This window comes from Bos grunniens, chromosome 2 (genome assembly GCF_055505025.1).
Source record: "Bos grunniens cultivar Pamir isolate PY7600 chromosome 2, Bosgru_T2T1.0, whole genome shotgun sequence".
Taxonomy (NCBI): Eukaryota; Metazoa; Chordata; class Mammalia; order Artiodactyla; family Bovidae; genus Bos; species Bos grunniens.
In genome coordinates, this window is record NC_141166.1 from 46,775,034 (window position 1) to 47,063,391 (window position 288,358).

General features: G+C 40.5%; 6 protein-coding genes, 1 long non-coding RNA gene and 1 pseudogene across 27 annotated transcripts; 5 read left to right on the forward strand and 3 right to left on the reverse strand.

Annotated features, from left to right (window-relative positions):
* The first annotated feature begins 2,835 nt into the window (after positions 1 to 2,835).
* Positions 2,836 to 17,466, forward strand: LOC147378027 (cation channel sperm-associated targeting subunit tau-like). The gene is made up of 3 exons (XM_086345905.1): positions 2,836 to 5,235; positions 10,167 to 10,241; positions 11,262 to 17,466. The coding sequence occupies exons 1-3, from the start codon at positions 4,981 to 4,983 to the stop codon at positions 14,850 to 14,852; spliced, it is 3,921 nt and encodes a 1,306-aa protein (XP_086202031.1). The 5' UTR covers positions 2,836 to 4,980; the 3' UTR covers positions 14,853 to 17,466.
* A 5,157-nt stretch (positions 17,467 to 22,623) lies between these two features.
* On the reverse strand, positions 22,624 to 54,066 carry STRADB (STE20 related adaptor beta). 3 transcript variants are annotated; one of them, XM_086345938.1, is made up of 12 exons: positions 53,809 to 54,066; positions 50,119 to 50,216; positions 46,624 to 46,704; positions 32,190 to 32,289; positions 28,867 to 28,988; positions 27,846 to 27,954; positions 26,879 to 27,002; positions 25,661 to 25,832; positions 25,255 to 25,359; positions 24,847 to 25,091; positions 23,813 to 23,855; positions 22,624 to 23,350 (listed from the first exon to the last, which is right to left on the reverse strand). In XM_086345938.1, exons 2-12 carry the CDS (start codon positions 50,128 to 50,130, stop codon positions 23,207 to 23,209), a joined length of 1,257 nt encoding a protein of 418 aa, XP_086202064.1. In that variant the 5' UTR covers positions 50,131 to 50,216; positions 53,809 to 54,066; the 3' UTR covers positions 22,624 to 23,206. The 3 variants fall into 3 exon arrangements, with proteins under 3 accessions (XP_086202064.1, XP_086202081.1, XP_086202073.1); XM_086345955.1 differs by lacking the exon at positions 27,846 to 27,954; XM_086345947.1 differs by lacking the exon at positions 23,813 to 23,855.
* Positions 53,442 to 128,200, forward strand: TRAK2 (trafficking kinesin protein 2). 4 transcript variants are annotated; one of them, XM_086345919.1, is made up of 17 exons: positions 54,154 to 54,404; positions 67,416 to 67,493; positions 81,720 to 82,007; positions 88,028 to 88,222; positions 98,154 to 98,230; positions 99,726 to 99,842; positions 108,533 to 108,742; positions 109,389 to 109,467; positions 110,387 to 110,517; positions 110,950 to 111,024; positions 112,334 to 112,471; positions 114,554 to 114,633; positions 114,938 to 115,135; positions 116,443 to 116,741; positions 118,282 to 118,548; positions 122,611 to 122,716; positions 124,321 to 128,200. In XM_086345919.1, exons 3-17 carry the CDS (start codon positions 81,917 to 81,919, stop codon positions 124,997 to 124,999), a joined length of 2,742 nt encoding a protein of 913 aa, XP_086202045.1. In that variant the 5' UTR covers positions 54,154 to 54,404; positions 67,416 to 67,493; positions 81,720 to 81,916; the 3' UTR covers positions 125,000 to 128,200. The 4 variants fall into 4 exon arrangements, with proteins under 4 accessions (XP_086202052.1, XP_086202045.1, XP_086202041.1 ...); XM_086345926.1 differs by lacking the exons at positions 54,154 to 54,404; positions 67,416 to 67,493 and adding an exon at positions 53,442 to 53,691; XM_086345915.1 differs by lacking the exon at positions 67,416 to 67,493 and having other exon boundaries at positions 54,178 to 54,404.
* Positions 128,201 to 139,368: 11,168 nt separating this feature from the next.
* On the forward strand, positions 139,369 to 188,460 carry FLACC1 (flagellum associated containing coiled-coil domains 1). Of its 15 annotated transcripts, XR_015144031.1 has the most exons (16): positions 139,371 to 139,785; positions 146,485 to 146,671; positions 147,171 to 147,245; positions 149,846 to 149,894; positions 151,564 to 151,697; positions 153,172 to 153,265; positions 155,638 to 155,699; positions 157,307 to 157,404; positions 158,687 to 158,739; positions 159,814 to 159,913; positions 162,020 to 162,123; positions 165,344 to 165,406; positions 168,780 to 168,869; positions 168,987 to 169,096; positions 177,147 to 177,380; positions 188,266 to 188,384. XR_015144031.1 is itself a non-coding variant. In XM_086346099.1 (15 exons), the coding sequence occupies exons 7-15, from the start codon at positions 155,645 to 155,647 to the stop codon at positions 177,271 to 177,273; spliced, it is 831 nt and encodes a 276-aa protein (XP_086202225.1). In that variant the 5' UTR covers positions 139,369 to 139,785; positions 146,485 to 146,671; positions 147,171 to 147,245; positions 149,846 to 149,894; positions 151,564 to 151,697; positions 153,172 to 153,265; positions 155,638 to 155,644; the 3' UTR covers positions 177,274 to 177,633. The 15 variants fall into 15 exon arrangements, 13 of the variants coding, with proteins under 13 accessions (XP_086202225.1, XP_086202188.1, XP_086202174.1 ...); XM_086346099.1 differs by lacking the exon at positions 188,266 to 188,384 and having other exon boundaries at positions 139,369 to 139,785; positions 157,276 to 157,404; positions 177,147 to 177,633; XM_086346062.1 differs by lacking the exon at positions 177,147 to 177,380 and having other exon boundaries at positions 188,266 to 188,460.
* On the forward strand, positions 174,654 to 175,699 carry LOC147378031 (acyl-CoA-binding domain-containing protein 6 pseudogene; annotated as a pseudogene).
* On the reverse strand, positions 178,263 to 202,308 carry CASP8 (caspase 8). 2 transcript variants are annotated; one of them, XM_086346040.1, is made up of 12 exons: positions 202,084 to 202,308; positions 201,839 to 201,961; positions 199,839 to 199,882; positions 199,183 to 199,245; positions 189,562 to 189,899; positions 186,954 to 187,059; positions 185,843 to 185,981; positions 185,686 to 185,730; positions 185,030 to 185,112; positions 183,347 to 183,488; positions 180,697 to 181,198; positions 178,263 to 179,314 (listed from the first exon to the last, which is right to left on the reverse strand). In XM_086346040.1, the coding sequence occupies exons 5-12, from the start codon at positions 189,864 to 189,866 to the stop codon at positions 179,179 to 179,181; spliced, it is 1,458 nt and encodes a 485-aa protein (XP_086202166.1). In that variant the 5' UTR covers positions 189,867 to 189,899; positions 199,183 to 199,245; positions 199,839 to 199,882; positions 201,839 to 201,961; positions 202,084 to 202,308; the 3' UTR covers positions 178,263 to 179,178. The 2 variants fall into 2 exon arrangements, with proteins under 2 accessions (XP_086202166.1, XP_086202158.1); XM_086346032.1 differs by lacking the exon at positions 202,084 to 202,308 and having other exon boundaries at positions 201,839 to 202,034.
* Positions 202,309 to 231,503: 29,195 nt separating this feature from the next.
* LOC147378033 (uncharacterized) lies at positions 231,504 to 247,463 on the forward strand. Its single transcript, XR_015144085.1, has 2 exons — positions 231,504 to 232,098; positions 247,299 to 247,463. It is a non-coding gene; the product is annotated as an uncharacterized LOC147378033 (long non-coding RNA).
* A 12,312-nt stretch (positions 247,464 to 259,775) lies between these two features.
* LOC147378034 (caspase-10-like) lies at positions 259,776 to 278,611 on the reverse strand. The gene is made up of 6 exons (XM_086346155.1): positions 278,452 to 278,611; positions 267,489 to 267,638; positions 264,609 to 264,962; positions 262,907 to 263,000; positions 260,632 to 260,765; positions 259,776 to 259,990 (listed from the first exon to the last, which is right to left on the reverse strand). Coding segments are annotated over exons 1-6 (819 nt in total). The 5' UTR covers positions 278,454 to 278,611; the 3' UTR covers positions 259,776 to 259,905.
* Positions 278,612 to 288,358: the final 9,747 nt, after the last annotated feature.

Below are 288,358 nucleotides of genomic sequence, written 5' to 3' on the forward strand. Positions count from 1 at the left end.
TGGCCACCTGACACAAAGAGCTGACTCATTGGAAAAGACCCTGATGCTGGGAAGGATTGAGGGCAGGAGGAGAATGGGACAACAGAGGATAAGATGTTTGGATGGCATCACCGACTCAATGGACATGGGTTTGGGTGGACTCCAGGAGTTGGTGATGGACAGGGAGGCCTGGCGTGCTGCAGTTCATGGGGTCGCAAAGAGTTGGACATTACTGAGCAACTGAACTGAACTGAACTTGCATCCCTGGGATAAAGCCCACTTGGTCATGATATATGATCTTTTAAATATGTTGTTGGATTCTATTTGCTAGAATTTGGTTAAGGGTTTTTGCATCTATGTTCATCAGTGATATTGATCTGTAGTTTTCTTTTTTTGTGGAATCTTTGTCTGGTTTTGGTATTAGGGTGATGGTGGCCTCATAGAATGAATTTGGAAGTTTACCTTCCTCTGCAATTTTCTGGAAGAGTTTGAGTAGGATAGGTGTTAGCTCTTCTCTAAATTTTTGGGTGACTTCATCTGTGAAGCCATCTGGTCCTGGGCTTTTCCTTGATGGAAGATTTCTGATTATGGTTTCAGTTTCTGGGCTTGTGATGGGTCTGTTAAGGTTTTCTATTTCTTCCTGATTCAGTTTTGGGAAGTTATACTTTTCTAAGATTTTGTCCATTTCTTCCAAGTTGTCCATTTTATTGGCATATAGTTGCTGATAGTAGTCTCTTATGATCTTTTGTATTTCTGTGTTGTCTGTTGTGATCTCTCCATTTTCATTTCTAATTTTGTTAATTTGATTCTTCTCCCTTTGTTTCTTGATGAGTCTGGCTAATGGTTTGTCAATTTTATATATCTTCTTGAAGAACCAGCTTTTAGCTTTGTTGATTTTTGCTATGGTCTCTTTTACTTGTTTTGCCTTTATTTCTGCCCTAATTTTTGTGATTTCTTTCCTTCTACTCTCCCTGGGGTTCTTCATTTCTTCCTTTTCTAGTTGCTTTACGTGTAGAATTAGGTTATTTATTTGATTTCTCTCCTGTTTATTGAGGTAGGCTTGTATTGCTATGAACCTTCTCCTTAGCACTGCTTTTACTGAATCCCATAGGTTTTGGGTTGTTATGTTTTCATTTTCATATGTTTCTATGCATATTTTGATCTCTTTTTTGATTTCTTCTGTGATTTGTTGGTTATTCAGAAGTGTGTTGTTTACCCTTCATATGTTTGTATTTTTAATAGTTTTTTTTCCCCTGTATTTGACATCTAATCTTACTGCATTGTGATCAGAAAAGATGCTTGAGATGATTTCAATTTTTTACAATTTACCAAGGCTAGATTTGTGGCCCAGGATGTGATCTATCCTGGAGAAGATTCCGTATGCACTTGCGAAAAAGGTGAAATTCATTGTTTTAGGGTGAAATGTCCTATAGATATCAATTAGGTCTAACTGGTCCATTGTATCATTTAAAGTTTGTGTTTCCTTGCTAATTTTCTGTTTAGTTGATCTATCCATAGGTGTGAGTGGGGTATTAAAATCTCCCACTATTATTGTGTTACTGTTAATTTCCCCTTTCGTATTTGTTAGCATTTGCCTTACATATTGCCGTGCTCCTATGTTGGGTGCATATATATATTTATAATTGTTATATCTTCTTCTTGGATTGATCCTTTGATCATTATGTAGTGTTCTTCTTGTCTCTTTTCATGGCCTTTATTTCAAAGTCTATTTTATCTGATATGTGTATCGCTACTCCTGCTTTCTTTTGGTATCCATTTGCGTGAAATATCTTTATCCAGCCCTTCACTTTCAGTCTGTATGTGTCCCTAGGTTTGAGATGGGTCTCTTGTAGACAACATATATAAAAGTCTCGTTTTTGTATCCATTTAGCCAGTCTCTGTCTTTTGGTTGAGGCATTCAACCCAGTTACATTTAAGGTAATTATTGATAAGTATGATACCGTTGCCATTTACTTTGTTGTTTTGGGTTCGAGTTTATAAACCTTTTCTGTTTCCTGTCTAGAGAAGATCCTTTAGCATTTGTTGAAGAGCTGGTTTGGTGGTGCTGAATTCTCTGAGCTTTTGCTTGTCTTAAAGCTTTTGATTTCTCCTTCATATTTGAATGAGATCCTTGCTGGGTACAGTAATCTGGGCTGTAGGTTTTTCTCTTTCATCACTTTAAGTATGTCCTGCCATTCCCTCCTGGCCTGAAGAGTTTCTATTGGAAGATCAGCTGTTATCCTTATGGGGATCCCCTTGTGTGTTATTTGTTGTTTTTTCCCTTGCTGCTTTTAATATTTGTTCTTTGTGTTTGATCTTCATTAATTTGATTAATATGTGTCTTGGGGTGTTTTGCCTTGGCTTGCTCCTGTTTGGGACTCCCTGGGTTTCTTGGTTTTGGGTGGCTATTTACTTCCCCATTTTAGGGAAGTTTTCAACTATTATCTCCTCAAGTATTTTCTCATGGCCTTTCTTTTTGCCTTCTTCTTCTGGGACTCCTATGATTCGAATGTTGGGGCATTTAATATTGTCCCAGAGGTCTCTGAGGTTGTCCTCATTTCTTTTAATTCTTTTTTCTTTTTTCCTCTCTGCTTCATTTATTTCCACCATTCTGTCTTCCACCTCACTTATCATATCTTCTGCCTCAGTTATTCTACTGTTGGTTCCCTCCAGAGTGCTTTTGATCTCAGTTATTGCATTATTCATTATTGATTGAGTCTTTTTTATTTCTTGTAGGTCCTTGTTAAACTTTTCTTGCATTTTCTCAGTCCTTGTCTCCAGACTATTTATCTGCAACCCCATTTTGTTTTCAAGATTTGGAATCATTTTTACTATCATTATTCTGAATTCTTTTTCAGTTAGACTCCCTATCTCCTCCTCTTTTGTTTGGATTGGTGGGCTTTTATCATGTTCCTTTACCTGCTGAATATTTCTCTGCCTTTTCATCTTGTTTAGGTTGCTGTGTTTGGGGTGGTCAGAATTTCCGTATGCTTGAAGTTTGTGGTTCCTCTTTATTCTGGAGGTTCCTCCCTGCGGATGGTGTTGGACGAGTGACTTGTCAAGGTTTCCTGGTTAGGGAAGCTTGCATGGGTGTTCTGGTGGGTGGAGCTGGATCTCTTTTCTCTGGAGTGCAATGAAGTGTCCAGTAGTGAGTTTTGAGGTGTCTATGGGTTTGGTGTGACTTTTGGCTGCCTGTATTTTTGTGCTCATGGTTATGTTCCTGTTTTGTTGGAGAATTAGCTTGGTATGTCTGCTCTGAAACTTGTTGGCTCTTGGGTGGAGCTTGGTTTCAGTGTAGGTATGGAAGCTTTTGGATGAGCTTTTGTCGATTAATAGTCCCTGGAGTCAGGAGTTTTCTGGTGTTCTCAAGTTTTGGATTTAGGCCTCCTGCCTCTGGCTTTCCATCTTATTCTTATAGTAGCCTCAAGACGTCTCCATCCGTACAGCTCTGATGATAAAACATCTAGGTTAATGGTGAAAAAGCTTCTCCACAGTGAGGGACACCCAGAGAGGTTCACAGAGTTACATGAAGAAGAGAAGAGGGAGGAGGGAGATAGAGGTGACCAGGAAGAGAAGAGAGGGAATCAAAAGGGAAGAGAGCAGTCTAGCCAGTAATAAATTCCCTATTTGCTCTCCACACTCTGGAACACTCAGAGAGGTTCATGGAGTTCCATAGAGAATCGAAGAGGGAGGAAGGAGATGTGACCAGGAGGAGAGAAGGGGGAGTCAAAAGGAGAGAGACCAGTCTAGCCTGTGATCAGTTCCCTAAGTTTTCTCCATAGCCCAGAACACCCAAAGAGATTAATAGAGTTAATAGTTAAGCAGAGAAGAGAAGGGGGAGGGAGGAGATAGAGGTGACCTGGGGGAGAAAAAAGGAGAGTCAAAAGGGGAGAGAGCAATCAAGCCAGTAATTACACTCCTAAGTAAAAATGTGTACTGAAGATTGGATTCTTAAAGGTATAGAATTGATAACAAATACCAAAAAGCAAAGATTAAAAATCTAGAGTAGAGGTTAGACTCTCAAAAATACAATATTAAAATATAAAAAAACAAAATCGCAAAAGTTATATATAAAAAATATGAAATTTGCTTTAAAAATAGCATCTTTTTTTCAAGGTAATAGAAGGTTTTAAAAACGAAAATTAAAGGAGTAATAAAGAACTTAAAAATAAAAAAAATTTTTTTTAATTAATGATAATAGTAAAATATATCTAGGAATTACTCTGGAGCTGTTGAGGGCAGTGTGTGGTCAGTTCAGTTTCAGATAGTTCTTTGTTCGACCTTACACTTCTTCTCAAGGTCTGTAGGTCCCTTCCAATGCCAGTGCTAACTATAGGGTTTTAAGCTGTTGCACCTGTCACTTCCAAAGCCATTCCCTCTTCTTTATTTTGGCTTTGTTTGCAAGTCTCTTCAGTATCTAATGTCCACCCTCACACAAGAGTGCTAAAGTGGTCATTTATTTACCCTCACTTGTTCAATTGTGCTGCGGGGAAGGAGGAATGCTGCAAACAAATATCACTGGCGTGTGTGGGGAGTGCTCGCAGTGTCTGGGCCACACTGGGTTTGCACCTGCTCACAGCGTGTGTGCTTTCCCGGTCTACACTGCTCAGGCTCCAGATTGCTCTGCGGGGGAACTGCCTAAGGCGAGCCCTGGGCTGCGTACACTTCCCAGATCTACGCTGCTCAGGTTCAGGTTCTCAGGTACTCCACAAAGGCACAGACTCAGTTGGGCCTGCGTTTTGTGCCCTTCCCAGGTCGGAGCAGCTCAGGCAACCAGGTGCTTGGCAAGCACACTCTTCCCAGCTGGGTGGTGCATCTTATCACCTCTCAGTCCCAGCTGCTCAGTTTCCTGGGTGTGCAGCCGGAGTGCCGTCTCAGGTGTGCTGTGTGTCTCTTCTGGGGTGCTAATCTCTGGCTGTGACCCTCCTGATGGATGTCAACCGTCCAGGACCCCAGGAAGACTTGTTAGCAACTGGGAGCCTGCTCACAGTTTGGTAGGGGATGCCATCTCTGGGGCCGAGTTTGCCCCTTTCCTTCTGGCTCTGGCTGTCACCTGCCTGCCTCCCAGCCTCCGGTGGGGGATGGGCCGTCCGCAGCCGGCTAACTCTCCTTTGGTATTCGCTCAGTCCTTTGTTCTGTAAGCGGGCCGGCAATGCCTTGCTGCTGCTGCTGCTGAGGTCGCTTCAGTCGTGTCCAACTCTGTGCGACCCCGTAGACGGCAGCCCACCAGGCTCCCCCATCCCTGGGATTCTCCAGGTAAGAACACTGGAGTGGGTTGCCATTTCTTTCTCCAATGCATGAAAGTGAAAGTGAAGTCGCTCTGTCGTGTCCGACTCTTCGCGACCCCATGGACTGCAGCCTACCAGGCTCCTCCGTCCATGGAATTTTCTAGGCAAGAGTACTGGAGTGGGGTGTCATCGCCTTCTCCGGCAGTGCCTTAGGTTAGAGCTTTTCGCAGGAAAGTTCTCTCTCTCTTTCCTCTTCTTTTTTTTTTCCTCTCTGGCTATCCCACGGTTTGGGTTGCTATCTCACGTTAGCTCCATCAGATTGCCCTGAGGGCATTCAGGCCCAGTCCTTACCTTAAGCAATGCAGCCGGGGCCTCCCTGTTCAGCCCCCACTTGCTGGTGGTGGACGTGAGCATCTGGGCTACTTCTCCACTGGGAGTTGCAGTTAGGCCTGTTATCTGTGGGTTTTATTATTTTATTTTTTCCTCCTGGTTATGTTGCCCTCTGAGATTCCAAAACTCCCCACAGACCCGCCAGTGAGAGGGTTTCCTGGTGTTTGGAAACTTCTCCTCTTTTAAGACTCCTCCCCCGCCCCAGACGGGTCTCCATCCCTAACTCTTTTGTCTCTCTTTTTATCTTTTGTCCTACCTCCTTTTAAAGACAATGCCTTTCTGGGTGCCTGGTGTCCTCTGCCAGTGTTCAGAAGTTGTTTTGTGGTATTTGCTCAGTGTTCAAATGATCTTTTGATGAATTTGTGGGGGAGAAAGTGGTCTCCCCATCCTATTCCTCTGCCATCTTAGGACCGCCTCCCCCCCACCCCCTACCTCGTTTAGGTCTTGATTGCCAGGTTTCTCTACGGTGCAGTTACTGTTTTTTTTGCTTTCACTGCTTGGATTTTTTGAAGTAAGTCCCTAACTCTAGCCTACTTTCAAGGGTGTATTTTTCATGAGTATAGCTATATATATATATATATATATATATAATTATAATCTATGGTATTATGTATTTTGTTGTATTAATTTTTCAAGCTTTGGCCATTGGGACTTTCAGTGTGTCCTGTGTCCCAATGACATGCCCCTATCCTTTTATTTTTTGAGCATTTTCATAGTTTTTAGTGCTCTATGATGTTCCAGGCTCATACTGAATTTTTCTTACCCAGTCATGTCAATAGTTTCTACATAAAGTCCTGGTTATTTTACTAGAGAATATTTGTAAATCAAGCTCTGGGCACTGCGTGTACTTATTGCTACAAGTGTTTACTTTCTTCATATTTGTTATTTTTCCAGTTTCCTTCTATTATTGATTTCTAGCTTCATTCCATTGTGGATGAATAGACTCAGTATGTGTGGAAGTTGTTGAATCAGTTAAGAATTATAAACAAAAATTTAGAAACACTGCTTTAAATAGTAGTGCAGTGGTTTTTGTGATGTCATCCTGGACCCACGTGTCCTTTCTTTCTGGAATCTATTGTCAGCATATGCATGTTAGTATAGAGTAACACTAAATGAACTCTGTACTTCTAGGAATCATGATGTGTTCCAGGCAGGAAGAAGAAAGGAATAAAGGTTGACTAAGTACCTGTCAGCTCAGTCTGCCTCTGTTTTAAGATATACTCTTAGAAGCATCTTCCAACAGTTTTCAGCTATATGTAGTTGGCCAGAACCTTGTTACATGGCCACTCCTGTCTTTTAAAGGAGGCTGGAAGATGTAGCTTTTTGAGTAAGGGACATTTTTGCTCCTAAAATATTGAGGTTCTTGAAATAATATGTATTTTGGGAAAGTAACTGTCAGTCTGTGTCACAGGGAGCAAGAGACTAGTTAAGAGACTCTTGTTGGAAAGAGATGATGGTGACTTGTGCTGCAGGGGTAGTAGGTGGTGGTAGGATATTATTGGATATTTAATATATTTTGAAGGCAGTAGGCATAGGACTTAATGCTGGCTTACATATGAAGAGGAGGACAGAAAGGTTGAGACAGGTTTCTGGTCTAACAGTTCAGTAGAGGTGGCACCATTACCTGAGATGAGGAAAAATAGAGAAAAGCCAAGGTTTTGTGTGTGTGTGTGTGTGTGTGTGTGTGTGTTTTGAGGGAAGTGGGGAGCAGGGAGGTAATCTAGAATCCTATTATGTATACATTAAATTTGACGTGCCTATTATATAGGACTGCAAGGAGATCCAACCAGTCCATTCTAAAGGAGATCAGCCCCGGGTATTCTTTGGAAGGAATGATGCTAAAGCTGAAACTCCAGTACTTTGGCCACCTCATGCAAAGAGTTGACTCATTGGAAAAGACTCTGATGCTGGGAGGGATTGGGGGCAGGAGGAGAAGGGGACGACGGAGGATGAGATGGTTGGATGGCATCACTGACTCGATGGACGTGAGTTTGAGTGAACTCCGGGAGATGGTGATGGACATGGAGGCCTGGCCTGCTGCGATTCATGGGGTCGCAAAGAGTCGGACACGACTGAGCAACTGAACTGAACTGATTATATAGCTATGTGGAAATCAATGCCCTTCTAAATATTTCCGAGGATACTATTTTGAATCTTTCCAAGGGTCATTCTCCCCCTGCATTCCTCAGAAATAGCTCTATTTACTCTGGGGTTAGCTCTGTTTATTCTTATTGATCTTTCACTTACATATACTGATTTTCCTCACATATCTGATGAGTTTTGTTGGTTTGCTTTATGTTTGTGAATGAAGGAGTATGTTGGCTGTATAGGCATGCTCTGTGTGACAGGCAAGCTTCCCTGGAGGGTATTTGGGGAAATAGCGTCAGATTTCATTTTCTTGGGCTCCAAAATCACTGCGGACAGTGACTGCAGCCACTAAAATACACTTGGTTCTTGGAAGAAAAACTATGACAAACCTAGACAGTGTATTATAAAGCAGAAACATCACTTTGCTGGTCCATATAGTCAAAGCTATGCTTTTTCCAGTAGTCATGTACGGATGTGAGAGTTGGACCATAAAGATGGCTGAGAGCCAGAGAATTGATGTTTTCGAGCTGTGGTGCTGGAGAAGACTCTTGAGAGTCCCTTGGACAACATGGAGATCAAACCAGTCAATCCTTAAGGAAATCAATCCTGAAATTCATTGGAAGGACTGGTGCTGAAGCTGAAACACAAATACTTTGGCTACCTGATGTTAAGAACTGACTCACTGGAAAAGACCCTGATGATGGGAAATATTGAAGGGAGAAGGAGAAGGGGGTAACAGAGGATGAGATGGGTAGATGGTATTACTGACTCAACATGAATTTGAGCAAACTCAGATAGTGAAGGACAGGGAAGCCTGGGGTGCTGCAGTTCCTGGGGTCACAAAGAGTTGGACATTGACTTAGGGACTGAATAACAACTGTCCTGGATTTTTTAACTCACAAAAGTATTGGATGTTCATCTAATCAATAATATAGAGTTAACAGTAAAATTTAATAGTGTCATCATCTTACCTTTTGTCCAGAGTTTTCTCCCTTGAGAAAACAACGTTAACATTTTGTATCCTTTCATATATTTTTCCATGCTTATATATTAGGGGGGAGCTTTAATTTTTTTTTCCTACTACTTATTCTTCCACTTCCTTGTCAGACATATTTCATTTAACTTTAATTTTTCTACTAAATTGACTTAAAGCAACAAACTTTCAAATGTTAGAATTTAAACTTTTAAAGAGAGATTTTGGAAAGTTCAAGGAAAAATAAAATGAGCAAAAGAACAGATGTGGAAAAGAATGAGATGTATTTGTAGAGTTCCAAATTAAGACACGTTTTTCTGGAGGAGAGAAACTGTAGTGGGGAATTCTGAGATACTTGGAGAAATCATTTAAAGTCAGTGTCTAACGGTAGTTAATAACATAACATGGGAAACTGCTGAAGATATAAGAATAAAGTCATGTTATGACTGCTTAATATTAACGAATACTTAAACCAAAAGCATTTCTTATGAAAGCATCATTCATTGAATTATTTTAACTGACTTGATATATAATGAAGCAGCTACAGACTAAAGGAAACAGTGTAGAGAAAAGTGCTTTATAATACTAAGTGTTCTGCAAAGAGATAGTATCATTAACGAGTTGGAGGTATACATGCATCTTATGATATTTTCAAAGCGCCATTGTCTTTCACTGCAGTTTTCATTGTGTGGTAGTAGGCACGTCGGATGAAAATTTAGAATGCCTAGGATTTAATCTGGTAACTTAGGGCAAAACTTCAACTGCAGGTTCTTGTGTAAAACAGAGAGTAGGTCTTGATTATCTCTGAAGCGTCTTCTGGGCTTCCCAGGTGGTGCTAGTGGTTAAGAATCTGCCTACCAGTGGGTTCAGTCTCTGGGTTGGGAAGATCCCCTGGAGTGGGAAATGACACCCTACTCCAGTATTCTAGCCTGGAAACTTCCATGGGCATAGGAGCCTGGCAGGCTACAGAGCAGGGGGCCACAAAGAGTTGGACGTGACTGAGCACACACATATACAAAGTGTCTTCCATCTGCAAAAATTCAGTGTTTCTGTAATTTTCCTGAACACCTTGATTTAGCATAAAGTGTTTCCTTAGGCAGTAGTTACCCATTTAACAATTACAGGTTGAGAGTCATTGAAATTGTTGTCTCACTATAATATCAGATGCCACTTATTATCTAAAGCGTTTCACAACCTTTTAAAACTAGATTAAATTTGTTTTAACAGTTCTGTTTTCTTTTCTACTTTTGTTTCTGCTTAAAGTTGCTGAGCATTATTTTGGTTTTACAGATTCGATAGAGTATTGTAGTGTCAGGGAAGTGAAGATTATTATATATGTCTGATATAAACTTCTTTTGATTATTAGCAAATTACGTAGTTATGAGGAAAATATTTCTTTAGTTTTTAAAATGTTTACTATCTTTAATAACTATTGAATGAGTAAAATTATCTTGGGAAGTATCCTTTCATTACAAGCAGTCTAAAATTAAAACTTCTCTTTTTATAAGGTGGTTTTCTCACCAAAAGAATACATTTCACCATGTTTCAAACCAGAATATACAGAATTCAAACCAGCATATCAGGTGAGTCCTGAGTTTTCTTATCCCAATAGCAATTATACTTAATAATAGGTTTCTCTAATACTTTGTGTAATTCAGTGGTTCCAAAACCAGACTACCCATTGGAAGCACTCACCTATCTTTACAAAAATACACATTCCCAGGTCCCACCTCTGACCTAATAAATCTGAATTTGGAAATGGAGCCTGGAATTTGTATTTTTTTAAAAAAAAAAACAAGGATTCTGATGCTGTTGCCTGGGTATCAATTAACATTTGAAAACCATATGAACTAAACAAATACTAGGTTGATTATTTCACATTTTGCCTTTTAAATTGAATAATGGGAGTATGAACAAAAAGTTTGAATAAGAGACTTCATTTTGAAAGGCTACTTCAATAATAGAATAGCCTAATCTCAGAGCTACAAAATTGCCTGTAACTATTACACTGACATTTCGCTGTACTTTGGAACTTTGTGTACTGTTTTCTACAGTTTCTGAGGGAGGCATATATATTTATCAAACAGCAAGATTCTACTGTAACATACTAAGGACATCACTGTTTAAATTCTCAAATGATCTATGCTCCCAAATCAATCTTTAGAGAATACTTTTAATGGAATATCTATTACTTGCCTTGCATTTTAAAAAAGTTACCCCCATTGCTACTAAAATATTTATATGGATAGGACTTAGATTATGATGTTAGCTTTTGTCTAAGCAAATTCAGCTAACTCTGGAAATGGAGTTCTTAAAGAAAAACTATTGATGAGTGCCTTTTAAGTGTTCAAAATCTTTCAGATAGCAAAAAGCTCTTGAACACAACATAGTATAAGAATTAGGAATTTGAAAAATTTGCACTATGATTCTCATTATTATTCCAACTTTAAATATTTTAAAATAATTAAAGTTGGTTTTCTCTTGGTAAAAAGGTAGGAAGATGAATAAATTGGAAGATTGCTCACAGAAAATTAAGTAGAAATTTTATTATAAATTTCAAATGTTTCAGAATTTCTTACCTTTTTTAAATATTATAATTCCAGAAATTCAACATCAAGAATGGTTTTGATCCTTTTCTAAGGAATATAAACAACAAAATGTCAGTTCAAAAAAGGAAAGACCAAGATATGCTCAAATGTAGAAATATTTTAAGTGCAGAGATTATAGAGCATGAAGATCAAGACCCTCCTTACCCAACACATTCAAAAACTTCAAGACCTGCTAGTAAAACCTGGCCCCATAATCTTGACATCATTTCAGAAAAGGCTTTAGACACTAAGAATAATTTAGCTGGTGATGTTGGTATCACCACAGTAAAGACTTCACACCCTATGAATAATGTGGCCCATGATCCAGGTATCATCACAATAAAGACTCTAGACACTAAGAATAATTTAGCTCATCATCCTAGTATCACCACAATAAAGACTTTAGACGCTAAGAATATGTTACAAGAAAAACTACCACATGTTTCTTTACCAAACTTTGAGGGAGACTCATCAGTGACTGGAAAAGTAAATGTACATAAATGTCGCCTCTCAAAATCATTAAGTCTTACTTCCCACATAGAAAATTTAAAACAATCAATGGTGCTCAAGTCAATTTTAAGTAAAAATCTGCAAGACCTTTCAGATAGATTATTTTCTACACCAGGTATTTCTATGGACCCTGAAGCAAGAAAGAAAAGTTACAGTTCTCCACTTCTGGTTATCCATGATGAACAACCAAGTAGTTTAGAAGATAAAGTATTTGAAAAAAGTCAAGATTTAAGTAACTGGCATTCAGAAGGAGGCATTTTAAATTCAAAGTCTCTTTTAAGTCAAATAATTAAAAATATTCCCCCAGATTCACTTTCAGAAGGCAGACCAGGAAATTCTCCTGAGGCAGAAGAGGAACCTGTCTCTGAAAAACACTTACAGCCTGGTGAGATAGATTTTCCAACTAAAAAAAAGAGTAGTTTCAAAAAGAAACATTCAAAAAGTGAAATATCTAGCTCCAAACCAGATTTGAATAGCCTTGTATATGATTATGTTATAAAGCAAATATTCACTGCACCGATCTTCTCAGAGTTGGCAAAAGGAGTGAAAGAAGCGAGTGAAACACAGATAGACTCACAGAGGCAGTTACCCACAGCTTGGGAGAGTTCGCTGTCTTCCAGTGTTCTAGTTCCCCACTATGAAGAAAGCAGTAATGAAATAGAATTTCCACCAGCCAATTCTGTTATAAGCCAGATAATACAGGCATTTCCTGTAGATACTCTTTTAGAATCAGGGATAATCAAAGTGATAGAATTAGATCAAGAATACCAGAAAGGTTTTTTGCTGGATACAGAGACAGCTTTTGCTGAAGAAAAGCCAAAGGATTCCACAGAGGAGTATTCAGAAATCAGAGGCAAAGCAGAACCTCTTTCAGACCAGAATTCAGCCATCATTCACCAAGAAACCACTTCTTCTTTTAAAAGAGTTGAATTCATAGACAAAGGCCAAAATACACCCCCACATGATTCAAAATACCAGTCGACACCAGATAAAAAATCAGATTTGCCAAGTAATAATGGTCAGAGACTTGATAGAGAAGAAAATGATACAAGTTCTACTTTAGAAAACTTATGTACCTCATTAACAGGTAAACTTAATGACTCTGATGTAATAATGTTAAAATCTTTTTTGAAAAACATATTTAACTTTTTTTTCAAATATAATCAATCTGAAAACAGACCACCAGAAAAAGAATTAGAAAGACTAATTCAACATCCTTTTCAAAATAAGACAGAAGACCTTGAAGAAATCGAAGAGAATTTTGATACAGCAGACAAATTGGACAGAAAACCTGTTTTGAATCCAAAGCTGCGTATATTTCTAGAAGAACTCTCAGAGTCAGAAATAAAAAATTTAAAATCTGAATTAAGTAAACATGTCCAGCATTACCTTGTAGAAAAGCTTTCAGAATCAGGACATATCACCAAAGAAGACTTACCAAAAATCTATCAAAATCTGTATTTGATGAATGAGAAAGTAGAACCAAAAGGACAAAATATTTTTCTGGAGAAATATTCAGAAACTGTAAAAGAAATCATGTCTTTTGTAAATAATTTTAATCATAATTTCATAGATAAACATTTGGAAATAAAACTAAGATCTTTTTTAAATGAAGTTCTCCAAAACTATTTTCTGAAAAACCTTTCAGACAACAGTTTATTTAAAGAGACAGAATCTGACCCTATGTGCTCAAAAGTATCTTCTCTAAGAGCTCAAAGTGCCTCAGTATCTTTCCAGGAGTTAGGACAAGATACTTCAAGCAGGAGTTTTGGCAGTAGACTTGAAATAAACATGAAATATCCCTTAAGTAAATCTCTACAAAGCTATCTTATAGCTTTATCAGAAAATGAAATTTTAGATCTAAAAGCTGATTTAAGCAAACACCTTCAGAGCCTTTTTATAGAAAAACTGTCAAAATCAGGACTAATCACAGAAAGGCAATTAAAGGGGATAAGCCAGCACATAAATTTGGTTAATTTTAGTTCCACACCACTAAAATGTATAAAGCCAGATTTGTCTTTAAGAGATGAAAATCAGTTTGTGGCGGAGCATTCAGACAAGCAAAATAAATATTCAAAAATTGCTCAGAAAACCACTTTACAAAAAGCTCCTGAGGAAAGACTTGTAGAAACAGAGTTGACCAAAAAGGAAGAAAAAGAAGTTTTTTCCTTAGAAAATATTAAAGAAAACCCACCAATAATTCAGGAACAGAAAAGACATTCTCAAGAAGCTAAAATACTGAGATCAATTAAAGTAAAACCCTGTTCCAACAAAAACACTCAGGTGATTCCACTAAATAAGTCTTCAGAAAGACTTACAGATACAGTGCCTAAGAAAAAAAAGAAAGAACATGGTTTCATGCAGTTTCCTCATGAAGAAAATTTTGAATTTAAAACAGAGAGTCAAGACCAACATAATTGGAATGGTAAATCAAAAATAACTCAATCAAAGGCTTGCTTTGAAAAGACACTAAAAATGAAGTCTCTTGACAAAAAGGATCACTGTAACACCTATAAATTGATGGTACAGGAAAAACCTGAAGCAGTATTGTCACCATATCAAAGAATTCCTAATTGCAAGATGCCAAATGAAGATGAGGAATATGTAAACAAATTCACTTTTCCTTCCAGGCAAAATAATAATCTAACTTGCCTCAATTCAGAGGCTGGAGAGAAATCAAAGTTAGAAGACCAGTATTGTCAGAGATTGAAAGGAAATAACAACAATAATAAAAAACAACATTTAGAAATATTTACACATTACAAAGAAGAAATACAAACCCTTTACACCAAACCAAATGAACTTTGCAACGAAAAATATGCCTGGGTGCCTGAATCACAGTTGCTTAAAATTTTAATAGCTGAGAAAAACTCAAAACCATCTCTCTTCCCGGAAGTACTAAAGAGAGAAAATCTAAAGCCCAAGGTCCGAAAAGAAAGAGATCGTGTCAGCAAACAAAAAAAGTCATTTAACAAGATAGATAGTGCATTACCAACTACACCGCCCAGCACAGGAATCCATCTAAGAAAATCTGTTCCAAGGACATTGCTTCATTGGACTGCAAGAAGAACTACACATGTAATAATATTTTTCTAAGTCTTTTATTTCTTTATTTGGCAAAGTTCTTTAGATAACGTAGAGTGTATGTGTCTTCATGCAAGTATGTGTGTAACCTTAATTGCCCTAAAATATACAGACCTCCAAATTTAAAAAAATTCTGACATTCAAATATCACCTTGCCTCATTCAAAAGGTAGTCAGAAAATCAAGGGACTGTTAACATACTTAGTGCCTTTGTATAAAATAGATAAAAGGGACCCCCCACCCCAGATCATGAATTAGAAAAAAGTACTCTTTCCTCCAGGCCGACTCCAGGCTGACACAGCCTGCGCAGGGTACACAGTTAGTTATGTGTACGGAAGGCTAGCTGTTTCAGCCCTGACTGACCCCTCAGCCGGGGGCTGTTATGCAGCCACACCCCGTGCAACCACGGGCAGTGGCTGTATACTACAGAAAGGCTGGGACTGTCTTTTCATGCAGATATAAGTATATAGTCTTTTTTCAGATCACTTAATTTTCTTTGTTTTTAAAACAAATATGAAGCTCCTATTACATGCCAGTTATTCTTCTAAGCCTTAGAGATATGCAGAATTTAGTCTCTTGAATTATGAATTACAGTTTAAATTTAGCTTCTACTCTTTTCTTTTTTCCATCACCACCCCTCTGCCTTGTTGAAAAACATGAGAATTCAAATCTATTTTTGATACTAACATAAAACAATTAGGAAGGTACCTCTGCTACCCGACTTTATACAAACAATTCAAAAGCAGAGTTAAAATCTAGAATGGAAGGGACTTATTTTAATTTTATGGAACATTGCTCTTCTCTGTTAGTATATATAAATAGGCATGACCCACAGTTGGGAAAACACAAATTCTAAAATGACATAATATTGATCATTTGACGTGCATAACTATCTTTGAATGAGAAAATAGAAAGCAAATTATTAGCTTTAGTAAATAGTAAGGCAAATCAGTCACAGGGTAAATATTATCAACATAGCTTATTCTCTCAACTTTGGATTTCTCTTTTCTAAATTCAGTAATTTAATGAGTGTGTGTGTGCATGTACAGGAAAAAGGAAGTAAAAGATGTTCATAGTTTTTGGAGAGGGAAGACTTTCTGAAGCTCCTTCAGATAAGTGGAATCTTTAATATCACTTTTCCAAACAAAATAAGAAGTTATGTTTATGTTTGTGTTAGGTTGCCCTAATTCTTCTTAGTCCTGCCTAAATTCTTTTAACTTGCCAGCTGTATTAATCTACTCCCACCTTCTCACCAGATCAAAGTAGGCTTATGGGGTGGCCATTCCCTTGGGGCCCAAGGTTTTAAGTGACAAACTGCAAAGTTTACGCTAATCTGAGAAATGGCTGATAACTTCATACCCTCCTATGGGTACTTATAGATTATATTTTTAATGTGGTCATATTATACAGATTTGAAAAAAAAAAAGGAAAACAAAGACCATAATCCCACCACCCTAAAATAACCATCATTTAAAAAAAATTATTATGGCATATTTCCTTCCAGTTGCTTTCTTAAATGTAAAATTTGTTTAGTCTCAGAATGTCCACAAAAATTTTTAATATTTTAGACTCAATGGACATCAGTTTGAGCAAACTCTGGGAGATAGTGAAGGACAGGGAAGCCTGTCATGCTGCAGTCATGGGGTTGCAAAGAGCCAGACACGACTTAGCCACTGAATAACAACAAAAATCACAATAAACATAACCATATAGATGCTGAGCTCTGCATGTGTGTGTTGGATATATCAAAGAAGGTGTTAATTTTTAAAGAATGTTTAGATGATTTAAAAAGTGAAATGAGTTCATAATTTATATTTGGGGTTGGGGAAGAGCTAAATTAGAGGAGAATTAGGGCTGGCTTTGCCTGAGTCTGACCCCTGAAGACCCCTTAAGATTTCTGGTTTCCAGCTTCATATCTTGCATCTTTTGAAACAACAGATTCTTTGAAACAATAAGATTATTTTAAGTATGGTTTCTATGGTATCTGATGGCAGGCGTTGAATGTAGGGTCTGAATTTAGGGACCATCTATAAAACATTTGAATGCTCTCATTCTTTGTTGATATTATAAACTTTAGTCCTTGTAAATCTAAAATGCACTTTTAAGAAATCTAACTCACCAACCTGATCTTTTATTTTAATGTTTAGGATTGTTCGGATAGATTTGAGGAATTACATGTGACTTCATTTAAGCATCTTGAAAATGCAAAATCAAGAGCAAGGCTTTTAGAAAAGAGCCCAGATGATAGCCATAATCAGTTCAAACGCTTTGCAAGACCATATACTGCTCCAGAGGTTAACAAAAGAGGAGAAAGCTACACTGGAAAATTTACAAGTCCTCGAATGGTTTCAGCAGGCTTAGTTCATATAAATGATTCAATCCCAGAGTATGAAATCCATAAAATGCGGCCAAAAAAAAAAATTAAAAGAGAATATTGAAAAATGTTTGCTCATTTGTGATATTATCCAAATGTTAAACAGTTCAGAATGATATGTGAGGCCAAAAGAATAGCATTTCTCCAATTAGCAAAATGGTTTGGAGATCAGTCCTTTTTGTGTGATAGGAATCAGTAACCAAATTTCATCTTGTTAGAACCATTTTGTTTTAATTAAAATGAAAAAGAAACACTTTTGATGTAAATGTGTTTTTGTTTGTGAACCTTAGGGAACAAACTCAGAAATATGTATTCATTAGTAAAGTTTTATTTCCCAGCTTTCCCCCTTTCCACTATTCTCTTATTTCCCAAATCTTTGCTATGCTCTAAATTATCCCTGACCACCCAGTTTCAGGGTCTCTATTTGAAGTTATGTATGTTTAGCCTTTGGTATGAATATACTTTAACTCTTGAGCTCTAGATTCAATAGTATGCAACTCCCTGGGCCTGTAGAACATCTATTAATTTCAATATCATCTGATACTACAGCTTTTAACACTATAAAGATAATAAAAAACAGGTTTAATAGTACTAAGACCTGAGGCATCTAATACACTGGAGTGACTTTCTAACTTTGACTATGAAACAGCCTCTTTAATAACACAGAACTCAGGAAGAAACTGTATAAAAAAAAGAAACTGCATTACAGTATCTAGCTAATCAGCATAGGATTTAAACCAAGAGATTGGTTCTATTCTTACCAAATACAATATCTGAATATTGTTAAACTTTGGTTTACTCTTGAAAAGTAAGAATTTCAATTTATAGAATTTTTGTCAGTTTCCATTTTCTACCATAAATCATAAAGTCTATGGAGTTCAAATAGAATTCAAATAGATGGAAAACATTAATTCCTGATCACTCATTTAATAGCATAATCAAAGTAGTAATTTTGGGAGGGAGACCAAGAATTTCTAGCAATTCTCAAAGTTGCCGGCGCATGTATCAATGAGTATGACTTGGAAAGCACAAATACCCTTGGATCTTCCAAGAAGAAGGAACATAGGGAATTGGTTTCATGGGTAATGGAAAACAGGGCTAGGAAACTAAAAGGGATGATGTGGCGATCCAGAGATTAGCAAGAGGAGAAAATACCACCCCTCAGGACATCAGGAAGAAGTGGTGTGACCCAAGTCCTAAAGCCAGAAGTCAAAGAAGATACAACCAGTGAGAGACACAACAAGAAACTGGGGAGTGGGGCAAGGAGTGAGAATTGTTCTCTCTCCTTCTGCCCTCTGAAAGTGTTAGTCGCTCAGTCATGTTCAACTCTTTGCGACCCCATGGGCTGTAGCCTCATCCATGGAGTTCTCCAGGCAAGAATACTGGAGTGGGTTGCCGTTCCCTTCTCCAGGGAATCTTCCCAACCCAGGGATTGAACCTGGATGTCCCGCTTTGCAGGCAGATTCTTTACCGTCTGAGCCATCAGGGAAGTCCTGGAAACTGGGAGAGTGAGGGAGCATGGGATGTTTAATTTCCATTGAGGCAGAGCAGAGGAAGCATGGAGAAATGTATTTGACAGCTAAGAGGCAACTAAACAACACTTATGGAGAAAACCATTGATCTAGCTTGCAGTAAGGCCTTCCCTGGTAGCTCAGCTGGTAGAGTCTGCCTGCAGTACAGGAGACCCTGGTTTGACTCTTGGGTTGGGAAGATCCCCTGAAGAAGGGATAGATTACCCACTCCAATATTCCTGGGCTTCCCTGATGGCTCAGATGGTAAAGAATCCACGTGCAGTGCAGGAGAGCTGGGTTGGGAAGATCCCCTGGAAAAGGGAACGGCTATGCACTCCAGGATTCTTGGCTGCAGAATTCCATAGACAAGGAGCCTGGCAGGTTACAGTCCATATGCTCGCAGAGTTGGACATGACTGAGTGACTTTCACTACTACTAGCTTGCAGTAAAGGAGGAAATAACTTACTAGATGGAAATCTCAAATCACTTTGCCTCATTAAACTTTTAATGGCAATACTGTGACACAGTCAAAAATCTCCTACCATGGAAATAAACTTTTTTCAAGTCTTTTTAAAAATCAGCAAAAGCAGAAGACCCATGCCCTTTATTCAAAGAATCCCTTAAATATTTATTAAATGTCTAATGCCAAACATTTTGCTAAACACTATATACTCGTGAATAAGACAATGTTCTCAAGACATCCTCAGTATACTGGGGACATAAACACAGAATTAGAGTCACAAGTGTTGTTGGGGAAAGTACTGTAGAAACTCATGGAGGGACATTTTGGCCAAAGTGGCTAGGCTAGTTTGGATCCTTCAGAAAGCAGATACCAAGATGAGATCAGTCACATATGGTAAGCAGAATAATAACTGCCCCCACCCCCACCCCCAGTCAACAACATATCTACAACCTAATCCCAGGAACCTGTGACCATGTTACCTTACATGGCAAAAGGTACTCTGAAGCTGTGATTAATGATCTGGAGATAGAGAGGCTATTCTGGATAATCTGAATTGGCCTGACATAATCAAAAGGGTTTTTAAGACAGAAGCAGCAGGGTCAGTCAGAGAAAGACAGAGGTGCGATCACTGAAACAGAAGTTGAAGTAATGCTGGCCTGTGAAGCAAAGGAAGGCTGGAAGTTTCTAGAAGCTGGAAAAGGCAGCAAGTTCTCGAGAGCTCGCAGAAGGAATGTAGCCCTGCCAAATCATTTTACAATTCTGACCTCCAGAACTGTAAGATAATAAACTTGTGGTTGTTTGAAGTCACTAAATTTGTGTTAATTTGTTATAACAGTGATGAAAAAAAAACTGATACAGCATTCCAGGATCCTCAGGAACAAAATTTAAGGCATTCACTCTCAGAGGGAGGCTGTTAATTACCGTATCTACTTCTTTTGTTGTTCAGTCGCGTCCAAGTCTTTGCGACCCCATGGACTGCAGCATGCCAGGTTCCCTGTCCTTCACTATCTCCCAGAGTTTGCTCAGACTCACATCCATTGAGTCAGCGATGCCATCCAACCATCTCATCTCCTGTCGCCTCCTTCTCCTCGGGCCCTTAATCTTGCCCAGCATCAGGGTCTCTTCTAATGAGTCAGTTCTTCACATCAGGTGAGCAAAGTACTGGAGCTTCAGCTTCAGTATCAGCCCTTCCAGTGAATATTCAGGGTTGATTCCCTTTAGAATTGACTAGTTTAATCTCCTTGCAGTCCAAGGAACTCTCCAAAGTCTTCCCCAGCACCACAGTTTGAAAGCAAAAATTCTTTGGTGCTCAGCCTTCCTTATGGTCCAACTATCACATCCATACATGACTACTAGAAAAACCATAGTTTTAACTGGTTATGGGATGTTTAATTTTTTTGTTTTTGTTTTTTTAAAGTTAACCATTTTTTTTTAAATTTTAAAAATTCTTTTCTTTTTAATGGGTGTACATGTGTTCCCCATCCTGAACCCCCCTCCCACCTCTCTCCCCATCCCATCCCTCAGGGTCATCCCAGTGGACAAGCCCTGAGCAACCTGTCCCATGCATTGAACCTGGACTGGCGATCTGTTTCACATATGATAATATACATGTTTCAATGCTATTCTCCCAAATCATTAACTAAAAAAAGTTAACAGTTTTTAAAAAATTTGTTTTAATTGGGATATAATGGCTTTACAATATTGTGTTAGTTTCTGCTGCACAACAACGTGAATCAGCTGTAAGTATCCGTATGCCCCCTCCCTCCTGGTCCTCCCTCCCACCCCATGCCCCATCCCACCCCTCTGGGTCATCGCAGAGCACTGAGCTGAGCTCCCTGTGTTACATAGCAGCTTCCCACTAGCTATCTATTTTACACATGGTAGTGTACGTATGTCAGTGATAACTCAATTCGTCCTACCCTCTCCTTTCCCACCATGTGTCCACAAGTCCATTTTCTATGCCTGCATCTCTTTTTCTGCCCTGCAAATAGGTTCATCGGTACCATTTTTCTAGATTCCACATATATATATGCATTAATATACAATATTTTTCTTTTTCTGACTTACTTCACTCTGTACGACAGATTCTAGGGTCATACACATCACTGTAACTGACCCAATCTCATTCAATTTCACTCCTTTTTTGTTCCTTTTAAGCTCTGTGATGACCTAGAGGAGTAGGATGTGGAACTGGGGTGGGAGGGAGGAGGTTATATACACACACACATATATAGCTGATTCACACTATTGTACAGCAGAAACTAACACAACATTGTAAAGCAATTATCCTCCAATGAAAAAAAATACCTTATAAATACACAGAAAACCTACAGTTACCAAAGGGTTAAGTAGGTGGAGGGATAAATCAGACGTTTGGGATTAACAGATACACACTACTATATATAAGTAAACAATAAGGATCTACTGTATAGCACAGGGAACTATAGTCAATATCTTTTAGTCTATACTAGAAAAGAATCTGAAGAGAACATGAGAGAGAGACATATATATATCACTTTGCTATACACCTAAAACTAACACATTGTAAGTCAACTATATTTACTACTTAAAAAAAAAATCCACTGGCTTTGTTTCTCTGGAGAACCCTAATATAGTGGAACTGAGAGGCACTGTACCTTGACCTCCAGTCACCTTTTGCAGTACACATATTGACTCTCCACACAGATTTTGGAGAATTTCCTCTATGGTTCCTCTTGCTGAGGGGAATTTAGGAGGTTAGTGAGATGAACTATAGCTCCCCGACCCCCAACTACAGCCCCACCTCAAAGCCTCAGTTGGTACTTGTCTCGTCTCTCTCTACGTTGGCAAGTCTTGGAGGCTTCTTGATGGAGTAACCCAAACATCCTTGAGGGAGACTGGCCAATAAACATGAAAAGGTTTGTGTTTTTAACTATTAATTTGTATATTATTTATCTCATTAGTATCAAGTCTTAAAGCAATCATTTAAAAATAATTTTTAATGTAATGTCAAGTGTGTGCAAGTAAAATCTGCTAATTGAGGTAAACCCAACTTATCACAGTCCAAAATACATATTCCCTTTAAGACAGCATAGCCCCTTTGGCTAATAAGGTAAAACCTCAAGTTCTCTATGTCTTTATATGTTGTACCCCCTACAGGAGCAAGAATAATCATATAAAGGGTTGGAAGATCTGCTTCCACTGAATCAAATACCAAGTTGTCCCCAGTTCAAGAGGTTATATATCTATTTCTCTGAGAAAGAGCTTTCCTTGGCAAAACAAATTATAATCTATGTTTTAGCTCTGTCAAACCACACAAAATTATTAAGTATAAACTCAATTCAATAAATCTTTATTGAGCTCCCATGGAGTGCATGAATTTAGGATCTATAATTTACATAAGTAGAAAACTGTTACTTTAGCCCCTTTAAAAAAAAAACAAATTACAACTTCTGTGTGTATTTCAAGTGAATCATTTAATGTGAGTGAGGCTCAGTTTGACATTACCAGAAATATTAACAGAAGAAAGTGGGAAAGTATAAGCATTTTCCCTTCTATCAGAAAAGGGTTTGACGCCAGGATAAAACCCTGTTGTTTTAACAATGGCTGATCAAAAAGGCTAGGATCTGGAAGTAAAAAATGTACTTAGAAGCACTGTCCTCTGTGGGCTCATTCCCCTGAGGGCAGCAAAATTCTGAAAAATTTAACTGGCTCAAAAATCATACTGAGAGATCAAAAAGAAGAGTTAGTCACAGCTTGGGGAAGAGTATTTTTTTCATGTCATCTGTCATCTACAGATGATACTAAATGTAGTTAGAGTAATAATTCCAAAGTTTCCCTGGAGTTGTCAGAGCACTCTGAGCTAACCAAACGGGCTATAAACTCCTGCTCCTTTGAACAGAGTGGTTTCAAATGATACATTCTCCAGTGCACCAACTGTATTTTCAAGTATAATTCTAGTATTTGTACCTAGCAATACAGAAGAAAAAGCAGCAGGGAGAAAGTGTCAAGTATATAGGACATAAAAGGATCCGGCAGCCCTAGAATTCCCAGTTTGAGTCTTTTTCATCAGGAAAATCACATTCTGGCTCAGTCCACGGTGATGCTGGAGACAGTGATATTGATGGCTTGTGACAAGGAGGAGGCAACAGTGAAAGTATTGAACTCTGGTTTTCTTCTTTCATCTGTTAAATAAACTCAAAATAAGGTTGAAGGCACATAAATTCAATACATTAACTTTTAAAAAATTATAAATAACTTTTAAAGAAGTCATGTTATAAGTGTTTAAATTGTTTTAGGTATTTTCATTTAAACATGCCTTTGATTCTGATCATCTGAAAACAAGAAGTAGTACTAACCAAATAAACTGATTTTTATCAGAGAATTATTTTGCCCCTCCATCATTTCTAGCCAATATAGAAAAATACCTCTAAATTAATCAAAATATAAACTTAGAATAAAGTAACATGTGATGATATTCCATTTGTTTTATTTTAGAAAGTCTACAAAAATGTTTTGTTTTAAATTTTACCTTGTAAGAAAGTTATTAAGAATCTCAGTAACCAAACTGTCCCATTAAGCTAACAAAATGATGTGACTGTAATAGTACTAAAAAACATCTAGACAACAAAGATAAATTAGCTCACCTGTTTGAAGAAAACATGGGACAGTAAGCTGCTTGCTGATGGCCTGAAATTTTTTTTTAAAAAATTATAAAAAAAGAACCTATTAGAATGTAGATATTTTGGTTTAAACTGTTAGAACATAAGTTTAAAGCTATAAAACTCAATATACAAAAATTGAAAGGAAAAAGAATATATGTAAAGAGGTCCAATTCTTAGCTTCAACCTTGACTAATTAATTCTAGAGATTGTCTTCAACTACTCCATGATTTTCCTCATAGCTCAGTTGGTAAAAAATCCGCCTGCAATGCAGGAGAGCCCGGTTCGATTCCCGGGTTGGGAAGATCCGCTGGAGAAGGGATAGGCTGCCCACTCCATAGTCTACCCACTCCAGTATTCCTGGGCTTCCCTTGTGGCTCAGCTGGTAAAGAATCCACCTGCAATGTGGGAGACCTGGGTTCGATCCCTGGGTTGGGAAGATCTCCTGGAGAAGGGAAAGGCTATCCTCTCCAGTATTCTGGTCTGGAGAATTCCATGGACTGTATAGTCCATGGTGTCAAAGAGTTGGACACGACTGAGTGACCTTTACTTTCACTCCATGACTTAACATTTATTAGGCACTAACTAATTATCCTAGGCATTAAGGAGCTTAAAAAAAAAATTGACACCTTATTTCTAAAATATTAATGCTAATAGTTATCTATGATAATAATTACTTTAATACCAGCAACTAACACTCTTGTACTGCTTGGAAGTTTCTAAAATGGCTTAATATAAGCATAGTAACTCATGTCCAGAAACATTAACTGATTTTTGTAAGGGGATTCGGTTAGGAAATGATATAGTGGGGACTCAAGCCCAAGTATTGACTTCAAACCTAGTATTCTTCCCATTTCTTCACTGTCTCTACTTGCTTTAGGCACTGGTATTTTCTGGATTAGTCTATAGTTTTTTGGAAAAAAGACTGATAGAAGATTTGAACTTGGCATGAAGCAAATATCACAAAAACTTTTATGAAACACGGATGTTTTATGCTATTTAGATCTGACCGGTATTACCTTTTCTCAGGATCCTGTTGCAAACAGAGCTGTACCAAGCTGAGGAAGGCAGGAGAAAATGTTTTTGAGGAGGGTGTTTGCAATCTGTCACTATTTACGGTGCGAGTTCCACTAGAGACATGTACACTTTCTCCAATCCCAGAGTCTACACCTGATCGTGAATTTTTCATTCTGGATTCTGACTGAGGAAAAATACTGGCATCCAATGGACTGTAGGGAGGACCTTTCAGTTTCTGTAATAACATCTAAAAGAAGAAAATTTTCCTTCAACCTTTTTCAGGCAAAATATTAAAACAATAACAATGACAGTAAGGATCCTAAGAGTTTAAAAGATGTTTAAAAGAAATTATCTAGAACATAAGGGATCTCATGAAGGGAAAGTAGTTCAGGAATTTTGGCAGCACTTACCTGTGTCCTGGGCATGTCTTGGAAAGGAACCTGCCCACTGGCCAATTCACAGGCTGTAATCCCAACGCTGTAAATATCTGACTTTACATTATATCCATGTAAATCCTATAGAACAATTAATTTGAAGTCCTTTAGTGTAAATACCCTTTAAAAAGTTATATACATATGCTTTTTTTTTGATAAAGGATGGTGATTAATAATGGAAAAAACTCGTGAGAAATCAAGATACACCTAATATTTGATATACATTTAAAAATTCCTAACAATAATTTTGATAAGAAAGAATAAAAAAAAGTCTTGCAGTAGGCCTTTCATCAGTCTGAATGTAAGGGCACAATTGTCCTTTTGTCAAACTCAGAAGACACTCAATACGCATAGACAACCCAATGCAATGGCCACACCTGACCTGTCTCAGTAGTTCTGGACTCAGCCACGGCTGCACTGATGTGCTGAACTGTGGGAAATCATACACAGCCCTATGCCTCTGTCCGTGCTTAACCAAACTATGCAGGTGGAACAGGCCAGAGAGGGTCACTAGGCCATCACCAGAAATGAGGATATGGCTGGCTTTAATACTCCTAGAACAAAAAGAAACAATCCTAAATACTAAGAAATTGGCCAAGAAAGAAAGAATAGAAATATGGTCAGAATAAATTCATGTATTCCCTTGGAAATTAAATACTCTTTATAAAATAATATTTAAAGCACGAAGTTATAATTTAAAGTTAAATGCAATATTATCCAATAAAAGATAGCCTCTGATGGTATTAACAAAATTTATAAAGACATGCCTAATATAAAAATTTCCTTTGTCAAATATAGAAGAGCCTTGTTTTTCATTTGAAACATGGAAAATTGGAAACTAATAGAGCAGGATGGCCAATAGTCTGGTAAAGTATAATAAAAGCTTGATTAATTAGAATACTGTCAGAAATCTTCAGTTAACCAGAATGCTGCTAAGAAATAATAAACAGTAAGAAAAAAACCTTTAAGGAGGTAAAATAAACAATAAGAAAACAAGCTTATTTAAAAGTAACTTAATTAAAAAGGAAAAAAATTTCCCAAGTATCTCAGAGCAGCACTGTTTTCAACATTCAGCCGATCACTTCTGTACCTACAGTTTGGCAACTAGAGAACTGGTATTTAGTATGATAATCTCAATGTGCTACATACAAAAACACTTAAGAAATCAAAGGTTTAGTTACAACCTGTATACAATATAAACATGACATAAAGCTGAAAAGCAGGTAAAGCAGCTCTTTATTTGCTTAAGAAAAAAACAAAACACAAGAGCTAACTAGGATCCCACTCCCCACAGCTTATATGTTGAAACAGGCAGGTTCTTGTATCCCTCATCACTGAGACATGAGCTCACTGGAGGGCAGGCATTTCACCCCAGTGCTGAGCAAAGCACTTGGCACAGGGGAGGTGGGCTGAACATTTCTGGTGAATGAACCAAAAAATGTAAGCATCTACTTTAACTACTGGTCCTTTCCTCCCCCAATATTCATTTGCAAATTTCCTATCCTCCATTTTAACACTCAACTGTTTCTTCCTAAAAGCTCCCTAAAATATTTCTTCCTCTCAAATTCTTTCATTTTGTAAAGTACAAATAAGTACATACCTGTGAATACAGCCATTTTGATGCAGATAGTTCAACCCTCTCACTGCTCCAAAGAGAATGTTCCTTATTAAAGTTTCACTCATTCCTTCAGGAAAGTAAGTCCTCAAGAGTTGACTTGCTGAACCTGAAAGAGACCCCTGAAATCCTCAGATGAACACTAAAAGTGACTTTGTTTCTATGTTTTAAATGTTCTTATCAACAATCAACACATACACTCATGCTACATTTTAGAGTCTAACCATTTTCCTATGCAAAGGTAATTTCCCTTCAAGAATCTTTAAAAAGACTTTTCTAATGACATGCTAGAGATTAGGACAGTGAATTAATAATGCTCAATATTAGTGAAAAAATATATACTGTGTGAGAATATATATATTTTTAAACCCACAGGCAATCCATAAAAGCATTCTAAAAAAAATCAAACCTCTAAAATCCATTTATTTATTCAACACACCTACTGATCACTACTTTATGCTAGGTATTTTATGAGTACCTGGGGACACCAAAAGGAAAAATACATACATGATCCTGCCCTTGAGAAGCTCAAATCCAGAGAAGGAAGACAGATACACAGATGTTTACAATGCAGTTAAATTAGTTTACAAATGCAGAGAAACAAAGACAGGGATGGTGTACACAAGTAGGAAAACTACATCTACTTGAAGAAAAATAGCAGCTCTCCATTGACAGAGAAAGGAAACTGAAGGGAAAAAAGACAGTTTGTTCAAAGGCATGGATTTCTTGGAGAAATCAGAGGTGGTTTCACTGATCATGAGAGCCATTCTACCTTTTTTTCTAAAGACTAAATTCAACATGAACCAGATATAGAAATATATCATGAAATCTAAAATTGGCCAGGTTTATAAATTAAAAGTAGTAAACCATAAATCTAAGATCACACTCATCCTTAAAATTACATCATCCAGGCTAAACCATGAGTTATTTTACCTAAAATGAGTTTTCTTACCATAGGCCATAAAAGGAGAAATAACCCAAAGCCAGCTGCCAACAGTGAAAACAGTCCAGTAAGTTGTAATATTGGGATGCCGGAAAAAGTGGGATAGAATCACTGCTTTCTAGTATAGACACACAAGAGACAAGACATTTAAAAACAATGGTTTTTCCTTCATGATGAAGATAACAGCAGTGGCAGCTTACTAGTACTAATAATGGAGTTTTTTAGTACTAAGCACTGTTCTTGTACTGTCACGTCTTTCAATCTCACAACCACTACACAGAGTATGTGGCATTGTAATTCCCATTTTATAGAATAGAATATTTAAAAACAAGATAGAAAATTTGTTCAAGAGCACATAATTAATGAAAGTAGGACAGTCTGACTCCAGAGGTCATATTCAATAACTGTTCTGTGTTCTTATGATAGAAACATTTAAAAAATACATTAAAACATGAAGATAAAAGTCCCTTCTAACACTAAATGATAGAACCACTGTTAATATTTCAGTATAATTTCTTCCAATCTTTTTCTGTTCAATGTACATGTGCACAAATATGTTAAATACGTTATAAAAATGAAATCCTTTCTCTTTTTATATCAAAAATGATTAGTGACAATGGAAATAGTATTATAATATTCCTGAAATGCAATCTGTTAAAATTTATCAATTCAGAAGCTAATTTAACTTAGCTGTATGAAAAAGAAACTGTTTGCTTTTGTTTTTTTCTATTTTCCTATTATTTGTGACTGGACTGATGAGGAATATTTAAATTAATTTCAGAGCAGTGTTTCAAATATGACATTCATTTGAAGGAACTTAGAGTAGACACCAAAGTTTGAATTTATTTGTTCTTTCATTGATCTGGCTTCCTTTCTTTCCAATTCTGTAATTTTATGTTTATTAAAAGAAAGGAATCTACCTTTTTCTAACAGAAGTACTAATTTGTGAAAAAGAAAAGTTCTTACAAATGTATCTCCTCAAATAGACATTAAATTAGATGTATCTTTTTTTTTTTTTTTGTATTGTTACCTGTAAAGCTTTTAGGCGTTCTTCAGTGCAGTTTTCCAGATTTGTAATTTTTATAGTGACCAGTGTTCCTGTAGGAGTATGCCGTGCAAGATGGACAGAAGTCAAGTTGTCAAATCCCCTTCCTAAAATCAGACGTAAAACTCATGTTAAAAACCAAAGAGAGAAACTGATAACCTGGACTTTATCAAAATTAACTTTTGCTCTTCAAGAAAACACTGATAAGAAAATGGGAAGGCAAGCCACTGACTCAAATTATTAACAATATTTGTATCTGATAGGACTCACAGCCAGGGTACCACATAAAGAACTCCTACAGCTCTATAATAAATGACAAACATCCCAATTAAAAATTATGCAGAAGATTAAACAGGCAAGCCAAAAAGTAGAAAAGAAATGGCCAATAAGCACACATGAAAAGATGTTCAAGATAGAGGAGCACAAATTAAACACAGTATACCATTATATACCTATTGTAATGGCTAATACTGTGACTTGATAAACAAGTTGTGACATACTTCAACAACAGAATGTTACTCAGCAATCCCCTGCTCCAAGTCTCCGGCAACCACTGATATAATTTGTTTGTTATGTAAATAGTATCATAAGGAGTACAGTTTCTTAGGGTCTGGCTTCTTTCACTTAGCATAATGCTTTTAAGATTCATCCATGTTTTAGTAATTTCTTTCTATTGCAGAGTAATAATAGGACTTCCCTGTAGCTCAAACAGTAAATAATCTGCCTGCAATGCAGGAGACCAGGGTTCAATCCCTGGGTTGGGAAGTTCCTCTGGAGAAAGGAATGGCAATCTACTCCAATATTCAGATGGTAAAAGAATCTGCCTGCAGTGTGGAGGCCCAGATTCGATCCCTGGATCTGGAAGATCCCCTTGAGAAGGAAATGGCAACCCATTCCAGTATTCTTGCCTGGAAAATCCCAGGGACAGAGGTGCCTGGCAGAGTAATAATCCATCAAATGTACATACCACAATTTATTTATCTGTTCATAAGTTGATAAGGTACTTGGGTTGTTTTCAGTCTTTGGTGACTATAGAAATAAAATTGCCAAAAACATTCTTTAAGTAGACACATGTTTTCATTTTTCTCTGGCAAATACCTTCAAGCGGGATTGCTGGATCATGTATTTAGCCTTATAAGAAGTTGTGAAAATGTTTTTGAAAGTGGCTGAACCACTTTGCATTCCCACAAGCGATGTGTACGAACTGCAGTTGCTTGACATACTTACCAGCATTTGTTGCTGTTAGTTTTTAAACTAAAAACATCTAGAATGGTAATCTATTAACAGACATCTAATAAATATTAGTTTCCTCCCTCTCTCCACAGTCACCAAATTCTGCCACTTTTACTGTTGAAGTGAAGTTAATCTGAGGTTCATCCCTTTCTCCCCAGTATCAGCACCACTTGCCCAAGTCCTGTCCTTATTCTCTGGATAGACTGACTTCCTCACCTGCCCCACATTCTGAACCAGCACATGCACCAAAATCACTGATGGAGCCACTTCAAAAGCCTGTGCCAAGGTCCCATTCACTAGAAATTTTGATTCAGTAGGTCTGATGGGATTCATACACTGCAATTTTTAAAAAGACTCAGGTGATGAGGATGATACTTCTGGTTTTAAACCAGTGATCTTCTCTTTCAGGTTATTGCCTGGAACTGCTGCCAGTTGTCCTAAATTTAACATTTTATCAAAAGAAAGGTACTACAGTGCAGCAGCTGAGAGCTTAGACCTTACAAGGACAAAAGTCTGCTTTCAAATTACTTAAATTCTCAGAGTCTCAGTATCTTCATCTATTAAATGGGAGGAGTAAATGAGCGAGATGGAAAAAATTCATACAAAATGTTCAGCCTAATGCCTACTGGATGCTATTATTATCATCACTATTCCACAATGTCTCTTTAGCACAAAGTGTGAACCTCTATACACCCCATATAAGGTCTTCCACAATATGTTCCAAACCTCCTTTTTCAGATGTATCCATTTATTTTTCAGATTTCTCTCCTTACTGCCTATGTTCTCTTTGTTCCTGAATTTAGGCACAGAGCAACCATGTTGATAGTCCTTCCTCAGTCACCTACTGGAGTATTTTTTAAATCTTTTTTTATTGACATCATCTGAAAGTCCTTTTTAATTTGGGGAGCATTTTCTACCAGTGCTATTTTATTGTATAAAAAGTAAAATCCTTATTCTTTGTCACCTTGACCCCAGCAGGTGAGGGTCAATGATCTAAGCTTAGTCAACTGGAGGATGACGTAAGTGACAAAGGAAGCAGGGGCAGTCAGAATTCACTTAAAACTTATCTAAAATCCCATTTTTAGTAGAAATTTTTTTCATTTAAGTGTGGAACTCCCCAGTGGGGTCCAGTGTCTGGTGATAAAAGCACCTACTCATGTACATTAGCGAGGCTGCTCTTATGCTGTGACCCTTCTTGTGGTTTTAGCCACAGAGCTTCTCTTGGCTTTTTCCAAGTATATTTTTCTAGCCAATGATTCTGTGAGTTAGCAAAATTGCTCAAAAAATTCCTTCTTTGATTCTGTTGTTTGAACAAAAACCCTGACTAGAATATTTAGTAAACTTTTCCTCATACTTCAGGATCCAGCCCCTTTTTTGCCATCTTCCTTGACTCCTAGGAGAGTCACGATGAACAGTTGGATGCTCCATCTTCTCTGTTCCCATAACGCTTAGCATAGCTCTACTACAGTACTTTCCCGTACATAAGACAAAGCTGTCTTTCATGTTTATCTTCCCAGAGAGGATGTGAACTCCTCAAGTGTTTTACATGGCTTTATATCCCTGGCACCTAACACAGTACCTTTTTGCAGTGCTTAACAGATGTTTCTGAATAGTCAAAACAAATTTTCACATGTATAAGACTATAAATGATAACTCAGCCTGTTCCAAACCTAACTGAAAAAAGTTTCTACTACAAATGGAATTTTAGGTAAGGTTTTAAGTTAGAAGAAAGTAATTTGGTTAAAGGACTGTGACTGAAAAGATTCACATGATTTGATTTAATTCAGACAAATGATGAGAGGTTTCCTACAATAAAGATACAAATACTTATTCAGTGTCCTCCTCCTCTACAAGTACTTCAGTGAAAAAGTAAAAATTCTAGAAGGTAATCTTGAAAAAAATCTGGCTACTGTTTTAGGACAAATAAAATTAATAGATCCATTTGATTGACACAATTAACATTTAGTTCTATGATGTGGGTAACAACAGAAAAAGACTGCTAACAAAATAATCATTTGTCATCAATTTCATTTCTAACAATGATGAGTCAAATAATTGCACTGTATAATTATTACCTATTTCCACTTGGAGTTCATAGTGAGAAACATTGGTGGAACAGATCACTTCACTGGCTCTAGTGGACGAAGGCCGCAAGGAAAGGGTTGGCTCATCAACCTGCATTGTTTTGAAAACATGAAAACAAAATAGGTATAAACTTTTTTGGTGCCCCAACTGAGTCCCTTACTCCAGTATAAAATACTGATATTGTCTTTTCAAACACACAAGTGCTTATTAGGAAGGTATTGAAAGGTGGCTTAAGAGACTATTTTAAGATCCAAAAAGTATTCACAATAGCTAACAAGTTATGCCTATCAGCCTGTGAAGTAGGGTAGGGCTAGAGAAGCAGATTTACAGGTAGTGAAGAACACTTTTCTACTCAATTTTCAGGAAGCATTGTCAGGAGCTGCTAAGAATGGCTGTTGAGCCCTTGGGGTATCTAACAAATATATCAAGGGAAGAGATGAAAATATATGCAAATAGATGAAAAATATTCTATTCTGCTGTTCTTGCTTCAAGTGGTTGCCAGTTACAATCATTACACATTCAGCTATTCTGCTCAACTAGTGGAGATGTTAACAGTTAAGGAACAATTTCCACACTGTGGCTTATTAAAAGAAGCTGAAGAAGTTTTTCACAAGATGAGATGAATCAGAAGGGAGGTCAGAAAGAAAAATAAACCTCAGGAGATGGGAGAAAAGAATAGGGTATAGAAATCCTGAGTTAATGACCTACTACTGTGGCCTTTCACAGGGTACTATGGAGTCAAGAGTCCTAAGTCTGCACCAGATCCCAGGGGCAGTAAAATAACATACACGCAGGAGAAAGAAGTGACCAGCACCACTGGTGTCATATGATAGCCATGAGGATTTCCAAAAGACACTTAGTAGCCTTTACAGGCACCAGTAGGTGGCAGGAATCTTGTCATTACCTCCAAGGTAAAGAGAATGAAGAGGCAGTTAGAAATAACATTACTATGTACTAGGAATTCTGCTAACCACTTTTTACATTTGATTCTACATGTTCCCTAAACTTTTAAGAGAGCAGAATATAATTATAAGATCCTGGCAAAGGTGAATAAAGGTGAATAGTCTTCAAGAGGGATAAAAGACTGTAAAAAAGAAATTCTACCATATGACTGGAAATAATCCCAATGAAGAAAGAAATCTAAAAAAACCAATTCAATTTCTTTAGAATAGTAGTCTTATTAAACTCAGATTTAAAGAACACTATAAGAGACAGAATGAAGAGCATATAGCAATTTTTAAAAAATTCAAAGTGATAAGCTGTAAGTCTGTCAGGAAGGCTAGAGCACAGAATGAATTGAGACTTACAGTTCACTGCTAGAAAAAATATGGCATCAGATTATCAGATGATGGGTTGAAATCAGGCTAATAAACCTCTACTTTGCATCCATCAACTCCATTAGGGAACAGTCTTCTTTAAACTAAAGATGCACTTAATTTGTAATTAAGTAGCTGAAGACCAAAACAGATTGTTTTAAATAGCTTAAACCTCCAGATCAAATATCCTATTACATCTAGAATATTAAGTCTGCAAATACAGTAGAACTCAGGTGAGAAACCAGAATGGAAACAGTCAAACATTAACTCAATTTTGAGAAAAGGGAAAAATTATAAAGGGGAAAGCTTGATGCTGTTGCCCAGTAAGGTCTGGTATCAAATTACTACATAGACAGTTATGGACACTTAAGAAAACAACATTAGCAGTCACAAGAAGACAAAATAGGTTTACTAAGAGTAAATCATTTTGAACCTCAGCACTCTTTTTGATAACTAATTAGAGAATTAAAAGCAAAAATCATAGCAGTGTCCTTGTCCTTCTCAAACTTTTTAAATAATTTTCTAAAAATCAAAAGACTTGGCTAATGAATAGTCTAGAAAAAAGTGATGAAAACAATACCATTTATAATAGCATCAAAAAGAATAAAGTACTTAGAAATTAACCAAAGCAGTGAAAGGCCTGTACAATGGAAACTACAAAATGCTGCCAAAAGAAATTAAAGAAGACATTATTGAATGGAAACACACCTCATGTTCAAAGACTGTAAGATTTAATATTATGAAAATGCAAAGCATCTCAAATAGCAAAAACACCTTGAAAAAATAATTGGAAGACTCACTCTTCCTGATTTCAAAATCTACTAGAAGCTACAGTACTTAAAACAATGCAGTACTGACAGAAAAGACAGACATATAGGGCAACAGAACAGAGAACTCAGAAATCAAACCTCATGTATATAGTCAAATGACTTTGACAAGTGTGCCAACACATTTAATAGGGCTAGGTCACTATTTTCAACAAATAGTACTAAGAACACTGGACATCCAGCTGCAAAAGAATGCAGCTGGACCGTACTTAACAAAAACTAACTCAAGGCGGATCGAGAAGATATTTGCAGGTCACATTTCTGATAAGATGTTAATCAGAATACAAATTGAACTAAAACTCAAAACAAAATAAAACCCACCAACAACCCAATTCAAAAATGGGCAAAGAACCTGAATAGACATTTCTCCAGGAACACATGTATATGGTCAATAAACACATGAAAAGGTGTTCAACATCACTAATCATTCAGCTCAGTTGCTCAGTCATGTCCGACTCTTTTGCGACCCCATGAACTGCAGCACTCCAGGCCTCCCTGTCCATCACCAACTCCTGGAGTCCACCCAAACCCATGTCCATTGAGTCGGTGATGCCATCCAACCATCTCATCCTCTGTTGTCCCCTTCTCCTCCTGCCCTGAATTTTTCCCAGCATCATGGTCTTTTCCAGTGAGTCAGCTCTTCGCATCAGGTGGCCAAAGTATTGGAGTTTCAGCTTCAACATCAGTCCTTCCAATGAACACCCAGGACTGATCTCCTTTAGGATGAACTGGTTGGATCTCCTTGCAGTCCAAGGGACTCTCAAGAGTCTTCTCCAACACCACAGTTCAAAAGCATCAATTCTTCGGTGCTTGGCTTTCTTTAGTCCAACTCTCACATTCATACATGACCACTGGAAAAACCATAGCCTTGACAAGATGGACCTTTGTTGGCAAAGTAATGTCTCTGCTTTTAAATATGCTATCTAGGTTGGTCATAACTTTCCTTCCCAAGGAATAAGCGTCTTTTAATTCCATGGCTGCAATCACCATCTGCGGTGATTTTGGAGCCCAGAAAAATAAAGTCAGCCACTATTTCCACTGTTTCCCCATCTATTTCCCATGAAGTGATGGGACCAGATGCCATGATCTTCATTTTCTGAATGTTGAGTTTTAAGCCAACTTTTTCACTCTCCTCTTTCACCTTCATTAAGAGGCTCTTTAGTTCTTCACTTTCTGCCATAAGGGTGGTGTCATCTGCATATCTGAGGTTATTGATATTTCTCCCAGCAATCTTGATTCCAGCTTGTGCTTTCTCCTGCCCAGTGTTTCTCATGATGTACTCTGCATATAAGTTAAATAAGCAGGGTGACAATACACAGCTTTAACATACTCCTTTTCCTATTTGGAACCAGTCTGTTGTTCCATGTCCAGTTTTTTTCCAGAAAAACATTTATTTCTTTACTGACTATGCCAAAGTCTTTTTTTTTAACTTTACCATATTGTATTGGTTTTGCCATACATTGCCATGAATCCGCCACAGGGACACAGGTGCTCCCCATCCTGAACCCCTCTTCCACCTCCCTCCCCATACCATCCCTCTGGGTCATCCCAGTGCACCAGCCCCAAGCACCCTGTATCATGCATCGAACCTGGACTGGTGATTCATTTCACATATGATAATATACATGTTTCAATGCCATTCTCCCAAATCAAACCACCCTCGCTCTCTCCCACAGAGTCCAAAAGACTGTTCTATACATCTGTGTCTCTTTTGCTGTCTCGCATACAGGGTTATTGTTACCATCTTTCTAAATTCCATATATATGTATTAGTATACCGTATTGGTGTTTTTCTTTCTGGCTTACTACACTCTGTATAATAGGCTCCAGTTTCATCCACCTCATTAGAACTGATTCAAATGTATTCTTTTTAATGGCTGAGTAATACTCCATTGTGTATATGTATCATAGTTTTCTTATCCATTCATCTGCTGATGGACATCTAGGTTGCTTCCATGTCCTGGCTATTATAAACAGTGCTGCGATGAACATTGGGGTACATGTGTCTCTTTCAATTCTGGTTTCCTCGGTGTGGGATTGCTGGGTCATATGGCAGTTCTATTTCCAGGTTTTTAAGGAATCTCCACACTGTTCTCCATAGTGGCTGTACTAGTTTGCATTCCCACCAACAGTGTAAGAGGGTTCCATTTTTTCCAGCATTTATTGTTTGTAGACCTTTGGATAGCAGCCATTCTGACTGGCGTGAAATGATATTTCATTGTGGTTTTAATTTGGATTTCTCTGATAAAGAGTGATGTTAAGCATTTTTTCATGTGTTTGTTAGCCATCTGTATGTCTTCTTTGGAGAAATGTCTGTTTAGTTCTTTGGCCCATTTTTTGATTGGGTCGTTTATTTTTCTGGAATTCAGCTGCAGGAGTTGCTTGTATATTTTTGAGATTAATTCTTTGTCAGTTGCTTCATTTGCAATTATTTTCTCCCATTTTGAAGGCTGTCTTTTCACCTTGCTTATAGTTTCCTTTGTTGTGCAGAAGCTTTTTAATTTTAATTAGGTCCCATTTGTTTATTTTTGCTTTTATTTCCAATATTCTGGGAGGTGGGTCATAGAGGATCCTGCTGTGATTTATGTCAGAGAGTCTTTTGCCTATGTTCTTCTCTAGGAGTTTTATAGTTTCTGGTCTTATGTATAGATCTTTAATCCATTTTGAGTTTATTTTTGTGTATAGTGTTAGAAAGTGTTCTAGTTTCATTCTTTTAAAAGTTGTTGACCAGTTTTCCCAGCACCACTTGTTAAAGAGATTGTCTTTTCTCCATTGTATATTCTTGCCTCCTTTGTCAAAGATAAGGTGTCCATAGGTGTGTGGATTTATCTCTGGGCTTTCTATTTTCTTGCATTGATCTATATTTCTGTCTTTGTGCCACTACCATACTGTCTTGATGACTGTGACTTTGTAGTAGAGCCTGAAGTCAGGCAGGTTGATTCCTCCAGTTCCATTCTTCTTTCTCAAGATTGCTTTGGCTATTTGAGTTTTTTTGTATTTCCATACAAATTGTGAAATTATCTGTTCTAGCTCTGTAAAAAATACCATTGGTAGCTTGATAGGGATTACATTGAATCTATAGATTGCTTTGGGTAGTATACTCATTTTCACTATATTGATTCTTCTGATCCATCAACACGGTATATTTCTCCATCTATTAGTGTCCTCTTTGATTTCTTTCACCAGTGTTTTATAGTTTTCTATATATAGGTCTTTTGTTTCTTTAGGTAGATATATTCCTAAGTATTTTATTCTTTTCATTGCAATGGTGAATGGAATTGTTTCCTTAATTTCTCTATTTTCTCATTATTAGTGTATAGGACGGAAAAGGCAATGGCACCCCACTCCAGTACTCTTGCCTGGAAAATCCATGGATGGAGGAGCCTGGTAGGCTGCAGTCCACAGGGTCACTAGGAGTCGGACACGACTGAGCGACTTCACCTTCACTTTTCTCTTTCATGCACTGGAGAAGGAAATGGCAACCCACTCCAGTGTTCTTGCCTGGAGAACCCCAGGGACAGCAGAGCCTGGTGGGCTGCCATCTATGGGGTTGCACAGAGTCGGACACGACTGAAGCGACTTAGCAGCAGCAGCAGCAGTGTATAGGAATGCAAGGGATTTCTGTGTGTTGATTTCATATTCTGCAACTTTACTATATTCATTGATTAGCTCTAGTGATTTTCTGGTGGAGTCTTTAGGGTTTTCTATGTAGAGGATCATGTCATCTGCAAATAGTGAGAGTTTTACTTCTTCTTTTCCAATTTGGATTCTTTTTATTTCTTTTTCTGCTCGGATTGCTGTGGCCAAAACTTCCAAAACTATGTTGAATAGTAGTGGTGAGAGTGGGCACCCTTGTCTTGTTCCTGACTTTAGGGGAAATGCTTTCAATTTTGAGGATTATCCTCAACATTGAGGATAATGTTTGCTGTGGGTTTGTCATATATAGCTTTTATTATGTTGAGGTATGTTCCTTCTATTCCTGCTTTCTGGAGGGTTTTTATCATAAATGGGTGTTGAATTTTGTAAAAGGCTTTCTCTGCAACTATTGAGATAATCATATGGCTTTTATTTTTTAATTTGTTAATGTGGTATATTACATTGATTGATTTGTCAATATTGAAGAATCCTTGCATCCCTGGGATAAAGCCTACATGGTCATGATGTACGATCTTTTTAATGTGTTGTTGGATTCTGATTGCTAGAATTTTGTTAAGGATTTTTGCATTTATGCTCACCAGTGATATTGGCCTCTAGTTTTCTTTTTTTGTGGCATCTTTGTCAGGTTTTGGTATTAGGGTGATAGTGGCCTCATGAATGAGTTTGAAAGTTTACCTTCCTCTGCAATTTTCTGGAAGAGTTTGATTAGGATAGGTGTTAGCTCTTCTCTAAATTTTTGGTAGAATTCAGCTGTGAAGCCGTCTGGTCCTGGGCTTTTGTTTGCTGGAAGAGTTCTGATTACAGTTTCAATTTCCATGCTTGAGATGGGTCTGTTAAGATTTTCTTTCTTCCTGGTTCAGTTTTGGAAAGTTGTACTTTTCCAAGAATTTGTCCATTTCTTCCAAGTTGTCCATTTTATTGGCATATAATTGTTGATAGTAGTCTCTTATGAGCCTTTGTATTTCTGTGTTGTCTGTTGTGATCTCTCCATTTTCATTTCTAATTTTATTGATTTGATTTTTCTCCCTTTGTTTCTTGATGAGTCTGGCTAATGGTTTGTCAATTTTATTTATCCTCTGAAAGAACCAGCTTTTGGCTTTGTTGATTTTTGCTATGGTCTCTTTTCTTCTTTTGCATTTATTTCTGCCCTAATTTTAAAGATTTCTTTCCTTCTACTAACCCTGGGGTTCTTTGTTTCTTCCTTTTCTAGTTGCTTTAGGTGTAGAGTTAGGTTATTCATTTGACTTTTTTCTTGTTTCTTGAGGTATGCCTGTATTGCTATGAACCTTCCCCTTAGCACTGCTTTTACAGTATCCCACAGGTTTTGGGTTGTTTTCATTTTCATTCGTTTCTATGCATACTTTGATTTCTTTTTTGATTTCTTCTGTGATTTGTTGGTTATTCAGCAGCATGTTGTTCAGCCTCCATATGTTGGAATATTTAAATAGTTTTTCTCCTGTAATTGAGATCTAATCTTACTGCATTGTGGTCAGAAAACATGCTTGGAATGATTTCAATTTTGTTGAATTTACGAAGGCTAGATTTATGGCCCAGGATGTGATCTATCCTGGAGAAGTTTCCGTGTGCACTTGAGAAAAAGGTGAATTTCATTGTTTTGGGGTGAAATGTCTTATAGATATTAATTAGGTCTAACTGGTCTATTGTATCCTTTAAAGTTTGTGTTTCCTTGTTAATTTTCTGTTTAGTTGATATATCCATAGGTGTGAGTGGGGTATCAAAGTCTCCCACCATTATTGTGTTATTGTTAATTTCCCCTTTCATACTTGTTAGCATTTGTCTTACATATTGCACTGCTCCTATGTTGGGTGCATGTATATTTATAATTGTTATATCTTCCTCTTGGATTGATCCTTTGATCATTATGTAGTGTTCTTCTTCATCTCTTTTCAAGCCTTTGTTTTAAAGTCTATTTTATCTGATATGAGTATTGCTACTCTTGCTTTTTTTTGGTCTCTATTTGCGTGGAATATCTTTTTCCAGCCCTTCACTTTCAGTCTGTATGTGTCCCTTGTTTTGACGTGGGTCTCTCAAGACCCCTATATACAGACAACATATATCAGTTCAGTTCAATTCAGTTGCTCAGTCGTGTCCGACTCTTTGCGACCCCATGAATCGCAGCACGCCAGGCCTCCCTGTCCATCACCAACTCCCAGAGTTCACTCAGACTCACGTCCATCGAGTCAGTGATGCCATCCAACCATCTCATCCTCTGTCATCCCCTTCTCCTCCTGCCCCCAATTCCTCCCAGCATCAGAGTCTTTTCCAATGAGTCAACTCTTCGCATGAGGTGGCCAAAGTACTGGAGTTTCAGCTTCAGCATCAGTCCTTCCAAAGAAATCCCAGGGCTGATCTCCTTCAGAATGGACTGGTTGGATCTCCTTGCAGTCCAAGGGACTCTCAAGAGTCTTCTCCAACACCACAGTTCAAAAGCATCAATTCTTCGGCGCTCAGCTTTCTTCACAGTCTAACTCTCACATTCATACATGACCACTGGAAAAACCATAGCCTTGACTAGATGGATCTTTGTTGGCAAAGTAATGTTTCTGCTTTTCAATATGCTATCTAGGTTGGTCATAACTTTTCTTCCAAGGATTAAGCGTCTTTTAATTTCATGGCTGCAGTCACCATCTGCAGTGATTTTGGAGCCCCAAAAAATAAAGTCTGACATTGTCTCCCCATCAATTTCCCATGAAGTGATGGGACGAGATGCCATGATCTTAGTTTTCTGAATGTTGAGCTTTAAGCCAACTTTTTCACTCTCCACTTTCACTTCTTCAAGAGGCTCTTTAGTTCCTCTTCACTTTCTGCCATAAGGGTGTTGTCATCTGCATATCTGAGGTTATTGATATTTCTCCTGGCAATCTTGATTCCAGCTTGTGCTTCTTCCAGCCCAGCGTTTCTCATGAGGTACTCTGCATATAAGTTAAATAATTAGGGTGACAATATACAGCCTTGACGAACTCCATTTCCTATTTGGAATCATTCTGTTGTTCCATGTCCAGTTCTAACTGTTGCTTCCTGACCTGCATATAGGTTTCTCAAGAGGCACGTCAGGCGGTCTGGTATTCCCATCTCTTTCAGAATTTTCCACAGTTTCTTGTGATCCACACAGTCAAAGGCTTTGGCATAGTCAATAAAGCAGAAATAGATGTTTTTCTGGAACTCTCTTGCTTTTTCAATGATCCAGCAGATGTTGGCAATTTGATCTCTGGTTGCTCTGCCTTTTCTAAAACCAGCTTGAACATCTGGAAGTTCACGGTTCACATATTGCTGAAGCCTGGCTTGGAGAATTTTGAGCATTACTTTACTAGCGTGTGAGATGAGTGCAATTGTGTGGTAGTTTGAGCATTCTTTGGCATTGCCTTTCTTTGGGATTGGAATGAAAACTGACCTTTTCCATTCCTGTGGCCACTGCTGAGTTTTCCAAATTTGCTGGCATATTGAGTTCAGCACTTTCACAGCATCATCTTTCAGGACTTGAAATAGCTCAACTGGAATTCCATCACCTCATATGGACTGCTATATATGTCCTATTTTTGTATCCATTCAGCCAGTCTTTGTCTTTTGGTTGGAGCATTCAACCCATTTACATTTAAGGTAATTATTGATAAGTATGATCCCATTGCCATTTACTTTATTGTTTTGGGTTCGAGTTTATACACCCTTTTTGTGTTTCCTGTCTAGAGAAGATCCTTTAGCATTTGTTGGAGAGCTACTTTACTTTGGTGGTGCTGAATTCTCTGAGCTTTTGCTTGTCTGTAAAGCTTTTGATTTCTCCTTCATATTTGAATGAGATCCTTGCTGGGTACAGTAATCTGGGCTCTAGGTTATTTTCTTTCATCACTTTAAGTATGTCCTGCCATTCCCTCCTGGCCTGAAGAGTTTCTATTGAAAGATCAGCTGTTATCCTTATGGGAATCCCCTTGTGTGTTATTTGTTGTTTTTCCCTTGCTGCTTTTAATATTTGTTCTTTGTGTCTGATCTTTGTTAATTTGATTAATATGTGTCTTGGGGTGTTTTGCCTTGGCTTTCTCCTGTTTGCGACTCTCTGGGTTTCTTGGACTTGGGTGATTATTTCCTTCCCCATTTCAGGGATGTTTTCAACTATTATCTCCTGAAGTATTTTCTGATGGTCTTTCTTTTTGTCTTATTCTTCTGGTACCTCTATGATACAAATGTTGGGGTATTTAACATTGTCCCAGAGGTCTCTGAGATTGTCCTCATTTCTTTTAATTCGTTCTTCTTTTTTCCTCTCTGTTTCATTTATTTCTACCATTCTATCTTCTGAAATCTCACTTATCCTATCTTCTGCCTCCGTTATTCTACTGGTGGTTCCCTCCAGAGTGTTTTTGAATTCATTTATTGCATTATTCATTATACATTGACTCTTTTTTATTTCTTCTAGGTCCTTGTTAAACCTTTCTTGCATCTTCTCAATCCTTGTCTCTAGGCAATTTATCTGTAACTCCGTTTTGTTTTCAAGATTTTGGATCATTTTCACTATCATTATTCAGAATTCTTTATCAGGTAGATTCCCTATCTCTTCCTTTGGTTTGGTGGGCATTTATCCTGTTCCTTTACCTGCTGGGTATTTCTCTGCCTCTTCATCTTGTTTATATTGCTGTGTTTGGGGTGGCCTTTCTGTATTCTGGAAGTTTGTGTAGTTCTCTTTATTGTGGAGTTTCCTTGCTGTGGGTGGGGTTGGATGGGTGGCTTGTCAAGATTTCCCGGTTAGGGAAGCTTGTGTGGGTGTTCTGGTGGGTGCAGCTGGATTTCTTCTCTCTGGAGTGCAATGAAGTGTCCAGTAATGAGTTATGAGATGTCAATGGGTTTGGAGTGACTTTGCGGAGCCTTTATATTGAAGCTCAGGGGTATGTCCCCATGTTGCTGGAGAATTTGTGTGGTATGTCTTGCTCTGGAACTTGTTGGCCCGTGGGTGGTACTTGGTTTCAGTGTAGGTATGGAGGTGTTTGATGAGGTCCTATCAATTAATGTTCCCTGGAGTCAGGAGTTCTCTGGTGTTCTCAGGATTTGGACTTAAGCCACCTGCTTCTGGTTTTCAGTCTTATTCTTACAGTAGCCTCAAGACTTCTCCATCTTTCACTTCCAAGGTGGTTCCCTCTGTTTTAGCTTCTTCTGTTTGCTGGTCTCTTCAGTGTCTAATTTCCGCCCTGACACAAGGGGGCGGTGGTGGACACTTTTTTTAGGCTTCCTTGTTCAGTCGTGCTGTGGGGAGGGAGGAACACTGCAAACAAATAACCCTGGCATGTGCTTGCAGTGTCTCAGCCACACTGGGTTTGCCCCCGCTCATGGCGTGTGTGCTTTCCCTGTCTACACTGCTTAGGCTCTAGGTTGCTCTGCTGGGAAACTGTCTGAGGCCGGCCCTGGGTTGTATGCACTTCCCAGGTGTAAGCCGCTCAGGTTCAGGTGCTCGGGTACTCCTCAAAGGCACAGACTCAGTTGGGCCTGCGTTTTGTGCCCTTCCCACATCCGAGCAGCTCAGGTGACCAGGTGTTTGGCAAGCATGGTTGCTGCGACTTATCGCCTCCCCCATCCCTGCCGCTTGGTTTTCTGGGTGTACAACCGGTGCACCTTCTCAGGCAATTCGACCATCCAGAATCCCAAGAAGTCTTGGTTAGCAACGAAGCCTGCTTGCAGTTTGGTAGATGATGCCTCTCTGTGGCCGCAATTGCCCCCTTCTGGCTCTGGCTGCCCTCACCTGCCTGTCTCCAGTGGGGGATGGGCCGGTCTGCAGCCGGCTAGCTCTGCTCAGTCCTTTGTTGTGTGAGAGGGCCTGGTAGTGTCTTAGGTTAGGGCTTTTCATGGGATAGCTATCCCACAGTCTGGTTTGTTATCTCAAGTTACTTCCCTCAGATTGCCCTCGGGGCATTCAGGCCCAGTCCTTACTCTAAGCAATGCAGCCCGCACTTCCCTGCCCAGCCCCCACTTGCTAGTGGTGGATGCAGGCATCTGAGTTGCTTCTCTGCTGGGAGTTACCGTTGGGCACAGAATCTGTGGGTTTTAATTATTTATTTTTCCTCCCGGTTATGTTGCCCTCTGAGGTCCCAAGGCTCTCCACAGGAAACACAGTGAGAGTGTTTCCTGGTGTTTGGAAACTTCTCTCTTTTTTTAAGACTTCCTTCCCGGAACGGATCTCCATCCCTACCTCTTTTGTCTCTCTTTTTATCTTTTATATTTTTTCCTACCTCCTTTCAAAGACAATGTTGTTCATGTTCAGTTCTAACTGTTGCTTCCTGACCTGAATATAGGTTTCTCAAGAGGCAGGTCAGGTGATCTGGTACTCCCATCTCTTTCAGAATTTCCCACAGTTTATTAGGCAAATATAAATCAAAACTACCATGAGATACCAACTCCCATCCTTTACAATGGCTGTTATCAAAAAGCAGAAAATACTGAGTTTTGGAGAGAATGTAGAGAAACTGGAACTCTTATGGGTGGGAAGGTAAAATGGTACAGCTACTGTGGAAAACAGTACGGTGGCTCCTCAATAAATTTAAATAGAATTACCATATGATCCAGCAATTTCACTTCTGGGTATGTACCTAAAAGAACTGAAATTACAATCTCAAAGAGATTTGTATACTGATGTTCATAGAAGCACCATTCTTCACAATAGCTGCAATGTGGAAGCAACCCGTTTTCAACAGCAAATAAATGAAGAAGCAAAATATAGTGTACACATATAATGAAGAAGTATTCAACCTTAAAGATTAAGGAAATTCTGCAATATGCTGCAATACCAATGAACCTTGTGGATATTATGCTAACTGAAAATTCTCAGTCAGAAAATAATAAATACAGTACTTATACTGGTACTTAGAGTAGTCAAATATCAGAGACAGAAAGTAGAATTGTGGTTTCCAAGAGGTGGGGAGTTATGGAGATGAAGAGCAGTGATGCTTGTACAATATTATGAATTATTTGATGCCACTGAACTATATACTTAAAAATGGTTAAGATGGTAAATTTTATGTTGTTTGTATCCTACCACAATATTTCCCCTACTTCTCGCCCCTGCTGGGGGGAAAAAAAAAAAAAGGCAGCACTTGTGGAAGTTTCCTGAATTCTAGGCCTCTCTCTTGGTAACAGCAAAGAGCCAACAACAGATACTTTACTTTCTAAACTCTACCTCAGTCTGAAGGGTAATACTTGAATGAAAACTAGGACTGGATACTGTATTCTATTGTACAAAAGGGTATGTAACTAGAAGACTTAAAAGTAAGTAAAAAGTGAAATGACAAAAATGATGACAACTGAAGATAAGATCAGGATAAATTTATAAACAAAACTAACTAAGATTACTCTATTTTGTAGGACTAAGGTATTTGCAAGGCAGGTTCTATTTTATAGAAATAATTATAAAATAAAGATTTAGAGATTAAAGGTGGAAGATCCCAGAGAAACATTTATTTATCAGCATGTTTCTTTAAATATTATTTAATGTTATTACCCAGGGATGATAAAGAAGACAGGATGCCTATTTTGGGGGGCTCATGTGGAGAGACATATGCATCAATCATTCTGAGATTAATATAGTAAATGCCTTTTTATGAGGATGTCTAAGATCTGTAGGAGCATAACAGAATTAAAGATACAAGAGCAAAGGCTTCAGATGTGATGTTTGAGCCAACTCTTTAAGCAAGAGGAAGAATTTTAGAGGCAGAAAATCGAGAAGGGTATTTCAAGCAGAAATAAAAGTATGTGCTAAGACTCAGTAGTAATAAATGAAACTCAGAAATCAGACATATTCCACACCATTAAAAGTCCTTATACCACATTAAGAAATTTAGGCTCTATCCAATAGTATTTAGGAAATCAATGGCAATTTTAAAGCTGGAAAGTGGCACAAACAGGCCTGTTCAGGTAACTGTTGAATACTGACCTAAGTGAGAGACCATAAGAGGTTATACGTATGACTAGGAAACTACAAGCAATGAGTTTACCTACAATAGTCCAGGTGAGAGATGATGAGATTTGAGTAGTAACAGTGATCAGGTGAAGGAGGGGATGGACTCATGGGCATTTCAGAGACTTGGTATATAACTAGATGTGAGGGCAAAGGAAGAGGCAGTGTGAGGATAACTACAAAGTTCCCAGTGAGGGTGATTTAGCAGATGGATTTTCATTTGCCAAAGCTGGAAATTCAATAGGTCAGTGAGGTCTGAGAGAAGATTAAGGTTTTACTCAATTTGCTATAGAGATAGCTTTGAAAACTCTAGCCAGAGGTATTCTATAGACATATCTGATACTCAAGAAAGAGTCAAAGTTGCAGGTAAAAATTTGAGAATCATCAGTCCTGCCTGATCACCGGGTCCCCTATCAACCTGAAGGATAACCTTAGGTACCTCTGGACAATCTGAAATATGAGCAACTGAAACCACAGGAGCCTGTGAGACTGCTCAGGGAGAGTCTGTTTAGGCAGAAGAGCAGAGATCAATTATAGACTTCTGGAGAACAGCTTAAGTAGAGGAAGAAAAAAGAATAAGAAGAAAAGAAAAAGAGGTAAAGGAGAACCAAGAATTATGTTCTATAAAATGGCATTACAGGAGGCAGAAGAACATTTGTACTCAACCATTTTCTTACCAAATTTTGATGCGTACTGGTTTCAGACTGTTTTTCAGGTCTGAGTGATTCAACTTGTGTTCGTGAAGTGCAGAAACAATCCTGTAAAGTCAGAAATATATTAAATAAGTGAAAAATCAAAAATACTGTAAGGGTGGCACATGGATACAAAAAAGTTTGTTGACTAGAGTGAGGAACAGAGAGAAAGGGCAACATGCAGGAGCCTGAACTGGAGCCAGGATTCATATGGGGGGAGAAGGGAAAAGCAGCTGGGTATGCAGAAGACAAACTTCATATCTGCTTTGGTGTTACTTGGTGCTATCTCTGACTCTTGCTCTCTACCCTGGAGGTAATATCAATTCATTCTTACTGCAGGTGCTAATATTTAACTTTTTCATCATCTTTGCAGTTTTCTTCTGAGTATTTAGCTAGAGATTATTTCGTTGTACTCATATCATTTTATCTTGATCCTCAGATTTTTTCCCTCAGGTGTAGGAACCATGTTTATCTATATTTAAACCACATATATTTGGAACCAATGTTGTTTTATAAAGTGATAAAGATTTCTAACCAACTCAAATCAAATTAAGAGACTTAGTTCCATTATCACAAGTTACATTTTCCTGTATTTTAACTCAAGGTTCCATTATCACATACTGTCAATAAAGAAATGTAACACCTAAACATGCTAGCAATGTGAAGCTGATGTTACATTATTTAGGAAGAAAATATGCCCCCCAAAAAGTATAAACAAGCTATATGAAAGAGATTTTTAATTAATGTCAAGCATCTCATGAACATTCATTTTTATATGAACATTAATGTATAATTGGGCCCCTGGTGGCTCAGACAGTAAAGAATATGCCTGTAATACGGGAGACTTGGGTTTGATTCCTGGGTCCTGAAGATCCCTTGCAGTGGGGAAAGGCTACCCACTCCAGTATTCTTGCTTGGAGAATTCCATGCACAGAGGAGCCTGGTGGGCTACAGTCCATGCAGTCACAAAGAGTCAGACACGAATGACTGAGTCAGACTGAGTGACTGAGTCAGAGTCAGATTGAGTGACTAACACTTTCACTTTTCACTACTAAAGTATAACATCAACTGAGTCTTTAAGATAAATCCATCCATGTCTACTTAATGGTTTTAGTCACTTACTTAATCAAACTTCCTTTCTCTAAAAATATGCCATAATTTCTCACTAATCAAACTAATAATTTTCCCAGTTAGTCTAAATTACTGATTAAATTTAATTCCTATAGTATGTATATGTTATCAATCTTACTACAATACTCTTAAATAGATCCCTACCATTTTATGTAAAATTTTCCCCTGAACAACAGGATCTAAGAGTGTCTAGCTAGCTGTAGAATCATTTCCTTTGCAAATTTCTATTGGTTTGTGTAGGGTGAAAAAATTTATAATAAAACAGTTTTTGAAGATACTATTGTTGTTCATATAAAAAATAATCACCAGTTAGGTCATTTATATGTTATTTGGTACTTAAATATATTTTCCAACATTTACCCTGAATCTTTCACAATAATCACTAATACTTTGTGTGAAAAGGGGTTAACATAGCAGACCTAAAACTGCTCTCTTGGAAAGGCCTGATTACAAGGCTGACACTTGGCTGGTATCTAGCAACTCGGATTTTGGGAGGGTTCCCACCATTCCTTGATAAGAATGGATCATGGTGCCTAAACTGTTTGTGCAAACAACATGGTTTATGCTGAACACCTGCTTTTTTTCTAAGAGTGTGGAATTTTGTTACTTGCTGCTCCTTTGAAAACACTATTTCCTACCTGTCAAACAGACAGTAAACTTTGAACAGGGAAGAATCCTTCATTAACTTTATCTGAGTTGCACAAATATCTCATTGAGGAGAAAGCATGAAGGTTTTGATTCAAAAGAGTCTAAATATTTCATCATTGCAAGAAGAATATAAACTAAAATTATCAACAAACTGAACAAATATAAATGACCCACTATCAAATTCTGTTTTTCCCAAAAAATCCATAATTATGAAATAATAGATTAAATAAGATGTCTTTCCCCCCAAATTTGGAAACCTGGGCAACCACATAGCCCTTCGAATCTCAGGATTTTCATCTATCAAATGCCCCTTTACATCTCATCCAACCTACAAACTGACATAAATTGTTAAATCTTAGATAATCCTTTACAGCAGAAACTATGGTCCATGAATCAAATCTGACCCACCACCTGTTTAAGTGTGTAAAGTTTTACAGAAACACAGATACCTTTATTTGCATTTAACTCATATTGCCTATGGCTGCTTTGATAACAGAAGAGTAATTTAATGGAGATCATACCTGGCCTTATATAGATATATAGGGTATATAGATATATAGATACTAACTTGGTTTTTGTTTACACGAAGTCCATAGTATCTAGTCTAGATTAAGCAGTTTTAGGACTTTCATTGTGTCTTATATAGAATATAATACTTTATTTTAATATTTAAATTATTAAAGCAGTGATCTATATATAGGGTATATAGATATATAGATCATACCTGGCCCTATATATACCTGGCCCACAAATCCTACCTGGCTCTCTAAAGAAAAAGTTTGCAGATCCTGCTTTAGAAAAATGAGGTAATATTTCACCTCAATGTATTTTCCAGATATATAAAGCTCCCCTTTTAGGTAGATAAACTTTACTTTAAACACAAAGTGAATGCATTCTATATTTTCCAAATAACCTACAATATAGTCTAACTTCATAGTTCTGGCTCTCAGATTTGGCAACTGATGGAGTGAATTGGCAGATATGAGTTTGATCCTTGCCTCTAATTCTTTGCAATCTTAGGCCAAACTCTAAATGAGGATTATACCACCTGCCCTGACAATCACTAACAATTTTGAAGACTAAGAGAGATATAATATATTAAAGTATTTGAAAATTACATATGCACCCACCACTTTTTAAAAGATTACTGCTTTAATAATTTAAATATTCAAATAAAGTATTATATTTTATATGACACAATGAAAGTCCTAAAACTACTTAATCTAGACTAGATACCATGGACTTCATATAAACAAAAACCAAGTTAGTATCTATATATCATATTATACATTGATCTAAATGTATTTTGTCTTGCTAAGTCAAGGGGCTTATTTTTCATACTATTTTGCTTACCTTTAGTCAAATGGAAATTTGTAAAAAGGGATTTCTGAAAGATTTAAAGAATAAGGCTGGATGGAAGAGGAATACGTAAGGATAGTAAATGTATGAGAAAAAGTGTGTATGGGACAAAGGAATAGAGGAAGTATATCAGAAAAGTATAGGAGAAGCTCTTTTTTAAAGAGACAAAAACTCAGTGAGAATTTAACTTATGTTTAAAGACCAGAAGTCATTCAGATCAAAATAACATCTCAGAGCCTAAGAACATTGCATCAGAGTACTCCTTCTCTTATGGCTTTACACTAATATCATATCTAACTACTCTGTTGATACAAAATTAGATTCACATTTATAAAAACTTACCAAAAGAGACATTGAATCGCTTTAGTTCACAGAAAGTAACAAAAATCCATCTATTCCAAAGAAGATTTCTGCTTTAATCTTCAAGACAGTGAAATATCCTAGTATAAAAAACAGAAGCAAAATAACATATTTACATAACAATTCCTTAAAGATCTAGTTGCCAAAACCCACCACTATTTGGGCAGCTGTTCTCTGACACAAGGACCACTGACATTTCTGAAAGGTGTTCTTAAAGAGCATTTCTGTTTACCGAACGCCATTTCGGTTCTGATATCACAAGAGATATCAGATATTACCCACTCCAGTATTCTTGGGCATCTCTGGTGGCCCAGCTGGTAAAGAATCCACCAGCAATGCAGGAGACCTGGGTTCAATCCCTGGGTTGGGAAGATCCCCTGGAGAAGGGAAAGGCTACCCACTACAGTACTCTGGCCTGGAGAATTCCATGGACTATATAGTCCATGGGATCGCAAAGAGCCTGACGTGACTGAGCGACTTTCCCTTTCACAGATTTCCATCACAAAGGCAAAGTGCAGTTGAAAGGAGGTTCTGAATATTTCCAAAGCCTTGATTACCTGCATCTGTTCTTCCTTATCTGTACTACTTCTTTCAAAGAACCCTAAGCAAAATGTAAAAACAATACAAAAAGGCAATTTTGGACCTACTTTTACTACAAATGATGCCCAAGAATTTCCAACGGTTCTACTTATAAGCAAACTCTGAATCTTCCAAAGCTTCCTTATCAATTCGTTACCTATTAAATCATTTAGGGTCACTGATCAGCAAATTTGGGAAAGAATCAGGATTAGTAACAGACTTGGAATTAATAACATTTTCTTCTTGCCATATGTTTACAAAAATTTTTTTTCAGTTTTAATGTGAAAATATTTTCTGTAGGTTGAATTTTTTTAACTTATGATCTTAGTTCTCATTTCCATTCTTCTTGGAATTTATTGACAAATACGAAAATATACTGATTATTATACAAATAATTCCTGTCCACTTTCACTGATGGCATATTAATCTCAATAGTTTATGAAGACTCCAACAGATGCAGAGGTTTAAAATAGTAACTTACTACATTTACATTCAGGAAGCTACAAAAGCACTGCCAAAATTCCCATATCTTTCTGCTTAAAAAGGGTGGCAATGTTATAAATTTCCTAGTGCGAGGTATTACCTTACACCTACCCAATTTCTCTTTCACCTAAATTGTGACTCATTATTTCATTTTAATGAAATTCCCAAGTTTGATCAAGGCATCTGCAAACATCTGAACAAATGGCAAAGAAAAAGATTTTGTAAACCACAGAAATTATAGACCAGAATCTAATTTTACTGTTAAGGAAAGAAGTCAATTTGTTCATGATATTCACTACAGACCAAAGGTAAAGAATGGGTGTGTGTTGGGGGGGACCTGACAGGGTTTGATTATTTTTGTCTCCTGCCATTCATTATCATAAAAATAAGGCACTGATGTTTGCTGTGTTACAAAAGGGATAATGCAATACCTGCCTTGCCCACTTTCCAGGTGGTTCAGATAAAAAGAATTGCTTCATCTGAAAGTGCTTAGAATTACCAAATACTGTATCCATATAAGAGCTTAAGAAGATGCTCTGAAAGGTACACTCAGTTATTACTGGTGGCAGTACCAAATGGTAGGGCTCATTTGAAAGCAAGTTGGCAATGTTTTGATAACTATGAAAACATTGATACCTTTTGATCCTATAAAATCCTCACTTCTAGTAATCTAAAAAAAATCCAAGTAAATGAAGAAACCATTCACATGCAGAAAGTAATTACACTGCTATCTGAAACAATCAAGTATTCTTACCATAGTGTTTAATGAATGGCTGTCATGGGTCAGGTGCTGTGTTGGGCACTGGGGACACTCAGTAGTGACCCAGGCAAACAAGGTCCAGGCCACTTGCAGCATACATTCCCACAAACCAAGATTAGAGATGTGGTGATTAACTGAATTTCCTAGTTCTCATGATTGTTTCCTGTTTTTTCCACATAATAATAGTAAGTTCTTTCTTAAACAAAAAAAAATTTTAACTACATTATCTGCTACTGCTGCTGCTAAGTCACTTCAGTCGTGTCTGACTCTGTGCGACCCCATAGACGGCAGCCCACCAGGCTCCCCCTTCCCTTGGATTCTCCAGGCAAGAACACTGGAGTGGGTTGCTATTTCCTTCTCCAACGCATGAAAATGAAAAGTGAAAGTGAAGTCGCTCAGTCCTGTCTGACCCTCAGCAACCCCATGGACTGCAGCCTTCAAGGCTCCTCCGTCCATGGGATTTTCCAGGCAAGAGTACTGGAGTGGGTTGCCATTGCCTTCTCCAACTACATTATCTATTTTTTCAGGAAAACTTACAAGAAACTGACACAATCTGTGAAAACTGTTAGTACTAAAGGGGTTGCCCCTGTGCGGGGCTTAATCCCTGAGGATTTTGCTTTAGATGTGACAGACTATTAAGAGATAATTTTATAAGACATTTTGAGGTCAAGGCAGCAGTTGTCCCCGGTAAGGGCGGGGGGAGGGGGCAAATTTGCTGTTATAATTTTCTCCTGCATGCTTTCACTAGGTATGAATATCTTTTTGAAAAAATTCATAGTTGAGACTTGTATTTCTGAATGTATTCACATGTACATCACTGTGATCGCTCATACTTGTATCTAAAAAGCTAATCAGGAAAAAGCTTTGTAAATAAATTTATTCTAGGTGATTCAGATCAAATGAATTACTTCATCTGAATGAAGAATGAATGAAGAATGGTTCCTCTGAAAACTTTAATCTGAAAGGTTAACACTTTCTGGAACAATCAGAATGCGCAAATTACAGAACTCGGGTTTTGAGTTAATTTAAGCATCCAACAGAGGCACTTGTTACCGGGAATGTAAAAAAGCCCGATTTAAATCTTTGTGGAGCCTTAAAATTACTGTACTTTTCAAAGCGATGTTGGGAACCCATAAAATCTTAACTATAGCGACGCACAACTCGGTAGAATTTTCCAAACTTAGCATCGTGACTCAAGCTTTCAAAAAATATTTACTAAGCGCCTACTGTGGGCCAGGCTCTTTGCTACGTACGCGCTGTCACAAATTCCAATCCCGTTTTGAGGGAAAAGGTGCTTGACACAACAAATCCACAAGGGAAAAACACAACCCTGAACTTAACTAACGAGGAGAAAACACAGCTTGCATTCAATTATATAAAAGCTTCCTTGCGAGTCCTGCTTTAGGGGACTTTGTAGCGAACTCGCAGAAGGTGGCATACGGAGCCGGGCCGGAGGGCGTCTCGGGTTTGGAAACGCCACGCGTGGGTGAGTGCGGCCAAAAGTGAGAGCAGGGATAGGGGTGCCAGGACCCGGGAGAGCACCACGGGCGGCCGGACCCGCGCACCTGGCGCCGCCGACCCCAGCAAGCGCAGCCTACCCACACGCAGGTGCTCTCCGCCACGCGGCCCGGGACGCCGGGCAGAACCGGAGCTGCGCGGGGCGCAGGGGCCGCTGTTCATGCGAAGCCGGACCCCCGCCACGGCTCCGCCAGCCGCCCGGGCTCCGGCTGGAGGTATGACGGCGAGTTCTAGCCTCGAGCTTCCCGATGCGCGCGCGGACTAAGCTGCTCTCCCTCACTTCGCGATCGGCCCCTAGCCCTTCCCCTCCCTGCCCGGCCTCCCCTCATTACCCTGGCGGCGACCACGGCCAGCGGTTCTCCTCAGGCGGTCAGCGGTGCGGACCCTGGGCGCCCGGCCCGCCCAGGGGCAAAGCGAGAGCGCAAGGCCCGCTCCCAGCGCGGGCCGCGGAGCCAAGGGGGCGGTGCGACCCAGACTGGGGCTGTGGGCCTGGAACTCTGCCCTAAACCCCCGCAGCCCACCGGGACTGGACTCGCCCCACCCCGGCCCCAGGGTCACTGCCCCGCCTCCCGCCTCCCGCCTCCCGCTTCAGGGCTAGCAGGGAGGGGCGTGGCCTTCGAATTAAGGGGCGTGGCCGAGATGAAACTACAATTCCCAGCAGGTCGTGCGCTGGCGCCGTGCAGGCTGCTGGGAGAATGGGTCTCCTCCTCTCTTCCCCGATTGTGTGGGGGCTGTCATTGACCTGGCGTCGCTGCAAAACCGAAGTCGCTGAATGATGATGTTGTGAAGTTGCCCGCCCGTCCCTGCCACGCCCAGGTAGTTTTTGGCAGCGGCGGCCGCGCAGGCTGCTGCTCTCCAGCTGCCGCTTCGTTGGAGACTTTTCCCTGAGGGAGCTTGGGCGTTGGACAGAGGACGCCAGGTCATTCCTGTGAGTAACCTTTCCGTTTACGACCCGAACTTGCCCTTGCCATCTTCCCTTGAAGGCGGAGGAGCTTCCCCGCCCCGCGCTTCTCCCGGTCCTCGGAGGTCACGCGCGGACTCCGGAATTGGGGTACCAGAGGACTGGGTCCTCCCCTTGTCTCAGCCCCGCGATGGGAAGCGGGTGGTTTCCCAAGTGTAAGTGCTAAGTGATGGGCATTAGGCTCTGGCCTCGGGGTTCACACCAGCTGCACCTTTCAGGATTGGCAGCATCCCGTCCTATGCCGGACAGCACCCACCTGGTGCCCCATCGTTGAGCGATGAGCCGCTTTAGTGTCTGGATGTTAAATCTCAAGCCTTGGTTGCCATCTGTGATGTGAGACGAGAGGGTGTGGAAAAGAGCTCTTTCTGTGTTGAGTTGGGCTTTTCTTGAGATTGATTTTGAGCCAGACACCGCACGTCTTTTAAAAGAAAGACGCTTGCCTTCAGTTTGAAGCGTATAATGGATATTAACCGACGTCCTTTTAGTACCAGAGTAAAGGTAGTCTCCTAAACACTTAAAAGATTTCTAGGTTATTATAATTGTCGTGAACTCAGTTACTTGCCCAAGGACCTTTTATTGAAGCCTGCAGTTTCTGCGTCGAAAACTAACTTTTCACTGGAAATTCATCAAGCGATAATGGACTATAGGGTAAAAAAGGAAATGAATTCTTCCAGTTTTGTTTTATCTATTTCAGTGATTTTTTTCCCCTGGCCTTCTAATCTTTGCTATAGAGTTGGAAGTCTGAGCTACAGTGATCTCCAGATAGCATGTTACTGCTGGTGTGGTGATACTTGGGAAGAAATTGTGAAAGACACTGGTGAGGAGAATGGGCAGGGATGAAGACACTTGTTTATCTCGGCCGTTATCCCAGCTTTCTGTTGTTTTATCTTCTAATCAGGCAGGTTTCTTTTTTTGTTGACTTCTGTCTACGTGACGGAGAAGGCAATGGCACCCCACTAAAGTACTCTTGCCTGAAAAATCCCATGGATGGAGGAGCCTGGTAGGCTGCAGTCCATGGGGTCGCTAAGAGTCGGACACGACTGAGCGACTTCACTTTCACTTTTCACTTTCATGCATTGGAGAAGGACATGGCAATCCACTCCAGTGTTCTTGCCTGGAGAATCCCAGGGACAGGGAAGCCTGGTGGCTTGCCTTCTATGGGGTTGCACAGAGTCGGACACAACTGAAGCGACTTAGCAGCAGCAGCAGCAGTCTGTGTGAAGGGGAGACCTGTTGACAGCTCTTGGGGAAGATTCCAAGGTGTTTCCGGAACTTGGAAGTCCCACCTACCTTCTTCACCTCACCCAGCTGACCAGAGGAGCCTCTTCCATCCCACACCCCCTACCCCCTGACTTGAGGCTCTGCAGTTTGGGGAGAGTTTTTCCTGATGAGACTATGTCCTTGCAGACTTTCTGTTTGATGTTCCCTCCTCTCCCTGAAAGTCTGGATTTCTTGCTGCAGAGTGAGCAGGATGATCGGGTCTCAATTTCTGGAGGAGATGTGGAGGCGGGGGCTCTAGCTGGAAGGCTGCCTGGGTGGCTGGGGAAAGCACTGGCCAGCTTTCTGTTTTTAAAATTAAGTCATTTTCAGTAAGCCTCAGACACTCAGCAAATACATACTACGTGAAAGATGGTTTTAAGATATTTTACAGGTGTTTATTCATATGATTACAGGTGTGAGAAAGACAAACATTTGATTACTCTCAATCAGCCAGGCATATCAGTTATAAGCTCTCCATACATTTGATCGATTAATCACTATTGGGCCTTCCCTGGTGGCTTAGATGGTAAAGAATCTGCCTGCAATGCAGGAGACCTGGGTTTGATTCCTGGATCAGGAAGAATTCCCCTGGAGAAGGGAATGGATACTCACTCCAGTATTCTTGCCTGGAGAGTTCCATGAACAGAGGAGCCTGGCAGGTTACAGTCCATGGGGTCACTGTGTGGCTAGGTACCTCCCAGTCAGCCAGGCATCTCAGTTATGAGCTCTATGTGCATTTGATCAGTTAATCACTATAATAACCCCCTTGCATAATCTAAGGCTCTAAAACTGTGCTTATGTAACAAGTGGAGATTCATACCTAGATCTGCCTTACTTCAAAGTTATAGGTCAGATAACTTTTACCTATTGCTGACCTTAAAGGTTGGATGATTAAAAAGCATTTTCCAGCATTATTTTCTAATACTAGTTCCTACTACATACCTTGAATATCTAGAATAAGAGATGGACCCCGCTTTAGTACTTGTGAACCAGGTGTTCTCTCTGCTTGCAATGCCTGTCCTTTACAGAGCTTTTCATTAAGACCCTAAGAGCCCATTACAAATCCACCTGTTTACTTAGGTAAGCCATGATGGGATTGGCCTTTCTAGTTCAAAGGTTTAGTGGTTCTGAAATTGAAAATTTGAGCCAAGAAGTAGTATTCTCTACTACAAATGATTAACATCCGTAGTCACAGAGAGTAGAAAAACTTGATAAGATTTTTACTTCAATACTCAGGATGTTTAAACACCAAAATAAGGAATGAGACACATGAAAATTTATTATTTAATGTTTATTTTGATCTTTACTTATATTATCCATAACAGTTTTTGAACCTCTTTAGTTACTATGCTATGTGGTTGGTAAGAAGTCTGAGGCATTTAAGTAATATTCACATTTAAAATAACTTTATAATTGAAGGAACTAAATTACTCATGATATCCAGCCATTTTTGTTCAGATCTTAAGTGATCATATAATAGTAAACATCCCCACATTAGCAGTGAGAAATGTTTATTTAGATAAGCAACTGAAGCAGAGGGGAAGTTAACATACCCAAGGTCATTCAGCTACTAAGTGGGGAAATTGGGTCTCAAACCCAGGCAATCCCAGAATCTGTACTCTAATGTTTAGCGAGCATCTACTATGTACCACCAGCTTCCCTGGTGGCTCAGATGGTAAAGCATTCTGCCTACAATGCAGGAGACCCAGGTTCAATCCCTGGGTTGGGAAGATCTCCTGGAGAAGGAGATGGCATCCCAGTCGGGTGTTCTTGTCTGGAAAATCCCATGGACAGAAGAGCCTGGTAGGCTACAGTCCACGGGGTCGCAAAGAGTTGGACATGACTGAGCAACTTCACTCACTCATTCTACCAACCCTAAAAAATGGATGCTTATATTATAATTAAGTCATTTATCTTTATAAGTACCTTATGTAGAATTGAAGATCAACATTTAATGACTTGTTTAAAATCATGCTGCTGCTGCTGCTAAGTTGCTTCAGTTGTGTCCGACTCTGTGTGACCCCATAGATGGCAGCCTACCAGTCTCCCCCGTCCCTGGGATTTTCCAGGCAAGAACACTGGAGTGGGTTGCCATTGCCTTCTCCAGTTTAAAATCATAGGTGCATATTAGAACCAGGATTTGAACTCATGCTTGCCTTTATTCAAAGCTCATATTCTTTCTTCTGTGTTCCCTAAATAATCAAATCTTTAATAAATCTCTTCAATGGGATAGATACTGTGCTAAGTGCTAGAGATTTATTCTCTGCTCTTAAGGAATACAATCTGAAGAAGGAAAGAGACAATTGGGATAGTGTGTTTATGAGTGAGCAGCACACAGAAGTACTGTGGGAACACAGAGACAGGGCAATGAAATCTGCCTGGATAGGAAGACTTGGGCCAATCTTGGAAAAACAAATAGGAATTAGCCTGACCAAAGAAAAGAAGGCCTTATTGTGGGCTCAGTTGTGTTTCTCCAAAATTTGTAAATTGAAGCCCTAGACCCCATAACCTCAGAATATGACTATATTTAGAGATAGGGCCTTTGAAGAGGTAACTAAGTTAAAATGAGACCTTTAGGGTATAATTCATTCTGACTGGTATCTTTATAAAAGAGGAACTTTGGACACAAAAGAGACATTGAGAACATGTGCACATAGAAAAAAGACCATGTGAGGATACTTCGAGAAGGCAGCCATATGTAAGCCTCGGGAGAAGCCAGTCTTGCTGGTACTTTGATCTTGGACTTCTAACCTCCAGAACTGTGAGCAAATAAACTTCTGTTGTTTAAGCTACCTAGCCTGTGCTTGTGCTTAGTTGCTGAGTCGTGTCTGACTCTTTGTGACCCTGTGGACTATATAGCCCGCCAGGCCCTTCTGTCCATGGGATTTTTCAGGCAAGAATACTGGAGTGCGTTGCTATTTCCTCCACCAAGGAGTCTGGCTGATGCAGGGGTCAAACCCACATCTCCTGCTTTGCAGGTGGATTCTTTATCCATCGGTATTTTGTTATGGTGGTCCTAGCAAACGAATGGAGAGATGTTCTAGCAGAGGAATGACATACAAAAAGTCTTTGAGGTGTGGCCAGGTGATTAGGTTTCATGGTAAAAAGTGTTGAGAGATGATTCTGAAGACGAGGCAGGGGCCATTTTGGATAATGTGTATGAGACTCTAAGGATTTTAAACTTTATCCTAAGGGAGGTAGAATGGAGGGGATTTGCAGCAGTGGGAAAACATTAGGTCTGCATTTTAGAAAGATACTCTGTGAGCATGGAAGGATAAAGAGGGTAAGACTGGAGGCAAGAAGATCAATTGGGTGTCTTATTGTCACAGGAAGCTGAACTAAATATTTTCTCAGAATGTTGAAATGTCAAACTAAATTGTTTGACATAACAAGACCGTTGTTAATATAAGGAAGATTTAAAAGGGCACAGCTAACCCTTAGGGCCGGAGAAGGCAATGGCACCCCACTCCAGTACTCTCGCCTGGAAAATCCCATGGCTGGAGTCCATGGGGTCGCTAAGAGTCGGACACGACTGAGCGACTTCACTTTCACTTTTCATTTTCATGCATTGGAGAAGGAAATGGCAACCCACTCCAGTGTTCTTGCCTGGAGAATCCCAGGGACAGGGGGGCCTGGTGGGCTGCCGCCTATGGAGTCTCACAGAGTCGGACACGACTGACGCGACTTAGCAGCAGCAACCCTTAGGGCATACATAGATTTAAGAAGAATCTGTATATACCTATTTTGTACCTAGAGACTGGCTTTGCTTTTGACATTTTGCTTTCTGTAAATAAAGCTTCACTCACCTATCACAGAATATTTAGTATTTTTCCACTGTATTTAATAGACAGTTTTATAGTACTTATTCTATTCTAAGCCAACTCCTCTGACAGCTTTATGAAATATCTACTCTTGCTGTGGTGGTTTAGTCGCTAAGTCGTGTCCGACCCTTGCAACCCTACAGACTATAGCCCACCAGACTTCCTGTCCTTGGGATTTCCCAGGCAAGAATGCTGGAGTGGGTTGGCATTTCCTTCTCCAGGATCTACTTTTATTGTCTCTACATTATGCATAAAGATATTGAAGCACAGAGAGACTAAGTAACTTGCCCATGGTCGCATAGCTAATAAATGGCAGCATTAAGATTCAAACTCAAACAGGCTGTCTTCAGAGTCTGTGCTTTTAGCTGTATATAATTGCCATATATTATTTATCAAGATCTTTACTGTTGCCATGTATTATTTATTAAGATCTTCAATTACGTATGAAAGGAGGAGGAAATAAATTGGGTGTGTCTGCCATGGAGATTACAGTTTGTCAGAAGAAATAAGGAACAAGTGTAAGCTTTTTGAAAAGAGTGTTTTAGAGGAAAATGAAGAGTATTGGGAGGCAATGCTTGCTCTGAGTTGGGGCTTCTGGGAGAGCTAGATAGGAAAAGTAGCATTGACCTCGGATGTGAATAATGTCTAGACTTTGGATACATAGAATGGGGAGAGGATGTTAAAGAAGACATAGCGTGAACAAAGTCATTGGTTTGGGAATTTCCTGGTGTGTCTAGCGAACTAGTAAATATAGTCCTTTGTTTTGGCTGGAATATATTATGTGGTTGGAAAAGCCAGTCTGGGGGATGGGAGGCAGAAAACAGCAAATGTCTGAGAAAGAGAACTCTAGGGAGTGAGGGGCAAGGAAAATTGTATAGGTTTTTAAACCAAATGATTGAGGTGTATATTAGAAGTAATAATCTTTTAGGAGAGGATAAAGTTCATCTAATCTCTACTTAACAGTTAAGTCTTATTTTACCATTTCACAAATTGCACACATCCTTCTTACTGCTTCTGTATACATAGTTTATGCCTTTATTACAATAATTCAGGCATAATAATAAAATTTCTTAATTTTCTGTCTCTAATCTCTCCATTCCTGAAATTTATCCTGTATTCTGACTCCAAATTTATTTTTCAAATGTCATTTTCCACTTAGAAACTTGTTCCCCCTCCTACATTGTTGGTGGGAATGTAAATTGGTGCAATCACTGTGGACAGCAGTATGGAAATTCCACAGAAAACTAAAAATAGAATTACCATGTGATCCAGCAATCTCACTTCTGGGCATACATCTGGACAAAGTTATAATTCAAAAAGATACAAGCACCCCTGTGTTCATAGCAGCACTATTCACAATAGCCAAGGCGTGGAAACAACCGTGTCCATTGACAGGTGAATGGGTAAAGAAGATATGATGTATACATGCAGTGGAATACTACTCAGCCATAAAAAATAATGAAATAATACTATTTGCAGCAACATGATGAAACTAGAGATTGTCCTATTAAGTCAGAAAGACAAGTACCATATGATATCACTTATATCTGGATTCAACACAAATGAAACTATCTATGAAACAGAAATAGAATCAAAGACATAGAGAATAGACTGGTAGTTGCCAAGGTGGAGGGAGGTGGGAAGGGGTTGGATTAGGAGTTTGGAATTAACAGATGCAAACTGATATATATATAAAATGGATAAACAGCAAGGGTCCTACTGTATAGAATAGGGAATTATATTCAGTATCCTGTGATAAACCATAGCAGAAAAGAATATGAAAAAGAATATACATATATGTATGATTGAGTCACTTTGCTGTATAGCAGTAATTAACATTGTAATTCAACTGTACTTCAATAAAAAATAAGTTTAAAAAAAAAGAGTTAGAACACAAATGTGACCAACTGACCAAACAATATTGTTTCATAGTAGGAAAAAAAAAAGTTTTAATAGAAAAAAAGAAAAAAGAAAGAAACTTGTTCCCTGAGGGATCAAGTTCACACTTCCTAATCTGAACTAGTCTAATTTAAAACTCCAAGTACCTTCTTCATAATCATTCCCACTTCAGTTGGTCTTCACACTGCTGCCAAATTGGCTCTGTCTGCTGTTTGCAATGGCACCCCACTCCAGTACTCTTGCCTGGAAAATCCCATGGGTGGAGGAGCCTGGTAGGCTGCAGTCCATGGGGTCGCGAAGAGTAAGACATGACTGAGCGACTTCACTTTCACTTCTCACTTTCATGCGTTGGAGAAGGAAATGGCAACCCACTCCAGTGTTCTTGCCTGGAGAATCCCAGGGACAGAGGAGCCTAGTGGGCTGCCGTCTATGGGGTCGCACAGAGTCAGACACGACTGCCATGACTTAGCATGCATGCTGTTTGCTTTGGGGCCTCTTTTTCTTTAACCTTTGCCTACCAGACACTGCCATTCTCGGTACTGAAATCTTTCCATCCTTGAGGAATCCTGTGTTCCTTGAGTAGCACTGTACTAAATGTTACTCCTGTGTGAAGCCAGGCCACTTCAGCTAGAAAAGAACTCACCCCACTCACTATCTACACAGCAGCTCTGTTCCAATACTCATTAAATACTTATTTCTTATCTAGTGGTGTTATCTTATATTCTCAGATTTCTTAGATCATCAAATCTTAGATCTAATCTAGATCATGGAGCTCATTAGAACTCTTCATTAGAGTTCTTAGATCTTTATCTTCCCTTTAAGAGGGAAGATATTACTTTTTATCTCTTTTCAGTACTTGTAGTTTAATTCAAGAAGCATTTATTGAAAGCAGTCCAATAAGCAGCTTGTTGACCAGTTGTTAATAGTGATCATTTTATTAAAATTTCTTTTATAACTGGCTTCTTAATATGTAATGTTCTGACTTTATTGTTGCTTTATTACTGACTCACATAACCTTGGGGACATTCTGATTAATTACACTCTGTATTATGGCTTATTCATGCTGGAAAATGAGCATACAAAGTCTACCCGTAGTATAGAAGTGGAACTAATTCATGCTGTAAAGATCACTGAGGTCTTTGAAGCTTATCCATATATCTCTGTCAGCTTGCCAAACTGCGAGTTCTTTTTCTTTAGAAAGCTTTCTGACAAGTCATGAAGAATGAAGGAATAGTTCAAATAAAATAGAGTCTAATTTAAGAGTGTTACACTATGTTGTATAACAATGAAGTTGATAGTTATGCATGTTAGTGGTGAAAGAATTCACCCACCAGGTTCAGTTAATAGTTCATTTCAACAACAAATACTTATTGAGTTGCTTGAGCTCCTGCTATTATATATCCATTCTGGTCAGCAAGTGAGAGGAAAGGGAGAAGATAGCACCTTTCTCCTTCCTGTTTGGAAGAGGACTTCCAGAATGTAAATTGGAATACATGTTGTGAAAGAAACATTAAATGCAAAGTTAGAAAATAAAGGTGGCAGGGGAGTCTACTTCAGATCAGGTGAACTGGTAAAAGCAGTTAACATATAAGAGGGAAGAGTATTCTGGGTACGGTGAACAGTTGCAAAGGCACAAGATAGGAGACAGTGTGATGAGGAAGTGGAAGGAAATGACAGAAGGCCTGTGGCTGAGTATGAGCGAGGAGGAGAGTGGTGCAAGATGAGGGAAGAGTAGTAGTCAGGGGCCAGGTGGGGCTGGACCTTGGCGATCTGAAGTGTGAATTTTATTCTGTATATTATGGACATCCTTGAATTTTTTTTTAAAGGAGTTTAATTTTTAAAGCTTTATTCTTTTGGAGAATACAGAGGAGATTAAGAATAGAGTCTGTTAGGTTTTTCATATTCTAAGAGATGATGATGGCTTGAATTAGGATGGTGGAAGAGAGGATGAAGAGAAGTGGGTGCAGTTGTATTATACTACACAGGGATTGATAATGGATTGAATGCAGCAAGGTGAGAGAAAGGAGGTATCTGTGGTTCCGTGGGTCAGTTCATGGATCATGATCAGCTGTGAGAAATGTGAGTGGCGCTCAGGAAGAAGTCTGGTCTGTTTGGGAGTTATTAACATGAAAGAGGTGGTTTAATCTGTGGTGTTGAATGGTTTGTACAAAGATACATGAAAAAAAAAAATGAGAAAATGGTCAAAACTGGAACTCTGGGGAATACCAACATTTAAGGATCAAAAGGAGGAAGCTGGGTGATCCAGTGGAGGCATTTGAGAAAGAGCATTCATTGTAAAATCATAGGCTCCATGAGAGCCACAGGAGGAAAGTTCAAGGAGGGAGTGGTCAGTAATAGTGAATCAGAAGTAACCCAAGATAACACCTAAGAAGGTAGATTAGATTGGTTAGCAGAGATGATTGGCAACGGAAGTCACTAGGGCTTCGCTGGTGGCTCAGATGGTAAAGCGTCTGCCTGCAATGTGGGAGACCTGGGTTTGATTCCTGGGTCAGGAAGATCCCCTGGAGAAAGAAATGGCAATCCACTCCAGCACTCTTGCCTGGAAAATCCCATGGACGGAGGAGCCTGATAGGCTACAGTCCATGGGGTCGCAAAGAGTCGGACACGACTGAGAGACTTCACTTCACTATTGGCAACTGAAGGGAAACTGGTTTCAGGAAAGATCAGACTATAGTGGGGTTGAGGTAACAGTGAGAGACGAGGGGAAGAACATGAGAGTGAATGCTCTGTGAAGAAACTTGGCTGAGGACAGAGGGCAGCAGCTAGAAGGGACCTCAGAGTCTTGGGGGAGATTTTCAAATTTTTATTTTATCTGTTTTTAATAAAATGGAAGACTTGGGACATGATAATAGGTCATGGAAGAAGGTGAAGCTAATGGAGTATACAGATAACCAGCAGAGCAGTTTAGGCAGGAGTAGAGACTTGTACATTTCATTATTTTTTAACGGGTTGAAATGAAGGAAATGATGAAAAATAAGTTTCTTTCCCCCTTTTGTCTTCCAGCCATGCAGTTCCTCTTCTTAGAGGTTTGCTAATTTGCACTGCCATCAACAAGTGTGTAGATGTATGATTGGCATTGTGCTTGTACTAAATTCTCAGAGTTTGGAGAGACAGCTACTATAGGTTATGTGGGTTTATTGGTGGGAGGAATGAGAGAGAGATGGAGCATAGATAGGGGTTTAGAGAAGACTGAGAAGATATGATATGGAATTGTTATTTAACAGGATAACAGAGGGCATATTTATGGTGTGATGCCTGTAGCTGAAGAACCTGCAACAGCCTCTCCCCACAAGGTTCTGTGATCTTTTCAGAACTTAACTTCTTTACAATTAAAATGTATGTCAGCTTCGAAAACGGATTTCTCAAAAACCCATCACTTGTGGAAAGTAAGTCCGTGTTTGGGTTCTGAGTGCCAAAACGCTGCCTGCAGCTCTTAATTGCTTTCAGTCACAGTCTTCCATTCCACGCCGCACCATGTTGTGTGGTGCTTTGGGGTTATTCAGCCAGTGATATAAATCAAAACAAAGGGAAGCTTGTTGGCTAAGAAAGAACAGTCTCTGTCTGAAGGAAAGGAAGAGACTGGAAACCAACTACAGTGTCTCTGAGATGGCACTACTTACTGATCCTAAAGCACATAATTTAACAACCTAAAAAAAAAAAAATTTCCTTTCAACCATTCTCCTCTTTTTAGCTAGTACTAGGCTAAAGCACTGAGTGTGACTTTGTTTTATTTTTAGTCACAAAATTGAAAGATTACAAATGAGACTTATATTAGTAGCTAAGTTTTTAAAGAAGATGGTCATTTCTTATTTGATACAGAACTCATTTTAAATGCGTTCATAAACAGCTGCAAATGCTATTTGTGGAAAACATGATAAAACTAAGCAATGAGTCAAAGGTTCAGGTTTAGCTTTCTGACAAAACTGACAACTCATTCTTTTTAGTTATTACAAGGAAAGTGGGTACTGTGTTATTGCTATGAAGATGATAAATCATCCGTTTACCAGCAAACTCTTATACAGAGTTTTTCATAAAGCAAATATAGTGTTTTCTTTCAAATATTGAATCTTAGCTTGATTTTGCTTTCCCGAGCAATTCATTTAGTTGATGTTGGATTGAAATGTACCAATAATCAATTTCATTCATTCAATTACATCTTTAATTCAGTGTGTTGACATTTTTAATCATTAAATTATAGTTGGGCATGTACTGCAAGCCTACTGTGTGTCAGTTTGGTTTGGGGCATACAAAAGTAAAATACCTTCATTCAAGGAGCTTGTAGTATAGTCAGGAAAGAATTGAGCATGTAGTCTGCTGGGGGTATCCAAGTGGGGCAGTCAGTAAACACTGATTAAGGAGCAAAATCACAATACAGATTTTATAACATTTCCTGAACCATTTTCTCCTTGTTTCCACTGTATGTCTCTAGAGTGATTCATAGTAAACTTCTCACAAAAGAGACGGACCTATGCTTTTCAGAGGAGACAGTAAAGATTAAAGACAGAACGTATTCATAGCCAGCCTAGAGAAAAGAACACCAGGTTGAAAAAAGCACTTGGCAACAGTGTCAAAGGAAGAGAAGCCAGCCAGCTAAATCCCTAGTGCTAGAGGGGTGAAAAAAGAGGTGCTTAAAGAGTGAGCCAAGGGTCAAAAAACAGGTCCTAGGGTTCAGTCTCAAGCAGAACCTTCTGGGTTCTCTGATAACCTGGTTATCTGGTTTCTCAGCCAACAGCAGGTTAGAAAGGGAGAGGCACACTGGCAGCAAAGGTTGATAACCTCCCAGTGAGGGAGAAAAGAAAATTAAAAGTGGACTTCATAGCTCAAAAAAAATTAGCCACTTGAGACCATTTAGCATAGGGAGAAAGAAGTCTTTAAAAGCTCATAATCCTGGAGCATATCACCATGTGTGTGCGTGCTAAGTCGCTTCAGTCATATCCAACTCTTTGTGACCCTATGGGCTGTAGCCCCCTGGGCTCCTCTGTCCATGGGATTCTCCAGGCAAGATATTGGAGAAGGTTGACATGCCGTCCTCCAGAGGATCGTCCCAACCCAGGGATCAAACCCGCATCTTTCATATCTCCTGCATTGGCAAGCGGGTTCTTTACCACCACTGTCACTTGGGAAGCCCACATATCACCACAGTCACCATAAATTGCTGGTCATAGTTATGCCCCTGCATCATCAAATTCTTTTTATTCTGTTCTAATCTAAAGACTTTTCTCCCTGCCCATTGCAGTTTGTTGGACCTTTCTTATTACTATGTATTAACTTTAGGGGGAAAACATCTTACTATCAATATTTCTAAGAGAAGAAAATGAGGGTGGTGTGGGAGAGTTCGATACAAGGTTCCCCTGATATCAGAAAGTAGAGCACTCCTGTGAAACCTTTTAGAAAGCTGGAGTAAAGTGAAGCAGTTACCTTAGGACACATCTTACTTACAGATGCACAGAATAAGTCAGGATGAAGCACAGATGGTCACAAACACAGTTCAAAGCCATAGTGGATAATGAGATGCTGAATGTAGATCCCTGGGAAGGAGCTGGACGGTGCCTCGCTCACTGCCTGGGATGCCCACTGCCTCTGTAACGATTCTCAGGAAAACAAATGCCTTTTTTCATAAAAGCAAAATCCTCTTTGATTTTTTTTTTGTTGTTGTTTGTGAATACAGGTACTTATGTAGGTCCTTCATAAAAGCAAAGTGATGTAAAGTCAAATTTCAAGAAGCAGAGGATACAGATATTAAAGGTTTTGTGGTTTTTTTGCCATACTGCTGTCAAACCCATCTCTAGGGGATGTTTTCACCTTCAGTGTGACTGATGGGTTTAACTGATAAAGCCCTACGTATATGCTCACATTTCTTACAGAAACCCAGGAGAGGCCTATGCAGATCTTTGTAAATCGGGCTAAGGAAGCCTTCAGTTTTCAAATGGTCTCAGTCTTCTATTTCTCACGTGGCTCCATTTTCTCCCTACTGCAGATTGCAAGGATGTGGAGAAGGCAATGGCAACCCACTCCAGTACTCTTGCCTGGAAAATCCCATGGACGGAGAAGCCTGGTAGGCTGTAGTTCATGGTGTCACGAAAAGTCAGACATGACTGAGTGACTTCACTTTCACTTTTCACTTTCATGCATTGGAGAAGGAAGTGGCAATCCCCTCCAGTGTTCTTGCCTGGAGAATCCCGGGGACATCGGAGCCTGGTGGGCTGCTGTCTCTGGGGTCGCACAGGGTCAGACACTGCTGAAGCGACTTAGCAGCAGCAGCAGCAACTTGACTACAGATTGATTCATTCATTTAATAGATGTTTATTGAATGCCTGCCATTTGCAAGATATTAAGATAGAGGTGTACTTAATTTTTTGGAATAAGGATTTCTTTTGATCTATAGTCCATGTACTATCTTTAGCAGCTCAGAATAAGAAACAAAAGTATTCCCAATTTATGGTAATATGTTACCATATGGTAATATGGTAATGTGTTCTTTTCTTGATTGTAGACTCGCCCATTTAAAGGCAAAATCAGTCTCATATTTGGAGTTGTCTTGTTAAAAAAATCATGATAGACTTGGAAACAAAGGTCATTTTGCTTCATTGTAAATACACCCAACTTTGGGATCGGATGACTCATTTCTAAAAGCAAATGTAAACCAATACTGTGGTGAATTTATGATGTTGATTATAAGTTGATATTTAGAAGTCCAGTTTAAAGCTAAGAAATGCCAATTTGGACTGAAAATAGGGCCTTCAGGACCAGTTACTGTATAATTAGAAGTTAAGTCCTTGAAGCAGATGCAATTTCCGAGGAGATAAAGGAGAGGAGGGTTTTTTTCATGATAAAATCCTGAGGCACTTGGAATATTAGCTATTAAAGATAGATAGAGGAAGAGAATACCTGAATTTCCTCAGCCATCTAGTTACTGTATGCATCAAACTCAGAATCTAATGGTCTATCTGTGTTGCAGATAGCCAATAGTCAGTTCAGTTCAGTTCAGTCGCTCAGTCGTGTCTGACTCTTCACGACCCCATGAATCGCAGCACGCCAGGCCTCCCTGTCTATCACCAACTCCCGGAGTTCACTCAGACTCACGCCAATAGTCAACCCCCCCAAAAAAAGTACTTGTTCATATTTGATTCCTGAATTTCACAGCAAATCAAAATCACCCACCACATGTCAGTTCACCCTCAAAAGGTAATCTTATTTCAAAGTCCTGGAGTTGACCATAACAACTGATTTAGAAAATAATGAGTGTTATGTCTAAACTCATTATGTTTTGTTATGTCATTATATATTATGTTATGTCCATAATATAATTTGAATGTCTCTTGTGCAGTAGAATTATATTATTGAAATGGTTACTTGTCTTAGATATGCAGAATTCTAGAATTCTATATGTTTGTAAATATGTTTATGATACATATTCTACCCTGACCATCACTCACCCCTATTTTAAGTTATACCGTATTCCTGGTCAAGTAAGCTTGCCTGTCCTGGTGCCATTGATTACTTCATTGATCTGAAGAGCTGTCTTGCCTAGGGTTTTTCTTGTGTCAGCTTTTGAAAACTTTTTACTTCAAAAGGCTTTAAGTAGTTAAGTTTAAAATAACTGAAGGATTTAGGATCATCTTAAAGCCACCAAAAGCAAATTTATATCTTATTGTCAGAGGAGACAGAAATGAGGACACAAAAGAATCTTAAAAAGAGTGGATATGTATGTATATGTATAACTGATTCACTTTGCTGTACACCTGAAACTAACACAATATTGTAAATCAACTATACTCCAGTAAAAATCTTTAAAAAAGAAATGACATAGATTTTTTAACCTCTCCTTGAATTTCTGTGTTTAAAGTTTGAATTTACCTCATTGTTCTATGAAAGTCTGTTTCAAGGTGTCTTCTTGGCTGTTTGATTTGAAGATAAGTCTGGAAGAGCAGATTATACAGGAATATTCTTAAGTTGCCAGCATGATTATATCTATTCCGTTTATTTCTTAACCTTATATGAAATGTTTGTAGATTTTCAGGTGATGGTATCTTTGGATTTATTCTACTACTTAAATTTTACCAGTCAATCTTGAAAGACAGTGCTTTCTGATTTGTTAGGGAAGGATTTATTTGGTTCTGCAAGTATCGTACATATTTTGGTCCCCACAGAATCTATTATATAAAATAAAATGCCTCTGCTTGAGGTATTTCCCCTCATTTTTGGTTAAGAGAACAGGAAAACCACAAACTCTATCATGCCATTTACTCTGCATTATCCATCTTTGAAGACCTATAATTGTTTTTTTATCATTTTTAGCCATTACTTTAGTCAAAAGGTGTTTCCTGGTGGCTCAAACGGTAAAGAGTCTGCCTGCAGTGCAGGAGACCTGGGTTTGATCCCTGGGTTGGAAAGATCCCCTGGAGAAGGGAACGGCTACCCAGTCAAGTATTCTTGCCTCTCCATAGACAGAGGAGCCTGGCGGACTACAGCCCATGGAGGCATAGAATCGGACAGAACTGAGCAACTAACACTTTCACTTAGTCAAAAGGGCATAATTTTCTGTAAAAAAAAAAAAAAAAAAAGATTTAAAATATGGTAGCTCTAATGACTTTATTAATATCCTAGAATATAAATTCCTGACAGCAACTGCTCTTGTGAATGAATATTTTAATATATCTGTACCCAAATGTCATCTGAGTGTCCAGACAGACCCTTTAAGAACTAAACAGTTGGCTCAAGAGCCTTCAGTTTTATGTTATGAAGAAGCCTAAACTTTCGCTAAGATTTCTGCAGATTCTAGTGTTCTGTGACCTCTGAGTTACTGCCATCTGGATGGGACTTCTTTCCCTTCCCTTCTCTCTCCCCTCCAGCGGAGGGAAAAGTATATAGTTGTTTCCCTGGGCTCATGCAGAGCCACTTTGCCTTCCTTTGTTGCTACAAGGCCTTACCTTCCACCATAAGTGCATTTTCCATGTGTTTTCCCAAACAAAAAGCATTTCTTTCCTAAGAGGAGCTCTGCTGTTGTATATTAAAATGATGAAATGTGTGCCTTATTAGGTTTAATTTGATAATAATAATCCTTCCAGTAGCTTGTTTTCTCCATTTATAAAACTTTACAAAATTTCAGTAATTCATATCAAACTTAGTCTCCACTGTTTACAGAAGTTATAAGAAAACCTATCTTGAAAAGACTTTTGCAGTGTTAGAATTGATTATGTAACCTTGTGTAGTTCTTTTGCCGGGTGGTTCAAAGATGGTGCGCTCTTAGATAGAGTTTCAGATAGAGGTTAAGTATCAAGTTGCTCTTTCTCTTAGAGAAGAAAATCACTAAATTTTGTGAATGTGAACAGTCTACCCTTTTGAGGTATGCATTTAGTAATTTTGAGCTATTCATCAGATGGTAAGTAGGTTTGTTTAACAAATATAAACTTATTATATGCCACTTTTAAACTCTTGTCATCTTTGAACTTTTAGCATTTTTCCCTTAAAAATTTTTTTTTACCAGATAACCAAACACCTGAAGATGTCAACATCAAGGCTTAATCTCACTTTGTATTTTTTAACTACTTTTTTAGTTGAAATCTAGTTATACTGCTTTAGAGCAGCTAGATAGTAATAGAAAAGTAACATGGCCTTTTAAGAAATTGTCAGGAACTGTGCCCCACATAGTTTACATCGCAGAGATTGCTAGTTCTGCATATACTCTCTCCAGCAAGTGTTTTCATGTCCAGGTACATGTTCAGACATTAAGGACTGAAGAGATGCAATAGTAATGATACGATAATAGTCTGTCTAAACAACAGTAGGATTTCATCGATTTTTAAAATTTTTTCCCTTGTATCTCCATACCTTGCTCCAAATTCTCCCACTCTCTTCTCATCAAGGCAAGCATTTTGATGTTTATAATGCAGAAAACATTAATTTATGTGAATTGCATTGTGGCATCTCTCATTTTGCTTCCTGCTTTATTCACTCAGCACTGTATTTTTAGTGCTATGTTACTCCATGGTATGTATCCACATTTAACCTATTAGTCTCCAGGGAGCAGGCCCTCACCTTATTATCACAAATAGCAAGGCAAGAAACAATCTGACACCTGTCTTTTTATGTGCTAATATGAGAATCTGTTCAAGATAGATATACCCAGGAGCAGAACTGCTGGATTGAAGGGTATGTGTGTACTTAATTTGACAGCATAGTTTCTAGGGGTCTTCTGAATGGCTGTATTAGTCTGCATTCTCACCAAGGGCTTTTTATTTGGGTAAATTTTTATAGAATTAGAAGAGTTCCTCTAAGGCCAGTAATTAGTGACAAGAAAGGATTACCTTAGGTAAGAATAACGGTTAATAACTCCTGAATTATTGCTAGGTGGCACTCCCAGATAGATATAGAGAGATATAGAGCAATGAGATACAGAACCATGCTTTCTTTAAAAGCATGTTCTTCTTGAGAGCCAGGGCTGCTGACCATGTGGAGAGGATCTGAGTCCTGTTTCTTTTAAGTCTGTGTGCCATGACCAGGTACCATGAAATGGTGTGATTTGTATTTTATAATTCTACCTCCTTATCTATTTAGCTTTTACATTTTGTTAAACACATAACTAATGCTTACTGTGTACCAAATACTACTGTATATGCTTTATAAATATTAACTCATTTAATCCACATAAAATAGGTCCTATTATTGCTCCTATTTTATAAATGAGAAAACTGAGGCACAGAAAGACTGTTTTAATATTACCAATTGGTGATTGTGGATAATTAATGAAAAGCCTATAAAAATAAATGGGGTATGTAATTTATTTCATAATCCATTATAAATATAAAGGTTTTATTTAACTTTTCTGACTTTAACTTTTGAACACCAGTGTGTGTAACTCATTGAAATGCCAAATGGAAAAAGGAAGCACATTTACTAACATGTTTAATATTATACTTCCAAAAATTGGAAAATAAAATCCAATGGTAATGATAATCTTTATTAGATGGCATAGTTGTTCAAACTAGGGGGGTGGGGAAGGGGTTCGAGAGAGGGGACATACATATGTTAATGGCTGATTCGTGCTGTTGTATGGCAGAAACCAACACAACATTGTAAAGCAGTTATCCTCCAATTAAAAACAAATTTTTTTAAAAAACTTGAAAAAAAAGATGCCAGCACACCTGGGTGTATGAATTTTCCAGATAGGTAAAACTTATTTAAACACCATAAAATATTATTTCTTAACATTTTCTTTTAAATCCTGCTTTCCTAACTTCTTGAAGAGTAGGCATGAGAGCATGATTTAACATTTTCCTCATGATTGGGATCATATTTTAATAATTGTCATTGTACTTTGATGAGGATGTAGGTGTCAAACATGAAACAGAAGGCTTCTAATAACGACTAGACCTGGCTTTCTTAAAAAAGTCCCTAATGTTTTTTTTCTTTTGGATTATTTGTCTAATTTTGTAAAAGGTACTATATGGAATATACAACCACAGTTGTATAATATGCCTGCTGTAAAATTAATCATTGACTCACAGATGGTTCCTTGCCTGGAAAATCTTCTTCAGTGTTGCTGTGGTGGTTTTCAGTCAGTTCAGTCGCTCAGTCATGTCTGACTCTTTGCAACCCCATGGACTGCAGCACGCCAAGCCTCCCTGTCCATCACCAACTCCCGGAGCTTGCTCCAACTCGTGTCCATCGAGTTGGTGATGCCATCCAACCATGGTGGTTTTAGCTCTTAGTGATTTGATGACCCTGATGAATCAGATACATATTAGCAGTCACCCATTCTCTTGCTATTTACTGTTTGTTGAGGAAGGATAGAGAAACAGTATCCCTTTCTACTGCCATAGTTCAGACTGGATTATTGAAACATAAATTCATTATCTTTGCAGACAGGACAGTAGACTAATTTTTTCTTCAAACCTTCTTCAATATTTGGCTTGAAACCAAATGTCACGCATACGCGACATCTAAAATTACGTCTCTCCAATCGCTTCTGGGCCTTTTGGCTAAGATCAAGTGGAAAACTACATCTCTAAATGTATAGGACAGAAAGTCCTGTCCTTGCATGGTAGATTTTCTTTCTTATAAATCCTCTGAAACACAAGCTTGTCTGCTTAAAACCTGTAACTTCTGAAAGTTTCTGGATAGGGGCAATGGATGCTACAGATCAAGTTCAGCTCCATGGATGCTACAGATCAAGTTCAGCTCCGCCGATCACCAGTAGATGAAATGATTTCCATTTCATTTATAGCCATTGTTATTTATAGCATGTTTATTTTATATGTGTATACTTTTGAGGTATCTTGTAAATATTATAAAGCCCCATTTTGTCTCTGAAAGCAGTACTGGTGATAGATGGATCACCATGAAAATACAAATTGTGTCAAAAACTGAAAGTGAAAAAATTACGCATGTTAAATTTATGACTGGGTAACAAAAATGATTATTAAGGACAGTCCCAGGATGTGCCAGTACCTTTGACAGGCAGCCAAAGGTGAAGAGATATGAATGTCTAAAATGGGATGCCTGTTTAGTCAAAGTCTAATTCAGGTTAAAGTTGAAGTTCAAGAACTTGAAGGCTGGGTATGATGAGTGAAAGTGGTTCTGTGGAAACTTATCAAACACCACAGATGGCACCGTGGGATCATGGCCATTTCTAATCTGCAGGTGAAACTCTAGTGTGGATTCCTTAGCTGCCAGAGGTTCCCTCCCTTCTGTTGGTGGAGATTGTGGAAGGGAGGGGTTGCCTGCCTCAGTAAATGTTCATTGTAAACAAAACAGGACACTTTTTTTTTAATGCCAAAAATATACCAGCTCAGAGGAAATGTGGACCCCAAAAACCTAAATCTCACTCATAGTTTTGGACTTTTAGACTAATGGATTTCACAGCCTTTTGGAATTCATCCTGTCTGTAAGTAGAGCTGCCTCTCTGTATTTTATACTCTGGAAACCCTACTGGTCATCAAATTGAATGACACACAAAAAAGGGGTCAAGATTTTGCTGGGACCACATAGCTCCTGGGGTGAGCTCTACAGCTGCTGGTAGCATAGGTGTGCTGGAGGTAGGTAGTGTACTGGAGGCGGTGTACTGTGGCTCACCCGTGCAGCTGGCCCTGGTGTCGTGTGTGGTCTCTGCCTTTGTGAGATCTGTTGCTCACTATCCAGGGTGGATTTCAGAGGTACACCCCTCCGCCGCCACCCCTTTTTCAGCTTTTAGCACAGAAACCTTCCTGTAGACTTTTTTGTAGTTTAGTATCTGACTTTAAAATTATTGTGGGGTTTTTCAGTAAGTTTTATCTTTTGATGTAGCCAGAAAATTAATGAGTCTCTTGAAAGTCTGTTGTTTCATGTAGGAACGTGGTACGTTTATTTTATGTTTGAAATTGTACAGTTTATCTTTGGTCTGGATTAAGGTTCTCACTGCCTACCAGAGCTGCTGCTGGAATTAGTGATTGTCACTGTTCCCATTTCTGCAGGCAGATCAGCAGCCAGCATGTATTTTAAATTAATCCCCAAAGTATTATTTGTACAATAAAAATTTTAAGTATATTTTTTCAATTTAAATATTTGTCACATCATTATAGTTACTGTAATTATAGGCTCTGCACTCTTGTCCAAGTGAAGTGTCCCTGAATTGTTTTAGCCTATCCTGTAAAGCTGTTTTGGCCAGAGTATCCTGTTTTAAGGAAGTAGCAAGATTTTTTTTTTTTTTTTTAATGGCACAGGACCTATATTTAGGCCCTCACTGTTGACCATTTAGTTTCCATGGCTAAGCTAAACTAAGTCATCCGCCTGTTGTATTCTGCCAGCAGTATTTATATCAATGACATGTTTTGTTTGTTCTTTTTATGTCTCATTGTTATTAAAATAAGTCACTGGGCCGGTTTAGTTTATTTTCTCCTAAATGTGCAAGAATTACAAAAGCTGGCTTCTTGTTAAATAATGCATGCTTGGTTGATTGTTTTATGAAGAAAAGTGGTGAAGTTGTTCCTAAAAAGAATGAATATAGATCCAGCATAGCAAGTAGAAAGTATTCAAGGAAGTGTGTGTGTATGAACTAGGAAAGGCACTGGATATGTACTGTTTGTGCTTGCCAGAGTTTAGTTTTGACTGCATTTAGGACTGTGACGCTGCAGACTTTCTATTTATGCATCACGAGGTAGAGAGAAAATGATAAAGGGCACTAAACTAGCATCACTCATTCAGAGGACAGGAAGTAAATGTGACTTCTTAGTTGCAAGAAGATATCATAAAGCAATCAACCGTAGGCTTTACAGTGTGTACAGCTTTCTGTAGTCTTGAATAATTATAATGATAAAGATAAAATAGTATTATTTGATGGTGATAGAAATAATAATAACTAATATTTGCATAGCATTTACTGTATTCTGAGGTATTGTTCTAAGAGCTTTACATGTAGTAACTCATGGAATTTCCCAGTGACCATCTGAGGCAGGTTCTTCTATTATCCTCTTGTAACTCACTTAATCTCCATAAAGGAGACATGTTATTAAGGCCACTTACAAATGAAGAAACGAGGTTAAGTAACTTATCCAAGGTCATGCAACTAGTAGTAGAACTGGGGTTCAGAATCCATGTTCTTAACCTCTGTGACAGGCTCAATAATGGCCCTCCAGGATACCTAGACCTTAGTCTCCTGGAACCTGTGAATATTACCTGATACAGCCAAAGGGATTTTGCAGAAAGGACCACATTGAGGATTTTGAGAGGGGGAGATTATTTTGGCTAATCCAGTTGGGCCTTAAATAAAAGTATGAGTGTCCATAAGAGGGAGATAGCAGAAGATTTGGCAGAAGACGGTGATGTGACAGGGGAAGCAGAGAGAGAGAGAGATCCGGAGATACTGGCTTTGAAGATGGAAGAAAGGCCCCTGAGCCAAGGACTGCAGCTCTAGAAGCTGGACAAGACAGGAGAGGAATTTCCCCCTAGAGCCGAAAGAGGAAGCATAGCTCTGCCAATACCTTGGTTTTTGGTTTTGATCCACTGAAAGTTTTTCATCCCTTGAGGTCCAGAACTGTAAGATAATAAATTGGTGTTGTTTTAAGCCACTGAAATTTGTGGTGATTCATTAGAACAGCAATAGGAAGCTAATGCCACTAGTTACAGTTAAGCTTTTATGGTCAGCAGCCCTTCCCCAGAATCCATGAAGGAATCAGTTCCGTAATAATCTCCTTCAGTGGTCCTGCTTTATGGCACTTGTTGCTTTATTGCTTAATCTTTATCTCTTTCTAAATGAAGATTTTTCAGTGGTAATCTTTAGACTACATCTAATACATAAAGTAGCCATTCTGAGCTCAGAGTTGACTGTTGGGTCAGAAACCTTAGAAATATTAAGAAGACATCATTTTTTTCTTCAGGGCCAAGTTAAAGGGGGTAGCTGGAGGGGATGAGTGTCACATTTCAGTGTCTACTGTACATCTTTACCGAGTTAGGAATTTCTGTTATTCATTTTGGTGCTTATCATACTTGACCCTCCCTGTAAAGAATAATTGATTATTACTTCTGCCTCAACAATTATAAACTGGGAAGTAATGTGCTCAGAATCAGAAAACCAGTAAATGAGATAAAATTCAGGCTTGTCTAATGCCAAGGTGCATACATTGTCCTATATTGCTATATATATATATATATATATATATATATATATATATCCTATATGTCAGAATTGCTGCTGCTGCTAAGTCACTTCAGTTGTGTCCGACTCTGTACGACCCCACAGACGGCAGCCGACCAGGCTCCACTGTCCCTGGGATTCTCCAGGCAAGAACACTGGAGTGGGTTGCCATTTCCTTCTCCAATGCATGAAAGTGAAAAGTGAAAGTGAAGCCACTCAGTAAGTGTCCGACTCTTTGTGACCCCATGGACTGCAGCCTACCAGGCTTCTCCATCCATGGGATTTTCCAGGCAAGAGTACTGGAGGGGGTGCCATTGCCTTCTCCGGTCAGAATTGCTAGTCTAAACTAATCCTAGGGAGGAGTTCAGATCCTAGACCAGGGCACAGCCAATGGGTTTCCTTAGTCCTAAAGAGTCATAAGGAAGAACATACTGCTTCCAGATCACCCCTGACCTGGTGCACAGTGTGTAGGTTGGTCAGGTTCCTGAACTGCCCTGGAGACCTAGATTCTTCCTGCATGACTCTGGAGATGGACTTAGTTCTGTGTTCACCTGGGTTTCTCTATTCTTGTATATGACAGTTAAGCCCAAATCATTAACAAAACCTCTGAAACTAATTTAAAAGCAATTCTCTAGACTAAAGATGGATACCAGCATCCACAGTGAACACCCACATACAGTTTTTTGTGTTCCTGTGTGCTATAGTAAACATAAAAAACAAAAATGGGAATCATAACGAAAATATGAGATTAAACCAGCCAGTGTATAACAGAGTAGCAAGCAGAAGATCCCGAAGTTATCAGTAGATTTCCACAGTGGTCTTTGATTACAGTATGATTAAGGACCACAATTTTGTTTAAGAACCCATTTGGACCATATGAAAGGCATTTGCTTTTATTCCTTTTCATCCTCCTCCTCCTCATCCTGCCTCTCTTCTTTCTCTTTCTTCCTTCTTTCACTTTCCCTTCCCTCTCCACTTCACAAGCAATTTGTAACTTGCTGCTGGTGCTGCTGCTGCTAAGTCGCTTCAGTCATGTCCGACTCTGTGCGACCCCATAGATGGCAGCCCACCAGGCTCCCCCGTCCCTGGGATTCTCCAGGCAAGAACACTGGAGTGGGTTGCCATTTCCGTCTCCAATGCATGAAAGTGAAAAGTGAAAGTGAAGTTGCTCAGTCGTGTCTGACTCTTCGCGACCCCATGGACTGCAGCCTACCAGGCTTCTCCATCCATGGGATTTTCTAGGCAAGAGTACTGGAGTGGGGTGCCATCACCTTCTCCGAATTTGTAACTTATGGACTTTTAAAAAATATTTTATTAGAACTTGAAAATAACTTTTAAATATACTAGTAGGTATAGAAAATAGAAGTCTGTTCCTTACTGAAATTCTTTAGAGATAGTGATCTAATTATAAGTATACCTAAATGTAGGTGGTTCCCTATTTCAGAATTTTGAACTAGGAAACTATTGATATATACAGATGGTTATTTGATGTCTGAATTATTTTACTACTAGATCAGGAGTCTGAAATCTTTTTCTATAAAAGGTCAGATAGTAAATATTTTAGGCTTTGGCTGACTATAAGGTTTTCATCACAGTTACTAAGCTCTGCCATCGTAGCATGAAAGCAACCAGTTGACGACACATAAGGGAGCGTGGCTCTGCTCCAGTAAAACTTCACTCATAGAAACTGAAATTTGAATTTCACATATTTGTTACACATCCATGAAACATTTTAACTTTGATTTTTTTTTTCCCCCAACAGTTTAAAAATGTGAAACCTGTTCTTGGCTCACAGGTTACAGAGAACAGGTGGCAGGTCAAATTCAGTCAGTACATTTGCTGACTCTGAACTAATGACCTATTAGACAGTAGCATGTTTATTCTTATATTTGCATTACCATTCTATTTTTAAGAATATAGCACTGGAGTATTATAATTTGAAAGAACTTGATAAAAATTACATGTGCTGTAAGGACTTACATAACATGTGATTTTCAGTTGCCAGCTCAACGGTTATCGATTCTTTGTGGACAGAACTCTTAGTTGAGATTCTGTTCAGGCTCCTGGCGGTCGAGTTCTTCAGGGAAGGTGCTTTCTTCTTCCCTTCAACTTCAGGGGGTGGGTGTAGGCAAATCTTAATTGGTTTGATCCCATTTTAGTTCCATTGCCCTTGCAGTGGTTAATTTGGAAATGACAGCTTGGACAGTAAGATAGCACATGGGGAAGAATTTAATTGCATGCAATAGACTGAGTTTGGATAGGAAAATGAGTTTTTGACAACTGGAATTAAAATTAAAGTACCTAATAAATACTTTCAGCTTTACTTCATGTTGCACTGGCTTGTACAGATTACTATATTGACAAACATATTTCAAGAAAATAATTGTTTATATAAGATGGAATTTTAAAAATTTATTTGTTTTCTGAATTCAAGTATAGGAAATTTTTTCTTATACCAACATAAAATTATAAACTTCTCTGGTAAAGACTGTTGTTTATTATGTTTTTTTCCTTATACATTTTTTATCCATTTATGAAGTATAAAAACAGCAACCCTATGCCAATAACCACAGAGGTTTTTTTAAATTTTACTTGTCCATGATAATCGGAAAGCCTGGATATTACAAACCTCAGTGTATGCTCACTATGCTCCATTCTTTTTCGTGATTACTTACAGCCTGGCTTTGGGCCTAACCTCTTGGTTGGACTGCTTTCTAGATCATTACTATTGATTTTATGGTCTCTGTATACCCCCTTTTAAAAACCAGATACCTTTTTTGACATTTCTGTGTGTTTAACTCTTTTGCCCATTCTATCTCGGAAATTCTCTTTCCTAGTGTTTGCTGGGATTGTGTCTCTGCAGTACCTTAGTGACCATTTTCAGTCTCCTCTACTGCTTGTATTTTGGTCTTCTCTATTTCTTGGTGGTGACTCTTGTTAAAAAAAAAAAAACAACACAGTGTTTATGATGCCTGTAAATAGTAGGCATGAGAACGATTTAGCCATAAATAGAAGCTGCATGTTGCTAAGTAGACACTATTTAGTAGAGGTTGTCTTTTGATATAAAGCTAGGGTTAAAATTAATATTAAACAGTTTTTTAATTGGCAACAATTAGGTTTTTTTTAAGTACACACATGTATTTAATGCACTGTATTGTTTTGTGTTCCTCTGTAAACTGTTTCTTTATGAATGTTTTGATTCCAGTTGTGTGTATTTTTTTTTTTTAAGAAAGTACTATATGAGCATCCTTATGCCTACATCTTGGCATACTCTGTGAGTATATCCATCGTATAAATTCTTACTGGTAAAATTGTTAAATTATGGTGTATATGCATTGAAAAGTGTAGTAGGCATTGCTGAATAGCCTTTCTGAAAGCTTGTATCAGTTTGCACTTTTATCAACAGTATGAGTACCACTTTTTCCATATCCCCTCCAACAACAAACATAATGTTTGTTGATCTAATGGATGAAAAATATTTTCTTTACATTTTAATTTATTTTAATTATAAGTAAGGTTGAGCATCTTTTATATCAGTAATTTTCAACTGGGAGCAATTTATCCCTGTGCCCAGGGGACATTTGATACTGTCTGGAATTGAGGGGGCGGGGTGGGGGGGCTGTTAAAACTGGAAGCAGGTCTGGGAAGAGGATTCTTCTATCATGCTGCTAAACATCCTACAATGCACACAGCGAAGTATTATCCAGCCCTAAATAGCAGTAGCACCAAGGTTGAGAAACTCTGCTTAATATTATTCCATTTCCTCTTCTTTTTTGATTTATTATCTGTAATTCTTAAGTTATTGTTTGCTTTAGAGTTTATATATACATTTTTTTAGTTCAACTTTGAGTAGTAGTTTACTATTTCCTGTATGGTATAAACACCTTGCTATAGTAAATTTCCATTTTTCTCTTCCTGGCCTTTGTGCTATTGTTTTAATACATTTTACTTCTATATATGTTATAGACCCCACTGTATATTATTATTATTTTACTTTAAACAGTAGATTACATTTTTTAAACAGCTTTAATGAATTATATTTACATTCTATGTGTATGCGTGCTCAGTCACGTCTGACTCTTTGTGACCCCGTGGACTGTAGCCCACCAGGCTCCTCTGTCCATGGGATTCTCCAGGCAAGAATACTGGAGTGGGTTGCCATTTCCTCCTCCAGGGGATCTTCCCAACCCAGGGACTGAACCCGTGTCTCTGGTGTCTCCTGCATTGGCAGGCAGATTCTTTACCACTGGCACTACCTGGGAGCCCCTATAATTTACATTAGATTGCACATATTTCAAATATACAATTTGATAAGTTTTGACATGTATATACTTGTGAAACCATCACCATCAAAATAATGAACATATTTATCATCCTCTAAACTTTTCTCCTGTCCCTTGGTAATCCCTCCCTAGCCCCAGGCAACCAGTGATCTGCTTTCTGTCACTGTAGGTAGGTTTACATTTTTTTGATTTTATATAAATGGAATCATAAATTATGTACCTTTTTTGTCTGGCGTCTTTCATCCAGCATAATTATTTTGAGATTTATCCACGTGGTGTGTGTATCATTAGGAAAACATTCTTAATGACATATATTCCAGGTAATTGAATTGCTGTTATTAACAAGCATGCTGAATTCTAAAGTCACTTGATGTGTTCTTTGTTTTAGGTCATGACCATCCAAGGTGTGATAATCACATGAGAGGACTCTGCTCCAGATGTCATTTGACTCATCAAACAAAAATCTATTTAAAAGCAAATATCCCTTTGACCAGAACCTTTCTTTATTCAATGGCTTGATGGATTTCCTTTACTCTGATTCAAACCAAAGCTATCCTTCTCAACCAAAACAAAAAAGGATCTTGCATGAGTCAATCCCAGGATGCCACTTTTACAGCACCAATGGGTGAAGAAAACCTCATGAATATCAATCACAGAGACTCAGAGAGCATCACTGGTGAGTCCAGTTTAATAAATGAAGTGCTCTTGCCTACAGGACAAAATGCATTTAAGACCCGCCATGATGAAACTCAGCCTCTCTCTCCAGCCTTGTCTTCTCAGAGACCACTGAATTAATCTCTCCTTCCTCAGGTCTCCTATCACAGTGGTCCCCAACCACAACTGGTTTCATGGAAGACAGTTTTTCCACGGATTGGGGCAGGGGTAGGGGCTGGTTTCAGGATGATTCAAGCATGTTAAATTTATTGTGCACTTTATTTCTATTAATATTACATCAGCTCCTCCTCAGATCTTTAGACATTAGATCCCAGAGGTTGGGGACCCCTCTTACTGCATTATCAAAATCTGCCTTGGATGTTGTTCCTTGTCTATGTCTGACTCCCTATATCTGTGAGCCCTGACCAGTAGAAACTGCGTCATATTCATCTCCCTTATCTTATCTTCCTATTCTCATCTTCCTATCTCCGAAAAGACAGAGTTGCTATCTATGCCCTGCAGTCACTTAACATCAGTATCTGGCACATAAAGCTCTCAGGACATATAAGTTTGCAAAACAGGTACAACCCTGTAAGTCCTCATCTGCAAGACTAAATTTTAAAAACTCTGTATACCCAACTTTTTTTCTACACTTTGGTTCTAAAACTCATTGGTCCATAAAACCTGACCTGTCCAGTTATTTCTAGATTTATCCCACTTTGTTTGAATGTTTGTTTGCTGAAAAATGTATTATTGTGTTTAAATATGGAATACTGCTACAAAACTAGTTGGAGGTATATAACATACAATAAATGCACAGGACTACTTTTCTAAAACTCCATAAAATTCTGAAACGCATCTAAATCTGTAGGGTTTTTTCTCTGTTTTTATTCACCAGTACTGAGATATGTATATTAAGATGCACCCATTTTAAGTGTAGAGTTTGGTTTTGACAAATATGTACACTCATGTAACCACCAGTACAATCAAGTTGTAAGATATTTTTATTATCCCCCCAAAGTTCCCTCATACCAAGATCTCTCCACCCCTCAACTGCTAACTCCAGTCAATGTGCTTTTTGTTACTATGATAACAGAAAAAATTTGCTCGTTCTGGAAGGTCATATAAATTAATCTGTCTTTTGTGTCTGGATTTTTTATGCAGCAAAGTGCTTTTGAGATTTATCAACATTATGGTGTGTGTCAGCAGTTCATTTGTTTTTATTGCCAAGTTACAACTACTAAACGCTGCTGTTATAGCAGTAAAGATGTCATAGATGATACATAAAAGAACATATATAGGTGTTTCAATAAAACTTAATTTATAAAGCCAAGCAGAGGCAATAGGCTAGAGTTGGCTTCTGGGCCATAGTTTCCTGACCTCTTCACAACATAACACTTGGTAGCATCAGTGTTTTTATTTTAACCATTCTAGTAGGTGTGTCTGGTATCTCTATGTGGTTTCAGTTTCTTTTTCCCTGAAGACTAATGATTTTCAGTCTCTTCTTGTGCTTATCGGCTATTTCTAGGTACTTGGAGTTTTCTATTTAAATCATTTGCTCACTTTTATATTTGTCCTACTATTGAATTATAAATGTTCTTTATATATTCTATGTAAATTCTTTGTTAGGTAAAGGGGTACAAGTATTTTCTTCCAGACTGTGATTTGCCTTTTCATCTACTTAATGGTGTCCTTTGAAGAGCAAAAGTTTAAAATTTTGGTGGAGCCCAGTTTATCAAGTTTTGCTTTTATAGTTCATATTTTTTGTGTCATTTCTAAGAAATCTTTGCATAGTTCAGAATCACAAAGATATCTCTTCAGTTTTACCTTTAAGAGTTTTACAGTTTTTGCTTTTACGTTAAGGTCAACTGTCCATTTTATAATTAATTTTGAATATATAATCAAGTTAGGGTCCAGATTTTTTCCCCCAGTTAAATGTTTAATTGTTCCTGCACCATTTGTTGAAAACATTGTCTTTTATGCTGTTGAATTACTTTGGTAACTTCATTGAAAAATCATTTGATTTTTATATGTGTGGGTCTGTTTCTGAACTCTCCATTCTGTTTCTTTAATCCCCAAGTCTATCTTTACATAAATACTACAATGTTTTGATTACTATAACTCTATAGTAAATCATTTTATTACTATTTTTAATTTGTTTCTTTTCTTTCTTTTTACTTAAACTTTTATACAAATGATCCAATGCTAATTGTTATTTTTTGGAATTTAAGAAGTTATTAACAAATGAAAAGACAACACAGTGTTTGTACAATCTGGATTTTAAAAGCATTAATTTGGATTGGTCCTGTACAGAAATCTATAGTAAATCTTGAAATCAGGTAGTATACATTCTCCAACTTTGCTCTTCTTTTTAAAAACTTATTTTGGCCGTTCTTGACCTCTCACATTTCTATATAAATTTTAAAACCAATGTGTCAGTTTCAGCCAAAAAAGAGTGATGGAATTTTGAATGGCATGATACATACTTGATAGAAAATTGACATCTTAAGACTGTTAAGTCATCTAATCCATGAACATGATATATCCCTCCATTTATTTAGGTCTTCTTTAATTTCTCTAAATAGTACTTGCAATTTTTGTTACACAGGTCTTCCACATACTTTGTTAAATTTAATCCTACTTTTTTTTTCCTGCTACAATAAATAACATTGCTTATTCAATTTTATTTTCCAGGTGTTATTACTAGTATGTAGAAATGAAATTTATATATTGACTTTGTATTCTGCAACTTTGCTTAACTTAGTTTTATTAACTTTGTCTACATAAGTCAATAGTGCTCTGGATTTTCTCCCTAGTCTTTTTTCATTTGAGGTAGTTACCATTGCTGTGCCTTCAAGTCTACTTTTCTTTTCTTCTGGAGAGTGTCTAATATGTTAATGCTATCCAGTGAATTTTTAATTTCAATATTGTACTCTAGTTCTGGGGGGCTTCCCTGGTGGCTCAGACGGTAAAGCGTATGCCTACAATGCAGGAGACCTGGGTTCAGTCTCTGGGTTGGGAAGATCTCTTGGAGAAAGAAATGGCAACCCACTCCAGTATTCTTGCCTGGAAAATCCCATGGACGGAGGAACCTGGTAGGCTACAGTCCATGGGGTCGCAAAGAGTCGGACACGACTGAGTGACTTCACTTTCTTTCACTCTAGTTCTATTTGAATTTTAGAAGTATACTTTTGTTTCTCTTTTCATCAAATTTAAGTTTTCCTCTTAAATCTTTGAGCATATTTATAATGGCTTTTTAAAAATTTCTCTTTACTAATTTTATCATTTTTGTCATTACTGGGCTTGTTTCTGTTGATTTATTTTCCAACTGGTAATGGGTTACAAATTGCTTATTCTTTGCATTTCTAGTAACTTGTTATCAAATATTTTCAATGTTACATTGATGTTTGAATTTCGTTGTCTTATTTGGAAAACTGTTATTTTGGCAGGTCCTTAAATTATTTGCTGATAAGATCAGTTCTTTTGGGTCTTTTTTTTAATCTTTGCTATCTGAGTTTGTAGATCACAAGACCATATTCCATTATGCTTTATTCTAGCATTAATTTAATTCTACTACTAGCAGGCACAACCCTTCTAGGATCTTTTGATTGTCTCAACTTTTCATTTTCTTGGGCTCCAGAATCACTGTGGACAGAAACTGCAGCCATGAAATTAAAAGATGCTTGCTCCTTGGAAGAAAAGCTATAGCAAACATAGGCAGCATATTAAAAAAAGCAGAGACATTACCTTGCTGACAAAGGTCCATCTAGTCAAAGCTATGGTTTTTCCACTAGTCATGAATGGATGTGAGAGTTGGACCATAAAGAAGGCTGAGCACCGAAGAATTGATGCTTTGGACTGTGGTGTTGGAGAAGACTCTGGAGAGTTCCTTGGACTGCAAGGAGATCAAACCAGTCCATCCTAAAGAAAATCATTCCTGAATATTCATTGGAAGACTGATGCTGAAGCGCCAATACTTTGGCCACCTGATGTGAAGAGCTGACTCATTGGAAAAGACCCTGATGCTTAAAAAGACTGAAGGTGAGAGGAGAAGGGGACGACAGAGGATGAGATGGTTGGATGGCATCATCGACTCAAAGGACATGAATTTGAGCAAACTCTGGGAGATGGTGAAGGACAGGGAAGCCTGGCATGCTGCTCCATGGGGTTGCAAAGAGCTGGACATGATTGAGCGACTGAACAACAACACTGTTCATTAGGTTTTTACACTCTGTCTAGATGAAATTCAAGCCTTTCTTAGCTTTGCATAGGAGAGTAACATAAGAAAGATATGAAGATGTGGAGGAAAATATGAATGTAATGAGAACAGATCACTTCGAGGCCGAAAAACAAGAGGAGACCTTGAATCTAAATGAGGCAGTGTGGCTAGAAAGACGTGAACACAAGAAAAGAACATTTGGAGGATAAAAATTTTAGGATTGGACAATTAGGAAATCACTAAATAGTACATTATCAGAAATGCAGAAGCAAATAGGAGGTGCTAGTCTGAAGGATATTATTCAAATCTATTAAACCATGACTGTATACTCATTTTGGAAGTAGGCAACTGGTAGTCTTGAATTTTCACAGAATTTCATTAATGCTTATTAAAATGTATATGGAATAGTAGTTATTTTAATGAATATTAATTTTGTTCATCACTTGCATTATACCCTTGAGTATTTAAGAGTTTGTTTTTAGCTCTGCATGTATTTATAGTCAACTTCTCTTCCTGCACATATATTAATAATAATAATATGTATGTCCTATATTCATGGCAGGAAAAAAATGTGAATAGTCACCTAGAATTCATAGTAATGTTATTTGGATGTATTTTTGGAGTTCTTATTTAACGATCTGCTAAGCATTGAGAGGAGCTTCTTCAGACACACATTTAAGGTTTTAAATGTACCTCATATCTGTGATTGTGTACCTCATGTTTTGGTTATGAAGCCACTGCTTGTCTTTCTATATGGATAGGATTTTCTAATATGGTCAGCCTCTTCATATTTGATTAATGTCAGCCTCCTCATTTTTGAATTAAAGTCAAGTAGTTGAAATTTACTTTTTTAAGGTACATTTTCTAAAAATAAATTTTGTTGTTCTTTGCCAGAGTTAGAACATGTTTCTCTGTGCCACCCACAAAGGAAATACCCGATGTCTTTAAAAAATGAGAGGGTTGAGATGACATCCTGTATTTTCTGTATTTTAAGCCCTAGTATTTTAAGCATATTAAAAAGGGTAACTTTTTTTTGTAAACTGCTAAATTAGGAAGGTGTTAAATGATGAGCAGCATTTGGAATAAGAAGCCAGGAGCAAACACATAAAGATAGAGAAGCCCAAGTGTGTTCAGAGAAGCATATGCAGGGACAGTTAGAGATGTGCAGGTGAGAGTAGTGATGTAAAAGATATTCAAGACTTTAAATGTATCACATCTTTAAAGTAAAAGTGATTAAGTACTTATTCTAGTACCAATGTTGGACACTGTGCTGGAATGTTAACATTACTGTTTAACATTTAACCAGTAAATATTAATTTTTTTATATATAGCTTCTGGGAGAATATAGTAAAATGTAACTTTTCCATATTTTGAAGAATCCTTCCACAGAGGTCAAATTCTATTATTGAAGAACATATCATTTTATTCCTTTTGAACTCACTATTTTCTGCTGGTTGTCTTGTTGCCTTTTTTCCCTCAAATGTTATGAGTTATTTGAGATCACATGTCTTTTAAGCGGCACTAAATAGATTGATAAGGAGGAAATAAATTTTAAACCTAAAGCCATAGTTATATTCCCTAAGCAATATAGAATATAATTAAAAGTCATGGTATTATTTTTACTGTGGAAGTTCTTATAGTAAAGAAACCTAGAGAAAGACCAACTGGAATTCCAGGATACAGCAATAAAAATCATTGGCGACATGATCTTGACTAATGTTTCTTGATTGTCTTAGTTTCACAGAACTAGTTTCACTGATTTTTCTCTGTAGCCTAGTAAATTGGAATATATTGGATTCATTTACATGGAATCTTCTCCTCAGATGTCTGCTCCAATGAAGATGTCCCTGAAGTTGAGCTTGTGAGCCTGCTAGAAGAACAACTACCCCAGTATAAGCTCAGAGTGGACTCTCTATTTCTTTATGAAAACCAAGATTGGACTCAATCTCCACACCAGCAGCAACATGCATCTGACACCCTCTCTCCAGTACTTGCTGAAGAGACTTTCCGTTATATGAGTGAGTATTTGAATTTATCCATTGAACTAAAGATCATGAGTGTCTTGTTGACTTTTACAATATTTGACAATCCTAAATGTTGTTTAGTTTGTACCTACTTTAATTCAAACTGCTTTAACAACATGAAGAGATGACTCTAATTCTGTTGTGTCTGAACGCAGAAAGTTTATCATTTTTAAGACTCTGAGTGTCCAGGGTTGCGAGCATACCCAGAGGTTTCCATTTCTCTCCTCTTTTCCTTCATACTTTCCTCAGACTGAGTAGAAAGGGAAACTTTTTTTTAAAAAAGTAGTGAACGTGTTTCAAATTTTAATATCCCTTTATATTTGTTATCTTAATAATTTAATATTTAGTCTGTTAAACTGACATAGTCACAGGAACTTGTCAAGTCATTAAGAAACATAGTTCCTGGATACATAAGTAGTTTTAATAATGCCAAGGAGAAATACATGCACACTATATAGTCATCTTCATTATTTATGTAAGGATTCAGAGAGAATATTTCAGTGAGAAACTAAGTCAGATATGTCCTAAACATAGATTTGTTTTATCCCACACTCTTAAAAAATGACAAAATTAAATAGAACACTCTTTAAACTTTAAAATACAGAGATTTTTTGTTGTTGTTGTTTTTGACCTTATTCCAAAAATCTGCCTTCAGGCCGAGCTTACCTTTTTCTAATGCATTCACTATAAAGATGTTGTATGCATAATAGCTATTAGAATACATAGTGAGTCTCTGAGTTCAATATTGATATATTTATAAAACTATTTTCATTTGAATTAGATATGAGGTTGCATCAGCTCCTAGATATTTGCCTAGTGAGTGCTTCCATGTTTTTAAAGATTCTAGCTGGAGAATGTTGTGAAATCCTCATTTTCATAGTAATCATTAACTTTTAATGGTACTTTCCTACAACCAGGTTACTTACTGCTCAGAAAAAAGAATTTTAAACTTTGTTTACACTTGAATTAGGAACTCAAATAAAACTGTTTCTGTACAGTTTATTCTTTTAAGTAGCTGAATATTAGGTCTCTTAAGGTTTTCTTAACTTTCTAGTTTGAGAAATTACTTACTTGAGATTTCTGGAAAATACTTTTTAAAAGGAACATTTTTAGATTCCATTTTCTTTTGTGCCATGAGTTTTTAGATTTGTGAGAAAATTTCAAACTGAACTTTCATCGGGATAAATTTAGTTTGTCATTGTTTTCATAAAGTCGTACAGAAAGTGCCCTTAGTTTACATGTTCTTTGTTCTATACATCACTGGAGGGGGCAGGGAGGGGAGACTAGCTAGAAAGATGTTTTAGGTTATGATTTAATGGAGTTGCTGTTAGGATGAATTTTACATAAAAAGACTAGAAAATAAAAGGTAAACAGATTCTAAAATACTTGGTTTAAAGGTAAACAAGAGTGTAATTAAAACTAGAGATTAATAGGATGTTACAAGATCCATACTTCCAGGATCTGGAAAACTGTCCTATTCCTTTCATCTAATGGTACTATTTTCATGTCAACAATTTGAAAATTAAACTACATATGATTTACTAAGATCATGAAGCAAATAATTAGGATTATCATTGGTTCACTAATACTTTTTCTGTGTAACTGCATGCTTAGTTGCTAAGTCATACCCAACTCCCTGCAATCCCATGGACTGTAGCCCACCAGGCTTCTCTGTCCGTGGGATTTTCCAGAGTAGGTTGCCATTTTCTCCTTCAGGGGATCTTCCCAACCCAGGAATTGAACCTGTGTTTCCTGCATCTCCTGCATTGGCAGGCAGATTCTTTTTAATCACTGAACCACCTGGGAAGCCTACTTTTTCTCTATATTGTACTTTAATTTCACTGTTATTTTAAAGTTATCAATTCTTTGGGTTAACAGTTCACACAAATATAAATAGACTTCATTATGAATTCCTATCTTATGAATGTAAAAGATAAATGATTTACTTTATTTAGCAAATTGACCAAGGTCTCAAAAAGCATGATACAAACCATTCTCTCACCTTTTTCCACTGTTTTCTGTCCCCCTGAGATGTCAAGATTTTTTGGTTTTGAATATTTACTATAGACACTGGCAAGTGATCCTAGGGTTCAGCTCCCTGGTTCTGTTTCAGCCCCTTCATGTCCCTAGTTCCCTCACATGGCAATAGACACGTGCTCATTAAAATGAATTATGACAACTAATAAAAAGAGGTGCCAAGCAGAGGCACTTTCTTTCTTAGTTCACACAAAGAAGTTCAAAGCACCATAAGAAAATAATGAAATTTGGAAGGAAATGGGAAAGTTTTGTGATAGGAACCTGTCTCACATGAATAAAAGGATCCTGGTTGTTCTCTGAAGCCCCTTCCAAACCAGAAAGAGTTTGCTTTCATGTGTTTTAAAAGTAAACAATGGATGGGTCCAGAAAAATAATTCCCTCCTAGTCCCTGCCATGGGCTTCCCTGGTGGCTAAGTGGTAAAGAATCCACGTGCGATGCAGGAGACACAGGAGATGCATGTTGGATCCCTTGGTTGGAAAGATCCCCTGGAGGAGGACATGGCAACTCACTCCAGTATTCGTGCCTGAAGAACCCATGGACAGAGAAGCCCGGTGGGCTACAGTCCATGGGATAACAAACAGTCGGACATGATTGAAGTGACGGACACACATACAGTCCCTGCCATACACACACAGTTTAAGATACTCAAAGAAGGTTTCGCTTGCAGGGTTTTCTAATTTTATTAAGAGAGGCCCACAGTGACATGTAGGACAAGCAGTGCAATCAGATCACACCATGACAGAAAGTACCATTTGTTCATGTGAAGGCTCAAAGTAGAAACCTGATCTGCTTTTCAGGGTATTTTTTATTTGGGAATAAAAGATCACCTTACCACTTCCTAATGCATAAGGAAAGGGGGGGGGGTGGTTATATAAGTATATTTAAGGCATAAATGTCACTTGGTACTTGTTAAAAACACAGATCCTGTGTCCCCATCCCAGATCTACTAATTCAGAAACTCTGGGGGTGGGACCTAGTCTGTTTAAATTAAATAAGTCCTCCTGCTGGTGCTGATGCACACAGATTTGAGAACCAGTGATCTGAAGCATTGTCACCAAAACTGGCCACTTCATAGTGACGTTAAATGGAGAAGTTGAGAAACGAAGGAGGGTACAGAATTTTGCAGAGAAGTACAGTTTTAGAGATTATTACTTCTGGTTGATAGTTATACTTTTCCTCTGCCCTTGAAATTCATTAACCTTTACCTGCAGGAAGGAAATATAACGGGTAATTCTCAGGAAGCAATAATCATAAGTCTAGTCATAGAGGTGAGCGGATTTATAATTCCTTTTGACCAGTTCCATGGAAGAATTAAGTCATTTGCCCTAAGACATCTATTGTAGAATGAGTTACCTTATCACTTATACATCATGTCCTATCTAGGTATTATTAGTGAGAAAATTGTTTCTCAAATCATTATCTATGGGGCTTAATTCTCTCCTGGAACCCCACTGAGAAAGGCTGTCCTAGATGGAACATATGATCAGCCTCCTTTTTGTTCCATCTCAGTTCTTTTGAAGGCAGTTTTTTGTATTGCAGAAATGTTCTCTGTATTATAGTAGCAAAAAACACTTCTCTGGAGTTAAAACCTCAAAACCTGTCTGTAGTTACCAGGAGCTATTTCAGCTTTTACTCTGTCATGCAGGAACTGTTTGTGTTTCATTTTGTTTTTTGGTTTTTTTTTTCATGTGGAAGAATTGGAGAGTGATGAAAGATCAGAAATCTTTTAAAAATTAAATAATTGCAGTAAAAACTCTAGACCTTGAAAAAGGACATTTGAGAGAACTATTCAGGCACCATCTCATGTAAATAACAGGGATATCAAAATGGGTCAACATTGGCATTTCCCGTCCTGAAAATGATTGGGTGGAGTTGGTGTAAAACTATGTGTTATAAAGTAAGAATTAGTGAAAAAAAAGAATTAGTGACAAAAAAACCATCTCCCCCATGTTTTTTCAGAAACACTGGACATTAATTAGCAACCTTCATAAACCAAAGGTGTTCTATAAAAATGTTTATCATCTCTCTGATGAATAATTCTTTCTTAGACTGAAACAAGCACAGAGCATTGGTAATTTCTGTACCATTTTGCATTTTTATTTTAACCTCTGAGAACTGAAGGGAAAGTAGAATTTGATAGGATTAATTATAATAAAGTCAATCTGTTTGGCCCTGCATTCATGGTTATAGAATTAAAGTGAGGAATTAGTCTATTGCTTTGAAAATGTTTATCACCATGCCTAAATGCCAAGAGAACACTTAAGAGCCTTGCCCTGAGTGCTTTTGGAATCATTCCAAGCAGCTTATCTTTATCAGGAGTATTGTGTTAACAAAAAGAAGACAGAACTGATTAGGCTGCAGAGAAGAATCCTTTGTGTTCCTTTATCAGTTGAGCAACTCTGTGCAGTTGAGGTAGCCCAGCCATTGGGCTTGGTGGTCTACAGACTAAACAAACTGGAGAATTCTGGTTGCATTATCTAACTTTTTTGTCATAATAAATACTTAACCATTTGAAAATTCATTTTTCCCTTTTGGAGCCTTTTAAGAAGAGCTGCTGATTTCGGTGTTGACCATCTGGTGATGTCCATGTGTAGAGTCTTCCTTGAGTTGTTGAAAGAGGGTGTTTGCTATGACCAGTGCGTTCTCTTGGATGAATTCTATTAGCCTTTGCCCTGCTTCATTCTGTACCCCAAAGCCAAATTTGCCTGTTACTCCAGGTGTTTCTTGACTTCCTATTTTGGCATTCCAGTCCCCTGTAATGAAAAGGACATCTTTTGGGGATGTTAGTTCTAGAAGATCTCGTAGGTCTTCATAGAACCATTGAGCTTCTTCAGCGTTACTGGTTGGGGCATAGACTTGGATTACTGTCATATTGAATGGTTTGCCTTGGAAACGAACAGAGCTCATTCTGTCGCTTTTGAGATTGCATCCAAGTACTTCATTTCAGACTCTTTTGTTGACTATGATGGCTACTCCATTTCTTCTAAGGGATTCCTGCCCATCTGAGTTAAATTCACCCACTCCAGTCCACTTTAGTTTGCTGATTCCTAGAATGTCGATGTTCACTCTTGCCATCTCCTGTTTGACCACTTCCAATTTGCCTTGATTCATGGACCTAATATTCTGGGTTCCTATACAATATTGCTCTTAACAGCATCAGACCTTGCTTCTATCACCAGTCCCATCCACAACTGGGTGTGTTTTTGCTTTGGCTCCATCCCTTCATTCTTTCTGGAGTTATTTCTCCACTGATCTCCAGTAGCATATTGGGCACCTACCGACCTGGGGGGTTCATCTTTCAGTGTCCTATCTTTTTGCCTTTTCATACTGTCCATGGGGTTCTCAAGGCAAGAATACTGAAGTGGTTTGCCATTCCCTTCTCCAGTGGACCACATTCTGTCAGAAACAGTGGCTGAGTTTATTTTTGGGGGCTCTAATTTCACTGCAGATGATGATTGCAGCCGTGAAATTAAAAGACACTTACTCCGTGGAAGGAAAGTTATGACCAACCTAGACAGAATATTAAAAAGCAGAGACATTACTTTGTCCATAAAGGTCTGTCTAGTCAAGGCTATGGTTTTTCCAGTAGTCATGTATGGATGTGAGAGTCGGACTATAAAGAAAGCTGAGCACCGAAGAATTGATACTTTTGAACTGTGGTGTTTTAGAGTCCCTTGGACTGCAAGGAGATCCAACCAGTCCATCCTAAAGCAGATCAGTCCTGGGTGTTCATTGGAAGGACTGATGTTGAAGCTGAAACTCCAATACTTTGGCCACCTGACGTGAAGAGCTGACTCATTTGAAAAGACCCTGATGCTGGGAAAGATTGAGGGCAGGAGAAGAAGGGGACGACAGAAGATGAGATGGTTGGATGGTATCACTGACTCAATGGACATGGGTTTGGGTAGACTCCAACAGTTGGTGATGGACAGCGAGGCCTGGCGTGCTGCGGTTCATGGGGTCACAAAGAGTCAGACACGACTGAGTGACTGAACTGAACTAAGAGCTGCTATTTTTTTATTGCAAAGATAACATTCGTTCTTCATTGAAAATTAGCAAAAAGCTGAGAAGAAAACAACAAATCAACTATAATCCATACTCAGAGATCATCACTATTAACATTTTGATGTATGTTCTTTCAACCTCTCTTGTGTATAGATATGTATAGATATGCTGCTAAGTCACTTCAGTCGTGTCCGACTCTGTGCAACCCCATAGACGGCAGCCCACCAGGCTCCCCCATCCCTGGGATTCTCCAGGCAAGAACACTGGAGTGGGTTGCCATTTCCTTCTCCAATACATGAAAGTGAAAAGTGAAAGTGAAGTCACTCAGTCGTGTCTGACTCTTAGCAACGCCATGGACTGCAGCCCACCAGGCTCCTCCGTCCATGGGATTTTCCAGGCAAGAGTACTGGAGTGCGGTGCCATTGCCTTCTCTGATGTATAGATATACTCACACCTTAAAAACAAAATCAGGACCTATGTTGTTTTATAACTTGTGTTCACAGATAAGTACTCTAATATTTCATCAGATAAGAGCCTTTTGATCTTGGTGGTACTATGGTAGAAAAAGCAACATGGTGTAAAGAGCCCATCATTGAGAATGAGCAGCCCCAAGCTTTTTCTTAGGACTTTGTGAGGTGGAAGCTGCTATCACCTCCTTATTATATCTTGGCTTTGCCACTAATAGTTTGCTTTGCCATCTTAGACATGTCACATAATTCCTCTCAGTCAGGTTTCCTCATATAAGAAAATTAGATCATTAAAGGAGATATCTTCTTAAGGTTCAGCTTGAAATTATCAGACTATGACAGATGGTTAGCATTTATAGGAAATATATTTTAGTTTCTCCTCACTAAAACGTATTTTATTCCAGACATTTCTATAATTCCTGGGTCCTTCATTTTCAAGTCCCCTTTTATCATGTGTGACTTGTATCTCACAATGTTATTACATTCTTAATTTACAGGTTTTACTTCAAATTAAAATTTCCACTTCATCTTCAACTCTTGTCAGTCATATAATATAAGCCATATCTTGCAGTTTTTAAATTAGTTGTATAAAAACTGTCTTTAACTGAGTTTCCAGGATTCCTGGTTCTTACTTTGAGTGTTAATCCTGGCTCAGTGGTTCTCATCCCTAGCTTCACATTATAACATCTGGCGTGTTTTCCTTACTACTGTGCCCTGGGGTCCCTCCAAATGAACTCAGTTAGAATCTGGAGTTGAGACTCACTGCACTGTGTTACATTTGTCTTTGCAAACATTGGCTAGTTTTTTGTAGTTTAGAGTGTAGTTATATTGACTTGAATTCCTCACCCCCCCATTATTGAGACCGGAAGTAGAAGAGACCACACACTGTATGTATCTGCCTTAATTTTTAATCTTTGTTCCTGAGCTATGCTACCAAGTTAAACTGTGAAAATTCCTTAGGCCCAAAAGCCTATTTCTTTTATCCCTGTGTGGTTAAAGTACAGAGCCATTTTATCTACTTGTAAATAAAAATTCTTTTGTAATAAAAATGTTTCTAGTTTTTTTTGTTTTTGTTGCTGTTGTTGTTAGTTTTCAGTTTAAAATTTTTCCAGCAATCTCTTAATACTGACAATCCAGCACTTTGTTTTACTTTTAACTAGAACTAAGACTATCATTAATAATTTGCTCTGGGTAATGGCTATTTTCATTTTGAGCAGTGAAGCTGGGAAGAAAAATTAAAGGCTCAGATTAAAGTAAAACCTGTCTACTGGTGTCTTTTGAGCAATCTTAAGTGTTAAGATGGGTCCAAGGAACTAAAGATAACTTAACTCATAGTTTCTGCTGCCAAGTCAGTGCATTGTTTACAGAGAATTTTAAATTGAGGCTGTTTCATACATACCAGTTGTGTTTAAAGAGTATAGCTATGAATAGTTATATGATACTTAGCAGTTTATTCGGAGAAGGCGATGGCACCCCACTCCAGTACTCTTGCCTGGAAAATCCCATGGACGGAGGAGCCTGGTGGGCTGCAGTCCCTGGGGTCTCGAAGAGTCAGACACGACTGAGCGACTTCCCTTTCACTTTTCACTTTCATGCATTGGAGAAGGAAATGGCAACCCACTCCAATGTTCTTGCCTGGAGAATCTCAGGGACGGAGGAGCCTGGTGGGCTGCCGTCTATGGGGTCACACAGTCGGACATGACTAACGTGACTTAGCAGCAGCAGCAGCAGTTTATTAAATAGTACTTAGTAAATTATCATATTTGAACCTCCTAATGGCCTTGTGAGATGCTGTCACCTCCATATTATAAATATGAATCTGAATCTCAGAAGGGATAAGTGACTTGTTCAAGTTCACTCAAATACATGAATTCAGCTTGTCTGCTTCAAATCTCTGCTTTTTCACATTTCACGGCAAACAAATTATAAAATCAGTCTAAATCAAACCCAAGTCTGTTTCATTAATGCTCTTCAAAGTCAAAAGTTCCCTCTCTTATTATGCATCATTGGCTTTAAAAAGGTATTGCTTATTGTGCTTGTACAATCATTAGGGTCCTATCTGTTCTTTTCTTTGGAGCTAAATTAGTCAAGTGCAATTCTTGAATTTGGAGTGTCAGAAATAATGGATTTGAGTAATACAAGGAATATAATAATATACAATTCATTTTATAGCAAGGGCCTACCTACGATGAAGTTTATTATAAAGAAAAAGAATTTTAAAACTAAAAAGGGTTATGATTCACAATAAAACTACAAAAAGTCCTGCAAGTCCTATTCCTTATTTATTGATATTAGCTCACATGATAGCTGATCACAGATGTTCAAAATAATCACAACAGAATTCTAATTAATTTCCTTTATACATTCAGTTCAGTCACTCAGTCATGTCCGACTTTGCAACCTCATGGACAGCAGCATGCCAGGCTTCCCTGCCCATCACCAACTACTGGAGCTTGCTCAAACTCATGTCCATCAAGTCGGTGATGCCATCCAACCATCACATCCTCTGTCCCCTTCTCCTCCTGCCTTGAATCTTTCCCAGCATCAGGGTCTTTTCCAAGTAGTCAGTTCTTCACATCAGGTGGCCAAAGTATTGGAGTTTCAGCTTCAGCATCAGTCCTTCCAATGAATATTCAGGACTGATTTCCTTTAGGATTGACTGGTTTGATTTCCTTGCAGTCCAAGGGACTCTCAAGAGTCTTCTCCAACACCACAGTTCAATTCTTCGGCACTCAGCTTTCTTTATGGTCCAACTTGCACATTCATACGTGAGTACTGGAAAAACCATAACTTTAACTAGATGGACCTATGTCAGCAAAGTAATGTCTCTGCTTTTAAATATTCTGTCTGTGTTGGTCATAGCTTTTCTTCCAAGGAGCAAGTGTCTTTTAATTCCATGGCTGCCATCACCATCTGCAGTGATTTTGGAGCCCAAGAAAATAAAGTCTGTCACTGTTTCCATTGTTTCCCCATCTATTTGCTGAAGAGATGGGGCCAGATGCCATGATCTTAGTTTTTTTAATAACTCCTCACAAACTCACCCCTCAATAACTTTAGACTAGGGTATAAAACGATTCAGTTAATTCTCTGGCCTATATCTTCTAACATGAGTGAGACAAAATTCCAGTCTTACCACAGAAAGAGAAGATAGTCAGGAGGTGACTACCCTGTGACCAGATGATACTTTCTTAATTCATTGTACGATATACATTTTGTTTGTAGTAATTGGTCTGTCCTGACTGTCTAACGTGTGAACTATTTACTTTCTTTTTCTTTTTTCACCTGTATTTTTATTCTAAATAACTTTTTGTAAAAGCCTGAGTTGTTTGTTGTGTTGTTATCTTTCAATTCTTATGAATATTTAAAACTTTGTGTTATTTCTATATCCTATAAACAGTTGTTTTAACTATCTTAGTTCTAGGCACAGACAGGGTGGAGCAGATGACCAAAACTTACAATGACATCGACATGGTTACACATCTCCTGGCAGAGGTAGGAATGTGTCCTTTTTCTCCAGTACAAAAAGTAAACCTTGAAGATCATTTAGAAGCTATTAAATTTGCATATCAATGAAGAATGATGATGTCTTTGCCCTAGGTTGTTCTGTATAAGGTTGTTACAACTAGAACAACTCAAACCAACTGGCATTCCAAAGTAGAATGGCTCCTGAAGTTTATTTTTATAAAGTTGCACAGTGCTTAATTTTTTATTGTTGTGTTATAATGATGCTGGCTGGCTTCACTGTCTTAGAAAAGCAATCTTTAAAAAAATATGTTTTTTTAAATAAATCCTTGCTGTCACTTACCCTGAAACAGAGCTCCCATTCAAGAAGCAGCTTGTTTGCAAATAAACACCAACAGTTTGGAGCACCTTCCCTTTTCTACTTTCTTTCAGGCTATTATCTGAGCTCACTTTGTCCATGACATTTTTAGTATATGTAGTGTATCTCTTCTGAGTGGTGGTCTTAGAGAGCTCTCCCTATGCTTCAAGTTCAGTTGATCTTATGGGAATTATCTTTCTCTTTGAAGTACCCTTCTCCTCACATGTCCCCATCACCCCTGGCAGCTCCCCAGAATGATTTTGTGTATGCCACTTAGCCTATATTGAAAATGAAATAAGTGGGCCTTGAAAATTTAGAGATAACCCATCTACCACTTTTCATGTTACTATGGAACAAAAAGAACCTTAATTTTATTTGCAGTGATTAATGTAAGCATAACCATATACCATAAGGCACTTAGATGTTTTACTATATTGATAGTTTTCCATCCTACAGAATACAATCCTCATCCCCACCATATAGAGGGAATCCCTATGCCCTTGCTAAGTTATTACCATCTACCCAGATACAGTGACTCTTGGCTTGGGCCTCCCTTCATCATTACCACTGATTTCTTCAGACTCCCTTCTTCTCTATACTCAAAGAAGAACCCTATAGCCTTGAAATGTCCAGTTTGTTATATCCCCTATTTTATTTCATATCATGGTTCTTAACACCAGTTGACAATAGGGTTCTTGATTGTGCTTTCTTCTGAGCCTATGGCTCTGAATGCATACAAGCTTTGCCTTGGTTTTCAACATGCCTACTGTATCATTACCATGCTCAAAGACAAATGCATTCAACAAATATTTATTGGGCTTTTACTGTGGGTCAGGCCCTGTCCTCATTTTTAAAGACTATATTAGTTTTCTAAGTTTCCAAAATCATAAGTTTAAAGATAGAGTTGCTGTATCCTAACTAATAGGATGATCAATAAATCTCACTTAATATAAGGAAATACTCTCTTGCATTTATAACTACGGTGGTCATCCATTTGACCACATATTTTAAACACCATTTGTGTGTTAGGCCCTGTATTCGTTTGTATATCTGGGCATTAAAATGGGCCTTGATGCTTTCTAGGACATTACTTTTAATGACTGCAGGATTTCTAAACTACTACTTAATTTTGTTTGTACTCAAGACATGTATTTGGTGTTTTAACAGAGGGATCGTGATCTGGAGCTAGCTGCTCGAATTGGACAAGCTCTCTTAAAGAGGAACCATGCATTGTCTGAGCAGAATGAAACCCTGGAGGAGCAACTGGGACAAGCCTTTGATCAAGTATGTCTTGGATCAAGTATTTGCAGCATGAAACAGTTAGATTTGGGAAATGGAGAATTTATTTTCCTGGTGTCCCTGAAATGATGACAATAGGTAGACAGATAATACCAGCACATGTTAACTGTTGGTATCCATTGAACTAACCAGTAGAGAAATGAAATGTTAATGTACAGAGGAGTACTCATGTGACTCTACCTTGGTCAATATAAAGTCTATATTGAGTACCTACCGTACTTGTGGCATCCTGTTTAGATTCTAATGGCTTCCCTGATAGCTCAGGTGGTAAAGAATCTGCCTGCAATGCAGGACACCCTGGTTCAATTCCTGGGTCAGGAAGACCCACTGGACAAGGGATAAGCTACCTATTCCAGTATTTTGGGGCTTCCTTTGTGGCTCAATGGTAAAGAATCCACCTGCAATGCAAGAGACCTGGGTTCAATCCCTGCGTTGAGAAGATCCCCTGTAGAAGGGAAAGGCTACCAACTCCAGTATTCTGCCCTGGAGAATTCCATGGACTGTATAGACCATTGGGTTGCAAATTCTAACACTTTATTCTTAGCCCTTTGTGTAGACTTTTTGTATTATCTTAGTATTTTAAAATATACCCCAAAGTAATAGATACCCAAAGAAAGTATCTTTTTTCAAAAACCCAAACAAGAAAAGGAAAAAATTTTTAACTTGTTATCTAGTTTCATTTATATTTTATATAAAGATATCGTGTTTAGTAACAGTCAAGCCTTTGAGTTTAAAGTACTAATTCCCTAGAATTAAAGTTGGTAAGTCATATAGAGTCACACAGCTTAGATGCGGTCCTAAGATGATGGAGGAATAGGACAGGGAGACCACTTTATGCCCCACAAATTCATCAAAAGAACATTTGAACGCTGAGTAAACTCCACAAAACAACTTCTGAATGCCGTCAGAGGACATCAGGCACCCAAAAAAGCAGCCCATTGTCTTCAAAAGGAGGTAGGAAAAAATATAAAAGATAAAAAGAGAGACAAAAGAGATTAGGGACGGAGATCCATCCCGGGAAGGGAGTCTTAAAAAAGAGAGAAGTTTCCAAACACCAGGAAACACTCTCACTGGCGAGTCTGTGGCGAGCCTTGGAACCTCAGAGGGCAACATAACCAGGAGGAAAAATAAATAAATAATTAAAACCCACAGATTCTGTGCCCAACGATAACTCCCCCAGCAGAGAAGCAGCACAGATGCCCACATCAGCCACTAGCAAGCGGTGGCTGGGCAGGGAGGTGTGGGCTGCATTGCTTAGAGTAAGGACCAGGCCTGAATGTCCTGAGGACAATCTGAGGGAACTAACTTGAGAGCAAACCAGACTGTGGGATAGGTACCCTGCGAAAAGCCCTAACCTAAGACACTAATAGGCCCACTCACAGAACAAAGAACTGACTAGAGCTACGCGAAAAGCCCTAACCTAAGACACTAGTAGGCCCACTCCCAGAACAAAGGACTGAGCAGAGCTAGCTGGCTGCAGACCGACTCATCCCCCACTAGAGACAAGCAGGCGAGGGCAGCCAGAGCCGGAAGGGGGCAATCGCGGCCCCAGAGAGGCACCCTTTACCAAACTGTAAGCAGGCTTCATTGCTAACCAAGACTTCTTGGGATTCTGGACGGTTGACATCCACCTGAGAAGGTGCACCAGTTGTACACCCAGAAAGCCGAGTGGGAGGGACGGGGGAGGCGATAAGTCACAGCGACCGTGCTCGCCAAACACCTGGTCACCTGAGCTGCTCGGACGTGGGAAGGGCACAAAACGCAGGCCCAACCGAGTCTGTGCATTTGAGGAGTACCCGAGTACCTGAACCTGAGCGGCTTAGACCTGGGAAGTGCATACAACCCAGGGCTGGCCGCAACAGTTTCCGGCAGAGCAACCTAGAGCCTAAGCAGTGTAGACAGGGAAAGCACACACGCCATGAGCGGGGGCAAACCCAGTGTGGCTGAGACACTGCAAGCACATGCCAGTGTTATTTGTTTTCAGTGTTCCTCCCTCCCCACAGCACGACTGAACAAGGGAGCCTAAAAAAGTGTCCACCACCGCCCCCTTGTGTCAGGGCGGAAATTAGACACTGAAGAGACCAGCAAACAGAAGAAGCTAAAACAGAGGGAACCGCCTTGGAAGTGACAGATGGAGAAGCCTTGAGGCTGCTGTAAGAATAAGAATGAAAACCAGAAGCAGGAGGCTTAAGTCCAAATCCTGAGAACACCAGAGAACTCCTGACTCCAGGGAACATTAATTGATAGGAGCTCATCAAACACCTCCACACCTACACTGAAACCAAGCACCACCCACGGGCCAACAAGTTCCAGAGCAAGACATACCACACAAATTCTCCAGCAACACGGTGACATAGCCCTGAGCTTCCATATACAGGCTGCCCAAAGTCACTCCAAACCCATTGACATCTCATAACTCATTACTGGACACTTCATTGCACTCCAAAGAGAAGAAATACAGCTCCACCCATCAGAACACCAACACAAGCTTTCCTAACCAGGAAATCTTAACAAGCCACCCGTCCAACCCCACCCACAGGGAGGAAACTCCACAATAAAGAGAACTCCACAAACTGCCAGAACACGGAAAGGCCACCCCAAACACAGCAATATAAATAAGATGAAGAGGCAGAGAAATACCCAGCAGGTAAAGGAATAGGTTAAATGCCCACCAAACCAAACAAAAGGAAGAGATAGGGAATCTACCTGATAAAGAATTTTGAATAATGATAGTGAAAATGATCGAAAATCTTGAAAACAAAATGGAGTTACAGTTAAATAGCCTGGAGACAAGGATTGAGAAGATGCAAGAAAGGTTTAACAAGGACCTAGAAGAAATAAAAAAGAGTCAATATATAATGAATAATGCAATAAATGAGTTCAAAAACACTCTGGAGGGAACCAACAGTAGAATAACAGAGGTAGAAGATACAATGGTAGAAATAAATGAAACAGAAAGGAAAAAAGAAAAACGAATTAAAAGAAATGAGGACAATCTCTGAGACCTCTGGGACAAGGTTAAATGCCCCAACATTTGAATTTTAGGAGTCCCAGAAGAAGACAAAAAAAAAGACCGTGAGAAAATACTTGAGGAAATAGTAGTTGAAAACTTCCCTAAAATGGGGAAGGAAATAATCGCCCAAGTCCAAGAAACCCAGAGAATCCAAAACAGGATAAACCCAAGGCAAAACACCCCAAGACACATATTAATCAAATTAACAAAAATCAGACACAAAGAACAAATATTAAAAGCAGCAAGGGAAAAACAACAAATAACACACAAAGGGATTCCCATAAGGATAACAGCTGATCTTTCAATAGAAACTCTTCAGGCCAGGAGGGAATGGCAGGACATACTTAAAGTGATGAAAGAAAATAACCTAGAGCCCAGATTACTGTACCCAGCAAGGATCTCATTCAAATATGAAGGAGAAATCAAAAGCTTTACAGACAAGCAAAAGCTCAGAGAATTCAGCACCACCAAACCAACTCTAAAGGATCTTCTTTAGACAGGAAACACAGAAAGGGTGTATAAAGTCAAACCCAAAGCAATAAAGTAAATGGCAATGGGATCATACTTATCAATAATTACCTTAAATGTAAATGGGTTGAATGCCCCAACCAAAAGACAAAGACTGGCTGAATGGATACAAAAACAAAACCCCTATGTATGTTGTCTAGAAAAGACCCACCTTGAAACAAGGGACACAAACAGACTGAAAGTGAAGGGCTGGAAAAAGATATTCCATGCAAATAGAGACCAAAAGAAAGCAGGAGTAGCAATATTCATATCAGATAAAATAGACTTTAAAACAAAGGCTGTGAAAAGAGACAAAGAAGGACACTACATAGTGATCAAAGGATCAATCCAAGAAGAAGATACAACAATTATAAATCTATATGCACCCAACATAGGAGCAGCGCAATATGTAAGACAAATGCTAACAAGTATGAAAGGGGAAGTTAACAATGACACAATAATAGTGGGAGACTTTAATACCCCACTCACAACTATGGATAGATCAACTAAACAGAAAATTAACAAGGAAACACAAACTTTAAAGGACGATAGACCAAGTAGACCTAATTGATATCTATAGGCATTTCACCCCAAAACAATGAATTTCACCTTTTTCTCAAGCTCACATGGAACCTTATCCAGGATAGATCACATTCTGGGCCATATATCTAGCCTTGGTAAATTCAAAAAAATTGAAATCATTCCAAGCATCTTTTCTGATCACAATGCAGTAAGATTAGATCTAAACTACAGGAGAAAAACTATTAAAAATTACAACATATGGAGGCTGAACAACATGCTGCTGAATAACCTACAAAACACAGTAGAAATCAAAAAAGAAATCAAAATATGCATAGAAATGAATGAAAATGAAAACACAACAACCCAAAACCTGTGGGACACTGTAAAAGCAGTGCTAAGGGGAAGGTTCATAGCAATACAGGCATACCTCAAGAAACAAGAAAAAAGTCAAATGAATAACCTAACTCTACACCTAAAGCAACTAGAAAAGGAAGAAATGAAGAACCCTAGGTTTAGTAGAAAGAAAGAAATCTTTAAAATTAGGACAGAAATAAATGCAAAAGAAACAAAAGAGACCATAGCAAAAGTCAACAAAGCCAAAAGCTGATTCTTTGAAAGGATAAATAAAATTGACAAACTATTAGCCAGACTCATCAAGAAACACAGGGAGAAAAATCAAATCAATAAAATTAGAAATGAAAATGGAGAGATCACAACAGACAACACAGAAATACAAAGGATCATAAAAGACTACAATCAGCGATTATATGCCAATAAAATGGACAACTTGGAAGAAATGGACAAATTCTTGGAAAAGTACAACTTTCCAAAACTGAACCAGGAAGAAAGAAAATCTTAACAGACCCATCTCAAGCATGGAAATTGAAACTGTAATCAGAACTCTTCCAGCAAACAAAAGCGCAGGACCAGACGGCTTCACAGCTGAATTCTACCAAAAATTTAGAGAAGAGCTAACACCTATTCTAATCAAGCTCTTCCAGAAAACTGCAGAGGAAGGTAAACTTCCAAACTCATTCTATGAGGCCACCATCACCCTAATACCAAAACCTGACAAACATGCCACAAAAAAAGAAAACTACAGGCCAATATCACTGATGAACATAGATGCAAAAATCCTTAACAAAATTCTAGCAATCAGAATCCAACAACACATTAAAAAGATCATACATCATGACCAAATGGGCTTTATCCCAGGGATGCAAGGATTCTTCAATATCTGCAAATCAATCAACGTAATACACCACATTAACAAATTGAAAAATAAAAGCCATATGATTATCTCAGTAGTGGCAGAGAAAGCCTTTGACAAAATTCAACACCCATTTATGATAAAAAAAAAAAAAAACCTCCAGAAAGCAGGAATAGAAGGAACATACTTCAACATAATAAAAGCTATATATGATAAACCCACAGCAAACATTATCCTCAGTGGTGAAAAACTGAAAACATTTCCCCTAAAGTCAGGAACAAGACAAGAGTGCCCTCTCTCACCACTACTATTCAACATAGTTTTGGAAGTTTTGACCACAGCAATCAGAGCAGAAAAAGAAATAAAAGGAATCCATGTTGGAAAAGAAGTAAAACTCTCAGTGTTTGCAGATGACATGATCCTCTACATAGAAAACCCTAAAGACTCCACCAGAAAATTACTAGAGCTAATCAATGAATATAGTAAAGTTGCAGGATATAAAATCAGCACACAGAAATCCCTTGCATTCCTATACACTAATAATGAGAAAATAGAAAGAGAAATTAAGGAAACAATTCCATTCACCATTGCAATGAAAAGAATAAAATACTTAGGAATATATCTACCTAAAGAAACAAAAGACCTATATATAGAAAACTATGAAACACTGGTGAAAGAAATCAAAGAGGACACTAATAGATGGAGAAATATACCATATTGATGGATTGGAAGAATCAATATAGTGAAAATGAATATACTACCCAAAGTGATCTATAGATTCAGTGCAATCCTTATCAAGCTAGCAACGGTATTTTTCACAGAGCTAGAACAGATAATTTCACAATTTGTATGGAAATACAAAAAACCTCAAATAGCCAAAGCAGTCCTGAGAAAGAAGAATGGAACTGGAGGAATCAACCTGCCTGACTTCAGGCTCTACTACAAAGCCACAGTCATCAAGACAGTATGGTACTGGCACAAAGACAGAAATATAGATCAATGCAACAAAATAGAAAGCCCAGAGATAAATCCACACACCTATGGACACCTTATCTTCCACAAAGGAGGCAAGAATATACAATGGAGAAAAGACAATCTCTTTAACAAGTGGTGCTGGGAAAACTGGTCAACCACTTGTAAAAGGATGAAACTAGAACACTTTCTAATACCATACACAAAAATAAACTCAAAATGGATTAAAGATCTAAATGTAAGACCAGAAACTATAAAACTCCTAGAGGAGAACATAAGCAAAACACTCTCTGACATACATCACAGCAGGATCCTCTATGACCCATCTCCCAGAATATTGGAAATAAAAGCAAAAATAAACAGTTCAGTTCAGTTCAGCCGCTCAGTCGTGTCTGGCTGTTTGTGACCCCATGAATCGCAGCACGCCAGGCCTCCCTGTCCATCACCAACTCCCGGAGTTCACCCAGACTCACGTCCATCGAGTCAGTGATGCCATCCAGCCATCTCATCCTCTGTCGTCCCCTTCTCTTCCTGCCCCCAATCCCTCCCAGCATCAGAGTCTTTTCCAATGAGTCAACTCTTCGCATGAGGTGGCCAAAGTACTGGAGTTTCCGCTTTAGCATCATTCCTTCCAAAGAAATCCCAGGGCTGATCTCCTTCAGAATGGACTGGTTGGATCTCCTTGCAGTCCAAGGGACTCTCAAGAGTCTTCTCCAACACCACAGTTCAAAGGCATCAATTCTTCGGTGCTCAGCCTTCTTCACAGTCCAACTCTCACATCCATACATGACCATAGGAAAAACCATTGCCTTGACTAGACGAACCCTTGTTGGCAAAGTAATGTCTCTGCTTTTGAATATGCTATCTAGGTTGGTCATAACTTTCCTTCCAAGGAGTAAGCATCTTTTAATTTCATGAAATAAACAAATGGGACCTAATTCAAATTAAAAGCTTCTGCACAACAAAGGAAACTATAAGCAAGGTGAAAAGACAGCCTTCAGAATGGGAGAAAATAATAGCAAATGATGCAACTGACAAAGAATTAATCTCAAAAATATAGAAGCAACTCCTGCAGCTCAATTGCAGAAAAATAAACGACCCAATCAAAAAATGGGCTGGAGAACTAAACAGACCTTTCTCCAAAGAAGACATACAGATGGCTAACAAACACTTGAAAGATGCTCAACATCACTCATTATCAGAGAAATGCAAATCAAAACCACAATGAGGTACCATTTCCCGCTAGTCAGAATGGCTGCGATCCAAAAGTCTATAAGCAATAAATGCTGGAGAGGGTGTGGAGAAAAGGGAACCCTCTTACACTGTTGGTGGGAATGCAAACTAGTACAGCCACTATGGAGAACAGTGTGGAGATTCCTTAAAAAACTGGAAATAGAACTGCCATACGACCCGGCAATCCCACTTCTGGGCATACACACTGAGAAAACCAGAATTGAAAGAGACACATGTACCCCACTGTTCATCGCAACACTATTTATAAAGCCAGGACATGGAAGCAACCTAAGTGTCCATCAGCAGACAAATGGATAAGAAAGCTGTGGTACATATACACAATGGAGTATTACTCAGCCATTAAAAAGAATACATTTGAATCAGTTCTAATGAGGTGATAAAACCGGAGCCTGTTATACAGAGTGAAGTAAGCCAGAAAGAAAAACACCAATACAGTATACTAATACATATATATGGAATTTAGAAAGATGGTAATGATAACCCTGTATGCAAGATAGCAAAAGAGACACAGATGTATAGAACAGTCTTTTGGACTCTGTGGGAGAGGTGGAGGGTGGGATGATTTGGGAGAATGGCATTGAAACATGTATATTATCATATGTGAAATGAATCACCAGTCCAGGTTGGATGCATGATACAGGATGCTCGGGGCTGGTACACGGTGATGACCGAGAGGGATGGGATGGGAGGGGGGTTCAGGATGGGGAACACATGTACCCCTGCAGTGGATTCATGTCAATGTATGGCAAAACCAATACAATATTTTAATAATAAAATAAATAAATAAAATGGAAATTATGGGGGAAAAAATACCTTTAGAATGAGAATTTGAAATAAGGCTCTATTCTGATATTTTGAAGTTTCTTCTGTTTTGTTTTGAACTGTGAATATGTCACCTTATGTGAAATTTCCTCCTATATTCCTATTATATTGAATATGGAAATTGGCTTTTCTTTTCACCTACTATAGAAAAAACTATATTCATTGAGTTAGTGCTCTGAAATTATAGCTCAGGAAATATATGAGGCTTTTGACTCTCTTTTTAGCTCTTATTACTTTAATCAATAGAACCTAGAAGCTGATTTTATGATTTTGTTTTATGGCGAGAAACAATTGCCCCATGAATTAGAAGGTATATTACTTGTAAATAATGTAAAATAAAGACTATCTTGTAAATCAAGCCCTTTTGATGTGCAGGTTAATCAACTGCAGCATGAGCTGTCCAAGAAAGATGAGTTGCTTCGAATTGTCTCCATTGCTTCTGAAGAGAGTGAAACTGATTCCAGCTGCTCTACACCTCTTCGCTTCAATGAGTCCTTTAGCTTATCTCAAGGTTTGCTGCAATTGGACATGCTGCAGGAAAAGCTCAAGGAACTGGAAGAAGAGAATATGCTTCTTCGATCCAAGGCACAGTCACATTATTTCTCACTCTCCTTTACCTTAAAGGCTATAAGGTTTAGGTCTAGGTAGTATTGGGGTGAAATATGGCATAACTAAGGACTTGCTATTGACCTTCCATTGGGGGTGGAGTGGGTGGCAGCTAAGGCACAGGTGACTGATTACCTTCCACTGTTACTTAGAGCCCACTGAAAAATGAATAGCAAGCTGACAGGTGAAAGAGGGGAAACCACAGCATACAATATATATGCTGTGGACTTTACACAAATAGCTAAATCATTACAACCAAGGTAAGAACTGTATTGGAAAATGTTTCATGAGCTTATATAATGGGGGAGGGTCAGAGAATGGATCAAAGCAGTGCTACTTAAACAAGTGACATTTTAGTTGAGGCTGACGATTAGCCTATCAGAGATATACGATGGAGAGCAGGGGCTGGGGGTGGTGTGCAAAGGCCCTGCAAGGAATAAGGGGGAGATATTTGTCGTGTCCTATTCCATAGTCTTTATTTTGTGATAGATAAAGCTTTATGAGTTTTTGTTTTCCTTTGCAAGTGATGAACTTTTATCTTAAATGAGTATTAAATGTTTTCTTTAGTTAATTCTAGAAAATCATTAGAAGATATTATCACATACTGATTTTTTTTCCCTTGAAGGCTTGTCACATAAAGACAGAAACTATTACCTATGAAGAGAAAGAACAGCAGCTTGTCAGTGATTGTGTTAAAGAACTTCGTAAGTATTAATGTGTTCTGTTTTATAGCCTCTGGGTAATTCTTTGGTAGTGTATCACTAACTCAGAAATTAGATCAATGATTTCAATAAAAACATGTCAAGAAACAGTTTAAATAGTTACTAAAAATCTTGGAATATAACATTGAGCCCACAACTCTAAATAAAGTTCCATTTGTATTTTTAAGAAATATCTTTGTCATCATTAAATAAAGACCTATATTTCTGCCTGTTACAGCATATTAAAATGAAAGGAACCAAAACTCTTATGTTGTTGGTGCAGAAATAGTCCTGTAGAGAATATGATTGCCAAAGTCAGGAAACTGATTAGTAGCAAAACTAGAGCTTAAATGATGGTGTAAAATATAACATTCAGTGAGTATCTGTGTTTCTATAAAGGAATATATTTTGCTTTCATGTATTATTACCTAAATTAAAAAAAAAATAAATCAGTTGGGAAAAGATCAGCTTTACTAGAGAAAAAGTTTGAATCTCTCTGTAAGTGTATAGCCTTTGTTATATTTGTTGAGTTTGATTCTCATTTCTTTTGGGACCTTATTTATATCCCTGATGATTACTCAAAAACATAGTGTCTCAGCACTTGCAAACATATATAATTCACCTATCTTTTTTCAGCTTTATCCTTCATAAAGAAAAAGACAGAGGCAAAATCTTTAGCTTGTTTGCCTTTATAAGTTATCTCTTTTTGGCTTCAGTGCCTCTTATTAAATTCCCAGCATTTGTCTATTTCAGAAGAACCTTCAGTTTTCTCTGTTGGGTTATTCAGGTTTATTACTTTAAATTTATGTTAAAGAAAAATCAATTCATGATAGCCCAGTGCTTGTTACAAAACAGAATTTGGCCCACAGGCCATAGTTTAATGTCCTATATTTATATTAATTAAAAGATTTTTGTTTTCCAGGTGAAACCAATGCTCAGATGTCCAGAATGACTGAAGAATTGTCTGGGAAGAGTGATGAACTGATTCGATACCAAGAAGAGATTTCCTCTCTCTTGTCTCAGATTGTAGATCTTCAGCACAAACTTAAAGAAGTAGGTTCATTCATTCAACAGATGTTTGTTAAGCACTGACCTAATACTTATGCACTCTGTTAAGTGCTAAGCAAAATAAACATAGTCCCTGCCCTTTTACAGTGCTGTAGTCTTTCTGACTCCTGTTTTAGTCTTCTGTCATAAAATATCGTGAATAACTACTTTCAGATCATTATTTCTTTCCATTAAATGGAATTCTCTTTTCCTCAGAAAGTTGTGGTATGAACTATTGACTCATGCTCTTTGTCCTTTAAACACCTTGATGGATTTTGTGTTCTGCCCATTTTATTGCTATTGTTTGGCTTTTGAAAAATTAGCTTTTGCTATTCCTTTGGACTCTCCCCTGGAAAACATTCTCCAGATGTCTTAAAAAGAGAGTAACCTCTATTTTACGTGAGAAGGTTTCATATGTCTCTTTTAATATGTTGTTAGCATGTGATTGAGAAGGAAGAACTGAGACTTCACCTCCAAGCTTCCAAAGATGCCCAAAGACAATTGACGATGGAGGTAATGAGATCTTCCTTTATCTTGTGTAATATGGGAGAGAGGGATTAATAGTTTCTTTCTTCTTTGTGAATAAGAATGATTAAAGATGATTACCAGGTTTGAAATAACCACAGAAGATTAAAATGAAATTATGAGATCTACAAAATAAAGCTTTTTAAAAATTCTGTCTCTAAAACTAATCATAACATGACAACATCCTTCTTAGCAGGGAAACCTTGAGATTATAAGATTTTTTAGGAATGTATGATCCCTTTCAGGTCTCTGTCAACTAACCTAACAGTTTTTAAAATAAGGCAATCTCCATTTTTAATAAGCACCTCTAGCCCTAGTGATGCTGATCATCTAGTCCACATAATACATACACTTGAAGAACCTTTTGAAGTTAGAATGTACTCTGAAAATTATGTACTGTTTTAACACACTTATGTATTCTAACTATAAAAGAAAGTTTCTGAAACAAGGGAGAAGAAACTACCTGTTTTATGTCGATTGAGTACCCTGATATCTTTTTTTTTTTTTTTTTTTAAGATTTTATTTATTTATTTATTTTGGCTGTGGTGAGTCTTCATTGCTGTTTACGGGCTTTTCTCTAGCTGCAGCGAGCAGGACCTACTTTCTTTTTTTTTTTTTTTTTTTACCATTTTATTTTATTTTATTTTTCCAATTGCTGTTGCATGCTTCTCATTGTGGTTGGCTTCTCTTGTTATGGAGCATGGGCTTCAGTAGTTGCAGCTCATGGGCTCTAGAGCTTGGGCTCAGTAGTTGTGGCACATGGGCTTAGTTGCTCCATGGCATGGGGGATCTTTTTGGACCAGGGATTGAACCCACTGTCCCCAGCACTGGCAGGTGAATTCTTAACTGCTCGACCACCACAGAAACCTGCACCCTGACATCTTATAGACGTGATAGACTTGATCTTGTCATTTGCAAGCTTCAGAGAGATGTTTAAAAATATACATATCTAATACTGTGCTAAACTAACTTGACCATAGCTATTATACTTCCTCTATAAGTTTTTTTTTTTATATAAGAAGCATTAAATACTGAATTGACAGCTATGGTTGTCTCAGTTACTTTTCACATTTTTAGGAAATCATGTTTGTATATAATTCTGGCCAAGACACCTCTAAATCTGGCAGCTGGAAATATATATACTTTCCTTGCTTAGGTTGTTTCAGAGTCTTTGTAGAAAATTTAAATTCATAAAGTTAGTCCTCTGGATAAAATTTAAACTTATCTCAATTTTTTTTTTTTCCTGTTGTCACTTTGTAGTATAATAAGGTACACTAATCGCCCTCCAATCTTTCAGCTTCATGAGTTACAAGACAGGAATATGGAGTGTCTTGGAATGCTACATGAATCTCAAGAAGAAATAAAGGAACTTCGCAGTAGATCTAGCCCTGCAGCTCATCTCTACTTCTCTCAGCCATATGGAGTTTTCTCTGGGGTAAGGAACTGATAAAAATATTATGTATTTAAGGAAACTTGCTTAAGATTTGATGGTCCTTGAGAGTAACAGGGTTGTTAGTAACCCTATTACCCCTTAATACTTCAGTGTGTATGTATTAAAAAAAAAAAAGGATCCTCTCAAGGACATTCTCCTACCTAACCACATACAACCATCAACTCCAGGATATTGACATTGATACAATACTATCACTGTCTCATCCACAGAGCCCATTTAAATTTCGCCAATTGTCCCAACAATGACCTTTGAAGGGTACATTGCATTGGGTTGTTACAGTCTGGAACAGTTCTTCTGTCTTTGTTTTGTCATTTATGACCTTTGTAGAATGTCTTCAGTTTTGATTTGTCTGTTGTTTCCCCACAATTAGATTTAGGTAATGCAATGGCACCCCACTCCAGTACTCTTGCCTGGAGAATCCCATGGATGGAGGAGCCTGGTAGGCTGCAGTCCATGGGGTCGATAAGAGTTGGACATGACTGAGCGACTTCACGTTTACTTTTCACTTTCATGCATTGGAGAAGGAAATAGCACCCCACTCCAGTGTTCCTGCCTGGAGAATCCCAGGGATGGGGGAGCCTGGTGGGCTGCTGTCTATGGGGTCGCACAGAGTCGGACACGACTGAAGCAACTTAGCAGCAGCAGCAATGCATTTTCAGCAGAAATAATGCCATATTCTCCTCAGTGCATTGTATTGGGAGGCACACATTGTCTTTTTGTCCCATTACTGATGATGTTAATTAACTTTGATCCCTTGGTTAAGGTAATATCTGCCAGTTTTTTTTCACTGTAAGGTTAGTCATTGTTAATTAATTACTAGTTAATTGAATTAACATTACTAATTAACTTTTCAGTGATGAAAATTGTCAGATACTACTTTAACCAAGTGATCAAAATAACTATTTTGGGGTGATACTTTGATACTGTTTAAATATTATGTTTCCCATCAAGCTTTACCCACTAGTTTTAGCACCCATTAATTGGGATGTATCTGACTCAGTTATTACTATGATGGTTGCCAAATGGTGACTTTTTAATTCCATCATTTTTTTTCAGCTTTTTAAAATTGGCATTCTTTTGTCAGAACTTTTCTGTCTCATTTATTTATTCATTGGTTCATTTAGGTTATGCAGTATAGACCCATGAATTCCTATTTTAATCAGTGGATTATAAGCCATCATTACTCTTTTTTATTTTGATACTTAAATTGTCCCAGATGTGGTCAGTAGGATCTCCTTCAGGCTCTTCTTGCCCTTTCCCTGGCCCGGCCTTCAGATCAGCCATTCTCCAAGGAGCTCTGGTTATTTTTAGTGAGGAATGATACTTAGAATCCAAAATCTGGGTGCTAGGTATGCCTTGCCACTAGAGTTATTATTGCTTTCAGTCCCTCTCAACAGATAGAGCTAGGAAATATATGTATGTTCATATGCACTCATATAAACACATGTATATCTATCTTTCTATTCATATCTTATGTTTCTATGCATATTTAACATCATGAGTTCACACCAGTACCTCCAATTCTAGTCATTGTCAGCCCCATTGAGTCTACCATCCATGCTAATTGAATCTTCACCTTTGATCAGGGGAAGGAGAGGATTGCTGATTTTTATTTTAAACAATTTTTTATATTGTAAAAGCTTTACATGTTCATTATAGAAAAGTTAGAAACTAGAGAGGACCAAAAAGAAATGGTTAAATACTATCAAATCCTGACCTCCACAGAATCACTATTAACCTCTTGGTTTATAGCCTTTCAAACCTTTTATTTTTGTGTATCTGTATATGTAATACATTTATATATCATAATTGGCTTTTCCCATTGCTTCCTGTAAAAATATATATGATGAAAAAGTAGTCGTTTCTTGTATAAAAGCTACATTTCCAGAATGTCTCTTTTCTTCCCCTGCATTTTAGCTTATGACTGTTTTCTTGTGTTTTCTTTTACTGTAACACTGAAAGTATTGGATTCTGGGAATTCTATTAGATAATTGAAAGGTCATTTATTTCTCATAACAGGCTTCTTAGTTAATCACTGTTAGTACCCTCAAACTCTTTTCTTAGGAATCTCTGGCAGCGGAGATTGAGGGGACCATGCGTAAGAAGTTGAGTTTGGATGAGGAATCTTCTCTCTTTAAACAAAAGTAAGTACAGGTCGTATGTGTTGTTACTAGACCATCGGGATGGAAATTGAAAAGCAGCTACAATCCAAAGTGACCAGTATTATGAGATTCAGTAGTATATCTTCTTACTATTCAGTTCTTTCCTGATAGTGCTCCCATCTGTGAGAGCATTCTCTTGTCCTGAAATTTATTTTCTAATAATTTCTCCCAAACTTCAGAGGCTCTTCAGGGTGGCTTTGTTTTTAATGAGCTGCGTTTACATGCATCTTTTCTAGAGTACTCCAATGGTAGGCAGTGGCAATAATAAACACTTCTTTTTTGACAGAGCCCAACAGAAACGGGTATTTGACACTGTCAAGGCTGCCAATGACACCCGGGGTCGCTCTGTCCCATTCCCAATTCTACTGCCCATCCCAGGCTCCAACCGCTCGAGTGTCATCATGACAGCAAAACCATTTGAATCTGGCTTAGAACCAACAGAGGGCAAAACAACCCAGAAGAGTAACTTGGAGGAAGATCCAGGGTAAGAAACATGGATTCACACACAAATTTCAGCATTGTTCTGTGCTGTCTGAAGACAACACTGAAAGGAACTATCAGTTCGCATTCAGTAGTGATGCCTTGTATCATTATTCGTTAGACGGATCACTGGAGTGAAAGGTTTAATTAATTATATTCAAAATGGAGTTTGCATTGAACTATAAAATTCTTTACTTCTTTCTTCTCTGGTTTGGCAAAATTTGAGTCTCTGTCTTTGTGTTCAGAATCAAATTTGTTTGAATCTGTTTGGTCATTGGCAGTTATGCATAGCATTAGATGATAGTTTCTCATAACCCGTGCTCATAATTTCAGCTTTGGTGCCTTTACGATAAACAATAATCTTGAATACCTATTAAGGAAAACTAGATTGCTCTTAATTTCCTATTTGTTTAAATTGAGATTTCTGTTTCTGTTTTTTTATTAATTCAGTTCATTGAATTTTGTTTAACTAGAAATTAAAGAGAATTACTGGAAAGTCAACTGAAAGTTTTTGAAAATTAGATGTTTGGCACCTGAGAGAAGTCATTCCTAATGCAGAAATCCATTACCCTGGGTTTTTTATTGTATTGTCTGGTCTTAGGGGTAGATTCTGCACCCATGGTAGCCTTATGTGTTGATACTACCTCATTGTACACAGTTACCTTAGGAAAAGATCTAACAAGAACATCTATGTGAATTCACACGTGGAATGCCTAAAACTTGGCTTACTACTCTTTCTTTTGGTATCAGTTGTAAGATATCTCCGATTTTTTTAATCTTGAGAAGTGAAAAACTGTGTTGCAGAGCTATGAAAATACAGTATTTATGAATCTTGTTTTCTTTTAAATGTCTGCAGTATTCATAGTGGATTTTATGGCCTAAAGTAAATTTTTTCACATTTTAATATTTTTGAAATTGTTTATCTTTTGCCGCTAATGATGTGTTGTAGTATAATGAGTAGCATTTTTAATTTCTTAGTAATACATAAAATAATGATACCTCTTGCCCTCAATGGTATTATAGATTCAGTGAAACAAGATAACATTTATAGCTAAATGAATTAAGTGAAACAGAAATTTTAATAAACACAACATAATATAGCCTATCTGAAGTCATCTGAAATGATCTATAAAAATGGTACAACGTAGTATTAGAGATCTGGGTTTGTTACTATTTCTGTATTCCAGCTATCTAAGAAAAATACGTGTTTTTAAGATCAGTCTCTCGAACATTCACCATTGTGGAAAGGAGAGCTCTTTGCTGTGCTTCTGACCCTCACAGATGTAGTCAGTGAATATGATTTTCCCATAGGAACATCCAGAAGGCGGATCAACCAGGACCCTCTACAGAGAGCGATTTGGCAACAGCACTTCATCGCCTTAGTCTTCGGCGACAGAACTACTTAAGTGAGAAGCAGTTCTTTGCAGAAGAATGGCAGCGGAAGATCCAAGTTCTGGCTGACCAGAAAGAAGAGGGTAGTGGCTGTGGCACGCCCACAGAGAGCCTGGCCTCCCTCTACACCGACCAATCGGAGATCACAGACCTAAGCAGTGCCAGTTGCCTTCGAGGTTTTATGCCTGAAAAATTACAAATTGTCAAGCCCCTTGAAGGTAATAAGTGAGGGCCATTTCTAAGCGATGTTGCTTATGGTTTTGCCTTCCCCTGGAAAGGACATGTCTCTTGTAATTGTGCAGGAGCTATCTTTATTATCCCTAAATCTTCACTGTTCATGTGACCATGCACTGCAGAACTTTGTGGAAAATTAATGAAGAGATTTGCATTCTCCACGCCATCAGCTGTCAGTTCTCTTCTACAGATGTTGTTTTTATACAAATGTGGGGGAAGAGAAGTAATCTTTTCTTGTCCTTTGCTGAGGAATATCCTTGATAGTGGGGCTTTCCAGATAGCACTAGTGGAAAAGAACCCACCTGCCAGTGCAGAAGATGTAAGAGATGTGGGTTCAATCCCTGGGTTAGGAAGGCCCCCTGAAGGAGGGCACAGCAACCCACTCCAGTATTCTTGCCTGGAGAATCCCATGGACAGAGGAGCCTAGCAGGCTACAGTTTGTAGGGTTGCACAGAGTTGGGCATGACTGAAGCAACTTAGAATGCATGTACACATCCTTGATAGCAGTTTTCATGATAAGATAAATGAGATATGACAGATGAATAAACATAATCTAGATGGAATACTTCATCTCTACCTTTTGTTTCAAGAAAGAGTTCTTTACCCAAAGAGTGTCTTTTACTTAGAGGTATGTGTGCCTGTATTTTTCTTTTGTTCAGTTAGAAAATGTTGTTAATTTCAAGTCAGTTTCTATTCTCTCTTAAAATGGGACTTGAATTTAAAATAGATTTCTTTGTCTTATGGAATATTGACAATCTTCAAATGATCCTCTGCTGTTACCATAAAAGAGTCTGCATTAGACAGAATTTTGAGTTGATAACCTAGAAGGACCTCTCAAACTCAAAGGTGTTATGTTCATTTTATTAATGGTCAGTGCAGATATTTGCAGCTATTTTTAGGATTAAATGACTCTCAGTGACAACTAGCAACTGCATCTGGTGCAGGCACTTGGGATGATTATTAACCTGCATTTGCAGACAGAAATAGTGGGGATATGTTCTCCTTTTATCATTTCCTTAGCTTTCCTACTCTCCCTGAGATCCTGGTGAAAGGACATGAACACAGTGGAGAAGTGTACAAAAAATCACTGTAATTCGATGCCTTCCAACATAGGAGCCTAGCTTTTGAGTTCAAAGCTCGTAAGCATAGTTCCAAAACAGAGGAATATTAATTTTTGTCACCTGGAAAAACACAGCCCCACATTGTACACATCTCTTCTCATCACTGCCTCAGCATTCTAGTTCCTATTAAGCATGTTGACTTGGCTTTTTCACCTTTTCACATCTGCTTTAGATATCCTTTTTAAAGTTAACTTTTGAAATAAAAAGATGATTATTCATACCTTTAGCATCTTGTTAGTTTTCCACAGAGAACTTCAATGTACAAATTTTACCAAAATGTTAAGACTGAAAAAGCAGTTTTATTATTATCATTACTTTTTTACACACATAATTTTAGCTTCTTTCAAGATTTAATATTTGTGGGAAATTTAAAACCTGTTCCTTTTTTTGTTTGCATACTCAGGATCACAAACTCTGCATCAATGGCAGCAACTTGCTCAACCAAATTTAGGAACCATTCTTGACCCACGACCAGGTGTCATCACTAAAGGCTTTACCCAGTTGCCCAAGGATGCCATCTACCACCTCTCAGATTTAGAAGAAGATGAAGAGGAGGGTATCACTTTTCAGGTTCAGCAACCTCTTCAAGTGGAACAGAAAACATCAATATCCCAGCCAGTAACAGGAATCTTCCTGCCACCCATGACTTCAGCTGGTGGTCCAGTTACAGGTGAGAAGAGTATAGCTTGTAACCAGTAGTACTTTGCTTTCTGCATCATGTATGATCAGCTGACTGCCTCTACTTAAGTCTTACTGGAGTGTACTCATCTTGAAAATAGGGTAGTAGAAATGTATAGCGTAAGTGCCCCTTCTGATTCTCTCCATGTCTTAGCCAACCTGCATAAATAGATCAGGCAGAGAGGAGAGAGCAATTCAGTCAATGGTTCACAAACCTTTAGGACTCAGCATCTCTTTAAACTCTTTTTTTTTTTTCAATTGAAGGATAATTGCTTTATAGTATTGTGTTGGTTTCTACCAAAAATTAACATGTATCAGACATAGGTTAACCCATGTCTCCTCTCACTTGAACATCCCCCCCTACCTCCCTCCCCATCCCATCTTTACATTCTTAAAAATCATGAAGAATTCCAGAGAGCATGTCTGTTTGGGTTGTATCTACTTATAATTTACCATATTAGAAATAAAAACTGAGAAATTATTAAAATATTTATTAACTCATTATTTTAAAATAGTTACATATTAACACAAATAATATATTTTATGAAAAACAGCTGTATTTTTTCAAGTAGTGAGAAAAATGGTTTAGTTTTATAATTTTGCAAGTCCCTAATTTACAGATTAATAGAAGATAGCAGGATTCTTGTGTCAGCATCTACAATTAGTCTATTACAATATGTTGTTTTGATTGAGAGTATGAAGAAAATACAGGCTTCCCAGTTGGCTCAGGGGGTAAAGAATCCACCTACAATGCAGGAGACACAGGAAATATGGGCTTGATCCATGAGTTGGGAAGATCCTCTAAAGGAGGGCATGGCAACCTACTCCAGTATTCTTGCCTGAAGAGTCCCATGGACAGATGAGCCTAGTGGGCTGCAGTCCATAGGATTGCAGAAAGTTGGATGTGACTGAAGTGACTGAGCATGCATACTTGAAGAAAATACAGCCTTGCTGTCATCAAAAAATCTGCAAATAATAAATGCTGGAGAGGATGTAGAGAAAAAGGAACCCTACACTGTTGGGAATGTAAACTGGTACAGCCACTGTGGACAGCAGTATGACAGTTCCTTAAAAACTAAAAATAAAGCTACCATATGATCCTGCAATCCCATTCCTGGGTATATATTTAGAGAAAACGTTAATTTGAAAAGCTACATGCACCCCAGTATCCATTGCAGCACTGTTTACAATAACCAAGATATGGAATCAACCTAAATGTCCATCAACAGATGAATGGGTAAAGAAGATGTGATGTATATATATTACATAATACAACAGAATTATTCAGCCATAAAAAGAATGAAATAATGGTGTTTGCAGCAATATGGATGGACCTAGATATTATCATACTAAGGGAAGTATGCAAGACAGAGAAAGACAAATATTATATGATATTGCTTATATGTGGAATTTTAAAAAAACTAATATAAATGAACTTATATACCAAACAGAAATAGATCCACAGATGTAGGAAACAAATTTATGTCTACCGAAAAAGAAAGGAGGGAGGGAGGGAGGGATAAATTTGAAGTTTGGAATTAACAGATACACACTACTACTATTATATAAAATTGATAACCAACAAGGACCTAAGGACCAAATTTACAGCACAGGGCACTATACTCAATATTTTGTAATAATCTATAAGGGAAAAGAATATAAAATAATATATGTTTATATATATAACTGAATCATTTTGCTGTATACCTGAAATACAACATTGTAAATCAATTATACCTCAATAAAATAAAAAAAAAAACTTAAAGTTTAAAAAAAGGAAGTACAGCCTCACACAGATATCTGGTTGGAAAAGGAAAGTGTGTTTTAATAGCCTCTTCAGATACTTGTGAATATTACACCAAAACTTGATAAGTGGTAGTTTCTTTAAGGTTTATAACAATGTAAATCTAAAACTTTTCATACTTTGTTACATTAAAATCTATTAGTCTGTTCTACACTCTGAATACATCTTTTACCCATGCACGATTTTATAACATCATGCACTGGTCATTTGGAAAATATTGGTTCACTAAGTTATGCAGATCTTCCAAATGTTGACACATTTCATTATATAATACAATAAAATCATGTAATATTACCCACCTATCTCATTGGGTAAGTCTTTTAGTACTAGGAAGCTTTCAAGCTCTCAGTGGTGGGTTCAAGTCTACCAAAACAGTCATTTTCACTTCAAAGCTCAAATTTTGTCACTGGCAGCAAATCCTTTCAGCTATTTTCTTGAAGAGACAGGCTCACTACATTTTTTTTTGAAGAAAATGTTGCCATACTGTATAATACAGGGAATTCTGCTCAGTGTTATATGGTCTGAATAAGAGGGGAGTTTGGGGGAGAATGGATACATGTATATGTTTGGCTGAGTCCCTTTGCTGTCCACCTGAAACTCTCACATTATTAGTCGGCTATTCCTCAATATAAAATAAAAAGTTAAAAAAAAATGTTGCCACATATGCAAATCTGAATAACTGCAGTTTTTGTATTAATTGTTCTTTTAAGTAAAAATGCTGTTCTGTCAAAAAAGATAAAACTTAATTGCACTTGTGCTTTTCCTTCATGTAAGCATTGTATCTCTGTATGCTGCAAAGAAGTACTTAATACTTACTTCCCATTTCATCACATAGAATATTAAAAAGATTCAAGGGCCAAGATTTAATAATTTATACTGCTTCATCAAGGGCATTTTAATGTGAATTTGACCTTTTTTTTGCTACCATAGTTGGACAGCAGTGAGAGATGCTAGTACCACTTGGTGCTTTTGCCCTGTTTTGTGCTCAGGAGCCCACAGCTTTATTCAGTGTCACCTTTGCATCAGCAGTGCAAACGCCAGCCCAATAGGAAAGACAGACAGCATCTTAATGTTGCTGTGAAAGTAGTTCTGACCTGTAGATCCCATCAGTTCAGTTCAGTTTAGTCACTCAGTCGTCTCCGACTCTTTGAGACCCCATGAATCGCAGCACGCCAGGCCTCCCTGTCCATCACCATCTCCCGGAGTTTACCCAAACTCGTGTCCGTCGAGTCGGTGATGCCATCCAGCCATCTCATCCTCTGTTGTCCTCTTCTCCTCCTGCCCCCAATCCCTCCCAGCATCAGGGCCTTTTCCAATGAGTCAACTCTTCGAGTGAGGTGGCCAAAGTACTGGAGTTTCAGCCTCAGCATCAGTCCTCCCAATGAACACCCAGGACTGATCTCCTTTAGGATGGACTGGTTGGATCTCCTTGCAGTCCAAGGGACTCGAAAGAGTTTTCTCCAACACCACAGTTCAAAAGCATCAATTCTTCGGTGCTCAGCTTTCTTCACAGTCCAACTCTCACATCCATACATGACCACAGGAAAAACCATAGCCTTGACTAGATGGACCTTTGTTGGCAAAGTAATGTCTCTGCTTTTTAATATGCTATCTAAGTTGGTCATAACTTTCCTTCCAAGAAGTAAGTGTCCTTTAATTTCATGGCTGCAGTCACCATCTGTAGTGATTTTGGAGCCCAAAAAAATAAAGTCAGCCACTGTTTCCCCATCTATTTCCCATGAAGTGATGGGACCAGATGCCACGATCTTAGTTTTCTGAATGTTGACTTCTAAGCCAACTTTTTCACTCTCCTCTTTCACCTTCATCAAGAGGCTTTTTAGTTCCTCCTCACTTTCTGCCATAAGGGTGGTGTCATCTGCATATGTGAGGTTATTGATATTTCTCCTGGCAATACATGGTGCAAATCACACATTGAGAACCACTGGAGTAGTTTGGCTAGAAAGATTGATGACTAGTTCTTAGATGGTTTGATTCTTTTTTTTTCAGAATGTGTTTTTCCCTTGTTTCTAAGCTGTTTTAAATCCGTTTGATTATAATTTCAGATTATTGAAGGATTCAGCTATGTATTGATCAGTGGATACTGTTACAGTGTGTATATTGCATTTCTAGATTGTGGAATTTTTGTATAAAAGATACTTGATAAATGTCATATTATTAATAATGAACTTTCTACATTATTAACCTAGTCTTTCAATTTTGTGTTTGATTCTCTAAAATTCTCCACGTCAGTTGCAACCTCAAACCCAGGCAAGTGTCTGTCCTGCACAAACTCGACATTTACCTTCACCACCTGTAGGATATTACATCCCTCTGATATCACTCAGGTTACCCCCAGGTAAGAGGGGCTGAGCAGTTGGAATCCTTACTTCTTTCTTCAAATATATTTTACTAAATTTCTTTTTTTAATTACTGTCTTTTTAATTCCTAGAATTTTAATGTTCTATGATAATTTGCCTTTAGAATATAATCATTTGATGATTATAACTCTTACAAGGAGACAAAGAGCAAGTATGTAGTGTCTAAATGAAGAAAGTGAGGCATAGAACCTTTGGGTGACTGGTCCAAGGATAGAGAGGTAGTAAATGACCCAACTGAGCCTATACAGAGAATTAGCCAAACTGAACAACTGGAGGAACTAGTTCTCGGTACAGGACTGCCCTCTGTTCTGATACCACCTGCTGGTTCAGGAGATTCCCAAAACCATGCTCTTGTTAGACTGATATTCTAGAAGGACTCACAGAACTCTCTGAAATCTATCGTGCACATGGTTACTATTTATTACAGGGAAAGGTTACAGGATAAAATTAGCTGAAGGAAGAGACTCTGACAGGTCAGAGTCTGGGAGGACTCTACACATGAAGCTTCCTTAGGGTTCATTACTTTCCTGGAATTGATGTTTGACAGTCACACAGAGTACTGCCAACCAGGGAAGTTCACCTAAGCTTCAGGGTCCAGATTTTTTACTGAGCTTTCACTGTGGAAGGCATGATTGACTACCCATATAGTTATAACTCACTATAAATATAAAAACTCACCTCCGGGTCCACTGACCCAAAGCTTCGACCCTGAATCACAGGGTTAGTTTTTCTGGCATGGCCAGTCCCTACAACTATAGGCTATGGCCAAGTCCACCCCAAGATCTAGCTAGTGTGGCCAGTCTCCTTCCTAAACAAACATACTTCTAGCAAACATGGCGTGGATTACCTCCCAGAAGCAGAAGGCAAAGGCAGAAACCTCTGGGCAGTCCAAATCATGTATTACATAGGCTAAAACAATAAGCAATATTGCTATAGTTTCTATCCTACCACTTCCCAAAAGAATCTATGGTAGTTTCCAGAGATACCTAGAACATTGCAGGGATAATGTTAACTAGAAGTAGAGAAGAATAATTATTAAAATAATTTTAAAATATTTAATTATTTAGAATAATTAAAATATTATGAAGAATTAAGTTTCTCCTTCAAAGAGCATCTTAGATTTAATTTTGAAATATTGTATTTTCTAAAGGGTTGAAGAATTGTTAAACTGTGGGTTATCATCTTTTGGTTTATTTTGCTTTACACAATGGATATATTAATAAAAATTTCTGAAGTTTATTTTCTTCAGTATTTAAATTTCTTTGATTTTTTAATCATAAATTTTAGTTATATTTCCACAGGTGACATATTTTAGAGTTAAAATTTAAGAATAAATTTATCTAAGAGTATAGTAAACTTTTTCATATTCTGTGAAAATAAATATGTTTCAGTAAGTTAATGACTAAATTACAAATAACCAATCTTTGAAGTAACACATCAGAATTTTCATTCCTCAGATACTGATGTGTTATCTGTTCCTCTACATATGCTATGGATAACTACTGTAATTACCTTAAATGCTCACTTCGGATTACTTTTTATTCTTAAACACTCCCTCCTGCTTTTTTTTTCCTTTGTAAAGCTCTGGCTTCCCTTCCTTATCCTGTGCAAGCAGTGGTAGCAGTTCATCAAACACAGCAATGAATTCTCCTGCCGTGTCCTACAGGCTCAGCGTTGGTGAATCTATCACTAACCGACGAGATTCCACCATAACCTTCAGCAGCACCGTGAGCTTGGCCAAACTTCTACAGGAGCGAGGCATCTCCGCTAAAGTGTACCACAGCCCAATTTCAGAGAACCCCCTCCTCCAGCCTCTCCCTCGAGGCCTGTCTACCCCTTCCACACCACCAAATTCACCATCTCATTCACCTTGCCCTTCTCCTTTGCCCATGGAGCCTCGAGTGCATCTCTCTGAAAATTTTTTGGCCTCCCGACCAGCAGAAACATTCCTCCAAGAGATGTATGGCCTGAGACCATCCCGAAACCCTCCTGATGTTGGCCAGTTAAAGATGAACTTAGTGGACAGGCTGAAGAGACTGGGGATAGCCAGAGTGATAAAGACCCCCGAGGCCCAGGCAAATGGAAGAAGCCAAAAAGCAGAAAATGGTCTTCAAAGACCAAACTCTGCTGTCTATTTAAATTCAGGGAGCAATTTACTGAGTGGACTGAGGAGGAATCAGAGTCTTCCAGTCATGTTGGGTAGCTTCAGCACCCCAGTTTGCACATCATCCCCCAAAATGGATATCCTGAAGGAGGATTGAAGTTCAGCAGTTGACTGATGTCTTATCAAGTTAGCACATGAACGAAAGATTTGCACTGTTTATACGTAGTCTTGTCTGAGAGAAAAGGAATGTCGCAGAAGGGTTGTGAATGTAGAAAGGGGAGGGTGAACGAATGGAAACAGGATTAGCATGAGGTCTGTCTGATAACTTGAAAGTATAAATGAATGGGTCATGAGTATTTGGAGGCAAGGGAAAGAAAAAAGGTTGAATGTAGTCCTTCAGTTGGTTTTTCTTGTCTTGAAAATAAAAAGTGACTAGAAAATAAATCCAGTAATATTGAAACACACCAGAAATACTGAACTTCCTAGTACACTTACTTCTGGTGAGCATAAGCAAGAAGGACCTAGGTTAGGAGATGGGATAGAAGAAGGAGCAGCTTGGACCACTGCCTTTAGAAGCTGTTCCAGAAGGTTGCTGGGGTAAACTCGGTCTGTTACTGAGACAACAGTGATATGGCCTTTATGTTGGCCCCTGTTAACGTCTGGTTAAATTACACATCCATCAGAAAGTAAGCTCACTGCATTATCAAACAAGGAATTTCACCTTTTTCATAAGATCAGAGTAGTGGAGACTCCCTTTTTGCTTTCTGTTTTCAGGACTTTGAACCCCTGGGAGCCCAAACGTCATCCACATTCCTTTTGCACTTGTGATTAATAAGTGTTCAGTTTTTTAATTTGTATTTTTATACAATATCCCCCTCAAACAGTGTAAGTTGGGGATGGGGGTAGGAAGGATTTATTTTAAGAAGGGAAGTGTGGGTACATTGGAACCAAGGAATCTCGTTTTCAGAATATTTATTCTGAATAAATGTAATGACCAAGTTGTATGAACATAGTTACATGTCTTTCAAATTTCCTTGGAGGCTGGAAAGGTTAAACCAGAAGTGCAATCAATAGGAATTTAAGAATGTTGTGTGTTTATGTCTATAAGGGTTTTTGTAAGGAAAGTTGATTGCAAGTAAACTTTTTCCAAAATATGCTATGCATGTTTTTAATGAAGAATGACATGTATTTGCACAAAAATTCTCAGGCACAGTCTAATATTATAAACTGAAGTAAAACCCAGGTGCTTGCTTTGAGATTGTTTTTTAATATAAAATAAAATTAAGACACATTTGCCTTTTTCTTAATATCTGTAGAATTAGAGAATGACTTTTCATTGGGAAAGTCAAAGCTTTTGTTTTTTCTCTGGGATTCTGTTTTTGTTTTTAACTATGTGAAATGGCAAAGTGAAACTCGGGGATTAGGTTTCAGCTTCCAGCGGTGTGATGCAAGGCTGTGAATTAGGAAGAAACAGACCTGTTTTTTGAGTATTGCTGACCAAGGTCTTTATCTCGGCCATGAAGTTCAGAAAGAAATGCCATCACACAAAAGGCATAATAGAGAGAAGCTAGAAGGGGGCTAGTTATTTTTGAAAACGGGAGGCATGTTACTTGATCTTTTCAGTGTTTCATTAGCAGATTTTTTGCCCCTTTGTTCTGACTTAAAGTGCAAGGCCTTTTCTGAAGTATTCTTGATGGGAGTTTTGCTCCTGGGGCTCCCATCCGTACACCTGTTACAGACCAGAAGAGGGCCTTCTCTCTTCTCGAGCTGCTTCATGTGCTCAAAACACACATGCAGTAGTAAAATGTGTGGGTTTTCTGTGCTTTTTAAAGATCTTTTAATAAGACTTTTCTAAATAAATTTCTCAAAATTAAAAGTGAGAGTGTCCTCTCCCTGTTTTCTCCCCCTTGCTCAGTCCTTCTGAAGTCAGAAGACTGTATACATAGATGTTCAGAAAGGATTCCAGCTGGTATGTAAGTGAATGTCAGTGTCCTGAATGTGAACCAGAAGAATTCCTGATGCTTCAATTTCTAAAATATTCCCATTTTAAATGATAATATTTGAGTTTCTACTTCATAAAGTAACTCTGGAGTGCTTATTTTAGACAATTCTTTAAGCTTTTTATTTATTCTCTAAGAAAGTAATCTTCCTATTGCCAGTTGCCGAGAAACATCAGAATCTAGGAAAATGTAGGGCCAGAGAGTAGTACAAAGTGTTAAATTATCAGAGTTTATGTATATTATATAAACAGCTATAAGTTAAGCAAGATTTGGGCATGTTATGTATAATTAGTATATTTGTAAAATAACTGATGCTAAAATGATCGCTTTAGAGGCAGGGCAAGAGCGTATTCACAGCCAAATAAGCCTGTCTGATTAAAGAAAAGCAGACTTTGGTTCTTGAAAATTAAACTGATGTTGCTGTTCCACCAGAAACACAAGGATTATAAACTGATGCTTGCTTGTCTCTAGAAATGAATCCTGTTTTGAAATTGGGTTTTGTTGTTTTTGAAATTTCCATCTAAAATCATTTTTGAATACTGCCTGAGACTCTCTATTATAATGAAATAGTGTGCAAAGGATAGTAAGAACTGGAGCCTTGTAGCAAGTTCTTTCTTAATTTATCTGTTATGCTTTAGCACTGTTCACATTTTAATTTTCTTGTATCCACTGTGTAGGTACTTTAATGCCAGTTTGGAAAACACCAATCTTTGTTTTTTCTTCTGAAGGCTCTCAATGATTATACCTCAGGTATTTCTGAGTATCCTGTTGCTAGGAGGGATACCTTCCCTGTGAATTCAGAATTAAAAGTTCTCCAGAATTATCATGATCCCAAATCTTATGTAAATAGCTTTACCCATGGGTCTTGGAAAAAAGTTAATGACCATTGTTAAAGTAGTTTTTAAAAAAAATTTTGTACTCTATGTCCTTGATTTGACCTGAATAAACAGACTTTGACAAAGGGAGGCATGTTATCGGCAGCTCACAAGAGCCTGTTCTCTAGAAAAGGTGTATTTTTATACAGTATTCAAAGCCTGTTATTTTTTTCTGGTACTTAACTAGTACTTGTTCAAACATTGACTCTTGACATCTGGAACCAGAGCTCCTGGTGTTCAGTGGCCCACTCCTCTGATGTTGGATGCCCGCAAGCCTGTACCCTGAGCGCAGCACAGCAGAGTCGACACTGAGTGGCCGCTTTGCCTTCACAGCTATCAGGGAGTGACGTGGGGCCCTCTGTGGCTGCCGGCGAGATACTGTAGTATGATATCTGGGGCTTGACTTTGTCAAACGGCTCTTTGTGCACCTACCTTTGCTTTGTTGAATGTAAATCAGATAATAAACATGAGTATCTTCTTAAATTTTCCTTTGTCTTTCTGTGGTTTTGTCCCAGTTCTTTTCACAGATAATCCTGCATAAAGTCTTTCCTTTCTGTTATGTTGTTTTGGGTACTGAGAACAAGCTCTATTTGCCAAACCAACAATAGTCATGAGTAGTAAACAGATATCACTGTATTTTCTTAGGTTTTTAAAATAGAATAACCATATTGTTTCCTCAGCAAAGCATCAGCAACAAAAAAATAAAACCTAAAGTTGTTGATATGCAGATCTTTAAGACTCAGGAAGTATGAAGCAATTCATTTCTGATGGTCCACAACTGACTACTGATACTTAACTATTTAGAAACTGTTTCCAAGAAATAAAAATTGAAAATTGTTGGATTTTAATAGAAAAGATTCTTTGATGTTCTTTTTTCTCTGTCACATTTTAACTGCTATATTTTTTTAAAGCTCACATGAGCATTTTGTGAGAAATGAGTCCCCACTTCTTTGATATATAATTTAGTGATGTTCCAAGCATCTTTGATTGTGTTTTCTTTCACAAATGATTATCAGTGCATGTGTTTGAAGTTCAAAAACCTGATGAAATAAGGCTAAAGATTTGAGACTTTCAGCATGCTGTTGCCTTTCGTTTCTGTTTTTATTATATGTTTGAGTTATGCTAGTATTGGTTTTTCTTTTTTTCATTAGTTTTTATGAAGTAAGGCTAAAATGCCCCCCCAAATTTTTTTTTAATGAAAAAATGCTGGGCAGTTTTGCCAAAGATGCCAAAACACAACTGTCAGGCATGAAGTGCTTTATTCTTTAGGGTAAGAAAGCATGAGTGAAGCACATCAAAGGTAATGTGAGAAGTTAGAGAAAAAAGTATGCTGCTACTGCTAAGTCGCTTCCGTCATGTCTGACTCTGTGTGACCCCAGAGATGACGGCCCACCAGGCTCCCCCGTCCCTGGGATTCTCCAGGCAAGAACACTGGAGTGGGTTGCCATTTCCTTCTCCAATGCATGAAAGTGAAAAGTGAAAGTGAAGTCGCTCAGTCGTGTCCGACTCTTAGCGACCCCATGGACTGCAGCCTACCAGGCTCCTCCGTCCATGGGATTTTCCAGGCAAGAGTACTGGAGTGGGGTGCCATTGCCTTCTCCATAGAGAAAAAAGTATAAATGTCAAATATGTTAAAAAGTTTAATTCCGTTAAATTTAATTTTTTTTACCTTCTCAGCAAAATCGTTTAAAAGCAAGAATTTCACATTATATTCAAACAGTACAATGGGCCAGAAGATTACAACGTATTTTGATTTCATTTAATTCACTACCACTTTTACAGCTATTTCACCATCTCTCAAAGCAACCACAAAATTCATACAATAATGTGAACAATTCACACCATGATTCATTTGCATTCCATCTAGATCTTTATACCTAAACATATTTACAGATAATCAGGACCCATACTGCAAAATGCTCTTCAGCCACAATATGTAGTTCCTGTCAAGTACCACTCCGATATATGAGCACCTGTGGAGTTACAAATGAAAACATGAAGCAAAAATGAATGCTCAGTGTCACTGGGAAACAGTATCTCATTATGGGTGAATCCAAGCATTCAAGCTTTCTAAGAGTTTTTGAACAAGTTCCCTTTCCTCTCACCTCACTGCTCTTGCCCTAGTCCTTTCTGCATTCCAAAGCAGGGTCTCTGACCTTAGCAGCAGAACAACCCAGAAACATTGATAGCATGTGGTCACAGGCATCTTTTGTTCTGAAGATAAAGGGCAAGAGATGGCTGAAACTGTTGCCCTGGGTCCTTGATGATGTTTATGATGAGAATGGATGTTTAGGGTTGCAGGTCCCGCTATCCCAAAACTGAGTTCAAGATCGAGTGCCCATGTGCTCTTTAACAAAGTTAGGTGTTTGAGCATACCTGTGATACACAGAGTCCTCTAAAGTCCAGGGCTCAGGACAGCGGCCTCCCTGTGTAGGTGAGAGAGTGGCACTGCGGGCTTGTGCATGATTCCTGTGGCTCCCTGGCTAGGGGCCATTCGGAAACTATTGAATGTGTCTCTGGGATTTAGCGTGGCACCTTTAATTCATCTTGAAAGACAAGGAATGATCAAAGAGAAATGAAAATAATGATGAGCTCCTTAAGAGTAATACTGACTTTTCCACACTGGGAGTATTCTCTTACAGCCACATGAATGGGAAGGAAGCTTATAAACGATCACCAGCTGATCACATTTGCCACTTCAAGAGGTCTGCAGTGTTACAGAAGATGGTGCCCATTCCCCCAACCAATGTGCAAACTAGTTTTGATGATGTGTGAATTGTTAAGTCACTGTTTCTCTCATTCATTTATTCAGCTTGCTGCTGCTGCTGCTAAGTCACTTCAGTCATGTCCGACTCTGTGCGACCCCATAGATGGCAGCCCACCAGGCTTCCCCGTCCCTGGGATTCTCCAGGCAAGCACACTGGTGTAGGTTGCCATTTCCTTCTCCAATGCATGAAGGTGAAAAGTGAAAGTGAAGTCACTCAGTCGTGTCCGACTCTTAGTGACCCCATGGACTGCAGCCTACCAGGCTCCTCCAACCATGGGATTTTCCAGGCAAGAGTACTGGAGTGGGGTGCTATTGCCTTCTCCATTATTCAGCTTATACTTGGTTATACTGTTGGTATTCTAGCCTCTTTCACCTCCATTCCAAATACTAAGACAGATTGCTTTAGGGAAAGTTGCTGAGAACTTTAGTAGCTTCAATTCCCTTATGGGGTCTTTTGGAAAGAGCCTCTTAGGCAATGCCAAAGTTTCCCTAAATTCAACCAAAAAGAGAGCAGTTAACTCTTAGCTCCTAGAAGTTCTAGTTAACACTTAGCTCCTAGAAGCTTTCATTTCTGTCCCTTCTGCTGTTTTAGAGCTGTTAAAGTTGTCCTTATGTCTAAAAAAAGGAAAGGAGGGAAAAAAACACAAAGTTGTCAGTGCTGAACCTCAGACAAATGGCTGGGGTTTTCCTTACCCACTTCATTTGTGTCTTTGTTTTTAGCCACTCTCCACACGAGACCCAAATCCTGTATTTAAAGGCGTAAGACAGCCTTTAAATATAAACTTTCACCCAATAAACAGACTCAAAGTAAATCTCCAATCCCCTTTTTCTCTTGGTAGTTTTTCTCCCTCCCTTTCAGCTTTTGAAGTCATCCCCACCCTATCTTGGGACTTCCTTGGTGGCTCAGATGGTAAAGAATCTACAGGCAATGTGGGAGTCCCAGGTTCGATCCCTGGGTTGGGATTATCCCCTGGAGAAGGAAATGGCAACCCACCCCAGTATTCTTGCCTGGAGAATCCCCATGGACTGAGGAGCCTGGCGGGCTACAGTCCATAGGGTCACAAAGAGTCGGACATGAATGAGCATCTAACACACACACAACACCCAGTCTGCTCATGGTACTTGGAGTCGTGGCAGCCATCATGCAACCATGAGGCTCCCCTCTGCCACACTGAGGGTGGCAGGACAGAAAAATGGAAAGAACCCAGTTCTAAAATGATATTTCTGAGTCTGCACCAACTCTGGTAGCATGACCAACAGAATTTGTATTTCATGAAATTAATGAACATCTTTGATTTAAGCCACAATCATTCACATGATAGTTGTACATATTTTAACTAATACATGGCCCACAGTTTGAGAAATGCTGTCATAAATATTGTTTCTCAGGGCTCTGTTCTAGACCCTCTTCTCTTCTTACACACACCCTTTCCCTGTATGATCTCATCCACCACCTTGGCTTAAAATATGATCTACTTTGAAGACTCCTAGTGTTTCTGGCCCAGACTCTTCTTTTGAACACCCCAAACATGTAACAAACTCTGTAACAGACCTCACCACTTGGATGTCTTCCTGGCACCTCAGACTCAATAATCTAAGAAATCATGACCTTTTTCCCTGAACTTGTTTGTTCCTCAGACTTTCCCATCTCGATAAATGACCCCACCACCTACTCAATTGCTTGAGCTAGAGACCCAGGAATCATCACCGCCTCCTCCTTCTCCTTCAGTCACCAAGCCCTATAGTGTCCTCTTTCTCTCCATCTCCACTGCTTCTCCCTAGTTGAGGCCACTGTTGGGTCTCATTTGGCCACTGCCACAGACTCCTAACTGGTTTTCCTCCCATGGCCCCTCCAATTGTTTGTCTACACTGCAGTCAAACTTATCTTTCTAATATACAAAGCTAGTTAAATTCTTTCTCTAGTTAAAACTATTGCCTGACTCATTAAATTAGAAAGGGATCTTTTCTATCCACTCCCAGGACATGGGGTAAGGCCCTCAACAAAAGCTTCATTGTGCTTTTATTGAATTTATTAATTGTCTGTTTCCATACTAGTCTCTAAGCTCTTTGGATCAGGGGAACTGAAGTATCTTCCACACCTCACAACAGTGCCTGGCACACAATAGATAGTAAGTACAAGATGGTGGAGTAGAAGGACATGCCCTCATCTTCTCCTGTGAGAACTCCAAAATTACAAGTTGCTGCTGAACAACCATTGACAGGAAAATGTTGGATCCCACCAAAAAAAAAAAAGATATCCCATATCCAAGGGCAAAGGAGAAGCCTCAGCAAGATGGTAGGAGGGGCAAAATTGCATTTAGAATCAAACCCCATACCCACCAGAGACACTCAGAGGGCTTAAACAAAATCTTGTGTGCACCAGGAGACCCCATGGAGATTGAGCCAGACCTGCCTTTGAGTGTTTGAGTGTCTCCTGCAGAGGTATGGGTCAGCAGTGCCCTGCCACAAGGGCAGGGGCTCTGGGTGCGGCAGACCTGGGAATGGAATAAGCCCTCTTGGAGGAGGTCGCCATTAACTCCACCATACAGCTGACAGAATTTACACAGGACTGGAGAAATAGACTCTTGGAGGTGCATACCAGGACCCAGGAGAAAAGAGCAGTGACCCCACAAGATACTGACCCAGACTTGTCCATGAAGGTCCAGGAGTCTCCGGCAGAGGCGTGAGTCAGCAGTGGCCTGCTGCAGGATTGGGGCACTGAGTGCAGCAGTGCATGCATGGGACCTTTGGAAGGAGGTCGCCATTATCTTCATTACCCCCACCATAGTTTGGCCTCAGGTCAAACAACAGGGAGGGAACAGAGCACTGCCCATCAACAGAAAATTGGATTAAAGATTCACTGAGCATGTCCTCACCCATCAGTTCAGTTCACTTCAGTTCAGTCACTCAGTTCAGTTCAGTTCAGTCGCTCAGTCGTGTCCGACTCTGCAACCCCATGAATTGCAGTACACCAGACCTCCCTGTCCATCACCAACTCCCAGAGTTTACTCAAACTCATGCCCATTGAGTCAGTGATGCCGTCCAACCATCTCATCCTCTGTCATCCTCTTCTCCATCTGCCTTCGATCTTTCCCACCATCGGAATCTTTTCAAATGAGTCAGCTCTATGCATCAGGTGACCAAAGTATTGGAGTTTCAGCTTCAATATCAGTCTTTCCAGTGAATATTCAGGATTGATTTCCTTTAGGATGGACTGTTTGAATCTCCTTGCTGTCCAAGGGACTCTCAAGAGTCTTCTCCGACACCACAGTTCAAAATATCAATTCTTGGGCATTCAGCTTTCTTTATAGTCCACCTCTCACATCCATATATGACTACTGGAAAAACCATAGCCTTGACTAGATGGACCATTCTTGACAAAGTAAAGTCTCTGCTTTTTAATATGCTGTCTAGGTTGGCCATAACTTTTCTTCCAACCAGTAAGGATCTTTTAATTTCATGGCTACAGTCACCATCTGCAGTGATTTTGGAGCCCATAAAAATAGTCAGCCACTGTTTCCACTGTTTCCCCATCTGTTTGCCATGAAATGATGGGACCAGATGCCGTGATCTTAGTTTTCTGAATGTTGAGCTTTAAGCCAACTTTTTCACTTTCATCAAGAGGCTCTTTAGTTTTTCTTCACTTTCTGCCATAAGGGTGGTGTCATCTGCATATCTGAGGTTATTGATATTTCTCCCAGCAATCTTGATTCCAGCTTGTGCTTCTTCCAGCCCAGCATTTCTCATGATGTACTCTGCATAGAAGTTAAATAAGCAGGGTGACAACATACAGCCTTGACGTACTCCTTTTCCTATTTGGAAGCAGTCTGTTGTTCCATGTCCAGTTCTAACTGTTGCTTCCTGACCTGCATACAGGTTTCTCAAGAAGCAGGTCAGGTAGTCTGGTATTCCCATCTCTTTCAGAATTTTCCACAGTTTCTTGTGATCCACACAGTCAAGGCTTTGGCATAGTCAATACAACAGAAATAGATGTGTTTCTGGAACTCTCTTGCTTTTTTTAGATGATCCAGCAGATGTTGGTAATTTGATCTCTGGTTCTTCTGCCTGTTCTGAAACCAGCCTGAACATCTGAAAGTTCATGGCTCATGTATTGTTGAAGCCTGGCTTGGAGAATTTTGAGCATTACTTTGCTAGCCTGTGAGATGACTGCAATTGTGCAGTAGTTTGAGCATTCTTTGGCATTGCCATTCTTTGGAATTGGAATGAAAACTGACCTTTTCCAGTCCTGTGGCCACTGCTGAGTTTTCCAAATTTGCTAGCATATTGAGTGCAGCACTTTTACACCATCATCTTTTACAATTTGAAATAGCTCACCTGAAATTCCATCACCTCTCTAACTTTTGTTCTGCCCATCAGAACAAGACCCAGTTTCCCCCTCAGTCAGTTTCTCCCATCAGGAAGCTTCCATAAGCCTCTTATCCTTATCCATCAGAGGGCAGACAGAATAAAAACCACAATCAAAGAAAACTAATCAAACTGCTCACATGGACCACAGCCTTGTCTAACCCACTGAAACTATGATCCATGTCATGTAGGGTCACCCAAGACAGACAGGTCACGATGGAGAGTTGTGACAAGACATGGTCCACTGGAGAAGGAAACGGCAAGTATTCTTGCCTTCAGAACCCCATGAATAGTACAAAAGGCAAAAAGATAGTACACTGAAAGATGAACTCCCCAGGTGGGTAGGTCCCCAATATGCTATTGGAGAAGAGTGGAGAAATAACTCAAGAAAGAATGAAGAGATGGAGTCAAAGCTAAAACAACACCCAGTTGTGGATCTGACTGGTGATGGAAATAAAGTGTGATGCTGTAAAGAAAAATATTGCATTGGAACCTGGGTGTTAGGTCCATGAATCAAGGTAAATTGGAAGCGGTTAACAGGAGAGGGCAAGAGTGAACATCAACATTTTAGGAATCAGTGAACTAAAATGGACTGGAATGGGTGAATTTAACTCAGATGACCATTATATCTACTACTGTGGGCAAGAATCCCTTAGAAGAAATGGAGTAACCCTCATAGTCCACAAAAGAGTCTGAAATGCAGTACTTGAATGCAATCTCAAAAATGACAGAATGATCTCTGTTCATTTTCAACACAAACCTTTCAGTATCACAGTAATCCAAGTCTATGCTCCAACCAGTAATGCTGAAGAAGCTGAAGTTGAACAGTTCTATGAAGACCTTCTAGAACTAACACCCAAAAGAGATGTCCTTTTCATGATAGGGGGCTGGAATGCAAAAGTAGGAAGTCAAGAGATACCAGGGAGTAACAGGAGTAAGGAGTAAGAGTCAAGGAGTAACAGGCAAATTGATCTTGGAGTACTAAACGAAGCAGGGCAAAAGCTAACAGAGTTTTGCCAAAATAACACACTGGTCAGAGCAAACACCCTCTTCTAACAATACAAGAGAAGACTACACATGCACATCACCAGATGATCAATACCGAAATCAGATTGATTATATTCTTTGTAGCCAAAGATGGAGAAGTTCTATAAAGTCAGCAAAAACAAGACCCGGAGCTGACTGTAGCTGAGATCATGCACTCCTTATGGCCAAATTCAGACTTAAATTGAAGAAAGTAGGGAAAACCACTAGACCGTGCATGTATGACCTAAATCAAATCCCTTATGATTATACAGTAGAAGTGAGAAATAGATTCAAGGGATTAGATCTGATAGACAGAATGCCTGAATAACTATGGACAGAGGTTCATGATATTGTACAGGAAGCAGTAATCAAGACCATCCCTAAGAAAAAGAAATGCAAAAAAGCATAATAGCTGTCTGAGGAGGCCTTACAAATAGCTGAGAAAAGCTGCTGCTGCTGCTAAGTCACTTCAGTTATGTCTGACTCTGTGCGACCCCATAGACGGCAGCCCACCAGGCTCCCCTGTCCCTGGGATTCTCCAGGCAAGAACACTGGAGTGGGTTGCCATTTCCTTCTTCAATGCATGAAAGTGAAAAGTGACAGTGAAGTCGCTCAGTCCTGTCCGACTCTTAGCAACCCCATGGACTGCAGGCTACCAGGCTCCTCCACCCTGTGATTCTCCAGGCAAGAGTACTAGAGTAGGGTGCCATTGCCTAGCTGAGAAAAGAAGAGAAGTTAAATGCAAAGGAGAAAAGGAAAGATATACCCATTTGAATGCAAAGTTCCAAAGAATAGCAAGGAGAGATAAGCAATCCTTCCTCAGCGATCAATGCAAAGAAATAGAGGAAAACAATAGAATGGGGAAAACTAGAGATCTCTTCAAGAAAATGAGAGATACCAAGGAAACATTTCATACAAAGATGAGCACAATAAAGGACAGAATGATATTGGCCTAACAGAAGCAGAAGATATTAAAAATAGGTGACAAGAATACACAGAAGAACTATACAAAAAAGATCTTCATGACCCGGATAACCACGATAGTGTGATCACTTATCTACAGCCAGACATCCTGGAATGCAAAGTCAAGTGAGCCTTAGGAAGCATCACTACAAACAAAGCTAGTGGAGGTGATGGAATTCCAGTTGAGCTATTTCAAATACGAAAAGATGATGCTGTGAAAGTGCTGCACTCAATATGCTAGCAAATTTGAAAAATTCATCTGTGGCCACAGGACTGGAAAAGGTCAGTTTTCATTCCAATCCCAAAGAAAAGGCAATGCCAAGGTATGTTTAAACTACTGCATAATTGCACTCATCTCACAGGCTAGCAAAGTAATGCTCAAAATTCTCCAAGCCAGGCTTCAACAATATGTGAACCATGAACTTCCAGATGTTCAAGCTGGTTTTTAGAAAAAGCAGAGGAACCAAAGATCAAATTGCCAACATCCGCTGGATCATCACATAAGCAAGAGAGTTCCAGTAAAGTATCTACTTCTGCTTTATTGACTACACCAAAGCTTTTGACTATGTGGATCACAACAAACTGAAAATTCTTCAAGAGATGGGAATACCAGATCACCTGACCTGCCTCTTGAGAAATCTGTATGCAGGTCAAGAAGCAACAGTTAGAACTGGACGTGGAACAACAGACTGGTTCCAAATGTGGAAAGCAGTACGTCAAGGCTGTATGTTGTCACCCTGCTTATTTAACTTCTATGCAGAGTACATCATGAGAAACGCTAGGCTGGATGAAGCGCAAGCTGGAATCAAGATTGTTGGGAGAAATATCAATAACCTCAGATATGCAGATGACACCACCCTTATGGCAGAAAGTGAAGAAAAACTAAAGAGCCTCTTGATGAAAGTGAAAGAAGTGAGTGAAAAACCAGGCTTAAAGCTCAACATTCAGAAAACTAAGATCATGGCATCTGGTCCCATCATTGCATGGCAAATAGATGGTGAAACAATGGAAACAGTGAAAGACTTTATTTTCTGGTGCTTCAAAATCTCTGCAGATGGTGACTGCATGTGTGAAATTAAAAGACGCTTGCTCCTTGAAAGAAAAGCTATGACCAACCTAGACAGTATATTATAGGGCAGAGAGATTACTTTGCTGACAAAGTTCCTTCTAGTCAAAGCTATAGTTTTTCCAGTAGTCATGTATGGATGTGAGTTTGGACTATAAAGAAAGCTGAGTGCCGAAGAATTGATGCTTTTGAACTGTGGTGTTGGAGAAGACTCTTGAGAGTCCCTTGGACAGCAAGGAGATCCAACCAGTCCATCCTAAAGGTAATCAGTCCTGAATATTCATTGGAAGGACTGATGTTGAAGCTGAAACTTTGGCTACCTGATGCAAAGAACTGACTCATTGGAAAAGGCCCTGATGCTGGGAAAGATTGAAGGCAGGAGAAGAAGGGGACGACAGAGGACGGGATGGTTGGATGGCATCACCGACTCGATAGACATGAATTTAAGCAAGCTCCAGGAGTTGGTGATGGACAGGGAAGCCTGGCATGCTGTAGTCCATGGGGTCGCAAAGAGTCGGACACTACTGAGTGACTGAACTGAACTGAACTGATGGAGTAGAATGAATGGATGAACTTATAGCAATGTTTTAAAAACTTTGGCGTATGACTCATCAGCAAATCATGAAATCAATAAGGTGGATTTATAATCAGCTTTCATTTTAACTAGAAGAATTGTTAAAAATAGTTAAAAGAAGGAATAGATTGGGAGTTTGGTCTTAACATGTACACACTACTGCATTTAAAATAGACAACAAGGACCTACTGTATAACGCAGGGAGCTCTGCTCAATATTCTGTAGTAACATAAATAGGAAAAGAATTTGAAAAAGAATAGACATATGTATATGTATAACTAAATTACTTTGCTCTACACCTGAAACTAACACAACATTCTTAATCAATTCTGCTCCAACATAAAATAAATTTTTAAAATAATTTTTAAACATAAGTAAAAATTTTAAATTATTTTAAAAAGAAAGATAAAATAGTATGTAATAAGGGTATTATTTCATGCAATTTTTTAAATAAAATGTGTAAAATACAGTGAGGTGCAGTAGAATAAAAATAAAAGCTACTGGTCTTTGATAAACAAGCTTCTTTTTTTGTGTAATGAGTAAAAGCAGTTTTCTTTCCGGGAAAAAATCTGAGCTTCTTGGTAACTGAAAAGGTCTCCTGCCCCGGAGGACTGGCACTTTAACAGATTTCAAAGCCTGAAATTCAAGGAAGAAAGTGCCTGCTTTAGAGTTTTAGGTTTCTGTGAGCAAATGATAAGAATCTAAAACCCAGCACAGATCCTGCCACAGCCTACTAAGCCTAGGAGTGCTACTTAATTCTGTTTCCTCTGGTAGTATGTCTTAAACATATCTTGTCTCACGTCTTGGAGAATTTTTTAATGGCTGCTTCTCCAGCCTTCTCTCTTAAGAGCTGAGGGCCTGAGCCAATGAGATGCTGCCGTTCTGTTTCCATAGCAATAAAAGAAACAAACCTTCCCCCAACATCTGCTAAGGAAAAATCTCACAACTCTAACTCTCACAAGAGAGTCCCAGTGAAGGGGTGACTCTCTCCTCTAGTTTGACTTACATTCCAACACTAAAAGACTCAAACTGGGTTGTCTTCAGAAGGGAAATTCATGCTCATGCCAGGTCAGCCTTTGTGAAAGATTTTGACTGGATTCCCTGGAAAACTGTGGATTTTCTGCTCTGGCATTTCAATCACTTGGAATGACCACTACAGTCTCGCATCCTGGAACCCTCCAGATTTGACCTAAAATTAATTCTGATTTTGCATTGATGAAAAGAGTTTATCTAACCTTATGGTGACTTTAAGCCTCTTGAATTGAAAAGAAACTACATGGGGAAAACAAATCTTTGGGAAGTCCAAGGTAAGCTCTTTGAAAAGATGTTTCATAAAATTTTTTTTCTTCTGATTGTTAATGCTAACCAGTGACCTTTCTGGAGGCTCAGCTGCTCACTGGTGACTACAGGGTCACCAACTGGCACATTCAGTCCACTAAGTCTTGGGTAAAATCATCAGAAAGAGATATAGGATAGGAAAAGAATGAGGAGCAAGATTCTAAAACACACACACACACACACCCCTATAGTCTTAGAGCCATAAAACGCACATCTAGCCACTGTGTATGCGTTAGATCTATCCATGTTGATATGGAAATATCTATTAGATATCCTGTTGTTTAGTTGCCAAGTCGTGTCCAACTGTTTTGTGACCCCTTGGATTTGTAGCTTGCCAAGCTCGTCTGTCCGTGGGATTTCCCAGGCAAGAATACTAGAGTGGGTTGCCATTTCCTTCTCCAGGGGATCTTCCTAACCCAGGGATCAAACTTGAGTTTCCTGCCTGGCAGACAGATTCTTTACCACTGAGCCACCTGGAAAGTCCAGATATACATACACCAAAAAAGGCAAGGCATGGTGTAGTGTGTAAAGTGTGTTCTTGTTTATGTAAAAACTTTTTAAATATTATAGAATATTTCTGGAAAGATACCCAAAAAGCTGTTAACAGTGATTCCCTCTTGGGGGAATATGAAGGCAGAGGGCTGACATTTAGCTTGTATGCACAGTTATTGAAATATAAAAATACTGCCATACTGGCTGTGCATATACATTGTTCAAGCCCCTCAAATGTCATGCCTGCCTCCTTGGTTACCTCCACAATTCTCCTGGCACCCCCAGACTTCCTCAGGATTCAGTGAGTGGTTACTACCTGGTGTGGGGATGGGAGTGGGGTCCTCTATCACCCTGTTCCACCCCATAACCCTCAACTATTCTGCTTGTTCCATAGCCTTGTCTTACTGGTTGTTAATAATTTGGAGTATCATTCCCATGGGTATTTGGAGGCCTTTACTTTTTAAGAGCAAAAGAATATGCACCAAGTCATTGCTCATCATCGGGAAAAAAGGAAACAAGCAAATGTTTATTAATACAAAACTAGCTAAAAATATAAATGGGTACATTCATAAAAGAGAAATTTACAAAGTCATGATAATATAGAAACAAATTTCAGGCTTTTGTTTGTTTGTTTGTTTTTGGTTTGCTTGGGTCTTTGTTGCTGATGTGGGCTTTCTCGAGCTGCAGTGAGCGGGGGCTGCTCTCTTGCTGTGCAGCGTGGGTCCCAGGGTGTGAGGGCTCAGTAGTTGTGGCACGTGGGCTCAGTTGCCCTGCAGCACATGGAATCTTCCTGGACCAGGGATGAAACCTGTGTCCCCTGCTTTGGCAGGCAGATTCTTAACCATTGGACCACCAAGGAAGTCCTCAGTCTTGTTTAAAAGGTTTGTTTTAAATAATTAAAAGTATAGATTTGCTTTAAATTTGCTCTAAAATAATCTAGTGTTAGAAAAGTGGGTTAACTCAGTTCAGTGCTCTGTGATGACCTGGTGGGGGGGGGGAGCTGGGGGAGGGGAGGGAGTCTCAAGAGGGAGGGTGATTCATGTTGTACAGCAGAAACCAGCACAACATTGTAAAGCTGTTATTCTCCAATTTTTAAAAAGGTGAGCTAAGATGGAAGAGACTAGCCATAAATTGCTAGTTATTGTAGCTAGGTGACAATACGTGTGAGCTCACTGTACTCTTTTGTCTACTTCTGTACATTTTAAAAATTTCTCCACAGTAAACTTAAGTTTAAAAATAATTCTATGACTGTATATGTATATAGTTACCGACTATGTGTTTAAAAAGGCATATCTAGGATGTAAGTAGAATTTGCTTTCATTTATGGAAAATTATGCATCTGTTTCTCTAGGCTAGAGAGAATTCTAGAGGGCACTCACCAAAATATTTTCAGTGGTCATCTCTAGATGCTAGTATTTGGGGTTATTTTTACTTAGTTAGGCTTTTCTGTGTTATTTTCTTTACAATGAACATAATTTAATTTAACACATATTTTTTTAAAAAGACTATTCTCCCACAAATTTAGAAATAAAAGCTTCTGTAAACAGAATACCTTTTTCATAATGTTCCTAAACTCAGTTTCCAGTTTTTGAAACCCTAATGTATGCAAGGCAGTGTGCTGAGAACTTTCCTGACATGGTCTCATTTCACGTGTCTGAGAGCCCAGTGAGGAGGCATGAATTTTTTCCCCATTTTGCAGATGAGGAAGCTTTCACTCATACAAGTGAAAGTACATTTATTGGGGTCCCACAGATGATAAGCAGATTTCCTGTGCAAAATCAGACCCAACTGATTCCAAAACCCAAGGGAAATTTTAGTAAAGAATGTTGTTAAGAGGGATATAATGGAATATTACTGAGTCACAAAAAAGAATGAAATCTTGCCATTTGCAATACTATGAATGGACCTAGAGACTGTTACGCCAAGTGAAATAAGTCAGAGAAAGGCAGTATGATTTCCCTTATATGTGGAATCTAAAAAACAAAGCACCCTTTTTCATTTTTGCAAACATTCCAGTATATTCTAGTATATCTTTAGTATAAAATTTCTAATTTTAATATAACATTTTAAAATATTTTAGTTATTTACACTCTCTTAAAACTCAGTTTCCTTTCAACTTTTTAACCAGCCAATCAACTCTGATTTACTCTATTCTGATAACACACCATATTGGCCTTTCCTTTTGAATGTGAGTTATTTTCAACAAAAACCTTAATAATGACTTTTTAAAATTAAAAAAAAAAAAAAGCAAATGAACAAACAAGACAAAACAGAAACAGATTCATAGATACAGAGAACAAAGTGGTTTCCAGAGAGGGGTAAAAACTTGGGCAAAATATGTGAAGAGGATCAAGAGGTACAAATTTCCAGTTATAAAATAACTATCATAGAGATATAATGTATAGCATAGGGAATATTCTCAATAACATTGTAATAACTTTGCATGTGACAAATGGTTACTAGATTTTTATTAGCTTATAATGTATATAAATGTCAAATCACTGTGTTGTATACTGGAAAGTAATATATTGTATCCCTTAGAAGAAATGGAGTAGCCATCACAGTCAACAAAAGAGTCCAAAATGCAGTACTTGGAAGTAACCTCAATAATGACAGAATGATCTCTCTTCATTTCCAAGGCAAACCATTCAGTATCACATTAATCCATGTCTATGCCCCAACCAGTAATGCTGAAGAAGCTGAACAGTTCTATGAAGACCTACAAGAACTTCTAGAACTAACACACACAAAAAAGATGTCCTCATCATTATAAGGGACAGGAATGCAAAAGTAGAAAGTCAAGAAATACTTGGAATAACAGGCAAATTTGGCCTTGGAGTACAGAATGAAGCAGGACAAAGGCTAACAGAGTTTTGCCAAAAGAATGCACTGGTCATAGCAAACACCCTCATCCAACAACACAAGAGAAGACTCTACATATGCACATCACCAGATGGTCAATACCAAAATCAGATTGATTATATTCTTTGCAGCCAAAGATGGAGAAGCTCTATATAGTCAGCAAAAACAAGACCAGGAGCTGACTGTGGCTCAGATAATGAATTCCTTATTGCCAAATTCAGAATTAAATTGAGGAAAGTAGGGGAAAACTACTAGACCATGCAGGTATGACCTAAATCAAATCCCTTACAATTATACAGTGGAACTGAGAAATAGATTCAAGGGATTAGATTTGACAGACAGAGTGCCTGAAGAACTATGGATGGAGGTTCATGATTTTGTACAGGAGGCAGTAATCAAGACCATCCCCAAGAAAAAGAAATGCAAAAAAGCAAAACAGTTGTCTCAGGAGGCCTTACAAATAGCTGAGAAAAGAAGAGAAGCTAAATGCAAAGGAGAAAAGGAAAGATATAAACATCTGAATACAGAGTTCCAAAGAATAGCAAGGAGAGATAAGAAAGCCTTCCTCAGTGATCAATGCAAAGAAATAGAGGAAAACAATAGAATGGGAAAGACTAGAGATCTCTTCAAGAAAATGAGAGATACCAAAGGAACATTTCATGCAAAGACGGGCACAATAAACACAGAAATGGTATGGACCTAACAGAAGCAAAAGATATTAAGAAGAGGAAGCAAGAATGCACAGAAGGACAATACAAAAAAGATCTTCACGACCCAGATAATCACGATGGGATGATCACTCACCTAGAGCCAGACATCCTGGAATGAGAAGTCAAGTGGGCCTTAGGAAGCATCACTACAAACAAAGCTAGTGGAGGTGATGGAATTCCAGTTGAGCTATTTCAAATCCTAAAAGATGATGCTGTGAAAGTGCCACACTCAATATGCCAGCAAATTTGGAAAACTTGGCAGTGGCCAAAGAACTGGAAAGGGTTAGTTTTCATTCCAATCCCAAAGAAAGGCAATGCCAAAGAATGCTCAAACTACTGCACAATTGCACTCATCTCACACACTACTAAAGTAATGCTCAAAATTCTCCAAAGCCAGGCTTCAACAGTATGTGAACTGTGTACTTCGAGATGTTCAAGCTGGATTTAGAAAAGACAGGAACCAGAGATCAAATTGCCAACATCTGTTGAATCATGGAAAAAGCAAGAGTGTTACAGAAAAACATCTATTTCTGCTTTATTGACTACGCCAAAGCCTTTGACTGTGTGGATATCAGCAAATTGTGGAAAATTCTGAAAGAGATAGGAATGCCAGACCACCTGACCTGGCTCTTGAGAATTCTGTATGTAGGTCAGAAGGCAACAGTTAGAACGACATGGAACAACAGACTGGTTCCAAATAGGAAAAGGAGTACGTCAAAGCTGTATATTGTCACCCTGTTTATTTAACTCATATGCAGAGTACATCATGAGTAATGCTGGGCTGGATGAAGCACAAGCTGGAATCAAGATTGCCAGGAGAAATATCAATAACCTCAGATATGCAGATGACACCACCCTTATGGCAGAAATTGAGGAAGAACTAAAGAGCCTCTTGATGAAAGTGAAAGAGAAGAGTGAAAAAGTTGACTTAAAACTCAACATTCAGAAAACAAAGATCATGGCATCTGGTCCCATCACTTCATGGCAAATAGACAGTGGGAACAGTGAGAGACTATTTTTTTGGACTCCAAAATCTCTGCAGATGGTGACTGCAGCCATGAAATTAAAAGACGCTTGCTCCTTGGAAGAAAAGCTATGACCAATCTAGACAGCATGTTAAAAAACAGAGACATATCTTTGCCAACAAAGGTCCATCTAGACAAAGCTATGGTTTTTCTAGTAGTCATATATAGATGTGAGCGTTGGACTATAAAGAAAGCTGAGCGCTAAAGAATCTACGCTTTTGAACTGTGGTGTTGGAGAAGACTTGAACTCACTTGAATTTGGACTTGGACGTGCTGCGGTCCATGGGGTCACAAAGAGTCAGACACGACTGAGCAACTGAGCTGAACTGAACTGAATATATTGTATGTGAAATATACTTTAATAAAAAATAAAAACTAGAAGGAAAAAAACTATGGTTGAGGTGAATCCTTAATCACAGCTACAAAGCCCCTTTGGGCATGTAAGGTAACATATTTACTTAGAACGTGGGGCAGGGGAGGAAGGGGAAGGAGCACTGTTCGACCTATCATGTGCTCCAACAGATGTCGAATACCCATCCGAAACATCAGATAATCTACCAGTTCCAACCCTGCATCTTGGGGGGCTTTCTCCTGGAAACTGGCTTCCGCTGGTTTGTACGTCCTTTGCAGGCTCATAAGCTGTAGTTTCCTACGGTGTACTAAGTGAGGGAGTCACAGTGCCGAGCCCGTATGGACATCATTGTGCAGTATAATCTCCTCTCTCCTTCTCTCTGTTCTCATGGAATTAAATATCTCTTCATCTGTAGTCTCATTTTAGTGGAATTCTGGAAAAGAAAGAAGATAAACAAGTATGATCAAGCCTTCATGTTTATCTGATAGTTTTTCATGCAAACCTTTGTTACAGAGTTTTTTGTTTTTATGAAGCCAAGAAGGAAGAGTTTTGGCTGTGCAATTCAGGCTGGTGACCAGGAAAGAGAACCTGAAAGGTTCCCTTGCACTGTAATTTGAGTAACAGAGCTGCTTTTCTAGGAAGGGCTACGCGTGACCTACCTGTTACAGGCATTTAGTGTGACCTGATGGAAGAGAAAGTGCTCAGGAGTCAGATAGACTTGTGTTTGTTTCCACCTTGCTACCTCCGTTACCTTTCTGAGCCTCACTATCCTCATCTGTAAAGTTGGCATAACAATAACTGATCACTTATTGTGGATCTGGCTCATAGTAAGCACTCAGCAACTCCTTCCCAGGTGGCTCAGTGGTAAAGAACCCGCCTGCCAATGCAGGAGTTGCAGGTTTGATCCTGGGTCAGGAAGATCCCCTGGAGAAGAAAATGACAACCCACTCCAGTATTGTTGTCTGGGAAATCCTGTGGACAGAGGAGCCTGGTAGGCTGCAGTCCATGGGGTTGCAAAGAGTCGGACATGACTGAGCAACTAAACAACAACATCAGACGTTAAACAGCTTTCAAGTCAATCTCCTGGGTGGCCAGAGGTGAGGTGTTGTTCTGTGTTTGAGACCCTGTATCACACTGACAGCTTCCAGAATCTGTCATCTGTGCTTTGGGCTTTCCCTGGGTTCTTCCCAATTCATCTCTAAGCGTTGCTGCTCTGACTCTCAACAGTGTAACTCTGCTGCTGTTTTCCCACTTCAGTGGGGACCTCCTGACCAAGCAGCCAAGACAGCCCCTGACCTGCCATGTACCCCAACCCCCTCGTCTACTGCACCTGCTGGGATCCCTGGAACTTGGGGCCACGAAAGCTAATCAAGACCCCTCAGCCACCAAGCAAGACCTCCTCAGTGAAGCCCAAGTAAGGATTATCCAGGATGGAGTGTGGCCTGAGGGCTTGGGTTCCATGGAGTGGGGCAGCCATCTTTCTCTCACAAGATTTCCAAAACAGTCAGCTTGGCAGCAAAATCCCAAAGCGGCCAGAAAGCCCGGCTTTACTACTCACCTGTTGGCTGCACAGCACTCTGGACAGGGCAACTGGGGTGGAGTGTGGTTTCAATGAGGAATCTGCAGAGTAAGCACAGGAGGGAAAGGGCCATGGCAGGCCCCCCCCGCCACCCCAATACAGGTCAAAGAGCTTCTAGAACTAGAGGACTTCAGCCCAGGAACCCCTGGTCAGTGAACAAGTGCCAGGGTCATCGGCCTGAGGTTCCCCAGACCATCCTGATTATAAAGATTCCCATTGGCAGACCGTGTCTTCCAATTTGGGGTTACTGTGGGGGTCTCCCTTACCTGAGAGTGCCAAAGCAAGTTCCTGAATTTCCAATTTTCTTTCTCATGATTTCCTTTTTCACTGTCAGGCTCTCTCCTCTTCCTCCAGCTGGAAAAAAACAAAATTATGCCCAACTGATAACAAAACCTGTTGTCTCCCCAAAGTAAGTATTTTCACGTCCAAGGGACAAGAACGGTTTGAGGTATGTGAATAAAATAATCCCACTTCTAGGCCTTTACAACGTTTCCTGACTTGAGGTAACTGCTCCCAAGTGTGCAAGAGAAATGCTGGAACACACTGGGATTTCCTCCAAACCTCAGCTCCTACAGGTGGATTCTGTGGCCCTTTGCCCTCACTGCTTTCAAAGTCACTTCCAAGGAATTCTTAGCAGGGTGCCCCAGAGAGCCCCTCCCTGCCCTAAAAGCGTTGAATGCACGTCCTTGACCAAAAGCCTCCCACGGATTTATGGCGTGCACTCATCCTTTTCTTGATTACTTTACTATGTCTAAGGATTTCTGTAGATTGCAGCTCTGTTTTTATTCACCAATTAAAATTTTCATTCACATTTATAAGCTTATCTAGTGTAATTTAGGTTTAGGCCTTTGCATGAAACTTTGTGTTCTATTTACTTATTTATTTGGAAACCATTTACTGAGCACCTACTATTTGCTTGGAGAAGGAAATGGCAACCCACTCCAGTATTCTTGCCTGGAGAATCCCATGGACAGAGGAGCCTGGCAGGCTACAGTCCACAGGGTCGCAAAGAGTCGGACACGACTGAGTGACTTCACTCACTCACTCACTCACTATTTGCTAGACTTTGAGTCAGGTGCAGGGGGACAGCAATGAACACGGCCAAAGTCTCTGCTCTCCTGGACTTGCATTCTAGTGGGGAGGGCTGGGGAGATGACTATGAACATGTAAATCCTTCCAAAGACTGCAATCACTATGTGAAAAAACAGTGCAGGCATAGGGAGGAGGGGATGGTGAGGGTGGGGTTGTAATTTTGCACAGAGAGATCAGGGCAATCCCTGGGTAAGAGGTCAGCAGGAACTGCACTGACCATTGGGATCAAGCACTCCTGGCAAAGGGAACAATGAATATAGAGGCCCTGGGTGGGAATTTGCTTGGCACATCTGATGTTTTCCTGGAAAGCAAAGTGGCCCACGTGGGGCTAGTGGAGGAAGGGAGGAGAGAGTGTAGGGAAATGAGCTCAAAGAAGTTGCAGAGATGCTGAATGCAGTCAGTAGAGTAACAATCGCCCCCCTACCTCCCCGAAGAAGTCCATGTCCTAATCCCTGGAAACCATCACTTTGTTCTGTTAATTGCTGAGGGGAAATGAAGGTGGTGGATGGAATTAGGTTGCTCAGCAGCTGATAGATCATGCTGGATTATCCAGGATGTAATGTAAAGGTGGACTTAATATAAAAGGAAAGTTCCTTTCCTGTGAAAGAGGAAGTCAGTGTGTCAGAGAAGGAGACGTAACAACAGAAGCACAGGTTGGAGTGATGACCTTGTTGGCTTTGAAGACAGAGGACGAGGCTACTAGGAGTAGGGGCAGCTTCTAGGATCTGGAAAAGGCAAGGAAATAGATTCTCCCCCAGAGCCTCCAGGAGGAAGACAACCGGACCTCGATTTTAGCCCAGGAAGACCCGTTTCAGACTTTGACTTGAGAACTAAACATAACAAGGTGTTGTTCTAAGCCACTAAATTCATAGTAATTTGTTACAATAACAGTAGGAAACTCACAGGGAAGTGTGCTGGCCACTATAAGGACTTTGATTTTCACTCCAAAAGGGATGGTGTATTCACTGCTGGGGCTACCACAGTGAAAACCACAGACTAAGTGGCTTAAGCAGCGGAAATTTATTGTCCCATAGTTCTGGAAGCTGGAAGTCCAGGATCAAGATGCTGGCAGGGTTGATCTCTGGTGAGGACTCTCTCCCTGGCTTGCAGATGGCTGCCTGCCTGCCGCCCCCTCACCGGGTCTCTCCTTTGTGCGTGCACATCCAGGGTTCTCTCTGTGTGTCCTAATCTTTCTTGCAAGAACACCAGGAAAATGGTATTAGTGCCCACCTTAATGGCCTCATTTTAACTCAGTCACTTCTTTAAAGTTCGTAAATCCAAATACAGTCAAATTCTGGGATGGCAGGTGCTAGGATTTCAATGTGGTGGATTATGGAAGGGACACAATTTAGTGCATAACACATAGGAATCCAGCTGAGGATTCTGAGAAAAGTGACACAATCCAATTTGCCTTGCTTGCCACCATAGCAGAAGTTAGCTACTCTTATTCAGCTCTTCCAACATCCCTGGTAAGCTCCCCTGTAAATACTCTTATGACACTTGAGTACCTGACCCTCTGCTCATGTTTCTGTATCTGGAAAAAAATATTAATTATAATCAGGGTTAACACCAGGTCTCAGAACAGTAACACTTTGCTTACCCGGAATTTATTTAACCCTGGGCACTTTCAGGTTCCCAGAACACCAATTCCCAGTGCAAACAGGAAGAAAGGCAGTTGTGCAGACACAGCAAGGATGTCACTAAAAAGCATGTGCATTGAAGTTTAGGCACCGGCTCATAGGAGAGTGCTTGGATCTTCATATCAAGTTTCTAGGCCCTTGTTTTCGGAATGGTTCTACTATTAGGCTAGTGATGGATTGATTTCCTACTTTTTTTACTACCCATCATTTCATCGCAATCTGTGTACCAACCTTCCTTTTTACCCGACTGCTTTCTGAGCATGCCCTTCTCTTACAGAATGAAAGTCCATTTAGGAAAACAAGAGGAGAGCAATAAATTACCTAATGTGAGTAAAACTGGGAAGAGGGCAGTGGGGCTAACATGACCTGCTATGTGAAGACATAGATCTTTTACACACACTCACTTCCTTGAATCTGTGCAATGATCCCCTGAGGAGCCTCTATCAAGATCACATTTAATGTGTCGCTGGAGAGGGGTGGAACCAGGACTCGAACTCAGCTCAGCTGGATCCCAGAGAAGGCATTTAATTACCACTTTCTGCTGCCTTGTAGGGTGTAGGGTGAGGCGAGTCTCCCACAGAAACCAGATGGTGGCAATCAGTCCAGGCCAGGGAACAGCTTAAGCCCAGATGCAGGAAACCCTCTGCTGCACTTGGGAACCCACAAAGACAAGGGGACAGACCACTAGGGCATCTGAGAGGAGCCAGGATGGGAGGATGAGAGGAAAGAAGCAGGGACAGGAGGTGCTGGAGAAAGAGACGGGACCAAACCCAGAAGGACATGACACCTGCCTAGGGGTTTAGACCTAGTTCTCTTGGTGTCTGGAGCCTTTAGGGGTCTGACACAGGTCAGGTTTACATTTTTAGAAAATGCCCTCCCGTGGGGTATTATTGGCCCTTTTTACACTCTCTGTTTATATCTATTTTCCTTGCCTCTCTTCCCCTGCTCCGCCTGTCTTATATGAAGATCACACAGTCTCTTAATGGTCAGGAAAAAAAATAAACAAAAATACAATAGCCCTCTAGGTGGAGAGGATGATGAACTTCAGGGGAGCCAGACTAAAGGCAGAGAGGCCAACTGAGAAGAGATCACCAGAGCCAAGGAGCAAGATGACAGTGGCCTTGGACCATGAGGGGCAGGCGTGTGGTGAAGAGAGGATGAGGTTGAGGTAGAGTTAGCAGATAACAGATGCTACAGGGTGTCCTGCACAACTCAGGACAGTACATCTGGGACTAGCCTGTAGTCCAGTGCTTGAGAATTCGCCTTGCAATGCAGGGGGTGCGGGTTCAATCCCTGGTCAGAGAGCTAAGATCCCACATGCCTTGGGGCCAAAAAACCAAAACATAAAACAGAAGCAATATTGTAACACACATTCAATAAATACTTTTTTTATTTAAAAAAAAATGACCACATCAATAAATCTTTTTAAAAAAAGACCGTACATCTTATCCTGGTCCACGCTGGTTGGTAGATGAACGATTTGGTGGAACTGACTAGATTTTTGAGGATTTTGTTTTGTTTTGCTCGCAATTGTGCTAGGTATTTTCTCATGTGTTATTTTGTTTATTCATCAAAAAGGCCCTTTGATGAAGAGTTATTATCTTCATTCTCTGATAAGCAAACTGAAGCTCAGAGATGCTGAATAACTGTGGCTAGTGGCAGAGTAAGGATTTAAACTCAGGCCCATCTAATTCCAAAACCTGAGCAGCGTCCACAACGCCCAGCTGCCTCCTGGCATCTGGAAGGAGAATGCAGAGGGGGAAGCAGGGGTCAGCGTTTGGGTTTTGCACATGTTGGATTTGAGAAGCCTATGGGGACACCCAGGGACCAGCTGAGTCATGCAATTTGGTTTCAGGAGAGAGGGAACTGGGGAAGGCTACAGGGGAACACCCCACCTCATGGGTCTAAGATATGAGTAAGGCCCTAGAGGAATACTGGAGCAATCCCAACACTACAAGTCTGCAATATGACCTCACATTCCACCTTGATGCCCAGGAAGTGATAAACGTGTCACCTGGCTACTGCCTCATTCGGAACAGGGAGCAGATTTCTGTCACCTTGGGAGATGAGATGTTTGATAGGAAAAAACATTCAGAATCGGAGGACGTGGGCAAAGTCAAAATTTCCAGGTAATGCCCTTGAACTCCCTCCAGCTCCCCAGACTTCTCCCCTCCTGTCCCAAGGACAAACCCTCACTTGACGCCGAGTCCACAGTCTCCCTTCGCTCAGCCCTGTGCTGGCGTCTCTCTGCACCCACCTCTCTGCTCAGAGCCCACTGGAGTCAGGAGGATGGACGGACAAGTCAGGCAGCTGATCTGGAAAATGACTGGGTTGGTGTCACTCATCCTAAAGGAGAGTAGTTGTTCCTGAAGGTAATGAGTAGATGAAATACTCATACAATGGTCTGAATTTGAAGAGTGAGAACTGAGAGTAAAGTCAGGACTTCTGGGAGGCCCGAGTCTGCATCTTTTTCCTTATGTCCAAAGATAACACTCACTAATGCCTCTGAGAGATGTGGTGTGTAAGACTCTGGCCTGATTCCATTCCAGTTGAGCCTATGCCACCCCCTCTGTCATTCAAGGCTCACCCACTCCCCATCCTCCAGGACCATGTAAAGTCAGTCCCCACATCCTTTTCATTCTACTTCCTGAATCTCTAACTCATATCTCCTCTTTCCCCATCTCCTCCTACATCCTCTCTTCTTTTCTCGACCTGTTGAATTAAGGACCTCATCTCTGCTGCACTGCCTGCCACCCTGTTTACCCCAGCTCAATCAAAGAGAGCTGAATAATCTTACAGATTTCATGGAGGCCCAAGAAACACAAACATCCATAATCTATTCTGAAAGCCACACTCTAAAATCCCTTCTTTGTCCTGTTTTCAGCCCATTGCTTGTCTGTGAAGACCATTCAGGTCTTCCCTTAGTCAGTGAAGAGTCTGCCAGCAATGCAGGAAACCTGGGTTCAATCCCTGAGTCAGGAAGATCCCCTGGAGAAGGGTATGGCAACCCACTCCAGTATCCTTGCCTGGAGAATTCTGTGGACAGAGGAGCCTGGTGGGCTACAATCCATGGGGTCACAAAGAGTTGGACAAAACTGAGTGACTAACATTTTCACTTTCTTCCAGAAACACAAAAATCCATAATCTATTCTGAAAGCCACAATCTTAAATCCCTTCTTTGTCCTGTTTCCAGTACATTCCTTGTCTGTGAGTCACTGTCAGCATCAATTCTATTCTCCTCAACTCATTTCCTAATCCTCTGATCTTCTCCCTCCTCCATTTCAACTATCTTTACTGAGTCAAGGTCAAACCCTAATAGATTTCTGACATCTGGCTCTTTCTCTTCTAATCTAGTGAGTCACCAAATTACCCCTACTCGCTTCTGGCCAGTCTACCCAAAAGGGCTGTGTCTGAGCTCAACAACCCTACTGCCAAATTTCCTTCTCCCAGCCCACCCTCTGCCCCTGCATCCCTACCCCATGATGATGGAGGAAGTGTCCAGAACACAGCCTGGCTCTCACCAGGCCAGCAAGCCATGCTCAGGGAGAGCCCTGGCCAGCACAGCCTGGAAGCTCTGTGGGTGATGGGTTACTTGTTCCGCAGGACTGATATCATTGCTGACCTCAAAGAACAGATCTCAGAGCTGACAGTGATCATAGAGCAAATGAACAGAGACCATCGTTCTGCCCAAAAGTTGGTGAGTGGTCCTTGAGTGAGCTATGGGAAAGGGAAAGACCAATAGCTTCAGATCACCTGCTATGTTCCAGGCAAGGGGCCAAGTCCCTGGCTCATGGGAGCCAGGTTGCCCAAGCAACAGCTCTTCAGATAAGACTGTGGTCACCCCGTCGTATTTCTCTGACTCCATCCTCATCCATAACTGCCAAGAACTCAAGTCCTTCCTCTAATTGTTGTTCAGTTGCTCAGTCATGTCCAACTCTTTGCAATCCCATTTATCTGCAGCATATCAGGTTTCCCTGTCCATCACTATCTTCCGGAACTTGCTCAAACTCATGTCCATTGAGTTGATGATGCCACCCAACCATCTCATCCTCTGTCGTCCCCTTCTCATCCTGCTCTCAATCTTTCCCAGCATCAGGGCCTTTTTCAATGAGTTGGCTGTTTGCATCAGGTGACCAAGTTATTGGAGCTTCAGCTTCAGCGTCAGTCCTTACAATAAATATTCAGGGTTGATTTCCTTTCGAGACTAACTGGTTTGATCTTCAGGCCTAAGTCAATTTCCAGGAGCTCCCTGGGCATCTCTGGCATGCTCAATGCCACTATCTTTTCCACTAGGCAAGAAAGAAAGTGAAGTTGCTCCAAGTCTTTATGACCCCATGGACTGTAGCCTACCATGCTCCTCCATCCATGGGATTTTCCAGCCAAGAGTACTGGAGTGGGTTGCTCCACTAGGGGGCACCAACAGTTTCCACCAGAGCCCACTATGCCATATGGTGAGATTAATTTCAGACCTTGCTGAAACTCTTGCTAATGGCACCAGCATGACCAGTACTTTAGTTTTGCTCAAAAACTACCCAGAAGCCTCCAGTCCCACTTCCTGTTGCTGTTGAAACTGCTGAAGCCCACTCTCCTGAATCGGTTGATTTCACTTTGCACTCTTTGTGTCTCCTGGGGATTGTGGTGACACTCCCTTTAGATTTTACCATCTGCTTTACCAAGGACTCTTCTTCCCCACCCCAAGCAGGGGTGCCTGGTGTCCTGAGCTGGAGTGATAAACCAGAGCGACACTTACATCTCTTTCCCATCCGCTCATTCCTCCCCCCACCCCCAACCTGCGCCATGCTTGCTGTTACTGGAACCCACGTGTGAAGGGTGACTTCCCAGCAGGCAACCCCAGGTGTGTCTGAATCCTATAGAGACCCAGCCTAGGACTGAGGCTGAGACCTTCCCTTCTGGTGATTCATCTCTGTATTTCTCTGAAAACCTTTTTGTGGTTTTGTTTCTGTGGTCACCTTCTACAGAGAGGAAATTGAGACTCAGGAAGTTAAATAATTTGCGTGAGATCACTCAACTCAACCTTGGTGGTTTATTGGGCAAAACACAAGCTTTCAAAACACTGGCCCTACTGAAGACATATTTAGAGATTATTTCGATGGAGAGACTTTACATTGTAATTCTCACATTCCTCCCATCACCCCACATTGTTGTGTGACTGCACAGAGGGGAGAAGTCCTGGCCCCCCAACCCTTATCCCAGCTGGCAGTGTCCATTCCTCCTGAGACACCAGCCAGAGGACCCAATGTGTTAGAACAGAGGGTCACCTACAACTGAGCACTCCTTGCCTCTGGAAACACAGTCATTCTGCCAAGGACTTATTAACATGGTCTTTAAGTTCATCAAAGACAGGGCCTGAGTCTTAGGCCTGTTTGATGTTTCCAGGTCAAGCCTTTTGCACAATAAATGATTGCTCAATTGAGTTACATATCCCCAGATCCAAAGGCCATGACCTTATAGAGATTCGGTTCAGTTCAGTTCAGTTCAGTCGCTCAGTCGTGTCCGACTCTTTGCGACCCCATGAATCGCAGCACGCCAGGCCTCCCTGTCCATCACCTACTCCCGGAGTTCACTCAGACTCACGTCCATCGAGTCAGTGATGCCATCCAGCCATCTCATCCTCCGTCGTCCCCTTCTCCTCCTGCCCCCAATCCCTCCCAGCATCAGAGTCTTTTCTAATGAGTCAACTCTTCGCATGAGGTGGCCAAAGTACTGGAGTTTCAGCTTCAGCATCATTCCTTCCAAAGAAATCCCAGGGCTGATCTCCTTCAGAATGGACTGGTTGGATCTCCTTGCAGTCCAAGGGACTCTCAAGAGTCTTATAGAGATTACATCCAGTCAAAGAGAAAAAAAAAAAAACAGCTAAAGGAATGGTTTCCATGCAACCAACTGACATAGAGGCAAGAATTGTTTCATTCCTTCAGTAACTATGTGGGAGAGATCAAGGGAGTGGGGGGGGTACCCCATGAATGAGAAGGCTTCTCAGAAGTTGCAAGTTGAAGTGAGAGGGGGGTCCTCATTCCTGTCTTGTTAATACTGGCCTGGCCTCATTTCCAGCTCTCTAATGAAATGGATCTCCGCTGTGCCGAGATGCAGAAGAACTTTGAAAGCAAGACGAGGTATGCTCTCTGGCACAAGTTCCTGTATACTGCAGGTCCTAAGGTTCCTGCATCCTTGCGAGATTTCAGTTCACTGGGATTTCAGACAGTGGGGTGGCAAGTGGGGGTGGGAGATAAGAGACATGTCTTTGGAGAGCAGGATGATTCGATCTGAGGCCACTGAAACATAGCACAGAGGTTATTCCTGACTTTGTACTTTATCATCCAGTTATTTCAGTTATAATCTCCCTTTCAGTTGATTGCTAAGAAGAAACAATTTTCAGTTCTCTATGAGATTTCCGTGGTAAACTACTATTGTTCTCAGCCCAGTCTCTCCCTGCCCCCCTCTTCTTCCTCCCCTCTCCTCTAACCGTCTTGGCTGCTAGCTCAAGGCTGGACAAAATGGGAAGAAAGTATGGGAGGGCAGGAGCCAGAGCTGCAGAGACAAACCAAGGGGAAGAAAAAGGAAATGTGTTGTCTGTGTGAAAGTGAAGACCCACAAAGTCCCTTTCTTAGTCCTGCTGGAGAGAAGTCCTCATAAGTGTTGCAAACTTGCTTTTAATTTTTTAAAATTAATTAATTAACTTACTTATTAATAGACTATTTTTTAGATTCACAGTAAAACATAAAGGACAGAGAATTTCCACATACCCCCTGGCCCCACACCTGCACAGCCTTCGTCATCATTGACGTCCTGCCCCACCACCAAGGGGTATTTGTTACAATCAATGAGCCTGCTCCCAAAGTCTTAGTTTATGTTAGGGTTCACTCCTTTTTTTTTTTTTCTTTTGGCTGTGCTGGGTTTTCATTGCTGCATGCAGGCTTTCTCTAGTTGCAGTGAAAGAGCCTCTCTAGTTGTGGTACTCGGCCTTGATTTCCCCCAAACATGGGGGATCTTAGTTCCCTGACCAAGGATTGAACCCGTGTCCCCTGCTTTGGAGGCAGGTTCCCAACCATCGGATCATCAGGGAAGTCACTCTTGCTACTTCAGATTCTATGGGTTTTGATAAATGTTTAATGTCATGTATCCACCATTACAATATCATACAGAATAATCTCACTGCCCTAAAAATCCTCTGGGCTCTGCCTGTTCATTGCCGTCTCCCCACTAATCTCTGGAAACCACTGATCTTTTGACCACTTCTATAGATGTGACTTTTCCAGAATCTCATATAGTTGGAATCATACAGCCTGTAGGCTTTTCAGACTGACTTCTTGTACTTACCAGTATGTATTTAAGGTTCCTCCAGGTCTTTTCTTGGCTTGACAGCTCCTACAGCCCTGTGTTTTAATGCCCTTCTTGAACACTGCCAACATCTGCCTCCTGGAATGGAGCCTGGCAAGAACTTAGGCTCTAAAATTATCCTGGGTGTTAATCAGCTCACAGTTTCTTTGCTGTAAGCAAAGACCCTGTTGTTGGGGGTAGTCTATGGCCCCCCGAAGACTCCATTCAAAATAGTGGATGGTGAAAACAGAGGTCTCCTCAATCGTTTCTGGATGGACGCCAGAAGAATGTGTCAGGAAGTGAGGGCCCCACTGCCTGCCCACCAGCTGCCTGCATGAGGAGGGGAGCTGAGATCAGGTGAACCTTCTGCAGGTGACTGTGGCCTTCTCCTGGGGCCCCACAGGAAGCTCGAGGAAGCTCACGCAGCACAACTCAGTGAGTTGGAGAAAAACTACAAAGCAGCCTTGAAGGCAGAAAAGTTGGCTGCCCAGGACAAACTAGGTAAGGTTTTGGGAGGTGACCCTAGGAAGGGGGCAGAGGCTGACCATGCAGATCCAGAGCAAAGGAATTCCCATGGCCATGGCTGCACTCTGGGTAGACTTTTGAAGTTTGCTTTTAAAGCCCAGGAAGAGGGAGTGATTGAGAATGAAACTGAAAAAAGGCAAACCATATCAACAAACAACCTCTCTACCCCAAGAAGTTAGAAGGATCTACAGCCAAGTTTTGGGGTTTGAACAAGTCCCTTCACCTCATTGAGTCTCAGTATCCCCACCTAGGAATTGAGGACAATAATACCTGCCTTTATCACAGTGGTAAGAATATGAAAGCACTTTTTAAAAAATATTTAAAAGTTCTACAAATATAATACTGTTCCAATTCAGCAAGTTTCCTCACTGGTAAAATAATGGTGCTTCATCAAATGCTAACAGGCACACTGTGATTTGTATGACTTTATAACCTATAAGGGTTGTGCAGGCCACTTATCCCACTGTTTATGCTGCCCTTGGGAAGGGCAAAGTGTGCATCATTCAGAATTCTGAGTTTATAGAGTAATCTCTACAGGGAGAAGGAGAAATTTTTCCCTTTTTATGTTATATTTTTAAAAGATGATATTAGTCATAAAAGAAACGAATCACCAGTCCAGGTTTGATGCAGGATACAGGATGCTCAGGGCTGGTGCACTGGGATGACCCAAAGGGATAGTACGGGGAGGGAGGTGGGAGAGGGGTTGAGGATTGGGAACACGTGAACACCCGTGGCAGATTCATGTTGATGTATGGCAAAGCCAATACAATATTGTAAAGTAATTAGCCTCCAATTAAAAAAAATGATATTAGTATTAATACCTTGCCAGTTTTCCAATTTTCTAAAGAAAAGATTTTTGTCTTAAATAAAAGATAATTGTTTTCAAAACCAGGATACACTAGGAAAGTTATTTTAAAATGACAGAAGGTTTTGCTTCTCTTTTACCTTCAGTTGTAGGTTTGCTCCCAGGGATTAGTTCTCAGATTTGGGGGTGCCTCAGAATCACCTGACATCATATTATCAACAGATACTGAGCCTTGCCTCTGAGACCTTGACTCAGTGGGTTCAGGGTGGGGTCCAGGCATCTGATTTCTGATAAGCTTCCAGTATGCCTGCTGAGGCAGCACCATGGTTTCACCACTGATGGGATGAGTTCAAGGTGTGGATGGTGTGCAGGAGGGCTCTCACATGAATTTGAAATCATGTATTTCAGAGGAATAATGATGACTCGACTCTGTTGTTTTCCTTTTGTTCTCAGAGGAGATGGGAAAAGAATATAAATATTTGAAGAATATGTTTCATATATATCAGGTGAGATTCAGAGCTCCTTGGTGGATTAAGAGAGAGAAGCAAGGCTCCTTCTTGGCTGATGATGTTGAGATGAATCTAGAGTGCTTACCCGGAAAATAATTTCCTGAACCCCTGTCTCCTTGAACCTAAGTGGCCCTCACTGCACCCAGGGAGAAAAGTGAACCTACGGACTTTTATGGCATCCTTGCAGGACAGTTTGGCCTCTGGACCCTAAAAGAGTCCATTGATGAATATGTTTGTCATGAACAAAGTAATACCTGCTTGTTGTGTTTTTTTTTTAAGAAATTCAAAAATCAACAACAGCAACAGCCAAAAGAACTATCGCCACTCTAAAGAAAACCACTTTTTAAGATCTGTACTTTGTAATATCTTTAATTTTAGCAGAACACTGGGTCAAAAGGAAGAAACATTTGAAAGGTCTTCGACGCATTTGACCAAATTGCCATCCAAAAAGGCTGTATCACTCTGCACTAACTTCAGCAAGTGGAGCAGGGGGCACCCCACAACACAGCCCATCCATTTGTCAGCTAGTTTGATGGGAGCCCAGGAAGCCAGAATTAGGGCACAGCTTCATTCTAGGGGGATGAGAGAGTAGGAAACGGGAAGTGGACGAGGGAGGGCTGGGACAGCAAGCCCCTACTATGGGTCCTGGGTGGCCAGGGACTTCCCAATGTTCAGCCTTGATAGTCTGGAGTCCCAGGAAACAGCTCAGTCCCAGGCAAACAAGGACAGTTGATTTAAAAAATTAGCATCTTGATATTTCCCTTGTTTCCTACTGTGCTATTGATGAGTAATTCATGATTCAGAGGGAGCTGGCATGAACACATGCAGTGTACTCAACTGCCTGTCTTCAAAGGAAGCCCCATTCCAATAGGGCAAATACCACGCAGAGTCTGCTTTGATCTTTAGGGTCTTGGGTCCCAGGGCTGGAATCAAAGCCCACCAGTTAATGTATGGAGGCCCACAGCCAGGGGCTGCGGTAAGGGAAGCTGCAGAGAGCTCAGTACTGGGCCTCAGGCTGGGGTGCAGCCTTTCAGGATGCTTTTCTTCATGGTACCTTTGTCCCCCCAATAGGACAGCATTTATGATGAAATGGAGGACAAGTGGTCAAAGAAGAAGGCAGAGTGGGAGAAGGATGAGAAGCTGGAACGGGAAAGGATACTGTTACAGCAAAGTGAGTTCAGAAACTTTGGACTTTTTGATGACAGATGCCCCAAGAAACTGGCATTAATGTTGATCTCGACTCGAGAAAGGTGGCCTTGGAGTCTTGAAAGATGATGTGCTGTAGGGCTGGACTCCTGAATGGAAAGTGTCTGGAGACTTCAAGTGCAACAGGATAGAGTCTTTTAGAGTGTTTAACCACCCAAGGGACTAAACTGTACCATCCAGAACTCTCTGGTTGCAAGTTTGGCAATCATGAGCTGGACTGAGCTTGGGGACATCTGTAGGATTGCAGACTTGTCTGAAGTTCCAGGAAAAAAAAAAAAAGGCTCCTGAATTAGTTCCAAATACTCACTTTTTGGGAGAGGGGCAACATGATCCATTACATGCAGAGTCTTTATACTGCCATGTCCCCTCCAAAGGAAGCCATGTTTGATGTATTTTTCAATTGAGGTATTTTTTTGAGATTAAGTGTACAGCATGTTGATTTGATATATTCATATACTGCTGTGTATTCTTAACATTTCCAACACTTAGTACAGAGCCTGGATCACACAAAGTGCCCTATAGGAGACTCTCCTACCTGCACTGAGCTTTTTCATAAATGGAAAAAGGAGAGGGAAATCTCTGAAGTTTCTGCTTCCTGACCTAGAGGACTAGTTGAGGCAGAAGTAGGACCTCTATAAACTTATTCCACATCCTAGCCCAACCCAATTCAGATCTGATTTAGCTGACTAGTGAACCGCTCATTAAATGCAAATACTCCCTGGGAAAGCTCATCCTCAAGTCCCTTCCCTCCCTGGATAACCAGGAGATAGCTTGAAGACCCTGGAGTCAAAGCTGGGAAATGGGGCATGGGGGCTGCTCCTGCTTGAGGCTTTCCTGGAATCTTGGTGTAGACCAGGTCGTTGGAGAAGGCAATGGCACCCCACTCCAGTACTCTTGCTTGGAAAATCCCATGGAGGGAGGAGTCTGGTAAGCTGAAGTCCATGGGGTCACTAAGAGTAGGACACAACTGAGCGACTTCACTTTCCCTTTACCCTTTCGTGCATTGGAGAAGCAAATGGCAACCCACTCCAGTGTTCTTGCCTGGAGAATCCCAGGGATGGGTGAGCCCAGTGGGCTGCCATCTATGGGGTCACACAGAGTTGGACACGACTGATAAGATGCAGCAGCAGCAGCAGCAGCAGCAGCAGCCCAGGTCATTGCCCAGACTCCCAGCTACTCATACTACAACTATGCCATGTTGTCAAAGTCTGTGCTAAGATGCTACAGCTGGTTTTGGAAGACCAGACATTAGCTGCTCACAGTGTACCTTAGTCCAGACTTATCTTGTGATCCCATGGTTTGCCTCCCTACCCAACCCCAGCACCACGATGCTGAAGAAGAGATTTGTGTGAGACCTTCACCTGTCCATCATCCTGTTTAGTATTACAGTTCTATTGGCAGCTCTTCCAGCCCCTCAAAATGATTAAGCCTAGCTCTGCCTCAGGGCTAAGTACAGAATACATTTTATTGCTGGAAAAGTCATGTTACCCAAGAACTGTATTTTAGGATTCGCGTATCCAAGAAAACATAGTGATTAATTCAGCAGAGGCAATGTTTAAAATAATAAATAACAGATCCAAAATAAACTACACAAAAAGAACCAGAGGTATTAGAAATAAGGGGCTTCCCAGGTGGCTCTAAGGGTAAAGAACCCACCTGCTGATGGAGGAGACATAAGACACAGGTTTGATCCCTGGGTGGGGAAGATCCCCTAGAAGAGGGCATGGCAACCCACTCCAGTATTCTATTCTTGCCTGGAGAATCCCATGGACAGAGGAACTTGGAGGACTACAGTCCATACAGTCACAAAGAGTCAGAAAAAACTGAAGCAACTTAGCACACATGCATGCACTAGAAGTGCATGCGGCTGATGTGATGGAGAACCATCGCCATATCCACCTCATTCTCAGGCATCTCCAGGTGAGCGTCAGAGGTTAAACACCAGGCTGAAAGGACCTGGATCACACAAAGACCCAGTCTGGAATTTCTACTATCTTCAGATATTCTGGTTTTCTTTGTGTGTTTATTTTTCCCACATTTACCCATATATATCATTTCCTCATCTCCACAGAACATAAGATAACCAGAAAGTTTGAGTTAGAATCAGAAGAAGAAAGGAAGAAAATAAACGAGTCCTACACAGCTATCTTTGAGAACTTCAATCAGGAGAAGGAGGTAACTCAGTGCAAATACATCAGTGGTTGAATGTGCAGTCTGGGTGGGATGTCCAGTTCCCAGGGGTGCCTCTGTAATGAGGTAAACTCTTTGTTTTTGGGTGGGGTGTGGTCCTACTTTTCCAGCTTCCCTGGAAACTTCTGCAAGCAGACTGTCATTATGTGGTTCTTTATCTAGACAGTCTTACCACAGGATTATTGGAATGAAAATTGTAATTTATAGGAAATAATAGAATGCTAAACCATATACAAAGCCCACAGTTCCCTATTTGCCAAAATCTCAGTTTCTGAATGATCTTCTCATCCTTGACTGTAACTGAAGAGAAATGGCAGTGTTGCAAACTAAACTGAGCAAGTCAGGACACGTACAACTCATGTTTGGTGAGTTTTGACAAACATGTTCATCCATGTAGTGAAGTCAAGTGTTAGTTGCTCAGGCGTGTTCAGCTCTTTGCGACCCCATGGAATGTAGCCCACCAAGCTCTTCTGACCATGGAATTCTCCAGGCAAGACTACTGGAGGGGGTAACCACTCCCTTCTCCAGGGGATCTTCCCGACCCAGGGATGGAATCCAGGTCTCCTGTATCGCAGGCAGATTCTTTACCATCTGAGCCACCAGGAAAGCCCCATGTAACCAACATCCAAATCAAGACCTAGAACATTTCATCAACCCAGAAAGCATGCCTGTGCCCCTTCGCAGCTAACCCCTATCTACCTCAAAACCTGCCCCAAGACAACCACTCTTTTTATTCATATAACTATAGATTTAGTTCAGTCTAGTTCAATCGCTCAGTCATGTCCAGCTCTTTGCAACCCCATGAACTACAGTACGCCATACTTCCCTGTCCATCACCAACTCCTGGAGCTTTCTTAAACTCATGACCATCAAGGTGGTGATGTCATCCAACCATCTCATCCTCTGCCGTCCCCTTCTCCTCCCGCCTCCAATCTTCCCCAGCATCAGGGTCTTTTCTAAGGAGTCAGTTCTTTGCATCAGGTGGCCAAAGTGTTGGAGTTTCAGCTTCAGCATCAGTCCTTCCAATGAATATTTAGGACTGATTTCCTTTATGATTGACTGGTTTGGCTCCTTGCAGTCCAATGGACTCTCAAGAGTCTTCTTCAACACCACAGTTCAAAAGCATCAATTCTTCAGCATTCAGCTTTCTTTATGGTCCAACTCTCACATCCACACATGACTACTTGAAAAACCACAACTTTCACTAGATAGGCCTTTGTCAGCAAAGTAACGTCTCTGCTTTTTAATATGCTGTCTAGGTTGGTCATAGCTTTTCTTCCAAGGAGCAAGTGAACAGGCGAAACAACTATGGATTAGTTCCACCTGTTTTTAAACTTCATATAAATGGAATCATACAGTGTATGCACTTTGTTGCATAGCTTCTTTCCCCTCAATTATTTCTGTGAAATTTATCCATTGTTCGTATCAGTAGTTTTTTCCTTTTATTGCACAGTAGTATTTATTTGTAGGAATATAACACAATGTGTTCACCATTTTTCTGTTTTTGGAGATTTTGATTGGTTCTATTTTTTGATTTTTACAAACAAAGCTTCTATAAATACCATGTGTAACTATTTTTGTAGACTTACTCTCTCCTTTCTCATGAATATATACCTAGATGTGTTATTACTGGACTCTAATGTAGGGATTTATAACAAAGTTCTAAGATATTTTCCACAGAAGTTGTGACATTTTTCTCTTGCACCTCAACTATATGAGAATTCCAGTTGTTCTATATCATCAACAACAATTAATATTACTAATCTTTTCCTTAAGAAGCTTTTTTTTTTTTTAATTTTGTTTTTTGGTTGCACCATGGATCTTTGTTCCCTGACCAAGGATTGAACCCAGGCCCTCAGGCCCTCAGTAAGTGTGGAGTCCTAACTACTGGACTGCCAGCGAATTTCTGAGTATTGCTGATCTTTTACTTTTGGCTATTTCAATGCGTATGACCCTGGAAGAGGGCATGGAAACCCACTCCAGTATTCTTGCCTGGAGAATCCCATGGCCAGAGGAGCCTGGCTGGCTACAGTCCATCAGATTACAAAGAGTTGGACACGACAGAAGCTTCTGAGCACAACACAGCACAGCAATAGGTATAAAGTGCTATTTCATTATTATTTTAGTTTCCCTGATGACTAATTATGTCAGGCAAATTTTCATATGGTTATTGGACCATTTATATGTCTTCTTTTGTGAAGTTCGGTTCAAGTTTTTTGCCAGTTAAAAAGAAATTGCGTTATTTACCTTTTTATAATTGGTACGTAGGAGTACTTTTTATACTATGAATACGGTTCTTTGTCAGATATACATGCTGTGAATTCTGTGGTTTGCCTTTTCATTTTGCTCACATTGTCTCTCCACATGCAAAAATTTTACTTTCGATGAAAAGTTGGTTATCGACTTTTTCCTTGTATGGTAATAGCTTTTTGTCACCTCTGAAACTGTTGCCTATTCCAAGAACATGAAGATATTCTAGTTTTTAAAAAGTTTCATAAGTTTAGCATTTATGATTCTGTGATCCATTTTGAATAATTTTTTTTATATTAAAGGTCTTAGGTCATTTTTTCCATATTTATATTCATTGTTTCAGAATGATTTGGTGAAAAAAATCTCCCTTTCTCCATTAAGTTACCTTGATGTCTTTGTTGTATTTGAGGGAGTAGGGGGCAAACTCTCTCCATTCTGTTCCATTCAACTATCTGTCTATATTTAGGCCAACAAAACAATGTCTTAATTTCTGTAGCTTGAAATCAGGGAGAAAAAAAAATCTTCCAACTTTGCTCTTGCTTTTCAAGGTTATTTTGGTTCTTCTTCAGCCTTTGAATTTCTATATAAATTTTATAATTATCTTGTCAAGAAAGCCTAGTGGTATTTTAAGTGGGATTGCAATGAATGTAAAGCTCGGTTTGTGGAGAATTGGATATTTAACAGCATTAAATCTGTACCCTAACAAAAGAAAACTCTTTAATGAAAATATGACTGCTTTTAATACTTCTTGATACACTAAGGTTGAGAAGGAGTAAGATTTTCATCATTTAACTTCAACATGTCATGTCACTACTTTGTAATGTGTGCTTTATTAGAGCAACGTCTGAACTTTTGTGAATATTGCATCCCTGAATCATATTCTGGCTTTCTTAATTTTCTGAAAGAAGTGCCAGAACCCCAGTTGCTGACCTTTTCTAAATAAAATTCTTTTTAGGAGCTCTTAAAACAACATGAAAGGGATACCTTGCAATTAGAGGAGCTTAGAAAGACAAAAGAGGTAAGCTTTTTCATTTTTCCTGTGGAATTAGCCTCTAACAAATACATTGCTAAAATGATACATTCTCAATAAAATGGAATCTATGATAATTTTCCCCAAACCATTGAAAAACAAAAGAGCTAAAGCTGAGTTAGGGCTTCCCCAGTGGCTCAGCAGTAAAGAATCTGCCTGCAGTTCAGGAGCCGCAGGAGTCACGGGTTCAATCTTTGGGTCAGGAAGATCCCCTGCAGGAGAAAATGGCAACGCACTCCAGTATTCTTGCCTGGAAAATCCCATGGACCGAAGAGCCTGGCCGGCTACAGTCCTTGGGGTCATGAAGAGTCAGACACGACTGAAGCAACTTAGCACACATACACACAAAGCTGAGTTTGCTGGATTCACTGTCAAAAAGGATTTTAGAACTCTCTGAAAAAAGAAAGCCATTGCTGTCTTTTTAGAGCCAGATCTGAACAAATATATGAACAATATACTGTGAGATCTTCAGTGTTAAATGCCTTGCACTTCTCTTAAGGCTCTAACAACAAATGGGCCTTAAACAGTAAAATGCCAGATTCTTCCATTTAGACCCTGAAAACTACAATACTGCCTCTTGGGAACTGTGAGTTCAAGTCTTTCCTTAAAACTCTGAGTGTATTTACCTCACCCCCACAGCCTCTCTAGGAACTTTTTTTCTGGAACAGACTATAGCGCTTCCATAAAGGAGGTATCAGAAGGGAAATTGTTCAAACCCCCAAACTGCCTTGTGGTTCTTCTTCCACTGTGAATTTAATTTGGATTCAGAATGGACATGTTTGGGAAAAGATTAGCCATTCTGAAAGCATGGCATGACATCGTAGAGCCCAGGCAGGACGTCAGCTTTGTTGGGCAAGCAGTCATAATGTCCCGCAGGGTAAACGGGTGGACTTTGGTATGATGTAGACTCAGTGTGTTGTAAGAATGGCTTTAATGAGCTTGACTACTAATTCTATCACTGTGTCATTTCTGGGGCTATTTCAATTAATTTATTTTGCTCCTGATGCATGGTCATATTTTCTTGCTTATTTGCATGTCTGGTGATTTTTTTATTGGATGCCAGCCTTTGTGACCTTTACCTTACTAGGTGCTGAATACTTTTGTACTTCTTTAAATATCATTAACCTTTGTTCTGGGATTCAGTAAAGTTACTTGGAAATGGGCTTCCCTGGTGGCTCAGTGGTAAAGAATCTGTCTGCCAATGCAGAGGACAGGAGTTCAATCCCTTACCCAGGAAGATCTCACATGCCAGGGGACAACTAAGCCCATGTACCACAACTACTGAGCTTGTGCCCTAGAGCTCAGGAGCCAACAACTACTGAGCCCACATGTCACAACTACTAAAGCCTATGAGCCCCAGAACCCGTGCTCCAAAACAAGAGAAGCCACCGCAATGAGAAGTCCACGCACAGCAGCTACAGAGGAGCCGCCACTCGCTGCAACTAGAGAAAGCCTCCTTGCAGCAACAAAGACCCAGCACAGCTGAATAAACAATAAAAACTAAAAAACAAAACAAAACAAAACACATACACACACACAAAACCTTTTTTTTGAAAAAAAGAAGTTACTTGGAAACAGTTTGATTTTTCAAGCCTTGGTTTTTAAGCTTTCTTAGGCAAAATTACAGCAGTCTTGATCTAGGGCTAGTTTTCTCCCACTGCTGAGTAATCTCTGTGTATTAACAGGGTTTTTATATTCTGGCTGGAGCGTGGCAGGCTACAGTGTATGGGGTTGCAAAGAGTTGGACACGACTGAAGCGACTAACATACATGCATGGTGGAAACATGAATTTCCCCGGTCCTGTTTTGGGCTAGGGACTGTTCTGCCTGCTGGTGGCTCTTTCCCCTTGCCTCGTCTCCCTCTGTTCCTTCTCGCCATCATGTAGCTCCAGTGACACTGGACTGCATACTGTTTCTTAACAGGCCAGATTTCTCCCACTTCAGGGTCTTTGCACTCCATCTTTTCCCTTCTTAGAAAGCTCTTTACCAGATATCCACACAGCTCACTTCCCTACGTCCTCCCAGTCTTTCTCCAAATGCCAACTTCTCAGAGCCTGCTCTACTTAAAGGCTCAACAACCTGCCTAACACTTTATGTTTCTACACTGACTTATAATCATTCAACCTGATAAGCTCAGTGAAGGGAGGGATTTTTGTCTGCTGCTTTCCTTGCCACTAATCCTCAGTTCCTAGAATGGTGCCTACCATATCACAGACATCCAGTAAACTGCAAATTTTTAAACGAATAAATAAATTAATTTTGTTCATTTTTAAATAAATACTTCAATGAAAGAATGCCAAATGACCTGGTACAGTGTTTTGCCCAATGCCATTGCAATAAAAGTGATGGTGCATGCATTCTCAGTCATGTCTGACTCTTTGGGGACCCCGTGGACAGTAGCCCGCCAGGCTTCCATTTCCATGGGATTTCCAAGGCAAGAATACTGGAGTGGGTTGTCATTCCTTTTCTAGGGGCTCTTCCTGACCCAGGGATAGAACCCACATCTCCTGCATTGGCAGGCAGATTCTTTACAACTGAGCTACTGGGAAGCTCCTTGATGAATCCATATCAATACATTATTATTAACTAAAATCCAATTTACCTTAGCATTCCTTCTTTGTGTTGTACAGTAAGTCCCTACATATGAATAAGTTCCATTCTGAGAGTATATTCAAAAGTCCAACAAAGTTAACTTAAGTACCCAACTAACACAATCGACTATATAGGACTGTATTCTAATAGGTTTGTAATACCTTTCATACAAATAATATGTGCATAAAAAACAAGCAAACACAAAAAATAAAGAAAACATGTTTAATCTTACAGCACAGTACCTTCAGAAGCACGCAGTACAGTACAGCAGCTGGCATACGGGGTTGGCATGCCTGTTTGCATCCCATAGGTTTCGTCACATGCATCATGCCACGCAGCCTCCACTGCAGCATCATACAGAATGGTGTCTCTGCCCTAAAAATCCTCCATCCTCCTATTCATTCCTTGCTTCCCTTCCTAACTCCTGGCAACCACTGGTCTTTTTACTGTCTCTATGGTTTTGCATTTTCTAGACAGTCATGTAGTTGGAATTCATACTAGATATTAAATAAACCCTTGTTTAATGAATGGATAATTGATAGCTGTTTTGACAACCCATGTGAGCTCTGGTGAGGGCTGTACCAGTGAGGCTGTTGAGAGGGGTATAGACTAGTGAGACATAGAGGGGTAGAATGAACAGGGCATAGTAACAGAGCAGGAGAAGGAGTGGCTAAAGTTGATGCTTTCACATTCTAATCCAAATGTCCTGAATGAGGGGATAAATGCGTAGACATCAGTGCAATGTCCTGAAACAATTTATTCTTACCCAGGTCATAGAGGAAGAGTTGTATGCTCAAGCTTTTATCCTAGAATCACTTAACACAACCCTCTACCAAACCCAGATGGAACTCCAGAGAGAGGTGAATCTTGGCTGGAGTGGGGATGGGAGCTGGAGGGAGGAACCCCCTGCCATGTAGCTCTGCCCTGGGTGACTCTAATTTAGGAAAGATGGCTATTAAAATGTACCTGTCTTTCAGAAAGCTGTGGTAGCAACTCTGGAGAAAACACTCCAGATCAAGCTTACTGAAGCTGAAGACAAGTTTAAGTACACCATACACAATCTGACAGAAGAAAACATTCATCTAAGGTATGAATGATGCTGCTCAGAAAGACATGGCTGAATTATCTTCAGAAAGTGATAACAGGAATTCCCTGGCAGCCCAGTGGTTATGACTCTGTGCTTCCACTGCAGGGGGCCTGGGATCAATCCCTGATCAGGGGACTGTGATTCCACATGTTGTGTGGTGATGGGTGAGGAATGGGTGGAAATGAACCTAGGTATTCCCTCATGAAGTCAAGGCACAGGCACTGTCAGGAGGGGGATATTTGCTGGCCACAGAAGTTACCTTCTGAGGTCAACACTTTTAAAGTGATGTTGGGAGACTCCTCTCCCTTTCCTATGTTAGTTTTTAATGCAAAATAATACATGAGGTTTATCTGAGACTCTCTGGGTTTATTCAGTTTTATGACTGAGAATTATTTTTAAATCCATGGCCTTGAGCCTTGTGATTTTCTATTAAGGGCTTTATGCCTTGAAGGCCTTCTTTACTTATGGGGTATTAATAAATGCTAGAAAGAGGTTCTAGCAGAACCTCTTTCTAGAGAAGGCAATGGCACTCCACTCCAGTACCTTTGCCTGGAGAATCCCATGGACAGAGGAGCCTGGTAGGCTGCAGTCCATGGGGTCGCTGGAGTCGGACACAACTGAGCGACTTCACTTTCACTTTTCACTTTCATGCATTGGAGAGGGAAATGGCAACACACTCCAGTGTTCTTGCCTGGAGAATCCCAGGGACGGGGAGGCCTGGTGGGCTGCCGTCTATGGGGTCGCACAGAGTCGGACACGACTGAAGTGACTTAGCTTAGCAGAAAGAGGTTCTGAAGGATCTATTTGAATATCTTGATGGCAAGTGCACTGTGAATTTTTCCAGTATCAGTTGGAGAGTTTGCCCATAAGGAAGATAGTAGTTGATGTAGGAGGGACAGATGATCAATGTTTCCAGATAAGTTTTAGGTCCATGACAGATGGAGCACATAAAAGATGTCACAGGGCCTTTTAATTCACCTAGTTGGTTGTTTTGATGATTGTAGTCAAATTCTAGAATTATTTTATATAGGGAGAAAGAAATTCCAGCAAGAAACTTATCTAAGAAGTCTCAGCTTAATAAATGGGTAGAGATGGGAGAACTAAGGAGAAAGGGATGTGTGTCTCAAAGGACCTAAACAAAAGGAAGTAAGTGCAGAGACAGGACCCTCTTGTGGCTCATTAGAGATCCCCACTCTTTGAAATGTTTTAGAACTCTGAGGCGAGGGCTGCTTTATTGTAGTGGGGCTGAGCACTGAGAATGTGGCTCTGATGTCTTTTAGGACTGAAAGAGATTCATTCCCAACTTGGAGAAAAGTTTCTTCAAAGCAGTTGGGAGGGAGGATTGGGAAGAGCCCTGGAGTTCCTTGGAGCCCTATCACTGAGAATTGAAAGGATGTTGGAAAAGCTGGTTAAGAGAGCTGAAGCAACCTGAAGTGCTAGACTCTGTAAAATCTCTTTTCCAATGTCCTGGCTCTTTGCAATAACAGGAGAATCTAGGAGGATTCTGGTCTGGCTTAGGAAATTTAATTTGTGAAATTGAAGATAAGAATTTTGGTGGTCTTCTTTGTGGGTGACTCATCCATGAGTGTCAGAGAGCTGATTTGCCAGATGAACTAAATCTGGAGTGGATGTAAATTTACCATTCTGTTGGGTCCTTTTAGCAGGGGAAGATTTCAGTTCAGCCCATTAATAAGTAGAGTTAAAAGCTTCCTGGGTAGAATCAAACTCTTTAGGAAGACAAGAATTTTCTTTAAAAACAATCTGAAGTCAATTGTAATTTGTCATGAACAGGTTTGTTACATTTTTATGTGCAAGCCTGAATTTTCTTCTAATCAACAGGCTTTGGAAAAGCCCTAGGAATCATGGGATGAAGTCATCTAGCAGTTGCTCAAGCCATATAAGTTAGTAGGTCTCCTGGTTGTAATTTTTGAGATCTGTTAGGATTTTCTTAATTAGCAGGTTTCATCCAATACTGTGACTGGTCTTCACCAACAAGCATATATATGAACTATATAAGTTAGAAAAACAAGGTCAGTAAGTTTGAATGACTATAGTAAACTCCTAAGCAAATCTGTGAAGCTCTTTGGTTACTCTGAATCTTTATGGCTCACAGTTCAGCTTTAGTCCGAGGAGTATGAGAAATTAAGGATTTGGATTCTCAGACTGCTTAATTTTAAAAGGACAGGTTCTGACAAGTTCAGAGGAAGAGGGAGTGGGGAGAATTTCAGAAAGAAGGGAAAGTTCAGTAAAGGAATTACTGTAGGGGAACAAAGGATATAAAAGAAGTGTAAGCAGCATAGGAGGGAAGGAGGGAGATGGTGCCAGAGGCAGAGTCTGGTCACGAAGAGCCAAAGAAGAGACTCAAGATGGAAACAGAGATGGAGCCTGAGACAAAGAGGCCAAAGAAGACAAGCCAGAAGCTTCAGCAGCCATTTTACCTTTCTTTAATTATTTGCCTCAGTTAACCTTAAAAATCTTATTTCTGCAGAGAGACAATTTTAGAGTCATGACATTCATCAGGTTCAAAATAAGCATTCCACTCAGTTCTGGAAATTTTTGAACTATTGTGGTCTAATTTGGTTTTAAGAAAATTAAGTTTGGAGTTTTCAAAAGCTCCCCATAATGGCCGTTGAGATCCTAACTTGCCTTTGATTTGGACTAGTCCATTTAGCTAGAAATGCACATGAGGAAGGACCACAGTTTTTTGTTTTGTTTTGAGGACCACAGTTTCTAAACATAAAACTGGTTGGAATCCCTGGGATTGGGATTTCAAAATATCTAGGTAACAGGGGTCCCCTTTCTCAGAGGTTTCTCTCTGGAATAAAAGAATAATTTTCAAATAACTGACAGCTCAAACAGCTCAATTCAAACAGCTTTCAGCTCAAACAGCCTACCAGCTAATACCAGCCAGTTCTAATGAAACAGCTTGATCCCAAAGTAGCCAGTCCAGAGGGTTTTCAGCCAGTTTCCAGGAAACAGCCCATGTTCCAAAGGAAGGGGCCAACAGCTTCAGCTTCAGTGAAGCAGCTCCTGTTCCCAAAGGAATGGGCTGACAGCTTCTCAGCTAGCTTTAGTTGAAGGAGTATAATCACAAAATCAGACCAAAGTGCCAAATGAGCACTCACAAACAGAACAAGGCCTTAACCAGAAACACAAAACCTTAAAGTAGATTCTGAATAAAGTCAGAGAGCTTCAAGTGCAAAGAGGGCATGGGTTCAGATCCAGGAGAAAGATATACCTTCAAACTCCAGGGTCATTGAGAAAAACAGTGAACTCAGTGGGCTCAATTGTGAGCACCACACCTGTCTGCTCACCAGTCCCAGAGCCATTGAGGATCATCTTTGGTCCCTGTATAGGCCACCAAATGTTGACATAAAACAAATAGACTGCCAGTTATTCTCCAGCAATGATGGGTTTATTTGGAATCACCAAAGAATTTCAATTTGGGGTCTACAAACATGGTCTACACATGGATATCACCAGATGGTCAATACCAAGATCAGACTGATTATATTCTTTGTAGCCAAAGATGGAGAAGCCCTATATAGTCAGCAAAAACAAGACCAGGAGCTGACTGTGGCTCAGATCATAAATTCCTTATTGCCTAATTCAGACTTAAATTGAATAAAATAGGGAAAACCACTAGACCATTCAGGTATGAGCTAAATCAAATTCCTTATGATTATACAGTAGATATGAGAAATAGATTCTAGGGATTGGATCTGATAGACAGAGTGCCTGAAGAACTATGGACAGAGATTTATGATATTGTACAGGAGGCAGTAATCAAGACCATCCCCAAGAAAAAGAAATGCAAAAAGGCAAAATGTTTGTCTGAGGAGACCTTACAAATAGTTGAGAAAAGAAGAGAAGTGAAAGGCAAAGGAGAAAGGGAAAGATATAAACATCTGAATGCAGAGTTCCAAAGAATAGCAAGGAGAGATAAGAAGCCTTCATCAGTGATCAATGCAAAGAAACAGAGGAAAACAATAGAATGGGAAAGACTAGAGATTTCTTTAAAATTAGAGACACCAAGGGAACATTTCAAACAAAGATGGGCACAATAAAGGACAGAAATGGTATGGACCTAACAGAAGCAGAAGATATTAAGAAGAGGTGGCAAGAATACATAGAAGGACTATACAAAAAAGATCTTCATGACCCAGATAATCACGATGGGATGATCACTCACCTAGAGCCAGACATTCTTGAATGCGAAGTCAAGTGGGCCTTAGGAAGCATCACTATGAACAAAGCTAGTAGAGATAATGGGATTCCAGTTGAGCTATTTCAAATCCTAAAAGTTGATGCTGTAAAGGCGCTGCACTCAATATGACAGCTAATTTGGAAAACTCAGCAGTGGCAATAGGACTGGAAAAGGTCAGTTTTCATTCCAGTCGCAAAGAAAGGAAATGCCAAGCAATGTTCAAACTACCACACAATTGCACTCATCTCACATGCTAGCAAAGTAATGCTCAAAATTCTCCAAGCCAGGCTTCAACAGTCCATGACAACATGTACTGTTCAACAACTGTGAACTTCCAGATGTTCAGGCTGGATTTAGAAAAGACAGAGGAACCAGAGATCAAATTGCCAACATCCACTGAATCACTGAAAAAGCAAGAGCCTAGAAAAACCTCTACTTCTGCTTTATTGACTATGCCAAAGCCTTTGACTATGTGGATCGCAACAAACTGTGGAAAATTCTTCAAGAGGTGGGAATACCAGACCACCTGACCTGCCTCAGATATGCAGACAACACCACCCTTATGGCAGAAAGTGAAGAACTAAAGAGCCTCTTGATGAAAGTGAAAGAGGAGAGTGAAAAAGCTGGCTTACAACTCAACATTCAGAAAACTAAGATCATGGCATCTGGTCCCATCACTTCATTGCAAATAGATGGGGAAACAATGGAAACAGTGAGAGACTTTATTTTGGGGGGCTCCAAAATCACTGCGGTTGGTGACGGCAGCCATGAAATTACAAGACGCTTGTTCCTTGGAAGAAAAGCTATGACCAATCTGCTGCTACTGCTGCTAAGTTGCTTCACAGGTGTCCGACTCTGTGCGACCCCATAGACGGTAGCCTACCAGGCTCCCCCGTCCCTGGGATTCTCCAGGCAAGAACAGTGGAGTGGGTTGCCATTTCCTTCTCCAATGCATGAAAGTGAAAAGTGAAAGTGAAGTCGCTCAGTCGTGTCCGACTCTTAGCAACCCCATGGACTGTAGCCTACCAGGCTCCTCCATCCATGGGATTTTCCAGGCAAGAGTACTGGAGTGGGGTGCCATTGCCTTCTCCTAGACAGCATATTAAAAAGCAGAGACAAGCCTTGTTCCAGGCCCCCTGGTTGTGTTGCTCACAGACCCCCGTGCCGCGAGAGCGATCTGGGCTACCCCGAGCTCCCTGTTAGCCTGGGGAAGCCAAAAGAGACCAGGCAGTGGGGGAGAGCAGCAGAGGGTGGTGGGACCCTCCCTGCACACCCAGGGAGACCAGGGGGATAGAGGGAGCGAGGCTGAGTTAAGCAAGGGTTAGGTGAGCTTGGGTGCAACTTGAGTTCAGGACTGGTGGGCCAGGCTCCCACGCCGGTGTCACACCCGGTCCGTCCGAAGAAGACAGGCGGACTCATGGCCTCGTCATTCCTGCCCTCGGGGGCCACCACGGGCGACAGTGGTGGAGAGCTGAACTCGGGGGATGACTCCAGGGATGTGGAATCCCTCCAGAGCCCAGAGATCGAGGCATCCAGGAGCCTGGCAGAGCTGTTTGAGAAGGCTGCAGCACAGCTCCAAGGCCTGGTGCAAGTGGCTAGCAGGGAGCAGCTCTTGTATCTGTATGCCAGGTACAAGCAGGTACAAGTTGGAAATTGCAATACACCTAAACCAAGCTTCTTTGACTTTGAAGGAAAGCAAAAATGGGAAGCATGGAAAGCGCTTGGTGTTCCAGCCAAGCAATGCAGGAATATATTGCTGTAGTTAAAAAATTAGATCCAAGTTGGAATCCTCAGTCACCAGAGAAGAAAGGAAAAGAAGCAAATACGGGTTTTGGTGGGCCAGTTGTTAGTTCTCTGTATCACGAAGAAATCATCAGGGAAGAAGATAAAGACATATTTGATTATTGCAGGGAAAACAACATTGACCATATAACCAAAGTCATCAAAACAAAAAACATGGATGTGAATATGAAAGATGAAGAGGGCAGAACTCTACTCCACTGGTCTTATGATCGAGGACATAAGGAACTAGTCAGTCTTGCTACAATATAGAGCTGATATTAGCTGTCAGGACAATGAAGGTCAAACAGCTCTACATTATGCTGCTGCCTGTAAGTTTTTGGACATTGTGGAGCTGCTGCTCCAGTCCGGGGCTGACCCCACGCTCCAAGACCAGGATGGCTGCCTGCCAGAGGAGGTGACAGGGTGCAAAGCAGTTACTTTGATGTTACAGCAGCACACGACAGGCAAGGCTTAATCAAAAGACTAGAAAACTATGGTCGACAACAGCACAGGGCTCCAGTGGTGAAAGAAAACTGCAAAAATGACACATCTTTTGCCGCCCATCTTTGGTATATGTTGGCTAATAAAATCAGTTGTGAGGAACTGGAAAAAAAAAAAAAAAGCAGAGACATTACTTTGCCAACAAAGTTCCGTCTAGTCAAAGCTATGTTTTTTCCAGTAGTCATGTATGGATGTGAGAGGTGGACTATAGAGAAAGATGAGAGCTGAAGAGTTGATGCTTTTGAACTGTGGTGTTGGAGAAGACTCTTGAAATGCCCTTGGACTGCAAGGAGATCCAACCAGTCAGTCAATCCTAAAGGAAATCAGTCCTGAATATTCATTGGAAGGACTGATCTGACACTGAAACTCCAATACTTTGGCCACCTGATGTGAAGAACTGACTCATTGGAAAAGACCCCGATGCTGGGAAAGATTGAAGGCGGGAGGAGGAGGGGATGACAGAGGATGAGATGGTTGGACGGCATCACGGACTCGATGGACATGAGTTTGAGTGAGCTCTGGGAGTTGGTGATGGACAGGGAAGCCTGGAGTGCTGCAGTCCATGGATCACAAAGAGTCAGATATGAATGAGCAACTGAAGTGAACTGAACGGAAATATGGCAAGCCATGTGCAAGGTCCCACATAGCAGGGGAAGAAGAATGCTTTTATAGAGGGGAAAAAGTAATAGGGGAGGGCTATAGCAAACACATGGAGAAGGCAATGGCACTCCACTCCAGTGTTCTTGCCTGGAGAATCCCGGGGACGGGGGAGCCTGGTGGGCTGCCGTCTGTGGGGTCGCACAGAGTCAGACATGACTGAAGCGACTTAGCAGCAGCAGCAGCATAGTAAACAGAGTCCATGACTTTTCTTTGCCTGAGTTCTTCCTAGGAAACAAGAGGAGTCTTTCTTCCTTTGGGGCTCTGCTACCATCTCAGGGCATGAGAGCTCCCCCTTCTGGCCTCTCTACTCTATTTAATGAAGAAGAATAAAGTCGCTCAGTCGTGTCTGACTCGTTATGACCCCATGGACTGTACAGTCCATGGAATTCTCCAGGCTAGAATACTGGAGTGGGTAGCCTTTCCTTTCTCCAGGGGATCTTCCCAACCCAGTGATTGAACTCAGGTCTCCCACATTACTGGTGGATTCTTTACCAACTGAGCTATCAGGGAAGCCCATTAAACAGTCTTCTGTTGGTGTCTTTTTTTTTACATGGGACTCAGGTGTCAATAGTTTACCTTTAGATGCAGCCACATTTGGTTCCTGTGAAAATCAACCTCAGGTCAGAAATTATACTGTTACCTGAAGATACATCTTAAATCACTGAAGTAACTTTTGGTCAATACTTAACAAAGGGAAATTGTTCACTGTGTTAATTTTGTCATAAATTCTTCATATGGGAATTTGGTAATCCAAATTTCATGTCTCCCTAAATTCAAAATCACTGCAAATATTGAAAGAGACCACTCCCAACTAGTGAAGGAACAAAACTACATTTCTCTGCTTCCCAAATGTCTTGTATCCCTTTCTACCCTTTACCTCTATAAATCTTCTCTTTATAGGCAAAAGATAATTGCCAAAAATGAAGAAATTTATGATGAACGGTTTGGGAGATCTACCTCTGTTACTATTTATGAGCATAATTCTGACACTTTAGAAGATGGTGGCAACGAAACACAAGAATCATGAGAAGAAGAGTTGGTCTCTGTGACCAAAGATGTTAGGAACCAAAGATGTTAGAACCATCTTTGATAGGCTTAAGAACTCCTGTGAGGTTTTCTTGAGAAATGCATATGGTGAGTTTAGCTTTTGGCCTTGCCTTGATTCTACTTGTGACTTTTCACAATTTGTTTTCTTCTGAGTGACTGAGAATGTTTGAATTCTCAACTCAATTACATAGACATTCATGACTCTTCATTGAAAAGTAATTGTCTCTATACCTAGAGCTGAGGGTCTCTAGGCTTTGTACTATTTTCTCTTCCACCTTTACATATTTCATTACCAAAGACACTTACCTGAAGAACTTCTTTCTATTAAATGTTGACAATATTTTGGGGTGTGCCTTTTGTCCCCCAGACATTTCACTAGCAAGAATGATAATTTGTTGAATTGATCCCCCAAACCTTTTCTCTCTTATATGTGTCTCTACTCCCCTATTTCTCAATATGTTCCCAACTCTATGATTTGGGAAGAATTTCTGATGATTCCTGTCATCGTCTCTAAACTATTCCCAGAATTCAAATGTCTAGAAGGCAGGCAATATAAATAAGGGAAGTGGGCTTAACATAAGAAAAAATAACCACATAAGCACAGTGATAAATGGTAACTGGCAGCAGTCTCAGTGAGGGAATTGGGCAGGATGGTGTGGGGATTGGGGTATGGGGTAAGGGTTGTGGAAATTCGGTGAACGCATTTCATTGTTGCCAAACAGGAGCATGGTGTAAATGTGGTCAGATACTCTGATCATCAAAAGAAAGTATTCTGGTTTTTATGTGACAGCTTCCAATTTTTAAATATGGAGAAGAAGTGGGGTTTTTTTAGACAAGAAATGTTTAAGAAATACAACTATGTGAACAAATATTGGAAGGCTCAAGGAAAACATATCTATGACCCAAACATTTTCTACCTGTAAGACTAGGTTCCACTGGCAAAAAAAAATGAAAACAATCTCCAAGGAATAGTATGATAAAATTATATTTTGTTCTGTTAAAAATATTTATTACATTACTATTAATTACTAAAGATTTAAAGTGAATTGAACATATAAAGAAAGAGCAAATGTATAAAAGGCATACTGCATTGTTAGCAAAAAAGCAAATCATGTTCAGCACTGCAGAAGCATGTATATAAAAGCTGAAAAGGGAGTTTGGAAAGATTCTTAAAAAAACAAAATCATTTGGTATTTTAAAAATCTTTAATATATGAATTTTTAAAAATTTTTTATTTTAAAAAAATCTTGCAAATTAGTATAAAGGATAGCTTGGGAAAAGACCTACTGGAAGTACAAAAGAAGTTAATATTAACATCATTTCTCTTAAAAGTAGGTTGAATGCTGAATTTATGAATAATTTTTTTTAAAAAAGGAAAATAATCTCTAAGCTTTTGAAACTGAAGTCTAAAGAGTGGTGGTTTTCAACACTGAAAATCAGGGTCTGCTCATGGCTAAGGAGAGGAGGGTCACATGTTTCCAGGACAGCTTATCATACACACCAGCAGCAATCAGGCTGGATATGGGAACTTTATACCCTGAACCTCAATAGTCAGGATTTTTTAGCTAGGTCAGATCACAAAAATCTCCCTCCATGATCTTTGATATTTCTTTTAAACTTACTGTGCTTTTTGTATCCATTTTAGTTCATTTTTAAACCTTTTCATCAAATTAAAAACACAATTTAAATCAAGCCCACAGCTATGACTGTTACTGTCTACAAAGCCAGAGATTTAGGCTTGAATTTGCATTAAAATTATATTGTCCTGACTCCCATGCTTTCCCAGCTATTTGAAAATAAAAAGAAGAAGAAAGAGAATAAAGTAGCAGCATTTTAACTATTGTTCAGTTGCATAACTATTGTCTAGTTACACAACTAAACAATATCAATTAAGAGGAAAGAAGAGTTTTTTTCGCAGTGTGAAAGTAGGTTGTGGCATCTGTTTGGCCATACGTTGCTTGTCATCCAGTTTGCTTACTTCGAAGTTCACCTTGGTTAGGATGGTCAGAATGTCTTCACCCCTGAAAAATGTAACAGAACCTTGTGACCATCTATGGGAGGAAATCACTATCATCTACTGTGGTTAGTGATAATTATTTCCCTCAAAACATCGGGCATTTGAATTCATATGGTGTTAAACCAAGGCCTACCCCAGCTTTCTAGGTAAAGAAGTTCTCAGAGCTTCATAACTTACCCTTGGTTTATTAGGGATCTTATGACCATCAGAAACCTCAGTGTCAACACTGGATTTGGTTTCTTTCCCTCCTGACCTATTTGTACTTCACTCAACTCCAAGTATGATGTCACTTACCCACTAATCTCCTCAAGGCCCCTCAATATTCTCTGCCTCAAATTGGCATTTCTTCTGTGGATTCACTGATGGCCCCATCAAACTTGAAGCAAGTGGAAATAGAATGTCTCCTGCAGCAACTCCACCCCTTTCTCACCAGCACCTCTTATAAGTTTAGTTGGGCAACCTGTTCATTCAATTCTGTAGCTAGCCCCCTGGAACCTTGCAGGTTCATTCACTAAGTTACAAAATGAAAATGTAGCCTGGATGTTATGGTTCCCTCTCAGTCCTTTCTCTGCCATGGACAATTCTTGCTCTTCACACACTTAAAACATAATGAGACACAAAACTAGAAGCAACTTGGAGAGGAGTTCTTGCTATTTATTTGCTGGTTGTATGTACATTAGGTGAACTAAGCCATACTATCATTTAATTAATGGAAACATAAGATAATAAATGAGGAAAAGATACTTCCCCATATTTTGTGAGCTTCAAAGAAGTCAAATTATTGGGAATATAAAAGGTTTCTACTCTTTGGCTCTTAACTCCCACAAGAGGGTTTGAGGTTGGTAAGATATTATAGAAGGCTTCCCTGGTGGCTCAGATGGTTTAAAAAAAAAAAAATCCACCTGCAATGCAGGAGACCTGGGTTCACTCCCGAGTTGGGGAGATACCCTGGAGGAGGAAATGGCAACCCACACCAGTATTCTTGCCTGGGAAATTGCATGGACAAAGGAGCCTGGTGGGCTACAATCTATGGGGTCATAAAGAGTCAGACACAACTGAGAGACTAACACTTTCACTTTTGACACAGTAAGAGAATGTTAAACATTGAAATTCCAAACTTGTTGAGTGCGTTCAGTCATGTTTCTGCCTAAAAACAGAGCTGTACTATATGATTTTGCCATCTCTCCAGCTCTATGATACACTGATTGTCCTTTGAAGTGCTAAATAAAAGAAAATCCTCTGTAAGCATCTCAGGTTTTTCCATCTGTGAACTAAAGATCTTAACACTTGCTGTCTCTTTCACTCTGCAACTGACCTGAGAATCAGCTATGTGATCCACAATTAGATATTTGGAGATGAATGCAGGATTGAATAAGCAAAAATTACCTAGGACATCTTTCTCTCAGATTCTGGCAAAGTGATTGGATATACCAGGCCCCATTCCAGATGTTTCGGTAGGAAACATAGTTTTTCACAGTGGCCATCCCCAGCAGAAAGTCAGCCTCATCTGGGATATATCTCTTCTGAGGTGATGAGTCCACCTCTAAATAGGCTTCCATCTGTTCTGAGTCGGTCTCAACGGCTACACCTTTCTGGTACTTGTCCCCTTGGCAAGCCTGAATAAAAAAGATTTTGGGTTTGCCAATAAGGGAAGGGCATTTTAAGCCAGTGAAGTAAGAGGTCAGCTCATAGATGGAGGCTTCTTGCCCATCGGAGCCATAGATGATGCCCTTGTTTCCGTGGGTGAGGATGCAGCAGATGAAGCAGTCTTTGTTTTTGTGGTCCTTCTTCTGGTAGGATTCTAGAACCTCACAGATTCCCTTTGCTGTTTGGTCTTTGTAGTGCACTATCTCAAAATGAAGTTCACGAAAGGTCTTATCCAAAGCGTCTGAAAAGTGAAATAAGAAAAGTCATATTGGACCTCCTAGGTGGTCCAGTGGTTAAGAATCTGCCTGCCTGCCACTGCAGAGGGTATGGGTTAGATCCTGGTCCAGGAAGGTTCCACATTCCTTGGAGCAACTAAGCCCAGGGCATACCAACAAACTGAAGCCTGCATACTCTAGTGCCCACGCTCTGCAAGAAGAGAAGCCACCACGATGAGACGCCTCCACACCACACAGAGAGTAGCCCCCACTCACTGCAACTAGAGAAAGTCCACACACAGAAATGAAGACCCAATGCAGCCAAAAATAAATACACTTATTGAAAACGAAAGGAAAGTCAATAGTATACAGCAGTAACTCCTAGACCACAACCTAGAACTAGAGAGAACATTGATCAGATAAGAATTTGAACCAGAATTTAAGAACAAGACCCACTATGTTAGTGGCTGGATTCCACAGGCTTCTAATATTTACCGCCACTAGCTGCAAACATTTCCCAGGTCTCAGGCAAATGAGAAAGGGGAGACTGCTATTGTCTTTTCTCAACTAGTCTACAAGATGGGTAAGCTATTTTTAAGGCTTACTACCGAACCAGTCTAAAAACTAACTGTACTACTTACATAACCAGAAAGAAAGCAAAACAATTTTTTAATACAAAATCCATACTTATTTTATCCTGTATCTTCTCAGAGCTGTTTATCAAAATACAAGATATGAATGTTTAAAAAGTCAAGTAGAACTAAAAGACTTATAAGTTACCCCTTCTCTACTCTTTCCTACTACCCAGTTATATTCTGTCCAGCCACTTCTGTGAAGGCAACCACTTTCAACTTTTAACTATTTGGGGGAGGCGGTATAAGCCTCCATTTTGTAATGAATTTGGGTACATTTCTACTTATTTATTTATAAATTTTAGACTTTTGTATTGAGTTCCTATTGTGGATGATGAGCACTTGGTGTTCTTAAACATTTATAACATTTAGTTGAAGCAGCAGAAATCTATATATTACCAGTACTATGTAAATATAATACTCTTTAATATGCTTCCTTTCTTATTAAAATAAACCAAGATATATGATGATAAATGATGTAGCCAGTGAACTTAAGCTCTATGGCTATTTAAAAACCTTAGAATAGACTTGCTTGAAAAAACAAATGTTAACAGAAAACATTCACAGATTCCTGATGATTAAAATCAACCTATCTAAAAAATAAAAATAAAATCAACCTATCTTAATTTTCTAAGCGCTACTCTATTTAAAAGAAATAAGTCATTACCTGATGTTATGACTCATAAACATCATTTTCAAAAATTCTTTTATCAAGTTGAAATTCTTAATATCACTATGGATTGGGTTGGATTATTTCTTTTATTGGTTTTAGTTGTCATATCTACATTTACATGATGCAAATTATTTTTCATTCAACCTATAAGATCTCAATCTTAGCCAGAAAAGACTGAGCCAAAGAATTTCTGGTTAGTTTAACATTTGAAAATGCTATTTATGTTAAGAACTCAATTTCTGCTGCACTCAGAGCCCAACTTCTGTAAATGGTTTATACAAAAGCAATGTTTTCACTCAACACCTAATACACTCTCCAGAAGCTCTATGCATTTAGTTGAATTAAAAATGAAGTTTAGGGACTTCCCTGGTGGTCCAGTGGATAAGAATCCACCTGCCAATGCAGGGGACCCAAGTTTGTTCCCTGGTCCAGGAACTAGAATCCCACATGCCACTGGACAACTAAGCTCATGAACCACAACTGCTAAGCCTGCACTCTAGAGTCCTCAAGCCACAACAGGAGAACCCACCACAGCAAGAAGCCCAGTAGCTGCAACTAGAGAAGCCTGCATGTAGCAACGAAGAGCTAGTGTAGCCAAAAATAAATAAAAACAAAATTTATTGTTGCTTGTAGCCTTTTAGTAAGATTTAATATTTTATCTTTATAAATATATTTCTTTGATTTTAAAATTAATTTAAAAAAAACAAAAGCAGAAAACTAGCAAATATATAAGAATGTTCTTTGTGTCCACAGGGAAATATGGTTAGATCCACCTTTTTGAAACATGTGGCCCTGTTGATACAGCTTTTGTTCTCCCTTTTCAACAAAAACATAGGTATTAGAAATATTTCTTTTCTGTTCTACTGTACCTGCATCAAAGTCTGTTCCAGTCCTATCCTTAAGGTCTTGAAGTTCAGGCACCTGCTTCCGTGCTATGCTAAAATCATAATTGTTAAAGATCAAACAGTATCCCCGAGGTTTGCTTGTCATTCGGTAAACTGTGTCAGATGTCTGGAAAACAAAAATCCAACCCAGGAGCTGACTCTCTGGGTCAGCTTTGGTTAGGCATCACCCAAGCCCAACTGGGATGCGAATGCATTTTCCATGGCCCCACCCCAACCTGGCACTGCTCCCCTAAGCAACTAGTTTCCATTCATTCCCCTGACAAAGGATCCCCAGACTTCTTCCCCACAGTTTAGTGTGTAAAGTCAGTGTCCCAATATTTGGGTCTCCTAAGCATTTGTACTTATATTAATACTGTTGTCGTCATATTGTATTAGTATTACTTATTCTCATCTCTGCTCAAGGCACAGAACATCTGTGTCAGGGACTAGGATTTATTATTCATTTGAGAGAGCTCAGTCAGGAGTTGCTGGACTAAGGACTATTGTAGTGCCGTCTTTAGGTTGCCCCTTTGTGACCTTGTGATTCCCTTGGCTCTCTGATCATCTCATCCATGCTTTGGGCTAACAGCTGAGGACCTATCCATCACACAACACAGCATGGTCCCAGGATTTTTAAAGCTGATGGCTTAACTTGGCTCTGAGGACCACAGTGACTGGAGGAGACAGACGGGTTATGCTATGGGTTACACTATCCAGGTTCTAGTACTTGACAGTGACCCTGTGACCTCCTGATTTCCCCAGGGCTGTTTTAGTGCTGAGATATTTAGCATTTATTGGGAAATCCATGCAATTCCTCAAGGTAGATGAAAGGGCCCCAGACTAGGGGGCTAAATTCCTGGCTCAATACCCTCAAACCTGGAACAAGTTATTGAATCTCTCTTGCCCTTGGTGTCATTAGCTGATGGGTGGGGATGATGTCAGCAAAATGCTTTACTGATTATAAAGTGCCACGTGACTTTGGCTAATCCTTGATGCCCGTACCAAGAGAGGTCTGGTAATTTGCTCTGGAGTCCACTAGTGAGTGGTCTCTCCTAAGCTTAATTTCAAGTTTTTTTCAATAGACTTTTGGCTTATAGCAATTCCTCTGCTTCCCTGGGAAGAGTGAATGGGCTGATGACTAAGAAGGTGGTCAAGTGTTGAAGGCTACAGAAACAGAAATGATACCAGGAAAGGCAATTCTTGGGCCTGCTCAATGGGAGGAGAACATAGAGGTGACTAGATCGTGAACATTTGCTGCTTACGCCTAATTACAAAGGAGAAACAGTTTTGAAATGCCAAGCTAAACGAAGACTTTGCTTCTTCCAGTCCTGTTTGACTCTCCCCCCAAAAGCCCCCTCCCATTTAGGCTGAGGCAGCTGCTAAAGGGATCAGGTTAGAGGCTCCCTACTCCTCTGTCCTCCAACTCTTCCAACATCTTTGGTTTTAAAATAGACATTTAACACACGGGAAACCAAAGAGATCGCCTTTACCAAATTCCAAAGTCACATTTTAAACTTGTGCTTTTGTGGAATTTTTCTATAGTTCTCAACACTTTTCACTATGTTTCTGTCCCTTATAAGTTTATTTGGGGGAAAAAAAAAAAAGCTTAGGAACACAATAACTAGAATCTGCAGCACAAAAGGGGAAAGAATGGGAATTTCCTGGTACCTGCAACTCACTGTCCTGTTCTGGAGAGTCTGACATGGCCGGCATCTTAGAGTAGCCCTCCTCTGGAAGCGATTGTGACATATCTGGAATGAAATGTGACAGGGACGATATTGGTTAGTAAAGAGGTGGCACCCAGGACAACATAAGGTCCCTTTTAAAATGTAAATTCACTGACTACCTTGAACATAATATACTTGCAGTCCACAGAATAAGGGAGAATCTTACTGCTGACTCATTCTGCCTGTTATTTCAAACTTGCCAGCCTGAGGCTACAGGGTCTCTGCCTTTTGACAACTCCTTTTACATCTTCCAAAGTGCAGAGGTGACTAGTAATCGCTGCTATTAGGAAAGCAGGTCCATTAAGATGCAGATGTGGTAAAGGTTGTAGAGAGGAGACAATGAGGCTTGTAGTTTAGTCATTGTCCGACTCTGAGAGGCCAGGGACTGTAGCCTGCCAGGCTCCTCGGTCCATGGGATTTTCCAGGTAAGAATACTGGAGTGGGTGGCCATTTCCTTCTCCATGGGATCTTCCCGACCCAGACATTGAACCCGCATCTCTTGCATCTCCTCCATTGGCAGGCGGCTTATTTACCACTAGAGCCACCTGGGAAGTAAATTAACTAAATAGACCTTGAAAACATATCTGCAAGTATTACCATTTGAAAATGCATATGGATCTCTTTCAAGGCTCATTCTTCTCTCTGAATTTTAAAAGAAACATACACATATTTGATTAGAAACAGTTATGACATAGAAGCATCTGTCAATTTAAGACTACATTTTGCTGATTCACAGCTCTCAGGTTATTTATACCTTTTCTTAATTCTTCATAATCATAGATTTTCTTCAGCAAGCTCTTGTTGACCTGCTCACAGATTCTTTTCAGGGTGTCCAAGTTCTCTTCCCCTAGGATGGTCCTCTTCTCCATCTCCACGAAAATATCAAGCAAAGTCTAGAGGGATGAGAAGTCAAGTTAGAAAACAGGATGGAGTTTTACTGACTTTTAGATTATTATTTTTTTATTTCCACTTTCTCCAAATTAGACACCCACCTAGCTTCCCAAGCTGATCCTCTTAAGAGGACATCCTGGTCTTATAAAGCCAATCAATAAACTATCAGGGAGGGAATTCATGTTTTCTGGCCCCAAAAGACAGAAATAACACAGAGAAGAAGTCACCTCAGATGTCACCCAGTCTCTAGGCCCAACCATCTATGGACACTTTTATGTGAAGACAGTGAAGCAGCCCAGGTACATGGCTGAGATGCAGCTGCCCAGTCCCCATGGCAACAGCCCTGGGAACTGCCTCACACCCTACATTGCCTCTGGCACCCACTCACCTCCAGGCTGAGGGTCCTTAACAACAGTGCAGTGACCAGGGCACTGCAACACACACACACAGACAAACACACACATACAGCATTACATCACACCACAGACACACATACGTATAGACACACCATACCACACACACACACACACATACAGCATTACATCACAGTACAGACACATATATGTATAGACACACCATACCATACACACACACACACACACACACACACACACACACACACACACAGAGTTCCAGGTCCCAGGTTTTTCAGAGACTGCAGAAGTGGGGAAATGGTCTCAGGCCCACCAGGCTCTCCTGGCTCTACAGGCCCCCACACTGACCTAGGCTCCCACAACCAGCCTTCTCCCTTTGTTCCTCACTCTGTCTTGTCCCTGATAATTAATGTGAGCAGCACCTTATATTATACAAAGGCATCATATCTACAGCACTCATTTCAGACGGCATTCTTCTCCCTTGGTTAAAAAGTGAGAATTCAGGTTGCTTTTACTGACAAGAGCTCTCTTTAGTCTCAGTAATCCCCACCAGCTGACTCACCCTCAGGGCTACACCTCGGGTGAGACACCAGGTCTTACCATGTCATCATCCAGCTTACATTTGGCAATCTCCTGGCTCAAAAAAAACTTAAAGTCCTTCAATTCTACTTTGTTCACATCTTCTGAAATCTGGAAAAGCAGAATCCTATAGGGGGAAACAGAAACACTTTAACTTTCTTAAGTTATTTCCCATCTGATATATGGAATCGCGTGGACTTGATCCTCTGGCCTCCCTTTAAAATAAAACCAGCTAATGACATGATTTATGAGTTGAGTTCTTGGAAAGGGGCTGGTGTTGTGACACTGAAGACTCATGGCTCATGCTCAACTATCCCACTCTTAATGGAATTTAAATTCCCCAGGGACTTCGCTGGTGGTTTAGTGGTTAAGAATCCACTTGCTCATGCAGGGGACACAGGTTCAGTTTCTGGTCCAGGAAGATCCCCCATGCTCCAGGGTAACTAAGTCCATGTGCCACAATTACTGAGCCCATGCTGTAGGGCCCAAGAGTTGCAACTACTGAAGCCCACAAGCCCCAGATTGAGCATACCATAATGAAGAGTAGCCTCTGCTCTCTGCAACTAGAGAAAGCCTGCATGCAGCAATGAAGATCCAGCACAGCCAAAATAACTAAATAAATATTTTTAATTTAATTAAAAATTTTAAAAGTTCCCCAATTTTAACTTTCAGTTAATATCAGTTGAGTCAATTGTGTTTTCCCCTTGTCCTTCACTATAAGATCAAGATCTTGTTGCAAAGAAAGAACAAAAAAAAAGCTTGATTTTGGATATTATTCTTTTCAAAACACAGATCAGTTTAACCCTAATTCTTCAATTAAAACTAGTCAATGTTCTCCCAGCCACTCCCTTCAATAGGAAGCCCAAACACCTCCTCTTGGAACACAGGCTTTTGTGAACTGAGCCTAGTCTGCCTCTTCATCTCTGGCCATGCCTTACCACCATCTCCTCATTCCTCTCCGAACATACCCAGTTGCCCTGCTCCTCACCCTTTGATGTTGGGCCCCTCATACCCCCATTACCTTGTCCATCTGTAGACTGGATTAAGATGGTCCTAACCCGATGGCTGGTGTCTTTAAAAGAAGAGGGAACTTTAGACACAGACACAAAGGAGAGAAAACAAGGTAAAGAGAGAGGCAAGATTGGAGTGATGCATCTGAAAGCAGGACACCAAGGGCTGCCTGCGACTGCCTGAAGCCAGGAGAGGAGCATGAATTAGGTTCTCCCTTAGAGCCTCCAAAAGAGAGCCCGTCATCTTAACGCCTCAATTTCAGGCCCATAGGCTCCAGAACAATTAGAAAAATAATTTCTCTACTGTGTTAAACCTTTGGCAGGACAGACAGCCCAAGCCACTGCCGTTCTTCTGACAGCATCTGGAGTCACGGGGATTAAGCAGTCATTGGGTGTTGCAGACTGGCTTATGAAGTGAGATTGTGGAAGCTGTTTAACCTTTAGGATGATTGGTTATTACAGTGGGTGTTTCCAGTGTATGGCCAGGGATAGAGTACAAGTGATTATCTTAAGACTTCTCTGGTGGTACAGTGGGTAAGAATCCACCTGCCAATGCAGGGGACACGAGTTCTATCCCTGGTTGGGGAAGATTCCATTTGCTCTGGAGCAACTAAGCATGTGCAGTGAAACAACCAAGCCGGAGTCCTGCAACAACTGAAGCCCACGCGCCTAGAGCCTGTGTTCCACAACAAGAGAAACTACCACCATGAGAAGTCAATGCACTGCACAAAGAGTAACCCCTACTCGCCACAGCTAGAGAAAGCCCAGGTGCAGAACTGAAGACCCAGCACAACCGTTAGTAAGTTAATAAATGAATCATTTTTTTTAATGGTTATCTTATACCATTAAAAAAAAAAAACAATTATTGTGGGGGTCCAGTCTGGCCAATCCAGAATGACTGACAGCACACACCTCACTGAAGAACTTGGTAACACAAGCCTTAAAGTGTGTAATAAAAGCCTAAAACCCTGTGGAGAATTTCATAGTCATCCACAAGTAGATGGGACAGGTTCTCGAGTGGGAAGCTATAATGCTTTATTTAATAATAGGCAAAGTTAAGTGCACAGTGTGAACACCAGCAAAGCAGAGGCATCGAGATAACAGGCATGTAACAGAGAGGAGAGTTAGAATGGTTGAAGCATGGCTACTTGAATTTCAGTGGGTTCCCAGGTGGTGCCAGTGGTAAAGGACCCGCCTGCCAACGCAGGAGACGTAAGAGACGCAGGTTCGATCCTTGCGTTGGGAAGATTCCCTGGAGGAGGAAATGACAACCCACTCCAGTATTCTTGCCTGGAGAATCCCCATGGACAGAAGAGCCTGGAGGACTACAGTCCATGGAGTCACAAAGAGTCAGACACGACTGAAGCAATTAGCACATGTACCTATTGGTAATGTTTCACTATGTAAAGAAAGTTTTACTTTATTGGTTTTAGTATTTTTTTTCTCTGAATTCTACATTAAGTCTCTACATTTCTTAATCTGGCCATGGTGAAACTTCTTACCAGAGCCTCCAAAGTCACTCCACACAGACAACCTACATACAATGTCAGCCCTGCCCATAAAGATGTATCCATTCAAACCCACAGCTCCCAGGTCCACCCCGTGGAGGTTCTCCCCACCTGTAGGCAGAGATCTGGGCCCTGCCGGGTATCTGAAGCTCCCTCTTCATCTCCTCCTCGCTGGTATACAAGTAGTTAAGCAGCAGATCCAGTCTATTCACTCGGAAAAGCAGCTCCTTCAAGAAGGACAGATTGTTTTCCTCCAACATTCTCTTTTCTTGGAGCCTCTGGAATAGCATCAAGGCATCCTTGATGGGTTCCTGCTTCCTATATGGGATGTGGTCCCGGCTTAGGAACTTGAGGGCAGCCAGGTCGTCACTGCCCAGCTGCTCCCCAATATTATAGAGACATTGGGTGAGCGCCATGCTTTTCAAGTGTTAGGAGAATGTAGTTGTTACCTAGGTTAAAACACAATGTTATTTCCAGATGAGAAAGAAAACTACCACTTACTGGTTTGTTCCATCATCAAATGCTATTACATCTACTATATGCCAGACATTATGCTAAAGATACAGGGAAGAAGAAAAACAAAATGAAAAAAAAAAAACCCCACAAACAAATAGGTTCCCACTCGTTATCATTTTAGAACATAACATTGTTTTGGAAAATAGATTTACAAACTAATCAGTGGTCAGAGAGTTGTAACCAGAGCACAGGAGAAATATAGAGCCTTAACTCAACCTGGGAGAAGGGCTTCTTGGAGAGAAGTCACCTTTGGGGAAAAGATGGTGAAGGACAATTCTTAAAGGAAATAATGTGTGCAAAAGATGGAGGCAAGAATGTTCAAGTCAGTTCAGACAGGCATGGGGAGCTCAAAAAGTAACCGTGAAGAGTCTGAAAGAGGGAATGGTGAGACAAAGGGATGGAACTGTGACCAGGAACCATTATGAAGGGCGCAGACCATGGGTCAAGGGGGTCAGGCTCTGTCCTGGAGGTAATGGGAAACTAAGAAAGCGTCGTAAGCACGACAATGATGTCATCCAATTTAGTATTAACATTTAAAGTGTGGGGGACATACATATATGTGTAACTGAATCATGTTGCTGTACATCTGAAACTAACACAAAATTGTAAATCAACTAGACTCCAGTATAAAATAAAAATTATACTTAAAAAATAAAATGAAGTGTGGAGGACAGATTGGAAGGGTTGGAGGTGGGAAAAGTGATATGATCTGGCAGAAACAATGGTGGTGGGAGGACACTGTTGTCCTCCAAGGGCCTCAAGACTGGCTCTCTCAGCTGGTCAAGAACCCAAGACTGGAAACAGAACCCAGAAGAACTTGGTCAGCCTTTCAACTCAAATTATGGGATATTTTCACATATTGCTATTGTATAGTCGATAAGTCGTGTCTGACTCTTTTTTGACCCCATGGACCGTAGCCCTTCAGGCTCCTTGTTCATAGGATTTCCCAGACAAGAATACTGAAGTAGATTGCCATTTCCTTTTCCAGGGAATCTTTCTGACCCAGTGATCAAACCCACGTCTCCTGCATTGGCAGGCAGATTTGTTACCACTGAGACACCAGGGTAGCCCTATTTCCACATACTTACTTGTTTGAGTGGGCTTCCCTGGTAGCTCAGATGATAAAGAGTCCACCTGCAATGCAGGAGACCTGGGTTTGACCCCTGGGTCAGGAAGATCCCCTGGAGAAGGGAATAGGTACCCACTCCAGTATTCTGGCCTGGAGAATTCCATGGACAGAGGAGCCTCGCAGGCTACAGTCCATGGGGTCTCCTAGAGTCAGACACAACTGAGCAACTAACACACACACATTTGAGCAGGTAAGAAAAGGAGGGGTAGTGTTTCAAGAAACCACAGACAAGCTTCACACACTCGTGAAGCCCCAAATCTGGAGTTTTCCCCCTTGAGCCCCTTGAGTCACCATGGATTTCTCCTTCACCTTCCCTGCTCTGATAGGTCTATATTCTAGGCACAAGGAGCCCTTGGAGCAGGGTTCATGTCAGACACAGCATAGTAACGAGACTGGGACATGACTACTCGAGACAGGCTACATGGTCACTGTCAAAGCCAGGAATCTCACCAGCAGCTGAGTGTCTAGGCAGTGGGGCTGTGGGGTCAGACAGAACTTAGAACAGAACCCAGGGTGGGCCTGGCCCAGGCCTGGGCACTTCAGAGCCTCTCAGGGTGAGATTCTCCTCGGTAAGGTGAGATCAAAAGAACAACCTCTCCTGCAGTGTTGTGAGTATGAAAGTGAAAGTGATAGTCGCTCAGACACATCTGTCTCTTTGCCACTCCATGGACTGTAACCCTCCAGGTTCCTCTGTCCATGGGATTTCCAGGCAAGAATACTGGAGTGGGTAGCCATTCCCTTCTCCAGGGGATCTTCCCAAACAAGGGATCGAACCCAAGTCTCCTGTACTGCAGATAGGTTCTTTACCTTCGGAGCAACCAGGGAAGCCCCACTTTGAGTCTGTAACACCTATAATGTTTGCAGAGTAACGACCAACAACTAATGAATAAAGGCGTGTTCACCTGAAAGAAAGGAAACACCTTGGCTGTGGGGCTGGACACCACCGGCCCCACAGCAGGTGGTTATATGAACACTTACATGAACACTTGTTCATGTAACCTGAACACTTCTCTTACCCTCCTAATTTTCCTGCTTCCTCACTGGAAACTTCAGCTGGAAGCAGCAATTTTCAACCTCTTCATAGTTGAAGAACTTTTCCTTGAAGGCTTACTCAAATGCTGCCTTACCTCAGGGCTACTGTCTGCGAACCTTGAACTAGAAAACCTTTAACCTCAGCTCCATCACTTGCTTGTTCCCACAGACTCTGTGCCTCTGGGCATTTTGCTTGACATCAAATAATCTTAACCTGTTTGGATCTCTTTCCTCCCTGAAACAAGGCTCCTGAATTTTTAAGCTCCCTGCATTCACTGACATTCTTGGATGAAGCCATGAATCCTGACTATCACTTGAGGGGTGATAGAGTGAATCAGGACCTGTGTATTTTGTACATCAGATGTTAAAATAGAAACATTAAGGTAAATTTTAGTATTTTTTAAAAGTGGCCCACAGAAAAATAACTTGTTTTAAAGTAATCCAAAAGATTTTGAAGCTTTTTAGCTTTTCTTTTTCCGACCTCCCAATGCTGATTATAGAACAGTGGGGTTTTTTTGAGGGGGAAGGGTAAAAATTGAAAATACAATAAATTATAACATCGTCACAGTGGTCATTATCGTACATCACATACACATAAAGATACATTTATATAAAAAACAAATATGTACACCTGGGTTTTTTTTTACCCACTCAATAATTAGAACGAACATTTACCCTTACCATAAACATTCTTCTTTGGCATATTTTTAGTATTTCTTGAATTCCAGCATGTGAAAATAAAATTGATTCTAAGCAATTTTCTGTTTTTTTACTGTTAAAATAATATTGCATTGAGGGACTTTTTCATATATCCTGGGCATGTCTCTGATTATTTCCTTTTTTAGAATTGGAATCATGGCAAAATTTTTTGGCAAAACTTTTTTTCACACTTTTGGTCTAGAGCTGGCATTACTGTTTAGACAAAGCGTTTTCTTGATTAGGGAACTGTAGGGACAGTTTCTTGGGAAGATGCATTTTGTTTTACATTGGAGTCACAAAGACTGCAGAGCCTAGATCATTCACTGCAAAAGCAATCAATTATTATAAAAATATTTGATATCTTAAATATTTGGCCAGCACCTAAAAGCATAAGTTCAAAGTTCAACAAACAAAGCTGCTGGACGTTCCAGGAAACAGACTAGTGAGTTCATTTCTTAAATCACACTCTATAGGAGCACATATGCTCTACAGGGTTTGTACATATCACGACAGCATGATATGTAAGCTTAAATAACTAGAAACATCCCAAAAGTCCTCCAATAAAGGAGTGGTTAAGTCAACTACTGGTGGCTCAGAGGTTAAAGTGTCTGTCTGCAATGCGGGATACCTGGGTTCGATCCCTGGGTCGGGAAGATCCCTGGAGAAGGAAATGGCAACCCACTCCAGTATTCTTGCCTGGAGAATTCTATGGACGGAGGAGCCTGGTGGGCTACAGTCCACGGGGTTGCAAAAAGTCGGACACAACTGAGCAGCTTCACTTACTTCACTCAAGTCAACTACAGTATAGTCATACACTGAAAGTTGTGCAGCACTTAAGAAGATGTCCTCCACCTTCTAAAATTAAAATGCATAGATATTCAAGATGTGTTATGTCAGTGAAGATATAATAACCAAGAATCATATAGCTACTTTTCAGAAACACTCAAACAACACAATTAGATTTTCAGTGATTATAGACATAAAAGCAGAAAAAAAAAAAGATACAGAAATTCTGGAAAGTGACATACCAAACTCATAAAGTGCCTAGTTTTTGTATTCACAGATCTTTGAAGAAAATACATTGGTTGCCTGAGAGGAGAGGAACTAGAGGTCTGGGGGTGGGGGAGGCCCGGGTGTGGACCGGAAGTGACTTGCTCTGCATTCTGCACCCTTTGCACAGTGTGAATCTTTACCATTTGCGTGTATTACTTATGCTAAATGTACATGAACTTAAATTAAAAGCTCTACTTAAAGTCCTATTTTTATTCCAGTATATGAATCTGGAAAGGATCTGAACTGGGTCCAGTTCTGTTTAGTACCATTAAGTCCAGTGTCCTTAGATCTTTTAACAGTTCTAACCATTGCTAAAATATCATTTTACAGAATAAAATCAACCAAAGAATCAAATGAAAGCAGAATCTCCTTTTTTCCCCCTTTGCAGTTGTTTTCTGATAGTATAACAATTATTTTCTGATATGATTTTCTGACTCTGATAACAATGCTTTTTGTATTCATTTTAGAAAATACAGGAAAGATAAAAGAATAAAAATACCTATAATTCTATCATCCAAAGTTAAAAGCCCTAATCAAAACATTCCAGACATAAATTGTACCAATGTTTTCAGTCTCCCAAGGCAATAGAAACAAAACCAAAAATTAACAAATGGGACCTAATGAAGCTTACAAACTTTTGTACAGCAAAGGAAACCAAAAACAAAATGATGGAGAAGGAAATGGCAACTCACTCCAGTATACTTGCCTGGAGAATCCCATGGGCAGAAGAGCCTGGCCAGGCTACAGTTCATGGGGTCACAAAGAGTAGGACATAACTAAACCAACTGAGCAGGCACACAGCCTTTGTTACATGTAAAATGAATACATTTACTTAACACTAATTTACTGAGACCTATATGTATCAAGCAAAGAAGTGAAGAAAATAAATAAAAATCCTTCCCTTCAAAAAAAAAAAAACAAAACAAAAAAACAAAATGAAAAATCTACAGAATAGGAGAAAATATTTACCAATGATGTAACTGACAAGGGCTTAATTTCCAAAATATACAAACAGTTTATACAGTTCAACAACAACAAAAAAAACCCAACTATAAAATGGGCAGAAGACCCAGAGAGACATTTCTCCAAAGGAGACTATAAATGGCCAATGCTGCTGCTACTGCTGCTAAGTCACTTCAGTCGTGTCTGACTCTGTGCGACACCATAGATGGCAGCCCACCAGGCTTCCCTGTCCCTGGGGTTCTCCAGGCAAGAACACTGGAGTGGGTTGCCATTTCCTTCTCCAATGCATGAAAGTGAAAAGTGAAAGTGAAGTCGCTCAGTCGACTCTTAGAGACCCCATGGACTGCAGCCCACCAGGCTCCTCCATCCATGGGATTTTCCAGGCAAGAGTACTGGAGTGGGGTGCCATTGCCTTCTCTGAATGTAAGTTGGTACAGCCACTATGGAAAATAGTATGGCAGTTCCTCAGAAAACTAAAAATAGAATTGCCATATAATCTAGCAATCCCACTCCTGGGCATATATCCAGACAAAACCTCTAATCCAAAAGGATACATTCACTCCTATGTTCATAGCAGCACTATTCACAATAGCCAACACATGGAAGCCACCTAAGTGTCCATCAACAGATGAACAAATAAAGAAGATCTGGTATATATATACACAATGAAATATCACTCAGCTATAAAAAATAACGAAATAATATAATTTGCAGCAATCAGGCATTGTCGTACTAAATGAAGTAAATCAGAAAGAGAATGATGAATACAATATGATACCACGTATCTATGGAATCTAAAATAGGACAAATGAAACCTATCTATGAAACAGAAACAGACGTGTGGTTGCCAAGGGAGAGGGCGTAGGGGCAGAGATGAAGTGGCAGGTTGCAGTTCACAGATGTAAGCTCCTATAAATGGAATGGATAAACAACAAGGTCCTGCCGTACAGCACTGAGAACTATATTCAGTATCCTATGATAAACCATAATGGAAAAGGATATTGAAAAAAATAATGTATATGTATACGTGTGTGTGTGTGCACGCGCATGTGTGCATGTGACTGAGTCACTTGACTCTGCAGCAGAAATTAACACAATATTGAAAATCAACTATACTTCAATTTAAAAAAAACTTAAAAAACAAAGCTAGGACTTCCCTGGTGGTACAGTAGATAAGAATCTGCCTGCCAGTGCAGAGGACACAGGTTCCATCCCTGGTCCAGGAAGACTCCACATGCCTCAGAGCAACTGAGCCCATGCGCCACAACTCCTAGCCCGCGTACCTAGAGCCCGTGCCCTGCAATAGCAATGAGAAGCCAGTGCACTGCAACTAGAGAGTAGCCCCCACTCGCAGCAACTAGAGAAAGCCCAAGGCAGCAGTGAAGACCCAGTGCGACCAAAAATAAACAAATAAATAATTAAAAAAAAAGATAACTACCTAATAATATTTTACTGTCTTTCCTACCAAATATTTTAGTACTGTTTATATATTTTCCCTCCTATCTGAACACACTGTATTTCTGAGGTGTATTTTTCCACTGATAATATTATAAGTACAACTTGATGTCTTTTTTTTTCTACAACATGGATTTGAAAATCTGTAAGTTATATAATCATACAAATGGGCAATAATTTAACCAGTCTCTGATGACATTTTTTGTTGTTGTTCAGTTGCTTAGTCGTGTCTGGCTCTTTGCAACCCCATGGACTGCAGCATGCCAGGCTTCCCCGTCCTTCACATCTCCTGGAACTTGCTCAAACTCATGTCCATTGAGTCAGTGATGACATTTAGGATGATCTTACAATGCAAATCTCCAATGCAACTCAGATTATTTTATTAGAATAATTTCTTAGAAATAGCATTATTGAGATGAAAGATATAAAGCTTTTTAAGGCTTTTGTTACGTGTTCAACAGCATTTCCTGACGTATAAAAAAATCCAATCCAAAGCCAGAATGACATGAGTTTGAATATAACATGATTGGCTCCCATCCTCTATAACCAGGTCATTTCATTTTCTTTGCAATAGCCTGGCAGTGCTTTCTAAGTGATTTTTACATCGCATCCCTACTACTTTCACTTAGTAGAGAAAGTACTGGCGAGGCTTCTTTCCTGACCCAGATTTTCCAAAACACGTTGTGGTTTAATATTGTCTTTGTTTAGGTCACCCGTCTCTCTGCTCGTAGTACCTGGGAAGCACTATTACCTGCTCTAGATTTTATACCATTAACCACGGGCCACCTCTAGATTAGGCTTTATAGGAAGAGGAACTAAAAGGCACTTCTTTTTTTATGGGATCTGGGTTTATTGCACAAGCTCATAAGCCAGAAACTTTATTAGAGTAATATTTTAAAAAGAATATTCATTGCTCTATTTTTCTCATCCTAAAATAGTAAAAGTAACACTTGTTCCTTAGAGAACTTTTAAAAGAAAAATACCACTTGGAAAAATTTAGAAGTAATTTTGGGGTCACATTTGTGGGTTTTTCCCCAATTTTATTCACATATATGCATATATAATGTATGCATATACATATGTAGAATATATCAATTTGAATATATTGATGTATATTGCATGCAAGATAGAGGAGAGGGGTGGAAATGGAAAGGCCTTCAGAAATTTTCTTTTACTTTCAATTATACAATATCTAAGTAATAAGCCCACATACATATACTTGTATTATATGATATGTAACTATATCTATTATTTTTATAATGTATGCTCCAAAGTGTTTTTATATAGCCAAATGTTTGTATTATGATATATAAATGTTTATAACATATAACCATATAAACATAAAAATATTTTTCTTGTCTCATTTACTGCAATCCTCTCTAGAAATTGCTATTATCATCTTCACTTTATTACCATGAAAAATCAGTTCAGAAATAAATTAGTGAGAGGTATCAGGCCCAGATTTGAGCATCTCAAGAGGCTCAGTGACAGACCCTGCAAAGATTTAGATTTCATTCTAGTTGCAGTTGGAAGCCAGTGAAGAAATTTAATAAAGACACATAATCAAAATATTTTTAAAGATTATGAATTATTTAAAATTTTAAAAGACTAAGTGAAGTGAAGTGAAAGTCACTCAGTCATGTCCAACTCTTTGTGAACCCATGGACTATACAGTCTTTGGAATTCTTAAAGAAACTCCCAAAAGAAACAACAAACAAAAATTCTTAACAAATCCACTAAAGCAGAGAGAAGGTCAGAACCTTACAACCAAGCTGGTATGTGCTGGAGCCTGGATTTAAATCTCAGCACCTCATCCCAGAGTCCCAAATTAGCACTGCCTGTTACACCACAATTAAATTGCAAATAAATCTCATCTAATCACAAACAATCCTTCTAACAACATACTAGCAGCATCTTAGCTCTCTCAGTCTTATGGAAAACTATCTCAAAGCTGGAGAAAGTTTTACCCAAAATTTGCATTCCTCTTCTGAGACAAAAATCTGTGTCTCATTCAAAGTTCAAGAGTACTAGAAAGTTAGTCTCAGACCTGAAAGCCCTAGGTAATAGGATGGCCATTCCCTCCAGTCCAGGAGGATCACTCCGAATTGGGGTTCCCACTCCAAATTGGGATTCCCCCAGAACCTGCCGGAGGCCCACACAAGCTCTGTTCACTGCAGGGCCCCAGCCAGCACTATCACACAGCCCAGGAAAGGTATCCACATTCCAACCAAATTTAGAACCTATCAAACTGAACAAATGTATAACTTCACCTGTAAATGCTTAATCTCACATTTCCAAACCAATGTTGGAATGAAATTCATAATTCCACCTATGAACGCTTAACTCCACAAATACTGATTATCAATCTATTGCCATTATATTATGGCCGGTACTGTTCCTTACCCTTTTAATACCCCCACCCCCACCCCGGAAAGAGAAATAAATAAATAATTGAGTGCTTAGCCCTGTGTGTGTTTCTGTGTGTGTCTGTTTAGGTGTGTGTGTGTTTATGTTGGTGGTCTGTGGGTCGGCAGATGGGTAGCTACAGCAGCAAAGTCAGTTGAGATTTGAATTTTGGTTTCTGTTCTTTGATAAGTCTGGCTGGCATAAGGGTGAGGCCTCTGTAAAGATGAATATACTTGGAGTATTCTCCCTCTAAAACCCAGGAATGCATCATCTACCGAAGCTGGAGGGACACAGACATCTGGGATCTCTGGACCCTCACCATGGCCTTCAGAGGCATGGCTAACTCTCCAAGTTTCTCCATCTACACTCAAATACAAGGATTACCCTATGGGCCCCGAACCTGCCAGATCCCATTCTCGGTAGCCTAGAGAGTTCTAGAATCAAAGGCCTTCCCTCTCCAAAGTCCCATCAGATCTTACCAGAGGCGGATCCTGGAACCTTCACAGCAGCAGCCACTTCACAGGCCTCTTCTCTCAGTAGATCTAAGACAGGAATTAGAGTCAAATGAAGAACCAACAGCGTAGCTCGCTTACTTCCTGTTTTCAAAACTCCTGAGTCACCATAGGCTGAGTGAGGCAGGCCAGCCTCCAGGCAGCAACCCCGTCTCCATCTCCAAGAAGGAGCCCGTGGAATAAGAGGTAGGTGCTGGGTGGGGACCTGGCCATCTGAGACCTGCCTCTGGTTATGTGACTTTGGGCAGGTCATTTTCTCTTTGGGGCTTCCGTACCACATTCCAAAGGAAAAAATTGAACTGAATGATAGCTAAGAACCCTTTCTTTTCCTTTTCAGAAATGTACAGATTTTTATGGGTTCATTATTAAGACGTCAGTGATTTCCTTCAATAATACTCACTGAGCACTCCTGAGTGATCTTGAGTTCTGGAAACTATGGGGCCCTCAGTATGGTTCAGAGGGTCTACTGACCCCCACAGAAACTCTCATGGTTTCCCCCATCTACATTCGCGTACAAGATCACCTCCATGACCCCAAGACCACCAGATCTCACCCTCAGCAGTCTAGGTCTAGAAAACTCTAGAATCATAGTGTTTCCTCCCAAAAGGCCCAGCCAAACTCACCAAAGGAAAAATAAAATCCCAGGGCCCTCACCATGGACTGGAACCTAGAGATAAAACAGAGAACAAAACTCACTTTAGCCTTGCCTTTGGCTCTCATCAGTTGTTTTCTGATGATTAAAGCAGAGAAAGAATAAGAAAAAAAAAAAAAAAAAACCCTCTCTTCTTTGAAACTACATGTTCTCTTTCCCCAAATGGAGTATTAGCTTTCAGAGGGCAAATTTCACAGCCGAGTGGATTAACGCGATAGCTGAAAATACCCCTCCACCTGCACAGGGCTAGGTAAGAGTGCTGTGTTCCTTTTGTGCCCTTAACTTCCTTTGACTCTGCCCTGAGAACTCCGAGTGAGAAGGTAGCCACAGAAGGAAAACCTATTAGTGGCTAAATCCTAGCCCAGGAAGTGCCCCCTTGCTCTTTTCTTGCGACCTCCTGAATATCCACCCAATATCTGTCCTGCTGTTTTATGGGTGGTTCCTGTCCTAGGCTGTGATCTTCACAAAGGCAGGGACCACATCTTTCTTGTCCATGTTCCCAGGTTGTGCCCCAGGAGTAGAAATATCTTGAATATACAAAGGTCTCCTGCAAATCAACAAGGAAAAGAAACCCTGACGAAAGACAGTGGATCTGATTATAGAGTTCCTTGACAGAGATACTCAGATGGCCAAAGTGTGCAAATGATACTCAAACTCATGACTAAGCTGGGGAATACAAAGTAGGTATGAGCTACCTACTTTGTACCTATCAGAATGGCAAAGGTTTGCAAGCTGGATCCAGCTAAGTTCTTGGTGGGCCAGTTCTTCTATAGTCCTTATATAAGTTGTAGAAACTGTCCGTCATGGAATAATAAGCAGCGGTTATAAAGTGGGACCAGGCAAAACACTTAAAGAACAGAACTCTGTACTTTAACTTAAAGTTCTATTAAAGTACAGAGTGCTTACTTGCAAATAAAATAAAAAGTCAAAAACAGAACAAGCAAAATACAATATGAATACTAATACATAACATGTAATAATAATTGCTAACACTTACTGGGTACAGAGCAACACCAGCCACTAAGTGGCTAAAGCTGTTATTGTCAAATAAATCCTCACAGCTACCTGTTGAGGGAGTGTTAATCCCACTAATGATGAGGAAACAGAGGTACAGAGAAATTACTTTCTTGCTCTGGTCACACAGTTTAAGACGTAGTGTACACACACAAAACAATGGTACATTTCACAAAGATACAGAGCAATTAAGGCTATATATCGTAAGATGTGGAGGTGGCTCAGTGGGAAAGAATCCACATGCCAATGCAGGAGACGCAGTTTCGATCCCTGGATTGGGAAGATCCCCGGTAGATGGGAGTGGCAACCCATTCCAATATGTTTGCCTGGAAAATCCCATAGGCAAAGGAGCCTGGCGGGTACAGTTTCTAGGGTCGAAAAGAGTCGGACATGACTGAGCGACTAGCAAACACACACACTTTGGGAGCCAGCGAGGAGGATAGGAGATAGGTTGGGAGTGGGGAGATTCAAGAAAATGGGTAAAGCAGGGCAGAGGTGGAGGGAGGGGCCGTGGGTCCCCAAGACCAAAGGCTTATAGGGAATCGGGACCTGACTGAGTGATCAATTCAACCCTCTGCCCCAGGACAAGCGATAAAGAAAATAAACATTAGAAGGTAAATAAAGCCTTGTGGGAAATCTAAAGTAAACCAGCAGGAGACAGACAGTGTACCTATACTCGAGGCAGCAAAGGAACTGGAGAGTCCTCAGATTAAAAAGTAGCAAAGCCAGGGGCTGTGGTTCAGATAGGAGCCCACTCAGAACCTGGCACCCTGGCAGGACTCTTCCCTGGGCAGCAGAGGAACTGGAGAGTCCTCAGATTAAAAAGTAGCAAAGCCAGGGGCTGTGGTTCAGATAGGAACCCACTCAGAACCTGGCACCCTGGCAGGTAACTTCCCCAGGGAAGTCCTTGAGTGAGAAAGGCGGCATCCAGAAGCCAACTGGGCACCAGGCACTCACCTGCTCCACACAGTCCTGGCAACATCCCAGCCACCAAACTCCCAACGACAAGACCCCACACTGCCTAACTTCACACGTCGGATTGCTGAGGCTGGTTCTTACAACCAAGCTGGAGAAAAATCCCTGGAAATGAGACAAGCGGGAGGGGGAGACAAGAAGTGGGGTTGGAAACGCCTCCAGGAAGAAGTTTACTTTTACTTTCGATGCCTCCACCAGGCTTTTATGCCTGCCCCTGGAAGACTCACTTCCTGGTTCTCTCCTCTCTATGTTCAGAATTTGCTACCAAATTCAGCAGGGCTTAAAAAAATCTTGAGATAAAAGAAAGAGAACCTGTGAAACCATTGCCTTCCAGTAGAAGGGCAAACTCTGGTCTTCAGGAAGAGAGAAAGAAAATTCCTGAACAGAAAGAACTAGAAAATAAACTTGATTTTGAAAGCTGGAAAACCGAGGTGACTCACTTGAACAGAAAAATGTTTCTTATTTAAAGGAACCGTGCCCAATTTCCCTACATTCAGAGGTGACCACAGACAATTTGTCAACATGCAAACTAAAAACCAGGAAGCTGGACATGTTTTATTGGAAAGCATTTTTAATCACTACATTTAGTGTTTATCAGCTCTCTAATTTTTAAGGACAGACTTGAGACAGACAGACTTTACTTGAGACCAGTAAAATGTCATTCTCGCTTGAAAAGGGTCTGCGGAGAAAAATGCTTCCTCTGTTCTGTGGCCTGAATCTTAACACTGCAGCCGTGGACAAGCTCCCCGATCATCTGGCAAGAGCTCTTCCTGGGTCCAAACAGATCTCTAGCTGAGTTGTGAGGAAATTCAGCACCAAATGGGTGTGGGGTCCTGCCCAGCCCAGCCCTAAGCAGAGGTAACCATTCTTGTCCAGTGCTGACCCCTAGTGGGGAAGGGGGTGTTGGGGGGAGGGGACAGTGATGTGAAGACCTCTCCTCTGGGAGTCTGAACCTCCCCAGCTTTTCTTCATCCTCCACCTTCTCCCCACCCTCTGCCTCTGTTTCCTGTTTGAATTTTTTAAAGAGCTTTCTGCCTTTTTGTTTTCACATCTTGTAGATTTTAAAACTACACCAATAATAATGCAATACCTGTACGTTGTACCTTTACATCAATTATTTCTCATTCTCCCAACAATGTAGAGGATCCCCCATGTCATGGAGGAGGAAATGGAGGCTCAAATGAATATACAAATTCGAACTCAGTCCAGCTGGATCCAAAACAAGGATTTTTCCACCATAACACACTATTCCCTCCCCCAAAACTTAGGATTTGAAATGAACCGTGTGGATGGAAAGTGCTAAATTTAAACTAACATGATGACCTAGGCGCAGAGGTCAGAAGGTCACCTAAGAAAAAGGAGTCGGCCTACAGGCACCAGCTAACATTATAAAGATTTTGTGTGTGCCACATGTATAACCACCCAAACTGGTTCATTTCACCTTCTGAGTAATTCTCAGAAGTGGATGCTATTTTTGCTCTCATTTGAGCAAGAAAAATGAGGTTTGGAGAGGTAAAAGACTCAGACAAGTATCTTCAGCTAGTGAGTGGCAGGATGAGGTTTTTGTGTCTCTCTAAAACCCCAAGAGGTTAATCAGTGTCTGAACATTAGTACACATCCATGGTTCTCAACTTGATTGATCTGAGGGTTAACTGAGTAGGTTTCTAAATTGCCAGTCTTCAGGCCCCAGCTCTGAAGTTCCTATCTGAGCAGAATTACAGGAGATAAAACAGATTGAGCACTTAAAGGAATGCCTGGACCTCCTGGAGTTCTCTGTAAATAATCAGTACCACTGTTACATAATCTCACATCTGTACAATGGCTACGAATTACTAGACATATAGTGCAGTTGAGGAAACTAAGTTCAATGTCAATCAACTGACAAACTGCATGGCCAGCACATGATCCCAAGATTGTCGCAGTTGAGCGTTTACACCCATCTCCCAATCCCTAGCTTGGATGAAATGGATGAGCCACTGCAGGCATCTACGGAGCCATCCTGAAGATGGGTTGGGGAGGTTCAGGGCTTCAACCTGTCATTTGTAAGGCACTGATCCTACGCTTTCTTAGTCTTATATCTGTTTTTAAAAGGAAAACCTATAAGGACTTCCCTTGCAGTCCCATGGATAAGACTTCCTGCTTCGAATGTAGGAGGCACGGGTTTGATCCAGGTCAGAGAACTAAGATCCCACATACCTTGGAACATGGTCAGAAAAACTAAAATAAAATATTTTTTTAATGAATAAAAGAAGACAAATAATTAACACGTAAATTGTAACCCTCAAGTTGGTTAAATTCCTTTTGTGATCTTCTAGGATCAGTATTAATTTACTTGCTCTAACCAGATTCTTAAAACTCAACATTCAGAAAACTAAGATAATGGCATCCAGTCCCATCACTTCATGGCAAATAGATGGGGAAACAATGAGAGACTTTATTTTGGGGGGCTCCAAAATCACTGCAGATGGTGACTGTAGCCTTGAAATTGAAAGACACTTACTCCTTGGAAGAAAAGCTATGACCAACCTAGACAGCATATTAAAAACCAGAGACATTACTTTGCCAACAAAGGTCCATCTAGTCAAAGCTAAAGTTTTTCCAGTAGTCATGTATGGATGTGAGAGGTGGACTATAAAAGAAAGCTGAGCGCTGAAGAATTGATGCTTTTAAACTGTGGTGTTGGAGAAGACTCTTAAGAGTCCCTTGGACTGTGAGGAGATCCAACCAGTCCATCTTAAAGGAAATCAGTCATGAATATTCATTGGAAGGACTGAAGCTGAAGCTGAAACTCCAATACTCTGGCCACCTGATATGAAGAACTGACTTATTGGAAAAGATCCTGATGCTGGGAAAGATTGAAGGCAGGAGGAGAAGGGGACAACAGAGGATGAGATGGTTGGATGGCACCATAGACTCCATGGACATGAGTTTGAGTAAGCTCCAAGAGTTGGTGATGGACAGGGAAGCCTGGTGTGCTGCAGTCCATGAGGTCACAAAGAGTTGGACATGACTGAGTGACTGAGAGGCTGAACTGAACTGAACCAGTTTTCTTGTCTCCACCTTGAGCTATGCATCTGTGTGATTTTTACATCAAAATGAACAGTGTACTTGGTTGCTATTCCTGAGGAAGCTGGAAAGCCTGGATGTGTTGCAGTTCGGCATGACACGGGGGAGCTTGTCCCTGCCCAGCACAGGCAGAGGACACCCTAGTTTGACTTAAACACCAAGAGGTTTCCACTTTCCTGAATCACAGCTCCCATTGACAGCCTGCTCCAGAGACTCCTGGCTACTAACCAGCAAAAAACAGATTTGAATCTGAAAATTTTCATAAGAAAGCTGGGAATGACTAACCCTCCTACCCACCAACTGCAGTACACTAATCTGGACTAACCTCAGGACATTAGTCAAGGACAAATACTGACAGTGAAACAAAAATCCCCTGAACAAACATGTTCTATGGTTGGTTACTTCTCTATTGAATTATGTACAACTGATCCACAGGCCAGGTGGCTGCAGGCCAGGTAGTCTGCTGTGTGGATTCGACAGGGCCACTCCTGCCCCTTTCTCAAGTTGGCCTTGGCTCTGGCCCTAGAGTCTTGAAGAGAGTGGTGGGGGAAAAAAAGGTTGCATTCCAATCCAGCTGTTTCATCTCTTCCAGGCCATGTAGGGAGAGACTCAGCCAATTCTCTAATAAAAGTTTTTAATGGCTGGGGTTTTATTAATAAGTTTTTGATTTTTGTTTTGGTACTGAGATGACTAGACAGTCATGAGCAGGTAGAAGGGCTTATATCAACTGGCCCTGAAGTGTCTATTGCAAAATTTACTGGGTCATGGTACTTGCCCCCTTTACTTCCACAAAAGTAACTACTGCAAACCAGAACCCATTCCACTGATCTAGAAAGGAAGAAATTGAAGTAACTATTGGGCTGCGATGCCAATATTTATGTCGCCAACCTAGCTTTTTAAATATTTTCTTGAAGATATGAGTGCAATCAAGGTGAAAGTCCTTCAAGTTCCTGCTTCACCCTATGCCCATCCCCAGGAACCATTTTTTGGGAACCATTCTTTTGGTATCTCTTGTTATTGTCCACTTGCTCAATCATGTCCGACTCTTTGTGACCCCATGGACTGCAGCATGCCAGTCTTCCCTGTCCTTCACCTTCTCCCAGAGTCTGCTCAATCTCTTGTCCATTGAGTCAGTGATGCTATCCAACCGTCTCATCCTTTCTTGTCCCCTTCTCCTCCTGCCTTCAATCTTTTCCAGCATCAGTGTCTTTTCCAATGAGTTGGCTCTTCCCATCAGATGGCCAAAGTATTGGAGCTTCAGTTTTAGTCCCTCCAATGAATATTCAGGACTGAGTTCCTTTAGGATTGACTGGTTTGGTCTCTTTGCTGTCCAAGGGACTCTCAAGAGTCTTCTCCAGCACCACAGTTCAAAAGCACCAGTTTTTCAGTATGCAGCATTCTTTATGGTCCAACTCTCACATCTGTACATGACTACTAGAAAAGCCATAGCTTTGAATATATGAACCTTTGTCAGCAATGTGATGTCTCTACTTTTTAATACACTGTCTAGGTCTGTGATAGCTTTTCTTCCAAGGAGCAAGGATCTTTTAAATTCATAGCTGCAGGGTGTCTCATACCCTAAGAACAAATGTCAAGAGCCATTAAAATTTTTTTATTAAGAAAAGATATACATAACATAAAATTTACCATCCCAACCATATTCAGCTGGACAGTTTAGTGGCATTAAGTACTTTCAAACTGTTGTGCTACCATCCTTACTATCTAAGAGCCACTGTATTTTTTAAATTGAAGTAAAATCGGTTTACAGTGTTGTGTCAGTTTCTGGTGTATATAACTCATATATGTGTGTGTATATATATATATATATCCTTTCATATTCTTTTCCATTATGCTTTGTCACAGGATCTTGAATACATTTCCCTGTGCTATACAGTAGAGCCTTATTGTTTATCTATTTTATATATAGTAGAGTGTAGCATGAGGCAGTTTTAAAGAGTTCTCCCTACTTTATCTCATTTATCTCATTGGCAAACACATTTTTTAGTCTAGGGCAGGCACAGCAGGTGTTATGAAGACATTTAGGACAGCAAAGTTAAGAAAGGTGAAGTGTCTGAGCTAGGACTACCCAGCTACTGTATCTGCATGCAACACTAGTAATTCCTTCTTTTAAAAAACATCAGAAGATGGGAGGATTACTTTTTCCTCCCATCAGATATTTTTTCCCTTCTAAAAGAAGTCAATCCTCACTTTCTTCAAGGGAAATTCATTCCCCCTCCCCCTCAGTGCAAAAAGGATTTCAAGAATGTCCACGGTAGTAACAGTTACACACTTTCATTTAAAAAATTTGGCAATGACTTTTTTCCTCAAAGCTATTTGTAAAAGTAATTACAATATACCCATTCTCAGTAGGACAGCCAGTGTGCAGACACAGATAAGCCCAGGTGAGACAGCCAAGCAGGCAAAGAGTGCATTTGGTGTCTTCCCTGGATAGGACATTGTCTCTTCCTCCAGAAGTGTCCTCAAAGGCTCACTTGGATTCCTACAGAATCCAGTTCTCAACAGACCCTGAAACAAAATGAAATATTAGGAGGGTTAACACAGGGTTACCTTTCTTGTGATATTCTATACAAAAGGAAAAGCAAACATGTATTTGCACTGACTTTAATTTTTGTACAAATGATTTGTATCTTTGTATACACATTTGTATATGTGTACACATTTGTGTGTGTTCTATAATTTTTCATCTAACTTTATCATATAGCTATTTCTATATCAGTAACTTATGAACTGCCTCTGTCCTCTATTATTACTCAATGCCTCTAAGCTAGAGTTTAACACTGCCTGGGACACAGTGCATTTTACCCAGTGTTTCTGCAAACACACTGGGATTTCTCAGCAGAAGAATTTGAAAAGAAAAATGGCATGTTGAACCTGAGCTTGACCCTGAGAGCCAGGCTATTTGATACACCCAATAGGCAGGGACAGTTAGCTAGTGAGAAAAAGGCCAGATTTTAGGAATGGGTCTCCTGCCACAGGGGTTAGGCATGTTTTAAACTCTCCAAGTCAGACTTTATTTTTTTTTCTACTGCCTCTCTAAAAATATTCAAAAGGAGATTAAGTCAAAGAGCCCAGATAACAGTCATTCCAACAAACACCTTGAAGTGAAGTGAAAGTCACTCAGTTGTGTCCGACTGTTTGTAACCCCATGGACTATACAGTTCATGGAATTCTCCAGGCCATAATATTGGAATGGGTAGCTGTTCCCTTTTCCAGGGTATCTTCCCAACTGAGGGGTTGAACCCAGGTCTCCAGAATTGCAGGCAGATTCTTTACTAGCTGAGCCACCGGGGAAGTCCAAGAGTGGATAGCCTGTCCCTTCCCCAGGGGATCTTCCCAACCCAGGAATCAAACCAGGGTTTCCTGAATTGCAGGTGTATTCTTTACCAACTGAGCCACCAGAGAAGCCCTTAGAGGTGTTGATAAAATCTATATTCATTCATATTAAACACTAATAAGTTGCCCAATGATTAGGTTTCACAGAACAAAAAGAGAGTGTTATGAGGAGACATCAAAGCTGGGTTATATAATTAACTTTTTGGTGATTTACAACATTATGATACAAACTTTCAGTTTCTGAGAGAATGAGTCACTCTTCATCTGACACAACATGTTGTCAGCGCTCTGAATATGCCAACTCAAAATATTCCACTTTGTCCTACGGATTATTTTGAGTTGGATGCAAATGAGGATTAGCAGATACAAAAAGAAGCCTTTTGTGGTGTCCCTTACCTGACTTAAAGTAGAAACTTCTGAGAAATGAAGATTGCCATGAATCCCTTTCCTGGGGAAGTCTATGACCATGAAAAAGACAAAAAGTCTGCACCAACATGGACCTGCATGAACGAATTAGAGATGGGAAAGACTAGAAATCTCTTCAAGAAAATTAGAGATACCAAGGGAACATTTCATGCAAAGATGGGTACAATTAAAGGCAGAAACGGTATGGACCCAACAGGAGCAGAAGATATTAAGAAGACGTGGCAAGAATACACAGAAGAACTATATAAAAAAATCTTAATGACACAGATAACCACAATGGTGTGATCACTCACCTAGAGCCAGATATCCTGGAGTCCCAAGTCAAGTGGGCCTTAGGAAGAATCACTATGAACAAAGCTAGTGGAGGTGATGGAATTCCAGTTGAGCTATTTCAAATCCTGAAAGATGATGCTGTGAAAGTGCTGCAATCAATATGCCAGCAAATTTGGAAAACTCAGCAGTGGCCACAGGACTGGAAAAAGTCAATTTTCATTCCAATCCCAAAGAAAGTCAATGCCAAACAATGTTCAAACTACCGCACAATTGCACTCATCTCACAGGCTAGCAAATTAATGCTCAAAATTCTCCAAGCCAGGCTTTGACAGTATGTGAACCAAGAACTTCCAGATGTACAAGCTGGATTTAGAAAAGACAGAGGAACCAGAGATCAAATTGCCAATATCCATTGAATCATGGAAAAAGCAGGAGAGTTCCAGAAAAACATCTAATGCTGCTTCACTGACTACGCTAAAGCCTTTGACTGGGTGTATCACAGCAAACTGTGGAAAATTCTTCAAGAGATGGGAATACCAGACCACCTGACCTGCCTCCTGAGAACTCTGTAGACAGGTCAAGAAGCAACAGCTGAACCTAGACATCGAACAACAGACTGGTGAAAGGAGTACGTTAAGATCGTATATTGTCACTTGCTTATTTAACTTATATGCAGAGTACATCATGCAAAATACCAAACTGGATGAAGCACAAGCTGGAATCAAGATTCCTAGGAGAAATATCAGTAACCTGATATGCAGATGACACTACCCTTATGTCAGAAAGCAAAGAAAAAATAAAGAGCCTCTTGTTGAAAGTGAAAAAGGAGAGTGAAAACACTGGCTTAAAACTCAACATTCAGAAAATTAAGATCATGGCATCTGGTCCCATCATTTCATGGCAAATAGATGGGGAAACAATGGAAACAGTGACAGACTTTATTTTGGGGGGGGGGGTCCAAAATCACTACCGATGGTGACTGCAGCCATGAAATTAAAAGATGATTGCTCCTTGGAAGAAAAGCTATAACTAACCTAGACAGCATATTAAAAAGTAGAGACATTACTTTACCAACAAAGGTCCATCTAGTCAAAGCTATGGTTTTTCCAGTAGTCATGTATGGACATGAGAACTGGACCATAAAGAAAGCTGAGGGCTGAAGAATTGATGCTTTTGAACTGTGGTGTTGGAGAAGACTCTTGAGAGTCCCTTGGACTGTGAGAAGATCCAACCAATCCAGCCAAAAGGAAATCAGTCCTGAATATTCATTGGAAGGACTGATGCTGAAGCTGAAACTCCAATACTTTGGTCACCTGATGCAAAGAACTGACTCATTGGAGAAGACTCTGATGCTAGAAAAGACTGAAGGCAGGAGGAGAAGGGGACAACAAAGGATGAGATGGTTGGATGGCATCACCGACTGTAAAGACATAAGTTTGAGCAAGCTCCAGGAGTTGGTGATGAACATGGAAGCCTGGCGTGCTGCAGTCCATGGGGTCACAAAGAGTCAGACATGACTAAGTGACTGAACTGAACTGAAATTTTATCACACTTGGAAACCTAAAGCCCTTTAGGGTTGTAACTTCTGTGCATATTTATTGTTCCTTGATAAGATACTATACAAACTCAAATTCTAACCATCCTTTCAGTGCCCCATCCTGAGAGTTCTCGCACTTGATGTGGTTTGCATGCATGATAAACTGTTTTTCTCTTGTATATCTGTCTTTTGTCAGTCTAATTTTCAGGGTCTCAGGCAAAGAGCTTAATGGGGTAGAGAGAAAAAGGTTTTCTTCCTCTACAGAGCCAAGGGTCATTCCAATGACAGAGCAGAGGAGGGGCAAATTATTGCCAGGTCCATGGTCTCTTCTCATTTCTCATTCTCTTTTGTGCAAGTGTGATGAATGAACTTTTCCTGGTGGCTCAGAATTTCAGCTAAATCTCCACAGTTAGGACAACTGTATCCCCATATACTAAAGAGGAAAGGCTAGCCACATTCTGGTGGGAGTAATAAAAGACAGTGTATTAATCACAGTTTTTACTTTGTATTTTTTGATGCTTTGATGTTTTGAGGCCTTGCTCATCCCTTCCCAGGGGTCTCATTCCTAGAAAGAACAAACACAGTGCTTGCTAGCGAGCCTTTCATATGCAAATCAACCCATCCAGAGTCCCTACTCCCAGCTGCCTTCTTCATCAAGACTTGATGCATTGGCCCACTATACCCCTGCCCCAATCAGTCTAGAGACAGGTGCCAGACAACTAGGGGCACCCCCTACATCCCAGAGCCCATTGAAATGATGCAGACTAACTCAGCATAAGCCTGATTACCATGCCTGGTCGATTCCTTACCATAGAAACTACCATGGTATATCTTGCCCATATTTCCCCTTCACATCATCTGCCTCCTAATTAAATAAATGGTTTCTCCCTTGTGGTCCTGCTTCATGTGCCCCTCCTCCTGGATCTGTGAGTATAAACTTCCTCAAGATGGTCATTTTCATGTCTGTATGTATCACTAACCAGTGCATTTGCTCAGTCGTGTCCAACTCTTTGCGATCGCATGGACTGTAGCCTACCAGGCTCTTCCATCCATGGAATTCTCCAGGCAAGAATACTGGAGTGGGTTGCCATTTCCTTCTCCAGGGCATCTTCCCAACCCAGGGATCGAACCCAGGTCTCCCACATTGCAGGCAGACGCTTTTACCATCTGAGCCATCAGGAAAGCCCTATTTATCACTATACCTGCCTAAAGCAAATCCCAGGAAACCTGACAATAGAGAGCCACACCTGTTTTTTGTTTTTTTTTTTGACACTTTCCACCCCATCCTACGTAGCCTACAAGAACAGAAGATGGAGTTCCTTGAGAGAACCGGGGCAGAAGGAGAACTGAAATTTAAGTGAGACCGGGTGGTGGCAGAGAAAGCATAGGCATGCTTATCTACAGTGCCCTAGTGAGGAGGGAAAAGAGAAAACACACCTATTGCAAAGTTTTGGAACTAAACATTTAACCTGTGGAATCTGATGCGATCTCCGGGTAGGTGGTGTCAGAAGTGAATTAAATGGTAAGACACCTGGTCAGTGTTCGTGGAGAACTGAGTTAATTGCTAATTGGTGCTGTGAGAATAAAATACACAACAGAGTTAGAGAACGGTCTACAAACCACTGTCACTTCTGACATCAACTACAAGCTCAAGAGGTTCCCCAAACACCCTGAGATTTGATAACTGAAGGCTGTTACACTCATAATTGGGAGCTTCCCAGGTGGCCCTAGTGGTAAAGAACTCATCTGCCAATGCAGGAGATGGAAGAGACACAGGTTCAATCCCTGGGTTGGGAAAAACCCCTGGAGGAGGGCATGGCAACCCACTCCAGTAATCTTGCCTGAAGACTCCCATGGACAGAGGAGTTTGGTGGGCTTCAGTCTGTCTATTGGCAAAGAGTCACCACTGAAGCGACTTAGCAGGCACACACACACACACACACACACTCATAGTTATTATAGGGGAAAGATACAGATTAAAGTTGTTACAGGGAAAAGATACATATTAAATAAGCCAAGGGAAGAGACAAGTTGGGCAGAGTTCAGGAAGGTAGCAAAGCTGAGCTTCCAGTTGTCCTCTCTCCATGGAGTCATGGAGGGCAATTTTCCATCCCAGCAATGAGGTGTGATGATACACACTAAGTACTGCCAGTGAGGAAATCTCACGGAAGCCTTGGTGTCTGGTCTTTACTGAGGTTCTGTGCCAGTTGCCTGCATGCTGACCTCAGTTTCTAGCCCCTGTGGAGGTTGAGCTGTTACCCTGTGTCCTAAATCCCCCAACATAAATCACATGTTAATACTTTCTGGGGAGGAACTTCCCTGGTGGTCCAATGGCTAACATCCCGGTGTTCCAATGCAAGGGGCCTGGGATTCAATCCCTGATAGGGAACTAGATCCCATATGCCGCAACTGAGAGCTCACATGCTCCAACTAAAGATCTCACAAACTGAGGGTTCACACACCACAATGAAGATGGAAGATCCCATGTGCCTCAAATAAGACCTGGTACAGCCAAATAAATAAATATACATACATATATATATGTATGTATATACACAGTAGATTATATGAGAAAACAATACAATTCTGAAGAGAGAAATCAAAGGTCTAAATAAATGGAGAAATGTCCCATGTTCATGCATAAGAAGACTCAGTTTTGTTAAGATGTCAGTTCTTCTTAAACTGATCTATAGATTCAACAGAATCCTAATCAAAATCCCAGCAAGATACTTTGTGGGTATTTACAAACTGATATTAAAGTTTGTATGGAAAAGCAAAGACCCAGAATAGTCAGTACAAAACTGAAAAAGAACAAAGTTGGAAGACTGGTATTACACAGCTTCCAGACTTATCACAAGGCTACAGTAGACAGTGTGTTACTGGTGAAAGAATTGACCAATGAAACAGAATAAGGGGCCCAGAAATAGAGCCACACAGATATAGACAACAGATCATTGACAGAGAAAAAAAGACAATCAAATGGAGAAAGGATAGTTTTTCATCAAATGAAAACTGGCACAATAACATCCACATGAAACAAAGAAAAAACCCTAGATTTTGACCTTACACTTTTCACAAAAATTAACTCAGAATGGATCTAGATATAAATGTAAAACACAAATTTCTAAAACTTTTAAGAGGTAGCATAGAAAAAACTTGGATAACCCTGGGCTTGGTGATGAATTTTTAGATAGAACAACAAAAGTGTAATCCATGAAAGAAATAATTGACAAATTGGATTTCATTAAAATGAAGAACTCTGTTCTTCAAAAGAGAATGAAGACTTATAAAATAAACAACCCAATTATAACATGGGCAAAAAAACACCTCACCAAAAAAGATACACCAGTGGCAAATTAGCAAATGAAAAGATGTCCAACATTGTATATCATTAGCAAATTGCAAATTAAAACAACAGTGAAATACTACTATATGCCTTCTAGAATCAACAAAATCCAAAACATTGACAACACCAGATACTGGTGAGAATGTGGAGTGACAGGAATTCTTATTCATTGCTGGTAGGAATGAAAAGTAGTACACTTTAGAAAACAGTTTGGTAATTTCTCCCTAAACTAAACATACTCTTGCCACACAATTCAGTAATTAAGCTCATAGGTATTTGCCCAAAGGAGTTAAAAACTTATGTCCACACACAAAAGCCTGCATATGAATATTTATATCAACTTTATTCATAATTCATAACTGCCAAAACTTGGAAGCAACCAATCTGTCCTTCATCTTGGTGCATGGATAAACCAAGTGTGGTGCATCCGTATCATGGAATATTTGGGCTTCCCAGGTAGCACAGAGGTGAAGAATCTGCCAATGCAAGAGACACAAGAAAGGCAGGTTCAATCCCTAGGTTGGGAAGACCCCTGGAGAAGAGAATGGCAACCCATTTCAGTATTCTTGCCTATAAAATCCTGTGGACAGAGGAGCCTCGTAGGTTACACTCCATGGAATATTCTTTAGCAATAAAAAGGAATGAACTATCAAGCCATGAAATTACATGGAGGAACCTTAAGTGTACATTATTAAATGAAAGAGACCAGTCTGAGAAGACTACATACTGTTTGATTCCAAAAATATGACATCCTGGAAAAGGCAAAACTAGAGAGACAGGAAAAAGAACAGTGGTTGCCAGAGGTTAGGAGAGGGAGAGTGAATAGATGGAGCCCAGGGGCTTCTGCACCACAATGTAATGTCATGGAGGATACATGACAGTTTACATCTGGCAAAACCAATAGGAAGAACAACAACAAACAATAGAATATGTACAACCCAAAGAGTGGACCCTAGTGTAAACTATGGATTTTAGTTAACACAATAATGTACCAATATTGGTTCATCAATTGTAACAAATGAACCACACTAATGCAAAATGTTAATAATAGAGGAAAATGTGTGGGGAGAGGAAGGATGGGGGAGAGGCATATGGGTACTCTGTACTTTCTGCTCAGTTTTTTTGTAAACCTAAAGCTAGTCTGAAAAATAGCCTATTATTTTTTAAAAAAAGTCTCACACATATAAGACCACGTGGTTAATAAAGATGACACTGCAGTGAAGTGAGGAAAGAATGGTCTTTACATGAACAATGACAGATCAGTTGGATAGCCATTTACAAATGAATCTTTCTCTCCTACCTATAGAAAATTCAAATCTAGAGGATCATAAATCTAAATATGAAAAGCAAAGCAACCAAGCTATAATAAGAAACCCTAAGAGAATGTCTTCATGAGGTTGGACTCTTATCTAGGACACAAAAACTGCTAATCCTAAAAGGGGGAAAGGTCTACTGGACTGTTAGAATTGGGGATTTCTGTTCAAAAGAGAAGGAAATGGCAACCCACTCCAGTATTCTTGCCTAGAGAATCCTGTGGACAGAGGAGCCTGGTGGGCTGCTGTCCATAGAGCTGCACAGAGTCAGACACGACTGAAGCGACTTAGCCTGCATGCATGCATTGGAGAAGGAAATGGCAACCCACTCCAGTATTCTTGCCTGGAGATTCCCAGGGACAGAGGAGCCTGGTGGGCTGCCGTCTATGGGGCCACACAGAGTCAGACATAACTGAAGCAACTTAGCAGCAGCAGTTCAAAAGAGAAAGCCATTAAAAGAGTAAAACGGCAATCCAGAGAACAGGAGGAGAAGTTATGATCTGAAGCAATCTCTAAAATGTGCTAGTAAGTATTGTAGAACAGTATGACTAGGATGATAAATAGATGCGCCAGGGCCACCACTAGACATCACAATGACACCTCCTCTGCATTTCAGCCTCTTCAGTATCATGGATCAACACCTCACAAGTGAATGTCCTTCAAATCACTTTCTGCGGGAAAATTTTCATCTTGTTTTGAAATGAGTACTAACTGAAAGACTTACTAAGACTGAGTACTCAGTTCAGTTCAGTTCAGTTCAGTCGCTCAGTTGTGTCCGACTCTTTTCGACACCATGAATCGCAGCATGCCAGGCCTCCCTGTCCATCACCAACTCCTGGAGTTCACTCAGACTCACATCCACCGAGTCCGTGATGCCATCCAGCCATATCATCCTCTGTCGTCCCCTTCTCCTCCTGCCCCCAATCCCTCCCAGCATCAGAGTCTTTTCCAAAGAGTCAACTCTTCGCATGAGGTGGCCGAAGTCCTGGAGTTTCAGCTTAAGCATCATTCCTTCCAAAGAAATCCCAGGGCTAATTTCCTTCAGAATGGACTGGTTGGATCTCCTTGCAGTCCAAGGGACTCTCAAGAGTCTTCTCCAACACCACAGTTCAAAAGCATCAATTCTTTGGCGCTCAGCCTTCTTCACAGTCCAACTCTCACATCCATACATGACCACAGGAAAAACTATAGCCTTGACTAGATGGACCTTTGTTGGCAAAGTAATATCTCTGCTTTTGAATATGCTATCTAGGTTGGTCATAACTTTCCTTCCAAGGAGTAAGCGTCTTTTAATTTCATGGCTGCAGTCACCATCTGCAGTGATTTTGGAGCCCAAAAAAATAAAGTCTGACCCTGTTTCCATTGTTTCTCCATCTATTTCCCATGAAGTGCCCAAAAACCTAAATCAGTCATGTGGCCACCCACGATCATACACTCGGGATGGTTCAGTCAGCTGTGTCCCCACCAGACCCAGCTGGACTTTCATTAAGTGCACGAGCCGGCTATGTACACACCAGGATTCCTTAAGCCCACCTTCATTGTTGTTGTTCAGTCGCTAAATCGTGTCTGACTCTTTGCGACCCCATGGACTGCAGCACGCCAGGCCTCTCTGTCCTTCACTATCTCCTGGGGTTTGCTCAAGTTCATGTCCATTGAATCAGTGATGCTATCCAACTATCTCATCCTCTGCCACCCTCTTCTCCTTCTGCCTTCAATCTTTTCCAGCCATCAGAGTCTTTTCCAATGAGTCAGCTGTTCACATCAGGTGGGCAAGTATTGGCGCTTCAACTTCAGCTTCATGAATCGCTGCCTTCATGAATCACCCAAAATGGTCAGGTAATAGTGGAGAGTTCTGATAAAATGTGGTCTACTTGAGGAGAGAATGGAAAAACACTCCAGTATTTTCACTGGAGAACCCCATGAACAGTATTAAAAAAGACCCTCATACAACTTGACAATTCCTAACTACCCCTGCATTTGGTCAGCCCATGGGGTAAGGTTCCTCATGATTTCCCTACATCTCCCATTATATATATTTTTTGTCTTGTTAATTACCTAAGCAGTGGGGAAAGAGAGAATTAATCACCATGACTAAGGAAGTTGGGTGTTTGGATCTCAAAAACTGAAGATGCTGTTCATTAACAGATTGGGCCAAGGAAATTCTAAGAAATCCAGCAACTTCTGGTACAAAGCAGAGCTGAGAGGAAAGGACAGAGCCAGGAAAAAAGGATGTCCAACCGGAAAGCTACAAGGACCCAAATGGGCTCTTTGTTGATTTCAGAAGAAAGTTGTCATTTTATATACATTTGATTAGAAGAATGTAGCACCTGGACATGCCTGGGGCCACGAGCCTAGACAACTCCAGAGACAAATCAGTTCCTTCTTATTAATAAAATTCCAGATAAATCTTACCAGAAGGACAATAAAATGCTTCTTCAGGGGATGTGTTCTTGCCAAGAGACACCCCCAAAATATAACGAAAGTCAAATAAGGAACACATTGCTAGTGCTCCTGTGAACACAACAGCTGGAGTTTCCACAGGCAGAGCAAACTCAGCAAATCAGTGTGAGAGTGTGGGAGTGTCAGCAGCAAATGAGACATACCCTCCTTCGTGTCTTGGCTGCATGATTGCTCATGTTGCAGATAGGAAAGAGAACTAGCTGGGAAGTGAGGTCAGACTGGTTGATTAAGCCCTCAGTCCAGTTTCTACATTCCAAAAGAAGGGAGTTAGGCTGGACAATCTCTAAGAATACTTTCAGTTCAAGCACTTAACCAGTACATTTAATATGTTCTTTCCTTCGTACAAGTTCTCAACTATTTTTCTCCTAGGATTCTGGTTAATTAGAACATTCATTCATTTAAATATATAGAGAGTGTATATATGTGTGTGTGTGTGTATATACACATATACATATATGTATATATAGAGAGAGAGACAGGGAGAGAGAGTGACTCTAATTTGAGCTAGATACTGTTATGGCATAAAGCAGTAAAAGAAACAGAAAAAGTTCTTGCCCTCGTGATGTGATTCAGTTTGAATTTTTTCTTATATTAAAATGAAGAGGAGTGATGGCAACAGGCACATGAAAAGATGTTCAACATCACTAATTGGGATTTCCTTGGTAGCCCAGTGGTTAAGAATCCACCTGCCAATGCAGGGGATATGGGTGTGATCCCTGGTCCAGGAAGATTCCACATGCCTCACAGCAACTACTGGGCCTGGATGCAGCAACTATTGAAGTCTGCACGCCCTAGAGTCCATGCCCTGCAACACGAGAAGCGGCCACAAGGAGAAGCCTGTACACTGCAACCAGAGAGTAATCCCAGCTTGCCGCAACTAGAGAAAGCCTGCATGCAGTGATGAAGACTCAGTGCAACGAAAAATAAACAAATGGAAAAAAACCTTTAATCCTTTTAAAAAATCACTAATTATTAGAGAAATGCACATGAAAACTACAATGAGGTACCATCTCACACCAGTAGGTGCGACCACCATCAAAATGTCTACAAACAACAAATGCTAGAGAAGGTGTGGAGTGAAGGGAACCCTCCTGCAGTGTTGGTGGGAAAGTAAGTTGGCAAAACCATTATAGAGAATAGTATGGAGGTTCCTCAGAAGACGAAAATAGAGTGACCATTTGATCCAGCAATCCCAATTCTGGGCATATGGTTTGAAATGATAAAAACCATGAAAACCATGGTTTGAAATGATGCATGCACCCCATGTTCATCGCAGCACTGGTTACAATAGCCAAGACATGGAAGCAACCTAAATGTCCATCAACAGATGAATGGATAAAGAAGATGGGGGTACATATAAATGTTGAAATATCACTCAGCCATTAAAAAGAATGAAATAATGCCATTTGCCATAACATTGATGGACCTGGAGATTATTATACTAAGTTGAAGTAAATCAGTCATGGAAAGACAAATATATATTATTGATTACAGGTGGAACCTAAAAAAAACAATACAAATGAACATATTTACAAAACAGAAACAGACTCACAGACTTAGAGAATGAATTTATGGTTACCGGGGGGAAGAGCGGGAGGGAGGGACAGACTGGCAATTTGAGATTGACACGTACAGACAGGGAGGCCTGGTGTACTGAGGTTCATGGGTTGCAGAGTCAGACACGACTGAGCAACTAAACTAAACTGAACTGTACAGACTACTATATTTAAAATAGATAAGCCACAAAGAGGGCTTCCCTGGTGGCTCAGTGGTAAAGAATCCACCTGCCAATGCAGGAGACGTGGCTTCAATCCCTGAGTCAGGAAGCTCCCCCTGGGGAAGGAAATGGCAACACATGCCAGTACGCTTGCCTGGGAAATCCCATGGACAGAGGAGTCTTGCAAGCTACAGTCCATGGGGTTGCAAAAGAATCAGACATGACTTAATGACTAAACAATAACAACAACAGGCAAGAAGGACCTACTGTATAACACAGGGAACTCTGCTCAATATGCTGTAATAACCTAAATGAGAAAATAATTTGAAGAAAAAATAGATATATGTATGTGTGTGTATTAAGGTGCTTCAGTCGTATTCGACTCTTTACAACCCTGTGGACTGTAGCCCACCAGGCTCCTCTGTCCATGGGGCTTCTCCAGGCAAGAATACTGGAGTGGGTTGTCATTTCATCCTCCAGAGAATCTTCCTGACACAGGGATGGAACCCACATCTCCTGCATTGTAAGGTGGGTTCTTTACAACTAGAGCCACCTGGGAAGTGATGGTCTATCAGTTCAGTTCAGTTGCTCAGTCGTGTCCAACTCTTTGCGACCCCATGAATCGCAGCACGCCAGGCCTCCCTGTCCATCACCAACTCCTGGAGTTCACCCAGACTCACGTCCATCGAGTCAGTGATGCCATCCAGCTATCTCATCCTCTGTTGTCCCCTTCTCCTCCTGCCCCCAATCCCTCCCAGCATCAGAGTCTTTTCCAATGAGTCAACTCTTCACATGAGGTGGCCAAAGTCCTGGAGTTTCAGCTTCAGCATCATTCCTTCCAAAGAAATCCCAGGGCTGATCTCCTTCAGAATGGACTGCTTGGATCTCCTTGCAGTCCAAGGGACTCTCAAGAGTCTTCTCCAACACCACAGTTCAAAAGCATCAATTCTTCGGCGCTCAGCCTTCTTTATAGTCCAACTCTCACATCCATACATGACCACAGGAAAAACCATAGCCTTGATCAGACGGACCTTTGTTGCCAAAGTAATGTCTCTGCTTTTGAATATGCTATCTCGGTTGGTCATAACTTTCCTTCCAAGGAGTAAGCGTCTTTTAATTTCATGGCTGCAGTCACCATCTTCAGTGATTTTGGAGCCCCCAAAAATAAAGTCTGACCCTGTTTCCACTGTTTCCCCATCTATTTCCCATGAAGTGATGGGACTGGATGCCATGATCTTCATTTTCTGAATGTTGAGCTTTAAGCCAACTTTTTCACTCTCCACTTTCATTTTCATCAAGAGGCTTTTGAGTTCCTCTTCACTTTCTGCCATAAGGGTGGTGTCATCTGCATATCTGAGGTTCTTGATATTTCTCCCGGCAATCTTGATTCCAGCTTGTGCTTCTTCCAGCCCAGCGTTTCTCATGATGTACTTTGCATAGAAGTTAAATAAGCAGGGTGACAATATACAGCCTTGACGTACTCCTTTTCCTATTTGGAACCAGTCTGTTGTTCCATGTCCAGTTCTAACTGTTTCTTCCTGACCTGCATACAAATTTCTCAAGAGGCAGGTCAGGTGGTCTGGTAGTCCCATCTATTGAAGAATCTTCCACACTTTATTGTGATCCATACAGTCAAAGGCTTTGGCATAGTCAATAAAGCAGAAATAGATGTTTTTCTGGAACTCTCTTGCTTTTTCCATGATCCAGCAGATGTTGGCAATTTGATCTCTGGTTCCTCTGCCTTTTCTAAAACCAGCTTGAACATCAGGAAGTTCACGGTTCACATATTGCTGAAGCCTGGCTTGGAGAATTTTGAGCATTACTTTACTAGCATGTGAGATGAGTGCAATTGTGTGGTAGTTTGAGCATTCTTTGGCATTGTCTTTCTTTGGGAGTGATGGACTACAGATCACAACTAAATATCCTGAAGGGATTCTCAAGGGTGCCAAGAAGTAGGCAGACTGGGGAGGGATCTGGAGATTTGAGGAAGGACACCCTGTTTTGTCCCCTAGGCTTTGTTTCTATCTCCCATGCCAGGCTGAGAACTAGAAAGGCCTACAGCACAGAGCTGCCAAAAGGTATAGATTAAAAAGAACAAAATAAAGAACAACAACAAGAACAGAAAAGCCTGCTCTCTCTAACTGGGAAGAGAGTGGCCAAGTGGAAGGCTAGCAGGGAAGCTGCCCTTGATTCTCAAGCAATGCAGTGACAGCAAGGAATCCCTCGCCTGAGACCTGGGGCCACTGATGGAACAGCTGGGCCAGCCTGGGACCCATACTTCTCTTCAAACTCGAGGCAGGAGCAGGCTATCCTGGTGGTCCCTTGGGTCTACAGTGAGGAAATATGAACAGTAGATGATGAGATTGTTAACCACATTCAGAATTCCAGGTTTGTTTGTACCCTTCCTGCTGGTTATTCAATGCAAGTAAATTTCCAGAGGTCCAGGGTTTTTTGTGTGTTTGTTTTCAAAATTGGGTCTTTTTTTTTTTAACTATGCTGTGTCTTCATTTCTCTAGTTTTGGAGAGCAGAGGGTGCTGTATAGTTGTGGGGTCCTGGCTTCTCCCTGCAGTGGCTTCACATTGTGGAGTACAGGTTCCAGGGCACCAGGCTTCAGGAGTTGCAGCGCATGAGCTCAGTATTTGTGCCTCCAAGGCTTAGTTGCTCCACAGCATGTGTGATCTTCCCAGGCCAAGGATGGAACTGGTGTCCCCTTCATTGCAAGGTGGAGTCTTAACCACTGGACAACCAGGGAAACCCTAGGTCTGGTTTTTAGCTAACAAATCCCCAGGCATGGAAAAAGTGGTTACCGCCAAGTAGCACAACAGAAAGATCAATAGAAAGTCATAAGGTAAGAATGGTCTCCTGGATGATCAAGCAAGGACTTTTCCTCTAGAGATCTCTGAGTCCAGTTACTCAAATGAGTAGGTCTCAGAAGAAGAAATCAATGATCAAGCAAGGGCTTTTCCTCTAGAGATCTCTGAGTCCAGTTACTCAAATGAGTAGGTCTCAGAAGAAGAAATCAATGAGGTATCCACCAAGGAACTCATGGCCATGCAAGGCTTGACCAGCATCCTGCTGGGTCTACACAATCTATGACTAATGTTTCTGAAAGATGACTGACCTATGACTAATGCATCTGCTAATCTCTTCACCTCTCCTGACAAACTAGAGATGAATCAGAACCTTGGAAACCTTTACCCAGACCTCTCAACTTTCAAGAGTAAACAAGACTAGGGGTTGGGCTGAGACCTCTCTGTCCCCACTGGGGACTGGAAGCCAGATGCTGAGGTTGGAGTTCAATAGTCGGGGAAGAATTGTACTTCTTGGGCCTTTTTAGACACTGATACATCTGTGACTATGGTCTTCCAACCCCAGGCTCCAAGATGAACAACAAACGTACAATATGCTCTGTTTGGGGGTTAAGGCCACCTCCCCAGGACCTTTGCCCAAACTTGACTATGGATGGATCCCTCCAAGTCCCTGTAAACCTCTCTTGTTATGGCCCCCACCATAACAAGGGAGGTTTATGGTGTTGATTTGTCTATGTGCAGCCACAATCACCTTCACCCTCTACCTAGGAGCTGCTGTAGTTAGGGTCATCTTACTGGGACACATGGAAGACCGTGTACTTGTCTGACAACCAGTGCTTCGTGGTATTGGATCCCCAAAGAGTATTGGCAGCTTGGAGAAGCAAAAGAAATGTCTGCCCTCACTCCTGAGCCTCAGGAAGCCAAAGTGCTGTGTGAGACTCTATTCAGCAGTCCTGTCTGCCTGTGCACAAAACTTCCAGTACCTGGAAACTTACCATTGATTAGACAGGGCTCAACGTGGTGACACTTCCCTTGTGCCAGCCATACTTGACACTATGGCTGTCACAGACCTATTGTCCAAGTCACAGGAACTTGGTATGTGACAGTTAACGTTGCAAATGCTTTTTTCAGCATCCTTCTCACCTGATCATAAGGATGTTTCCCTCCATGTGAAATGGGCTACAATGCACCTTCAGCATCCTTCCACAAGGCTACCTAAGTTCCCTGGGCTATCCAACATCAGGTGGATCCTTACTGAGGAAAAGCTCTGCTCCTGGAAGCTTTTAATGCCTCCTCCTGGTAGGCTCAGACCCAGGCACCACCCAGCAAGGACTGGACCTTTTGTTGGCCCACATGCAACAACACAACTAGGCTATTAATGCAGACACATCAGAGAGTCCTAGTACTCAACTGAAATCCCCGGACATTACCTGGGTAGGGATGTGGCTTCTCATTCCAGAGGAGACAATTGCCAAATTTTGGTCCTCTCTGCCTCCAACAAATAGAAAGAAGGACCAGTGACTGGTGGGACTACTCAGCTACTCACTTGTTCACATTCCCCATGTGGAATCTTGATGGCATGTATCCATCATTTTAAAAGAAAGACTACTACATTTGAGTGAGACTTCCAATCAATGGAATACTCTGGAAACCCTCCAAAGGGTTACTGTGGCAATCCTTCCACATCTGCCATTTGAGTCACAGGTTTCAGCAATCTCCCTGTTTGTAAACTGGAGCTTCTGGCAGAAGTTTAGAGCCCCACGTCATAGGTCCCTGATGGGTTTTTTGACATATAAACTCCTGAAGTCAGCTGGAAAGTACACACCATTTGAGGAAAAACTGTTGGCCTGTTATTGGGCATTGGTGTGTACTAAGTGCATGATTCATGGCTGTGAAGGGAAAACTTAGTCATGTTGTGGATTGAGCAGAGGCCTCGAACTCCTAGGTAAGAGTGACTCAGGATCATCCATGAAAAAATAGAGATACAGAAGTGGGCAGACCCTGCCCAGCTGGGCTCTCACAGCTCCATGAAAAGGTCTCAGGAATACCCCTGTGCCTACCAGGCATCTTGCTGAAGAAGATACCACCTCCACCAGCCCAGGATGGGTATAGATATGAAGACTCCTTGGACCACCCAGTGGCTTGGTTCACAACAGCTCCTCCTCCTTAACTTCTACTTGGCTGGTATCTGATGCACCTGCCATCTAAATGCTCACCAAACTTTGGAGAATAATGGATGAACACAGTGAGAACTTCAAAGAGATAAGATGTATAAGAAAGTACCAAATAGAAATTATAACTGAACTGAAAAATACACTAGAGGGATTCAACAAGAAACTGGATGAGGTAGGAGAAAGAATCAGTGAGCTAACGGAACTCAGAGCAGCAAAACAAAAAAGGAATCTTATAAAGTGAGAATACTTTAGGGAACTCCCTGGCAGTCCAGTGCTTAGGACTCCGTGCTTTCTCTGCTGAGGGCACAGGTTCAATCCCTGGTCAGGGAACTGAATCCCACAAGCAGTACAGCGTGACCAAAAAACAAACATATGAAACAGAACAAAAAAACCTTTGAAGACTTCTGGGACAACATTAAGCAGAATAACATTCACATTTTAGGGGTCCCAGAGGGAGAAGACAGAAAGAAAAGGCCAGAATCAAACTAAAGATTCCGTACAGCAAAGGAAACCATCATCAAAATGAAAAGACAACCTACTGAGTAGGAGATGCCTGCAAACCTTATGTCCAATAGGGAGGTAATATCAAAACTACATAAAGAAGTTATACAGGGACTTCCTTCATGATCCAGTGGCTAAAACTCCTTGCTTCCACTGCAGGGGGCATAGGTTTGATTTATGGCCAGGGAGCTAAGATCCAACAAGCCATGCAGTGTGGCCAAAATGTAATTCATACAAGTCAACAACAACAAAACAACCCTTTTTAAAAATGGACAGAGGCACTAGATAGACATTTTTCCAAAGAAGACCTACAGATGGCAAACAGACACATGAAAAGATGTTCACCCCCACTAATTATTAGGGAAATGCAAATCAAAATCACAATGAGATAGCTCTCACAGCTATCAGAATGGCTAAGACCATAAAGATAAGAAATAGCAAATGCTGAAGAGGATGTGAAGAAAAGGGAATCTTTACACACTATTAGTGGGACAGTAAATTGGTGTAGCCACTATGGAAAAAGAGTATGGAGATACCTCAAAATTTTAAGAATAGAATTACTATATGACCCAGCTATTCCACTTCTGGACATTTATCCAAAGAACACAAAAGCATTAATTGACATATATACACTACTATGTATAAAATATATAACTAATGAGAACCTACTTATAGCATAGGAAACTCTACTCAGTGCTCTGTGGTGACCTAAATGGGAAGGAAGTTCAAAAGGGGGATATATAACATGCACAGTTTATTTACTTTTCTGTACAGTAGAAACTATCACAACATTGTAAAGTAACTATCCTCCAATAAAATTTTATTTAAAAAAAAAAGATATATACACTCATATGTTCATTGTAACTTTATTGCTAATACTCAAGGTATGGAATCAACCTATCAACAATGGATGAATGGATAAAGAGAATGAAACACTACTACACCATATAAAAAAATGAAATCCTGCCTTTTGTAATAACATGCATAGATCTTGAAGGTATTATGTTAAGTGACATAAGTTATGCAGAGAAAGAAAAATACCATGTGATTTCACTTATTTGTGGAATCTAAAAAAAAAAAAAAAAGAACAAATAAAACAAAAACAAACTCATAGATAAGGTGACTAGATTAGTGGTTACCAGAAGGGAGGAGAGTCAAGGGGTGAGGGAAGAAAGGGGTCAACTGTAGGGGGATGGATGGTAATTAGATGTGTGGTGGTGGTCACTTTGTAATATATGTGCTATGCTGTGAGTTCAGTCTCTCAGCAAACTAAAATGGACTGGAATGGGTGAATTTAATTCAGATGACTATTATATCTATTACTGTGGGCAAGAATCCCTTAGAAGAAATGGAGTAGCCATCTAGTCAAGAAAAGAGTCTGAAATGCAGTACTTGGATGCAATCTCAATGAGAGAATGATCTTTGTTCATTTCCAAGGCAAACCATTCAATAGTTTGGACAGTATTTTTGGACAAAAACTTGGACAGTAGTCCAAGTCTATGCCCCAACCAGTAATGCTGAAGAAGCTGAAGTTGAATGGTTCTATGAAGACCTACAAGACCTTCTAGAACTAACAGCCAAAAAAGATGTCCTTTTCTTTATAGGGGACTGGAATGCAAAAGAGCAAAGTCAAGAAACACCTGGAATAACTGGCAAATTTGGCCTTGGAGTACAGAATGAAGCAGGGCAAAGGCTAATAGAGTTTTGCCAAGAGAACACACGGGTCATAGCAAACACCATCTTTCAACAACACAAGAGAAGACTCTACACATGGACATCACCAGATGGTCAACACTGAAATCAGATTGATTATATTCTTTGCAGCCAAAGATGGAGAAGCTCTATACAGTCAACAAAAACAAGACCAGGAGCTGACCGTGGCTCAGATCATGAACTCCTTATTGCCAAACTCAGACTTAAATTGAAGAAAGTAGGGAAAACCACTAGACCATTCAGGTATGACCTAAATCAAATCCCTTATGATTATACAGTGGAAGTGAGAAATAGATTTAAGGGACTAGATCTGATAGACAGAGTGCCTGATGAACTATGGACAGAGGTTCATGACATTGTACAGGAGACAGGGATGAAGACCATCCCCATGGAAAAGAAATGCAAAAAAGCAAAATGGCTGTCTGAGGAAGCCTTACAAATAGCTGTGAAAAGAAGAGAAGCAAAAAGCAAAGGAGAAAAGGAAAGATATCAGCATCTGAATGCAGAGTTCCAAATAATAGCAAGGAGAGCTAAGAAAGCCTTCCTCAGTGATCAATGCAAAGAAATAGAGGAAAACAATAGAATGGAAAGACCCTTATGGCAGAAAGTAAAGAGGAACTAAAAAGCCTCTTGATGAAAGTGAAAGAGGAGAGTGAAAAAGTTGGCTTAAAGCTCAACATTCAGAAAACAAAGATCATGGCATCTGGTCCCATCACTTCATGGGAAATAGATGGGGAAACAGTGGAAACAGGGTTAGACTTTATTTTTTGCGCTCCAAAACCACTGCAGATGGTGATTGCAGTGATGAAATTAAAAGACACTTACTCCTTGAAGGAAAGTTATGACCAGCCTAGATAGCATATTCAAAAGCAGAGACATTACTTTGCCAACAAAGGTCCGTCTAGTCAAGGCTATGGTTTTTCCTGTGGTATGGTATGTATGGATGTGAGAGGTGGACTGTGAAGAAAGCTGAGCGCCGAAAAATTGATGCTTTTGAACTGTGGTGTTGGAGAAGACTCTTGAGAGTCCCTTGGACTGCAGGGAGATCCAACCAGTCCATTCTAAAGGAAATCAGTCCTGGGTGTTCTTTGGAAGGAATGATGCTAAAGCTGAAACTCCAATACTTTGGCCACCTGATGGGAAGAACTGACTCATTGGAAAAGATTCTGATGCTGGGAGGGATTGGGGGCAGGAGGAGAAGGGGACGACAGAGGATAAGATGGCTGGATGGCATCACCGACTTGATGGGCATGAGTTTGAGTGAACTCTGGGAGTTGGTGATAGACAGGGAGGCCTGCCTTGCTGCAATTCACGGGGTCGCAAAGAGTCAGACATGACTGAGCGACTGAACTGAACTGAACCGAGCAGTCTGTTAATGAAAGAAAGGAATGTCTTAAAACTCAGAATGACACTAGGCACCTCATCCATAAGATGTGTTTTGGGATAATCTTGGCACCAGATGAGTCATCCTGGGCCATAAAACGATTGACTTCAATCTCGTAGAAGGGCACATTACCATACAAATAGTTTTGTTTACATAGATTCGGGGAACAGTGTCTGAGTATAACATACTGGTTTGTCAAGTAGGTTCTGTGCCATTAGGTGGAACCGACCTGAAGATAGAGTGGGGTAAATGCATAGTATATTAGCATAGCTTAAGAGAAACATTTCCATAAGAAAAATGCATTGGTTAACTCAAGGTTTGAGAGGGTAACAGGAAGGAAGGCCAGGGGTCTCCAAACGGAGGAAATAGGCTGCAAGTGTCGCGCCTGGAAGGCTGTAGTCCATGGGGTCTCGAAGAGTCGGACACGACTGAGCGACTTCACTTTCACTTTTCACTTTCATGCACTGGAGAAGGAAATGGCAACCCACTCCAGTGTTCTTGCCTGGAGAATCCCAGGGACAGGGGAGCCTGGTGGGCTGCCGTCTATGGGGTCACACAAGAGTCAGACACGACTGAAGCGACTTAGCGGCAGCAGCAGCAGCAGTTAGACATTTTTATCTCTCTTAAGCAGCAGGAGGAAACAAACTAGTGATATTTTTTTCCCTTCTGTATACAAATTTAAATGGGGAAGGCAATGGCAACCCACTCCAGTACTCTTGCCTGGAAAATCCCATGGACAGAGGAGCCTGGAAGGCTGCAGTCCATGGGGGTGCTGAGGGTCAGACACGACTGAGCGACTTCACTTTCACTTTTCACTTTTCCTGCACTGGAGAAGGAAATGGCAACCCACTCCAGTGTTCTTGCCTGGAGAATCCCAGGGACGGTGGGCTGCCATCTATGGGGTCGCACAGAGTCGGACACGACTGAAGCGACTTAGCAGCTCACTACGGTCGTGTCCGACTCTGTGTGACCCCACAGACGGCAGCCCACCGTCCCTGGGATTCTCCAGGCAAGAACACTGGAGTGGGTTGCCATTTCCTTCTCCAGTGCATGAAAGTGAAAAGTGAAAGTGAAGTCGCTCAGTCGTGTCCTACTCTTCGCGACCCCATGGACTACAGCCTTCCAGGCGCGACACTTGCAGCCTATTTCCTCCGTTTGGAGACCCCTGGCCTTCCTTCCTGTTACCCTCTCATTCCCCGCTTTTCTTTTAGGAGAATTATGTTGCCTAGTGAAATGGGGCATTGTTCTCATTCCATAACTGCTTCCAAGCTCACAAGGGGCATTATTCCTAAATTGGTGAGGCAACATATTTTCCTAACCGTCATACTGAGGCCTTCTGATCTAGGGGCCCAGAGTAGTAGTTGGAAGAGTCTGCAGCAGTAGCAGGAGTTTGAGTAACAATTTGTAACTTAAAAGCTTTCATGTGACTAGAAACAAATCCAGTTACACAGTTACAGATGCAGGGAGCAAACAGCAAAAACAAAACAACCATAATTATTGTAATTAAGATAGTTTTCCACCATGGGAAACTAGTTAACGTCTCCCAAAGTGAGGCAATTGAGGCTTCAGGAGTATCCATAGCCCCAGAAATCTTGTTCATGTGTTTAGTAAAATGAGTAACATTAGTGCTCATATCAGGTTTATATATTCAGCACTGGGTATGAATAATGGCACAGGTTCCTCCTTGTGCAGCTGTCAGAATATCTAAAGCCAATCTGTTTTGTAAAACCACCTTTCTAATTTGTGCTTGTTCAGCATTAAGAGCTGAAATAGCTTTTTGAGATTCTTGTAATGCCTGTTGAGTAAAATCAGTCAAAGCATCCACTCGTAGCATAACATCTGTAGTTCCCAAAGAGGGGACAAACACTGCAGCCAAATAATCACATCAGTGAAATACAGACCTTGTCCACCGAGTTTTAAGGTGGGATAAATTCACAGGCTTTTCCGGAAGCTCTGAAAATATAAAGCCGTGAGTAAAGGCTAGACCTAGGGTGCATCTCCCTATCCAACCAGGGGGAAGCCATGCCCATAGGGAAGAGCCACATATCCAATAAGTCCCATTTGGAGCAAGCCATTGTGACTGAGATATCCAGTCCCAATTAGTGCCTGGCCAGACAAAGGGAGGACCTGAACTGGGGTTGGAAAACATGGGAATGATCACTTTGCATATTTCCTGAGGCAAAAATCCCAATTGTTTCCAATCACTGTAATTAAATTGTTGGCTAACTTTTGGGAATAGCTCTGTTTGTTCCCAGCATATAGGGGCAGTAGACATTAGACGTCCTTTTTCAGGAGTTAGCCATATAACCTCATCCCATATTTGATAAAGGTCAGGTAAAAAACCATTAGATCTAGACCCATTTGCCTTATGTGTAGCAAAATAGTCATTAAACCGAGACAATGTATAATCAAAATTAAAAGTCACGTTATGTCCATAGTTAAAGTACAAAGTGTTGCACCAGTCCATTTTAGGGTTGTTAGATGTCATCAGATGAAGAAGAGTCATCACGAATGATTGTCATTGAAGGTATTCTCAGACTTGGAGAAAGTCTTCTTTTTGAAGTAGAGATGTCCACCCCGGGAAGCCTTCCACTGATGAAGAGGGGAGCACTCCACAGACCCAGCAGTTAGACTGAAGGTGGAATTCAGCGTAGGAATGAGCCCAGGACAGGAAGGCATTGTCTTGAAGATCAAATGGCAGACTCAGGACTTTTGGCGTCAGCAGAAGTAGGCTCACATAGATTATCAGGCCCGTCTGAAAAGTACAAAGTCAGAGCATAGAAACTAAAAACATAAAATGAAGTCACTTAGTTCTGGTCAGGGTGCCACCTCTTAACTCAGGTGTTATGTACCCACGAATCAATTCCTGGCACTTTGACAGCTGTGGGAGAAGAAAGAATAACCTGGTGAGGGCTTTCCCAGAGAGGCTTGAGGGATTGGACCCCAGATCCCAATGTTTTTATGAGGACCTCGGTTCCTGGCTCAAATAGAGCCTGACTCAGAGGCTGGGTCAGGAGTTGTCTCCTGGAGTTCTGTTAATGCCTGTTGAAAAGCTGAGAGCTGAGTTACATAACTAGTTAATTCCAAGGCTTCAGGGTCTATAATAATGTCTGTGCAAAAGAAAGGCCATCCATAAATACGTTCAAAGGGGGACAGTCCCTCCCGCTTTGGGGGCAGTTTGAGTCCTCATTTAAGCTGTGGGTAGGACTTTAATCCAATTGTCCTGTGTCTCTTGAGTTAATTTGTGCAAATGTCTTTTGATAATGTCATTAGCTTTTTCAAGCTTTCCTGAGGATTGGGGTCTCCAGGAACAGTGTAAGTGATATTCTATTCCTAGCGCTTTAGATACTCCCTGAGTTACCGCAGCTTTAAAGGCGGAGCCATTGTCACTCTGAAGGCTCCGTGGCAGCCCAAACCTGGGGATAATTTCATGGATTGAAATCTCTATAACCTCCTTAGCCTGTTCACTATGACAGGGAAAAGCCTCAATCTGTTAAGGGAAGCACACTGATTGAAACCGCCCACTCTGGCCAGGCACCATAGTAACCATTTGCATGAGTTGTTTCACGACAGGAGGTCCTGGTAAGGAAAAGGGAACTAATAAGCCTCCACCAACCAGAAGAGTTCAGAAAAGGTCAAAAGGAGACACCACCTGTCTGACGACCTCCCAGAATCCTTCTCTCTGGCATCCATCTTGGCTGAACAAGGCGTGCACCACCAGGAAGGACTCTGAGTCAGAATGATTGGCTAAGGACAACCCGGAAACTAATCCCATCACCATAAAACCCGGACTGCAAGCCACATAGCACAGCAGTTCTCCTGGATTCCCTTACCCTACTGCTTTATGCCTGGATGCCCTTTCGCAATAAAATCTCTTGCTTTGTCAGCACATGTGTCTCCTCGGACAATTCATTTCCGAGTGTTAGACAAGAGCCCAATTTCAGGCCCTGGAAGGGGTCCCCCTTCCTGCAACAAATAGCGACTCTGGTGGGATTCTTCTTTGTTGAGACTGACATCCTGACCACTTGAGGAGACTGACATCCTGACCACTTGAGGTACTCAGGGGCCAGCTTGCCCGCCGATGGACCAGACCCAGCGGCTGCAACTGAGACCCTTTTGTCCCTGGTCTCCTCCTGACGCAGACAACTGGCCAGAGTGCCCCGACCAGTAAGGAACAAGAGACTTTATTGACCTCTCTCCCCTTCCATCTCTCTTTCCTCTCCTTAATCCTTCCTATCCTTCCCCTTTTTTCTAGTCCCCCGGTTCCGGACGCAGGAATCTGGTCGAAGGGCCTCAGCCTGAGCTGAGAATTGGAAACTGATCACCTCCCCTTGGCAGAGAACTCGAATTCTGGTTCTGTTCTGGTCTGATTTCCGGTAGGCCCGAGTTCCAGTCCTCCCTTCTCTGGAGGCCCAGGGTAAAGTGCCATAATGCCTGGGTATCTGCAGGTGGCAAGAAATGTCTGTAAGGCCACCCCTTTTGCCCCCCTCTCCCTCCTCCTCCCCCTTCTTCTTTCAACCTGGCTTCCTTTCCTCCCTTTGAAATCTTTGAAGATCTGAAATATTTTCCTTTACTCTGTTAATACTTGGATCTGAAGTTCTGTGTCTCTATAGGAGGTTTTCTGAGAGACTGTATTCTTGTATTTAAGAGAGTGTCTGATGAGGACTGCCACGTTTGTATGTGTGTGTTTTAACTCTGTGTTCTGATTTTTGATGGCCATTTTGCTTTTTCTGGCCACCATTTGGTTTAGACCTGCTGCCATTTTGTTAAACTTGATTTTCTTTCCCTGTACCTTGAGACGAGGGCTCTTAAGAACACTTATCTAGACCATCTCTAACACCTGAGAATGAAAAAAAATGGAAAAAAGCCTTTAAAAATTTTATTTACTCCAACTGTTTTTTATAAACTACTAAATTTTATATTGTAATATCTAATTCATGACTAAGCTTAGAAAATGAAGCTAGATCTTACATTGTGTCTGTCTAAATATGTCTTGGTATGTCTTTGTCTCTGGGTAATATTTTTGAGGTTAATTTGTAAATGAGCTTTATTTAATTGGCTTAAAAAAAAGTGCTTACAAATCAAATAATTCTAAAATAAACAACAAATTCCAGGTTCATGTGAACTAGAAAATATTCAATATTAAATACCTTATATTAATGTTTGTTTGTTGACCTATCTAATATAGACCATGTCTTAGAGTAATTAACATTAAGTAAAATATTTTTATTGTACCTAAAATTAATATAAGTTAAATAGTATCATATCTGTTACAAGTTTGTCAACAAGGAAATTACCTCGAGTGAAGAAACTTCTAAAAAATGTAAATGAGATATGAGCTTTTATATAAACTCTATTAAAAATAATTATTCTTTAGGAATATCTGTCTAAAATAGTCTCTCCAGATTGGCGTAACTTGAATTTCTAAGGGTTGTGCTAAGTGTGCTAAGTGTTAGAAGTCTATTGAATAGTTAGATCATTTCCAAATAAAATAAGATTTTGAAACATTTACTACTAAACACTAATTTCCTTTTACAGAGAAACTAAAAAGACTTGGGACTATAAATGAATAATGTTTGGTGCCATCCTAAAATGTTCTAAAAAAACAGGGTTTTAAAAATTATCACTGGTTTTTATGCTCACCAATCTATAAAATGCTAATATAAAAGTTAGTTCTTGGTTGCTAAAGGAAAGTAAAAACTATGTTTTCAGTAAAAAAGGTATGAAAAAATACTAAAAAGAGTTATGCATAATCAGGATTTTCTAAAATTGGATTACAAATAGTTAGATAAATGGATTTTGTTAGAAATGACACAGCCATAGAAAAACTGGTTAAAGCCAAAACTGGTTAGGTCCAAGATGGCAGAGTCGACTTTCACTAGACCTTGAGCCTCTGTATATAATACGCCCATCCTGACATATCAACAAGCTAAATGATACACTCATCAACATTGACTAAATCTGACCAAATGTTCTAAACCCTTTTAATTGATTTTTTTTGACAAAGATTCCTAAATCGAATTCTTTTGAAGTTCCTTTGACTTCTAGCTAACTTTAGGGTGCTTCAGAGGGCCCCTGAAACATCCCAAAGAGAGATATTAAGCTGTGTTTATTTGGTTGGTTAAAATACATGAAAAATATTATCAAATGAGTAATAAATCCTCTCATGTTATAATGTAAATATTACTAATACAGATATTCTAGAAATTATATGGCGCTCTTAACCATCTGATTTGTCCTGGTATTCTAATGAAAAACCTGATGACTTCACAAAAGTTAACAAAGGACTGAATGAAGCAGAAAATATGCTTATAACTTTTATGGTTTCTGTCTGAAAAATTACAGGTTTGAATCTTGTGTTTTCTGGGAGTAGAGAAAACCTTCCTCTCAAACTAATTATGAAAATAACTTGGTAAAATTATATGTTATAAACAAAGCAATTATATTTTCTCTCTATCTGACTCCTCCAGAAATTTGAAACTCTTAGGTTTCCAGTAAGTTTATCAAATGAGCTAAGAAGGTTATCTCATTAACAGGTACAAAAATCTCAAGGAATTTTTGAGACCTTAAAAAAGAAAGAATTCACCTAGATTTGTTAGACAAAATCTGTGATAAGCCTGTGGTGTGAGTTTCCCAGCCCTGTTTTATTTTAAAAGTTCAGTCTGCGACTCTATAAAATTTTTCAGCAAAATAAAAAGTCTATGATCAATTATGGTTATATAAATCATCAGACTAAAATTAGTGAGAACAGACCTATTTTGTAAACAAGCTAAACTTAATTTGGTTATATTTGATAAAAATGAAGGTAATTTTAGGAAGAAAAAGATGTTTCAATATATGTTAAATCCCAGTTTGTTAATGGAGGTCTGCATGTAGTAAGACTCATTTCTTAGATAGATCTTTGCTGTTATGTGATATTAATGTAAAATTTAATTGAATTCTTAAAAAACACCCAAGTTTGTTTCTAAAGCTTTTCTCAGCAATCTATCTTTGGATAAAGATCAGATGCCTCATGACCTGCAGCCAGGACTGAAAAAAGACAATTTAAGAGACTGTCTCCAACCAGGATGAAAGGACTTTTTAATCAGGTACTCTTAACTAGCTTATGCACAATGAAACTGAAGGAAAATTAACTCTTAGATTAATTCCCACTTCCAAAGTCCCCTACACTAGATTGGCCTATAAAAAAGACAGCTGACCTGATCTCACCTTAAAATGATGCTCAGAGAAAAACACTACACTACACCAGGATGAAAAGATGACATCAGAGGTAGACAGCTTGCCCAAGATGCTGAAACTGATTTGTATGATCATTTACAATGTTTTCTTGACTTCTTAGACCTTTTCATATAAATCAAATGCTTTTCTATCATAGGCCTGATCCTATGCTAGTTTTAAAAATCAATCCAGTTGTTGGGTTTGTGGCCAATTATCTGTGTCTAGTTCTGGGTTCAGTTCAGCTCAGTTCAGTCGCTCAGTCGTGTCCAACTCTTTGCGACCCCATGAATCACAGCACGCCAGGCCTCCCTGTCCATCACCAACTTCTGGAGTTCACTCAAACTCATGTCCATTGAGTCGGTGATGCCATCCAGCTATCTCATCCTCTGTCGCCCCCTTCTCCTCCTGCCCTCAATCCCTCCCAGCATCAGGGTCTTTTCCAATGAGTCAACTCTTCGCATGAGGTGGCCAAAGTCCTGGAGTTTCAGCTTCAGCATCATTCCTTCCAAAGAACACCCAAGACTGATCTCCTTTAGAATGGACTGGTTGGATCTCCCTGCAGTCCAAGGGATTCTCAAGAGTCTTCTCCAACACCACAGTTCAAAAGCATCATTTCTTTTTGAGATTGCAGCCAAGTACTGCATTTTGGACTCTCTCGTTGACCATGATGGCTACTCCATTTCTTCTAAGGGATTCCTGCCCACAGTAGTAGATATAATGGTCATCTGAGTTAAATTCACCCATTCCAGTCCATTTTAGTTCGCTGATTCCTAGAATGTCGACGTTCACTCCTGCCATCTCCTGTCTGACCACTTCCAATTTGCCTTGATTCATGGACCTAACATTCCAGGTTCCTATGCAATATTGCTCTTTACAGCATCGAACCTTGTTTCTATCACCAGTCACATCCACAACTGGGTATTGGTTTTGCTTTGGCTCCATCCCTTCATTCTTTCTGGAGTTATTTCTCCACTGATCTCCAGTAGCATATTGGGCACCTACCAACCTGGGGAGTTCCTCTTTCAGTATCTGTTGAGGTCCTTTAATGGACCGGAACTTGGTGGTCCGGAGTCGATGATAAGAAAGTAAAGGAGAGAAAGAGACTGATATTCCTTGGTTTATGCAGAAAGCCAATAAAGCCCCTGACACAGGATTTGCTCTGTTCACGGAGGCCTCAGGCGCCCTCTCAACGGGGTGAAAACTCAGAGCGCCTTCTCGAGAGGGTCCTAGAAGCCTGGGCAGGAAGGTGAACTCAGAGAGCCTCTGCGCTCCAGGGGATCAGCCTGAAAAAGAGAGGGAGCGAGCGAGTGAGCGAGAAAGAAAGAAAGACACGGGGACCAGAGCTCTGATGGAGCAAAGGTGTTTTAATCAACATGGTGTGGGCATATATACTGTCTTACAAGGTAGTTATTCTCAGCAAAGATAAAGATTAAAATTCCAGACTTACAAAACATAGGCGATCCATATTAAAGAGAGAGAGAGTTGTAAACAATCACTATTACCGTATGGTTCACAAGAAGGAAGAGAGTGCTTATCACCATATAGAAGCACTAATGAAGGAAATGCCTGGATTCCTCAGTCCTGGGAGAGGCTTGCCTCTCCTCTTAATTCCTGAATATTCAGGAATTAATAAGGAACAGAGAATTCCTGACAGATCCAAAACAGCACACAGGAAGCCTCCTGTTAAATGTTTCCTGACTAGTATCCCATCATTTTGCCTTTTCATACTGTTCATGGGGTTCTCAAGGCAAGAATACTGAAGTGATTTGCCATTCCCTTCTCAGTGGACCACATTCTGTCAGACCTCTCCACCATGACCCGCCCATCTTGGGTGGCCCCACAGGGCATGGCTTAGTTTCATTGAGCTAGAAAAGGCTGTGGTCCTAGTGTGATTAGATTGGCTAGTTTTCTGTGAGTATTGTTTCAGTGTGTCTGCCCTCTGATGCCTTCTTGCAACACCTACCATCTTACTTGGGTTTCTCTTACCTTGGGTGTGGCAAAGTAATGTCTCTGCTTTTCAATATGGTATCTAGGTTGGTCATAACTTTTCTTCCAAGGAGTTGAGTTCAGTTCAGTCTCTCAGTCGTGTCCGACTCTTTGCGGCCCCATGAATCTCAGCACGCCAGGCCTCCCTGTCCATCACCAACTCCCGGAGTTCACCCAGACTCACGTCCATCGAGTCAGTGATGCCATCCAGCCATCTCATCCTCTGTCACCCCCTTCTCCTCCTGCCCCCAATCCCTCCCAGCATCACAGTTTTTTCCAATGAGTCAACTCTTCGCATGAGATGGCCAAAGTACTGGAGTTTCAGCTTTAGCATCAGTCCTTCCAAAGAACACCCAGGACTGATCTCCTTTAGGATGGACTGGTTGGATCTCCTTGCAGTCCAGGAACTCTCAAGAGTCTTCTCCAACATCACAGTTCAAAAGCATCAATTCTTTGGCACTCAGCTTTCTTCACAGTCCAAATTTCACATCCATACATCATGACCACAGGAAAAACCGTAGCCTTGACTAGATGAATCTTTGTTGGCAAACTAATGTCTCTGCTTTTGAATATGCTATCTAGGTTGGTCATAACTTTCCTTCCAGGGAGTAAGCATCTCTTAATTTCATGGCTGCAGTCACCATCTGCACTGATTATGGAGCCCCCAAAAATAAAGTCTGACACTGTTTCCACTGTTTCCCCATCTATTTCCCATGAAGTGATGGGACCAGATGCCATGATCTTCATTTTCTGAATGTTGAGCTTTAAGCCAACTTTTTCACTCTCCACTTTCACTTTCATCAAGAGGCCTTTTAGTTCATCTTCACTTTCTGCCATAAGGATGATGTCATCTGCATATCTGAGGTTATTGATATTTCTCCCAGCAATCTTGATTCCAGTTTGTGCTTCTTCCAGCCCAGCATTTTTCTTGATGTACTCTGCATAGAAGTTAAATGAGCAGGGTGACAATATACAGCCTTGACATACTCCTTTTCCTATTTGGAACCAGTCTGTTGTTCCATGTCCAGTTCTAATTGTTGCTTCCTGACCTGCATACATATTTCTCAAGAGGCAAGTCAGGTGGTCTGGTATTCCCATCTCTTTCAGAATTTTCCACAGTTTCTTGTGATCCACACAGTCAAAGGTTTTGGCATAGTCAATAAAGCAGAAATAAATGTTTTTCTGGAACTCTCTTGTTTTTTCTATGATCCAGCAGATGTTGGCAATTTGATCTCTGGTTCCTCTGCCTTTTCTAAAACCAGCTTGAACATCAGGAAGTTCACGGTTCACATATTGCTGAAGCCTGATTTGGAGAATTTTGAGAATTACTTTACTAGCGTGTGAGATGAGTGCAATTGTGTGGTAGTTTGAGCATTCTTTGGCATTGCCTTCTTTGGGACTGGAATGAAAACTGACCTTTTCCAGTCGTGTGGCCACTGCTGAGGTTTCCAGATTTGTTGGCACATTGAGTGCTGCAGTTTCACAGCATCATCTTTCAGGATTTGAAATAGCTCAACTGGAATTCCATCACCTCCACTAGCTTTGTTTGTAGTGATGCTTTCTAAGGCCCACTTGACTTCATATTCCAGGATGTCTGGCTCTAGATGAGTGATCACACCATCGTGATTATCTGGGTCATGAAGCTCTTTTTTGTACAGTTCTTCTGTGTATTCTTGCCACCTCTTCTTAATATCTTCTGCCTCTGTTAGGTCCATACTATTTCTGTCCTTTATTGTGTCCATCTTTGCATGAAAGGTTCCCTTGGTATCTTGAATTTTCTTGAAGAGATCTCTAGTCTTTCCCATTCTGTTGTTTTCCTCTATTTCTTTGCATTAATCACTGAGGAAGGCTTTCTTATCTCTTCTTGCTATTCTTTGGAACTCTGCATTCAGATGCTGATATCTTTCCTTTTCTCCTTTGCTTTTTGCTTCTCTTCTTTTCACAGCTATTTGTAAGGCCTCCTCAGACAGCCATTTTGCTTTTTTGCATTTCTTTTCCATGGGGATGGTCTTGATCCCTATCTCCTGTACAATGTCATGAACCTCTGTTCATCAGGCACTGTATCTATCAGATCTAGTCCCTTAAATCTATTTCTCACTTCCACTGTATAATCATGAGGGATTTGATTTAGGTCACCATACCTGAATACTCTAGTGGTTTTCCCTACTTTCTTCAATTTCAGTCTGAATTTGGCAATAAGGAGTTCATGGTCTGAGCCACAGTCAGCTCCCAGTCTTGTTTTTTCTGAGTGTATAGAGCTTCTCCATCTTTGGCTGCAAAGAATATAATCAGTCTGATTTCGGTGTTAACCATCTGGTGATGTCCGTGTGTAGAGTCTTCTCTTGTGTGGTTGAAAGAGGGTGTTTGCTATGACCCGTGCGTTCTCTTGGCAAAACTCTATTAGCCTTGCCCTGCTTCATTCCGTATTCCTAGGCCAAATTTGCCTGTTACTCCAGGTGTTTCTTGACTTACCTCTTTTGCATTCCAGTCCCCTATAATGAAAAGGACATCTTTTTTGGGTGTTAGTTCTAAAAGGTCTTAATGTCTTCATAGAACCGTTCAACTTCAGCTTCTTCAGCGTTATTGGTTGGGGCATAGACTTGGATGACTGTGATATTGAATGGTTTGCCTTGGAAATGAACAGAGATCATTCTGTCGTTTTTTAGATTGCATCCGAGTACTGCATTTTGGACTCTTTTGTTGACCGTGATGGCTAGTCCATTTCTTCTAAGTGATTCCTGCCCACAGTAGTAGATATAATGGTCATCTGAGTTAAATTCACCCATTCCAGTCCATTTTAGTTCGCTGATTCCTAGAATGTCATCATTCACTCTTGCCATCTCCTGTTTGACTACTCCCAATTTGCCTTGATTCATGGACCTGACATTCCAGGTTCCTATGCAATATTGCTCTTTACAGCATCGGACCTTGTTTCTATCACCAGTCACATCCACAACTGGGTATTGTTTTTGCTTTGGCTCCATCCCTTCATTCTTTCTGGAGTTATTTCTCCACTGATCTCCAGTAGCATATTGGGCACCTACAGACCTGGAGAGTTCCTCTTTCAGTATCCTATCATTTTGCCTTTTCATATTGTTCATGGGGTTCTCAAGGCAAGAATACTGAAGTGGTTTGCCATTCCCTTCTCCAGATCAGAATATCATCTACATATTGTAACACCACTGCTTCAGAGTTATTAAAGTTTTGTAGATCCTGTGACAAACTTTGTCCAAATGAGTGAGGACTGTCACAAAATCCCTGGGGCAAAACTGTCCAGGTTAACTGAGAAACTGGCTGCATAGGGTCTTCAAAGGCAAATAAAAATTGACTTTCCTCCACCAAAGGCACTGAATAGAAGGCATCTTTCCAATCAGTTACTGAGAAATATTTGGCCCGTTCAGGAATTTCAGACAGTAGAGTATAAGGATTAGTCACCATGGGTGTGAAGGAAATACAGCCTCATTTATTATTTGTAAATCTTGAACTAGTCTCCATTTACCATTTGATTTCTTTATACCCAAAATAGGAGTGTTGCATGGACTGTTACAGGGAAATAATAGTCCCTGCTCCTTTAAATTTTCGATGATGGGTGTTAACCCTTCCTTAACCTCAGATTTCAGTGGATTCTGCTTCTTATGTGGAAATAAGTGTGGGTCTTTGAGCTTGACAACTACAGGAATAGCATTTTGTGCTCAACCCACAGATTTTCCATCAGCCCATATTCTAGGATTTACATTTTGTTCAATTAAATGGAGAGAAAGGCAGGGCTCCATATTCATAAAAACAGAGGCATGGAATTTGCTCAGTATATCCCTCCCCAATAGGGGTGAGGGAGACTCTGGCATGATCAGAAACTCGTGTGAAAATAGCACGGAATCCCAGTTACAACTTAAAGAATAATTGAAATAATACCTTTTGGCTCATCCAGACAGTCCCATTATGGAAGCGGACCGGGAAGAAAGTGGGCCAGGGGCTTCAGTAAACACAGAGTAAGTTGCCCCTGTATCTAAAAGGAAATCGACGGATTGGCCCCCCACAGTTAATAATACCCGGGGTTCCTCAGGTGTAATTAGGACAGGAGCTTGTGTGGGGACCCCCGGGCACCTTCAGTTCTGATTGCCTTGAGAGTCTGACTCCTGAGACCTACGCCTCTGAGGGCAGTCTCTCTTTCAGTGTGGTCCTTTGCAGACCAGACAGGGAGCCGGGGGCGGCTTAGATTCCTGAGGGCAATCCCACTTGAGGTGCCTCTCCTTTCCACAGTAATAGCAAGCCCATACCTTTTTACCTGGGTCCCTCTGGGCATTTTTCTCAGGCTGTTTAAGAACGGTTCTCGTAGCCATTGTGAAAGCTTCCACCTGTTCCTTTGTCTTTTTCTGCCTTTCTTTCTTTTCCTCATATTCCCTACCATAATAGACTGTCTGAGCCAGTTGTAACCGATTATCTAAAGACTGATTTGGTCCATATGCCTGTTTTAATAGCTTAAGGCAGATATCTGGAGCCAACTGAGTGAGAAATCTATCCTTTAAGATCACTTTTCCCTCTTCACTTTCGGGATGAGTCTCAATGAATCTGCAAAGGGCTTCTCTCAGTCTATCTAGGAATTTACCAGGAGCTTCCTTCTCCTCCTGTTCTAAGTTTGCCAATTTGCCATAGTTTAAAGGCTTAGAACACACCTGCCTGAGTCCTTCAAGAATACATCCGACAACATGACTCTTATCCCATCTTCCTTTAGCTGTGTTGTAGTCCCAATCTGGTTCTGTAATTAAGACTGCCTGATTCCCAGTAGGGAGGGTGGTTATCTCATCCTCCTTCTTCCCTACTGATTCATTACCAAGCCATTCATCTCCATAAGCAACCGCTTTTCCCAAAACTCGACTTTTTGAGTCGGGAGTCAGCGTTTGTCCCAAGATATACAACGCATCCTTCCAAGTAAGGTCATAAAGCAGAGTAACACCTTTAAAAGCTTTAATATATTTTTCTGGGTCCTCTAAATAGTCTCCCAGATCCTCACTGATTCTTTTTATTTCTTAGTTATTAACTCTCATAGACTGATTATTTCTCCCGGTGGATGCTTCATGAAGAGGCAACAGCTTGTGTGGCTGTCCCTCAGCCCCTGTGGCTGCTCTGTGCATATGATCCCAGGGGTAGATTGGAGAAACCCGTTTTTCTTTATCTCTTTGTCTCCTGTCCTCCATCTCATCTCTTACTTCGATGGTCTGAGTCTCTATTGAAACCAGAGTAGTCTGAGGTCATACTGAGACAGGAGTTGTTTGGACTTCTACTTGGGCCGTTTGAATCTCAGTTTGGGTTTCCACTAAGACCAAGGCAATCCTTCTTGGGTGGGGGGGCGGGTTCTCTCGCTTTCAGTTTGCTCAGTTGGGAGCCCAGGGTATGAGGGCGAAGTAGGAGGACAGGAGGGAGCTGAAGGTGTCACACACAAATCTATATCCTTAGGACACAAGTCTGGCATATTTTGCAGAGAGAAAAAGGGCAACACATATGCTACTTCTACCCATTTCCCTTGTTTTCTACAGACCTGGTCTAATAGTAAAACAGTATTATACTTAAGAGACCCTCCAACTGGCTACCATTCGCTGTCCTCCAGTGGGTACCGTGGCCATACAGTATCACATAGGAAGACCAGGTGCGTCTTCTTTAAGCCCTGGGGATCAAATCTATCCCAGTTTTTCAGGATACAGTTCAAAGGAGTGAGGCCGGAATTGTTAGCTCCCATCTGTAAGAAAAAAAAAGCGACCAGCGCCATCTTTCTACCAGAGGCATCCCTCCCTGCTCTAGATGGGGGTGTAGACAGACTTCACACCAAAAGCTTTTCTTTCCTAGTTGGACTTAGTCTGTCCCTTACCGATGCAGGCATCATACTCATCCCTCCCGGTTCTACCACCGAGATGGGGTGGGGATGCACCAGGGGTAGACCTGATAGCATCCCTGACTGACATCCAGCTCCTCACCATTAAAATCTTGTTCATCTCTTATGCCAACAGGAGTGCAATCAGAGTAACCTTCCAGAATCCCTCCCAACCTAAGACCACTGGGGGAAACATTCGTTACCCTGAGTATATTCCTGACCACAATAAGACAGATATGAACATAAAACTGTGATGTTCCTTCCAAGTGTCACCACACCAGTATAAGAGCCTCCTCTGGTCCACTAAGAGCCAGCATTACCAAAGGGAAAAACCCATTGTAGTTCCAATCTGAGTAACCTTTAACCTCAGAGATGCTCTTGGAGCTAGAGCTCCATCTAGCTTCTGAACCTACGATTCCTAGCGAGGCTAGGTGCTTCCTGACTACCAATCCAAGTTTGGGACCTAAGTAATAGTACACAGTAACAGCATAGATCACAAGTCCCTTCTAAGTCTATGATCTGATAGGTTAGGTCAGTACTTCTAATTCCCAAGGAGCTATGAAATGGTCAAAGAGACCGAAAAGTTTGACCGAGAAAGGAGAGTTCGGTCCACACTTTTTGCCCATTTCTGGTCGGTCCCCAAAGGAGACGTTGGGTGCCTCTTGGCATTGGCAGATTGGTATAAACCCCGGACAAGTTTCTGCCATAAGCTGTATGAGATCCCTGTGGAACTGCAGAGCAGGGCTCCTCACTTACTTCACACAGGGTGTTTCATTCATTCACACAACCACACCGTAGAGTTAGTAAAGTACAGCAGAAAACGTGTTCGCTAGGAGAACAAAGAACTAGAGCTCCAAGCATCCTTACCTTGTCCTGCAGGATCCTGGATGAGCCCCCAAGATGAAAGGTTGTTGTTGAACCATGAAAAGGCGCCAGGATCCTTGGCCTCCAGAGGAGAAGTATTCAAGCTGGGGCCAGAGACAAAGCTTGATCACTCAGAGCTTTTGTGTAGTCTTCAGCTGGATGTTATATAGTCACTGCTGCTGCTGCTGCTGCTACTGTTGCTGCTGCTAAGTTGCTTCAGTCGTGTCTGACTCTGTGCGACCACATGGACGGCAGCCCACCAGGCTCCCAGTCCCTGGGATTCTCCAGTCAAGAACACTGGAGTGGGTTGCCATTTCCTTCTTCAATGCATGAAAGTGAAAAGTGAAACTGAATCACTCAGTTGTGTCCGACTCTAAGTGACCCCATGGACTGCAGCCTACCAGGCTCTTCCATCCATGGGGTTTTCCAGGCAAGAGTACTGGAGTGGGGTGCCATTTATAGTCACTAGCAGTCTGTTAATGAAAGAAAGGAATTTCTTAAAACTCAGAATGGCACCAGGCCCCTCATCCATAAGATGTATTTTGGGATAATCTTGGCACCAAATGAGTCATCCCAGGCCATAAAACGAATGACTTGAATCTTGTAGAAGGGCACATTACCATACAAATAGTTTCATTTACGTAGATTAGGGGAACAGTGTCTGACTATAACATACTGGTTTGTCAAGTAGGTTCTGAGCCATTAGGCAGAACCGACTTGAAGACAGAGTCTGGGGTAAATGCATTGTATATTAACATAGCTTAAGACAAACATTTCCATAAGAAAAATGCATTGGTTAACTCAAGGTTTGAGAATAGTAAACTTCAGGTGAAACCAGGTGTCATTATGGCAATACAGTATTTTAAGAGAAACCTCCTTTTAAATTTGTATAGAGAAGGGAAAAAAATATCACTAGTTTGTTTCCTCCTGCTGCTTAAGAGAGATAAAAATGTCTGACACTTGCATCCTCCGTTTGGAGACCCCTGGCCTTCTTGCCTGTTACCCTTTCATATGGACAGAGGTTCGTGACATTGTACAGGAGACAGGGATCAAGACCATCCCAAAGAAAAAGAAATGCAATAAAGTTTTCTGAGGAGGTCTTACAAATAGCTGAGAAAAGAAGAGAAGTGAAAAGCAAAGGAGATAAGGAAATACACACACACGTGATCAGAGTTCCAAAGAATGGCAAGGAGAGATAAGAAAGCCTTCCTCAGTGATTAATGCAAACAAATAGAGGGAAACAATAGAATGGGAAAGATTAGAGATCTCTTCAAGAAAATGAGAGATACGAAGGGAACATTTCATGCAAAGATGGGCACAATAAAGGACAGAAATGGTATGGACCTAACAGAAGAAGAAGATATTAAGAAGAGGTGGCAAGAATACACAGAAGAACTATACAAAAATGTTCTTCATGACCCAGATAATCACGATGGTGTGATCACTCATCTAGAGTCAGACATCCTGGAATGTGAAGTCAAGTGGGCCTTAGGAAGCATCACTACAAACAAAGCTAGTGGAGGTGATGGAATTTCAGTTGAGCTATCTCAAATCCTAAAAGATGATGCTGTGAAAGTGCAGCACTCAATATGCCAACAAATCTGGAAACCTCAGCAGTGGCCACAGGACTGGAAAAGGTCAATTTTCATTCCAATCCCAAAGAAAGGCAATGCCAGAGAATGCTCAAAGTACCACACAATTGCACTCATCTCACAGGCTAGCAAAGTAAGGCTCAAAATTCTCCAAGCCAGGCTTCAGCAGTACATGAACCATGAACTTCTAGAAGTTCAAGCTGGATTTAGAAAAGGCAGAGGAACCAGAGATCAAATTGCCAACATCCTTTGGGTCATAGAAAAAGCAAGAGAGTTCCAGAAAAACATCTATTTCTGCTTTATTGACTATACCAAAACCTATGACTATGTGGGTCACAACAAATAAACTGTGGAAAATTCTGAAAGAGATGGGAATACCAGACCACCTGACCTACCTCCTGAGAAATCTGTATGCAGGTCAGGAAGCAACAGCTAGAACTGGACATGGAACAACAGACTGGTCCCAAAAATGGAAAGGAGTATGTCAAGGCTGTATATTGCCACCCCGCTTATTTAACTTCTATGCAGAGTACATCATGCAAAATACCAAACTGGATGAAGCACAGCTGGAATCAAGATTCCTGGGGAAAATATCAGTAACCTGATATGCAGATGACACCACCATTATGGCAGAAAGTGAAGAGGAACTGAAGAGTCTCTTGTTGAAAGTGAAAGAGGAGAATAAAAAAGTTGGCCGAAAGCTCAACATTCAGAAAACTAAGATCATGGCATCTGGTCCCATCACTTCATGGCAAATAGATGGGGAAACTGTGGAAACAGTGACAGACTTTATTTTGGGGGGCTCCAAAATCACTGCAGATGGTGACTGCAGCCATGAAATTGAAATTACTCCTTGGAAGAAAAGTTATGACCAATCTAGACAGCATATTAAAAAGCAGAGACATTACTTTGCCAACAAAGGTCCATCTAGTCAAGGCTTTGGTTTTTCCAGTGGTCATGTATGGATGTGAGAGGTGGACTATAAGGAAAGCTGAGCACCAAAGAATTGATGCTTTTAAACTGTGGTGTTGGAGAAGACTCTTGAGAGTCCCTTGGACTGCAAGGAGGTCCAACCAGTCCATCCTAAAAGAAATAAGTCTTGAATATTCATCGGAAAGACTGATGCTGAAGCTGAAACTCCAATACTTTGGCCACCTGATGCAAAGAACTGACTCATTGGAAAAGACCCTGATGCTGGGAAAGATTGAAGGCAGGAGAAGAGGACAACAGAGGATGAGATGGCTGGATGGCATCACTGACTCGATGGACATAAATTGGAGTAAGCTGCAGTCCATGGAGTCAAAAAGAGTCAGACACGACTGAGCGACTGAACTGACTATCTCAGGCCATAACAGTGCTCCCCCTTCTGGGTTCCCTACTCTATTTAATGAAGAATAATAAAGTCACTCAGACATGTCTGACTCTTTGTTACCCCATGGACTGTACAGTCCATGGAATTCTCCAGGCCAGAATACTGAAGTGTGTTGCCATGCCCTCCTCCAGAAGATCTTCCCAACCCAGGGATCGAACCCAGGTCTCCCACATTGCAGGAGGATTCTTTATCAGCAGTATCTTTTGATACTGATTTCTAACATAATTACACAGTGATAAGAGAACATACTCTGTACAATTTCAATATCTTTAGAACATGAAATGTTTGTACCTTGTTTTACATCCTTGGATATGTTCCAGTGTTTTCTAGTTTACAGTCTGTGGGAACTTGAATAGAAATTGTGTCCTACTGTTGTGTGAAAATTGTATAAATCTTAATTATGTCGAAAAAAATGTTTACATTTTTAAGAAATGACATTTATTGTCTGTTTTTCTGTTTTTCCTCATAGACCTTGCTAGATGTTTCCATAAAGGTAGAGAAAAGGATCCTGCAGGAGAAAAGAAACTGAGACCTTTTGAAAAGACTCCAAATGGTGAAGAATCTGATGAAGAAAGTCAAAGACTATGAAGATTTAAGTGAAATGTAGCAATAAATGATGCTTTTTTTAGCTCAATTTATTCTTTCATTGAAAAGTCACGTCACATCGTTCTTCGGTGTTTGTTTTGTATTGATTTTGTATTTTTTTCCAATTTTTACTTCATTTATTATAATATCTAAGTATTTATATAGAAACATAAAGCTACATACAGATGCATTAGGTTTATAGCTCTTGCACACAGATAAAACCGAAACTTTACAGATCAGACACAAGGAAAACACAAAACTGCACATGAATTATAAAAGCTATGCATATTATATAAATAAGTACATTAAACAGAGATGGACTACAAATTCTAATTTTAAGAAAAGATTTATAGGACCGGATTTTGTTTAAACAAATAAAAACAAACAAAAAACAAAACTGACAATACACTGCTTATAACAGACAGAGGTTGAATGTAAAGACACTGAAACACTAAAAGTATCAGGATGTAAAACTGGTATCATTATATAACATCAAAGTAAACATAAAGCAAAAGTGATCAGAACTAAAATAAGAAGTAGAAAGTCCACAGTGGGAGTATGAGATATTTGTGCGCCTCTCTGTAACTGACAGGGCAGAGAGAAGACGCAGTAGGGCTATAGGAGATTCAAATAACACAATTAGTGATCGTGACCTACACGATAAAATTGATTAATTAAAAGACAGACTCTAAGTATGCTGGATATAAATGTGGAGTTAAATACCAGGAGAAACAGCTTTAAATGTCCCAAGGGGTACCGTAGGAAGAAGAACCAGGAAATGGGGGGCTTTGGGATCTCCCACTGGTAAACAAATGTCTCCTTGGCTACCAAACACTTCCTTGCATCCAAAAAGAAAAGTCAGGCTTCCTGTCAACTGGTGGTAGTCTGTTCCCACACATCACAGTTTCCCAGACTGAAAAAGAACATGTGCAGTGAGACTCAGATATAAAAAAAGTCCTATGTTACACCAAAATCACTGATCTCTAACCAAGCATCATTCCAGAACTTGCCCAAAAGAGTCTGGGCTTCCATAGCTGAATCATCAGCTGGGCCATTTAGGTGCTGCTTCTCAGAGCAGCCTGGCTTCCTCATGAATGGCACCACAGTGCCCACTTCAGCCATTCCTGAATGACTTCAACAATTTCTTTCCTATTCCCCATTTACTCATTCTTTTATTTATTTAATTTTTACCTGATTCTCTTTCTTTACTTAAATAAAATTTGACCCAAATAAATATTAAAAGGAAATTTTATGTCACTACTGTAAATGTAGAAGCATTACATTTGCTACAGAAAAGGAGCTGTAAAAATAAATTAAATTAAAATGTGACACTGTATACTAACCTCTAGTTAGATACCATTGCCTAGTTTTTTCCTTGATGAAAAAGAGAAATGAGGGACTTCCCTGGAGGTCCAGGGGTTAAGACTCCATGCTTCCAAAGAAGGGAGCACAGTTTCGATATCTGGTCAGGGAACTTCTGCATGCTGTGTATGCACAAAAAGGAAAAAAAAAAAAACAGCAAAGTTTGAGACAAAATAGGTAGATTGGCAGTGACAGTGGGTTTTTGGTTTTTTGGGTTTTTTTGTTTTTGTTTTTGTTTTGACTGCACTGGGTCTTCATTGCAGAGCTGTGTGCACAGGCTTAGTTGCCCCGAAGCATGAGGAACCTTAGTTCACCAACCAGGGATTGAACCCTTGTCCCCTCCATTGGAAGGCAGATTCTTAACCACTGGACCACCTGGGAAGTCCCAACAATGGATTTCTTTCCCTAATGACGTAAGAGAACTATAAAGAGAATAACTTTTCACTTTGTAGTCCCCTGGTTTAATGTATGACTGTGCACCATCCACTATCACTGGTGGTCCCTCCTCTGAGGTTGGCGACCACGCTGTAGGTGACTAGGTCCTAGAAGAAGTTGGCTAAACACTGCCCTTCCCCATGCATACCCAGCCTGCTGGTAACTAGAGTGGACTAATAACCAAAGGCAAGGTGGTGTTGTTCAGTTACTCAGTCGTGTTTTATTCTTTGCGACCTCATGGAAGGAAACATGCCAGGCTTCCCTGTCCTTCACCATTTCCCACAGTTTGCTCAAACTCATGTCCATTGAGTTGGTGATGCCATCCAACCATCTCATCCTCTGTCGTCCCCTTCTCCTTCTGCCTTTAATCTTTCTCAGCATCAGGGTCTTTTCCAATATGTTGGATGTTTGCATCAGGTGGCCAAAATAATGGAGCTTCAGCTTGAGCATCAGTCCTTCCAATGAATATTCAGTGTTGATTTCCTTTAGGATTGACCGGTTTGATCTTCTTGCTGACCAAGGGACTCTCAAGAGTCTTCTCCAGCACCACAGTTCAAAGGCATCAGTTCTTTGGTGCTCAGTCTTTTTTATTGTCCAGCTGTACATGACTACTGGAAAAATCAGTTTTGATTATACAGACCTTTGTCGGCAAAGAGAGCGTGAGTGGATCCCAATTAGCACCAACTCTAGTCAGTGCATCTGTGTCAGGACTGAGCACTGCAGTGGTGACCGCCACTTCTCTACCCTTGAAGCTTTCTCTGGAAATTCCAAGCTCACATCCATGTTCCCAAAGTTTAAGTGGCCAGCTCTGCACAGTCTGCCCAGGTCCAACTCCACACAGTCTGAACGTGGACATAACTCAGGAGCAGCTCCTAGAAGGAAGGACAAATGATGGTTCATTGAAAGCCAATGTCAGCATCTCTGGCCTGGCTCTCCCTCTACTGACACCTTAACCTGCAGCCTTCAATCCCTCGAAGGGGGAGGTGAAGTCGCTCAGTCATGTCCGACTCTTTGCGACCCCGTGGACTGTAGCCTACCAAGCTTCTCCGTCCATGGGATTCTCCAGGCAAGAATACTGGAGTGGGGTGCCGTTTTCTTCTCCAGGGGATCTTCCGGCCCCAGGGATCGAACCCGGGTCTTCCGCATTGGAGGCAGATGCTTTAACCTCTGAGCCACCAGGGAAGCCCCTGGGGGAGGATCTAAATCTGCTGGGTCAGCCACCAGGGTCAGCCTTCCAGAGGCAGGCAGTTGGGGGAAAGAAGCCTAGCCTTTTACTACCTAGAAAGCGGCTGGGTGAGCTTGAACTTTGGAATCAGACGGATCAGCATTCAACTTGGCCTGTCGCTGAGGACCTGGACACCTTTCTTTGCTTCCCAGTCTGGGTCTTTTCATGTGGGAAATAGAGATTAAAATGACGATCTGATAAGGTTGCCCTGCAGAGTGGTGCTTATGGATATTACCTCGCTGAGGACCTGGACACCTTTCTTTGCTTCCCAGGCTGGGTCTTTTCATGTGGGAAATAGAGATTAAAATGACGATCTGATAAGGTTGCCCTGCAGAGTGGTGCTTATGGATATTACCTTACAAGTGCTCCATAAATACGTGTTCCCTCAGGCAACCTACTCTCTGAGGCTGTAGGGCTGGGGACGGTAGGCAAGAAGCCAGGCACAGATTACACCGCACACAATGTGAACCAGCTGCCAGGGCTCATGGTGACTCAAACTCTTCCCATCTGTCCCTCGGGATACTGCCACTCCCTCCCTCACACACTGCCTGCCCTTCTCCTAAGACTGTTCGTTTCTTACTGCCTGGCACGGGGAGTTGTTACTTACTAATTATTTTAGTTACTTCTTGGAAAAATACCACCCTGACCCCTCAGTTCAGTTCAGTCGCTCAGTCGTGTCCGACTCTTTGTGACACCATGAACCGCAGCACGCCAGGCCTCCCTGTCCGTCACCAACTTCCGGAGTTCACTCAGACTCACGTCGTTCGAGTCGGTGATGCCATCCAGCCATCTCATCCTCTGTCATCCCCTTTTCCTCCCACCCCCTATCCCTCTCAGCATCAGAGTCTTTTCCAATGAGTCAACTCTTCTCATGAGGTGGCCCTCACCGAGATACAAAAACAAAATAAAAAAAAAACAGTCATTTTATCACTGCATTTAGTTATTTAAAGCACCAATAAAAAAGTGAAAACCTCTCCTGTGGCCTTTTTGACGCCACCTTGAGAGGTCACCACTGATAACATCTTGATTCTTTTAGTCTTTTTTCTTTGCTTGTAAAGTCATCGTGATTCTTGATATGCTACTTGCTAGCTGTGTGACCTTGGGCAATGACTGAACAACTTGATGCTTCAGTAGAGATATTAACAACCTTTGTTGGCTCAGACAGTAAAGAATCCACCTGCAATGCAGGAGACCTGGGTTCGATCCCTGGGTTGGGAAGATCCCCTGGAGGAGGGGATGACAACCCACTCCACTATTCTTGCCTGGAGAATCCCCATGGACAGAGGAGCCTGGCGGACTACAGTTCATGGGGTCGCAAAGAGTTGGACGCGACTGAGCAACTAAGCATATACAAATACTTGCAAAATGTTTAGAACAGCTCCTGGCACTCAGAGTAAACACATAATACTTGTGAATAATTATTATTATAGCATCTATATGCATAATATGTCACATATACCATTTTGTTTACAGAAGCAGGATCAGTATATCATGCCAGAAGCAAACAGTCTTTTGCCTCTCAGTTCAAATCCACTCTTATTAGCCTGGCTTGATGATTCTGTAGCTACATGCTGTGAAATACCTTTGCCAGCCGGCACACTCTTAGACTTGTAGGTAGAAGGCGCTGGAGGGACAGGGCAAGCAAAAGCAGAGAGAGAGAAACCTCTTCCTAGTGGGGCTGCTCCTCTTCTCCTGTCAGGCACAGCTGCCGGAGGCTTGCAGAGGACCTGTGGGACCTGAGAACTGGGTGGGCACCCAGTGGGCAGTCCCCTGCCCGCCAACCCCACTTACCAACTGTAGACAAACTCTGGCTTGTGACACACACACCCCCTCCACCCCTCTATCCCCTCCAGGGAAATACTCTGTCATCCGTGGACACAGCACATCTTCTTCAACCAGTTCTGATTCCCAACCTTGGGGTCATGGGGAGGAGTCTTCCAAATTTCTTTCCTCCTTGGGTACTCACCCTCAGCCCTAGAGGCATTTTACCTTGAGCAGCTAACCTTTTCAGCTAGTTAATCATTCTTCCTATTACATTTTCCCTTTCAAATTAAATTGCAGATGTGGTTTCCATTTCTGACTGGGCTGTAATATATAATGTATATATTATATGTATATTTGTATGATATATGTACAATATATACGTGTATATGCGTGCAAGCTCAGTCATGTCCGACTCTTTGCAACCCCATGGACTGTAGCCCACCAAGCTCCTCTGTCGCTGGGAATCTCCAGGCAAGAATACTGCATTAGGTTGCCATTTCCTCCTCCAGTGAATCTTCCTGACTCAGGGATTAAACCCACATCTCCTGCATTGGCAGGCGAGTTCTTTACCACTGTGCCACCAGGGAAGCCCATATATATTTGTATATATATTAACATATAGTAGTATTTAATTGGGGCTTCCCAGGAGAAGGAAATGGCAACCCACTCCAGTATTCTTGCCTGGGAAATCCCATGGACAGAGGGCCCTGACAGGGCTACAGTCCATGGGGTTGCAAAGAGTCGGACACAGCTGAGTGACCAAACAACAACAACATTCAGTTGGGGGCTATAATCATACATATTACAGCTTGCTTTCTTTTTACTTATCAAGATATAATGGGCATCATTCCAGGTCTGCACGTAGAATCATAATTCATTCTTTCAATTCATACCTAGCATATCATCATATACATGTAAATTTTACTTAGCCATTCCTCTCTGTAAGGAATAATTTTCAACTTGAGGAGTTTATGGGTAATTTCCAGTTTGGACTACTATACATGGTGCAGTAATGAACATGTGTTTTTGATGAACATGACGGTTTCTGGGGAAAATTCTTGGAAGAGTAATGAATCGTTCTGTCCTAGAATTGTGCAACTTTTGAAAGATGTGGTGAAGTTATTCTCCCTAACAGGTTAAAATTCCTCCTCAGTGTGTTCCTAAAGTATGTTTTGCTTTGCAAATTTTGTTAGAGATTTTCATCCTTAGTTACTTATGTACTGAAAAAAAAACAGAAACAGGACTTTTAAAAGGATGTTTATGATGAAAGGAAAGATAAACACACATGGGTAACAAAAGTAGGAACAATAAGAGAGAGTATAGAAGAGAGATGAGTTGAGAATTCTAAACTCTATGGCTTCAAAATAGAGAAGTGCTACTTGCTGCAAGGGAGTAGCAGCAAGTCCATGGGATTTTCCTGGCAAGGGGCTGGGATGACATCTTGCTTCAGGACATGCTAGCTCTCAAGTACCTTGGTCTTTGGGCAGGACTATTAAACACTGCCCTGCCTGTACCCTGGGAGGCCAGGCATCAGAGTGCTGCAGCAAAAAACAGAAATGAATGAATGGCCTTTGGCAAAAACCAGCCAAACAGGCCTATAAGAGTTAAACAATCTTGGTTATTCTTTAGCTGTTGCTACTAACAAACACTTGTAGCTAGACTTGTCATTCACAAAGCTAAACAAAACTGCTGCTGCTGCTGCTGCTGCTAAGTCACTTCAGTCATGTCCGACTCTGTGCGACTCCATAGACGGCAGCCCACCAGGCTCCCCTGTCCCTGGGATTCTCCAGGCAAGAACACTGGAGTGGGTTGCCATTTCCTTCTCCAATGCATCAAAGTGAAAAGTGAAAGTGAAGTCGCTCAGTCGTGTCTGACTCTTTGGGACCCTATGGACTGCAGCCCACCAGGCTCCTCTGTCCATGGGATTTCTCAGGCAAGAGTAATGGAGTGGGGAAACAAAGCTAATCAGAGCTAATTACTCTCTGACTTCATATGAGTTGTACTCTGAACCTGGCATTCTTCCCCCCATACTCTTTTGTACCATTCTGCATTTCAGAAAGAAGGTCATGGGCAGATAACTTCAGGGACACCAGATCTCATTGCTGAGTTGCCTGATGCCAGCTGTGGCCGTTTTGAAAATTTGCGAAAAAAAAAAAGAAAGAAAAAATATAGGACCTTCAGGAGGCTATAAAACTTCTCCCTTTTCCTGAGAGAGGAGGAGCATACTTCTTGAGGCGTTAGTCTACCGTGTTTCCCTTTTGCCTGGTAAAAATAATAAGGCTACTCTTTTCTGTTTCCTCCAAGCTGTTTTCGTATTTCTGTTTGGCATCGCTGGGCAGGCAGCCGAGATTTTGGCAACAAGGTGTAGATGGACCCAGAAGGGGTGATTGTTGAAATCTGAGAGCCTGTTCAGTGTTCTTATATGTGTTCTCTTCCAGCTGCTGAATTATTTTCATCAGAAACTTCCTATTGAACACAAAGAGCAAACAAGGGGGAGTGGCTTCCTCACCCGCAGGGATGGTAGACCCAAGGAGCCAGTGCTGGAGCCTGAGAAGACTGAATCCATCTAACTCTTCTACAGACAGTTGTGCCTCCAGTTACTGGCAGGATGAATCACGTTTCCTATAAATATCAGAACTGTCCTTTTTCACATTCTATCTTTAATCTGGGTGAAGTCATTTCTCACAGGCTTGAAACTGTGGATTAAATTGTCTTGTCCTAGACCATTTCAGGGTGATAACTCAAGTGGAGAGGCCAGCCTTCTATTTCCAAGAACAGAGTTGTTGTTATTGTTGTTTAGTCGCTAAGTCATACTGACTCTTTGCAACTGTAGCCCACCAGGCTCTTCTGTCCATGGGATTTCCCAGGCAAGAATACTGGAATGGGTTGCCATGTCCATCTCCAGGGGATCTTTCTGACTCAGGTATCAAATCTGAGACTCCTGCATTGTCAGGCATTGGCAAGCGGATTCTTTACCACTGAGCTACCAGGGAAGCTCCCAAGAAACAAGATAGGATGTAAATTACCCAATGCAGGCTTCCGTCCTTCAGGAAATATTTTCACAAAAGCAGTGTCTTGCACTCAGAAAGGTCAGGATCATAGACTTGGAGCTGAACTGAATAGAGTTGAAATCTGGTCCTTCCTACTTTCTCACAGTGTGATCTTGTTTATTGCTTAGCATCTCTGAGCCTTGATTTTCTGATCTATAAAATGGGAACAGTAACACCTCTCTATCACTGTTACAGAGTTCTCATTTTTAGCCTCAGCAAGTGGCTAGACCCAAGGCCTGGAGTTGCTAATTTGGCAGCAGCAGCAAGAAGCCCCTAGCCAAAACAAACTCACTATCTCCTGGCAGGGCGGCCGGATCTGGGGTGCTAGGAAGGCATGAGTGAGGATGGGGTGGGGAATGGTGAGGATTCTTTCAAATGATGAAATAAGCAGCAATGCAGAGTGATCAGATACAGTGCTGAGCTTCTGATTGTGCATTTGGGAGCTGGAGAAATAGCAGCAGCCATGGGTGGGAGTGGGGCTCACAGATGCAGAAAATTGGGTCTGCATTTGAACCCCTTGGTTTATGCTAATTTATCAGAACAGGCTTGGGGCACTCAGAGGCATCCCAAGGGAGTTTCCCATCTGCAGACATCTTGTTCCAGGTTATATATCAGAGTGGTTACTTTGCCACAGGATGGCTCAGGACAATAAAAAGTGAGCCAACAAAATTATCTCTGCCTTGGCAATGTTAATTATATCACCACCCCAGAAGCAACTACCACCGAAACTATAGCAGGTACTGGTTCCATGTATTTCTGTATCCCTTTTCAGATTTATCTATCTATGTAGATAGATAGATATATAGCACATATCATGTCCCAGTTTGTGGTTCATTCTTTAGTTTTTCAACATTGTTTTGATGTGTTTAAAATAGTCTGGAGAAGAGAGTGTTTCTGCTTAGATAAATTCACAAATGATGGATCTAGAGTGGGTTAGTAAAGAAAAGGTAAGGCTTTTTTAAGAAATAGATCTGACCTTTCAGTTTGAGAGCATAGAAAATTCTTCCACAAAATTCTGGGCTTAAGGGAACACTGAGCTAACTCTGTGACATTTTTCATGTTCCTTTGCATATATTAGGGCTTTGGGTCATCTGGAAGGAGCTGAGGGTAGGCAGAAAAGGGGCGGGCTGGGGACCGCAGGGGCAGACATGCTGCACACCACAAAAATAATAAATCCTAACCTGGCCTTTCAAGTCATTCCAAAGAAGCAGCAAGAGAAGAGAATGGTTTATTGGGTATTTATCTTCATACATATGATTTACGGGCCCCAGATTTTACTGTGGCCCAATGCAAACATTGGGCAGACCTGAGGATGTGGGCTCAAGAGGGATGCAGGGGGTGCTGGCAGTGCTCCTCACAGGTCTTCTCTCACCCTCTTTAATCCCCCTGGGCTCCCCACCTTGGCCCCTACCTTCCCCTATCCCCATGAGCTTGCCAGCTGAGAGGGGATGCTTCTAAAGGTTCACATCTTTGTGTGAGGGACTATCTTAGGGACTGCCCTCTACTTGGAAGTTTTAAGTTCCCCCACCTGGGGCAGCTCTTAGCCAAGGATGGGGGGCTGAGAGAAGATGAAAGCCTGGCTCCCTGGTAGAGTGGGACTCTACGGATGATTTCCAGTCGAGAGTTCTCCAGCCAGACCAGGCTGAGATAACAGAGGCCTGGCCTCAGTTTTACCCGCCTCCTCCGCTTCCCTATCCTGCTCCCCTCTTCCTGCTGGTGCCTCAGGAAGCACTTCCTGAACAAACCTCTGGTGTCTCAGAGAGCACTTCCTGAGCAAACCTCTGGTGTTTCAGAGAGCACTTCCTGAGCAAACCTCTGGTGTCTCAGAGAGCACTTCCTGAGCAAACAAGAATCCTCCACTCAGAGTTTACTTCAGAGCCTCCTACAGAAGATAGGCTTTGTGTTGAGGGGGGGCGGCAGGGGGGGGGGGTCAGTTTTGTTTTTGTTTTGAAGGAAGGAGAAATTACAGCATGTTTTGTATCCTGAGGGGAATAATCTGGGAAGGACTGGGGGTAGTGGAGATAGGAAGGAAGGTGTGGAGTGACAGCTTTGAGTAAGCAGGAAGGCACTGTCCCTATACAAGTCATTAACTCTTGGGAGTAACAAGGGCAGCTCACCCGTTGTTGACGGGAGAGAAATCAGCAAAGGAGGCTTAATGAGCAGGTGGGCAGAAGGTAGAAGTCTCTTCCGATCACTTTCCTTAAATTAATGAGACCGTCACATGAACGTGAGGGACGTGAGGATGACAAAGGTCTGAGCAGACCAAAGAAGGTGTAAAATAATCTGAGAAAGCAAAAGCCTGTCAGAACTAGGGAAGTGTCACAGGATTTCCAGGAGACACTGAACATCTCTTTGAGGTTTGTAGTCACTGGCTTTAAATGAGACCAGGTCTGCAATGTTGACCTGGTCTGTGGCTTTTTACACCAGCCACAGCCAAGAATTTTAGGACAAACATGGAGTGAACAGACTTATGGGATCAACCAGAGTCTGGATTCTAGAGTTTAGATTCTAAAGGCAAGGGTGTTGAGGGATGGTGCAAGAAAGTGAGTTTAATGATGACTCACAGAAAAAGAGGGAGAGAGGGAGGGAGGGGCAGTGTTGGCATTAGAAAGATGGCAGACAGGGCCAGTGGACTGACTGGAGGCCCTGGTAGCACTGAAGACAGCTAGAGGGAGGGTCCCAGAGGAAGTGAGACCGAATGACTGAACAGGAAGAGGTGGATGTCAGAGAGGGGCACACTTGAAATTGAGACTTGGATGGAAGTACAGATACTGGTAATGACAAAGTGTTGTGGATTCTTGATTGACAGGTCATGGAGGTGAGACTCACTTAAAGGAGATAGGGAAGATCAAGGACAAATGCAGTGTGAAATAAGGGGAAAGTGTATGCCAAAACAAAATTATAAGTGAATGAACTCTCCTTTTTTGTGTGTTCTTGTATTTCCCAAATATTCCACAATGAACATATATCACTATATAAGCAGAAAAAAGTTATTAAGTAAAATCAGATACCACTCGGAAGTAAACAGGGAAAATTTTTCTTTATTTATTGGTAAGGCAATTACTACTACTTACAAGTGGTTGGTTCACAAAGTTCATAAAGTTATTCCCAGTCAAGAATTGTACCAATATGTCCAGGCACCTTAAACAAACATTTTAAATAAGACCACATGAGAGATGTGAGTGTCACAGTGTTGAGTGTATAGTTTAAGAAATGCCTATTGTAAAACGCACCTATATTTGTATTTGTTGTATTTGCATTTGCAATAAGAAACCCTGAAATTATCTATGGGATAAAGAGGAGGGAGAATGGAACGTTCAGTGGACAGAAATGGGGGCAAGACTTCTGGAACACTTTTTCATATTTTCGTATCTTTGAACAATGTAAAGATAGCACCTGTTCAAAAATACATTTAAACAGTAAACTGTAATACAATCTAAAATTGTTAATAGAAAAACTTTCTTTTAAAATTTTGTATATGCAAAAGTTATGTTAAATACAATGTTTAAAATGCCAAATGGGTCTTTCTTTAAACAGGAAATTCCCTTAGTGTTTTTTAAAAAGGGTTCTACTTTCAGAAATTTAGTTTCTGCTTAAAGATATAAATATGTCACTTTTACCACACCTTTAAGAGCAAACGTCAGACTTTGGACAAGACTCAGATCCTGCCAGAAAAAAAAGTTAAAAAGAAAAACAACTTATCACATACAACATCTCACCAGAGGTATCCAGTTGAGAGGATGCATTGGAGCAGGTTTGATACAGATTAACCACTGGCCCTGACAATAAACCTGAGAATTCCAAGCCATGGACCCTAATCTTCTACAGGGACCAGGGACCAACCCCGAGGACCCTGGCCGAGAGAGATGCTGTGTGCAGATTTCAGCCTAATTCAGGCCACATTTGAAGGGAGTCTTCCCATTTATGTGTTTTCAGGTGAAAGAAGCAACCAATTTTCTTCTTTGCTTTAGTTGGTTTGGTGTTCTGCGTCTGAAACGTCCTGACTCCAACATGGAATTTAATACAAGATTGTAAGTTTTCTGCTCCCAGAGCAGCTGAATGTGTCTGTCTTCACATTGGGCTGTCATCTCCCAAGAGCCAATCCCGCTCGCGGCCCAAGAGAAGCAGCTCCTGCACAAACACCTTCCTCACACTAAACAAGAAATGAGTGTGGCATGGACCAAATTTTAGGGGAGGACAGAGAGAGGGGCAGTGAAACACCATCTCATCATCAACCAATGTCCAAAACAAGCCTGTGCGGAGGGGACACAGAATTATAACAATAGGTGGGCATATATAAGGGAAACTGAAGCTCAGTCAAAGCCACGGACAGTGGTTCTGAGCTAAAAGGAATCTTAAAATATACCCGGTCCCACCTTTTATTTCACAGATGCCCAAATCGAGGCCAATCTCTTTTTTCTCAGGGTGCACAATTAAATTCAAGACTACACTCCAAGGCTTCAGTAAAGAGAGCTTTTACTATTTAGACTTATCAGAAAGAAAAAAAAAAAAAAGACACAGAATCTGTGTTAGAAAACAGGGCAAGTTTTATTACTAGAATGAACTGCCACTGATTTCTATGATGCCTGGGAGGCTGGAAGCAATGACCAAAGGGTCTTTCAAGTCTAAGATCCAATCAAAACTCTCTTCCATGGTCACCATTTTTTCTGTGGTGCAAGGAACACTGCTTTTTTACGTAGTGTGAAAGCAGCCTGAAGCATCTGGTTTTTAATTTCATTTCTGGAAAACAAAAAAGAAATAAAATTCTTCTCTGATAGTAATATTTGAGAATATGAAAATTTTTATGACTTTCTAACAAACATATTCCTAGTATTGATTGCTTACTCTGTGCCAGACATGCATTTTTAAGGAATTACGTCATTTAATCCTAAAAAAAAAAAAAAAATCACAAATCAAGTACAATTATTGTCCTCACTTTACAGATGGGAAAAGTGAGACACAGAGGAGCTGAGGAAAGGGCCTCTGAACCATTAATAAGTGGAATTCTGGCAATCTGACTCCATGCGTTCCACTTTTAATTCCTGTGCCATTCTGCCTCCTATTTTATGTCATTTCATTCAAAACCATTCTGTTATTTTCATTTCTATTTAAGAATCAGAAGAAGACATTTGTCTAAAACCACTTTCTCCCACCAGAATATAAGAGCCAAGAGGATAGGAGCTTTGCTCTATACCTTGCTGTAGCTCCAACTTCTAAAACTGTGCCTAGTACAAAATATGCATTCAATAAACATGTGCTGAATAAGCAAATAGATTTCAAGAGAATATTATCAGAGTGATGTGTAAACATCATACATGGCCAATTGATTTGAGAATTCTTATGGTTTGGTACAAACAAGCAAGCAAGCATAAGCTAGTTACCTCTCTCTTTTGTATTTATGTAGCTTTTCCATAAGGTTTGGCACAATTTTTTGGCAGAGATTCTCCAGTAATGTCACATTATCTTCGTCTATTTTAGCTTGTTTCTCCAGACATGTCAAGAAACTTCTAGAGGTCTGCAAGAGAATCAATGAAGTCACTTTTACTTGCCTACTGATTATCCATTGCATTAATAAATAAGGCAGAGTATATATCCAGGAGGACCTAAATAGTATAGGGAAAGAGACAGTATAGAAACTGTAAGTCTCTATACAATCTATATCAATGTGTGTATGCGTGTTAGTCACTCAGTCATGTCCAACTTTTTGGGAGCCCGTGGACTGTAACCCTCCAGGCTCCTGCCCATGGCATTTCCCATGCAAGAATACTGGAGTGGGGTGCCATTTCCTCCCTAGGGGATCTTCCTGACCCAGGGATACCACATACCAAATATACACAACTCACTAACTACTCAGAAACAATTTGATGAGTAGATGCTATTATTATCTCCATTTTAAAGATAAAATAACTGAGGCACAGAGAAATTCAGTAACTTGTCCAAGGTCAAGAGCCAGTAAGTGGCAGAGCACTAATTATGCAATGTTTTGTAGCTCTAACAATGGGTAAGACTCAGTCCCCATTCCCGAGGATCCCACAGCCCATCTTTGGGATAAAGACTGAAGAGAGAAACAATGGAAAGTCACAAGAGGCTAAAATCCCTGAGGGCCCTGAAAAGGTGGTGGTGGGGGGTGGGGGAGGGACTCAAAGAGTATAGCCAAAACAGAGAATTAAATTGCAGATTAGTTAACCTACAGGTCTGACACCAGGAAACATGGTCCTTGTTATACCTACCACGTGTAAAACAGCTTCCACTCCTCAGTGATTTTTCTTTAAAAAAGAAATTATTGGGATTTCCCTGGCAGTCCCAGGGAAGAGTGGTTAAGACTTTTCGCTCCCAAGGCAGGGGGCAAGAATTTGATCCCTGGTCAGGGGAACTAAGATCCCACATGCCACACAGCGCAGCCAAAAAATTAAAAAAAAAAAAAAAGAGAGAGAAGAAATTTGTCCATAATAACCAGTTAGTCTGGAAAGAATGTGATATGGGAGGGCTACACTCAGGCTTTTCGCATGGGTGATGTGCTCATTTCTGAGTTGGACAGGGAATCCATGGCTGCTCACTTGGTTCTACATTCTATAACCTCCATACATTTTACACATCTTTTTTGGGTGTTAATCAAATATTATATAACTTAAAACCTAATGAAAATAACAGTTGAATAACAAAATTAATGTTATAGGGTAAAATTTGAAAATTGGCCCCTTCTCAAATTAAATAACTGGCTTGTCACAAGCTGTTAGAAACTCAAAAAATAAAAAGTTCTGTGGCCTGGAAGAGATATGTACAGTTATTTTCCAGCCCTTAATTATGATCAACCTAACAAGAATATCAGCAGACAGCATTAGGTTAATATTTTAAAAATTACTATTGGCTCCAAGCTCCTGTACAACCCTGTAGAAAGAACACCCTCAAATATTCGTCTCATTTGATTTTCACAAAACTCTTCATGGAAGACACCGAAGAGTCCACTGAAGAGGATAATCTCCCTCGAAAACCTCAACAAATGGAGGCGATGAACAACAGAATCCCACTCTGCCATTAGCTACCACCTCCTCATTCCTCTGTGGTGCCCTGCACAGTTCTGTGTCATAAGACACAGTGAATGCCCATAGCAGTCAATCATTTACTGAACGGTTACTACATGCAAAGGGCTTCGCTGATGGCTTAGTGCTAAAGAATCTGCCTGCAATGTAGGAGACGATGTTCGATCCCTGGTTTGGGAAGATCCCCTGGAGGAGGGCATGACAACACACTCTAGTTATCTTCCTTGGAGAATCCCATGGACAGAGGGGCCTGGCAGGCTACAGTACAAAGGCTGGCAAAGAGTTGGACATGACTGAAGGGACTTAGCATGCACACACGTACTATGTGCAAAATATAGGCCCCCGCTAATAGTTTATGTACATTATTTCATCTAATTCTCTTCACAGTCCTGGAAGGAAGTAGTATAATTGTCTATAATAGGCTGTATTAGAAAATGGAGACTCAGAAACGTTCAGTCACTTGCCCTACATTCAGGAGTTAGTCTAGAACTAGACTCCAGGCACATCACAATCCATGTTTCTAACCCTTGTTTAATACTGTCTCCCTTTCCAACATCATCCCAAGCACTGATTAAGGCAATGTTCACAAAGATCCCATCGGGTATGGCTCACTCACCATCTGGACATTTGGAATTGACTCATTCAGAAGGAAGATCATGCTCTGGAGGTTCTCTGAGCTGATGCCTTCTGACAGTTCGTAGAGCAGGTTTCTAAGACATAGACCAAAGAAACAAATTAAAGCCTCACACTTGCAGAGGACAGGCAGAAAATGGAGAGCTTTTATCAAACGTTATCTCTCATTTGAATAATCACAGCCCTGTGAGTAGACAACTATTAATCTCATTTTATAGATTTAAAAACAGAAACTTTTAGTATTTCCATTTGACCTATTCGACTATGAGCCTTGTTGATTCCAGGTCCAGTGCTGATTCACATCCCACTAAGAAGGTGTAGAACACCACTGTGGCATGCCCACCCTTCTCCAGACTCCATTCCAGAAATCAGGCTTTCTTTATAGGCTCTCATCAGGGAGCACCCAATGCCAGTGAATATGAAGTTCACTTACAGAAAGGAAACTATCCCAGCTTCTGGAAAGCCATACACTCAACAATTGGAAAAACTGAATTTAGGAACTTCCCTGGCAGTCCAGTGTTGGGCATAGGTATAATCCCTGGTGGAGGAACTAAGAGCCTACCTACCTGGCCGTGTGGCCAAAAAAAAAAAAAGAAAAACTGAATACTTCGTTCACATATTAACAGTTCTGTATGCCCAAGACCATTCCTCAGCTTTTTAACCAACAGAATGGAGATAATAATTTCCAGAATTCTCTCACTGACCCAAGGGTCGCTCAGGTTCTAGGAGTCAGTTCAAGAGTTAAGACCTGAAGCATTCTAATCGTCCAAGCTATAAAATAATATCACAAAGGCTCCTCCTTGTGAGGTTGTTTGATGTAGATACTATGTCAGTGGACAGTTTATAACGTGTTGCCTCAGGTCTGTTGCCTTTATTTTACCTCTTTGGGCAAAATGCCTATATTTTACCTGTCCAGGTTTCACCCCCAAATTGGGGAAATTGGACATGGCATAAATGACGTCCCTCCCTACCCTAGAGACACATCTCCTTTTTCATTTTGTCAATTTGGCTTCAAGTGTGCTTCCCTGGTAGCTCAGCTTGTAAAGAATCTGCCTGCAATGTGGGAGACCTGGGTTCAGTCCCTGAGTTGGGAAGATCCCCTGGAAGAGGGCATGGCAACCTGCTTTTGTATTCTTACATAGGGAATCCCCATGGACAAAGGAGCCAGGCGGGCTACGGTCCACGGGGTCAATAAGAGTAGGACATGACTGAGCGACTAAGCACATGTATTACTCTCTTTTCGAATGGCGGACATACCAGTGACTCACAGGAGGGAGGAGGCTGAGAGCACCCACGTTGACAAAGAGGAAGGCTGGAGGTGGGGCCTGCTGCCTGGAGCTGGGCCCCCTTCCTCAGTGAGAAGCAAAACAAAAGGTGACAAAGAGGAAGGCTGGAGGTGGGGCCTGCTGCCTGGAGCTGGGCCTCCTTCCTCAGTGAGAAGCAAAACAAAAGGAGGCCCCTCTCAGGCCCTGAGCTGGGTTTCAAAGCTTTGTTTCCCTCCCAGCCTCCCTTCTCATCAGCACCTGAAGCTGAGAAATCTCCTGGTTTAGAATCACCATACCATCCAAGGAGGTAGATAAGGGGGAAAAAAAGCTTCAAATCGAATTCATTTTTAATCTTAAGATTAAAGACCTTAACCCCTGCCTTTCAAAGCCCAATGGCCCTGCCATGTTGATCTTGATCACCTGAAGTGGGAGACCCTGCGGCGGGTTTGCAGCCAACATTCCACCTGCTCCTTGGTGTAGTCAAGGTGCTTCAGCAGGATCTTCTGCTCTATGATGTAGAGGAGCTCTGCTAGGAAGAAGGGGTCTTCCTCACTCAGCAGCTCCTGTTGCAGCAGGTACTCAAAAATATCCAAGGCTCTTCTGCACTTTTCCAGTTTTCCGAGGGTGATGTAGTCTTGGCAGAGAAACTTCAAGCACTCCACGTCTCGATCCTCCAGGGACAAGTCAATAATCAGAAGCTTCTCTCGAAAGTTCACTCGCCGGTTATCATCTAAAGTGGAATTCAAACTTTGGCTTGGTGAGGCCATGACCTGCCTGAAAGATATAATGAGGTGGGGGTCACAGGTTAGAGAATGAGGATAACATAGCACCCCAACTTCCCAGGCCCTCCCTCAGTTTTAACCTTCTCTGTTCCAGACCTTAGACTTCTCTAGAAGTGTTGAAAGATGAAATTCACTGGGAGGTCACTTCAAAAACCTATAGCTCAGAAAACTTGATTCAAACACTGTTAACCCTTTTAGGAGGTCTGGAGAGAGCTTTCATTGGAACTCAGTTGACCCTGAGTTCTCCCAAATCAAAATGTCCCCACTGGGAGAGTTAGGTCTATTTGGTGGGAATTATTAGGACTTCAAGCCCAGGAGACAGCATCTCAGGTGACCCTGAGAGAACTGTTTGAGGAGCAGGTGGGGGTTGGTGGGGGGTGGGGGTGGGTTGAGTAGGGAATGAGCCAGTTTATATATTACTATATATATATATAATATACATATAGGCTATATATATTATATATTCCATAATATTCTATTATATAATAGAAGTTTGCAGCAAGGGACAGGTAATCTGAATATTAAAAGATTATTATTAATTAAGGAAAACCAGTTATTTTTCATTAAAGGATTTAGTGCCCTTCTATGTATAGGAATATGCAAGCATCTGGGTTCACTGAATTCATTCCTTTCATATACATCTCAGCTATCTGGGGCCAAATCCTGCTTCTTAATTGTTCACATCCTTAATTCTTCATTCACCATAAGGGGTGGCAAACTTTCTCCCACACATCCCCCGACACACACCCACACATCCAGCTCCTCAGCGCTTACTGGGGAAGTGGCTGATGGCTGCCAAATAGAGGTATTGTTCTACTTGGGCTCAGAAATTTACATGTGGAAGATTGAAATCCCTGATGGCTGTGATATTGTTTCCTGGTATAGCAGGAAATAATAATATTTCATTTCACAGTCCCTCTCCATGGTGGGAAATTCGACCATATTGGGAGACATTTCAAGACCATCTTTTTGTCCCACTGTGCTGGGAGGCTCATCCCAGATCAGGTGAAAATTCTTATTGATATGTCACTCCAGGTGTTAGTTTCTGGATTAGACCCATTGATAGATAATAAAAGATTCTCTGGATCCTCTATCTTCTAACCTATTAGGATCCAGGAGATATTTCCCTCGTTGCTTCTTCCCATACCTAGAATCACACTATTACAATTATTCTATGTTATAAATGTAACTATTTCTTTAAGATGTTTAGCTATCATTAATTTGGCCTAGCCTGGTTACACAGTGTATAATGCAAGAAGACCCTTATAAAGTAGACAGATTACAAGTAATACAGCTAATAAAGTTATTAAAGTTACAAGTAGGGATTTAAGCCATGAGCTTCCAGAACCAAACTATCTTCCCAAAAGATTACCAAGGTTAGGAAGTGGATCATCTAAGGCAGTAATCTGATTTTTCATGTGACTCATTAAATGTGTTACCTTAGAAGATTCACCTGGTATGCAAACACAACACTAGTTTGAATGATGGCACAAGTGCTCCCTTGAGATGCTGTTAAGTTTATCAAGGGCCACACAATTTTATAAGACAGCTTCACTCATCATAGATACCTCAAAATTTAGAAAGCTAATAAACTGGTTGCTATCATTTAAGGCCTTTTAAGTGAATTCTGTTAAGGCTTTAGTGTGAGAAATAACTTTTTCCAATCCTACTGAGAGCACAAAAATAGCTGCTAAGTGAAATACAGATCTCTTGGTCCATCAGGCTCATATTGATGGTAAATTTGCTGGAGTAACATCTAAATTTGTACGTAAGTGGACTTGAGCCCAAGGGAATCCTAAAGTACACCTTTCTAGCCATCCTGTTGGAAGCCAGGGCCAGAGATTTGTCCCACAAAGCCACTAAGTCCCATTAGCTGCCACCCAGTATATTTCTGGTCGTCTGACCCAATCTGTTCCGTACCAATCACTATCTTTAAGGGAAATAATATATGATACACTGGCAATTTTCATAAGGCATCCAGCCTAATTTTTTAGTGTTATAATGCTGATTATCTTTAGTATGATTTAATTGTTCCCAGATTGGGGGGCCTTTAGGCTTAGATGACCAGAGCCTGGTATTAGCCAGATAAACCCAACCCATAACTGAGGAAGTGTCCTTCCTAACAGTCTAGGGTTAACATTTTTTGACTGAAATGTAGCTTCTTCTTCCAGTTGAGCTTGAGTAACCTTAAGGGAAAATTCATATTTATGGCCAGGGTCAGAATATGCATGTTAGTTTGGCCAAGTGAGTGGGTCCCATTGAGTGATATCAGTAGTAGACCAGATCAAACTATAATTCTTTTTTTCTAAAATAAACTTTCTAAGAGCCATCCAGTCAGAGCCTTGTGGGGAGAAACCCACCAAGATAAACCAGAGGTACTGGATGCAGGTAATTGACCACAAACCCAACAATTTAATTGATTTCTAAAATTTTCATAAGAGAGGGCCCATGATGCAAAAAGATTTGATTCATGTGCAAATCCAAGAAATCAAGAAGAAAACGTAATGAACAATCCTACCTGTCAGGTCTAGCATCTTGGCACAGCTGTCTGCTTCTGACGTTGCCTTCTGATCGTTCTGGCATTGGCACTTTATTATTATCAGAGCACTGCTTTGAGATGAGTCTGAGCTCACCAACTCTCTCGACAAGCCAGTCTGGTACAGAAGCCCTTTTTAGGGGAGAAAGATGAATCCAAGTGTCAGTTTACTTCAGTTTTGCTGTACATGAGCTTGTTAAAAGAACCTGATGAGGGCCCTTCCATCTAGGTTGGAGGGAGTCCTTTAAATGACATCTTTTCCAATATACATAATCTCCTGGTTGTAAGTCGTAGGACATCTGATCTTCATTCGAAGATAGATTACTGTGATAAGCTTCGGAAACAAGTTTGGAAGGATCTGCCAATAATTTGATTAAACACTTGCAATATTGTGATATATCTGCCTTTAGTAATGTAGGATCATATGATCCTTCATCCAGTCTCATTTGTCTCCCTGTAACAATCTCAAGGGGAGAGAAATGATGTTCGCCAAAAGTAGTGGATCTGAGGTTGAGGAGGACGAGTGGAAGAGCCTTAGGTGAGCATAAGGAATAAGCATCTGTAATTTTAGCCAACTGGTTTTCAATTGTTCCATTTGCATTTCTATTAACCCAGAAGACAGGGGGTGATAGGTACAATGGAAGTATTGCGTAATTGGCCAAATTTTACAAGCTTCCTTGACAATTTGTCCAGTAAAATGAGTTCCTCTGTCACTATGTAGTTCTGAGGGATTCCCCAGATGGGAACCACTCTTTCTAAAAGCAGCTGCTCTGCCAATTGTGCCATGGCCCTTCTCCTTGGGAATGCCTCAACCCAGTATGAAAACATACAGATCATAACAAAAACATGTTGATAACCTTGCAGGGGAGGCATCTGTATAAAACCTATCCTGCCACATTTCCAAAGGGCCTGTAGGTAACGGAAAACTCCCCTGAGAACTTACGCAATGGCTCTCCTGGATTATATTTTGGACATGCACTGCATCCTGAATAGATCTTCCCAAGCTGTAGTAGAAAAAGGTTTCCAAAAATATTGTTTACCCCATAACACCATCTTATTTGGGTTCCAATGAGTTAACTCATGAATATATTGTAAAACAGGATACTAAGCTCCAAACAGAAGGACAGGCTTCCTGTTTGGACCTATCCACAGCTCTCTTTTAGGGACGAATCTTCCCCCTTTCTGTATCTAGGTGTATTTTTCCTTGTCTGGTGCTGTTCTCCGAAATCTTAATAACATGCTAGAGAGGTTACTGGGAGACTGAAAGGGAAAGGCAGTAGTTAGTTGGTCGTGAATAATTTGAGAGGCTGCTGCCTTGCCGGCGTGATTAGCTAAAGTTTCTTTTTGCCTGGGCACTGTCGGTCCTTGAATGGCCTGACACCTTAATAATATCAGGCACATTTGGTAGCGGAATTGCGTCTCATAACTCCACTACTTGTTTCCCATTTTTGATAGGCTGTCCTGAGGATGTTAGAAACCCTCTTTGTTTCCGAAGTATACCAAAATCATATGCCATTCCAAAAGCATAGTGGCTCTCCTTGTAGATATTGACAGATCTTCCTTTTGCCAACTGACAGGCTCTGGTTAGTGCTATTAACTCAGCCTGTCGAGCGGAAGAGACATTAGGCAAATGACCATTTTCAAAGATAGACAGACACTGGGGAAACAACAGCATAGCCAACCTGGTATTTTCCATGAGGCCCTTGTAAATATAAACTGTCAATGAATAATATAAAATGAGGATTATCCATTGGACTCTCTTGAAAGTCAATCCTAGGGTATAAAAGATTGTCAGTTAAGGCAATACAATCATGCTTTGCATTATCCAATTTTTCTGGGAGCAAGGTAGCTGCATTGTTTGTTACACCTGTGGAGAGTTATATTTGGTGAGAGCAGGACAATCTCATGAGAGATTAATCGACTTGCTGAATAATGCTGTGTGTGATGACAGTTTAGTCAGGCTTCCACAGAGTGTGGAACAAAGACAGTGAGAGGGTGATTTATAACTATCTCCTCTGTGGTTTGACAGATCAGAGCTGTTGCAGTGATAGCTCAGAGATAAGGAGAAAGGCCCTTGTCTGCTGCATCTAGCTGTGCATCCTATTTGTCGATAGTGGCCACGGTGCTGTTGGGTTAATACTCCTAGTGCAGTTCCCTTGTTTTCATGGACAAAGAGGAAAAAGGGTAAATGCCCTAAGGCTGGGATCTTTGCCAGGAAGCCCTTTAGGGTCTCCATGGCTTTAGAGTGTTCTGTTCCAGTAAACAGGTTCGGTTTGATCTTGTTTAAGTAAATCATATAAAGGTTGAGCTATTAAATTTGGAATCCAAGTCCTGCAGTAGACTGCAAGACCTAGAAATCCTCTTTAGTTGTCTTTTTTTCTCAGAGCGGGGAAGGCCAAAATGCCCATTACTTTGTCTAGATCAATTAAAAGCCCATCTTTAGATATCACATGACCTAGATACTTTACATTAGCTTTACAAAACTATAAATTCTCTATAGACACTTTATGTCCTTTTGAAGCTACCTTCTAGAGCAAGTACAACCTGTCTCACTGACTATTAAGGAACTTAAACACAACAGAGAGCCATCTACATATTGTATTAAGACTGATTTATGAGGAACAACTAGAACTTCTAAATCTGCTTTTAATACCTGAGAAAAGTAAGTGGGGCTGTCAGTGTAGCCCTGTGACACCACAGCCCACGTATATTGCCATTCATTCCAAGCGAAGGCAAAAAGATATTGATTATCAGGATGTACAGGGCTACTAAAGAATGCACTGCAGAGATCTGTCACTGAAAAGAAGTCACTATTTTTAGGGATACAGGATAGTAAGGTGTAGGGGTTAGGTACCAACCACAGAGTGGCAAGGAATAACAATAGCATTAATAGATCTTAGATCTTGTGCAAATCCCCAACCCTTGCCATTATGTTTTTCAACTGGCACAATGGGAGTGTTACAAGGACAAGTGCAAGGCACAGTAAGTCCTTTATTAATATAAGCTGATATCAAGGCTTTCATTCTCTCTATAACTTTCTGCTTCAATGGATATTAGCGAATATTGGGCAGGGGTTTATTTTGGTCCATGGTAGTTTTAACGGGTGATGTAGAATGTATTCTCCCTATCTTAGTGGAATTACATGTCCATAATTCTTTAGGTACCAAGCCTAGCAATTTTTCTTTTTCTGCAGCACCTTTATCATGGACCATGAACATTAAGTGATGAGAGAAATCTGATTGATCTTTTAGGTCTAAAAACATTTCTCCCTTAGCAGTAAACAAAATCTGGGCTTCATAAGTTTCTAATAAACTATCAGGTGAATAGGGGCAATTTCTACTGGGAAAAAAGAGTGTTTTCTATTTAAGTTCTCATAAGTAAAATTCTAAAGGCAGTGCTCTAAAAGCCTTGCTGGAGGCATTGGAAACCCCCACCATTTGCACTGAAGTATTACTCCAAGGAAGGGAGCCTTTGATTTTGGTACAGCTTCCCTGGTGACTCAGACAGTAAAGAATCCACCTGCGACGCAGGAGACCTGGGTCTAATCCCTGGGTTGGGAAGATCCCCTGGAGGAGGGCATGGCAACCCACTCCAGTATTCTTGCCTGGAGAATCCCCATGGACAGAGGATCCCGGCTGGCTACAGTCCTTGGGGTTGCAAAGAGTTGGACACCACTGAACAACTAGGCACACACAAAACTGAAGAGATGGCTCCAGAATCTATTAGGGCTTTAATCGATTTTCCTTGAATATTCATTTCCACTTCTCCAAGGGTATTAGAAAGGAGGAGGGGAAAGACCCCCCTTGTCCTCCACTCAGAGTAGCCCAATTTAGTCTGTCCTCAAATTTTCTTTTAAATTTGCTGCAGTCCCTTTTTAGGTGACCAGGCCAGTTGCAGTAAAAGCTTTCTTTGTCAGTTGTGGATCAAACAGATTTGTTAACCACCAACTGTCCTGGTTTACTTAATTGGCACAACTGAAGTTTCATAATTTTTATAAAGGTGTCTTTTTCTTTTTAGTGGTTTTGAAAAGTTTGTCTGCCAGCGTGGCAAGGGTGTTTGTCTATAATGCAGACCAACCTAAATTATGTCTCAATTCAAGTAGCCACTTCCTCATCAAACCTTCTAGAAAGTCAGAGTGGAATAAAGGATTATTTTGGTGGTTAGAGAATGATTCAGGTGTCATGCCTGAATACTGTTTAAAAGTTTTCTCAAACCTCTCTTAGTAATCTGGAATAATTCATCTGGTCTTTGTTTACATTGTTGAATTTGTCATCAATTCACTGCTTGTGGGAAAAGCTCTGGAATACACTTGAGTTATTAATGAACTAATTCCTTTTGCAGTTATCTCAATCCTATGAGGTATGTAAATCAAAATCTGCTAGTCTTTCCACCCTGTTCTCTCTATCCATTCCTTTGCTGTACTTTCAGAAACCAATAGATGTATTAACTGATACAGCTCTAAATACACCAGCTTATAGATTCAAATGGTTAGCTCAAGTTCCTTAGCAAATCCTGCTGGATCTTGACTAGGTTTAGAAAATTCCTTAGCTAGAGCTCTAAGTTTTGTTTGGGTCCAAGGTGTACAAGTAAACACTGAGGACGGCTCGCCTCTTCCAGTAATAGGTTTCTCCCTGAAGGGAGCTATGATTACTTCTGATTTTCTGCCTTCCTTTACTGGGGAAGGAGAAATGATAGGAGGTGGAGTTAACAGGGGAGAGAAAGAGAGAGAGAGAGACAAAGCTTCTTGGTTAGACAGTTCAGATAAAGGAGGAGCAGAGACTTCACTTTGCTTACAAAACTCAGTATAATCAAAGCTATAATTTTCCAGTAGTCATGGACAGATGTGAGAGTTGGACCATAAAGAAGACAGAGCACAAAATAATTGATGCTTTTGAATTGTGGAGCTGGAGAAGAGTCTTTAGAGTCGCTTGGACAGCAAGATCAAACCAGTCAATCCTAAAGGAAATCAACCCTGAATATTCATGGGAAGGACTGATGCTGAAGCTGAAGCTCCAATACTTTGGCCACTTGATGAGAAGGGCCAACTCACTGGAAAAGACCCTGATGCTGGGAAAGATTGAGGACAGGAGGAGAAGGGGACGACAGAGGATAAGATGGTTGGATGGCATCACCGACTCAAAGGACATGAGTTTGAGCAAACTCTGGGAGATAGTGAAGGACAGGGGAGACTGGCATGGTGCAGTCCACGGAGTCTCAAAGAGTCAGACGAGATTTAGTGACTGAACAACAACAGCCAAAGGAGGAACAGAGTGAGAGATAGGACTAACCCTAGAAACTTTTTAAAATTCTGGTATAGTTTCAAACAACCTTTCTTTGGTTTCCTCCAAAGAAGTTACTGTATCATTTCCTCTTTTAGAAGCTTCTAAATACCAATCAAAATAAGCATTCCATTCAGTCTGTTTGATTTTACGGCTGGCTTTTTCTGACTGCGTATGCAAAAAATCAGTTTTGGAATGTGAAAAGAACCCTAATTTGGCCATTTTAAGTTGATGTCTCCTTTAGTATAATTTCCCCAGCCAATTAGATACTTGGAAGTATAATCTCCAGATGTATTGTACAGGAACCTGGCTGGGGTATTAGTTGGAGGCTGGTGATCTTTCATTCTTTTTTCTTTTGTTTTGAAAACCTTGTTTCCCATTCTGAAATCAGTTTGTTGACATAAAATTGCTGTTGACGACCGTGTGGTGGGCCCAGTGTGCTGTTTAGGGGCTTGCTCCTCTGGTTTAGCCCCAGAGTTTTTCTGTCACCTCTTTCATGCCTCGGGTATCCCAGTGGTGTATAAGACTTCCATGGGTGCTCAGATCTCAGATTATTTGCGTCCCTGGTTGAGCAGATTGTTAATTATGTGAGTGCATTTCCCTATAGAGCCAACCTGCCTCCACCACTCCTGCAAGTTTCTCAGTTGTCTGAGAAAGGCCAGCCAGGAGGAAAGAGTCCCTTCTTTGGAGCTCAAAAGCTCTCATAAATTTTGGTTTTATTTCGACAAACTCTAGTAAGGTAGCCATTTCAATGAAAAATGACAGTCCAAGTCTTCCTCCCAATATCCCAGTCCTACCTTATTCAGAGTTTAACTGAGCTGTCTTCCTAGTCTCTAAACTGAGAGTATCCACCACTCAGTATCCAAGCTGGTCTTCCCAGTGCCTTAACACTGAGGGTTCCCTGCTCGAGCAAAATCTTCCTAGACCTCCGACTGAGGGTATTCCCACTCAGTGTTAAAACTGAGTGACCCAGGTACCTCTTCTTGAAACCAAGTTTCAAGGTAACATTTTCCCCCACTGAATACAACTTAGGATCAGAGACCAAAGATGGGAGATCCTAGAACCAAGAGAGACTCAGAATTCCCTGGACTCCTGAGGAGGCTGGTGGGCACAAGCTTCCAGGTCCTCACAGAGTTCAGGCAAAGGAGAGGAGTCTGCTCTGGTCCCTTCATCAGTCAGCCAAAACTGTCAACTGAAAAAAACATACACACGACCTAAAAGTTGAGAGTTAGGTTTATTTGGTGGGAATTACTAGGATTTCAAGCCTGAGAGATAGCATCTCAGGTGACCATGCGAGAACTTCCAAGGAAGCAGAAGAGGATGATGGGAGAGAGGGAGAGCAAGGCTATACAGAGGTCTGCAGCAAGGGACAGGTAATCTGAATATTAAAAGTTTACTGTTTGTTAAGGAAAACCAGTTACCTCATATTAATGGATTGAGCACTATTCTATGTATGGGAAATGCATGTATCAGGAAATTACAAATTATGGAAGTCAGTATTTCCATGATGGCTAGTTCATCAACTATGGTATTTTCTACAGTAAATGTCATAACATCATTCTAATAAGAGCAACAGTGAATTGACAAAACTTTCCATGTAGTTATTCATTCTTTAAGAACTTGAGGTATATATTCATTATGCAACAGTATTTCAAAATAAGAAAAGGCTTTCTAAAGGAAGAACATAGGAAAAAAATCAGTAACAAAGAGTAGCATAATTACTGGAGGAGGCAATGGCACCCCACTCCAGTACTCTTGCCTGGAAAATCCCGTGGATGGAGGAGCCTAGTGGGCTACAGTCCATGGGGTCGCTAAGAGTCAGACAGGTCTGAACGACTTCACTTTCACTTTTCACTTTCATGCATTGGAGAAGGAAATGGCAACCCACTCCAGTGTTCTTGCCTGGAGAATCCCAGGGAAGGGGGAGCCTGGTGGGCTGCCGTCTATGGGGTCGCACAGAGTCGGACACGACTGAAGCGACTTAGCAGCAGCAGCAGCAGCAGCAGTATAATTACAGACAATATAAATGTTATTCTTGGCTCTTGTTTGAGTTTCTCAAATTTTATGCAGTGAGTATATATTACTTTTATTGTTAAAAACAAACAAAAAAAGAGGCATTTTTAATGTGATCATCCATAGGGTCTTCCCCTGTTGTAACACTCTGATACTAGAAGCAATATGGCTGGATTCCTGGAGATGTATTCTAACATGGTAAATTTGTTCTGCAGTTTCCTAAAGATCCTGATCTCTGGCTCTGGCGAGTCTGCCAGACTTTATCTCCGTTTATGAACTAGCAAATCTCAACCAGGAAAGGGCTGTGTTGGAGCCTTCCAGGGGTTTTCTAAACTTTTTTCCCCCTGGTACAGTTAGTAAATCCAGGCAAAAATACTGCCTTTGCTGACAATATGGAAGTTTTTGCAAGTTTCTAAGACATCAAACAAGGGAAAAGGCTGACGTATGAGACGCAGCCCGGGGTGGGGTGGGGGTGGCGCGTTGATAGTGTAACTTCTGATCAAATTTCACTGAACCTCTGGAGATTAAAAATTCGTGGAACAATTTTCTGAAAACAGAACTTAAGAAATCAGAATCCTCTTCATGCTCCAAGTTCCAGGAAGCTCCCCTTTGTATGGAAAGAGAATTCAACTAGTTTCTGACCCAGCAAATGAAAACTGGATCATTTAATTTTGGTAACTTTTATGCATTGCTGGTGTCATCTCTAATTCACTTGCCTTGCTTCCTCCCCTTTCCTGGGGTTAGGATAATTAAATAGCGTCTCCTAATGGCAGATGTACAACCTTCCCATTGTAGAGCTGGGGATTTTCCCAGGGAAAGCCAAGAGCCCCCACAGATGAATTTCTGGAAGGCACTTAATGCTCTAGCCTTTCCGTGGGGTCACTCCCCCCCCACCACAATGAGTCAAAAAAGGAAGTATTGGTTTTTCCTAACCATTCCTTCCCCAAATGCACTAAAACTCAAATAGCTCATGAAATAGTTGTCAGCCATCTTAGGACATGTGCAAATAAACAACAAAAAAATTTAAGGTTAAAAAAAAAAAACATGGAGGGGTCAGGGGCTGGACTAAAAGCGTTTTTGGAAGTATTTGCAAGGAACTCAATTAATAGTAGGTGAAGTTGGTGATGTCTATGCCCTTCCAGCACTTTCAGTTCAGCAGGAAAAAGACTTCAAAGGCATTATATCACATTGTGAAAACAGTACCCAACACTTGTATCCCAACTGCTATGTGCCAGACAACTATTTACTCATTTAATTATCCCAACAACTCTCTAAAATAAATACTGCGATCCCTCTTTTAAGACATGAAAATTAAGACACAATTAAGCAATTTGCCCAAGATCACAAAAGGAGCTGGTGAGAGAGCCAAGATTTAAACCAGGGAGTTTGGCTTTAAGACACCACACAATAGTTCAGCTGAATCAAATGCACAGAGCTCCAGATAGAAAAGTTTAGAAAGATATTTTATCTCTGAAATAAATTATTAGAGTGCCATTTCCAAATCCTAGGCATGATCTGAAGAACTTCTGTGTCTAAGAAAGACAAGACTGAGTGGAGGTGATTGCATAACCATGTGACTATACTAATGCCACTGAATTGTACACCTGAAAATGGTTAAAATGATAAATGTTATGCTATGTATATTTTACTACAATTTTTAAAAAAAGATAACCAAAAGACAGACAAGGTCTAAGTGTTGGTCTTCTATTCATTTCTTCAATTGAACATATTTTACCATTTGGGGAGGCAACTTGATTAAACTATCGCTTCTCACCTGGTTCATGAAATACATTACTTTCCCAACTTTTGTTCAATAATATTAAATATTTAGCAAGCTCTTCCTGTGTGTAAAGCATGAATTCTCTAAGGTGTTATTATCCACATTGAATAGATGAGGAAGTCAAAGTTCAGAGAGAAAAAGTACTTTGCCATCATCCCAATCCTAAGAAGCGTTGGAAATTCAGAACTGACACTTAGGCCTCTCTAATTCCAAATCCTATGTTCTGGATCCCAAGGCTACTACTGCCACTAACTCTGTATGAGGTCATGTAATTTCTGTAACACCTGGGCAGGTAATGCCACAAAAGGAGCTCATCTAAGTGCTATTGGAGCCCTGCAAAACAAGGCAAGAATCCAGATGGGGATGCCTTGTAGGAGGAGGTATTTAAGCTAAGCCTGAAAGGCAGAAGTAGAATAGAGACACCTGAAGGAAATTTTAAAAAATTTATCCTAGTACCCTAAGTACTCAAGGGAAATATTTGAACCAAGCTACAGAGGGGTGATTGTGTGAAACCCTCATACCCTGCTGGTGGGAATGTACAGTTGTATAGCCACTTTGAAAAATAGTTTGGCAGTCCTCAAAAAGGCAAACATAAGAGTTACTAGCAATTCAACTCTGACCTTATAGCCCAACAATTCCACTTTCATGTCTATACCTGAGAATTACAAATATATATCCACACAAAAACTTACACATGAATACTCATAGAAGCATTGTTCATAACAGCCAAAATGTGGAAACTATCTAAATGCTCGTCGATTGATAAATAGACACACAAAATGTGGTATATCCATACATTGAAATACTATGCAGGCATAAAAGCAAATGAAGTCCTTTTATATATTCTACAAAAAAATGAACCTTGAAAACATGCTAAGTCAAAGAAGTCAGAAGGCCGCATATTGAATGATCTGTTTATATGAAATATTCAGAATAAGAAAGTGTGTAGAAACAGAAAGTGGTAATCCAGGGACTAGGAGGCAGGGAGAAATAAGGAATAGTAGCTAACAGGTATGGGTTCTTTTTGGTAGATGAAAATATTCTGAAATTAGGTCCTGGTGATGAGTGCACAGCCATGAGTATACTAAAACCCACAGAATTGTATGCTTTAAAAGGATGAAGTTTATAAAATGTGAATTATAGCTCAATAGAGAGAGAGAAAAAAAAAGGAAGATCTAAGATATGTCAAAATCCCAGGTCACAAACAGCCTTGTTATAGTTGATTTTATGTGTCAACTAGATTGCACTTGATGCCCAGAGATCAAGTGAATCTTGTTTTGGGGTGTGTCTATAAGGATGTTTTTCAGAAGAGATTAACATTTGAATCAATAGACTAAGTAAAAAAAAAAAAAAATTGTGCCCTCACCAAAGTAGGTGGGCATCATCCAAGCCATTGAGGGTCCAAACAGAACAAAAAAAGGAGAAGAAAGGGTGAATTCTCCCTCTTTCTTCTTGAGCCAAGATTTTCTCTTCTCCTCTTGGACACTGGAGTTCTCGGGACATTTAGACTCCAAGATTTAAAACCAGCAGCACCCTACTCTCCCATCCTGTCCCTCATCCCAACCTCCAGCCATAGTCTTATTGTGTATGCAGTGGAGAATCTTGAAGGCTTTTAAGGAGGAAAAATGACAAAGACATATCGAGAAAGATTTTTTTGGTTGCTATGTATGACATGATGTTTTGCCAAAAGTTTTACTTTCGTTTTAGGTTAGAAGAATTCATTATAAAAAGAGACCTCTAGTTTACAAATAAATAAATAATTTCAATTTTTAGTAGAAGTTTAAATTTCAATACACAGTCATTAGAAGAAAAGAAATAGAAACAATAGAGAGAAGTGACAGCATATACAGCACCAAATTACACAGAAACTTACATCTAGACTTGAACAGCGCTGGAAATGTCCGAAGTAACAGCAATCTGGAGTCTGAACTGAGAAGGGTCTCAGACACAGCGTCCAACCCACGGGTGAGAGTCTGCATTGTGGCTTTGGGAGTTCCTACTTATAGCCTCGGTCCGAAAATTGATGTGATTATCTGTCGGTGCAAAAAAGCGCAACTCTGGTTTTCCTTTAACTTTTACAGCGCTATTTAATTCACCTTGTGAGTCAGAAGATTCCTTAGATTCTGGTGGTGGTGCTGGTGTTTGGGGATGATGTTGGCTAGATCCCCAGGGCTTAAGAAATTCTAAGACCTTTATTATCTAAATATTATACCCTTCATTATCTAAAGTGCCACTTGACTTTATGGTAACAATTGTAATGCTTGCATGCAGGTGGTAGGTTCCAGGCAATTCAGAAGTTAGTCAGAGGCCTGCTCCTCTATTTCCAAAGCCTGAATAAGACTATCTCCATTTTAATTTCCCTAACATGTGATCATAGGATTGAGATACTGGGGGCAATTTCAGTGAGAAAGCTATTATAGTTCAATGGAGTAATGAAGGCAGAGGAAGTGTAATGATGGGGCCACATGGAAAAGACATTGTAGATGCAAAACCAACCTGATTTAGTTACTAGCCAGATATAGAAACATACGAGAGGGTAGACTGGGATGAAAATGATGTTGGGATGATGCTGTTACCTAAAACTGGAGATGCAGGTAGAAGAGCAGTTTTGGAATGGAGATTTTTTTATGTTTGGAATATACTGAGTTTGAGGTCCATGCATGCCTGCTCAGTCGCTTCAGTCATGTGTGACTCTTTGTGACCTCATGGGCTGTAGCCCACCAGGCTCCTCTGTCCATGGGATTCTCCAAGCAAGAATACTGGAGTGGGTTGCCATGCCCTTCTCCAGGGGATCTTCCTGACCCAGGGATTGAACTCACGTCTACCTGCATCTCCTGCATTGCAGGTGGATACTTTACCCACTGAGCCACCTGGGAAGCCCGAGTTGGAGGTACCAGAGGGAAAATCAAGTGGGAAAGTCTACCAGGAAGTTAAAAGGTGAGATTTGAACTTGAAGAGTCTAAGCTTAAATATCCATCTTGTTATTGGCATAGGAGTAGTCATTGAAGCTACAACATTGTCAAAAGAAAAATAGAGAAAAAACAAGAGAGTGATCTTTGGGGATATACACATTTAAGTACCCCATAGAATCTAAGGACCACTGGTTTGGTAAGTATGGTTAGTGTGACTTATGGATCTTGTAGGTTTGTTTAAATGAGTAATGTGAAATCCTGATTGCAGGGGAGTATGGAATAAATGGGAAAGGTGAAATGGAGAATATAGATTAACCTAAACTTCATAGATGAAGAAGGAAATGGCAACCCACTCCGGTATTCTTACCTGGAAAATCCCATGGACAGAGGAGCCTGGTGGGCTACAGTCCATAGGGTTGCAAGAGTTGGACATGACTTAGCAACTAAACCACCACCACCAAACTTCATAGAAGGCAGTGGCTTGAAAGAAAGGGAGTTTATTTGAAGGGGAAAGCAAAGTTTGTTTTCAGACTGAAGAATCAAAGAAGAAAGTAAGAGATTGAAGATACAAGAGACATAATAATGCTCAGTCTTGAAAGAGGACTTACCTACGCCAGCAGAGGGAGTAAGAATCCTAGGTCTGGGGCAGGAAGTCCTTACCAACTAAGGAGGAAAAGATATTTCTTGTATCATCATACAAACAGTGAAAAACTGGAAATGACTCAAATATCACACTGAGACATATAGGTATAGGAATGACTGCATAAATAAAAAGTGAACAGTGTTAAAATATTATGTCATTTATGTTTAAAGTGAATACATTGTGTTTATATATATTAAAAGATGTTTTTAGCAAAAAGCAATTATCTTATATTTTGAAGTTACAATAATATGTGCTCTGTATAAAATGAAACAAAAAATACAGATGTATTTGCTCAAAATTCCCAACTTACCCACCAGGCACATCAAGCTTAATATAGGCCAAAGCAATCTTTAGAAAGAAAATCAAAGTTGGAGGAATCAGGATCAGATTCAGACAACAGTACAAAGTTACAGTCAACAAAATATGGTATGGTACTTGCACAAAAATAAAAACAAAGATCAATGGAACAGGATAGAAAGCATAGAAATAAACCCATGCACATATGGTCAATTAGTCTGACAAAGGGGGCATGGCTACACAAAGGTGGAAAGACAGTCTCTTCAACAAATGGTGCTGGGAAAACTGGACAGCTATATGTAAAAAAAAAGAAAGAAAAATTAGGTCATTCTTTAACACTAAGGCACAAAAGTAAGCTCAAAATGGATTAAAGACCTAAATGTAAGCCAGATACTATTTTCCTCCTAGAGGAAAATACAGATAGAATACTCTCTGACATAAATTGCAGCAGTATCTTTTTAGATCTGTCTCCCAGAATGATGGAAATAAAACAAACAAAAGCAAATGGGACCTAGTCAAAATCAAGCTTTTTTAAAAAAAATTTTATTTGGGAGGGATTGGGGGCAAGAGGAGAAGGGGACGACAGAGGATGAGATGGCTGGATGGCATCACTGACTTGATGGACGTGAGTCTGGGTGAACTCCGGGAGTTGGTGATGGACAGGGAGGCCTGGCGTGCTGCGATTCACGGGGTCGCAAAGAGTCGGACACGACTGAGCGACTGATCTGATCTGATCTGATCTGTGTTGGGTCTTTGTTGCTGTGTGTGGGCTTTCTCTAGTTGCGGCAAGTAGGGGCTACTCTCCAGTGCAGTGTGCGGGCTTCTTGTGGTGCCTTCCCTTGTTGCAGAGTATGGGCTCTGGGGCACACAGGCTCAGCAGTTGCATAGCAAGGGCTCTAGAGTGCAGGCTTATTTGCCCCTCGTCACATGGAATTTTCCATGCTCAGGGACGGAACCCGTGTCCCCTGCATTGGCAGGTAAATTCTTAACCACTGGACCACCAGGGAAATCCAAATTCAAGAAAGTTTTGAATAACAATAGGAAATCATAAAAAAAATGAAAAGACAGTCTATAGACTAGGAGAAAATACTTGCAAGTGATGTGACTTACAAGGGATTAGTCTCCAAAATTTACAAACGGCTCATGAGGCTTAATGTCCAAACAAACAATCCAATCAAAAAATGAGCAGAAGACCTAAATAGCAGTTCTCCAAAGAAGACATACAGATGGACAAGAGAAGCATATGAAAAGATGTGCAACATCACTAATTATTAGAGAAATACAAATCAAAGGTACCATGAGATGTCACCTCACACAAGTCAAAATGGCTATCATCCAAAAATCCACAAAAAATAAATGCTGGAGGGGGTGTGGAGAGAAGGGGAACCCTTCTGCACTTTTGGTGGGAATGTAAATTCGTACAGTCATTATGGAGAACAGTATACAAGTTCTTTAAAAAACTAAAAATTGAGTTACAATGTGACAAGCAGCCTAAATGTCCACCAACAGAGGAATGGATAAGGAAGATGTGGTATATACCCATACAATGAAATATTACTCAGCCATTGAAAATAGTGAAAAAATGTCATTTGTAGCAACATGGATGGACCTAGAGATTGTTGTACTGAGTGAAGTCAGACAGAAAAAGAAATACAATATGATATCCTCATATGGGAAATCTGAAAAGAAATTACACAAATGAAATGATTTACAAAACAGAAACAGATTCAGAGACTTAGAGATAAACTTACGGTACTGAGAGGCAGGGAAGGGATAATAAAGGAGTTTGGGGTGGACATGTCAGTGCAGTTCAGTCGCTCAGTCACGTCTGACTCTTTGCAATACCATGGACTGCAGCACCCCAGGCCTCCCTGCCCATCACCAACTCCCAGAGTTCACCCAAACTCATGTCCATTGAGTCAGTGATGCCATCCAGCCATCTCATCCTCTGTTGTCCCCTTCTCCTCCTGCCCTCAATCTTCCCCAGCATCAGGGTCTTTTTAAATGAGTCAGCTCTTTGCATCAGGTGGCCAAAGTATTGGAGTTTCAGCTTCAACATCAGTCCTTCCAACGAACACCCAGGACTGATTTGCTTTAGGATGGACTGATTGGATCTCCTTGCAGTCCAAGGGACTCTCAAGAGTCTTCTCCAACACCACAGTTCAAAAGCATCAATTCTTCGATGCTCAGCTTTCTTTATAGTCCAACTCTCACATCCATACGTGACTACTAGAAAAACCATAGTCTTGACTAGATGGACCTTTGTTGACAAAGTAATGTCTCTGCTTTTTAATATGCTGTCTAGGTTGGTCATAACTTTTCTCCAAAGGAGTAAGCATTTTTTAATTTCATGGCTGCAGTCACCATCTGCAGTGATTTTGGAGCCCAAGAAAATGAAAGTCAGCCACTGTTTCCCCATCTATTTGCCATGAAGTGATGGGACCAGATGCCATGATCTTAGTTTTCTGAATGTTGAGCTTTAAGCCAACTTTTTCACTCTCCTCTTTCACTTTGAACAAGAGGCTCTTTAGTTCTTCTTCACTTTCTGCCATAAGGGTGGTATCATCTGCAAATCTGAGGTTATTGATATTTCTCCCAGCAATCTTGATTCCAGCTTGTGCTTCCCCCAAACCAGCGTTTCTCATGATGTACTCTGCATATAAATTAAATAAGCAGGGTGACAATATACAGCCTTGACATACTCCTTTTCCTATTTGGAACCAGTCTGTTGTTCCATGTCCAGTTCTAACTGCTGCTTCCTGACCTGCATACAGGTTTGTCAAGAGGCAGGTCAGGTGGTCTGATACTCCCATCTCTTTCAGAATTTTCCACAGTTTATTGTGGTCCACAGTCAAAGGCTTTGGCATAGTCAAAAAACAGTATGAAACAGTTTTACACACTGCCATATTTAAAATGTATAACCAACAAGGACCTACTGTAGAGCACAGAGGACTCTACCAATGTTATGTGGAAGCCTGCATGGGAGGGAAGTTTGGGGGAGAATGGCTACACGTATGTGTATGGCTGAGATGCTCTGCCATGCCATGAAACTGCTACAACATTGTTAATTGGCTATACTCCAGTATAAAATTAAAAGTTTTTAAAAAAAGACTTAATATAGAACTACAGTAGACATATTAGAGAAACAATAGACAAATAGATCAGTGGAACAGAATAAAGAGCCCAGAAACTGACCCATAGAAATATAACCAACCAATCTTCAACAAAGAAACAAAGGTAATTCAGTGGAGAAACGTGTTTTTGTACTGGAACAACTGTACATGCAAAAATTAATATAGATACAGATCTTACACTTTTCACAAAAATTAATTCAAACTGGATCATAACTTATATGTAAAAGGCAGAGCTCTACAATATGTAGAATAAAACTAACAGAGAACCTAGGTGACCTTAGATTTGGTGATTTCTTATATACAACACCAAAAGCACAATCCATGAAAAAATATTTGGTACACTGGACTTCAATAAAACTTCTCTCTGTGAAAGACACTACTAAGAAAATGAATAGACACACCACAAATTGGAAGAAAATATTGGCAGAACGTACATCTGATAAAAGACTTACATCCAAAATATATAAAGAACTCTTAAAACACAACAGCAAGAAACTACCATTTAAAAATGGGCAAAAGGAGTGGAGCCAAGATGGCAGAGGCAGCAGACACAGATTTCCATGTCTCCTCATACCTATGATACTCACCAGATGCTGGCAGGGAACATTCAACAACCAGGGGAACAGGAGGACCGCCCCCCTGCCCCATGACCAGGCACAGTGTAGGGGGGAGCCAGGAAGGGAAGAGAAGTCCAGGCTGGAGGTTAACATAGTGGCTGAGGGGAAGTTAGGAAAGGGGACGGAAGAAGCGTGGTTTAGCCACCCTGGAGATCAGAGGGAAGGGGAGGGATCCCCAGGTCTGAGAATCCACTGGGGGAAGCACCTGGCATTCCCCACACACTCAGCCCCAGGGAGCCTCCAGGGCACCCCCACATCCTCAGGGGCCCCCCTCCACCTTCCAAAAGCCCTCCACCATCTGGGACTCCCTCTGCCCTCTGGTGCCCACTCCGAGGGCCCCTCTCTGCCTGGGTATGTTCTCTGGATATGACAGGGAAAAGGGAGGAGAAAACGCCAAGCTAGCTGAGGAGAGTGCTTCAGGGTTCGGGAGGGAAGCTTCCTGGTGTGACCCCACCCCCACCTAAACCCCACCTCTGACTAAGCCCCACCACTGCTTAGCCTTTCCCTACCTAAGCCCTGTTCCCCACAACCAAGATATTTTTCTGCCTTTTAAATCATTTATTTATTTATTTTTAATGGGAGGATACTTGCTTTCTAATATTGTGTTGGTTTCTGCCATGCAGCAACATGAATCTGCCATAAGTATACATATGTTCTGGAGGAGGGCATGGCAGCCCACTCCAGTATTCTTGCCTGGAGAATCCGATGGGCACAGGAGCCTGGTGGGCTGCAGTCCATAGGGTGGCAAAGAGTCAGACATGAATGAAGCAACTTAGCACACACATCAGCATACTTATGCCCCCTCCTTCTTGAACCTCCGTCTTGCGTCCCACCCCATCCCACCCCTCTAGGTTGTCACAGAGCACAAGGTTTGAGTTCCCTGCTTCACAGAGCAAATGCCCGCTGGCTCACTATTTTGCATATGGTAATGTATGTGTTTCAATGCTGCGTTCTCGATTTGTCCAACCCTCTCCTTCCCCAACTGTGTCCACAAGTCTGTTCTCTATGTCTACTTCTCCACTGAAAGTGTGAAAGTGTTAGTCGCTCAGTCATTTCTGACTCTTTGCAACCCCATGAACTGTAGCCCACCAGGCTCCTCTGTGCGTGGAATTCTCCAAGCAGGAATACTGAAGTGGGTTGCCATTTCCTTCTCCAGGGGATCTTCCCAACTCAGGGATCTAACCTGGGTCTCCTCCATTGCAGGCAGATTCTTTACCATTTGAGCCCCCAGGGAAGCCCTTTGCTGTCTTGCAAATAGGTTCATCGGTACCATCTTTCTAGATTCCATGTATATATATTAATAAACGATATTTGTTTTTCTCTTTCTGACTTACTTTACCCTATAATAGGCTCTGGATTCATCTACCTCATTAGAACCTCCTCAAATGGGTTTCTTTTTATGGCTGAGTCCATGGTGTACACATGTACCACAACTTTTTATCCATTCATCTGTCAATGCACTTCTAGGTTGCTTCCATGTGTGTTTTGTTCAGGGTTTGTTGTTGTTGTTTGCCAGTGGAGTTTGGGCTTCCCCAGTGGCTCAGCTGGTAAAGAATCTGCCTGCCAGTGCAGGAGACACAGGAGATGTGGATTCAATCTTTGGGTAGATCCCCTGGAGGAGTAAATGGCAACCCAGTCCAGTATTCTCGCCTGGAAAATTCTACAGACAAAGCAGCCTGACAGGCTACAGCCCATGGGGTCTAAAGAGTCAGACAATACTGAGCATGCAGACACACAGTGGAGTTTACCCTCCAGTGGCTATTTCATATATATTCTTATTTTTCTATTATTTCTGTTAGTTTTTGAAACATGTTTTTATTCTTTATGATTGTTCTACTCTCTTTTTTTAGTATTTTTTTCTGTCTTTACTATCAGACTCCGATTTTACCCTCCAATGATTGTTTCATACATATACTCTTAATTTTTTTAATATATCTGCTGGTTTTCCAAATCAATTTTATTTTCAACTCTTTGCTATTGCTCTACTTCCTTTTGTTTTTTTTGTTATTATTTTTTTCTCTTTGCCATTGAAGTTTGGTTTTACCCTCCAGTACCTGTTTCTTATAGAGTCATATTTTCTCTAATATATCTGTTAGTTTTCTAAATTTATAATTTTTTTATTCTTTGTTATTATTCTGATCCTTTCCTTTTTTTTTTTTGCCTTGGCCTGTGGTTTTTCCATTAGTCATGTGTGGATGTAAAGGTTGAACTATGAAGAGAGCTGAGCACCAAAGAATTGATGCTTTTGAACTATGGTGTTGGAGAAGACTCTTGAGAATCCTTTGGACTATGAGGAGATCAAACCAGTCAGTCCTCAAGGAAATCAGTCTTGAATATTCATTGGAAGGACTGATGCTGAAACTAAAGCTCAAATACTTTGGCCACCTGATGCAAAGAACTGACTCATTGGAAAAGACCCTGATGCTGGGAAAGATTGAAGGCAGGAGAAGGGGATGACAGAGGATGAGATGGTTGGATAAGATCACTGGCTTGATGGACATGAGTTTGAATAAACTCCAAGAGCTGGTGATGGCCAGGGAAGCCTGGCATGCTGCAATCCACAGGGTTGCAAAGAGGTGGACATGACTGAGCAACTGAACTGAGTTAAACTGAACTACGGCTTGTGGGATTGTGGTTCACAGTCCAGTGATCAGTCCTGAGCTCCTGTGGTGGGAACACCAAGTTCAAACTGCTGGACTAACAAAGAACATCAGGCCCCAGGGAATGTTAACTACACTGAGTTATCCAAGAGGTCCACATCTCAACACCAAGGCCTAGCTCTACCCAACTGCCTACAAACTCCGGTGCTGGAAAGCTTAAGCCAACAATTAATAAGAGAGGAACACAGTCCCACTCATTAAAAAAAAAAAAAATGAGATGACAAAAAAATATGTTACAGCTGAAGGAGCAAGGTAAATACCTACAAGGCCAAATAAATGAAGAGGAAATAGGAAACCCATCTGAAAAAGAATTTAGAGTAATGATAATAAAGAAGTTCCAAAATCTTGAAAGCAGAATGGATTTTATTCTATTTAATGTATTAATGGGCTTCTGTGGTAGCTCAGATGGTAAAGAATCTGCCTGCAATGTAGGAGGCCTGGGTTTGATCCCTGAGTCAGGAAGATCCCCTGTAGAAGGAAATGGCAACTCACTCCAGTATTCTTGCCTGGAAAATTCCATGGACAGAGGAACTTGGCAGGCTACCACTCCATGGGGTTGCAAAGAGTCAGACATGACTAAACTATTAACACATAATGTATTAAATGTGTTTTATTTAATGTACTTATTTTATTTGAATGTATTACATGTATTTAACAAGGATCAAGAAGACATAAAGAATAAACAAACAGTGATAAACAACACAATTACTGAAATTAAAAATACTCTAGAAGGAATCAGTAACAGAATAACTGAGGCAGAAGAATGAATAAGTGAGCTGGAAGATAGAATGGTGGAAATAACCGTGAAGGGGCAGAATAAAGAAAAAAGAATGAAAAGAATTGAGGACAGTCTCAGAGACCTTTGGGACAAGATTTAATGCACCCACATTCAAATTATAGGGGTCCCAGAAGAAGAGAAAGAGAAACGGTCTGAGAAAATATTTGAAGAGAGTATAGTCAAAAATTTCCCTAACGTGGGAAAGGAAACAGTCACCCAAGGACAGGAAACACAGAGAGTCCCATAGAGGATAAGCCCTAGGAGAAACACACTGCTGCTGCTGCTGCTGCTAAGTCGCTTCAGTGTCTGACTCTATGCGACCCCATAGATGGCAGCCCACCAGGCTCCCCCATCCCTGGGATTCTCCAAGCAACAACACTAGACACATATTAATCAAACTAACAAAAACTAAATACAAAGAAAAAATATTAAAAACATCAAGAGGAAAGTAAAAAAGTAAAAAATAACATAAAAGGAATCCCCATAAGGCTATCAGCTGATTTTTCAGCAGAAACTCTACAGTCCAGAAGGGAGTGGTAGGATATATTTAAAGTGATGAAAGGGGGAAAACCTACAACCAAGATTATTCTATCCTGCAAAGATCTTATTTAGAATTGATGGAGAAATCAAAAGCTTTACAGACAAGCAAAGGCTAAGAGAATTCAGCACCACAGTATCAGCTTCACAACAAATGCTAAAGGAAATTCTTTAGGCAGGAAACATAAGAGAAGGAAAAAAC

Excerpts from the sequence above, each read along its gene's own strand:
- FLACC1 (XM_086346048.1), top strand. The coding sequence starts at position 146,559 with ATGTACCCCAACCCCCTCGTCTACTGCACCTGCTGGGATCCCTGGAAC. Across the intron at positions 155,700-157,306 it reads AACTTTGAAAGCAAGACGAG|GAAGCTCGAGGAAGCTCACG; the intron begins GTATGCTCTCTG and ends GGGGCCCCACAG. Across the intron at positions 162,124-165,343 it reads ACTTCAATCAGGAGAAGGAG|GAGCTCTTAAAACAACATGA; the intron begins GTAACTCAGTGC and ends AATTCTTTTTAG.
- LOC147378027 (XM_086345905.1), top strand. The coding sequence starts at position 4,981 with ATGCCATCTCTGGGGCCGAGTTTGCCCCTTTCCTTCTGGCTCTGGCTG. Across the intron at positions 5,236-10,166 it reads CCATCCCTGGGATTCTCCAG|GTGGTTTTCTCACCAAAAGA; the intron begins GTAAGAACACTG and ends TCTTTTTATAAG. Across the intron at positions 10,242-11,261 it reads AATTCAAACCAGCATATCAG|AAATTCAACATCAAGAATGG; the intron begins GTGAGTCCTGAG and ends TTATAATTCCAG.
- CASP8 (XM_086346040.1), bottom strand. The coding sequence starts at position 189,866 with ATGGCGCTCACCCAATGTCTCTATAATATTGGGGAGCAGCTGGGCAGT. Across the intron at positions 185,113-185,685 it reads TCCATATGCATTTTCAAATG|ATATGTCACAATCGCTTCCA; the intron begins GTAATACTTGCA and ends ATTTCATTCCAG. Across the intron at positions 179,315-180,696 it reads CTGAGAGAAAGATGTCCTAG|GGGTGAAGACATTCTGACCA; the intron begins GTAATTTTTGCT and ends TACATTTTTCAG.
- STRADB (XM_086345938.1), bottom strand. Across the intron at positions 32,290-46,623 it reads CCAGTACGCATCAAAATTTG|GTTGATGAGCCAACCCTTTC; the intron begins GTAAGAAAATGG and ends AAAACAATGCAG. Across the intron at positions 23,856-24,846 it reads CAACAGGATCCTGAGAAAAG|GCCATCAGCAAGCAGCTTAC; the intron begins GTAATACCGGTC and ends AAAAAATTTCAG.
- TRAK2 (XM_086345926.1), top strand. The coding sequence starts at position 81,917 with ATGAGTCAATCCCAGGATGCCACTTTTACAGCACCAATGGGTGAAGAA. Across the intron at positions 109,468-110,386 it reads TGATTGTGTTAAAGAACTTC|GTGAAACCAATGCTCAGATG; the intron begins GTAAGTATTAAT and ends TTTGTTTTCCAG. Across the intron at positions 114,634-114,937 it reads TCTTCTCTCTTTAAACAAAA|AGCCCAACAGAAACGGGTAT; the intron begins GTAAGTACAGGT and ends CTTTTTTGACAG.
- LOC147378034 (XM_086346155.1), bottom strand. Across the intron at positions 263,001-264,608 it reads CGCAGGGTCTCCCACTTCAG|AAACCTGCTCTACGAACTGT; the intron begins GTGATCAAGATC and ends TCTATGTCTTAG. Across the intron at positions 259,991-260,631 it reads CATAAATACAAAAGAGAGAG|AAATGAAATTAAAAACCAGA; the intron begins GTAACTAGCTTA and ends TTTGTTTTCCAG.